This window comes from Onychostruthus taczanowskii, unplaced genomic scaffold (genome assembly GCF_017590055.1).
Source record: "Onychostruthus taczanowskii isolate IOZ18803 unplaced genomic scaffold, ASM1759005v1 scaffold9, whole genome shotgun sequence".
NCBI classification, from domain to species: Eukaryota; Metazoa; Chordata; class Aves; order Passeriformes; family Passeridae; genus Onychostruthus; species Onychostruthus taczanowskii.
Window position 1 is genome coordinate 5,674,184 of NW_024506993.1, and position 288,358 is coordinate 5,962,541.

General features: G+C 45.2%; 2 protein-coding genes across 2 annotated transcripts; one reads left to right on the plus strand and one right to left on the minus strand.

Annotated features, from left to right (window-relative positions):
* The first annotated feature begins 43,316 nt into the window (after positions 1-43,316).
* LRIG1 (leucine rich repeats and immunoglobulin like domains 1) lies at positions 43,317-133,328 on the plus strand. The gene is made up of 19 exons (XM_041425896.1): positions 43,317-43,936; positions 78,907-78,978; positions 83,755-83,829; positions 101,512-101,649; positions 102,586-102,729; positions 104,929-105,072; positions 105,788-105,931; positions 110,376-110,519; positions 114,558-114,638; positions 119,609-119,680; positions 120,961-121,032; positions 123,113-123,276; positions 125,188-125,508; positions 126,549-126,830; positions 127,777-128,196; positions 129,471-129,593; positions 130,168-130,314; positions 131,396-131,692; positions 131,932-133,328. Exons 1-19 carry the CDS (start codon positions 43,317-43,319, stop codon positions 132,162-132,164), a joined length of 3,693 nt encoding a protein of 1,230 aa, XP_041281830.1. The 3' UTR covers positions 132,165-133,328.
* A 4,913-nt stretch (positions 133,329-138,241) lies between these two features.
* Positions 138,242-221,051, minus strand: SLC25A26 (solute carrier family 25 member 26). The gene is made up of 10 exons (XM_041425584.1): positions 221,000-221,051; positions 217,505-217,661; positions 215,852-215,961; positions 202,383-202,487; positions 201,084-201,131; positions 163,432-163,476; positions 152,438-152,507; positions 144,534-144,598; positions 143,098-143,171; positions 138,242-138,688 (listed from the first exon to the last, which is right to left on the minus strand). The coding sequence occupies exons 1-10, from the start codon at positions 221,030-221,032 to the stop codon at positions 138,592-138,594; spliced, it is 804 nt and encodes a 267-aa protein (XP_041281518.1). The 5' UTR covers positions 221,033-221,051; the 3' UTR covers positions 138,242-138,591.
* Between the last annotated feature and the right edge of the window lie 67,307 nt (positions 221,052-288,358).

Below are 288,358 nucleotides of genomic sequence, written 5' to 3' on the forward strand. Positions count from 1 at the left end.
AGCCTGAGCTCAGCTAGGTCCTCTGGGTGCTGCTAGAGGGCATGCTAGGAGTAATATTTTCCCTTATCAACAAAAATTTTAACAAAATCTTTGTATATTTACTACTTGTTCGTGGGAACCTTGTTGGCTGAAAAAGGCTGTGGGTGAAGAACAGACACAGCTCCCTCTGGCAGCCTCAGCCACCTGGAATATCATCTCCAGAGAGACATCTTCATGAAGACAGATAATGTTTGCTTGTTGCAGTGAACATGACAATAAAATATATTTAAGCACACCATAAAAATTAAATAGTACATCCATTACATCACAGCCACCGCATTGCCAGAGTGTTTGGTTTGTTGGATCCACAAACCTTTAGCAGGAAAGGCTCTGTAAATTCAGTCAACTTGTGATATTGCAAGATGCCAGGTCATGTCCTTAAAATGTGTTGTTTCATTGTGAAAATTTGGTTTACCACAGGTTAATAAACCAGCCACTGCTGCAAGAAAGTGATGGTGTCTCTCAGTGCTCATCTGCACCAGATATTTATGCAATCCTGACCTGGCACCAGGGCAATGGTGCCCAGTGGAGGATGTCAGTAGGAGCAGGAACCTCAGCCCAAACCTCTGAACACAGCTGGGAAGCACTGACACATTTTTTGGGTTATAATATGAGGTTTCTTCCTGCCACCCCTCCCACTTCACCAAGCACACTAGGAGACCTTAAATCCAGTTCAAAATCCACCAGAGTCCTTTCCAGTCTCTTTTGAGGGACGTGATAAAACTGAAGGCAAATGGCTTCAGTCTGACCTGATGCAGCTCTGCTGGGATCGGTCTGACTTGGCCAAAGAAAAGACAAATATTCTCTCCACACACAAAACAAGACAAAGCTGCAGAACGTTGCTTGACAGCTTTTTGTCATACAGAGGCACTTTCAGAGTTGTCAGGACATGAAAGCAAGCGCTACTAAATAATATTTGACTTGAGTATTATGTCACATGAAGTAAACATCATCTGTTGCCCTGATGGCTTACTTAGGGCTGGAAAACAACAACCACTGCCAAGGCACCCAGGCAAATTCCTAAAAGAGGCTCTTGCCCAAGTGCTCAGAGCAGAGTTTTTTGGCTCCACACTGCATTCAGGCTGGGGATGGACAGACAGATACCGAGGACATTCAAATCCTATGGGGCCCAGAGAGATGAGTAGGACTGCATCCTGCTCCTTGCCTGATTCCCAGATATTCATGAGCAGCCTTTGAGGCTGGGGCTGAGTTTCCTGCTGTGGGACAATTCCAAGGAGTCACTCATTTGGAGACCAACAGTCATGAGAAAAGCTGAGCCAAGCTGCAGAACCACAGGGCAAGGTAGAAGAGGTGTTCAGAGATTTTGGCTGTGGTAAAGGTCAGGCTTATCTGGTGTTATCAGTCAAGAAATTAAAACAGCAGAGAAGACACTCCAAAAAGTTACCCTGGAAAATAAACTGCTTGAAGGGTGAAAAAAGATGCAGGGGGAAGAGTCAAAACCAGAAGGAAGTGTTAGACTGATGGTTGGACTTGATCCTAGAGGCCTTTTCCAACCTAAACAATCCTATGATTTTGCTTGGGAGAGAAATACCACCTGATGCATCAAGGAGAAATTAATCCCAGTCTGGAAAACAATGCTATAAAGAGCAACCTGGGGCAAACTCAGAAAAGGGTTTTGTTTTCCTCTAAGAATGTCCCTGGAGACACCAGGAGGGGCAGAGGGCCCAACACTGTCCCCTCTCTCCAGCACAAGAAGTTGGGATCATCGGGATGCAGCGAGGGTCTGTGCAGTGCCACAGGCAAGCCCCTGAGGAGATCAGATCCTGGGCAGGGTCATGAGCTGCACAGTCTCCCAAGGAACACACACAACATTGCAAAAAAACCAGCACCTTCAAGTCATGGCAATACAAAGAGCACCTGGAAAAATCAGTTTTCTTGGAAAAATTCCAGCGAAGAGCTGTGGACGTGACTCCACCCCGTGGAGGTTTTGCACATGTAGAATGACTCCTGCATGGAGAAGTCACATTTTGGGGCATGCATGGTTCCCCCAGAGACCCCTGCAGGAAAACTCCTGCAGGAAAACTGTCAGAGAGTCTGAGCTGAGCCCAAGACAATGGGGCTGGCTTGGGAATGGCTGTGATTTTTACAGCCCTAAATTTGATAGATTACCAAGATTTGTTCTGTTTGTTTTTTTAAGGGAAACGTTTTATGGAACCCAAAAGTATTTTGCTAACGAAAATAAAAAAGCCACTTACAGAAGGCTTTGTGAGCCACCACACAGACAAATGTTACTAAACACAGTGTTTAACTGGGATTAGAGACATGGACATTAAATACCAGCAGGCAACCTCTGGTGTGTGAAGTCCCCAAGCCATCGATTGCTGTGGATCAAAACAATGCTCAGGGTGGTGTCAGAACCCTTTTGCTTTGTCCTTAGGGTTTTTCTCTCAGCATCTGCTCCATAGTCCCAAACACGAGGCAGGGCTAATCTCTGGTCTGAGCCACAGAAGGGTCCTAACACCCACCACATACAGGATCCCATTTTGTGGTCAGATTGCAAACATCTCCTGGAGATTCTGGGGATTTTTCCTTTGGATTAAGTACAAAGGCCTGTTAGAGGTTTACAAACAAATGCCTTAAAGATAAATGCATGATTTTTTTTTTGTAGGAAAAGATGTTCTTTCAGGAAGAGAAGGAAAAGAAAATGTGAGCTAATCAGGGCAAAGACAGAACAAATGAGTTCATGGCCAAAAACCCCTAAATTCATTGCCATAAAAGATAAAAACTGAATTAGTAATGAGAGCGCAGCTCCATCACAGCGGGAGAAGAACTGGATAAAAATGCAGAGGTCCTTTCACCAAACAAATCTTTTCTACAGGAGGAAAAATGGGAAAATATAAGAAACACAATTATCCATCAACTGCTTTGGCAATTTTCTCTTAGTGTCTGGTATAGTAAGTGCAATTTAACACTTTGGGTATACAAAGCAAGAATTGTGTACTGGACCTGACAAACACATGATGGACGTTAGAAATGGAAATTCAAGTCTTCCCAGCCAGGCAGCCATGCTCTGGGAAGGGGCCACTTTCCTCAGTGAGGAAAGGGGAAAAAAAGAAAACAAAGATAGGCAAAGGAAGCCATCAGTGAAGTTGGGGGAATAGAAAAAAAAAAAAAACAAACTTAAATTAGGTCCAGTCAGTCTCCCTTGATGTCTTGGTGCTGGTCCAGAGTGTTCTGGGAACTCTGAGCATCTCTCTAGATGTGTTTCAGTAGGGCAGGTCAGGGTCAAACCATACCCTAGATCTCTCCTGGCTGGGGTCAGCCTCTGCCAGTGCCCAGCCTGCCCTTGCTGCAGCCCCTGCTCTGGGACAAGTCCACACCTGCAGCCTGGCTGGTTCTGTGGGAAATGCTGTTTGAAGGGAGAGGAGGAGGCAGCTGCCCCGGCAGAGATGGAGCACAGGGATGCTGGCCAAGCCGAGGTCGGGGCTGTGCGTCACTGGGAGCTCTGCTGACACTTCCCTGAACAGCAAGAGCGTGGCTTGGTTGCAGCTGGGCTGTCCCAGTGGTGCCCAGCCCCACTGGCCAGTGGGAGACTGTAGACAGTCCAAAATCAAGGAGAAAACCACATGCCTGAAGATATCCTTCCCCATTCATTCGTCTGCATAGCCTCCCCTCCACACTAAATGATTTCCCTGCGTTTATTTTATGTTGCGCTTCTCAATGGTTACGGTTGTCAGATGCTTTCAGTGACAAGACACTGGTTTTTCAGTTGCTGTTGCCAAAATTCCACTATAGAGGCTTAAATTTTCCAAGCAAGCATCTGCTACAGTCTAAGTCTTGGGGGGAAAACACTTGAAATAAGTCTCGTGTTTGGTAGAATGAGCTCATGGAAAACAGGGTTGTTTTGTCTACGTTTAAAAAAAAATAATAAAATAAGAGAATCATCAATGTTTCACAGAGCAACACAAACATTTCCATACAATAGAGTGAAAGATTGAAGCCTGGTGGAGGAGAGAGGAGTTTGCAAGCTCAAAGCCATGAGAAGGAAAGCATCGCTGCTGGGGAGGCTGAGCCATGGCCAGGACATTTTCTCCATCTCTCCAGATGGGAATCTGCCATCAGACAAGGCCACTCCTGGGACAAACCCAGCACCCCACCAGGAGCAGCTGGAGCAGTCAGTAGACCCTGACTGGATGGAGCAATTGTTCTGAAGATATTCCAGCACTGTCTGGGTGCAATCCTGTGCTCTGGGGCAACTCTGCTTGAGCAGAGAGGTTGGACCTGATGATCCACTGTGGTCCCTTCCAACCTGGCCCATTCTGGGATTCTGTGTCCACGTCTGAGAGGGTCTCCCATGGATGCTTGGCCTGAGCACGTGGTTTTCTGCAGGGTAATTGCAGCGTGGTCCTGTCTGGAGAGCACTGCTGAGGCATTTTCCAGCTCCTTCAAGATGCAGCTGTGATTACATCATTCATTAATTTGTGGTAGAGACAAGTATCCCATAACTCAAGTCCAAGAGAGATTTCTAGGGCTTTGACACTAGAGATTAAACAGAAATAAACATCAGTATCAGTAAAAGTGACTGCAAAATAGCAGAAAGGGTAAGTGGTTAAGAACAGATAAAGATCAGTTGTGTTAGCCTATAACAAGGATTTAACTGCAGGGAGGAGAAGGGCACATAGAGACCGTGACAAATTGACAAGTTCCTCACTGTTTATGAATAAAGGAAGTATTTCAAAGAATAAATAGAGAGTTTCTAGAGAGTTTCTAGTGTGTGCAGGCATGGAGTTGTGCATAGTCCACTAAGCTGAGTGTGCTGCATTTCAGACTTGTCTGGCTTGAAAAATGGCTCCAAGGTACCAGATACAGCATGGGCTGCTGAACTTAACAGACTAATTAATACCTGTGTGTCCAAAGGGACAAATATACCTACAATATACCTAAAACAGTGGTGTTTCCACTGAACACAGCAGCTGCCTCTGAGCACACACATCTCAGTCATGAAATCCTACTGCTTTCTAAATGTTTTGGAAAGAAGTACACAAAAAAGGCCCATAAACAAGGACAGCAGCAGTAGATACATTCTTCTGGGTCTTTATAGCCTGTTTGGGATCAGTAATGTGGGCTCTGCCATGCACTCCACAAGGGGTCAGATCCTGTGTTAAGCAATGCCAAAACCTTCCTAAAACCTCCCTTTGTTCAAGGTGTATTCCAGGGATTCACCACCCTCCATCCCTTTGGCAGGTCCCTGGGACCATCACAGCTCTGCCCTGGCAATTGTGGCCAGCAGGATTTGGTCACTATGAGCCCTCACTCTGCTCTGCCCTTCACACATTTTTTTGCCTTTTTAAGATCCAATTTCAGATGTACTTGACAACAACCCAATTGTTTTCTGTTTGTGCCAGCACTGGGGGGCTTCAAACACTTGGAAATAGCATCTTCATAATTTAAGCGTCAAACAGAGGATGCCATGACACTGTTTAACAACACAACTGTTTTCTCTTTGTGCCAGCACTGGGGGGCTTCACACACTTGGAAATCTTCATAATTTAAGCGTCAAACAGAGGATGCCATGACACTGTTTCAGCAAGAGAGTCAAGAAAATCAAAATTTTTTAAAGTAACTGAGTGATTAAACAAAGTAAGTTAAATATACCTATTAATCTAAAACCAAAAGGAATGTTTCAGGAAAGCACTCTCCTCCCTACCCTTTGAAAAACTTCAGATAAAGTCTTCAACACATAACATGGTTTTTCTTCAATCAAAATAAAATAGTGTGTATCACTTTTGAGTTACTTCAGCTTATTTTTAAAATATACCTTTGAAAAATTTCAGATAAAGTCTTTAACCAAAACATGGTTTTTCTTCAATGAAAATAAAATAGTGTGTATCACTTTTGAGTTACTTCAGCTTATTTTTAAAATATTTTCCTGTTTTCAAAATTCTGAAATACACTCAAATCTGAAGGATGACAGAATGAAGTGTGAGGGTTTTTAAAAAGTTTTAGTAAAAAAATTAAAGGCTCGGCAACTTCAGCTTTAGTTCACAAGATCTCCACACATCCAAAACCTAATTTTAAACCTGTCCTTCTCTTCAAGGATTTGCCAGCTCCTTTGCAGCATCCTGTATGCAACCTGATGGAAACAGGACTCAGAGAAGCTCAGGGACATCAGTTTGGGCACTGTCCATGTCTTTCTTGCACCTGCAGGATATCCTCTTGCTGAGGGACACTGGTGACACAGCAGTGCCACAAGTGACTGCCAGCCTTGACATCCTGCAACATCTTGCCCCAGCCAAGGCAGAGCTTACCCAGAAGCACATGCTTGGGAAACCTCCAGGAGTCTGAAAAAAATCCATAAAGGCGCATAAACCTGAGGAGTTCCCCTGAACAAACTGGGCACGTGAATGAACTTGTGCAGGTTTTCCTCTGAGTGTAAAGAAATGCCAAGAACTATCTGTTGTATAGGAAAGGCTCCATTTCTTGCAGTACCACAGGCTCCACATCCTGAAAAGCTCAGAAGGGACCAGGCTGCAAGGAGGACAGGGACAATTCCCCAGACTGTCCTTAAAGAGTATTCTAAAAATTTGGCCAGTACGTGGAAAATATTTGGAACAGCCTTCATAAAAAAGGTTTTGTTCTATCTGTTCGAGATATTTATGGTGTCTGCTGTGTCATTCCAGATTTGTCATGGGCCATTAAATATCCACCTGGATATTGCATCATTTAACTACTGGAATGCGTAAGCATTTCTGCTGCCTGTGAAAGAACAGCTCTGAGCTGTGCAGAGCATTAAGTGCACTGCTCTACTTTAACAAATAAATCAGAAAGTGGAGCAGATAATACAACTGTGTTCAGTTGTGGTGGACTCACTGTTGTGTATATTTATTTCTTTTAACTGCTCATGACAAGAATGTCAGTAGGGACTGCATATATTATTTCTGGCCTTTCCTTGAGTTTGTTAATCTTCTCTGGGTGTCAGCAGCATTTTGGTGATCCATCTGAGCAGGTCTCTTCTCAAACCAGACCCTGCACAAAGTCAGAAGCTTCACACACAGGCAGATGCCTGGCATGGACAAAAAACAAAAGCTCATCTTGATTCAAGACCATGATCCAAACTTTGTGCACCTGCAGGTGGAAAACCATCACTCAGCCCAGGTGGCTCCAGCCTGTCAAGATCTGGAACAGGATTCTGAAACAGCATCTCAAATTCTGCTGTAGTGCATGAAATGTCCACACAAATGCTGAAGATTTTTGGCATGCAATGCCTCCAAGATGTGTCCAGCCTCAGGCAATGCTTTTCAGGCTTGTCCCCATGCGGCTGGTCCAGCTGCCTCACATTTGTGCTCCAGCACCATCCACCTCTTTTGTGTGGCTGGAGACACTCAGGGGGGAGCTCGGGGTCATCCAGCTTTATTACAAACACCAGCACAGTGTCTAAGGTGGAAGAAAGGGCCCGTGGTTACACGAGGCACTGAAATGGATATTCCTCAAGAGAAAGTGTCTAATGACATATGACTACAGGCCTCCTTGGTGGTCCTGGTTTATCCCAGATTTTTTTTACAAATGTCTCATGCTGAACTGATGGAAACAAGGTGACATTGTGGTTTGACTGCTGTTGGATGTTGGCACCTGGCATACAACCAGGGACAGCCCTGGAAAGAGCTGATTCTGCCAAAGCTAGGGGTTTTAAAATACATCTATTCCTTTCCAGTCCTCAGTGGGGGTGGTGGAAAGGAACCTAAACCCTCTCCAAAATCAAAATGTACTTACAGAGAGTTATTAGGGAAATAAAGTGGTTTCAGTGGGAGTGATTTAGCCAGGCTGGGGTGGGAAACTGTATATTTGGGCTGGCTCTCCTGGGGCAGCCTGTGAGGCAAGTGCCTGCTTGAGGGCCAGCAGCCCCACGGCCTTTGGCCTTGGCACACATCCTCTCACTGAGTCCCTGGGGATGTGGATACTGGGAGCATGTCAAAGAGGTCAGAAAATCTGGCAGGTCTCTGCCTGGATGACATCAGCTTTGGAAGGACTTCGTAGGAATCAGAGTCCTGCTGGGGAGAAAGCAAATGTCTGCAGGTCCTCAGCTGCAGGGGAAGGAGCAGCTCTTTCTGCAGGAGTTTTCTGGTTGTCTGCAGGCTGCCCAGCATGCCCAGGCTCCATCACATTTCTAGTTAATGTCTCCTGGTTGTGTCTGGAGTGGCAGCAGCAGCTGCAGAGGCACAGGCTGGTCTCAAGTAGGAGGCTGCTCCCTTCCAGAGCAGCAGAATGTTTTCTTTTGCAATTCCAAGGGATTGGACTCTAAATCTGATGTGTTTCCTCTGATAAGCTGCTCACAAGAGAGGCCCTCACCCTCCTTCTCTGATACCAGCAGCATGGAGCACTGGGCAGGCAGAGGAAGGAAACTCAGTAAGATCAAATCCTCTCACAGAACAATTTTATCAACAATTTCTGAGCTGCTCAGCTCTTCCCAAGCCCAGCAGAGGCAGGTGTTCCCAGTTTACTGTAACCACCAGAGAAGTGTGAAACAGCTCTTGCTGTACTGGGCCATATGGATGGGAAATCTGCCTCCAGGACAAATTTATTTCAATAAACCCCTTCTCGAGACACACTCTAGGTTTAGCCTATAAAGTAAACTCTGTAGCACTCATTTTGGAGGGGAGAGGGGAACTGTTTTCTTTGGCATTTCCCATCCCTTTTTGCCTCAGCTGCAGACAGAAGGAAAGCAAAACACACATGTGGTCCCTAGGACGGGAGAGGAGAGGGAGATTTTGCAGGGATTGGTGTTAGGATGCTGTGGTACTCTGGAGAGCCCCTCCAGTGCCACCCAGCATGAAACCTGCAGCTCACTGGGATCAACCAGAACAAGGAGACCTGGAGCAGATACTGCAGTGAACAGGAAAGGAAAGCCTGGCTAAAATGTCCAAGCACAGCCTGTCAATGCAAGGCAGAGAACAGGCAGACAAATAATGACAGCAGGTAGAAAAGTGATTAATACAAAATTTCCATCCTAAAAAAATTGGTTTACTACTGCTTTGCCCACTTAGATTCTATTACTTTAGTTGCATCAACAACCCTAAAATCCACAGGGTGCTTCAAATTGGTAATTCCTGTAGTTTAAATACAAGAAAACTGCACATGACCAGCCATTACAGAGGAAAGAGGAACCTTGGCAGTGGAACCCATTGTAGGGCAACCTGTCCTGATAGCTGTGAGCAAACAGCACAGGTAAGATGCAGGTTGATATTTGATTTGCTTCTTTCCCAGACTAAGATCTTGCTAGTAACAGCTGCCTGCTTTATGGCTGTCTTTTTTTATTACTTTATTCACCCCTATGCCCCCCAAAAAGGGGAGGAAAAAAAAGAATGGCTAAAATTTACAGCTAGAAGAAACCGATTACTGTTGGCAAGTGAACTGAAGGGATCAATTGTTCCATACGGCGAAAGCCAAAGAACTCAGGGCTCTATTCACAAGAAAAGACTGATGTGCTAAAGGGCATGGAAATGCCACTTTTATTGTGTGGCAGAGAGTTTTCACATTTGAATCCAAATTCCATAGGAAAGCGTGGAATGTGAGAGAGGCAGCTCGGAGGGCTGGCCAGACGGCGTGTGCGAGCGGAGAGCCCGTGCGCGGGAAAAGCACAATAGTCCAGCACAAAGGTTCTGTGTTCACGGCCTCCAGCACAGCGTTGGGCTCTCACACAGGCAGGGAATTGTGTGCAAAATGCCTGGAAGTCAGCACCAAATGTGCTCAGAGACAGGCAACGCCAGAGCAATGTGCTCCCCTTCCCCAGCCAGCATGGACTGTTAGGTCTGTTGCTGGTGGTGGTGGGAGAAATCTTGGTCAAACTCATGGGAATCCTGTTTTAGTGGTGGGAGAACAAACCCCTCACGTTTCTATGCTTCAGGAGGAGGAGCAGCAATTCCCAAGCTGAGCAGGCTGGGGCCAGTACCTGCAGGTGGGAGCAGGGATGCTGGACAGTGAGCACAGCATCATTTACAGCACGTCAGGAAAAATCTTCAGAGTTAGGATGGGGAGAAATCCTTGGCTCCAGGACAGACATGCAAACTGCTCATGTGTCTGTAGAGAGGGGCATGTTGACAGAGCAGTTAAGCACGATGGTCTGAAGAAGCCAATCCAAGCTGTATTTTTTGGACTTGCATCAAAGGCAGCCCCCGTGAGGAAGAGGAGGGTTTGAGGCACAGCCCTGCCATCTCGACCCCACATGCTGAGCTCACTGAGGTGAAGTTTCCAAAGGCTCTTGGTGCTGGGTGCTGCATGGAAAGTGGGGACAGATCATTCCTGCCCAACACCAGGGACAGCTATTAATTACCAGTCGATTTGGTGTTTTCCCATAGACAGCTGTACGACAGCAGGGAGAAATTTTGATTTTCAGTTTTACAAGCAGAAAAAAGGAGGTAGGCACACATTTAATAAATCCTCCTAGTGACAGCTAGGTACCTCACACCCCAAAGAACCCTGGAAATCACAATCCTTGTTCAATTAAGTGAAAAACAAAAAAGTTCTCAGAGCAGCCAAGTACAAATTCTTCTAAAGCAAATGCCAGCATCAAGATTTCCCAGGTTTTGTTTTGGGATGCTCTGTCTGCCGGTATCTGAAACTCAGGACACACAAGTGTTTACGCATTTCAAAGGAGGCTCGTGGCTAAATTTGGGCAAAGGTTTGTGGACTGGAGGAGGGGGGGAAGGCTTTGGGAAGGACTGCAGCAGTCATTCCACTGGTGCAGCCCCGCAGATGGGCGTTGGAGCACAGCTCCCGCCGGGCGGGATCGGGATCGATGGCTCTCTGGAAGGCTGACAGCACAGATGTACTGCAGCTTAGCCTGGGACTAATTTTAACAAGCTGCTTGCACGGTTACAAAAGGCAGATCTGTTGGCATTTTTACTTTCAACCACCTGGTCTTGACAAACATTTTCTGCAAATAGCACATATGTCATGAGGCTGAACTTGGGGAGGCGTGCAAGGCAGGGAGGAGTTTAAATCCTGAGGATGGAGGCAGGGGCTGGAAGTGGGGATGGCCAGGATGTCCCACCAAAGAGTCCAGGTCAACATAACCAACTGAGGCCAACAGGCTGAAGGAAAGCAACACTCAAAGGAAGAGATTAAATATTTATAATATAAATTATGCAGTGGGACAGATCTGCCACTCATGCTGGACAAGGAGCCCTGTCCAGGCACGGGCTGGAGCAGATTCCCTGCTCAGTATCACCTACAGTGCACTGACATAAGCCTTGCACCAGTTCCTGTCCTTCCTGGGTCCATCGCTCTGGAATGCCAGAGAGAGAGAGACACAGCTCCAGGGAAAATGCCCAGAAGATGACAGAGGTTTGACCCTTTGAAGGAGAACATGTTGAACAGTTTTTACAGAAGGTTTCAACTTAAAAAAGGTCCATCTGTGTTCGAGCCAGCAGGGGAGGACACAACTACAGAGATGTGGTGCATTCAGGGATAATCCTGGATCAGTTTGCACCCTCAGGCAAGGCTGTTCTTTTTGCATGAGATCCAGAGCACAGGCTGATCTGGTGCACCTGAACATGCAGCAGTGACCTCCACAATTCTCATTTTCTTACCCCACAGTAACATCCACTTCCAAAATTCAGGAAGGACTGGTGTGGATTTGTGTTAGAGATGAACATCCTCCAATTCAAGTGTCATGACTAAGCACAGAGATAACAAAGCAGTTACTAACATCCTCCATCCCTTGGTGTCTCCACTGGCAGGCCATTTTGGAATAAGAGTTATTGGGCTCATTGCCAATGTGACTGGTAAATCCCATGATTCATGAAATGTAAACTTCCAGTTGTTGATCTTGCGATACTCTCTGCCCTTAAAACTAATCCAGCTGTTCACAGAAGTTTTCTCTGTTTTCCTGGAGCTTGGCACAATGAGACAGATTAAATGCAGGAGAACAAAAGAGTGAAATGACAAACTAGTGGGGCCATGACTCAACTGTTTCATGGGCTTCTTTTTGAGATGGGGATGGGGAGGGACTGCTGACAAGCTGGGCTTTGATCAGAGCAGGGAAGGGAGGAGGACACCAAGTGATGCAGAAATTATCTCAGTGAAATTGTTTTTTTCTTTTACAAGGATGAAGCTGGTCCTGCTCTCTGCATCTAGAATTAATTTACTTTGGGTTGGGCAAGGAGCAGAGAAGTAGGAGAGCCCTGGAAATCTTCAGTGCCTTTCCTGATTACAACGTGTCCTGGCTCACAAACATGAGCCAGGCTCCCAAACATCAGCTGTTGTTCCAGCTCGTTTTCAAGCAACACTGGAGCCATTTTCAGACTTCAGACTAAATCAAAAAATAAATCAAGCAAACAACAATCCAAGAGTTTATGTGTCAGATCAGCTGAAAAACTGGGTCTCTCCTCTCCAGAAAGTGTTTCATATTTTCACTGCAGCACTACCAAAATGGGTCTCTGCTGACCTATTATATAAAGCTCATAGTCAAAACCAGACAACCAAAACCCTTCTGCACACAGCCTTACCCCCAAAAAGGGTCAGTCAGGGGCCTCCACAGTTGGTAAAACACACATTTTCAGTTGCCTACCCAACACACAAACTCTCATTGCTCTGAAATAGTTGTGGGACAGCGGAGAGGAATGAGGAGGAATTTGAAAAGATGGAGATTTAGGAACAAATGATAATTTATGTCTTTCAGAAAATGCAAGTCAAACCTTGCCTGCTCTGGCCCTTCAGCACTCCTGATTGGAACAGGATATGTGTTTAGCATATCTCCAAGGTATTCTCATATGAACATGACAACCAGGTGCCTACTGCGAGGACAGCTATAACAAATCACCCGCATTCTTGTCAAGCCAACGCTGCAATTGTTCTCCTCAGATCATCTGGCTGCAGTGTGGGCTCCCTTCAGTTTCTAACACGGAAAGTATTTCCAATAGTTGACAGATGTCTTTCCTCGCTTTACACTCCTTTCTTACCCTCTTCAGTGTCAGCCTTGCAGGAAATACCGAGTTAATTGGAAAGATTAGGGAAAGTCTCCTACAGCTATTGCAGGAGAAAGTGGGAGCAGACAGAATGCAGTTAAGAGAGAATAATTAAAGTTTTTATTTTAGTATTAAACTTTAAATGTTAACAGCCAGAGGAAGGAAAGGCTCTAAAATTCTGTTGGATGTTTGTTATCACTCAGCAGAAAGCAAAGCGATCCCTCTCACAATAATTTTAGACTGGTAGGTTAATTCCTATTTCACATACAGTTTCCAAGAAGCAAGCATTTGTAAACAGTTACTAGAAGTACAATTTGATTTTGCTCTGCAGTACTAGAGTGTATGGTCCAGCTCACTGGTTTATCCCACACACAGACCTCAGGGTTTTTGCCCATAAATTTCTCTCCTGTGGAAGATGAAATACTCATTCTCAGCAGAAAAAGAAAAATTTTAAAAAAGGAAAAGTAAACACAGAGAGGAATTTTTTGAGCATGTAGATAATGAGAATTTCTATAGAAATTGTCTCTCATGAGTTCATTGGATTGGAGTCAGGGTTTGATGCCAAGATTTCTAAAGGACAAGAAGTCCTCCTCAAGGATCCAGGAGTGGAATCCAGGTTTTCACCTCCACCCACTCTCCACCATTTCATAGGCAAAAAGAATATTTTCACGTTACTATCAGTTTGATATGGTGTTTGAGCTGCTCTGGTTTACAGGCTGTATTCAAGTGTGAGAAGTTACAAAGAATTTTCTTCCTGAAAGAAAGAAAACACAAAACACAACCTGTCCAAATTATGTCCCTCAATGTACTGGAGCCATCTCAGCTGTTTGGAGCCTACAAACAGGAATTGTAGGGAAGACATGTAAGCATCTTGATTTATTACTGCTTTGCAATGTTCTTGCAGCAAAACAAGCACCATCCTCCTCCAAAAAAAGAGGTTTGTAATGAAAGGGAGAGGAGGGGAAAGAACACCTCTGTTCTGCAGGGACCAGCTGCAAAATCCCTGCATGAGGAAAGTCAACCAAAGGAAAAAGCTCTGCAGGAGCAGTGCTCAACATGCAGCTCTCAGCTCCTCAGGACCAGTTCAGGAGGGCAGAGATTGGGGGTGGCTGAGCAGGGATATATGGACAGAGAATAAATTAAAAATTAGCTTTGTATTTAGACCTCCTGAGGAAAGAGGGACAATTAGCAGAGACATGGTAATTCAAGGTACAAGTCAGTGACAGTCACTGCAGGGCTCTACAGGACCCTGGCAGGAAATCACCCTCTGAGGGGCAGTCCCTGAGCTGTTACCCCCATTACAACCAGTGGGGATAATTTGAGATAATTTTCAAGATTGGTATTATTTGCGTCATGCCAGCCAGCATTTATCCTGCAGGCCAAAACTCAGTACTCATTTAAAACACATTTCAAAGCATTACCTGCTCGGGCATCTGGAAGTGCTTAGGCACATGAACCTGTTTGCTATTTACACTGCTGAACTGTTCCCCTGTTAGACTGCCCTGGAAAGCTGGGTGACAGCAAAAAACAGCAAAGAGAAACACCCAGTGCCTTTTCTAAGGAAAAAGAACAATAAAAGTCCACTGGTAGCTTTGCTTGCTCTTTGGCTTATCCTTATCACATGCCTTGAGAGCCTTGGGGAGCAAGTAAAAGGACAAGGGAAAGAAAATGAAGAGTAGCCATGACTTCAGATGAGGAGCCACCCCAATGACATCAGGATGAAGGCTGCCAAAGTCTGATGGAGAACAAGAGCATCCAGAAGGGAATCTGCAGGGAAGCAGACCTGAACAAATGTTGCCTCAGCTGGGATGCTGAACAGATGGGATCCAGTGAAGAAGGATCATCTGCCAGGAGCCAACAGAGCTGAAGGGAAGCCCATGAGAACGGCAATGAAGGGCTGCAAGAACACTCCACGAGCACTGCTGTACTGCCAGAAAGGAGTCCCAGGCCTGCAAGTCACAGAAAATCTGCCCACAGCACACCCTGGGTGATGCTGACAAAGTTCAGTGCAGGTGTGTGCTAATGGATCACACCTCCACGTGTGGTGGCTGGCAGAAGAAAAGAGCAAGATTACAGCAGAAGGCAGGCCAGGATGTGTAAAACCTCCCAAACAGCCACGGTTCAGAGGCAGGACTATCTCCTTAGGCACACAGAGCAACAGCAATGGAAGTTCAGTGCTGAGAGAGGCAGTGCTGGAAGGTGCTCACAGCCCTGCTCGGGGCACAGAGTGACCTGCAGAGGCAGAAGGGGCAGGGAAGAGCTCAGCTGTGAAACTCCATCCAGGAGAACAAGGCAGAGACAAGCAGGGATGTGCCACTCTGCCACAGGACACTCCATCCCTGGAGGGCACAGGGCAAAGAAGGACTCAGAGAAGTGAACAAGCACTGAGGTAAAAAGTAAGTTCCCCTCTGAAGAGCCAGAACAAGTTACCTTAAAAGGAATCAAAAAAGGAGGAGACAAAGGAATCCACTTTCTATTATTTGAAGAAAGCTGATGAGGAATTCCTCTCTTCCTCCTCCCAGAACTACCAGAGCAAGACCAGTCCAGAGAGCAGCAAAAGGCACAGATTAGTTCAATCTCATCACTGGGACGTGGAAGCCACTGCTGTAAGGTGTCACTGAAAGTCCTCACTAGCTTCGGGAGACAACTGCAGCTGAGATGGGTGTGAATATCCTGAATTACCCCTCAGAGCCAGGCTGGGCACGTTACATCTTGGAATTATTCTGTGGGGCACTTTTCGAGCTGCTGTGCATGGCTCTGCCTGCTGCAGAGTTGGAATGCCTTCCACAGCAGCAGGATGAGCCCCCACAGCAGGGCAAGGGCAGGCAGCAGACGTGGCAGTGCTCAGTGCCAGGTGACACACGTGCAGCAACGTGAGGACAGGCACCTGCCAGCTCCCAGAGCCAACAAATTCCTGAGCCAGCAGCAGGAAAACAAACACAACAATGACTTGCCCCAACAGCAACTTGAGGCTGCAGTTCCAGCTTGTCTGCAGTATCAATAAATTGTTCTTTGTAAAAGTGTGAGGTTTATTTGCTCTGAGAACACCCGTGCAAATATTTAGGAGTATTTCTCTGAATAATTCTCCTGAGTTTGGGGGTTATTTTAAGTCTTCACCCTGTGACCACCCCTAGACACACAGCCTGTGGCAGTGCTGCCCTGCCAGTCTGCACAGCTCTGCATGCCAGGGTGTGCCCATGGGATCTTCCAGCCAAAGTGCTCATCATCCAGATCATTTTCCAGCCTGGGAAGGGATGAAAGGTGCAGCCACAGCCCAGGATATCTTGCACCAAGCTGAAAAAATCTTCTATTTCACCCCTTAATGCACATTAAGATAATTCAAAAATTTAATGGCAAAGTCTCAGATTTTTTTTTTCTTTTTTTCTCCTCAATCACTCCACAGGTGAGTGGTTGGCAACAAGTTTTCTTCATCAGGTCAGTTCTTTCCCTCTTGGTCTGCCAAGGCTCAGACTCAAATTCCAACTTCCCTTTGAATCCCAGCTTCTAATTGTCATTGTTATCTAATTCTTTTCCAAGAGAAAGGAATGCCCCTTGGTCTTTCAATCAGCTCAGATTTGTGACCTGACTTTAAATACATTCAGCTGAAAGCCATTAGCAATTATTCAATTGCCTTTGCTGTAAAATGGCTTAAATTACTTGACATTAGTCCATTATTTGAAGAAAAAATATCAATTAAACCTTCAGGTTTAAAGAACTTACTACATTGGAGGCATTTAACAGTATTTTGATTCTAAATTCTTTCCACCAGTTTCATACAGAGCACAATTTTGCCTCCCACGAGTCCTGTTGCCATCTGAGGTGATGCTGGATCTGAGTGTGGCTTGGACCAGCATTGTCTCAGGGCTGGCTCCAAGTGTGGATGGGATCTGCGATGATGCTGGTCCAAGAGCTCACCTGGGACCATGGCTGGGCTGCCCAGAACCCTGCCCTGCTCCATGCCAGTGACCTACCAGCACTGAATACTTTGTCCCAACAGTGTTGGCAGCAGGATTTGCTCTGATGACAAGAAGAAGGAATAAAGTAAAAGAAGAGCAAAAGAAGGAAAGAATCAAGTGAATAGTTTGGTGGCAGTGCTAACCAGAGCATCATTTCTGTGTCCACCCATCCTCCCTGCTGCCTCTTGGCAGTAAACAGGGCTCCATTTTCTCCCCTTGTGCTCTGAGTTTGACTCTTCTTCAGGGCCTGGGATGTTGAAATATTCAGGTCTTGGCCATTAGAATCATCAGTCATACTCAGCACACACCTCTGGCACTGTTCTCAAGGAAGAGTGGCTACCATTTTAACTAGAATTTTAATGCAATTTATTTGATTTCAGGAATTCAGTTTTTCCCTAAGAAACCCTGAAATGCATTTAAGCTCTCCAACCCATGGGAAAATACATCAAAATTTTCCAAAAGAGGGAGCATTCCCCAAAAGCTCAGAGACAGACCCTCAGTGGAGGGTGCACCATTCCCAGGGCTTCCATCCAGCCCAAACCTGTGAGGCTTTGCAACAGAGGGAGCTGACAAAGCCCTACAGCCAGAATACATACTCCAGCCTGTTTCTTCTGCAAGGCACCAGGTCATCACCCCACTCATGAGTGAAAAACCAAGCTCTGACAGCTGGATTAGGTTTGAGGGGACACAGACTGACCTGGGGATGACAGCATCCTTGATGGAGACACCCAGGTGAGAGTTCACCTTCAGGAGCAGCTGGAGTGGGTATAACTGCTGGGGGCAGTTGTCAGGTGGCAACATGGGGTGGATATTGGGCAGGGGATGACTCTTTACGTGAGTTTTTGGGCCAATAACACCTTCTTTCAGTTACTCTGGAACACTGTTCAGACAGTCAATTTCCCCTGGATCCATCTTCAACGCACTCTGAAGGCAGAAAGGGCAGTATTGGGATACAGACAGGTGTTAAACCTCCTCCAATGGGAGAAATTCAGGTATTACTGCTGCTGTGAGTGATGCTGCTGCAGAGAAGCACTGGGTTCTGCAGTGCTCAGTTCAAACACCAGGCCAAATTCAGATGTGGCTTCTAAGCGGCACAGATCAAAAGACATTAATTGTTCAGAAAGAGGGAACAAAAGTTTGCAGGGCACAATCCTCCCCTCCCCACACCATTCTGCCAATTCCCTCTGGATTGTTTTCTTAGCAGTGCTCTCTGAGGCTGACAGTCCCTGCTGCAGAGGAGGCCAGCACGGATCCCTGCACCGCAGTGGTGGTTTGGCAGCTTTACGATGTTTTACATCACTTTTGCAGAGAACACCAGAGCTATAAAATTGGTAGTTTTCCTAAACCCCCAGAATCCATTTAATCAAAACAGTCCTGTGGCCACACCAGGGCATTATGCAAGTGCATGGTTGCTGCTCCTTCAGCTGCTGGAGGAGGAATTTGCTGACAAGTCAAGATTAAACTTTCGGTTCCTTCTGCTCTCTGCACTCATTACAAGCAGTTAAGAAATTTCAAGTTAATTAATTCAACCTCAGGAGAGGAAAATACTTGCAGGATTTAACATGGTACAGCTATGGAAGGGAAAGGCTGAGTGTGTTTGCAGCTGAGCAGAAAACAGCCCTTGCTCTTTAGAACTCCATTCTCATCCTCCACTGCGCTGGGTGTTGTCATGGGGTAGCCTCCTTGGAAATCATTTCACATTAAATTAATTCCGTAGCACCTAAACAGATTTGCACCGCAAAACCAAGTGGTTTCTGAGCCACTTCTTGTCATGCATTTTGTTTTCTTCCCAGAAACTGCCTGTATTCACAGCCCATAACTTGGCACGAGCACCAGCAGCCGCACCTCGCCTCCTTCCAAGCCAGAGACTGGTAGGCAGGCGATAGAGCCCCATAAAACACAATTAACCTTTTCATTAAACAACAGCTCCCCAAGCGAGAACCAGGCTGCACTGACAGGAATGAGACTGCTTTGTGTTAACGGTGTGTCTCAAACCTTAAAATAAAATATTTGCGCTTGCATAAATAGTTGGAAAGGTAAAAGTGTCATAACACTGGGTGTTTGTTATTGGAGCTGGAGCTTGCCTCCTGCCTGCAACAAAATGTCATAACAAAGCCCGCGTGGGGCTCGCTGCGTTTACTCCTCGCTGCAGTGTTTAAATTCTGATACAAAGCCCAGCCATAAACAGATTGCGAGACAACTCACGCACGGGCTCCCGGCAGAGCGGGCTCATTTTAGCATGCCATGGACCCAGCATCGTCCCGGGGGTGCAAAGTTTGTTCTGCAAGCTCTGCACCCCCTGAGATGACAGCGGGTCCAAAGGAGCCGTGGATGGAGATGTTGGTGTGCCCAAGCACGGACCCAGCACCTCTGCAAAGCTTTGCTCACCACCTGAGTTGGTGTTAAGTCTGCAGAATGGTTGGGGCACTGCCAACTTGCAGCCTGGAACCACCATGGTTCACGGCAGGCTTGGACCCAGGGTCACCTCAGGTGACGAAACCACAGCATGGTTGGACCCGCCACCACCTGGGGTCCACAGCACCCTTGTGCCCAGGGTCACCTCACCTGCACGAAGGTTTGTGCCCCCTGAGACCACGCTGGGACCATGGCAATCTTGAGCCCTTGCCAGCTGCAGAGCACCCTGCAGCTCCCCATAGCCTGCCCCAAAATCCTCAACAGAGTCTTGACTTCAGCCCATCATGTTCTAAAATCTGCTTTTTGCAGAGTGCCTTCATCCCCAGTGCAAACTAAGCCAGGCTTTCCAACACACCCCAGCCCAAGGGAGGCTGGAGGGAGACTTTTATCACACTTGGCCAACAGCAGCATCTTCCCAGCTGCTCCCAGCACCAGAGCAGCCAGCACTGGGAGCTGTGAGCACTCGCTGCATCTCCTCCTCACCAGCAGGGCCCACCTGCTGCAGCAGGATGCCTTGGCAGCCCTTCAGCCTTGGAGTCCATGGATCCCATGGCTGGGAGAGGGTTCAGCTGCAGAGGAGCCAGTGTGGCTCTGGTGTGCTGCAGAGTGGAGCAGGGGTTCTGTGGGCTCTCTGGGGATGCTTGCTGTGTCCCCACAGCTCTAAGGAAGAGGAATTGGCTCAGGGCTGCACAGGGCTCCCATGGCCAGCTTTGGAGCAGCTCTGCTCTGATGGTTGCTCCAAAGCAAGGACCACCCCCAGCAGCTCCCTGACACCCGACTGCCTCCACCAACTGCTTGTAACCCCTGGGGTCCCTCAGGTGCCTGTGCCACATGCTCAGTGTCTGTCCCCTTGACCTCTGCACCTTGACCCACCCTGGTCATTCAAAACCTGGATGAGGAGCAAGGGAAGATTCAGTCCTGTGCAACTGAGGCAGGCAAACCCAGCATGCATTCTTGGCTCAGTGTGATGGGGCAGAGGGCAGGAAAAAAGACAGCTGCGTCTGGGAAATGTACCACATCCTTTTTCTTTTAAAATGCCCTAGGTATCCTAGAATTTACAGCCTGCTTTGCTAGCACAAATCAGTACTGGTCTCTCTCTGGTATAAGCTGTGTACAGTGGTCTTAGGGAGAAATTGGCACTTCCCATGGAGCCCAAAGCAGGGACAGCCCTCATGGCTGTGTCCTACCAGGCAGCAGAACCTGTCCCTAGGACCATGCCTGGCCAAAACACTCTGCAGCTGTGAGCAGCCACGAATGAACACTGAGCATAAAGCAGCATGATTCCCCCAGGACAGCTGTAGAAATGCTTAGCCTAAATTAAATAAGCATTTCCATAGCAGCTAGGTGCTTATTTACAAATGAAGGCCTGGAAGCTGCAGCCAGATCTGCTTGCCCTGGTCCCCACAGGTCCCCAGAGTCAGCACAGGCACAGGACTGGATGGTTGATTGGAGGAGCAGAGCTGTGGGCTGTACTGCTCTGTCTGCAGGTCTCAGAGGTCATTCTAGAGTTGGAGATCTCCAGAGATTGGGGGATCTTTCCCTGAAGGGCTGAGCCTGTGACAGAAGCCACCAAGAGGTCGATGCTCTGAGCAGGGCTGATGGCTGTACCTGGGCAGCCCCATGGCAAGGGATGTCCTCCTTGTGCTGAGGCATGTCTCCATCACCCACCAGAGACCCTCTCTGCCAGGCAAGGAGGTCACCTTGTACCTGCAGCCAGAACTGTGCCCCTGCCAGCTCCCTCTGGCTCACGGACCCCACTCTGATGCAGCAGCCTCAGCCCAACTCAACCTCACAGATCCTTTCCCACATCCTGCATCCAACTGGTGCCCTTGGCATATATTTTCAGAAGCAGGTGTCTGTCTGGGGGCTCTTCAATCCACACAAAAGCCCCTTAAATTGCCTGATTTCCTGAGCTCCTGCCCACTCAGCAATCTTCTCCGGTCCCCAGAGAGACATCAGTCATGGTAGTGAGGATCCACAGCGGAGCTGAGGCTGCATTCCCTGCCTCAGGAAAGCCCCAGTTTGTTTCTGTGCTGCAGCTGCCCCACACAGACCCATCTCCTGCCCCCCTGCTCCTGTGGGTCTGGGGAGCAGCTGCAGCCTTGTCCCTGCACAGGGTGAAGGCCAGCAGGAGGGGACAGGCAGCGAGCAGAGCATGGTTGCCAGACCTCAGGAGAACAAGTGGAGGTTTCTCTTGCCCTATCCCACCCCGCAGGAATCCAGGGTCACATCATTCCCACCAGGAGAGGAGTGCACAGCTCCTCCCGTGGGGCTGCCCTGGTCCCAAAAACCTGCCTTGCTGCAGCAGCACTTCAAAGGGCTTCACTCCCCACCAGGAGCAGAGGATCTGGGAGCCAGCAGTCCCAGGCTCTGGGTCTTCATTAGAAGTCCCCGAGGGATAGAGGGAAATCCAGATGCATGGGAACACGGGTGGGTGAAGGCCTTTGGTGTTTACTGAGCTCCCTCCTCCCCATTACATCACCTGGTGCCGTGAGGCTCCGTCGGTGCAAAGCTCCTGGCACAGCACCCGGGGGCTGGGGAGAGCCCCGGGCCAGGCACAGGTGGGCAGCACAGATGGGGCTGGGGGTGCCAGCAGGGCAGGGAGCCATTGCCACTATCACACTGCAACCAACCCCTCTCCTGTGAAATGCCTGGGCTCCAGCAAGCTGGCACCCTCCTACGGAAAAATGTGCCTGGAAGCTCTCCAGCCATGCCTGCTCAAGGAGTCACTGATAACCCTGCTGCCAGCCAGATACCCTGGGATGGTCCTTCTTCCTCCCCACTGCAGAGGGATGTTCCAGATCCCATCCCCTCCCTGCCTTTCAGAGCCTTCCATTTCTCAAAAGAAATTCCTGCGCAGCCAGAAGATTTTACCACTTTGTTCTCAGAATATCATAATATTTTCTTTTTTAATTAAATCGCATTCCCCATCTGCCTTGCATACATGTTTTGGGTAGCCTACTTCTGCCAAACATAAGGTCAACATCCCTGCTACTAACTTTCAATAAAAGCTCACTGGTGCTAGAACTCTGTTTTATCTAAACCCGATGTCTGCTCACGATTTTGACCGCACCCAGACTAGGGCTGTGTGACTTCACTGCCCCGGATTCCCATCAAGAGCCTTTTAACATGAGTACACTCATTTAGCAGCAGGCATTGTCTTGCTTTCTTCATTAGCAAACTGAATACTCACAAGGATGATTTACAATATTTCTGTAACAATGATGAACTTGTGGAGAAGAGTGGCTGTGTTTGATTTGAGCTGCAAGCAAATTAGCAGAGATGTCCTGGTTCTTAGTTTTAAAGCTCAAAAATGGACTAACTCAAGGGAATTCAAGAGAAAAAAAAGCTAGAGCAAGGGCATTAATAAGGGAGGCTGAAGGTGAGAGAGCCAGGAAAAGCAAATCCCAACCTGCTGCATACAGACTCAAAAAAAGGAAGTCTGTGCAGTTGTACTAGAAAATGCATCATAAAAATACAGATATAGCAGGGTTTCTCTGATAGATGCACTAAAAAGAAAAAAAAGAAGAAAAAAAAAAGCTTCACAGAACTCCTACAGGTTTTTTGTCCAGAGTTTCCAAACTTTTTTAACAGAGGTTCCAACCTCAAACTCTCTCAATTTACAGAACAGAAGCACAAAGATTAATAATTCATAGCAGCTTCCATCTATATCCTGTGGTATGAAGAGAGAAAGGAGCACAGACTGAACTATGCATTAGTGAAGTCCAGAAGCTCTATTGAACTCCTAGGAGAAGGATTTTGGACAAGAGCTCACCCATGCTCATGTTGTTGGGAAGCACAGTGCTTTCCCTCCCCATGCTGAAGGTGAAGACTGCACTCAGCTATAAATCTGGACTAAGATCTGCAAGGCCAAATCAAGATAAGCACAAAGCAGAATGCCTGCAAGTATAAACTCATCTTCTTCAAAGTGTTTCAGGCCCCAGCTGCAAATTGGTTTATTCCGAGAACAAATTGTTGCTCAACTACTTGGAAGAATCTTCACAAAACTTCAGGCAAAGTATCTTTGATTGAAAAGAACTTAATATCAGTGATAAATAATATCAGGTGAGAACACAGGAGGCTTTAACCTCCCCCAAAAGTGAGATAAGTAACATCAGACATGTTCTATCACTTGCTGCTCCATAGCAGCCAATAAATTGCCTAAGAGCCTTCCCAGGAGTTTTGTACAGGATGTCCTTTTTTTTTTCCTGTGCAAATCGTAACAACCTTCCTCCACCAAGTCAAACTCACAGTAAAAAAGGACAAATAATCCCTCTGTGTTAGCAAAAGCTTGGCTGGCCCAGGAATTTGGGATGAGCTTCGAGGATGCCCAGGGGAAAAAAATCTGATACCCTGTTAATATTAATTACTGTCCTTGCTAAGGAGAGCTCAGTCACATCTCAAGTACCTAACATGCTTTGAGAAAGATGTTACACAAGAACAGCTCAGGTCATCTGTGAATTCACCCTCCTTGAGCAGCTGGTGGCACTCTGGATTCAGCATCAGAAACACCAAGGGCCTCTCATGCACCTCCCACCTGCACAGTCGTGGCTCTGCTTGGGCAGCAGGAAAGGTGGAGACCAAGTCTCTTCTCTGTTGTCCACTGGCATAATTTGAACACGTGTATGGAGAGTCATGGGGCTGTACAGGCAGATGGCACGATACTCTCACAGGTTATAGTCTTATTTTTCCTTTTGTTTTTTTCCTACAGAACTGAGGGTTCCAAGAAAAGTATTTTACCTCCAACATGTCCTGGTTTTTAAGGTGAACAAACAAACATCAAACCTGTTCCTAAAAACCAGCCGTCTCTTTCTTTCTCCTCTACTCCACATGAGGAAGGGTGCATGAGAAGGAGGGACAGAGAATGTGGGAGCACAATGGGGCAGTGAAGGAGGGCCAGGAAAAACAATGTGAGAAGGCAAGAAAATAAATAGAAACACGTGAGGTAAACCAACCCTAATTTAATCACTAGACAAGTCAGAGTCACAGATGACGTGAGCAACAAAGCCAGCAACCTCAAGGAAATATTGTCCAGGTTGTGCTAAGACAAGGTACATTCCCCTGGAGCCCATCATAATTTGGGTTTGCCACCACGTTGGGTTGGTCAGAGGAGATGCTGCTGCTGCTCAGTGCTACCTGTCCCCCAGAGAACAGAGCAGAAGCAGGGAGTCAGGGAGCTCAGGTATCCCTCAGGTGCCCTCAGATCCAGCACCAGCACTACGTGCACACACCTGGGCATGGTCCAGGGACCAGGGCTGTGCTGCAGGGACCCACCTTGCAGCAAACATGCAAGATAAGCCACTTGCAGGCAGAGCTGCAGCAGAATGAGGAGCCTCAGATCTTGAGGGATCAGGCTATGGCAGCTCTCTGGAGCAGCAGAGCATCATCTGAAAATACTTTGTTGTTTCTGCATGGTCCCCAGCCACTCTCCACTTGGTGGCCACATGAGACTGGTGGCCACATCTGGGGAAGAACATCCACCTGCACTGGATTATTCTTCTGTATGTCGACCTCATTTTGGCTCTCTTGCTTAGTGTTTGAAGTTCCTCTGCAGAATCAAATTTAGCAAGGTCCATACCTAGGCTGAAAAAATATATGTCCTGGGGGCACTTCCTCGGTCATCCTGGCTTTCATTAACCCAGCTTCTCCACTGTCCTTCTTTCACACCCATTAAACAGCACCAAAGGGAGCTGGCAATACATTTTCCTTTGCCCTTCTCCTTTGTGCTCCTCCTTGATGAATGGCTAAAGCAGATGCACAGTTGCCTTTGAAGGCTCTGGCCCATGAGCATGTTGAATCAATGATGGATTGGACCAAATGAATCACAGTGTGGGAGAAAGCACAAGGCAATGATTTCTAAGTGGCCTTCACATCTTTACACTTCAGAACTTGCTTTAAAAGCCTGTTTTCTTCTTTTTATCTGGTTCCAGTTTCTGCAGTGCCTTTGCATATGTTGAGGGAGGTAGGGGGGAAGGAGGGGAACCTTTACATATAAACAGAAGAATCCACTTCTCCATTAGACAATAATGAAGCATTGTCATTTAGAGAGTTCAAATAGCTGGGAAACCACTTCAAGGCCATGCAAAACAACTGGGTAGCATCAGTAAGAACAGCAGTTGGCAAACTGAGCAAGAGAGTTCAAAACTCCAGTAAGCAAGCTCGCAAAAAACCCACAGCTGGTTCGGTAGCCTACCTCCCTTTACTGGGACACAAGAGCTGCTTCAGCAAGAAGCTTTAATGAAACTATATTTTTAGGATATGGTGAATTGCCAGGAATAACTTGATATATAACTGCTGCTGCTGGATCCCAACTGAAGCCCTGTGTGCTCAGCCGAATCCCGCGTGTCCCTCCTCACAAGTGAGTGGGAGGTCTCCAAAACCCATTCAGAGCATCAGCTGCTTCCAGCTTGGCTGCTCTTGGGCCCTCCCTGTGACTGATGACACAATTGTGCTCATCACATGGATATTCTTCCCCCACAGGTACAGCAGGGTGGACGTAGGAAACCAAAGCCACCCATTTTGCAGTGCTGCTTGGAATAGCGGTGCCTTCCTGGGCACAGGAGAGAGGCAGAGTTTGTGAGAAAAGGAAATTGTCTTTTTTGGGCTGACAGTGGACTAGAGGGAGAAGAACATGTGTGCAGACACACAAATTTTCAGGCTCAAACATCTGAAAAAAATCCCAGCAAAAGCCATCCCCCAGGCTGGGAATTGGTTTTTACGGTTAAGCAACATGCCACACACGTTCGCCCCCAGGTCTCTCCACTCCAGGCTGCACAGGCACTTTGTGCCCAGACAGCACTGCCAGGAGGAGGACACGGGTGGCTGATCCCTGCCTGGGCAGAGGTCTTCCCACACACAAGCCTCGATGGGATCTGCTTTTTGTTACTGCTCGGGACGATGCTGCATGTGGAAATACAAGTGGAAGCTTGTTCAGACCACAGAATTTGCAAAGCCTGTTTGCTTAACCAGAGCTAAACACGAGCCAAGGACAGCTTGGTTTGAGCTCCTTTATTCTGGGTACCCCACATGAAGCACTGTGGCTCCTGCAGTAGCTGTGCCAGTGCTGGTCTGTGCCTCCAGGCTGAGCCCATCAGGGAGATCCAGGGCTGGCACACACAGGAGGACAAACTCAAAGCTGCCCCCAAGGTCCTTCTTGGAGACCCAGTCTCAGTAGAAAGCAGGGAAAAACTCCCTGAAGCACTTGAAGGGTTTCTTCCACCAGCATCCTCATCCCAGAGCCATCCTTACTCACTGAGGTGCATCCACACAGGAATTGTTCATCCACTCACAGCACGAGCACCTCTGTGCACCTCACTGCCTCCTTGCCAGCCCAGTGAGGGACAAATCCCCCTGCTCCAGAGATAATGGACTTGGATGTACAAACTCTTCTGGAAGTCTCAGGCTTGCGCCAGGCTTGCCCCGACTCCTGCTCCACAGCAAACAGCCACTGCAGCACCTGGGCAGGGACAGATCCAGCCCAGCTTCCCAACAAACATTCAAAATCTCCATGGCCTGGCAAACAGGCCTCTGGAAAGTGCCTGCTGCTCTCCACACAGGCAGGGATATTTATGAAGTGCTGTGAGGTTTGGAAGTATTATTTTATCCACGAACAATGGAAGTAGGGATGAGCTGAAACACGATTAGCTCGAGACTTTTCCAGCCTGACACCAAGTGTACAATTAAAACAGTGGAAAGGGCTGAGCAAGCCTGTCTATGGCCAGAGGATGGTACTGCAGGAGGCTAGTGTGTGAAATAGAGGTGTTTGGGACAAAGGGAAGTCTGTTAAAGTAAGAAAAGCCTGAATAAACAGGTTTGTTTTTTTTCCCCCCCAATACCACTTTCAGCTTCATCCAGCCAGAGCTTAAAGATAAAAGGAAAAAGGAGCTGCTGATTTTCCAGTGGGGAAAACTCAGCTGGGGGTTCAGAGCTGTGTTTATTAAGCACCATGTTCACAACTGATCTGATGAGGACTCAGAACTTGGGGGCCAGCACAACCAAGTGCTCATGGGAGCTGAATCTTCCTTGCTTTACAGACCCCTCACATTTTAAGAGAAGTGAAAGTTCTCCAGCTGAGCACCCCAGGAGCTGAGGGCACCAGTGCTGGGACAAGCAGGGGGTGCTGTGAGCTGCACACCTCTGGTGAAGCCCTGTAATACACAACATCCCTGCCCAAAGGCAGCATTTCTAGCCACCCCCATCACATTTGTCACTGATTTTCAGTGCTCTCAGATGCACACTCTGTACCCCAGTGGGACACAGCCCCAGCTCAGCACTGCCCTGTGCATCTGCAGGGCACCACAGGCTTTGAAGTTTCACCCCTCCAACGAGAGCACTGGTTGGTATTGGAGCTCACATGCTTATTAGGAGGTGAGGATGATTAATGGCCTCTCCCCCCCTGCCCCTCTGAGGGGGGCTGCTCGAGGCTGTCTCACTGACAGTGATGTTTCAGGGCCATATGGCACTTCCACATCCCATTAGTAACGCGCCCTCCGCTCCGCACCGAGTCTCAGCTTTCACTGGGTGGGGACACGAAATACCAAAACTCCGGCTGAAAACTTCAAGGTCAGAAGGAAGTTTAGGGAAATGCATTCTGTGAAGAGCTAAACCTATCTGCTGCCATCAGTGGTGCTGGTGTCACACAGCCTCACCCGGGGAAGGGTCCTCCAAAGGGAGCTCAGTGGCTGCAGTGCTGAGTGTCTCTGTTGTTACAATGCACTTTCATAAATGCTACTGAAACCCTCTCTCCCCTTTGCCCCCACACTGTGGGCTTCCCCTGGGGCACATGGGGCTGTGTTTGCTCTTTCTGGGACTGGCAGCAATGGCAGGGAATGTGCCCAATGCCAGAGTCCCACAGGAACCTGCGGATTTTGTGACTAGACGTAGCATGGTAAGGCAGTGCCATGGTGCACGATGCTGCAAACCTATAGCTGCATAACAGGTAAATCTGGATTAAAATGGCCTCAAGGTGTTCAGGGTGCTGCTTTTTAGTTGGTTGGTTTCATACTCCACACACTCCATTGTTTTTTGTCTCTGTGCCCCTCCAACAGTGCAGCACGGCTCACACCTGAATGGAATGGGTGCATCCCTCTGATCATGGATCTTACAGAGGGCAGCTCTGAGAGCAAATTCACAGCAGAAGCAATTCCCACTCCCTGCTGCTCCTCATCAGCACCCAAGCACACCATGGGTACCTCTCCCAGCTCACTTGTGTCCCAGCAAAGTATGCTCTGCAGCTAGGCACCTGCAGAGAATGATGTGGGTGCTCTTGTCCCAGCAGCCTGACAAAAGCCAAATTCCCCAGGAGGGCAGGCTGTGCTCACATTCAGTCACTAATCCCCACTGCACAGCCCCCTTGGCAGGCAGCATGGAAAATGCCAGGGCTCACAGATATGGTCTCCAGGGAGGACAGTTTCCATAACCCACAGCAAAGCAGGAGAGCCTGACCCAGAGGCCAGGGTGGCCAGGGGCCAGCACCCACCTCCCGAGGTGGCAGAGAGCTGTGACACCTGGCAGGCACTTGACGGCTCACCCTATCTCTGGTTGCTGTTTTCACTGCAGAAAGAGTCCAGCCAACGAAAAAATAAATAAATAAATACAAAAGCCAAGAAGAGAGCAGCTTCCAAATTACATTATTTTACTTGGTCATTCAGTTCCCATCACAGAAAGCGGCTGTTTTTTCCAAAAAAAAAAAAAAAAAAAAAAAGATGGTTGTTCACCTCAGTCCCCACTGTGGGAGCTGAGCACAAAGGGGAGCACCATTGGCTGCCACCACCTTTGGGACTCAAAGCAGCTCAGAGACCATCTCTGCAACCCCAGCAAGGCCTGCAGGGGCTAGGGACTGCTGGGCCAACACTGGCTCAGGGGCCTGGGCTGGGATCAGCATTGGGATTCCTGCCCCACAGTCACTGGGAGAGCTGCTGGGTTCCTCTTTCAGTGGACAGGGACCTGGGGTCCTTCTCCTGCTGCCCCCAGCAATGGGCTCTGATGCTTCAGCTCCCTCCCTGGGAAGGGTGGGAAACCCTCCCTCAAAGACCTTCAGAGCCATGTAAGGGGGAAAAGAGAGAAAGGGGGTGAGGGAAAAGCAGATCCCCACAGATGAGTCCCTGTGCCCACAGCACATGTACCTTCCCAGCCCCACGAGCATGCCAGCAAACCTTCCTGCTGCCTAATGTATTCCATGTGGAGCCTGCACCTCCAAAACATTACTTAAAATGGGAATAAATCCTTCATGAGACCTCAGCATGACAGATACCACTTGATTGAATTGCCAAGCAAGGAACTTTTATTTTAAGGAAAAGCCTCCATTTAACCTATTGTCACTCTGCAGCAGGGGGAAGCAATAAACTGTGTATGTCTGCTTTCCAGCCAAGTCCAAAAGGTTTATCCACAAACCCTTCGTAGCAAATCTCCTCCACAAGTTCTTTTGATACCTTGTGGATTTGCTAAACATTTATAACATGAAAGTGAGAATATTATACACACTGCCCTGGCATAAATCACAGGTCTGATCCTCTGTATACACTAGCAGTGGAAAGGGGACCTGGAAGGAGTAAGAGGGTTCTAGGCTGCAAGGTGAGTAATTGGAAAGGTTTCTCTCATCCCTCCACCAGCACTAAATGCACACCAAGGTATTAAGAAAAGCTGCTTCTCCCCCAGCCCCTCCAGTTTTTCAAGTTTTACACCTGGGGAAAGAAGAATGAACAGCCCCTGTTAGACATCAGCGAGGTGAGCGTACAGGACATTTAAGAAGTGGAAAAACATCTGTTTAGTCCAGATAGAAACCAGATGGAGGCAGGGGGAGGTGGAGGATGGAGAAAGAGACGAGAGGAAAAGCAGAAACCTGGTCAGGAAGAAGGCTGCAGGAGGAGAGATGCTTCCAGGAGGATCAAGTCTCACCCAGGGAGACCGGCACATCCTTCTGGGCTGGTGGGCACACAGCAGGGCACAGCTCCTGCTCACAGGGTGAGGCACAGGGGGACACTCAAAGCAACTGATTTTGGAAACTCAGATGCTGCCTGGCCCCCTGGGATACTTCATGGCCACCAACACTGGGAATGGCTAAGGAAAAATCTTGCTGGTGGGAAGAACTGTGGATGTGGGTTTGTTTCCAGCCATCAGAGCCCCACGCCTCCCAGTTCTGACCTCTGAAATTCCCCAGTGGTGCCTGGACCAGAAACACTTCCTACAAGGAACATACAAAATCCTGCATTTGCAGTAGAAAGTATCTTTTAAAGGGTCATTTGACACTATTCCCCAATCCTCTTCATCCTCACGTTCACCATGGCAATCAAGCACTTCTCTTCTGCCACAGCCCAGCTCACTCTGAGGCTTTCAGAGGCACAGCTTGGCATTTTTCAGGTCTGGCAGGGGCAGTAAATGAGAGTTGTGCCTGGCAGACAGGGTGTAGCAAGCACAATCCCACAGGGAATGGCACAAGGCAAGGCACACACACATTTGGAGAGCTGGTTGTGGTGCCTGCAGGCAGAGAACAGCAAGAAACTGCAGCAAGAGGGCTGGAAATCCTCCAGAGCTGCACCAGGATCCTGGGGAGGAACACTGCAACACCAGGGACATGTTTTCTGTGGGTGCTTCTGCAGCGCTGCCAGCCAGGTTGGAAAAATCACTAAAGCCAGGACAGTGAGATGCAAACCTCACCCCTAGTCTAACAGACTGCTTCCTCCTGGTTTTGTGTCTGACTTCAGTCTCAGGTTCCACTTTGGCTGGCAGAGTGAATGAAAAAAAAAAGAAAGTAATTTTTTTTTTTTAACAACTATAAAAGACTTCTCCAATAGTATCAAATGCTAGAACTAACAAGCAGTTTCCTCACTATATAATATTTTCCCACGGAAAAAAAACAAAAAATCACAAAGAACATTTTTGCAGGAAATGTTTAATTTTGAGGCCATTTTGATCCGTTTCTTAAATCCAGGTGAAGTGTCTCATTTCAAGTGAGTGCCAAAATTGAAGGTCTTTTTTATGTTGCTGTTTAAAATGTGTCTGTTCCCTACATTGCAAGTAGGAAAAGGATCAGAATAACTTCTCCCTTGTCCCCAAACAAAACACAAGTGTTTGAACATGGTCACTATGCAATCTGAAAAACACTGTTCAAAGGCTGTCTGAAATACTCCCAGTTTGGGAAAATTCTTTCCCACTCCATTTTAAAGAAATGCTTTACAAATGGACCCAAGCTACCGCTTAACTTGATTAACATTGCATAAAAGGAGACCTCAGATGTCCAGAAATCATTTGCAAAGAGGTGAGAGTAAGTCAGCCCTTTTCTGAGCAGGTCTTGCAGGGAATAAGTGGGGAATGTGGGACTGAATAAGGGAGAAGGGAGGACTGGAGGTTGTAGCAGCTAAAATAGAAAGGGAAGGATGGAAAATGTAGAGGTTACCACCCCCTCACACACCAAAAAAAAAAAAAAAAAAAAAAAAAAAAAAATCATAACACAGTTTGGGTTAGAAGGGATCATCTAGTCCAACCCTCCTGCAACAAGCAAGGATATCTCCAACCAGATCTGGTTGCTCAGAGCCCTGTCCAACCTGACCTTGGATGTTTCCAAGGATGGTGTATCCACCACCTTGCTGCGCAATCTGTGCCAGTGTTTTACCCCCCTCATTGTAAAAAACCATCCCATGCCCATGCAGAATCTTCTTCCAGCCCCTGGTGCCCCAGCAGGGCAGCCAGAGAGGTGGCACTGAGCCTGGGTTTTGGGACCACAAGCTGGATGAATGAAATCGGAATTCTCCAATTTTGAACCTCTAGCAGGAGCTCCCCCTACCCAACCACAGCAGGTCCCCACCCTTGAGTCCTTCACTGCAGACTATGCAGCTCTGCATTTGTACCTTTCTCACCAGAGGCAGATCACTATGGTCTCATCTCTGCCCTGATGACTATTTCTACAAAATTTTCGGAAACTCAGCTGTCCTGGAACCCCGTACAAAGCTATTCTCCTGCCAGCTTCCTCTCCGGCCAGCTCCCAATTTGTCTGCAAACCACAAGTTTAATTGGAGTTGGCAAGTGTTTTGACTTCAAAAACGTCTGTAACACCTGGAAGACAAGACTCAGGTTTAAGGGGGAGGAAATGGGATGATATCCAAGTGCTATTGTCACGCTCTCAGCTGCCTGCATGTGAAGGAATGAGTAGCTGCAGGGTCTGGTGCATGCAGGCCATACCAGGCACGCACACAGCGCTGCCTTCCTCCAGCCTCACACTGCAGCAGGCTTTTGAGGTCATGGTAAAGCTAGGTAAAAACCCCTTCTGAACAAATAAATAAATAAAATAGACACACCCTGTAACGTTTGTGGAAAATTAATTGCAAGGACTAGGGAGAGATGGTGATGCGCCATTGCTGGAGCCCATAAAGCACAGAAATGATCTAGCAGAGAAGGCAGAGGATGGGAAAGATGAGGGACATTGTGGAGGGGACTCTCAGCATGGGCTCTGCCAGCACCCTTATGAGCTGACACTCAGTGTGGATCAAATACACCACAAGGCAAATCTGCACACTCCATTATCCCAAAGACGTGACTTCCAGCTCTCCCAATCCCCCTTTTATCATCCTCCCCATCAGGGTGTGCAGGGTTTTAGCAGAGGCATTTAGAAGATGCTCCTGGCTGGAGCTGTGCCCTGGGTTGCCCTCCTGGTTTTTGGAAACCCTGCAAGCCTTCAGTGCCCACTGATGGCTTGGGCTGTTGCAGAAAGATAAGGAAGGAAGCCCATTCCTGTTGGAGCTGCCCTGGCAGGGCTGGAGTAGTGAGTGGTGCTGTGAATGCAGAGCTGGATCAGAACTGCCTTTTATGCAAGAAACAGTTATGGACAAACCTTGCTGAGACTTTCGAAGGACTAGGTTGGGAGGAAAGATTTATTTCCTGCGACTTTACCTCAATGAAGGGTGGAGGACATTTCTCCTCATTGTGGGTTCTTGCAATTTCAACCAGCAATGCCTTGTTATTTACAGTGGCCTTTCTCTAAAATGAGGAGAATTTTGAGAATTTCTCTAAAATAAGGAGCTGAAAACCCTTTCCTCTCCCACAGCTTTGAGGGTGAGAAACATTAACCCTTAAAAGAGATTTAAAACAGGATAAAACGCCTATGACAGAAAAATCCTGCAGTAACACCATGTTTCAGCATATGATATAAACCTGAAAAAAGCAAAACATCCATTTGTCAGCTTCTCCCACCAAGTTTCACCTTTTATTTTTGTATATTACATTGTTAAAAGCTCCACTAGTGTTTTTGGGGATTTTTTTTAAAAAGTCAGTTTATTTTACTTAATTAATATCTAGATAAAGAGTAAACAAAATTTCAAAGGGGTCATTTGGCCATTTCTGCAAGTCTTTCATTCAAACCATTTATCAAACCTTTAATAACAGCCACTAACATATGAGAAATGTTAACAGAGAAAGAATGTTGAAAAAGAAAAGTAAGTATTTTGCAAGGTGTTCCAGCCCCAGAGATCAGTGTGATTCCTGTAACAGATTTCCTTCTCTCTCAGGGAACCAGCATGCTGCAAAAAGGACACGGGGGGCTACTGACACATTCCTGCTGTAAAAGCAAAGCATGCAACTAGAAATCAAGTAACTGTTTTATTTTCACCCCATGCCTGCACATGCTGCATCCTGTCTTTTATTTTCTTGTAACAAACAGATGCTTTTCTAGGTTTTCAGCATCATGTTCAGTGACTTCCTTAAACCTGGGCAAATTCTTCTGAGCCAGATTTTGGAAAAAAATCCCATCTGGAAAATCTGAGTGATAATTAAGGTTGTGACACTGGCATGATTGCCATGTGAAGGGACAGATAGTTTTGTTCATTAAAAAAAAAAAATCTCAAGAACTTCTGGAAGCAAGAGCAAGCATAACAAAAGCATGCACTGAGTTGTCTCCCATTAACAGCACAGATCAAATGAGCCAATACAACTGCTTCAGCTTTGCCTAAATAAAAGCCTGGATCAGTCATCAAAGTAGAATTGTTTTCCACAACACACTTCCTTGAGCAACCCAGATAGCCTTTGTGCTGGCCCCAGTGGTGATGTAATGGGAAAAGCTGCCAGGCCTCAGTCAGAGCCCTGCAGATTGCCCAAACGCTGCTTCCCGAGGCTGCAGCCTCGCAGGTGCGGCTCAGCGCCGCCGACCCTTGCTGTGATCCATGGCTTTTCCACCCTGCTCCCTCGTGTTAGTACAGAGCCAACTTTTATCAATTTGTGGGTGATCTGTGGGAGGACCCAGTCACCTGGGGGCTGCCGTGTGTAAGGAAGCTGTCCCAGCCTACACAATGTGGGTATCTCAGAGATGAGCCAGGTGACGCTTGGCACTGCCTACGAGCACCGTGGTACACACACACACACACTCACACCTCCTCTGTGCCTTCACTCTGCCAGAGGAAGACATTTGGGACAACTACTGCCCAAGCCTCAAAGCTCTCAGGCAAAGAAAACCATCAGTCCTGATGGAAGCAATCTGCAAATGGTCCCGCTGTAGAACCAGCAACCCCTCCTGACCACATCCAAGTGGGGGCTCTGCATGGGAACACAGAAGGCACCTGAAGCCCCAAGGAAACACTTCACACAGAGGCACCAGCTCAAACAATGCCATTCAGCAATAATTAGTCAAACTGGAGGTAAGCAGCCCAAAACAAGATAGCACTTGATAAAATAGCATTTAACAAGAGAAGCAAATCCCTTTTACTTACCCCTTGTATTGCAGCTTGGGACCATGGCAGATATTCCAAGTATCATAAGGCTTCACCATGCACTCAAAAATATCCAGCACATCCCAGATGCATTCCCTTCTCCCAAAAAAAAAGGACAAGTCCTAGGGCTAAAAACAAGAAGTCACCAGAAGCAAAGCTCTGGTATTTCTAGCAAAATAGCCAGCAAGATCTTAATGGAAAATAAAAGGCACTTGCCACTTCACCCTCAGGGCATCCTGAAAGGATAAAGGCTTGGGACAGTGCAGGTGGTGCCTGGGAGGTTAATAACTCACAGCTGGTTTTCTCCCCACAGGTGTAGCCCATCCAGGCGCCCAAGCAAAGACACCCTGCACCCCATAAATGTTGGAGAGAGTACAGATCACCTCTGCTGCAGACAGCCCTGGTTCAGAGGGATGCTTTGTGTAGCTAAGGGCCTGTGCAACATCAGGTGGTGGTGATGTAGCAGGAGGGAAGGAGTTCAGCTCCCCTTCTCCCACAGATCACCTCTGCTGCAGACACCCTGGTTCAGAGGAATGGTTTGTGTACTAAGGGCCTGTGCAGCATCAGGTGGTGGTGATGTAGCAGGAGGGAAGGAGTTCAGCTCCCCTTCTCCCTCTCAGCAAACCTGTGCACAGGCACATGGCTATTTACTGCTTTGTTGCCAGCTGGAGTCAGTGACTGCAAAAACTTCATCACAAGGGGGTAAGTGGAAGGTTAGACTGGCATTTTTTGTTTTCTTCTTCCACCTTCTTGCTTGGGGGTTCTGTTGGACGTTTCTTGTCCCCTAAGCTGTGCTCAGGGAGCTCCCTCGGTGCCCCAGGAGTAGATGGTGCTGCCATGGCTCTGTGAGGAGCAGAGGGAGTTGGTTGGTCTGCCCTTACCTTAAAGGGGTCTGATTTTGGATCATCCAAAAGAAAATATTGTCCAGGGCAACCAGAATGGAGAGGCTTTGGCCAGGTGGGATGGAAGGGAGCCATGTAGACCTCTTGGAGAAAAAAAATAAAAGAACAAAAGAAATCCTAGCTGAATTTAGCTCCTCTCTGGAACAGCAGAGGTGTGAGGCTAAAAGTTCTATGTAGTTTCTTCTGACCCAAAAGACAAATCACATCATGCTGGAGTGTTTCAGTTTTGAGGGTTTTTTTTTTCTGTACATTTGGGTGGCAGGGAGCATAAGGCAACTTTTGCCTCTTCACACAGTGCTTCCTCAGATCACAGGCTGGTAGGGGAATCAGTCTCTTATTTCTGTGGGAGCTCTTCATCACAGTGTGCCTCTCTGCAGAGCTGATGGAAGCAGCATCCTTAAGGCCAAAGGAATGCAACCCTCCTGGGATACAATGGAAACAGTTGTTCTGCATCCCTGGAACTTCCTGTGGTCACTCACATCTTGTGGGAGAAGAAGGCGTGTGCTGAGAAATGGGTGTCACACATGGAGCTTATGCACACATTCCAGACATCCGTCACTGGAGCTGTGGACAAAGCTGTCCAGCTACTGCAGTGATGCTGTGGCATTGCCAGAGACTCATTCATGTGCCATGGCAGACTCCGAGAGAAGTCTGAAGCATTTTCCATCTACTTGCTTCCCCTGTTTCTAATTAGTTATGGTATTGGCATAAACTGGGATCTGTGTCTACTAAGCCTTCATCTGCTCTTCCTTATTCCCACATGAAGTCATAATCCTTCATGGCATCCCAACTGCTGCACTATGGGAGTGATTTAGGGTGTCCCAAATCAGAGGATAATACGTCAGGTACTGAACAAACAGAATAACTGTGGAGGAAAACAAGCCTTGTGTCACACGCTGCTGGTAAGAACACATGTGTTGGCACAGGGAGACCAAGAGAGGAGTGGAGGAGAGGCTGATGTATCCACAGAAGAATTTGAAGAACAATCATGAGATTTTACACATGGCAGATGTCTAAGATATTTTGAAAGATTCTTCTCAGAGCCTCTAAGCCACAGCAGGGCCCTGCCACATATTTTGTTCTTCACATAATGATGCTGTGCCATTTCTATTGCAGTATTGATGCACTCCTGGGTGGTACCAGCAGGATGAGAAGTGTGGTTAATAGTTGGCTTCAAGGGCCAAACAGAAATATCAGCCTGCAGTTCAATCCCCAGCCAAGAATGAGGCACTCAAGCAAGGAAACAGATTTCTTTCCTAAACAAGGGATCAAAGTATGATGAAGCAGTGGACAAATCTTAATATCTTCCAGCCAGATGAAGCAACAAGAGGCAGTCTGGTAGTAACAGCCCATAGTAATCACAGAGGCAGTAATTGAGTCCCAATAAAAGTTGTCACAAGGTATCTTGCCCCACTTCCAGTATGGATAAAGATCAAGGACACAAGTTGGGAAAAACTAGCTCTGACCTGTAAAGGCAGTGCTTGCTTGCCAGACGCTTCCAGAGCCTGGCTGCTGTGGACATTCTGCAATCATCTTCCTTTGATTGTTGTATGGGATCTGGACCTCTGAGAACAGCCCCAGCTTGTGCAACCCTCAGCCAAGCTTGCCTTGAAAACCCTGCCAGGCAGAGACCACCCCTGCTGATGGTGCCCTTCATCTGCAGAATAAAGACTGGACACTGAGCTAGTAAATAAATATGTTTATTAATTATATATTTAAATGTTTTTTAGTTATTAATATAAATACTCAGCTTGGCAGTTTATTTCAGCAGGCACCCTGCATTTACTCCATGTGGGTTTTTCCTTATCTGAGCCCACAAGAGAGGTCAGGGTTGTTTTGGGGCAGGGTGAGTTACCTTTTTTTTGCCCTGGAAGTCAAGACAACAGCCATCAGTAAGGAAATACAAACTTTGCTCTGGAAACACTCTGGAGCCCACTACTTACATTAAGCAAGCTCGTGGCTCATTTTCCCACTTACACAGAGGCAAGAGCTTACAGTAAAATAAAGCACCTACTGTTTTGCAGCTGCACATGGAGTCCCTAGTCTTTCTAAAGACTTATCCAGAGTGAATAAAATAGTCTTGACTTAAAGCATCCCTATATGAAAGGGATTAAACTCCTCCTCCAATATTTATAATTTTTTTTTCTGTTATTCTCTGAGCAGAGGCAGGTGACTCCAATTTTATCTGCAGCAGGATTCCAGTCTTCCTTGCTCCACTTGCATCTTTTCATCTAACACATTCCTCTGGGGCTGCAAGAACTTCATGCTTCCCTCTCAGCCTACAGGTGAGAGCAAGGAGCAGAATTGCACAATGTAATTATGGTTATTATGCCAGCTCATAGAGCTCCTCACAGCATAAACACTGCTAGCACTTCTCACAGCTGGGAACAGCTCTGCTCTTGCTGTTGGAGGCTTGGCACAGATCTGAGTCCAAGTCCAGATCTGAAGAGCAAAGCCCAAAACCTGCCAGCTCACACGTGGGGCCAAACCTTTCCTTGGGCTTGGGGAAATCTCTGGGTTTTGGAGTTCAAGCATGATTAGTGTAATGTGCTGAAATGTGTGATCCAAGCAGAGTTCAGACTTCAGGCCTACCAGCTTTCTTCCTGCACTTGGACTCAGTCCATTGCCTTGTCTACCAAAAAAAAAAAAAAAAATCTTTAAAACAATTGAGTGTAATCTCCAGGTTTGAGTACTACAGGTTTACATTCAAACCCTCACTCCTGTCATGCATTTTGCCCATCCAAACAGCAGGCAATATTCTAGTGCTGTCTCTTTCTTTCTCCCTTCTTTCTTGACAAGAAGCTGCTGTCATGCTATTTTGATAGCCTGCTTTTAGAAAGATGAGATAAATACACACACATTTATACAACAGGTTTATGAGAAGCCCTTCAGTATGGGATAAAAAAGAATCTGAGGTGGCAAAGTTGTGACAGAACTTGGATGTAGTTAATTGGATCTACTTATTTGCACCATTTTTTACTAACTGCCTGTGTCAGTCCTGGGCTGAGAAAGCAATTTAACTCATTGCCTGTGAAAAATGAAATGACAGCAGCTACTCGAGTGAACTTTCACATTAAGGAAGCATGATCTGGTCTTGATCAAAGACCTTATGTTCCTGGAGGACCAGAGTTCAAGCACCAGCCTCTAATTTCAAGGGAAGAAAAGGTTTCTGTGTCATTGCAAGGTAAATTTCAGAGTTTGAGGCCAAGGTAAACTTTCATGTCAGCACTGTTAGTGACCCTGTACTGAAGCTTGACTTGATCATCTCTTCCTTTAATTCTCACTGTCATTTTCTGCCTCCTGCTAGGCTGAATTGGCTCCCCCCACTTCAGCAGAGAGAAGTGATGTTATCAGCAGTCATTGCTCCCAGGCACTTGTGGATCACGTCATGCATCTTGCAGGTTGTACCAACAAAACAAGCTCTGAGGAGCGGGGTTGGCATCCAAGAGAGACAAGACACCAGACACCAGCTCTGGGTGGCAACAAGCCATAAAATTGTCCTTGCAGGTCTGGTGTAACCAGAACAACTAATAAACCTCTGGAATGCTGATGCTGTGGTTGATCTGGTTACACCAGAGAAGACATCTCTTGCAACTGGGATGGCAGGAGCCAAATCATGAGCAGCTAATGCCAAAGGCCACTGCTAGAGATGAATTAATGTGACTGTTGCTGTGCTGAATAATGACTGTGACTCTGTCACACCTGCTGAAAACTTTTTTAAGCATTTGGCATCATGATAACATTGACTGGCACCTCAGGGCACCCATGTTGACAATACAAGGGATTGTAGCCATGGCAGCAGTGATTTTGCAAACCTCAAACACCACTGGTGTTGGGTGTAAAGCCATCAGGAAAGTTATTAGAAGAAGACAAATGTTGTTACAGAAGGATCTGTAGCCCTGCAAATCGAAGTGAATGAAAAATGTCAGATGCAAAGGTGGCCAAAAAGAGCAAAGGTCCGTCCTTTTCTATTTTGCTGCCTCCAAACCTTCAGCCTGTCCCAGGACAAGTCAAATGCATCCTTCCCAAAGCCTGCCAGCATTGCCATTGCTGTCCATGCAGTGTGACACCTCTGGGGTGCTCTGCAGATCACCAGGGCTCCTCCTCACTGCTGGGTCTTGCTCTGAAAGCCAAGACATCTGTGAAAGGCAGATCCTGGGTGGTTGGAAGTTAATTGGAAGGTCTAGCTTGCAAATCAAACCAGAGGGAGATGGTTTTGCAGGAACCAGGAGCCAGAAACTCGGCTCGTGTTGAAGATGAAGGGTGCCCGGGGCTCGTGTGAGTTCCTGGCTGTGCCCCAGGAGCGAGGGGTCACCCAAGGTGAATCATCTGGGGCTGCTTCCCCAGCTGTAAAGCAGGATAATTCTGTTTTCACCTCAGTTTGTCTTCTCTGTTTAGATTTCAAGCTCCTCAGGGCTGTGTCTGATACATGTATGTACAGTTCCTAGCTTAATAGAGTCATGATCCAAACTGAAGCCTCCAGGCACTCCTGGATATTATATCATTGCTAATTTCACAAGCGGTTGCAATCAAATTCCTGTATAGGGTAAAAAAAAAAAACAAAAAAAAAAAAAAAAAAAAAACCTGAAAAATCCCAGAAAGGAATAAAGCAAGCTATTAAAAACTAAGGAACGTTTTTGCTGAAGTGGAAATAATGGTACTTTGTCCCAAAATGTATAAAATATGTATTGCAATTAAATTCTCTATTGGCAAATTGCTCTACAATTAAAAAACACAGAAGCTTGAGTGAGGCAATTAGAATAATAGTAGAGTGTTAATTATAGCTTGATGGATTCTGCATGCTGTCAGCAATTACCTTCCAAGTGTGCACTTCTGAACCAACTCCAAATCCACAAAAAGACACCGGCAGAATTAGAAGTATCTTCCGTGTTGGCATGCCTCTGCCCTTTTAAAATTTGTTTTCATAAATACTTTTATAAGCTATTTAATTAGATTTAATGAGGTTTGAAGAAGAAACATCCTCCGTGCTGCACACAGACTCCAGCACAGGCATTGACTTGGGGATGAGGGAGAGCACAACTGAGAAGAGCCTTATTTCCTTCCAGCTGCCCTTACTGTCTGTAAGGGATATCTTGTGCACATCTGAGGTGGTTGGACCCAGGTTCCAGCAGAGTTGCTTCTAGCTTTCTGTTTTATTAAGGTTATCTGAAGCTTTTGGATCTCTCCCTCTCCATGAGAAACCCCATACTTACCCCTTTGCCCTAATATTGAAAAATACTGACATGAATGAAATTAATTGAAAAGCCTAGTTGTCAAATCTGAAAACACTTTAAAAGAAGCAAAAGGTCTCTTTATTCCTATGATACCATCCCTAGTGAGCAGGAGAAATCCTCTCCATAAAAGTGCTTTTGGGTCCAGCAGAAGACTTGACTGCTGTCTGTGTCAGGCAGCTGGCTGAGACGCTAAAAAGTCCCTGTGCATTGTGTCAAATAAAATTCATGGCTCCACTGACCAATTTGTAAGAAATCTGAAAGAAAAGGAGAATAGGCAGGGGGTGAGAATGTCCTCACCCAGAGTGACAGCTTCCCAAAAATGTGTCCCCTCTCACACCTTCCCTCAAGGCAGCATTTCATCACCGTGATCACTGATGCTGATGGTCCAGAAAGACCTTGCAAGATTTTTGCTCAGGGACTACGGGCAGGAATGCTGAAGCCCAGGCACTCAAAAGCCAAATTGGTCATCTCTCTAAAGGCTGGCTTGTCACCTGCCTTCCTCTTCTGTCAGTTGCTGATAATGCTCCAGTGTGCTGCCTTTTCTTGCTGCTGGTTCTTACTGATGGGTATGGAGAGCAGATGTGCCCTCATCCTACTCACGGAGCTGCCAAAACTCCACGTCCTGCATGGAGAGGAGGCTTTGATAGGGGACTTTGACAACCTGTGGGCCAAATGGAGTTTATTTGGTTGGGCTTAGCAGCAAATTCACCATCATACCTGTTTATTTTGCTCAGCTGAACCTACCCTCTGGGCAACACCAAACCAGCTTTTATGCCTTCCATGAGTTTGTACAGCCTTGATCCCACTCTGAACTGCCATTGCCCTTGTGCAGCCTGGTTTTTTTGGAAAGAGATGTATATGATGAGCAGCATGACTGGAGCAGCCTGCAGTGCAATGCCCCGTTCTGTTACGGGCAGGAAATCCTGCTCTGTCCCTGCACACAGGAGGAATCTGCAACAGAAGGTTGCAAATTTAATTAAAGGTAGTAAAAGCAGGATTCACCTGTGATGTGTGTTTTTCTCTCTAAAATATCCCTTTTCTCCCCACGTGTCACAGACATATTTTATGAAAAATCCTTTTGCTAGGATTTTTTCTTGTGAGAAGCTTCAGCTTCTCCATGTTTTGCTGTTTTGAAATGTGATTTGGAGAATTATTTATTCAGCATGTGAAATTATTTTTACTTGATGACCAATGACCGCCACTGTGTTGAGGCTGCGAGCAGCCACAAGATTTTATCATCATTCCATCCCTTTTCTTTCTAGCTTTCTGATGAGTCCTTTTGCTCTATTCTTTTTAGGATAGTTTTAGTATAGCTATAATATATATATAATATAGTATAGTATATATTCTATACTATAGAATGTACTATATATTATATAGTATATATAATACATTATATAGTATATATAAACTATATAATATATTATGTAGTGCATATAATAGAATATAATGTATATAATAAATATAAATATATTATACATATATACTATATTATATATAGTATATAATATATTATATAATTATATATTATATATACTGTATATAATATAATGTAATTAATATAATAATCAGCCTTCTGAAACATGGAGTCAAGATTCTCATCTCTTCCCTCATCCTGGGACCCTCGAACACCCACACCCACGTAACTCCTGCCGTAAGGGGTTAAATCACTCTCCCGCCCTCCGTGGGTGCGCTGAGCACTCCAAGAGCTTCCTTCCCTAACTGCTGTGCTCGGCCGCATCCAAACTCGACCCGAGCGGCTCGGGTGCCGTCGGGTGAGCTCGGAGCAGCCTCTCGGAGCGGTCCCCGGGCGCACGGATGCTCCAGAAGGAGCCGCGCCCGCGGCGCTCCCGTGAGCCCGGCTGGGACCTGCTCCGGGCTGGCTGCCCCCTCCACCGGCCCCGTGCAGCCAGCCCCACGGCCGCTCCGTGCCGTCCGGAGAAGGACAGCCCGGGGTGCAGGGACGCCCCCAGGCCCCGGTGTTCCCGCAGCTGTCGGGATTTAGGGGAGGCAGGGTTTGGGAGCGCGGGGACGAGCGCCGGGCGCGGCCCCTTTAAGAGGGGCAGCGCGGGGGGGCGGCGGCGCCCGCGTTCACACCTGGAGTGGGAAACGGGGGCGGGCCCCTGCGCTCGTGATTGACGGGCCGCAGCCACCAATGGAGCGGCGCGGCGCCGCGGCGGGGGGGGCTCCCGGCCAATGGCGGCGCGGAGGGGGCCGCCCGGCAGCCAATGGGCGGGCGCGCGGGGGGCGGCGCGGCTACATGTTGCGGTGTCGCCAACGTGGGTCCGCGGCGAGCGGCGCTCGGGCCGGGCGGCAGCGGCGGCGGCTCCGAGCCCGCGGGAGCGCACCGGGACCGGCCGGCGCCCGCCGAGCCCGAACCGTGCGGCGCAGAGCGGCAGGAGGAGCAGCAGCGGCAGGAGGCGCTTCCCGCGGCGGGGACGCGGACTCGACTCGCCCGGCTTTGCCCGGTGGATGCCGGTGCCGTAGCGCCCCGCGGGGCCGGCGGCCGAGGCGATGCTGCGGGCGGCGGAGCGGCGCTGAGCGCCCGCGGCGTGAGCGCTCCTGCCGCCTCCTCCCGCCGCGGACGTTCCCCGGTGCCGGATACAAAATGGCGCTGCCGTCACGGGCGGCGGCGGCGCTGCTGCTGCTGGGGCTGCTGCGCTCGGCCGCCGGCGGCTGCCCCGCGGGCTGCGCCTGCGGCGGGGACACGCTGAGCTGCGGCGGGCTGGCACTGCCCGCCCTGCCCCGGGACCTGCCCCGCTGGCCGCGGCACGTGTGAGTACCGGGGGGACCCGCGGGAACCGGCCGGGGGGCGAGGCGCGGGGCTTCGGGCAGCCAAAGCGCCGCGGTTTGGCTTGTTGTCAAGGAGAGCTTTAAACAAAAATCCCCGCGAAACTCCGGGTTGTTTATTGAAGCGAAGCAGGCGCTGCGCGGTGCGGAACTCGTGCCGTGAGGCGCTGTCCCCTGTGGCACGCACCGATGGGGGGATGGAGGCGGCGGGAGCGATGCTGCTCCCCGGTGACAAGCTGCGGCTCGGGGCTCCTCGGACCCTTGCGGGGCTGGCCTCCGGGTGTCCCGGGAGCGGGTTTGGTCTCTTAGCCGTGGCATCTGCTGGAGATAACGGCCAGCTTGGGCTTCCGAATCCTTATTAGGGCATCGTCCGTCCATCCATCTGTCCGTCCGTCCGCGCCGGGGCTGCGGAGCGGGGCGCGCCCGAATCCGGACCCCAGCGCCGCGCCCGCTCTGCTGGCTTTTAATGCTGCCGGCCTTTTTAGGCTGTGAAATTGGGGAGAGAAAGGCAGTCGAGGGCTTCTGGGGAGTTTCGGTAAAATCCAGGTGTTTTCCAGCCGAGGCTGGCTGCGCTCCCGCGGCGCTCGCTGTGTAGCGCAGGCATTAAGCTGCGGTGTATCGCATGTCCTGGGTGGCAGCTGAGCTCAAAACCCCGCACCTGGTGGTTCCTGCAGCCCCGTGGGATGTTTTTTTTTAATCCCTGGAAGGGTGTTTTAAAGTGCTCAGGTTCGTGGTCAAGCGCAGGACGGTGTCTCTGCCATTTCCCGGGTCCGCTCCCGGTGTGTGACCGTGGAAGCCGAAATAAAACATCAGACACTTGATGCTCAGGAGATTCGGGGGGGAATGTGTGCTCAGCATTGACATTTCGAGTGATTTAACAGTCCAGGAGGACAGAGAGTATCTGTGTGTGCTCACAAACTTGTAAAAATAAGTGCCCAGAACTGTTAGTTAACTTCGGAAAATCAGTATCCAGAAAAGGAGAGGGAAACAGCGCTTCTCTTGCGGGGCCTTTCTGCCGTTTGAACAGATTCATAAATTATCGAATCTCTGAAACCCCTGGTTGTAATAGATACTCCTCGGCCCGGCCAGGAGAGAGGACGGTCACTGAAGTGTTGCTGGAGATCATCCAGCTCCTTATTGAAAAGAATTATTAGAGGTTTGTCGGGTTCTCCTGGTGGTATTCACTTTTAGCTGCAGAAATGCCTTGTTTTACATTAAATTATCGTGTCTCATTGAGAGGAACGTGTGGCCTGTGCATTAAAGCCCTGACTCATCCCGTTCACCTGTTGCTCTGAAGGATCTTTCCCTCACCTTTCAGAGCAAGCTTTTAATAATTCCAGCATTCCCGTGCGCCTCTTAAAATAGGACAGTGTATCTTTGTTTGGGCAGGGAAGCGCGTTAATAACCCAGACAGAACAAATTTATTGTAATGTGTTTTTTTCCGGAGTGCTAATACCCAGGAGTGTCTTTTTCAAATGGAGCAGGTTTTGGAGTGTCTTGTGTTTAGTTCAAATTTTATTGGTGAAGTAAGCACGTATAAATCTTCTGCTGTGGACCCGTGGGTTGTTGATCTTTTAGTCATGTAGAATACAGTTTGTAACTTTGTATATTACAAACTAACCAAGAGTTGGTTAAATGATGCCTACTGTATTTGAAAATGCAACATTAAGGCTTTTTTCCTCTCCATAGCTAGTGTAACAAGAAGACATTGAAACTATTGCAAGTACTTTTGTTTTTAGAGTAATACTGTTTCTAATCATTAAAAATTAGTTAAAATAACCTTTTTCAGTTTAGAAGCACAAGGATGAAGCATGTTTTTCAGGCTTAGTGGGATCGTAAATGTTCATTTTTTGTGCAGAGAGTTGAGCATTAAACCAGTTCTTCACTGGTTTAATGCTCTCCATAAAAGCACCATGCACTAGCGAAAAGTTACCTCCGTGCAAGTATCTGTGCGGAGAGTTGATAACTCACTTCTTCACTGGTTTAATGCTCTCTATAAAAGCACCATGCACTAGCGAAAAGTTACCTCCGTGCAAGTATCTCTGTTTCTTTTTCTATTTTGTATTTTTTTTAACGTGCCCTTTTAAAGAAAAAGAAGGCAAATGTGAATGTCTGCAGTGGTCCATGGCTGGTGCGGGAGCGCAGCCCAGGGGGTGCGGGTTCTCCAGCCATAAATTGGGGAGAGCCAGGCGATGCTGGAGCTGCGCATCCCTCACCTCGGTCCTGCTGGGCAGGCTGGCTCCCGCCGGAGGTGTTTGCTCCCCGCGGTGATAAGCTCGGGCATGTTCGATCGCTAATAGGAGACGAGATAAAATCCAGTTTCCAGTGACTCTGGTGGCAGTGCTTTAACTTCATTAAGGCTCTATTGAACAGCCCCTCCTTAGCAGTTTATCTTTATTCCTAACGAGTGCCACAATGCTGAGGCAGTGCTTGGAGTCGGTTTTCAGTGTGTTGGAGATAAAGCTTTTGTTTGTCGGCTTGGAAATGCGGCTCGGCAGCCGGGGAGGGTTCTGGAACAGACTTAATCACGCCGCGTATTTTGTCAACAGGACTATCAGTACCGAGGAAAAGCACTGTGGCTTTTCGAAACTATTGTTATTTCTCTGCTGGCAGCAGAGCTCGGAGTTGTAATTTTTCTCCCAGGCTTTCAGAAGGAATAGCTGATACGCAGAGGGGCTGCAGTCGCTCACATTTTGTGTAGTGTGGCATGGATGTTTTTCAGGGTTGTTTTTGTTGTTTTTTTTTTGTTAAAAGCAACAGGCAGCTCAGCACTGTGTACCAGTTATATAAGTGTTCTTGACTTGCTGCACAGGGCACGTTGCAACACTGCCATGACACATCCCGTCCTTGCACCAGCACCCAGCTGCAGCTGGGGAGGGTTCCTGATCCTGGGAAGGATTCCTCATCCTGGGAAGGGTGCACAGAGCTCCTGTGCATTGCCTCCCTTTGGAGGTGCTTCGTGTCTTGTGGTGTTTAAGTCTGAAGTTTGTTTTTACACTAGTGTTATGCGTGGCGTAAAGTTTAGGGCTAAGCTTAAGTACAGAACACTTCGTGCCCCAAAAAAGCCAGGGCTCCAGCAGTGTTGGTGATGTGGCACATCCCCTGCATCCTCTGCTTCTGTCTCTCCATGCATCTTGATTTTTGAGGAACGCAGAAGAGATATTTTCTTTAGGCGTCATGTATGATGGAGGTTTTTTTCCTTTTCTATTTAGGGATGAAGCAACAGTATTTTAGGTACAGCTTTTGGTGAGAAGATTTAGGGACAGTGAGGCTATGGTTGCATAGTTAATTCATTGCTAGCATGGTCTGCAACAAAAAAAAAAAAGTTATTTTAAATGGAAGTATGTGCATTTTTGACCCAAATGAGTAGGAGATATTTTGGGGGATATTGACCATCTGTGCATGGACCCTTCTGCCTCTGGGTCAGTGTGCATGTGCCTGGCATGTCTGGGAAAAGGCAGCATCCCCAAGTACCCAGGAGAGCTGGGCTAAGGGCTGCTCTCTGTTTCCCAGGAAGGCTCCAGGCTTTGGCTGTATGGATAAGTTGCCCCGAGGCAGCAGCTGCATGCGTGTTGGCTCTTTGCACGGTGCTGCTGCTCTCTGGAGAGACCAGGGCAAAGTGTCTGAATGCTTTTTAAAGCCCTGTGGGTGCCTGTCAGTGGTTTTAGCGTCTGGAAGTGCATTTGAACGAGGAGTCAGGAGCAGGCTCTTTTTGGGCTCAAGTGCATACACACAAAGATTTTGGTCAATGAAATTTAATGTTTGTGCTCAAAATTACCTGTAAATTTCTTGCTGAACTGGGGTTTTCACGTGTCAGGTCCTGTATCTGTGCTTTCACATGTTAGGGTAGTCTTTGCTTGCTTGGTAAGGGGCTCTGCTGATGCTGGTTTATGGGATTTTTTGGGAGAAGGGCATTACTTGCTCTGGGGCTCTGGAGGGAGAGGAGGAGGTGGTGTGGGGGACTCTCCTGCTGGGAGTGGGGAGTGCTGCTGGCAGTGCCTCTCCTGCATGTCCCGCTTCCAGGCCCGCTGAAATAATGGAACAAAGATTAAGTAATGGTCACGGCGGGCTCCTGGCCCCGCGCAGCTGTGGAGCTCAGCCGTGCCCGGGGGCTGCAAGGATGGCTTGGCAGAGGGATGTCCTTGCTGCAGGTGGCCGGTCCCTCTCCCTCCTCCTGGGGCAACACTGGAAACCCAAACACTGGCCAGCGGCTCCGTGCTGGGTGGTGCTCCAAGGAGGTTTTCCTGCTCAGGTGGGACAGTGCTGGGAGCTTGCAGTGACACAGGGATCTGGTGTTTCCCGGAGCGCTGTCCTTGGCAGTGGCCCTGCTCCGGGCAGTCCCCAGGGCTGCAGGAGGGCTCTGCGCCCTGCGGGATGGCAGTGCCTGCCCTGCTGGGGAACAGCAGAGCCCCTCCTCGCAAAGCTGTGCCTCTCCGGGCCGGCTGCTTGAGCACAAATAAATACATGTGCTTGCGAGTAAATCCACCCTTCCTGTGCGAACATGTGTCGGTGGATTCGCTGACCACCCTCAGCACGCCGCAGTATTTATTTATCAGTTCCTACAGCAGGGCAGCAGTTAACAGCAAGCCCTCTGCATCTGCTGTCTGAGCTCCTCATCTTCATCCCACACTGAGCCACAGCCGGGGCAAAATTTGCCTCATCGGACTAGGATTAAAAGTAAATATGAGACTGATAATAAAGAAAAAAAAATACCCCCACTTTAGAAGCCATTCTGGCTTTCTCAGAAGTCCCTGGCTTCTAGTGAAAAGCTCCAGGACCTCCTCTGCATATTTCTCTCTCTTTTGAGAAACTTCACGGCATTTAATCACTTTGAGACTTTTCCTCTCTGCAGCGACTGCAATTTGAAACGCAGGAGTCCCATACAAAAGAAGCAAGTGCTCAATGGGCTGTGTTAATATTCAGTGCCATTTACAATGGGTGCAGTTTGAAAAGGGGAGAATGGATGGTCTGGGAGCTGGGGGAGGAGGAGCTGCAGAGGGAAAATTCCCAGGACAGGGGAAGCAGCGTCTCAGTAGGCAGTAGGGGAAAAAAAAAACCACCAAAAAAACAAAACCAAAAAACGAACACACCATCAAGTGTTCTCTAGAAAAATCAACTATTATGTGTTAGGTACAGCTTAATATTTTTTTTCTCTTTGCTTGTGCAAAGTGCTCTACAGTCTTTTGGATGTAAAGTTTGGGGGTGGCTGAGCTTTGCAGGATTTCCTGCCTGGTATTTAAGAAGCAAATGTGAGGTTGATTGTCTTATCCCTTTGCTTGTTGGTATCAAGAACCTAAAAGTGGTAAACTAATACATTTGGGACCCTAGACACTTCAACAAAGCACTTCAGGTACTTAAACACTTCCTCGAGCATGGGTGAGCTTTCACTTCCCTGCTTAAGCTGCTGCTGGGGTCCTGTCTCTGATGGGGATTTAGGCAGATGTAGAAGCGCTTGGAAGTGGGATTTATTTGGTGTGTGAGCCTCACCTGGTGCAGGGAAGTCGGAGAGCACTGGAAGGATGGTCCCAGACTGCAGCTTCAGGAGAGCCTGCTGGAAGGGCTCAAGGTGGTTTCATGTTGAGGCAAATCCCCCAAGAACTGTCCCTGAAATCCCCTTCTGGCTGTGCTTGCACCTGGGCTCATGAATATACCAGCATCTCCCACCGGTCTGCAGGGCAGCTGGGAATTGCCGAGTGCCACCCTGGGCATGCCCAAGCAGTGCCTGCCTTTGGCTTTCAGCGCTTTGATCCATCCAAGAAGGGCTCAGGTTTTGTCTTGACGTTTGAGTGGCTTCAAATTGGGATGATGGCTCTCATTCCTCAGTAGCCAGCTCTGCTCGGGATTTGTGTATTGGCCCTGACTGGTATGCTAGCCGCACCCAGAAACTCTCAATTAGGGCTGCAGGGCTTTTAATTGATCTCGTTGGCTGCCCTGCCAGACACCTTGGATTGAGTTAGCTCAGCTCATCAGCTTTTAACACAATCATTTTGTGCTGCTAACCTAATCACCCAGTGTGACTCCCTTGTCTTGCAGTGTGGAGCTGGATGGGGTCATGTGGATGAATGCAGCAGAGATAATTTGGACTAATGTTGCTTGGGAGAGCCATCTGTGGAAAATCCAGGCTTCAGGTTGATCAGCTCTGCAGGACCTGGGCTGAGCAGGAATTAGCACCTCATGCAGGGTGAGGGGAATGATGAATGAAACAAAGGGTTTCTTCCTGCACACCCTGAAAAAATAGCTGTTTCCTGGTACGTCCAGCTATTAAACGATGTACTACGATATTTTTTTTTGTTTCCTAGCATGGATAGAGGCCTAAGTCAAGGACCAGGGTGCCGTTGTGCTAATGCACCACATGAAATACCTATTATTGTTATAGCTGAGTCATCCATTAATAGTTAACCAAGTCCTGTGTGCAGCCCAAGTCCTACAGCCCCAGCCTCCTCTGGCTTCAGAGCAGGACCACAACACATGTCATATGTTACACTCCCTCATTATGCTTTCAGCACGCTGTCTCTCAGGCCACAACCATATAATTTTGGAGATGTCTAGAAGCAGGCCCTGCTATTTTGGGGACACCTCTCAAGCCCTGATGACGTGTCACATCCAATTCCAGGAGCAGGGTTCACTTCCACGTGGTTCCATTTTCAGTTTGAGTAAGAACTGAAGGACAGGCTTCAAACTGCAGCCATCTGTGTAGCTTTTATTAACCATGCTGGATGTGCAGACAGAATGGTTGGTTATTTGCACCTGCCATGGCAGTTTTGTAACTTCCCACAGTGGCTCTGTGTGGATTTCAGGAGGAAAAGTACAGGAGACTTAACGATTGAACAATTTGATATAGAGCTACAGATTCTTAAAATGTTATACAGAAGTCACATTTGAAAATGCATTATCTGCTTAAAGCTTTGTTCTGGAGGTAAAAGTTTTATATGCAAGAGAATTTGTCTTTTTTTTTTTTTTCCTTCCAGGGTGGGAGGCAGGATTTGGGTAGTGTTGATATTACTGCTCATAGTGGGGCAGTAACTTGTGTGAATTTTCCTTTGGGGTCTTCTCTTGGACCTGTTGGGGCAGTCTCATTATTTTTTGAACTTAGCAGAGGTTCAGTCTTAAATGTAATTCTTATAAATCCTACTCAACTTTACTTGATTGCATACTGCAAAAGTTTCCCCTTTGAAGGTGCCTGTTTTTAGAGGAATCCTTTTGGATTAGAGAACACACCCTCCTGAGTTCTGTGGCAATTTGGCTGTGAAATCTTGAACTGAAATGCTTTTCCTAGACCTCCTCCTCCAATTTTTAAGTTTTTTTTTTTTTTTTTTTTTTTTTTCCTAGACCACCTCCTCCAATTTTTAGGTGGTTTTGTGTGGTGTTTTTTTTTTTTTTTTTTTTTTTTTTTTTTCCCCTATAGGAAGGCAGGCAAACCAGGTGCAAGGAGGAAATGAGAAATTCAGAATGCCAAGTCTGGGCAATGCTGCTTTCCCACTTGCCCACACACAGGGACAGGGATTCATCCTCACCACTGAGATGTTTCTCTGGTTGACCAAAGCCTGTGATTTTGGGATGGGCACTTTCCAGCACAGAACCCTGTTGTCTTTCATGCTGTGAATGCTCCTCTGCTCTGGAGAGTTTACCATCAACACCAGCTACTCACAAGCCTCTCTCCAAAACACTGACCTGCAGATTCCAAATACACTTTGCCTAGCTGGTGTTCAGGCTGCTTTATAACTTCACTTATAGTGTGTTTTAGCCTGCTGCATGCCAATATAAACACACATTTTCTGTGTGATCTGTCATCTAAAAAATACTCCTAAGAAGTGCTGGCTGTCCAGCAGGGCAGGACGTGCAGCCTGTGTGGCAGTGCTGGGCTGCTCCCCAGTGCAGATGGGGACTGAGGCTGCACTGGTGGAGGATATTCAGTCGGAGGTGACAGGTTTGGTGATGTTGATTTGTAGCTGTGTTTATGGATGCAGTGCTGGAGGTGTCCTGTGTGTGTAGGTGCTCTGCTGGGCTGTGGTGATGTGGGTCTGTGTCTGTGTAGGAGTGGGATGGGGGCAGATTTGGGGAGGGAGCTGCTGGTCTATGGATTGTGTCCTGGGTAATAAAACAGCAATTGTAGGAAATGGCCTGGCTGGAGGCCCTGTGAAAAATTGCCCCCTAAATGTGTTCCAGTTGTCCAAACACTGGTGCCTCTCCTCCTGTGCTGTGTGCAGGGGGAGCCTGGGGCTCTGCTGCTGCCTGGGGAGCAGCCCCAGGCACCCTTTGCTGCCTTTTTGCTGTGGCTCTGCCATCCACCCAGGTTTCAGAGCTGTGGAAAAGTACCAGAAACAGTCCTTTAGCATGGATTTTAAAAATGTCCTCTAGCAGTCTGGACAGGATGAGCTCTTCTGCAGCAGTCCATGGGCAGGCAGCCTGAATTTGGCTGTTTCCAGCACAAGATGCTTGCTTTGAGATGGAGGTGCATGGAGCCATGGGATTTTTTTCTTCCTCTCTCAGGAGACTCTGCAGCCTCAGGGGAATGAGAGGATGGAGGGATATGGCAGGGATGTGTCCATGGCCTATGTTGGCAGTGACCCCTCTGTCCCTTGCAAAGGGTGAGGAGGTCTGTACTGATCCTGGATGTTCCACTTCTCTCATGCCCAGTTATTTCACTGCTCACCCACCTGCCTGGAGGTGGCAGAGGCCTGGGCAGAAATGCCAGGTGCTGTGACACAGGGCAGCTGGCTGCCTGTGGTCTGGCCTTGCTGGGAGCCAGGAGAGCATCCCAGGCTCTGTTTGTCCATGTAACTCACTGTAAACCTTTGTCCCCTCCTGAACTGCAGCAGAGTCACATCCACGCTTGTATTTCATTTGTTTTGGCAATATGGGGAGACTTCTCCTGTTTTAAGAGATATAAACAAACCATGTGATGTTTTATTTTGAAAGGTGTCATAATAGTTTGTGCTTTTTCTTTGCTAAGTGTATTTTTGTGCTGTTCCTGTCTGTTGGTCTATAAACAACTCTGTTCATTCTTCTTCCTCCTTAAACAAGTAATCTAAGTCAGAATTCCTGGCTTTCAAGCAAGCACCTTTGGATTCTTTTGGAGTGCATGCATTTAGCGTACAAATCAGTAAATAAAAGATAGTTTGGTTTTTTTAGACTTCTCTGAATTGGAAGGATTTGTGAGAGTTGTTCCATCTTTGTTTCACATGGTTGTAAACCTCTTGTGTATCTCCTCTCCCACTTTCCAACCTTTGTTACTGAGGTGGCGACCACCCAAAAGCTGTTGAGGTTGATTGAATTAAGGGGTTTGAATGACTGTTCATAAGTAAACTTTTTCTGTTACAGTAGGTTAGAAAATAATGTTGGAATGGGTACCTAGGCAAACTCCACCTTTGCTGTGTGAATGGACAAGGAGAAGTTCTCTGGTTTGGGGGAGGTCTGCAGAGCTGAGGCTTCACCCTGATTTCTGAGCACTTTTATCCAGAGTTGTCACCTCTTTTGCCTGCTGGACAAGGAGCTGGCAGCCCATCCCTCCATCCCACAGGGATGCAGTGGGACTCCTTCAGCTCCTGCAGTTTTCAGTTTTCCTGCTGTTGATCTCTGTGAGGCTGAGTCCAGCTCCCCAGTGAAGGTGCTTGGCTTCTGGCTCCTTGGTGAGCTGGAGCTCATCCAGGAGCTCTGGTTTAATCCTTGCTGACCCTACCAGCAGAGACATGTACTGGTCTTTGACTCAATCTCCTTGGACAGAAACTTGTACAGCTCTAACAGGATGTGTTAGGCTTACACGGTCTACTCCAATCAACATTTGCTCCTCCCTGGTGCAATAATTTCTCTGAGGCAGGTTCTGCTTTGTCTACTCCAATCAACATTTGGATTTGCTCCTCCCTGGTGCAATAATTTCTCTGAGGCAGGTTCTGCTTACCCAGGTTTCCTGAGAAAGGAGGTTGTGCAGTGGTCCATGTGGCTGTACTCTTCCCCCAGAGCTTTTGATGCTGTTGGCCAACTTTTAAGGGGTTAACTCAAATTTGGAATGCCTGCCTCTCCCATGGGCAGCAGGCTGAGGAGGGTGGCTGTATCCCCACTGAAGGAAGGGAAGCAGTGTGAGATTATCCTGTATGAGAAATCACAGAATCTCTGTGGGAGAGAGCAGTGCTGTTTAACCATCCCTGCAGGAGAAGTGGGTGACAGAGTCCCAGCTGGGAGACAGAGCTGTGCTTGCCTCTGTTACCAGTTTGGTGAGGAGGTGTTCAGAGTCTGGCTGGAATGGTGCTGTGTTACCCGATATCCATAGCCAGGAGCAGAGGATTTGGTGCTGGGTTACCCCAGCATTGTTCCTGTGAACAGGGGATCGATGCCATGGAGAAAGCGCCCAAATCCTGGCCTCTTTGGGGACCAGCATGGTTTCCTCTGTGTCTGAAGTGATGCCACCAGTGCAGTGGAGGAGCATCTCAGCCAAAGCTGCAAGCGCTTGTGACTGCCATAGCCACAGCTAGAGATTGGTTTTGGTGACTGCTGCTCCTCTTGAAGCAGAATTTCCAGGGAGAAAGTGCCTTCACAGCCTGCTGGGCATGGGGCTGTCAGCTGTGGATGAGAAGGAATGGCCCTGGGTGTCTGCATCCCTCAGGCTGCTGCCTGGGACCCCTTCCCTGGCTGGCCACTCCAGGGGTCTGGGATTTACAGCCCCTGTGGGGAGAAGGCAGAGCCATGCAGCTGGGCAGCATCCTTGGGAGATGCCAAATCACAGCCCAGGCTGTTTACTACAGTTTTTCTCTCGTGGTTCCTAGCACTTGTCTCAAGTGTTACCACTTTGTGGTCTGCTTCACAAGAGCCTGAGCTGTCCTTTCAGCTGGCAGGGACACTGGGACTGTGCTGCATCCCTCTGGGTGTGATAAGCATGGTGTGCTCAGGCTGCCCGGGCTCCGTGTCCTGCTGTTTACTTTGTTTGCTTCTCTCCCCAGCTGGGAATAGCTGAAAGGCAGTGCTTGAAGCACTGCAAGTCATAATGCCAGCATGAGGCTTGCCGGGGAAAGGGCTGTGCACCGTTAAGCCATTAAGGTTTGTCACAGATCGTTCTTTTTCAAGTCAAAAACACAAATCCACTCTTTTGGGGGAGGATGAGGTGGCAGCTGAACACTTGGGGCTGTGTTAATTAATGTTGCTTTGTTTGTGAGATGCTTGGTTAAAAGAAGAGGAATTCAGCACAGACTTATGTGTCTGTGCATTTGGAAACAAAACAGGGAAGTTTCCCTACCCAACAAGTTCCAATTGCTTCCTCTATGGTTTCCTGAGTAATTCTGACTGCTGGTTATAAACAGTCTCCCTTGCCATGGCAGGGTGCATCATTCCCCAGATCTCCCTTTGGACCACCACCTTCCTACCATCCCATCCCTGCAGGCTCCCTGGGCTGATGGCAGCTGGTGGCAGGGACATTGCCAGTCCTCTGGGAAGTCAGTTTCCTGAACACAGCAGTGTGATAGACAACAACAGCCACAGCTCTCATGTGCCTGGGAATGGGAGTGAATTGAAAATGTGCATTTGAAATATTTTGGGGGGGATTATGGTCTGTCATAACTGAAAAGCCTTTTGATGGTTTTCCTGCTTTTTAGGTTTGAAATGTAGAATTCCTCTTGACTTGAGCGGCTTTGGAGCCACCTGACTGTGCCAAATGTGGAAGAGCAGAGCTGGTCCTTCTCTTGGCATTCCTGTGGTGTTGGGAAGGAGTTGCAGGATGCCCATTTAGGTCTGGTCTATGGGGACAAGGCAGGAGGGACAAGCCAGGCCCTCCAGCACCACTCACTCTGCCAGGCCTTCACCATCCCCACTGGCCACTTCACTGAGGGCTGTCAGGCCCAGGTGAACCAGCTCTGTGTGTGATATTTGATGGTGTTTTGGGGCAGTATGTGGCTCTTTGACCCATGCCCAGCATGCCACTGTGGTTGTTTTCCACCCTTGCTCTGTGTTTAGCTCACTGCCACAGCACTGGTCTCCCTCAGTTGAGATCATCCCTCCAGCCCTCACCTTATGGTGTCTGTGCGGACTTGTTGGGAAGCAGGGCAGGAATAAATGCCAAGCTGATGCAGGCAGGACATGGCCTTGCTTTGGCCAGACTCCTCAGCCTGAAAATGGCCCTGTAATTAAAACAGTGAATATCCATCTCACCTAATGTAGCCTATAAACATTAGGCTTTATGGATAAGCTAGAGATCTCGTTTTCTCAGTTTTGTGGAGTGCAGTGGGTATTTCCAGAGGACAAGTCAAGTACTGTCCAGGAGCCATGCAAGCAGAAGTCCAAGTGTGGCTTGTCCTTTGTGGATGGGGGCCATTGGGATGTGGCTGGATTCTGTCTGGGAGAAGAGATTCTGTGCAGAGCTTTTCCCAGTAGGATCATCTCTGTAAAGGCCAAGAAAACTTGATCTGGAAGCCTGTTTTATTTGTTCATTCCTAACTCCAGCCCTGCTTTGATGGGAGCACGTGGAGGCCATCAGCCTTGCTGTCCTGGCACAGCCACGTTCCCCTCCTGGAAGAACAGGTTCAGGATGAGATCTGAAATGGAACAGAAAACCCACACTTCCTTCAGAGTTTTGACTCTTGCATTTTTCATCTTGGGCAAGGTTTAAAGTTTTCTGCAGCATTCAAGGAAAGTTTTGGTTTCCCTTTGCCCACATGTCAGCATTCCTGAGCAAAGCAGCCTCAAGATTTGTGCAGCAAATTCTTGAAATTTTGCAAATGTTTTGAGCCAGAAAATGTTTCCAGAAACTGCCTGTCCTAAGAACAAATTGGTAGGACTTAGGCATGGCTTAGGAAAAATGAATAAGGCATTTTTATCCCTCTTTAAATTAGCATCATTCTGACCAAAACCACCATTCCCAGTCTTGAGAGCTGCTGTGTTCTGCCACCTTGTTGTTCTTAAACCACCGCTGTGCTTATTTGAATAAACCAGATTAAAAAGATACAGATTTTAAAACTGAGCTTTTCCCTTTTTCTTGCACCGACTTCCCCAGTGATCTTAGTGGCATTTAAATCTGAAGAGCATTTTGGATGCTTCAAAGTGGACTTGAAAGAAAGGGAAGTAAGGGTGTGTGTGGTAACTCCTGCACCTGCAGGCACTGCAAACCTGCTTAAGGCTCCTGGGAATGTTCTTCTCTTAATGTTCACCTCTGAATGTTCTCCTAGAGGTGATTTGGGTGTGTTGCCACCAGCACCCCACAGTTTGTGCTCTGCAGCACCTATGTTGCTGTCATGGTCTGTTATGGATGCTCCAAACATTGGGTTTATGCACTGGATGTCCCTTGCCATGAGCTCTTTATAGAGGCATGACCATGAGTGACCAGGAAGGGGATTGGGAGGCAGGGAGACTCCTGAGGGACCAGTGATTTGTGTATCAACATAATCTTGTTCCTAAAGATGAAACCCCAAAGCAGACCCATGGCTATTTTGGCCCAACTGTAGGTTTTGCTTTAGTTTTCGTGCTGTTGTTTGTTGTTTTTGTGAGCACATTCGTGGTGCTGGGGGATTTTGGTATTAACATCTCCTCTTCAGAGGAGGGGTTTGACTCAGACTGGAATTGCTGATTGATTCCCTTTTTTGCCCTCCCCCTTTTTCCGGCTGAAGTCAAGAACCACTTCAAAGGCTCAGATGTGTTGGTGCCAGACGCCACACAGTTATTGTTAGAAGAATTTGAAATATAATTGAAAACAAACCTTTGTTCAGCCAGGCATATCTGGCTGTTGACTTTCACTCACGACAGAGGTGGGTGCTCAGCCTCTTCTGCTAGATTTGATGTCTGCACACTTGTCATGGCAGATGAATTACCCCAATGAATTTACATCTGGTAAATGTTTGCAAAATCTGGAAAATGCGTATTTTTAAGGAGGTTTTTTCCTACCTAGGAACCCACACTGACGCTCTAAAGTTGCCAGCATATTTGTGGAATTCCTTGCAGTAATAAAACACATCAAATTGGTCTTGGCAGGCTGATTTCAATAGAGATGCTCCAAGTCCAGGTTTCTCAGCTTGGCAAGCAGAGTTGTCCCACTTCCTTTTAAGACTCGTCTCTTCTGTGGGATATAAAGATATTATTCAACGTAATATCGAAAACATTCATAAAAGCATGGATAATACAGATGCCGGCACTCATTTCAGCTTTGTTTGCTGAGACAGCAGAGGCTGGTGTGGGAGGTTTGCAGCCCAGCTCAGTCAGTTCTCGTGGTGAAGTCCAGGAAGCTGGAATTCCAAAAGAGCCTGGCAAACCTTTGCCCATAGCAGCCCTTGCTTGCCCGGTGCTGAGCACAAGCTGTTGTTTTCATACCCCAGAAGATTACGTTTGCAAACACTGTACCCGTTTGCAAGGTGCACAGTGTGATCAGGTCTCTGTTTGTTGTATAAATTTCCTGTATAAGTTTAGAGGAGCGGACCAGGTCTGTCTTGGATCAGAATTTGAACTGTGCTGGTGCACGCTAACCCAGAGTATTGCCCCAGGACTCGTGTGCCACTCCTTGTTGTGTTATAGTGTGACCACCTGGGCATCATTTTGTCCCTCCTTGCTGCAGGTACCTGGGTTTGACTTTCCCTTGTGCCAGGATGATGGTCTGAGACCTAAAAGCATTAGTGCAGTGGAGTGCAGGGAGCTGGATCCCTGCTGGAGGTTACTCCTGCAGCCAGATTTGGACAATAGGGTCCCTCTGGAATTTAATAGGTCCTCTCACTGTGATGGGGTTGCTGGATTTGGTGTTTCTTCTCCTTTTAATTTGCCTCCCCTACCAAAGACACCAGTCTCGTTGCATATGGCTGCCTGTCTGTTGTTTATTATCTTTGCTACACTGTGGTTAGTGCTCACACATGATATTTCTTTGGTTTCAGTACAGACTGAGAGGGTTGTCCGCCCCTGGATCCAAAAAATGTAAACTATTTATAAATGAAAAATACTCTCCAGTTTGAAAGTGCTGTGTTGTCCCCTTTCCATCCAGCATGTGCACATTTGTCTGTTCTCCTGTAATCCCACTGATGTAAGTCCAGATTTCTAATAATTTATGGGACTGGGGGCTGTCTGGAGAAATTTTGATGGGACCTTGTGCTCATGGGGGAGAATACGAAGCAATAGTGATAAAAAGTAATGGAAAAATGTTATTTGGCTGTGCTGCATTCAGTGCAGATATGACCCCAAACTCAGATAATCCTTCCTGCAGAGTTCAGGGATTCTTGATTTTCATTTTCCAGTTGGGCTCATCTCCATAATAAGCAACTCTTGAAAAACTGGGACAAAAAACTTATTAGTGTGGCTTAAAATGGCCAGAGTGCTTTTTCTGGTACTCCTCGCAATTAAACTGTGTTTGATCTGTTTTGAGCATGTACTTAGTTTTATATTGAACTAAGAGCCTATGTTTAGTCTCCTAGGGAAGAAAAATAAGACAGGATTTAATAATATCTTATGGGAGGCTGGGGTAAGTTTTCTGTGCCTGTTTGGACAGTAGGGCAGGAGATGATGCTGGGTGGGCAGGAGGGGATGGGCTGGACCAGAGGCTGAAACAGTCAAGCCCAGGGGCAGGAGAAGAGGCTGTGAAGGAAATACAAGGTGTTTAATTGAGGAGCTTGTTAGCCAGCAGCTGATGGGTTGTTTTTGTAGAGAACTCCGGGGGAACTTGAGCTGAGTTGGTTTCCTGGTTGAAATGAGTGTTGCTCGGTGATGGGGCTGGTAGGAGTGAGGCATGTGGGGAGCAGAACCCTTCAGAAAATGCTCCCAAGAGAGCAGGAGTTATTTTGATCCATGGTGACATGGTTTTCCATGCAGCCACGGTGATGGTAAATGAGGTAGGGCTGTCCTGTTTCCTGCTCAAATCTGGAAGATTAGAGGATAGCTGAAAAAACAGGTGGTATTTTTTGGAAGACAGTTGACAGCATCCCAGCGATTCATCATTCAAATGCAAATAGTGGAAACTTTCTCACTGCCAGTGAGTTCAGGCAGCCTTTGCCATGAAGCTACGATCAGTCAGTCTGTAAATGGTGCAAAACATCAGTAGTGTAACCAGTGCAGAGAGGACTAAATCATAACAAGTGTAAATTCAGTGTCGTTTCCAGGTTTTCTCTGGACACTCTTGGCACTGATGGTGATAATTCCTTGTTCTGTAAAACAACAGTTGGTGGGTATATAGGGCTTGGGGTTTTGACTGTTTGGGAGTACCTAAATGCATTTGCACGTCTGTCCTGCACAAGACAGCACTTGCTGGAAAAGGCTATTGCAGCCTGGCTGGGCCTGTGGAACGAAGCCTTTAATGTACTGATTGCATATTAATGAACAGCCAAGAAGGAGGGACGGTGCCAAAAAGCAGGGAGCAAGAAAGCCAACAATATCAGCACGAACTCTGCACTCTAGAAAGTGTGAAGTGATGCTGGTGAAAGGAGTTTACTGCACAAGTGGAACACTGTGGTCCCCTTTGATGCCCAAATTTCTGTGCTAGTAAACTTGGGAAGGATAATTGGCCAGAGGAAGGATAATTGGCCAGTGGAGCTCGGTGGGTTCCTGTTAACCCATTCTGTACCCCTTGGAATGCTCTCCACTCCTGAGTGTGTTTTGGCGCTGTGGGTGCTTGCTCTGGAGTGTTTGACGTGCTGTGTTTGACGTATGGGGCTGCAACACCTCTGCAACACATGGGGTTACCATCCACATCTGGTTTGTATCACCCTCAGTGGTTTTATTGCAAGCTGTAGTGCTCCATCTGCACCCTTTCCCTTGCCCAGTTCTGTCCCACAGCATCAGGAAAGTGAAATCCCAGCCTGGAAAAAGCTACAAAATAGGCTGGTGTATGAATTAATTAATATAATGGCTACTGATAGCAGTGTGCTTTTCCTGGTATTTGGCAGACATTGGATATCTTGGCTCTTGCCTCTTCATTAGCCTGGTTTTCAAATCCCAAGCTCATTACCAAGTCCCAGGGATGTGGGTTTTGGGGTTTTTTTAGGGCTCCCCACCTGCTTGGAAGCCTCCCATAGAGGCTTCCCCACACAGCCTGAGCGCTGCCACGGGCGATGCTGGCGGTGGCACTGTCCCCATGGAGTGCTTGGGGACAGACTGGCAGCTCTGGGTGGGGAATAGCTCCCTCCAGGAATGTGCAGTATTCAGTGTGGGGGCTTGGGTCCCCTGTGCAGCCAGGGACTTTCCTGTCAGGAGCATTGGGAGTATTTAAGATGATCTCGCAAATATTTTTTGAAATTTTTTTGGGGTTTCTTTTGGCCCTGGGCCAATTTTTGCTTGTCACTGATGCATAAAGTGGGTTTGAAAAAATGTTGTTTCTCTCTCTTCCCCCGTTTAAACATTTCAAGAATGTCAAGTCTTGTCAGCCTTAGCTTTGCTGGGAAAAAAAAAAAGAAATCCCTTGAGGAGCTTGGGGATGTGTTTTGTATGTGATCTCAAAACCCTGAGGGGAAGGTACGTGAGGGAGGGAAAGAGGAGGTCATTAACAAAAGCTTCCTTTATCCCACATTTTAATGAGGCATTGCCATTAAATAGCAGCAACCACAGAAAAATTCAACCAACCTGACTTTGTTCCCCAGTGTTTAGCCCCTCAGTTTAAATCATGCTCTCGTTTTGCTGGTTCCCTGCTATGACCAGAGTTTTCCAAGGAAGGTAAACTCCAACTTTGTAACATAAACCCGTTTGGTAACACGGACAAATTAAGAGAAGACTTCTTATGGAATTTTTCTGCTGCAGTTACTTGTAATCCCAGTAATATACATGAAAATGGGCACAAGAAGTCTGATTTCCTGAGGGTTTGTGTCTCCAGGGCTGACTAAGGTTTTAATTGACTTCTGCAGTGTGTTCGTATTATCTCTGGATAATATTTTATTACTGCCCTCTTTTCCCACCTTGGCTGTGGTGTATTTTGGGAGTGTGGGGGGGCCCCTCTCTTCTGCAGTGATGGGCCCAGACCATCCAAGGGTGAAGGCTTTGAGCTGGCCCCTGGTTCTGCAGCCTGGCAGGAGCTCCCTTACCCTTCCCAGCCCTCTGGTCTTATTCCACTTTTAAACTTATTGGGGAAGAGGACAGACATCCACATACCTTCTCCTTTGTGAGCATGGCTACAAACAACTTCCCTTCACTGCCCATGCAGAAATGAGAAATAGGGAGATTGGATGCACCAAAGCCACCAATCTCCCTTAGTGGTGCGGTGGGATGGATGCTCGGGGTTTCACAGAGATCCTCTCCTGTTTTCTGGACTATTTTTGGTGGGAGGCTCCAATGGACACCTGCCCACCTCAGATTTCCTCCTGCTTTTCCCAGTGCAAGGGCATCTCTGTGCTCCATCCCCACCACCAGCCACCCCCTGGATGCTGTTGGTGCTGGTGGGCAGTGAGCTGAACCCTCAGAGCTGAGCATTCCACCTCAGTCCCGTGCCTGCTGCTCAGCTGGACTTTGGAGCCCAGCTCTAGATGGGGCAGGGGGAAATCCCGAAGAAGGAGGAAATGTTTGTTTAATTCCTGACGTGGTGTAAGGTTCAGAGCGAGCAGGTTGTGAAACAGCAGGGACAGAGCAGGGCACGGTTTCCCCTGTGGTTTGCAGATAACATGTGCAGAGCAGGCCGCCAGCGTGGGGCTGGGGGAGAAAGACACTGAGGTTTATTTGTTTGCGTGGCTTGTTTTTAATTTAAATAACCTTTATAATTTCCCCTCCCTCTGAATAGTAAGCGATTCCTTATTTATAAGGGCCTTGCCTTATTATTTGGCCTGAAATACAGGCTGCACTCCAGCTTTTACAATTGGGATTAATTTTTAAGATGGGTACAGGCAGGGGGGCAGGTAGTGTGAGCCCCCTGTGTTTGCATTTCCTCTGCTGTTGGAGGCCTTTGGCTTGTCTCTGTGCATAGCTGGGGCCAGCTGCCTGCTGCCCTCGCAGCCCTGGTGCTATAAAAGAGGCAGCAATGTGTTCCCAGCTGGAACGGGGCTGGATAATTGCTCTGGGCAGGTTTATGGTGGGGAGGTGCGAAGTGCCTGCTGTCTGTCTGCCCCCCTGGAAGTGGCTCTGCACATGGGCTGGGGGCTGGTGTGGGCAGGGGGACCTGCTTAGGGGAAAAGTGGTGTGTTAGCCATCTCCAGAGTGATGGAATTGTTGAAATCACAGAAAGGCTTGGGTTGGAAGGGGCCTTAAAACCCATTTAGATCCCATCCCTGTGGCCTGTGCACCCACTAGACCAGGCTGCTCAGGGTCCCATCCATAGTCCCTTCTCCATGGGGATCCAAGTCAGAGTGGGGCTCTGGTGCCCGTGCTGAGAGTGCTCAGAGAGTGTTTGGACAAGAAAGCCACACTGGGATTTCAGAGTGCATCTCTGGATTTCAAACTGAGTTTTTCTTATTAAGATGTCTAAGGAGCCATTTGCCAGCTTTTCATAAATATCCTCGAGATTTCACAGCAGAGTGCAGAGACTGTTGAAGCTGGCTGGGCATACCAGAAACTTTATGAAATAGTTGGATTTGATGAATACTTAATCACAGTCAGGCTGCTTGGCCCAGTGTTGCTCCTCTCCCAATCCCAGAGGAGGCAGGAGGTGCTGAGGTTGGCCTTGTGCCCCTGCTGTCAGCTGCACGTGTCTGTGGGGTGGGAGATGGCACACCGGGACATCTGTCCGTGCCCAAGGAGACATTATTGCCATGAGGAGAGCGGCTGGGCTGCACCAGGTGTCCCCTTGGGTACAGGGCAGTGAACTGCAATGCTGTCTGCCCTGCTCCACCTGGCGTGTGGGGCATTGCAGGAGAGCTTTTCCAGGCAGCCTTGCAGGGATTTTCTGCATTTTCTCAAGTGGCTGGTTCAGGGGCTGTTGTGGTAAGGCTGTGTCCATTTGTTCTGTTGCACCCAGTGGCAGGTGAGGGTAGAGGGGTGAATCCACTGAGTGCAATGCCCCTGATTTAATTGCCAATAAGTTTTTTGGGTGTTTGCCGTCCTAGAACCCCTTGCTAATGCTTCCTGTTTGTCCTGCTCATGTGAACAGCTTCCCTGTTGCTGGCTGTCCAGGCTTATTGCAGCTCCTAGAGACTTGTTCTTCTCAGGTTCAGAGGAGCTGTTTCTGCAGGCACACACACTCACGTATTTCTCTTGACCCAAGTCCTTCCCAGCCTGGATTTGTACTGCTCTTACACTGTCTTATGGGCCAGCATCCAAATTTAAGCACAAGAGAGATATTTGAGGTTGATTCTTTGCTGAAAACCAGCTTGCTTTTCCCCCTACAAGAACTAAGCAGAAAACTTCAGATACGGCTAGGAGTTTTCAATTAATTTTAGGAAGTTATTAGTAAACAGAAATGGAACATTTCCAGCAGCAGAAATGTTTTTCAAAAGTTTGCCTACGAGCAGTTTATTGATTTAGCGAATAGGTGGATAACAGAAGCCTGGAGGTGTATGATGGTTAATGTGTAACCATTAAATAGACTTATTTGGGCACTTTTTATGGGTTCTCATAGCAATTAAAGCTTATAAACCTGTGGAGGGTGTTTTTATGTGGAGCAAAATGAGAACCTTTATCGCAGTGAAGGTGTTCATGGAAAAGGTGCAGTTTCTGTAATTGTATTCATGTGACTTGACATAAGTGTGGGGCTGCAGGAAAAGAAACAACCTACTAGAGCTAATTCCCAAGGCTGATTGCAATATTCCTGTGTATTGGCTCCCCTCCCAGTGGCTGTTTCAGCATATTGAATTCAGTGTCATTCCATGGGGGGTATTTTATTGTGAGCCTCCCTTGCTCTAAACTGATTTTTTGGCTCTCTCCCCTATGGGTGTGGTTTTTTGGTGTGTTTATGTGTCTTGGAGCAGCTTTGGTGGTGGTGTCAAATTTGCTAAAAAAAAAAAAAAGAGCATGAAATGGTTTCCTGCTGGCTGATGTGATCAAGCAGTATTCTGCAGCTCTTGAAGCTGTGTCCTGGTTAAAGCAATTACCCAGGACCCAAGCTTTGTGGGGATATGGAAAAGCCTTGGTTTCTTCTTAGATTTTTTTCCCCTCCCCAGTACAGTGTTTTTAATGGAAAGTGAAGACTGAACAAAATGTTGGGGATTCAGTAGATGTGTATGTGTCTGTATATATGCATGTATAAAGCTGTAGTTCCTCCTTTTCAACTAAAAGAAATGAAGGCTGAAAACCAGACCTGTTTCCTGTGTTTGCAGCAGCACCTTCCCCACTCTGGAGCCATGTGGATGGTGGGGGAGAAAGGATGGGGAGGGCAGCTTGGCTCAGCTTGTGGAATTGTGTGATTGCACAGCTCCAGGCAAATATTGACACCAGGTTTCTTGGCAGATGTGCTGTTCCTGAGGTGCCTTGGGAGCAAAAGATCCTTCCCTGGCACTTTCTGCAGCCCTTCCTGGGGTTGTGGAGTTGGTGAGTAAAGGGAGAGGAGCTCAGTGAGTGTTAGTGGTGGGTGCTAAAGAAAGGTTTCACCCACAAATAATCTGGTATCACTTAATGAGATCCTTACCAAAGGGATGGATGTCTGGCAGATGTGCAGAGGGATGGGGGACACCTTTGGTGTGTCAGCACTGCCAACCTGGCACAGGTCTGAATGCAGGGCATGCAGGCATCTGCTCTGTTTTTCGCATCTTTAAAAAACAAAATAAAAACCAATTGCTGGCCGAGAAAGGGAGAATTGTAGAATGCTGTTTTCCATCAGCAGTTGGCTGCCTGGGCTTTGTGCCGTGGCAAGGGTGAGCATGTGTGAGATAACCTGCTCTCTCTGCTGCACTTCTAGAGAATGCTCCAGAGGATTGTTAACATCAGCCAGATACCTCTGCGTTGTGGCTCTGTAGTGCAGGCTGGACAAAAGGTTAAATTGGGCAGTCATTTTTGCAGGTACTTCCTATACAACACTCTGGAGAAAGTCCAGTATCACTTAGTTAACTTTTGCAGAGCCATTTCCTGTAGGTTTTGTTAGAGAAAAGCAAGGTTATGTGTTTCCAGTTGCAGTAGAGTTATTTTCCCCTATAAAATGCACTGCAATTTATTTTTACAGAATTTTGATTGGTTTGCAAAGACTTGGAGGGTTTGGAAGATCTGGAAAGTTGGTTTTTTTTATTTCATACCTCACTTGCTGTGACAAATTGAGGAAAATGTGGTTTGGTGTTTTTTTTTTTTTTTTTTAATGTGGCATTGCTGAAGTCTGGCCAGGCTGGGACAGGGTGTGTGCACAGCATGTGCTCCCACTCTGATGCTGACCCAGGGTCCTGCTTCTGGCAGTGCCCAGTTTTGGGAAGAACTGAGGAGGTTTTTCTTCTTCAGGCAGGTCACAGCCTGGCAGTTTGCTCCAGCTGCCTGTTCTTTGTGGCTGCACAGATGTGGTGATGAATTGCACAGGGGGTTCTCTCCTCTGGTTTTTCAGCTGTGGGGGTGCTGTCACCCTCTGGTCTCCTTGGGCTTGCCCACTTCCATCTCTCCATGTCCCCTCTTGTGGGGTGCTTTGGCTTCTCCATCATGGTTCATCTCAGGATTTCTTCATCTTTTCATGTGAATTGCTGCACTTTACTCCACTGCTGTCTGTGCTTAGAGCAGCAGTGCTTTCCACAAGCCCTAACTATTCTTTCTCTGATTTCCTTGAAATGGTGACATTTATTATTTTCATAGAGATTGATCTGTCTCCTCTCTAAAGCACATGGTTTGAATTGTCCAAGCAATGAGTTCACCTGTGTCCCTCGCTGTGCAATAACAAACCTTGGGAGCACTTTGTGCATCCATGTTCCCCAAATAATCCCATTTTGGTGTGAAGCCAAGGAGCCCTTGGCCCTGGGAGAGCTGCAGGTTGTGTAGTGAATGGTGAGCCCCTGGCACGGTGCCTGGGCTCACAAGGACCACTCGTAAGAGGGGAAGGGTATTTCTGTTCCTGGCCAAACTGCAGTGCTGGCTTTTCTATTTTCAGGGCAGCCAGGTGGCCACCCACATGGAGTTTCATTATGAGACTTTAAAAAAATATTTTGAGAGGCCATTAGGTACGTTTAAGATGGCATCTCCTTTGGGTTATGCCTGAGTGAGGTGGGCTCAAAGCAAGAGGCAAGGACCTGTCTCCCTTTTAACATCTTCCTGCAGAATTTGTTGCTTGACTGCAGCAACCCCTCAGATGAAGGGATTCCCTGTCCTTGGAGCTGGGACTGGAGCTCCTGTGACAAATGCACATCCTGTGGTGAGCAGAAACTAAGACAGTTATAACAAAAAATCTTACCTGAAATGCCAAGAGGAGCAGTATGATTCCAGTAATAATAGTTAAAACAAGAAGGAAATTAGTTTATTCAAGTATCTTCTGAATCCAGCAATTTTGCAGGGAGAGTGGGTTCTTTATTGTTTCCCATAGCAAAAGAATTGGGAAATATTCCCCTCCCCTCTGCAATGTGGAAAGGATAAAAATCTATAGAAGGGAAAGTTTGTTCTTTGACTGAACTTTAAACATCTACATTCCCTTTGAATTAGCTGTGATGCCTTTAGCTGAGAAACTCTGCAAATCCAAGGGAGTTCATTGAATAATAAATCAAGGCATCCATCCAGCAAAGTACATCAGAGCCCTTTGAAGTAGATGAAAAAATACCTTTCTGATCTGAAAGAGAGCTTTGGAGCCTGACTGATGCTAATGCAGGGTTCAAACTCAGCTGCAGTGGCCCCCAACAGAGGTGGGGAGCAGCAGCAAATGTGGGCTTGAGAGCAGCTGCTTCCCCTTGGCTCTGCCTGGAGCCCCATTTGCCCAGGACTCCTGAGAGTTTAAGAGCAAAAAACTGCAGCCAGTGGAAACAAGGACTGACTTTTAATGCTGCAAAGTTGTGAGATACCAGACTTGGGGAAGAGCAAGCTCATCTGAAGGACTTGCTAAAATTTAATTGCCTATAACCTTTTCTCCTTTCTGCATCTGAGTTGCACTAATACAGAAATCTGGTTTTGTAAGTGGAAGGAGCTGAAAAACAGCACCAATAAAAGCTGTAAAGCTCTCAAAGATTTTTTAAAATAGTGCTTCTGTAAAAGATGTGACATTATATGCTAGGGCAGAGTGCAATAAAGATATTTTACTAGCACTCTTCACAACTCAGTTGTAAGTTGTACAGCTGTCCCAAACTCCCCTGATAAAGCCTTTCTAGCTGTGTACATCACTGTAATTGTATTGCCTCATGCATACATGCATGTTTTGTGTTTACATGAAGGTCATGTACACGTGTAAGTCATTTAAGGATGAATGCATGCATGTGAGATTCTGGTGTAGTAAGGAATGTTAAGGCTGGCATGTGAAGCAGCAATAGATTCAATTGTTCCCTCAATGACTTTATGGCATTCCTTGGGCATAGATTTGAGCTTCAGCTTCATCTGCTTTGACATTGCTGCTGTCCCAGTGGCAAAAACCACTACAGGAGTTATGCCAGAAAAGTCTGAATGATTGTTCAGACAGCTGACCCCGATGTTAACATCGAGGTGGGAAAGTGCTTTTTATAGAGCACACTCACACACAGTTACACACTCACACTTGTATTACTCTTGATCTAAGTGGAAATGGCTAGTTTTAAGTGCAGTTTTTCCATCTTGAAGGTCAATTAAACGAAGTTGGAGGTCAGATAGAAGGGACAGAACATTTGCTTCTTGGTGTATCTATTTCTGTAATGTTATCAGTGCCTGTGGTTTTATTTCTAGCATTTTGTTCCCAGGGCTTCCTCTAAGGCTGAACAAATTGGATCAGTTGGATGTAGTACAGCTTCCAATTTGGGGTTAGAAATCCATTAAATTGCTTGGTGCTTTGTTGGCAGTACGAAAGTGCTTGGAGTGGAAGTGCATTATGATTGGACATCGATTACTCGAAAGGAAAGGGGATGGATGCTTGTGTAAACCATACACCTCCAGCCAGGATGGCCAGCTTAGGGTTTTTTCAGCTTAAAATCTTCAGGTTTTGCCCTTAAAATGCTGCTCTTTATTACAGAGAAGAGCTATTTTTAAACTGGAAATTGGGAGCTGTCTGCCATGTGTTCCTCACACCTCTGGGGGATTAGAGCTGGCCCAGCACCATGCAGTGCTGCCAGCCATAAGCCCGTGGGTAACTAGTCCTTGAGATGGTTTGAGGTTATATACATCATTCCTTTCCACACACAAAATGTTTGGATTTGGCCAACCTCTCAGTTTCAGCCCGTGGCATTGGAAGGTGCCAGGAATGTCCTTGCTCTGGTAGATTTCAAACTGAGCGAGTTTATGGTGGGCATAGGGTTGTAATTCCACTTGGACTGATCAGAGAGGCCTTTATTTGCAGTGTACAGAGCTGCAGAGTTTGCCTGGGTGTTCTGTGAGATCAGAGTCACTGCTGCAGGGGGAGGAGAGGGGCAGAGCTGGCCACTGCCTGTGTCCTGGCTGGTCCGGCTGGGTGGGCTCTGCTGGCTCTGCTCCCTGGGTCTGTTAAACTTTGCAGCCCATCTGAGAAGGCAGAGCTTCACACCAGTCCATCTGCTGAGAGTTTTCATGGTGACAGCACAGCACAAGCCCTGGGTGGCTGGGGAGGAGCAGCCGCCAGTGAAACAGCCGGGTATTGCGGCCAGCCAGGGGGAGAACAGGACAGCAGTGGTTCTTTCTGGGAAAAGCCTCTAAAAACACTTAGGTACAATCACTGTGTGAGAGCAGGAGGTGATGCAGCCCCTCAGTGTGGGTGGAAAACAGGAGTGAGAAGTGCAGGAGAAGCTGGAGCAAGCCTGGAGTGAGCCCCCATGCCTGGGCCACAGGAAAAATCTGCACAGTGGTTTTTTATGAAACTTTTCCCCCACTCTTTGCCTGACTAGTTTTAACCAGTGCACACATATTCCTTGGTGCCACTTAATGTTTTGGTGAGGGGGAGATCAGTCCTTCCTGATTAACTATTAATAATAGCCAGGAGAGAGTGGCTGAGCAAACAGAGAGTGGGAGAGGTTGTGTGCCCTGTCCCCAGCATTAATGATTGACTGGGCAGGGCCATGCCCAGTGCTGTCACCAGGCCAGCCATGGCCAGCTCTCACTCAGGGTGGGCTCTGCAAAGGGGCAATGCCAGCTCTGTGCTGAAATTCCTTCCTCAGGGCTTGGGGATCTGCCATCCTGTGTGCAGTAATGCAGATGTGGCGCTGCTGGGTAGCGGCACCCAGAGTGTTGTGCCAGGTTGTGCATTTCCTAAGTTAATATTTCTGATAAAAAGTGCTGTTGGAGCAGTGGAAAAATATAATTTTGGCTGGTTAAGGTTCTGAGCTTACCAGGAACGCTTGCAGATGGGATTGAAACCATTTGAATCCCCAAAGACAGCAGAGCACGTTACAGTTCTGTGTTCTTTGAGAAAACTTGAAGTACAGATTATTCAGTATTACTGAATGGTTGACCTTGGAAGTTTTCTAAAATCATGGAAATCTTGAATAGTGTTTGAGGAATTTCTGAATTATCTCTCTGTGTTCTCTCTGCACTCAACTTCTAACCCACAGCTGGATTTTGCAAAGTCATGTGGTGGGAGGGTTTGATTGCTAGCAGTCCAACATGCTGCTGTGGGTCTTCCCAAACATCTGAAAAAGCCAAAGGTTTAACATGGTTTATCTGCTGTGAGTACTTGTGAAGAATTGCACAACTTTCAGAAGAAAATATTTGCTTTGCAAAAGGAGCCATTTTTGAAACAGTAAATAGCACTTAATGCTTATTTATCAATGTAGCTTGTTACTGTTAATGGAGGCTGAGCAGTTCTAAGGTAGATATGTAGAGTAAATTACACAGTTATTAATCCTCAATAAATTGGTTTAATATGTTGAATACACAGTGGGGAACCGTAATTGAAAATGTTAGTAAAGAAGTCATGGCCTTTATTGATTTACCAAAGAAAAACTGCTGTGATGGAAGCAGGAGCAATTTGTTTGGTGAGTATTTTGTTTGAGCTGGGTTATCCAGCCCTTGCTCCAGTGGTTTAAAGGACAGTCTGCTTTGCTTTGTGGGTGCAAAATTACCAAGTATCAAATTAGAAAAAGGTGAGTTTGGTCACAGACAGTCAAGCAACCAACTTGCAGGCTCTTGGTTTTAGGGCTATGTCTTTCTCATGGCAGTAGTTAGCACTTTAATTAAAGCAATAAACCCAGAACAAACCCTCTGGGTGTCAGGGCAGATGATGGGTGGAGTTTTATTTGTGGGTTAAAAAACCCTCCACATCCTGCTTTTCCTTCCAGCTGCTTACCTGTCACAGGTGGCAAAGCAGGATTGCTTTACTTGAATTAAATGCAGTTATTCTTATTTAGATGCTCATGCCCCCTTTGAAAGGTGTTTTTGCTTTGATGCAATCCTTGGAGCTGATGCCTCAGTGTGTTTTGGAGAGGACTGTTCTCCTTCAGGCAGTGCAGCTTAATACAAGAGGCAAATACAGAGAAAGACTGCTGCAATTAAATCCTGCCTGCCCTGAGCCCTGCAGCATCCCCTGTTCCCTGCACACAATGCTGCCTTTGACTGGGCTCTGGCTGGGGGCACAGGAACCTGTGCCTCACAGGAGGGTGTGCAGCCTCAGGCTGCAGGCTGTGTGCCTGTGGCTGGTGCTCTGCTCAGAAGCAGAAAAAGCATTGTTGAATACCTTGTTATTCCTGCTTCCTCTGCCCTGCTGTCCTCTCCGTGGGTAGCTGCTGGGAAGGGCTGTCCATGTGCCCAGGAAACAGAGGGGCCTGGGGGATCTCACTGCAGGGACAGGGCTCACAACCCTGCCCTGCCACTGACAGCGCTGCATGGCTTCCAAATCACTTCACTTCTTGAAACCTCACTTCACTTTTTTTTGGAACAACTGGCACAATTTTTTCGGAGTAATTGAAACACTGAGAAAAACTTGCTGAGTGGGCCAGAATCAAGCTCTGGTGAATTGAGTATCCTTGTGTCTCTTCTGATGGTGCAGAGTCATAGCATGAGGTCCATGAGTACCTGTGTTACCCAGGTGATTTCTACAAGTGTTACAGAGTATTTTTATATATGTGTGGTTATGTAGATTAAGTTGCATCTAAGCCTTCTGTCTTAAGAAATGAAATAGGGTTTTTTGGAGGAAATGATCTTTCAGGAAAAGTAAAAGAAAGAAGCAGATAAGAACTCTACTTGAGTTTTGCTAAGGTTATTAAAACAGGAGGAAATGGGATCCTAGGTTTTGTCAAAACACATTTGTGTAAGCCTAACAGGGCCTAAAATAACCTGACACTGCCCTGTTGAAAGAGACAAATAAGCCTGTAAAAATTCTTGGTGTAGGAGATGGGGAAGCCCCAGCAGCCTTGCAGTGTTACCCAGTGCTCCTGCAAAGGGCCCCTCAGCCCTGAGAGTGTGCCTGCTCATCCTGTGCTGCCTCTTGGAGTCTGGCAGTTGGCAGAGATATTTACATTTACCGCCCTGGAAGGCTGAAAATGTGTCCCTGAAAGTCACTTGAAGGTAAGATCATTTCCAAATTTCTCGAACCATACCAACCACATGCTAAATTAAATTGTACTCTGGCACAATACTTCTCAGTGATGTGGTTTTAATTAGTGTTCTTTGCATTAATGGCTGCATGCATCTGCTGGGATCCGTGTGCTATCAGTTCTTTGGGGATCATGCTACAGGAATTTCCTTTAGACAGTATCATTGGTCATGACTGAGAGTGATTCATGGTGCAGTTTTCTTGGTGTCTGGGTGACCTCTCAAAGTTTGTCTTCACTGTCAAATTAGCTCATATTATGGTTTGAGGGCTGCCCTTAAGTTGACTCCCTCCTGCACATAAAGCCCCTTATATGAGCAGGCTGTTAACCCAAGCCAATATAATGCTGCTGCTGCTGCTAATTTGAACAAGGACATAAGTAAAGCCTGAGTGAGCACATCATCTGAGCCACTAACAGAACCTCTCAGTGGTGGGGCACAGCTTCACCCATGTGGGTGCTGTGTATCCTCTTGGGGTCCTGCAGAGTCCCCTTCTCTCAAAGCACTCAGAGCAGCAATCTGGGATATCCACCTCGCTGGTGCCCTGTGTCTTGGTGCCCTTAGCTCCTTCTAGGAGGTAGCTCTTTGCCATGCTGTGGGCCATTTCTGGGCTGCATTTCAGAGTCTGTGTGAGCTGGGTGCTTTGCACTTGTAGGCAGCACCCTGTACCTGGGGTACCTATAACAGAAATCACAAAGGGCTTAGCTTGGGGCACAGTGGCTGAAAAGCTGCCTGGTGAGAGAGGGCCAGGAGGTGCTGGTGGACAGCTGTCTGAACATGAGCTAGCAAGTGCCCAGGTGACCAAGGGCAGTGGTCTTGGCACCCTGGCTTGTACCTGCAGTGGTGTGGCCAGCAGGGACTTGGGCCATTGATCATCTTCAGCACTGGCCATGCATTGAATCCTGGGTTCAGTTCTGGGCCCCCCACTCAGGACACAGTGAGGTGCTGGAGCACGTGCAGAGGAAGGGACTGGAGCACAGCTCTAATGACAAGAGGCTGCAGTAGCTCTTTGGCTGCCCTTGCCTCATGGGAGTGGACTTTAGACCTGTCCTGTGCACAGCAGTCAAAAATGGACTAAAACTACTTCTTTCTGTCCTGGCTGTCCATACAACCAACTGAATCCACAGAATCTCTGATGGCTTTGTGCTTCAGCATTAATGCTCACCTGTCACTGCTTACAAGGACCCTGCAGTCTCTCTGGCACCTCACAATCTTGTTTAAAAGAGACATCTGAGCATGCTTTCTTCCTGCACAGCTGTACACTCTTAGCATGAGCAGTGTGCTCCCTCTCTTGCTCCCCTGGCCCCCATCCCCAAACTAATTCAGCTGCAGCCATGCTTTTCATACCCACTCAAGTGTGCATGGGGCCTCCATTCCAGGGCTGTAAAGCCATCTACAAACATGTGGGAAGAGGATGGTGCCTATTCAGTGAGCTGCAGACTAGGCAGCTATCTTTCGACAGATGAGCCAGAGGAATTTCTACTGCAGGGCTCAATTGTTCTGGGCCCTCGCTCCCTTTTGTGCAGGAGCAATGAAAAGTTGTGTTATGACAACAGTTGACAAAGTGTTTAATGAAAGCCACAGTTGGCAGTGACAGAATTTCGAGCCATCCTCCTTTTCTCCAATGCCTGTCATCAAAAGGTGCAGAAACACTTTTGACATAATCTTCTGCACTGACAGATTAATGGTTTTGATGTAAGGGTTGGAAACTTTCACCTTGCAGAACAGAATTGAGCCATCATCATGGTGGACAGAGACCAGGAGCCATGTATGTCTCTGTTCCTTTGTCTGGTTTTCAACAGAGTGGCTTTTCTCTGCACTGGTCAAGGTCCCAAAGCAGAGCCAAAACTTGGACATAAACTCCTGTTCTACCCTGCGCCTTGCCCAAGGGGGCAGGGTTGGCCTCTCACAGGTGAAAGAACTGACTGACCCCTCCTCACAGGCAAGCAGGACTTTCTGTGACAGCATTGCTTCTTTTGGGAGGTAGTTTGAGCATACCCAGTTATTTAACAAGACTTTCACTTCAGTCTCTGCAGAATTCAGTGATCCACAGTGCCACTTCCACAATGCCAACTGAAGGCAAACACTGCTTTCTTATTTGAAGACTGCAGTGGCTGAAAAGATAGAACAGGGCCCTTCCCATATTGATTTAACAGGCTCTCAGTTCCTCATCATGGGCATCTTAGTGACAGGAGGGGAAAACCCTACATTGTTGGATTAGCCAATACAAGGAAGAGTTGAAGTTTGTAATGGATAAATAATATGTAGAGAACTTTTCATGTCAGTAAATCAGAGTAAAGTTTAAAAACATTTACCAGCTTTTCTTTTTCAATAGAAGCTAATATGAAAAAAACCCGTCTGAGTGTTAGGGGCCACTCAGGTTGGTGCTTCTGCTCTTTCTCCTCTGCTAGCTGTAGAACTTCTAACCTTTGGTGGATGCTTCCCTGAACTCACAGCTCAGGTTCTTGAATTTACCTTAGTTGACTTCTGTTTTCTCTCCACGTTGCCTTGGAGGGATCAGAATATCCTTCCAAGAGTAATTTAACATACCCATGCAGAGAAGCAGGGCACTGGGCAGTTTGTGGGCAGCCCCACTTTTGGGCTCAGCTAACCTCAAATGTAGGTGCCAGGAAGTGGGCAGAATATGCACCAAAGCCATGGGCTCTTGGAACTGGCATAAAACACTGTAGGTGATGCTTTATAAACTGGCTTTGAAGAGGTGCTCAGGGTGAGAGATACCTCAGAGGGCTGGGCAGGTGCTGATTTGGGGAAGGACAAGGTTTTGGTGTTGGGAGTTGATGTCTCTCTTTCTTTGAGGAAGACATTTTGGAAAACTGGCAGAAACATTTGTTTGATGATTCATTGGGCAACTGTGGCATCATCCCAAGGGCTCCTCGAGAAGGAATGCATTCTCTGCTACAGAGGAACAGCAAAAGTGCCAGCTTTCAGTGATGGGACAGCTGTGTCCCTGGGCTTGGCATCTCCAGTCGGCCTCCACTGCTGCTGTGCTCAGCTCAGAGAGGCCAACCTGGTGGGGACATTAAAGCCCTGCAGTGCTTCAGTGATGAACGTCTGGGACCCACACTTAGGGGTGGGAGAGCCCCACGACCGCAAGTTTTGAGCTCCCTTCTTTATTTGCATTACTGGAGCCCAGCCACGATTGAGGCCTCATTTCATCAGCATCAGGCAAACCAAGACAATACCTACCTCAATTTTATTTACAGTCTAAATAGACAAGACAGACAAAGGGTGACTGTGGAAACAAAAGCTCTGGAGAGGTGATGTGACATGACCCGGTCACACAGCAGGAGATTAAGAGAGCCAGGAATAGACAGAGGTTTCCTGACTCCCAGTCCCAAAGATCTATCTATTGAAACATGTTAATTTTCTCTCACTTAAATGCTGTGACTGGCATGCCACATACAGCCTAGTGAAGGGATCAGAGCTCTGGGAAACACATCCTTTGATTGCTAATGCTTCAGGCTAGAAATTCTTGGGTATTTCAATATAAGTTAAAATACAGCTAGTGCCAGAAACTCAGTAAAATTTATTTTGGCATATCTATGTAATTTCAGGTCTCCTGTTTATTTGGTACTGACTGTATTTCTAGCTTTCATTTCCTTACTGATTTTTGAGCAGTGTAGTGTACATTTAGTGAGGATGCTTGGCGGTTGGGGTGAGTAGTGTGGGGGGAACCGAAGACTTTGGTGTTCAAGAGGATGGAGTTCAGCTGCATTTCTGCAGCAGCTTTTGGGAAGTCTTTCTGTTGCTGCTGCAGCAAAATCTGTCTGTGCTCTCTGAAGAGCCAGCTACTTGTGCAGTGACTTTGATGTTCAAATGTCCTGAATGGCAGCAGCAATAATCAGGAAGTTGCTTTGGGTGATGTTAAACTGTGGCCATGAAATCCTTTAATTTATGGAGATCTTGTTTTTTCACTTGTGAACTTTGGAGGTTCATGTCAGCATCACTCAGTGCTTGAGCACAGGCTAAGCCAGGGATCTGGTCCCTCTGGCAAGTGCAGGGAGGATCAGTTCTGGTGCATGTGTTCTTGTTTCTTGCTTCATAAAACAGCCTCTTAGCCTATTGCAGAGGAATGTGTTGAGGAGAAATACATTGCCTGAAAATGTGAAATCTGGCTGTAGTAAAAGGCATAGAAATACATGAAAACAGATGGATTCACGCACCATCATGTCTGATTGTATTTCCCCCTTTTAGTTTGTCACTTGTATTTCTGTGTCAGCTTTATTGTGCTGAGCCTGTAGGACGTTAGCTGTTGTATTTTCTCTTTTTGCCTGTAGATCAGGCAGGGACAAGCTCCAACCTGATCTTACTGTGTGGTTAAAAAAAAAAAAAGTAGTAATGTAATCTGTGGGCAAATTGCACTTTAATTCGTAATTGTGCTATGAATATGGACTTGGCTTTCAAACACACTCTGAGTTTAAACTGCAGTTTGACTTTTATTTAGATGAATGCCTTTGAGTTCATAGTGAAATGGATATCTGCTGTAGGCTGGTATTGATTTAAAGGTCTCTTGAGTGTTTTAAAAGACAGTAGGGGCTTACAGGACAGCATATTTTAAACTGAGATGCTTGGTTAGGTTTTACACTCCTGTATAGCTTCAGTTCTAGGCTCTGTTAAGAGCCAGCCTGTGTTGTTGATTTGTGGAGCATTCTTCCACAGCAGGTATTGGCAAAAAAATTTGAACATTTTGGGCAAGATGCAAGGAGCTGCTTTCAGAACTGAAATGATGGGGAATGGCGTGATGTGAGAGCCATCAAATGATTCCTTGTGCAGGGGAACGCTTTGAGGACTTCCCATAAATGCATTACAAGGGGCCAGGTGATCAATATCTGCTTTTTACCTTAAAAGAGGTGTTTATCACTTCCTGCAAAGTTGGTAAGCTTTGTAGTCTTTCAAGTCTTGGTATTTGTAAGGCTGCTGTGAGCCTGGGTTTCTCTCTGCAGTGCCACAGAGTGCAGTGTGTTAGTGTGAGCACTTCAGGAGATATTTTCCATCTGTGCTCTTCTGTCAGCTGCCTTTTCTCTGTGTGTGCCTCAGCTCCTGGGCCATGGAGCATTGGTAAAAGTTCAGTAGGTGCCTCGGTGACTTAGATCCTGTTTGGGTTCCAGACCTGCTTGCTTTCTGTGGGCACAAAGCAAAGAAAAACCCAAACCAGGGAAGATTGGCCAGTTTTCTAGTCAGACTGGCTTGGTGGCTTGAATAAGCAGCTCCATGTTTGAGGGCTTATCTAAAATCAGGCCATGAATCTTTTGGGTTGTGTTCAGAGGTGCAGTAAGAGGGTGTAACCTCCCTGCAGAGGAGGCAGGAGGGTTGAATTTTACCCAGGGTAATATCCCAGAGCAGGGTGTGGAGCAAAGTAAAATTAAAGAAGATCCCCTCACAATTTCCTTACAATTTACTGTGGTTGCTTTTCTGCTACCACCCATCAATTTGCCTCCTCCCTCTTTAGATTACACACTCACAGAAACATGCCAGCACTGCATACAGAATGGTAATTAAAGCACTTGTTACTTTCTGCATCATTAGTCACTTGGGCTTAATTGATCTGGTTAGTCCCTAGCTGCAGGTTTGACCTGTCCTGTGTGGTGTGCTGAGGGTGCATGTCTTGGAGGGAACTGTGTGATGCTACAGCAGAGCATGGCAAAGCTCTTGGAGTTGGCAAGATAATAATTTGCATTATTTTGCCTGTTTGCCGCCCCTAGCAATCCTTCCAGTGTGTTCCTTCCTGCAGCATGTTGAGCTCTGGATGTGTTTCCAATCAGGGATGTCCTGTGAGGCAGATCTGCTCTCCCACCAGCTGCTTTCAGATAATACAGCACAACCCATTTGTCATCCATCGGTGCTAGAATATGATTTAGGTTTAGGTTTGGGCTGTTGGATAGTTGGAAAGTGTTGGCTGGGATTGTTGAGGAGCAAAGTGTGTACTACTATGTGGCTTGAAAGCTGTATTCACTGATTAAAAAAAACCCATGTAGTGATAGACTAATTATATCATCTTGTTAGAAAATGTAGAAAAATATTTTAATAATATTAGACAAGTAGAAAAAATATTAGAAAAAATATGTTTACACATAGTAAGTGTAAACATGTGTAAAATGTTACGTGTAAAATACACAAAATATGTGTATTTTGTGTGTAACACACAGTGGTATAAAAAATACCCTGTGTGAATATAGCTATAAAATATTTAGTGGAAGGTTTGTTGATTGTTTCAGTTCAGACTTTAATTTGTCAGGAAACATGCTATTCATCTGTGATTAGTTTTGTGGTTGGAAATAATCAATAGTAGAATAATAAATGCAATTGTGTAATATGAAGACAAATTAAAACCACACTAATCTAATGCAAAAGAGGAAGAAGACTGGGGAGAGCTAGATAAGATTTTTGTCGTGTAACTAATGTATTAGTGAATACACTCATGTATTCAGCAGAAAAGTGCTGTTTTAAGTTCTCTTTTAAAAAAGAACAAACCCCAAGCCTTCCCAGTGCAATCCAGAATAATTAAGATGACTGTTTTGCTGAGCAGGGTGAGTGTATTTTGCTGATCCCACTGTCTTTTATTTTAACAGAAACCTGAGCTACAACAAGTTGGCAGAGATTGATCCTTCTGTCTTTGCAGAGCTGTCGAACCTGCAGGAAGTGTAAGTATTCCTTCAAAGGTTTTAATTGTATTTTGCCAGGGCTGCTTGTGGGCTCTGAGGAAATTATATCTCGTTTCCTAAGACAGTACCTCCTTTAGCTAAGTTGAATGAGCAGGTCTGACTTGGTGTGGAGTTTTTTCCCCTCTGTATTGTATCTGGGCTGTTTTTTTTAAACTAATCAATGAGCAGAACACAACAACCCAATTAAAACAGCAGAGCTGTTATTGGAAATCACTGGAGTTTTCCTCCCTCGGTGTTGTGCAATGCTTGGAGGCAGCAGTTTAGCACACCTGAACACACACACAAAGCTCCTTGCTGAAAGCATAACCCTGAAGCAAGGCACAGCAGCCTGGATTGTGATACCTGATGCCAACCTAGCCCAAATCTCCCAGGAAACAAAGGTGTAGTGTAGTGGATAACAAAGCACTTAACTGTGCCTCCTCCTCTCTCAGACATTTGTGCTGCTTTTGGAACCAGAACAAACTCTGTTGGAAGTCTTGCTAGAAGAGGCTAAACCAGCAGAGCTGTCTTCTGCTCTGGTGGGGAACAGAGGAGCTGGTGAAGGTCTGAGTGGCTGTGCCAGACCCTCCTTGCTGGTAAAACAAACCTATTTCACTGAACTGCAGATTTTCCAAGCTCCTGGTCTCTGTGAAGGCTCAGCAGTTTCACTCAGAGAGGGGCTGCACTGTCAGCCCTTCACAGCGATTCCTGGAGCTGTGATTTTGGGGTTTAAAAACCAAAAGTGACTAGATTGCAGGCGGTGGGCTGAGGTAATGAGCTCGTGTTTGCCTGGTGAATCGCTGGCATACTTGAGGTTTGGGCTCTGTTTGAAGAGCTACTGGTGCCTCATGGGAAACTGAAAAAACATTTCCTTTCAGAAACAATACTGTGCTCTATCAAGCATTTTCTCTTGTCCTCTGTCTGTTTTCATTAAGTGTTGGTTCTGGGACTCAAGGAGGGGCCAGATCCTGTGATTCTTAAATAGGCAAAAAGTGGAATTTTCTCTGACTGATGCCTGCTGGATTGGACTGTGGAGATTAATGTAGCATCCCTCTCGTGGCCTGATTGCCCCTGGCTCCTCTGTTTACATGAACAGTAGGGACTTGCTGGGAATCATGAGTAAGTGAGGAATGTCTGTCAGAAGTGACTGCAGTGCTCTGAAATCAGCTCTGTGTGATCTTTAGAGAGAAAGTGATGTGGGTCGGCAGAACACTGCCTGCAGGATCTGTTTCCTCAACTTCTCTTTTCACTGTGGAAAGCCTTAAATTGCTCTGTGCTTAAAGAAGAGAATTGAAGCCCTGATTCTGTGAGACTTTAGAATTATCCTAACATGACTGTGGCTTAGCAATGGCTTTTATTCATGGGAGTGCCTGAAGGTGTGTGACTTCAGGGAGCATGGGGTTAGAAATGTGTGTGGCTTCTGATTCCCCAGGTAGGGAATTCCCTTGAACAAAGTACTGTGCATGTGTGTAAGAGCAGGACAGGGCCTGCACTGAACAGTTACATGCTGTAAAAAGGTGTCAGGGTTTCTGGGGAGATAAGTGATGCAGCCACAATGTAATGGGTAGATAAGAGCTGCTTGCTGTGTCAGAAAGACAGGGTTAGGGAATAGGGAGAGAGCAGAAGAGTGGGTAGGAGGGAAAGGGAGCAGTCAGAAATGGGAGGCTGGAGGGGAGGCAGAGGTCTGGAGCAGAGCCTGGAAGGCAGGCTCTGGGAAGTCTGAGGGACAAGCTCTATTAAAAGCCCTATCTACTAATCTTGGTTGCTTTTGAATAACAGCTAAACCACAGACCACTGAAATAAACTTCATTTCACAAGGAGAACCACATCTATATTGCCAGAGCATCTTCTTTCTGCGGGTTTTTTTTTTAAGCACTTGACAAACATTCATGAAATAAGCATCATGCTGTGGCACGTCTCGAGAGCAAGTCAGTGTTTCTCTGTGCATGCTGTGCTGGGCAAACCAAGGCACCCTCAGGGAAAGAGATTGCCCCAAATAATAGATGCATTGATAAGACCTGAACCTCCCATGATGCTTCAAACATGCTGTCTGTGGTTCCTGAGCATTACACAAGGCTTAAAACTCTGTGTGTGTCTCTCCATGTGAGTAATTAGTGTGGTATATTTTGAAAACATTTTGTTTTCCCTTGATTTAAAGAAAATATCTGCAGACCAAAAGATTTAAACTTCATCCCTTATCTTCGATGCTCTGCTTTGCTTTATTGAGATTCTGATAAAGTCAGAGCAGAATTTACCCTACACTTCTCCCTGAGTTTAGGCAGTTGTTTGTGTGCTTTGTTTTGGTGGCATTTATGAGAGGCTTTTAGAAAAGTTTTAAGTCTGTGTAGGATGAGATTTAATGGCTCAAAGTGATTCAAAACCCTGTGATCCCACTTGCTCTGAAATAAGTGCTTGAGGCTCAGGCTAGGGGCTGGACTGGGACATTACTTTCCTTCAGGACACTTGATCTTTCCCTCATCCCTTTTGGTGCCTTCATCTGGTGACAATCCCCTGGTGTCAATCCATTCTCATTCCATGGATGGATGGATGGATGGATGGAGGGTGCTGCTGTGGGGTTTCTGGGGTTTCCTCAGGTCACATGGATCATGGAATCCACCAAACGGATGGTTTCATGGCTCTCAGGCTTTCCAGGGCCATTGGTAGCAAAGAAAGTAGTAACTACGCTAAAATTCCACTCCAAACAACTCACCTTTTCTTTTCTAAAGTGCCTTTCACTGAAAGCTCTGGAGAGCTGTGCTATTTTTGAGCAGGCTCCATTTCAGCTTGACACCAGCCTGGCAACTGGACTGTAAATATTTTATATGGGTGGCCCCCCCTCCTCCTCTGCCTCAGCATCCAGAGCGTTTGTGTCGTCAAAGGTGAGGGCTGGGGAAGGAGACTGAAAGTTTTTAAACTTGTTGAGCCCAGCTGGTCTGTTTTGAGGGTTTTTTTCCCCCTCCTTTTTTATTTTTTATTTTTCAATTCCTTTACATAGGGAAAAGGGGAAGATGAGTGGGAAATCCCAGGCAAATACAGGGCTTGGCTGTCTCCTCTGTGTCAGCAAATGGTGCCTGTGAGCCAAGAGAGAAAATGAGGTGGGAGAACCACTTCTGACTGATTCCTGACATGACAGGAGGCTGATATATGAATATCACACTTATGTCAGAGGAGGGTTTGACCAGTTGTTAGATGCTGGTTGGTGTCAGAGCTGCTTAACCAGAGCTGACCCAGGCTCCTTCTTCTCCACAAGATGCTTAGTTAAATGTTAATGAAAACATGCTCAAATAAGCATTTTAATGCTCTTTCCAGCTTGCTTTGTACCTTTGGAAGCTCTAGACCATGTTGTAATATGAGCAACAGTGAGCTTTTAGTTGCAGAGTGGAGCTCCTTGCTGAATTGCAATGCATCTGGCTTTTTTCCCTTACATTTTAAGGCATGGGTATAATGTCAGAGGCAGAGGAAAGCTTTTATCCCAGCAGTGCTTGGAACTCCTCGTGAAATCAAATATCTTGCCTCCTCTCAGAGGAGCCAAAAGGGAAGTTCTGGGATAAATGTGCCACTGCCCTCTCCCACCTGCCAAAAATAGTGTTAAAAGGAAAGAAGAGGGGGAAAAAAAAAAAGCCATCATAATTTAAGTTTGCCCCTACTCATGCCTGTGACTTAGCAACCCTCAGCTGTGTGGCTCTGGGATGCTGTGCTTTGCACCCAAATTGTGACCTTGCCAGGATCCTCTGCAGAAGGGGAGCACTTGGAAGGCCCACGGTGACCCAGAGGCTGTGCCTGGAGCAGCAGTGGTGGGAGCAGGGGGGCTTTGGGGGTCCTAGGGAGCCTGGCCAGGGCTTGGCTGTGATCACTGCGGCGACAGGGGGGAGTGGGCAAGGAGACTGAGAAATTAGGTAATTTTCAAGCAGCCAGACGAGCGACTGTTACAGTAATTAATTGACTAATTCACCGTACAAACAAGGGCTCTTTAAAGCAAGGAAGAGCCAGTCACATGGCAAGGATCTGTTTTCAGTCAGAAAAGCACTTGAAGCATTGGGCCCTGGCAGGGGACGTGTCTGTGCTGGTGGCTGCAGGAGCTGATGGCCTGTGGTGCCATTAACCAGGCACTCTGTGTGCTCCCCAGCTGCCTGGAGCAGGGCCCTGTGCCTGGTGACATTGCTGTGCCTGGTGACATTTCTGCTGCCTTTGTGAGGAAATCCCTCTGGGATTTCCAGAGCTGGGCCTGCTGTGGAGAGGATGCCATGAGGTTGTGCCCCCAGGCCCTGACCTGGTGTGAGCAGGGCCTGCTGCTTGGGGAAGGGTTAAATTCCTGTCCTGAGCCATGGCACACATGGCCTTGAGGTGCAAAATCCTCCTGCCTCAGGTTTGACTCTGGAAACACTGGCTAGTGGAGGGCTGTGAAGCAGAAACCTCTGAAGTAGGTTTTGTATGTTGCATGTGGTTAAGTACTTCCAAAGGACTGTTAATGTATTGTGAAAGCACAGCTTGTTTATTTCTCACTCAGGCAAATTTGTAACACAGGCCACGAGAGGGCTGTGGCACAATGCTTTCCTGCCTGGCACTTAGGCAGTGCCTAAAGTGGATGGCAGTGGGGGAAAAAGCTTGTAAAGGACATATGGTGGAACCAGTGGTGTATTAAAGAGTAAGGTGTGGCCATCAGAGAAAAACCCCTTTAGATGGAGGCTTCTGCCTCAGTGCCAGCCCTCCCCTTCTCCTCCTGTATTCCTGGGCACAGGCTGCTTGCCTTCAACCCTCAATTTCTGTTTCTTGCAGGAGGCTGGACCACAACGAGCTGAGTGCCATTCCCTCGCTGGGATCTGCTGCTTCCAGTGTCCGCTCCCTCCACCTGTAAGTCACTGTCCCCTCCTCTGGCTCTGGGCTCTCTCTGGGGAGGGTTTAGCTGCTTCTGGGGAGGGTTTCGTGGGTGTCACACTCATTCCTGCTGACTCTAGATTTTGGGTTTTGGCTTCTTAAGAAATTTAAGAATTAATTAACCTTAATGAAGAAACATCATCTGGAGTGTGATTTGTGTGAGGTTGTGCGTTATGCTTATGATCAGTGGTAACTTATGACAGTAAATTCCACAGGTTGAATAAAACTTTTTTTCTCCTCTGCCTTTGGGTTTCAACCTTTAGGTCATACTTGTGCTATTAAATTTTACATTTTCTTTATTGTTCTTTTTTTCCTTGGCACTGTTCTGATCATTTCTTTCCTCTTAAAGCCAGAGACTATTCATATCTTAATCTTTTAGGGAACTCATTCCAGACCTGTTTTTATTATTTTTTTCAACTTCTTTTTAACACTTTCTTTTGAGAGAGCAGTGATTGTAAAGCATGGTCTGCAGAACTTTGGTAGTTCAGATGACCACAGAAGCATCAGACACGTGAGAACTCTTTTGTATTGGCCCCCAAGGATCTTGGGTTGATGGTGCTGCTCAAGGGAATAAAATATTAATATATCAAACTATTTAGTATCTAAAGAGTGTGGACTTCTAAAATGATTTCTTGCATGTGTCTGCTTGTACTTGCACTGAGAAGGAATTTTGCTGAGGTATGCATGATACCTCCCAGATTCCTGGGAATTCTTTGTGGCTAATAGGGACTCCAGCAAAATGCTGGAGCAGTTCAGGTGGTGGCTTCCAGCCTGCATGGCCCTGCAGTACACCTGCAGGCAGGTATCTGGGCTCTCCATGGATTTGGTGCTTCTTGTGGTGGAAAATGCCTGTGACCACACCACCAGCTGATTGGCCTCTCTTGCTCAAAAGGCTCTGACTTAACTCTGAGGCAGTCTTTATCTGCTGACTTACTGTGCTGCCACACGTGTGCTGTGCACCAGAGTTTGAAAAAGACCTCCAGAAATCTGATTTATGGATGGAAAGCTTGCATAGAATTTGCCATCCAGGGATATAGTTTTAGGCCCCCCAGATCGGCTTCTCTTTCTCATGAAGTCTATAAATGCTCTGAGTTCCACAAGCCCCTGTTGTTATTTTTGCTATTAATTTAGCCATTGGCAAAGACCCAAATTGCTGGAGCTTTGGATTTTTCATTCCTGAAATGAAATGAGCAGTTTGGAAAGGGGGAATAATGGCTTCTGGAAGGCAGTAGATTTACGGCTCATCTGAAATTTCAGAGTGGTGCAGAAGGAAGGAGAAGCTACAAAGCCAAATGATAAAAGGATGGTATTCTGAACAAACCTGCTTAGTATCACTTTCCAGAAATCTGAATTGCTCTCCTCAGCTGCTGCACATAAATAACTCTGATAGCAGGATTCGTAATACTGCTGTCATACTTCTGCAAGAAGGGTCTCTTTGTTTAGCTTGTATTAGAGAGTGCCACTTTTCCCCCTTGCATTTCCTTTTAATTTTTATCAGAGACAAAAATAACCTGAAAGATGTTTTAAAGTACCTGCTCCAATCGATGTTGCTGACTCACATTGGAATCATTTGCTGAGGAAGTGAAGTTTTCTCCATCTTTGGGAGTCTGTAATCAATTGGTTGGCTTCCTAAAAGATGGGCCTTTAGTTCAACCCCAGGTTAATGGGCTTGATAGGCAAATCGGTGGGTAAAGTTGTTCAGCCTTGTGTGATGTAAGGAATCAGATTATATGGTCATACTGGTTTCTTCTGGCCTTCCAATCTGTGAAGTAATAATTGGGGTGCCTGCCAAACCAAACCCAGGGTGAAGACTCATAATGAAGACTTGTGTACTGAGAAACTGGTTTATGTTTAAGTGTATAGTGTTACAGTGTATTCTTAATGCTAAAGAAAAATAAATACATTTCCTTTTTTTTTTCCCCAGTGTTTAGAAATGTGTGAAGTGTGTTTACCTCACAAACCTCTGAAGTAGGTTTTGTATATTGCATGTGGTTAAGTATTTCCAAAGGACTGTTAATGTATTATAAAAGCAAGGCTTGTATATTTGTCACTCAAAACATCTCTTTTGAATGAGTTATTTCATCTCCTACTCTTCCTAAACAGGAGAAAACACTTTTTCTCCTTTAGGGCTGGGGGAAGCAATACTGCCCAACTCAGATTTCCCATAAAGTTTGGTGGTTGTGTGGAGGTTTTTTTGGGTTTTGCTTTTAAAATTTTTTTTTAAAAATGAACTTTGCTTTGCATTCCCTGCTTTTGGGTTTTCTGTACCTGTCTCCATCACCCAGAACTTCCCTGACCCCACACGTGTGAGGACCAAAGGCCAGTTAAGTATATATGTGAGAATCTGTTGAAGAGAGAATTCTCAAAGCTTTCTGCAAGCCTTTGGATGTCCCAGGCTGCAGATGGATGCAGACATAACATATGTATCAAAAATGCTTTGTCCTGATATACTGCCATGGAGTTTGGTGCAGTTATTCCTCGAAGAATCAGTTTGTTTGCCTTGCATGTTGAAAATATTGCCAAAGTCGTTCATTTCAGCAAGAGCAAACATAAGGGACTTGATAAGGCTTTTAATAGAACAGAAGGGAAAAATAATCTATGTACGGGTTACCAAATAAAGACAGACATTAAATGCAAACATCTGTTAGTGCAAACAAAAGCCAGGAAATTCAGCTGGGAGGGGGAGAGCCCGAATCTGGATTCATTCCGAAATTACATCGGAATAGCTGAGAGGAGAACCTTGCCTGAAATTCCCACAGCATTTGTAATTTAGTTACAGTTCCTAGACTTAGACATTTGGGAGTTGATGGCAGGATGTTTTCACTGACATGCTCTTGGCTGAGGATTTCCCATCCCAGTGCAGCTACAGTGTGTTAACTCTGAAGACTCTCGAGGAGACCGTGTTACCTGATCTGGTGGGGAAAGGGATAATGGAAGAAACCATTTATTTGCAGAACTTAGTCGGTTTATATCCAGCTTCCTCACTGATTTGCATGGAAGAACTCTTAGGCCTGCCAGGTTAAAGGAGCTGCAATCAGCCCTGCTCTGGTCTGTTATTATGGGTTTCCTACAAATCCCTGAGCAGCCACAAGCTCAGCCCTTACTCTGGGGTCTGTCTTCACTGCTGCTGCATCTACCTGCACATGAGTAACTGCACCCTGGAGGGGTTTTGGGGCATTTGGACAGATGATGGAGGTGAATCCTTGTCCTCTGCCCTGGCTCCAGGCCTGATTCAGTCAGCATCCTCTGCCATAGGCTGCTGGGCAGCTGTAGGGCTCAGTGGAGAGTGCTAACCAGACCTCTAGAGCAAGCCTGGTAAACAGACCACGCTCTGCCACATCCTTAGCTGGCCGGGAATTAAGGAAGTTAACAGATTAAACACTTAAAAATAACTTTCATTTCTTTCACTGTATGTCTTTTAAGCCTTCAGCCATTTAGGAACAAAGGGGACAGTGACCCACAGCAGTCAGCTGTGTGTTAGCAACAGGCAGAGCTGTTTGAGATGCTTTGGCCCCATCGTCTTGGTCTGAATAAGCACAGATAACAAGGAACTCAGAATAGGGATTTTTGGAGCAAAAGAGTGTGAAATAGGATTAGCTGATTCACAAGAAGATGCAGTGACACTGCAGTGTATTTACTGGAGAAGGCAAATCAATAGGACTACTCTGCTGCCAAACTGAGCAGAAAAGTCTCTTGAAGAAAATCAATCTTCTTTACAGACTCATTAATGTAAAAATCAATTCACATTAAACTGTAATTAAACAGAGAGCTAATAGGAGAAGGGTAAGTGATCTGCTGTGCCCCAGGCAAAATATATCATGTGAAATATGAAAACTAAATATGTGGGGAATTGGAAACTGGGAGTGGCAGGGAACATGCTAGGACTGCTTGGAAAAGGGCTGATGAGCTCAGATGCTGGTTGGGGCAGCATGATCCTCATGGAAAGGAGGATACTCAGTGCTATTCCAGCTGGATGTCAGGTAAGACAGGTCAAAGACTTCAGCCAGTCTCTTCCATTTGAGTTGCATGGTTTCTTGTAGAGCTTTTGCTCTTAAGTGCTGGGGATTTCTTTATACTTCTGGTTAAATTAGCCACATTGTTAAAATTGTGACCCTTGTTGCTTGTCTAACTTTGATTTTTCTTTGACTCTCATTAGACCTTTGTACTAGATTAAAGTTGGCTGGTCTTGGAAGACCATAATGTGGCATAATCAGGATCACGCTATTGAGCTGTTGTCTCATTCCTCCACAGTGAAGGCTTGCTTTAGTGCTGTTTGCCCTGCTTCACTTGTATTGTCAGATGGGGTTTGCAGAGAAAACCCATCTGAAAGCCCATGTGGTCCATTGGATTCTTTGAGCTACTGTTTTGCTTCCACCCAAGACAAAGGTTCTTGCTTTGCGAGCTGAAACAATGCAAGCAGCCTGTGCTCTGCTGCTCTGAGTGGGATCTCACAAATACACCTTCCTTTCTGCAAGACTTCCCGGGAGCTGTAGAGGTGGGATTGAGATCTGTGACTTCACTTCATCTTTGCTGTTCTAGTTAAGATGTTTGCAGAGTCTGTAGAGCATCAGGACTGCAGCTGCAGCTCTGTCCATGGCAGCCTCTCAGGGTGACCCTGTTAGAGGGAAGGGCTCAGAGCTGCTCCATCTGTGCCGCTCGTAGAGCACAGCTCAAGCCTGAGCTGGTCTCTACACGAGGTGTGAGCTCACTTTGTGTTCCTGGCTAGGCCAGAGTAAAAACCTCTGTGTGTAGGCGTGTTGAGAGCTGGGAAGTTTGGCTTGCAGGAGGATTGAGGTTTGAGCTAACAGACAGTACAGACGTAGTCTTGGAGGCCATTTGTGGCCTGGGATCCTGCTGTGCTAATTGCTGTACAAACAGAACAACTGCCTTGACCCCCAAGGGGTTTAATCTGCAAGTCATCTTTGCTGGAGTTAAAAAGGGATGATCTAACAATTAGAAATAAGGAGACTACTCTGTTAATTCCATCTGGGTCGCAGCAAGAGGTTTTGTGCTCATAAGCACAAAATCCAGATGACTCAGAGGCAGCCGTGCGCGGGGTCTGGTTGAAGTCAGCAGCCTCTGCTTGTGTGCAGGACGTGCCTTGGGCAGCTCAGAAAACCACTCTGCCTTCCACTCTTCCTCATTATTGGCCCAGAGGAAACTTTCTCTGGGAACTAAGGCACAGTGGTGTAGATAGATAAGTGGGAGCAGATTCGCCCCCAGCCCCTGCTTGCATCACCTATGAGGTGGAATGTCTGCAGGGGCCAGTTCTCCAGTGTCTGCTTAGGCAATTCCCCTTGCAGATGGAGAGAGTTGCTTTCTGAGAGTTACACTACTGAGCTTCTGGGTTTAGATGTGAAATACGTTAATATGGAAAGGGAAAATTAAAAGAATGCTGACAGGCTGTTCAGTGTGCAGCAATGTACAGGCATAAGATATTCTGAAACTCACCTCTGAAGTTTGTTATGCTCAGAGTTCATATTAAGGCTCTGGTGTGTAAAGTCTCCAAGTTTTTGAGGCCAAAGACTGCAGGAGCCTTTCCCAGTGGAGGAAACTCTCATTAATCATGTACTCCCAAGCACCAGAAGAGATGCTGTTTTGACTTTTCTTTTGGGCTGTTGGAACTGTTCTAATCATTTGCATGTCCTCTTTGAGCTTTTAGATATAGCATGAGTGCATGGAAATGGCAAAGGATCTGAGGCTATTCCAGGGAAATGAGTAATCGTTTCTTCTAGAAAAGCAACAGCAGTAAAGCACACAGTTATCAGACTCAACAAAAGAGCATCAGAAAGTAATCTGGGCACATACAGTGGAGTGTAAAAATTGGCCAGAGGATAAAGATAGTGAAAGTTGGTGGCAGCTCATGAAATACCAGTTACCCCTGGAGGCTGCTCTATTATGTATTTAATAACAAGCATTTTGTGCAGCCGTGGCAGCTTCTTCTGTGAGCAGAGAATTGCTTTGAGCTAGGCCAGACCTGCTCTGGCATTTGTGTGCTGCTTTGCAGGCCATGCTGGGTTAGTCTGTGTCTGGAGGGAGGAGAGGGCACCAATGGTCTTGTGGGACAGAACACAAGGTTAGGAGTTGGAATACTGGAAGAGGATCTTTTTGTGCATGACCCACATATTCATTATATCCCAAAGAAATTCCCTTTTGGGTGGATCTGCTTCCTCCATCTGCCTCAGGGCAGCTGGAACTCCTGGATGGAAAGCATCTCCAAGGGCAGGTGCATGTTTTATGTACAATGCACAAAGTGGCTTCCAAGTTCTGTCCCTCTGTAGATCAAGCCTAGATCAGTTGTTAGGGTCATCTGCAACCATGATCTTCTGTTAAGGTCAGTATGAAAAATAGCTTCATATTTGAGCCTTAGAATAGCCCAAAATTGCTCCTATTAATATCTGTGGTGGATTGACTGTCTCATTTAATGGCATATGGCAAATAAAGCACATGTCTACAAAAGCATTTCCTTTGTTAATCTTCACAGACCAAGCAGGTTTCAAATATAAATAACTTGCTGAGTTGAAAGTTTTTTTAGGATATTGGAGTTTCCTGCCTAAAAACTGCTGGCAGTGGCAATTAAGTTTGCTCAGAGGCGAGTAAAAGTCAAGTTGAAGCTACAGTAAAAGCAAGTTGAATTATTTTGGGGTAAAATTCTCTGTGTTCCTCTCTGAAAGCTTAGCCAATTCAGCTTTTTAACAAAATTGCACAATATAAAGAAGCTCTCAGTATGTGTTCCCACATCCCTACTGAGACTGAGCAGTTAGTTGCAGTTATCCTGGCTGTAGACAGTGGTGCTTGCTCAGAGCACGAAATAGATCCCAGAGAGGAGTAAGAACAGGGGTGGGGGTAGAATTGTGGGGTTTAAGTTGGGTGGTATAAAACACTGACACCATTAGGAATAGTGTAGGGTGAAGAAAATGTTCACTTGAATGTCATCCTTCCAGGTTAAGCTTAGAAGAGATTAGCAAAAAAGTCTGCTGAAAGTCCATTTCTAACTGAATACAAGCCAGCTATGTACTGGATTTTCTCTTTTTTTTTCACCCATGTCAAATTCCCCAATTAATTGCAGAAGTGAACAATAGAGATCATGTCAATAGTGATTATCTTGCAAAAGCAGCCCTGCTGGGGGTGTGCAGCATGGAAAATGTGATTGCTGGGTAAGATGGATGAGAAAGTGATCTGTCACACCTTCAGATGAAGTGATCACTTGAGAGGCCACGCTCCCTCACGTTTGTGTGCATAACTCCTGCTTGTTAACAGGAATTCCACGTGAATATTGATTGGGAATAAGTGGTTGGGTGAGTACATGTTCTGCCTGTCAAACCATTTAATGTTCAATTGCACATCAGGGAAAATAGCAAAGGTAGCTGGAAAATGAAATTGGAGTGCAAGGCTGTCTGAGTGAAAAGACAACTGTGTTAGTGGTCAGATCTGGGCAGATAAAATGAGTTGGGGAGAGGTAGAATTAAGAGTTGATGACAAAAGAATCTATAAATGGCTCATGGATTTTAGACTTAAATATTGTTTCCTGTCCAGTAGATCTGCAGATCTACTGCAGATCACACACTTTGTGCAAGCAGCTGCTGAACAGGGTGGTGATTAGCATGAGCAATCAGGCCAAGGGATTGGACTTTCTGTAATCCCTCAGATGCCCTGGAAAAGGAACATTTTTTGGTGATTTTACCCAGATATTTTTGCCATCAAGGTGGTTTCCTTGAGAAAGCAGTCATGTTTTTCAAAATAGGAGGAATTGAAGATGTAAATGGCCTTACTATAGAAGCTTGAAGAACTTACTGGCTAAGTGGTGGTGAATGCTTGCACTTGACTTTACAAGATCTTTACCAGGGAAGCTTGAACAGCCTGTTTTACACCAGCCTGGCTTAGCACAGAGGCAGTTCTACTCTAAAACCCAGATTTCCTCTCCTCCCTGGATGTTTTGACGCCTTGTTCTGGGATTTCCCAAAGCTACACTTCCTACTTGATGAGCTTTATTAGCAACAGGGTGCCTGTTCTTGTGAAGAGCAGCTCTTTTCTTTGCTAACTTGACCACTGCTTTTCCACATGGGAGCTATTCCTTCTTGCAGGCAGAGCAGTGTGAGCCGAGCAGAGCTCAGTGAAGTCTGCCCAGAGGCAATCTCTGTTCCTGTGACCTTGCTGACAAGACAGATAAGCCCTTTCAACAGAGCACAAGTGTGTGTCATGTTGGAGCAGACAGGACGCCAGCCTATCTACATCTCTCAAGTGTTAACAGGAGTTTGACTGGCCAGTCAAAAATGTATTTCTTCAAATGCTGCCTCTCTCAAGAGGCAGGTCTTTTAGCAGCTTCTGCTGCAAGTTCCATGACACTGAGAGTTTGATGGTGTGGAAGATGTATTTAAGTGTGTTGTCCTTTCTTAACCTCCCTTATCATCCATGTAGTTAAATCCTCCTGTTTTCATTGTGCTCCTGTCAAAGGTGGAAAAAGCCCCTGTGTCACATTATGGCTTAGAGACACAGACACTCCATGCTATCAAGAAGTCTGTTTGCAGTTAAAATTTGGATGAAAATTGCAGCATCATGGGCAGAGCCATTGCATTTGGTTTGCACTTGAATTGCTTCTCCCCTTGTGTTATTTTCCCCTCCTCACTCCCGTGGAGAGACAAAAGCAAAACAAAACCACCCACAAAACACATGCGCTCTCTAGGCTGCGGTGGATCTTACTTACTTTGATCATGTATTACACAAAGAGAAACTAAAATCAGTATCAGGATTTAAGGATGAAAGTGCCTCCATGCCCTGTGCTTTTGGATCTTCTTGGCTTTCAAATGGAAATGCCATCCTTGTTGATTAGAAGCACAAAACTTGCATTCAATGAAATGAAAGGAAGCTGCTGTCTGTGCTCCAGCCCCTGCTCTGTGCTGGTTCAGTTGACATCTGGGCTGGATCTGATTTTTGGGTTTCTGTTCTTCCTTATCACAGACCTGACTCATCTTTGAGGCAGTGATAAGGTGGGGGGCCTGGGCAGCAGCCCTGAAATGGGCCATGGACAGGTGTGGGGCTGTGGAGAGCAGGAACTCCTCAGAGCAGCAAACTGCTGGGGTGAAGCTAGCCTCTTTCTTGGCTTCAAAGAGTTGCTTATGCATTTAATTTGTGATAGAAAATTGAGTTTGGCTGGCATGTATCAGTGGCAGAAGAAAGCCCTTGACGGAGAAGCACAAGAGGAAAAGCCAGTGGCAGAGCAACAGAGTAGCAGACCAAAGATATGAGATGTAGAGCATGGAAACACTGACCTGACTGTCATCTGCCAGCAACTGAATGACCCCTTTCAAATACTGATGCAGCCCTTCCTTCAAAGAGGCTCTGCTGAGTGCCACGACCCCGTTCAGACAGCTGGTGCAGAGCCCTGTGGTTTCCTGCATTCTTGTGTGAAAACTGCCATTTACCTTATATGACTCTCTTCCTTCTATTCCCATGGGACAATTCTCCTCCTTAGCAGAGTTCAGTACTCAGAAGAGCCGCTCCTCTCCTTTGCAGCCTTTCTCAGTGCTTGCTCCAGATGGAGGTCAGGGAATGTGAGAAGTGACAGGAGCAGTGGCGTGGACAGAGAGCTGGAGGAGGGAGTGAAAGGCTCATAGAGCTCTGAGTGCTTGCAGACTGCCCCTTTCAATACCAGCAGTGAGGGTGTTCAGTGGCTTAGGGATCTGTCCCTCCCTTGTGCCTTTGGCCAAACTGCATCACAGGTAGGGCAGCCCCTGCTGAAGATACCTGGCCCCAGCCCTTGCAGGTGCATCCTCCACTGAGGGGTGTGCTCAGGGCCCTGCAGATCATCTCTGAGATGGTTTGGGGTCAAGTTCATAAAAGTTCAGGGAGGCTGGTTACAGAGAAGCTGTGCCAGACAATGAGAGATGCTTTGCACAGCCTGTTTAATGGATCTGTGCCCCCTGTGAATACATAATTTTAAAAGCTGCTGCAGAGCACAATCTTGATGAAGCATCCAGTGTAACCAGAAGGGAGCTGGTCCTCTTAGAACCACCCAGTTGCTGATGGGGGGACTGTGCCCATAACACAGACTATCTTGTCTTCAGGAATCTTTATTTGCTTTGATGTCACAGCAGGTTGTGTAATCTGCTGAAGAGATAAGACAGCCTCTGTTTTAAAGATGACTAAATTCTAATCCTGCCTGTCCCACACATTTTGTTCTCTTAATGGAATGGAATGCTGAAGGCTTAGGAAGTTGTATCTTGCAAAAAATATCCAAAATCATATGGTGGCAAGTCAAAGTCCAGTGAAAGGAAATGGAGATCAAAGTGTGTGAGGGAGAGAAAAATGACATGACTTACCTCAGTGGATCTAGCACACAGTGTAAGGTCATGTAAGAAGTCAGAAAGCTTACATAAACAGTGCTGGTTCAGAAATGTTCAAAGAGAATATGTATCTCAGTGGGTATGTGGTGGTTTTGGTTACAACAGGAGAAGAGCTTTCCTTGATGCAGTTCATACTTAACCCAACAAAACCCATTAAAGATTGTTTGTCAGATCCAGGCCTTTGCTTATGTCCAGCTGCTAGGAAAGATTCTAAAGAGAATGCTTGATCCCCTCCTCTTATCCATGTGGCTGCCTTATGAAGGAGCTGTGGGAGTGTGCCTGGCAGCAGGATAACATCTGCCCATGGTTGGGTACCCCGGGCACGAGGGTGCTCTGAGGCCACTGGGAGTGCAGCAGGTCAGTGCTTGCAGTCCATCAATGGGAGAGGCAGATGAGCTTGGTCCCGTGAGTGGCCACAGAGTAGCCTTTAATAACAGACAGTGAAAACATAGCCCCTGGGTCACACTGGGCTCACATGAACAGTCCTGTTGACTGCAGGGGAACTATTTGTGTGAGTAAGAGTTTGCTTGTGGGAGTAGAGTTCATAGCACAGCCCTCTGCAGGTGGCAGCTGCTCCCGGGTCTAAAGGGGGTGAATTAGCAAATCTTGTCTCCCAGACTGATTTCTGCCTCCAAACATCTGTGACCTGGAACAGAGGCACAGTCACTTACTTCTCTGTGAAAGGTTGCATTTTTCTCCACCCCTTCTATCTTCACAAAATCCCCCAAAATCCAGATTGTTTTTAAACCCCCCTGTCTTGTCCCAGCTGTGTGTAGCTGGGGGTAGTTTGCTTCATGCTACTCCATCCTAAACCATAAAACAGGGTGAGAACATGACCTGATAAATAAAAGCCCCCTGGAATATATCTGGTTTGAAGCTGATGTACAGCAGATGAATACATCAAATTTTCTGCTGTAGTTAGGTATAGTTGGAATAGCTCTGTCAGCTTGTTTAATGCATTATTCCTTTATATGATTTTAAGTGAAAAACAGTGTAAAATGGTCATAGATTTTGTTTGCTTCATCTTAGACCTTTTCCTGAAGGAGTGCTAGGGAGAGGGAAGATCCTGACTTACAGTCTTAAGTAGAGCATATAAACCTTTAAAGGAAAGTTTAGATACCTGTAAAAATTACACAAGTAGCTTTTTTTTTTCAGTGGTTTGGGGTTTGGTTTTTTTTGTTGTTGTTTTGGGCTTTTTGGGAGATGGTGTTTTTTTGGTTTGTTGGGTTGGTTTGTTTTGTGTCGCTGACCCTAAAATGCGGTGGCTGCCTGGCTTGCCACTGCTCTGCTCTTGTTGTGTGTGCAGCCAGCACCTGAACAAACAGAGCTGTATCTGTGACAGCCTGGGAATCTGCCAGGATTCCTCAGGGAAGGAGTGATTCAGAGCATCTGAGAAAAGTGGGGGCTGCTTCCATGTATCCTTGCTTCCTGTCCAAACAGCAACCCAGGCAGCCTTGCTCTGAAAGGACAGTGGGGCAGTTCCCATAAGCAAATACAGCTTTTGTGTTGGATAAAAATACACGTTCTTGTGACAGTGCAAAATCTTGTGCCTCATGGATTCTTCTGGAAAGGCTGATATGACAGGGCAAAGTGTCAGACAGCTAGTGGGGCTTTCCAGAGCACTTGGGAAGTGTGAGGGCTCATGAACATGAGGCAGTTCAATTTTTCTGGGAAGATCTCATGTGAAGAACTAGAGAATGGTGTGACACAGACTTCCAGCATGTCACCTGCATGTTTACCTCATGTTCAACTGCAGAGATGGCTTCACTGTACTCCAAGGCAGATATTTCATGAGTTACAGTAGAGAAGAAAAAGTTTTCTGAAAGGAAGTAAAATTTGTGAGTAAAATGTTAAAACCATGTAAGAAGTTCTACACTGATAAATTGTTTGAACTTTGAGTCAAAGCTGATGTGCAGGTCCCAATGACGTTTTTCCCCCCTCCTTCTTTCCATATGTTAATAAAAATCACTTAGGAGATCTTTGGTTATTGAATATAAGAAGGTGACCAGGAAAAGCAGGAATATTTATGTTGCTGCTGTTGTAAATACAAATTCGTCTTCCAGATTATCAGTTACCCTTCTTGCCTTGTTGGGAAAATTACTCAGGCATTGCACTCCACTCTGAAACCATAATTTTTTGTGTTTGTGTAGTGAGTGACAGGCTAAAATTAAATAGCAAATCATTTAAGGTGAAAGCTTAGGAACCTATGTCTTTGATCTTCATCAGTGTTTCTAGAAGGATCAGTGCTGGACCTCCATCTCCTCTGAGCTGAGGAAGAGGAGGGCAGGTAGTTCCAGGCATGTGTTAGTCACAGTGTGTGTGATCCATCTCTGGTTACGCTGCCTTTGATCTCCCTCTCTTTGCACAGCCAGTGTGTGACACCAAACCTTGCCTTGTCTTTCAGTACCAAACCCCATAACTCTTTCTGGCTCCAGCATTTTGTTTCTTCGATACTTTGTCAGGATGGAAATACTAACCAAACCCTGAACTTTTTAAATCTTTCTAGTCCTGTGATCTCCCTTGTACGCTAATTTTGAAAATGTGCTGGCATATTAATAGAGCCCTGGCCGAGGTGCAGAGCCCCTCTTTAGAAGCTCGATTTTATTTTTGATGCCTATAACAGGTGCTGGTTTAATAGGTTTGCTGTATTACAGCTTTCCTTTTTCTCTGGTGAGCCCAGCCAGATCTGTAAGCTGACACTACATGAAGGCCAGGCATGTGACTTCTGCCTGCCTTTAGCCTCGCTTCACACTGAACATTTACACTGCAGACTTGCAGCAGTATGGCAGCCTTAATTCAAGCTTTGTCTAAACCAGGAGGTTTTGTGCTGATTGTATTTAAATCAGCCCAAGCAAAGCTCCTCGTGCATTCCTGTCTGAGGGTCTTTCTTTGATTTTCTGCTGTCAGCTTTTGAGTGGGCAGCTGCTGGGGAGAGTGAATGTGGCTCAAACAACAAAGGAATGTTTTTGTGCTGCTCTTTGCATCCATTTCATGAGGAGTTTGAAGCTAAGGTATAAATTAAACTGAGTGGTGTTCTCCTTCCTTGCTGCAAAGAGGAAGGTGAATTCTTCCCCTATTAGGTCTGGTGGAAAATGTTTCACAGCCTGTTTATCAAATAAATATTCACAAAGACGCTTCGAACGAGGAAACGCACCAGGATTAAAGTGTAACTTTACCTCTAAAATACAAGCTGAGATTCCTGGAAATGCTGCAAGCCTTTGACTTTGAGCCACCTGTTATTTTCCTGCCACCCCCTTCAGCTCCCTCCCTACTCCCAGCAAACCCAAACACGCTTTGGCTTCGCTGGAACGTTCTGCTTGTTTTTCTCAGCGCCGAGGAGCGGAGAGCACGCGTTTGTTTCCTCACGGGCTCCTCCCGGCCGTGGTCCAGCAAGGAGCTGGCTGGGGTTGATCCACATCTCTGTAAGCCCAAGGGCTCTGTCCAAGGGTGGTGCCAAGTGCAAGGGCTGAGGGCTGTGCTACCTGGGGGTGTTGAACTGGGTTAAACTGAGGGGCTGGAGTGGGATCCGCCCAGCTCTCCTCTCCCTCTGCGGCTGGAGCTGGTGCTGACCCGAGGGTGAAGAAGTTCCTGAGCAAGTGCCATGGGTACAGAGAGTGTGGAAGTGAGCACTGCTGACTGCCAGTTACCTTAGCTTGGCTCAGAGGTGTTCCAGGTCTGCGCTCACTGCAGATGAGGTGTCTCTGGGAATGACGTTGGGTATGAACTTGGAAGTTGAGTTGTTTTAGCCAGATCCTCCCATATTCATAAACAAACCTAAATGGACTTGGATGGGCTCCTTAGTTCCTATGATTTCTTTTTTGCTTGAGCTGCTCTCGCTCCAGGTTTTTAGTCCTCAGCAAAGGCTGCATCACCCTAGCTGGATGGTCCTTTTCCATGCACGCTGGAAAGCCAGAGGTAGAGAGGGGTTAAGGAACTTGCCCAAGGCAGATGAGTCTGTGCCAGAGCTGGGAATAGAAACCAAGAGACTTGGCTCCCACTCCAGGCTCTAATTGCACAATCTCACATTGAAGCCCTGTCATTGTATACTCTTGAGGTAACACTGGCTGAAGTGAGGCAGGGAAAGCTGTTTCCAGGCTGTGATACCTAAGGAGTGGGGAGAGGAAAGGATACCTGGAGGTGTTGGTTGGGCAAGCACCAATTATTTGTGCTTTAACGCCTGGTTTCGGCAATTGTTTCTAAAATCTGATCTGTCACATTTGAAGCCAACCCAGTGTGAAGTGGTTGGGAGAAATCCAGCCCTTTTCCAGTCAGTGATAAAGGGGAGAGGCAAATTCATAACATCACTGGTCTTTTTTTTTTTTCTTCTGCAAAAGTCCCTTGCGATGAACGGGGGAAAAAGGCGGGAGAGCTGAGAGGATCCAAGTAGTAACAGTAAGGGTTAAATCACATTTGGGCCCTTACCAAAAGAATGAAAAATAAATTGTAATCAAGCTAGTAAAAGGTTTGGGCTATGTTGCCTTCATATCACATGCTGTGTATAGGAAAAGTCCCAGGCTTTGTTTGAAGTGCAGTGCTTTGAGAGGGTGCAGTGCTTTGCAGCAAACTGTCTGACATTCCCCAGCTGGGACTGGCCCGGGATGCTGTTTGGAGCTGAGAGTTACATTTGGAGTCAGCCCATGTTTGAAGGAAAGGGGGAGAGGGAGAGAAAGGAGCCAGTTTTTCTGCCTGTGTAAAATAATGTATCCATCTCATCTGCCAGCTGCAGCACATGAAAAGCGAGAGGCGAACAGACAGAAGTCACCTGGAAACTGCAACCATGGCTCAAACAAAATAGTTCTTTCCTGTCCTTTTCCTCCCTTCTTCAAGTCTGTCTTCTGGGATGGGTTGGGAGATCTGGCAGGCGGGCAGAGTGGATATATGTTGAGCAACCAAAGCACAAAAATATTAATACTGCAAAAAAAAAAAAAAAAAAAAAACACTGGCTTCTGAAGAGCATTTCATGTCCAAATTCACTCTGTGCTCTCAGTCCCTTGCAGACTTAGTTGCCCTGTGTAGGAATTGTCAGGTGATTTATAGATTCTCCACGTTCGTTTGTACAAGCCTTCATTTCCTGTTAATTTACAGCCAGATTCATCTCAGCCATCACAGCTTAGATGAGATCAGAGCTGAACTCGCAGCCTCTGCTTCAGGAGAGCTCCAGAAAATGTGCTTGTGGCTTGCTGTCTGTTATGTCTGTGTTGAGGTACTTTCCTGAATCACAGGATGCACATTTAATGGGTGCTCTTCGCTTGAGGAGGAAGAAAAGATTAAAAATTTCTGAACCTTGTGATTCTGCTAATCAAGTTAATGGCAAAAAAACCCCAAAAATCAAACCACCAAAACCTAGTCTTAGGGGGAAAGAAATTCCCCTTGCCCATGTGTTCAGTTAATGGAGGTCACAAAATTCTGGGTATGGAGATTTTTCCTGTATTTTAATCTCACTATGCTATAAATTCAGTGCACCACTGTATTACTAGGTGCATGGATGTGAAAATTCAGACTTTATACACAGCTATAAATGAATATTGGTCTTTTGGATAGCAGCCACGTCATTATCTTTGAAACAGTTGTGGTTGTGGAGACCTGTGTGCAGGTAACCATGGAATAACCAGTTTGGAGATGTAAATTATGACTTCCCTTTGATTTTTCTTGACACCTTGCAGCACTGTATTAGCAGCACACTGCTATAGTGCTGTAAAATTTGTCCTTAGTGTTTTCTGAGCCTGCACTGAATTAATTGTCATTTAAACTCTTCAGTCAAAGTAGTGTTTCTGTGCCTGTTTCCCCAGCGTTAAGCAAGGGCCATGTGCTGGCTGTTTAAAGGGCGAGTCTCCCAAAAGCAAATTGTTCTGGGGCTGCAGATTTTTCACTCTTCCTGTTGTGGACACCAGCAAAGGTTGTGGTGAAACAATCTGGTTTTAATAACAAGGAGGGTGAAGGAGCAGATCACAGTGTGGGGAGCAGGTCCCTTGCCATGTGCTGCTGGCATTTTCTGTCAAAGGGAGGAGGTTTTCTTCCAAAGGGGCTTGTCTGAGAGCCTGAAGTGGGGGTGAAGCTGGAGAAGATGGGCTCCTAAACAGCTGTAGGTGTCTGAAAAGCTGTGTCAGACATCCCTCAGTTTTTTTGTTTTAAAGGGCTGGTGCTTTGTCAGGGGAGCTGGGACTTGATTCAGGAGTGCTTTCACTGGCTGCTCTCCCCTCCTCTGCTCACCCAGTAGGTGTCTGGATGGATTGAGGCACAGGACTTGTCTGAACTCTCTTTACTATCTCTTATTATTCAGCAAGTTCCCAAGTGTCTGGTGAGTGTCTCTGTTTGGAGTGCCTCACTCAGAGCCTTGCCAGTAATATCAGTGACTGGTCTAAATTCACATCAGGCATGTGCTCTGCCTCTTGTGACTAATGCACAATGTATTTTTTTAATTGATTACTGTTCTCTACTGACTCAGGCCAGAAAGGAGTCAGAGGAAAGGGCTCAGTGAGGGGGTGATTTTTACTTAGACCTTGTTGAGTACAGATGAAGTCTAAAGGTATTTAACTGTTTGGTGGCTGTGGAAGCAAACTGAGGGCAGTTGGTAGGACTTTCTCTAAAGAAAAACCTTAGGCTGGATCCCTCAGGCTGTCCTGGTCAGGCAGCAAACACAGGTGATCAGTTCAGGGTCTGATCCTGCAGCTGGTGCTTGGGCAGGCACTGGCACTGCAGAGTTGTCCTAATCCTACAGTGGGACTAAAGTAGCAAAAGATAAGGAAATGCCAGCAAGAACATTTGCAAGGCTTCTTATTTCTGTGTGTTATAGATCATTGTAACACAGTGCAAAGCTGGGAATTTTCAGAAGAATCCTTAGGAGTTAAGAATGTTATGTAACTTCTCTTGGGTTTGTGTTTACTTATTTGTTTCCTTCTCTGAAAGTCACATTCTCTGGATAAAACCTTGGCATGTTGGCTGAGCCGCTGATCTGCACGCCTTGCCTTTGGGATTCAGAAACAGCCCTGTATGTGACAAATCCAGTTTGGAAGTTCAGGCTTGCAGGAGAGCCCAGATAAATGGAAGAAAAACGGATGAGTGGAGTCAATAGTTCTGTAGAAGGTAAAAAGTGTCAGAAAGCCTGCAGATAGCTGTGAGCTGGCTCTAGCCAGAGGAGCAGAGATTAGGGAATCTCTCTTGGAAGGGGTCTCTCCTCAGACAGCTGTTAAAAACTCACCAAAACTCCGAGTGTACAAACTCGGGGCCAGCCTGGGGGCCTGCTGCAGTCTTGGATATTCTTTCTGCTTTTCTAAGAGAGCTCAACAGTCCCTTTTTCTCCTCCTGACTGTTTCAGGCATCACAACAGGATCCGCAGCGTTGAGGGCAGTCAGCTGCAGCCCTACGTTGCCCTGGAAACGTTGGACCTGAGCTTCAATGACATCACGGAAATCCGAAACGGCTGCTTTCCACAGGGACTGCACATAAAGGAGCTGTGAGTTCTTCTTGTTGGGAACTGCTCTTGTTGAGTTACCACAGCAGAGAAAAGGGCCTCAAACCTTTAGAGAAAAAAAGTCATGAATGTAAGAAGTATGGGATTATTTGTCAGGATTTTAAGTGCAAAGGAGAGTTAGAAGGCAGCACGTTGTCATTATTGTCAAATTATTTTTTGAGTGGTTTCTGATGTAGCTATAAATAATGCAGATTATTATTAATTGTGTTTTAAAGAAGAGGTATCTTTCAGGTATCCTGCATCCTTCATATGTAGGTGTCTTTACATCTGCAAACCCATGTGCATCTAGAAGAGTGGAGAGAGAACAACTATTTAATCATTAAAGTGACTTTCTGAATATTGAGAACAGAAATGTCTCTGATTATTTGAACAAAATGGGATCAAACAGAGTAACACACTCCCACAGGATGTTTGCCTATTCAGAGAAACACGAAATAATCTGTATTTTAGGTACCTTTGAAGAGGTGCAGGCAAGTAGTCTGCCTGCATTAAAATTTACACCCAAGTTTGTGTTCCTGGATGCAAGAGGGTATAAGAGAGTGGTGTTGTGATTGATGTCCTGCAGAAACAGCCCCCTGTTCAGGCTAGGATTCAAATAAAAAAGACCCCTGGGACAGATCCTGAGGGGAAAATGGGGAATGAATAGCATCATCATGCTGCACTGGAACGGTCTCCACTTTCTGGCTTCCGCTCCTGATTGCCTTGTTCAAGTAGAAGGATGTCATGGAGCTCTTTGGAAGTGCCCAGCAATTCTCCACATTCATCACAGGCTCTGGGAAAGGCCCTTTGTGCAGCCAGAAATTCAGCTGGTTTGAAGCCATCTCTGTAGTTCAACCAGCTTGTCTGGAGACCAACTAAATGCTGATAAAAGGTAATTTCTGACAGAAGCATTCATTTTTCTGCTGTGATTCATTGCAGCTACCTGGGGAGCAACAGAATCAGCACCCTGGAGCCTGGTGCTTTTGACAGCCTGTCCCGGTCCCTGCTGACACTCCGTCTGAGCAAAAACAGGATCACTCAGCTTCCTGTCAAGGCCTTCAGGCTGCCCAGGCTGATACAGCTGTGAGTACAGATGTCCACTTTAATTGAGCTCAGCCACACTTGATGGAGATAAAACGATCCTGGGGGTATGCACAGCAAATGTCACACATCCTCACCCCCTGTGTATGAAATGTAGAGTCCACTATGCAGGAGTCCTCTGCCAGCTCCTACAACACACACTAGGAGAGGGTTTTGTCTTCTGACTCTTGGCTTTTCAGGTCATTATTTGGATCAGGTGGGGAGGGAGGAATGCTGCAGCAGACACCAGCATCTTTTGCACTTGACAAAGTGAGACAAATCCATTCCCTTGCAAGCTGCTGGTGTCTGTGATGCAAGAGAGGTTCACAAGATGTTTCTACTGAGGGTGGCAAAGCTCAGCTGTCATGTTAGTGTTTCTTTATGTGGCAATAAAAAAAGCAATGAGGGAAGGTTGTTAAACTGTGAGGTGATATTTGGACAGAGAAAATTGCAGCTCAGATGAGTTAACACACACACAGTTGTTGTTCTGCTTGCATGGGGACCCACAGGCATCTGCAGCTATAAACATGCTTTATGTGTAAAAAAGTGGCACTAAGGGTTGAGCTTTCCCCTTCTGCTGTTACAGAAATGGGCCCAGCCTAAGGCTCATTGCAATCTTTCCATCAAATTTGACAGACAAAAGGTCCACCTCTGTCTGTTAGCATCAAGTCCACAAATGCTGTTGGAACTTACACCTCCTAGTGTCAACCACTTGACAGAGAGAAGTCCTCAAGCCAGGGTGTGCCCAAGGAGTGTGTGTGCATTTATGTCTGCATACATGCAGGATTTACAGCCAGTTTGGGATGGGATAGGGGGACACAATAGGAAAAGTCTGTTGCCTCTCAGTTGGAAGTTGCTGTCCATTGAGTGAGGGCTTATAATTCACTGTGTTTGACTGCATCACGTGCAAAACTGTAATGAAAACAACTCAGTCTGTTTGGGAATATGGTTTGCACTGAGAGATGGAATAATTGGTGCTCTTAATGACTGCCTCAGAGCTGGTTGTTTAACTCTGCAGATAAACATGAATGAATTGCAAGTTACCCAGATTGGTGTGTTGTAGAATTTGTGTACAGTTCTTTTTCTGGCAAAGCCTGTTTCACTAATAGCCCAGGAAGTGCAGTACCACGAGGGACTTTAGGCCTGCAAAATCTTTACTGCTTACTTGTCTTCAAATATTCTCAACTTGAGTGCAAGTTCAACATTGTTTTTTTAGGCAGTTGAAAAGTAAGCTTAAAGTCTCTATGGCTTCTTCATCTTTTCCAAAACAAGTTTGGATGTTGTAACCTCTACCATTTTCCTCAACACAAACACTGACTAGGAAACTATCCTCAGCTTAATCTTGTATGTGTGGAAAAGTATCAGTTTTAAAACCTTTAGCTTCAGCTTTTAGTGCATTGTGTTGAAGTTCTCCACTGACTTAACAGAACTGGATTTTCAGCTGGTATGTCTGGGTCAAGTAGTCCATAAGACTGATATAGGTTGGTAAAGCGTGCTGTGATGATGTTCACAATGCTATTCAGAAAAAAAGATACTGCCAAATATTTAGGGGTCCTTCCTCACCCAGAGAAACTCAAAAGAAATTTAATGAACCAAGCTGGAAACTATTTTATACACAAATACTAAGACTGCATTGTTACTGGAAACACTTTCACTCTTTATTAGTTTCTGATATTAGGGGAAAAAAAAAATTACATTTTTCACAGGGGACTGAAAGCTTTCCTTTCAGACTTGGCCATAAAGTTTCCTCTTGGGCCCATGCTTTTGGGGCACCTGCATGTTTCAGAGCACATTTTTACTGGGCAATTACAAGTCCTATAAAAACAATGGATTGTAAAGGAAATAATGCCAATGCTTTGGTTCAAATGGTGTCTGCGCTTGAGGGAGGATGAAAAGTGGAAGTTGATGGGAAGGATCAATGGCTGAAAAGAAATGCAGAGAGGAGGGATGAAGAGGAATTGCTGCACTCTGTAATTTCTCTGTAGTGAAAGCCTGTCCTGGGGTGAGTTTGTTTAAGAGATCACACCCAGCTGCCTTCCCTGGGCAGCTCTGGGACTGAAAGTTTCCGGTGCTCTTCTGCTGTCTCCTGGGAACCACTGACACAGGAGCTGTTGGCATTGCTGTCCCCATTGTGTGCTGCACAGATGACTTGGTGAGAAAGGGCTGGGGTTTAATAAACTTGTATGGCCTTGGTGCTTTCAGGGAGCTGAACCGGAATCGCATCCGCCTGATTGAGGGCCTGACGTTCCAGGGGCTGGACAGCCTGGAAGTCCTGAAACTGCAGCGCAACAACATCAGCAAACTGACTGATGGGGCTTTCTGGGGTCTGGCCAAAATGCAAGTTCTGTAAGTTGGAGAAATGGGCTCTTTTTCCTTTTCACCTGCTGTCACATCCTTCTCTGTGCCCGTAGGCACCTGTGCTGCTTCTTGTGCTTCTTTCTTTGTCCTGCATGCCCAGAGGTGCTGCAGCAGCTTCACTTTAGCTGACCCACACTTTACAAAAGCTCACTGCTTCAGCAGGTGTTCAGTAAAAACAACACTGTTTTTTAAGCTGTGGCACTACTCCTTTGAAAGTTTGACAGTTTGAACATTCAGCATTTATCTCAATTGGTCTTTAAATATCTGACTTCTGCAAATTTGTTTTGGCTGATAGATGGAAACTCTGTGTTGCAGACGGTATCATTCCACCTCATGGGATGCCTAGAAACCAAGCTGGCCATTCTTGGTGATGTTTTCTTTCCATACCAGAGAATAAATTGATTAGTCATTGCAGAGAAATACCTGAAGCTTCCAACACCCTTGGCTTCCAGATGGAAGGGTGGGCTTTAAGCCTACTTTACTTGCAGTGGAGCTTCTCTCTGCAGTCACATCTCCTTCTGGGCATTTCCTTTGTGTTGTCCTTGAATTTCTTTCTTTGTTTGACAAGAAATTCTCACACATGCATTTGTCCACATGAGTATGTAGAAAGGTGTGTAGGAATGGCTAAAATCCCAGTTCTTTTTGGAAATTCTTTCAGCATTTGACCAAACATCTGTAAATTCCTTCTGATTTTTCTCTACAGCCACCTGGAGTACAACAGCCTGACAGAAGTGAACAGTGGCTCTCTCTATGGCCTTTCCTCTCTGCACCAGCTTCACCTCAGCAACAACTCCATATCCCGCATCAACCCCGATGGCTGGAGCTTCTGCCAGAAGCTGCATGAGCTGTGAGTTGGTTTCTGTGGTGTTGTGTAATGCTGGCAGGTGAGAGGGGAGTAAGGAATTTTCTCAGGGCTTATAACCCCCACTGTATCAACCTGCAGAAATGCAGGAACTACAGGCTCCCAAGTGATGCCCTGGTTATTTATGATGTTATGATGACCTTCAGAGCACCTGTGGTGCTCTGTTAAAACATATTCGTACCAGAAACAAAGGCTAGAACCCACTAAAAGTGCACAGTGCCAAAAGACCTGGAGATTTTGTGAGCTGTGGCTTGCCAACGTTTTTAGCTAGTGAGTTAAAGACTTGTAACTTGCTGTATAATAACTGTACAGCCTGAAGGAAGCTTTGCTTTATACTCTGTATTTACAAAGAACAACCATGTTTTCAACCAGCAGAGATTTGGCCCTTTCAAGGCAGTTCTTCGTGTTTCTCCTGTTTACACTTTACCCTTCCTGTGGGGTTCAGTTGTTGAAAAGTAAATACATGGGCTTTGCTCTCCTGAGGTGCTGGGAATGCAGCCTGACAAATGCAGGAAAGCCTTGCTGCTGAGGGCAGCCCCACAAGGCTTTCTTTGGGTCTGTGGCACTGCTTAATGCCTTTTTGAAGAGACAGGGATGCTTGCAGTATTTACAGAAGGTGCTGCCATCCCCTCTGTGGGGGATGCAAAGCTTTGCTTTTTGCTTTGGTGAACTGTACGCGTGGTCAGTGGAAGTGGAATTCATTCTGCTTGCTGCGGGAAATGTTGAACAGTGTTAGGGAGTCTCCTACCCACCAAAAAGCAGTATGGTAGAACAACTTTCTGCTGCCAGAGGCCTCACTGCTCCCACACTGGAGGTTGGTGTCTGCCCACCCAGCTGTGAGTCCTGAAACATTTGGGCTGTGGATTCAGAGATGGGTAGACATGACACATGTAATTTCTTTATGTTTAGAATTAACATGCTAACCCTGTGGTCTTCTGTTGAACCCAAATTATTTGTTCAGATGTTGGTTATTTTTTGGGGGCACAAGGAAGTACTTTATCTTTTGTTTTAATTAAATACACACGTGATTGTTGAATTACCTCATTTTTCAAATTGCTGCAGAACTGCCCGTGCCTTGCACAGTTCTGTGGACAGCTGCAGTTCCTTCATGTGGAGATGCTTACATGATATTTTGCTAGATTAAGGCAGTGTTAATGGAGACATCTTCAAGGCAGCAGATCAGAACTGGAACTGTGCTCTGCCTTTGGTCTGTTAAAATCTGAAGCATCAAGAAAAGGGAACCTGCCTTGCCAAGGCACTCACAGCTGAATCCTTGGAACAGCCAAATGCGGATCACTGCACTGCACAGCTCTGAGAGCTTTCTGCTCTCAGGACCAAACATCTGGTGCCTGTGCTGAGTTATTTCAGCCTGGCTTGGATGGGATGGGTCAGGCCCACCTGCACCTCGCAGGGCTAATGGCAGAACTCTTTTAGGGAGAGTTAAGCTTGTCTTTTCTACATGACTGTCTTGCAAATCCTCAAGGTTTAGACTGGAGGTTGCTTGTCCTGCTGAGTCCTTTTTCTGAGGTATGGATTAGAATCTCATCCAACAAGCAGCTCTAACAGTGAGCTGTCCTGTGTTAGAAGCAGTAATTGCAGAAACTGGGGTGCAGGATGGGGTAGGTTTGGAAAATGCCTGGTGGTGTGAGCCACTGGGGTGTGCCTGACCTGGCAGGCAGGATTGTGCTGCAGTTTGAGGCCAGTGCCTGAGATGGGAAAGGCGATTTGTGTGGGTGTTAGCACAGCCCTGCAAAGTGCTACAAGCTCTTCCAGGTGATGCCTTTAGGGTAAGGCTGCTGCAGGGAGCCATCAGGTCTCCAAACTGAAACTCCCACAGCTGGAGAGTACCTGTAGGAGAGGTGTGTGCTGAAATGCAGGGTGAGGAAAGGAAGCCATGGGTACATCTAGACTGTGCACTTTGTTAGTTGTGTATGTTTCATTCCTGATGGAAAGATCCTTGCTCTCCTCCACTGTTGCTAAATCTACTGGGTTTCAGTTACCAGAAAACACTCTGGTTGTACAGAGAATGAGTTTCAAAGTTTTCTAAGGAGGGAGTTGATAATCTGAAGGAGGAGTTAGCTCTCATTCAGTTGCTGGGACAAAACGTGAACCCAAGGCTCTGGGCTGATGTAAAAGCTGACAAGGAAAGAAAGCTCTTGCCTTGTTCTGAGCATGAGAAAGGGCTGATTGTATTCACCAGTCAGGTGCTAGAGCATCAGCATCATGGAAAAAACCACAGTGGGAGCAGAGGATTTCATCAGAGGTAAATGCTGACTTGGCTGCTGGGTCTTTCCTTTTTTACCTGTAGCTTGGTCAGTGGCAGTGAAGTGTGTTAGATGTACCTGGTCCAGAACAGGCTGGCAGCAGCAGCTCCAGCTGCACAACAGGGTTCTGGTTAACCCCTTTCTGCACCAATTTTGGCATGGTGCTCAAAATCTCCTACTTCTGGCCAGGCTGGAAGGGCTGTGTAGACAAACATTGCCATTTATTCATTCCAGGGTCAGGGAAGCAGCAGAGATCTGCTGGCTTCTCTCAACCAGATAACCCACACTGCTGAGCTGAGGGGGGAAACCTGATTTTGCAAATTGGCCTGTCCTGTGGCAGGAAGCAGAGCCCTGGCATGCTGAAGAGGCCCCTGCCAGGTGCAATAGCCCTGAAACCTTCCATGTGTGACACCATTGAGAGTCCCCATGTCCTGCTGCTGTCTGTCCATCTTGGGGTGACAAACAAACAGAGGGAACATGCCTTCACCAGTTGTGGCAGGAACTCTTATATGTGGAATCAAAAGGAACTATTTATTTTCTCAGCCAGGTTTAGGATTACTTTTGAACCATTTTTTTTTTTAAAAGCCAAATTCTTTAATAGCAGGTGAGGACATAATTTTGACCAGATGCCAGTTCTTCATAACTAACACTATAGCTTCTTTAGGAATGAAAGTATGTTGTCCCATACCTTCAAACTCATTAATCTTTGCTGAATTTTTTCCAGAGCTTGCCCTCTGCCCACTCACACAGCTAAAAGGTAGACAGCCCCTTTGCCAAGTAAATGACACTCTCAGTGCTTTGGAGAATGTGTCTGTTTGGACTTAGGTTTTGGCTTTGCAGTGAATTTCATGCAAGCCCTAGACACATTTTTAAGCAGACTCATTAACAGGCAGTACTAGAAGAGGAATTTGGAGGTTTGGAACTCAGTGTTGGTTTTTTTTTTTTTTTTCCTTGTCTGTACAGTGAAGAATTTCAGTGCTTGTTCAAAGCTGTTTCACTTTTTCAAAAGCTGAGCAGCCCAAACCCTCACATCTTTTGAAGTGAGTTGCACTCCCAGGTCACTAAAAAGGAGGTTTTGAAAATCTGGTGCCTGCTGCTACTCTTGAGAGGTCCCTCATTTGAGAATCCAGGCTGGCCTTCCACAGCAGGCCTTTATTCTGGATAGAAGGTGGTTGCACAGTGTGTGAGGTGGCTGCAGTAGCTTTCTAAGGCTTGCCCTCAGTGTCACATCTCCAAAGCCTCATCTGCACCTTGCTGGGAGAGAAAAGCAGTTGCCTTCCTGCCAGCTTCCAAACTGCAACAGGAGCAGTGCTTAAAAAAAAATCTCCAAGACCAGAGATAATGCAGGCAAGGGGAAGAGACAGATGGAAAACTAGGAGAAAAAAACAACCCTCCAATAGTCTCTTGTAAGTGGAGAGGATTTAAGGCAAACTGTGCTCCTTGACAAAGGGGAGTGGGAGGAAGGAAAGGTGGCTGGTTTACAACAGGCACCTCCTTTCTGTGGGTGAAAGGAAGCATTCAATTGCCTTGTGGTGAAATGCTTTTGGCTCTGGACTGGGGTGGAGCTGAGGCACCCACACCCAGAGCCTGGGGCTGGCTGTGCACAAGTGCAGAATGATAAGGCACCTCCTGAGCACAGCAGTCTGGACCCTGCCAAGAGCCTGTGTGAGCTCCAGAATCCATCAGTGTGACATCACTCTGCACCTCGCAGGGCGTGGGGAGCAGGGCCTGCTGTTCCCTGTGAGCTCAGAGGGAGTGGGGATTGAGCACAGCCACCTGAGCCCTGCCTGTGCCTGTGGGGACACAGGGCTGGTGCTGCCAGACCCTCAGCTAGCTGCTTGGGAGCAGGAGGAGCTCTCCCTGCTGGAGCTGACAGAGTGTGTGTGCTGGGCTGTTGCTCTCAGCCACTCCTGGGGCAGCCTTTCTCTGCAGCCTGCACGGAACATTGCCCCATAGCTGGGAACCAGCTGCCTGCTGCTCCCTAGTGTCACCCAGGCTTCCCCATGGGTGTCTTGGGGCAATACTTCAGTCAATCTTATTTCCTCATCCACCAGCACATCACCTCGTGTCAGGTGCCTGTGGGAGGCAGGCACTGCTTGGCACAGAGGAGTTTGGAAAATACCAGACGGATTGACCAGAGCTGTTTGTTGCATTTTTTCCCTCAGGATACTCTCCTACAACAACCTGACAAGGCTGGACGAGGGAAGCCTGGCAGACCTTGGGGGACTGCACGTGCTGCGGCTGAGCCACAATTCCATCAATCACATTGCAGAAGGGGCTTTCAGGGGACTCAAAAACCTCCGTGTCCTGTAAGTGGCTCTCAGCTTTTGTCAGACCACACCCATGTTCCCTCCACAGTTTGTGTTCTGACAGATGGTTCTGCTTTGAAGGTGCTTTGGGTGCCCATGTCTGGCAGTTTCATGTTCCTGAAACTGCCAGACCTCAGCTGACCAAAAATCCCTGAGGTCTCATTCCTGCAGCTAATAGCAGTATTTCTCTTGCTATCATATTGACTTTAATTGAAATTCTTAGAAAACCTTAGTTTCTTTTGGAAAGAAAGAAACTCAGAAGGAGCGGGGAATGATTCCTTCCACTGACAACACTGGAAATTTGAACATCCTCTTAAATGTGCTATTGAACATTTCTGTGTTGTTACTTATTTTTTGTACTGAACATGATATATAAAATTATGATTAAATATAAAATTATTATTATTATTATTATATGATGTTAATAAAAAGACAATTGGAAAACAAAGAAATGTAGAGGTTGGGCTTGGTATCTGTATCAGAAGTGTAGCAACACATGAAGCTTCACCCAGCCTTCAGTCCAGTCATAGAAATAAGAAGCTTTTGCAGGCACCATGCAAATAAGCAGAAGTCTTTAATGCAGTTGGGCCCAGGAAACATTTTGTGCTCTGATTTTCATGGGAAACCCTGAAAAACCAAAAAGTTGCCAAGGGCAAAGTTTTGTGAGCTTTAGTACTGAATTGCAGAAATTATCCATCCAGTGCTGGCTGTGGCCATTTACCACAGACTTTTATTTTAAAGCCACTGACACAATGTAATACCTGGAAATGTGATACTGCAAATGAGCTTGCCTAGTCCAAATACCAGCCTGTAAGGTTTTAGGGGCAGTAGAGCCCATTAGACAGATCAGTGTGACCTCCTGTGGGATGCCATTGTGTTGTATTTGTGGGACCCCTGACGAGGGAAGGAAGGAATGATTAATTTGTTCTTAAAAGGCTAATTGATTATTTTATGTCCTATATTATGTTAAATAATACTCTACTAAACTATACTAAAGAATAGAGAAAGTATACAGGCAGAAGGTTAAAAAGGTACTAATGAAAATTTGTGACTCAGAGTCTGATGCAGCTTGGCCGTAATTGGCCATTAAGTCAAAACAATTCACAGCAGAAACCAATGATACAACCACCTGTTGGTAAACAATGGGTAAACACATTCTAAAGCAGCAAAACACAGGAGAAGCGAATCAGATAATTATTGTTTTCCTTTTTCTCTGAGGCTTCTCAGCTTCCCAGGAGAAGAATGCTGGGCAAAGAGATTTTTCAGAAAATATGATGGTGACACAGTTGTAGCATTGTACCATTACCCACTGAGAGCTGTGTGAGACTGAAGTGCATCTGGGCTTGTCTTATGAACATCAGAAGATGGGGATCCAGTTCCATTCCTGCAGTTGTGTTGCCTCTGTCTCCCTGCTGGAACCTGCAGGGCTGCTGGCTGCTCTCCTCCTCTGGGAGCTGCAGGCTCAGCACCTTCATCTGGCACACCACAGAGTTCTCACAGCCCTTGTGACAGCACCAGACACGTTCCCAGGCTGGTTGGGTTCAGCAAACTGATTTAATTCTTCCTTCAAAAGAAAAAAACACACTTTGATACTTTTATTCCTCTTCAGAAGCCCTTTGTGGCCCAAGTCATTAAAAGGAAATGGGAACAGAAAAATCTCCCCTCTTTACAGTACTTTTTGCATCTTACTCTTTTCTTTACTGAAGTTCATAGTGAAGGAAGTGACTGGAAAGTGAGTTTGGGTTTTGTTTGCTTTTTTTAAACTTAAGCCAAAGCCTTTCAGCCACTGGGCATTGAGAAAGGGACCTCTCTGAGGCAGCTGTCAAGACCGGAACTAAAGGTTTCCAAAGAAAAATGGAGGGGAAGGGAAGCTGGTCCTTCTCTTTGCTCTGCAGTGAATGTGGAGCCTCTTTTATGTCCAGGGCAGAGGGGGGGAGGTGGAGAGGGGAGTGTGTGAGCGAGCTCTAATTTAATAAAGAGAAAGGCCTATTGGGTCCTGCACCTGGTGAAAAAGAGCTGAGCATGCTTTAATTATGGGCTATTGTTGGGGAGCCTTTGGTGGGTGTGAAACTGCTGAAATGTGGAGCTATTCAAATAGAGGTCAGGCCGGAGACCTCTGAGCACAATGATTAACAAGGCTGCGAGCATTCAAGCTCAGCCAGCCAGAAAGAATAGGAAATTGGCAACAGGGGCTGGGAGAGGAGTTGGGATACAAAGAGAGCTGGGCCAAAATACCCCACTCTTTTTTTCTCTCTCTCTATTTTCACTCATTTGTTAAAAAGGTTTTTTATTCCTCCTTTCTAACACTAAACCTTTGAGTTGCCACTGGATGAACAAGCCAATACCATTTTCTTTCCCTTTTTCAAGAAAACACAATGTGTGGCAGTCAATTAATAAAAGTGTGTGTCAGAGCTCCTACAGGCTGTTCCCACTTGTCTGTCTCTGCCATGGGAAAGGTTTTGCTGCTCCAAAGACCAGTAGCCCGTGGTGAAACTGAAGAGGAGAAATGTCTGAGAAGGGATTTTCCCTTAAAAAACAAACAGAACAAGGGACATTGGCTTGGCAAGCTTAGGGAAAATGTAGAAACTGAGCTCCAGGAGGATGGATTTGCTCCTGTCCCACCAGGATGGTGCTGGAAATGCCAGCACATCAAAGCATTCTCTTGGACTCATCTCTTGGCCCACAGCATTATGTGGGCCCACACCCCACGGGGATGTTGAGGTTTTGTCCGTGCCTTTGGCACAGAGCAGCCCCCAGGTCACCCTGACATCCACAGTGATGCTGGCTAAGGCCAGGGACATAAGATTCTCCAGGGACATAAGATTCAGGTCTCAGGCTTAAGCCAGCTGAGAAACAGGAATTGTGGCTTTTGGCCATCTCCCTTCACATCTTTAGTTCACCCTAAAGCAGAGAAAGGAGCAAAGACTGAGCCAGCTGAGGGAGAGCATTCCCATATTGAAACTGGGGCTTTCTTTTAAATTTGTTTTCCCTTCCTGTGAGTTACTGTGTATTTGTGCTGCCCAGAAGCCACACTGTATTGCCTGTGTCTGGAATGTTGCAAAATGCAGGGGGACTTGGTTTTTCTTTATTTGGTCTTAATATTTTTTTTATCTGGAAACATTCTGATACTCATCTTCAAAAGGTGTGAAAGGAGTACCTGAGGGCTCAGGGGTTATCTGGATGCTGAAGTTTGCTTTGGTGCTGTGTTTTGCCAGGTTTTAAATCAGAGTGATGTAACAAAACCAACAAAGCCTATTTAGTTTTTCTTTCTTTTTACTTAACATTGGAAATGATGAATTTCTGTCTGTGTTGCTGGGTATTCATTGCTAGCTGGATTTAAAAGCTGGGAGGGAAGGATTTTTAAACAGTCTGTTTAAACAGCTTTTGTGGATCTCTGTGTTTGTTCTGTGTGCTTGTTTTTCTTCAGACCTCTTTGACTCTTATAATTGATGGTCAATTTGAAAGCCAAAAGAAGCTAACTTTGAAAAAGGAATTCTCTTGTTTTTTTTTTCAAATGGTTATACAGAGTTAGGCTGGTGTAGTGATGCTGGCACTTTCCTTTGTTGAGTTTTCAAGTTCATTGCCAGAAAAAATGCAGCTTTGTAGAAAATACGCCAAATCATCTTCCTAAGATTCAGCTATAGACAAATACACAAACACACTGGAATACCCAAAGTGATCTTATTTCATGGTAGCAGCATTTAAGGACAGCTGTTTCTTTCAGTTTAATTTTGGCACTTTATTTTCATTTTACTCCTGTTTGGATATGCAGAACTAGAAAAGGATAGAAACCTACTTGGTAAAAAGTAGCTGTCTCTGAGGGTTTCAGCTAGGAACAAGCCAGAGCTCTGGAATGCACCATGTGTGGGCAGGAGAAGTGATTGGTGCTGCTTTGCTGCAGGACTCTGCATTTTCTGGTGACTGTCAGGGGAAAATGGGCAGCTCTCCTGTGGCACTCTCCAGCTTCCTCCACTTGTTTGTAACAGTGACATTGGGACTAAGTTGCTGATTCTGAGCTCTCTCTTGTCCTCTCCCCAGGGAACTGGACCACAACGACATCTCGGGCACAATAGAAGATACCAATGGAGCCTTTACAGGCCTGGAAAACCTGAGCAAGCTGTGAGTATCCCTGGGCTTGAATTCTGCAAGCCAGTTTTGTTGTATGCCTGTGTGGGGTTGAGTCTGTCCCTTTTCATGCAGCCTCTCTCACCTTGGAACAAGAGAAAGAACAACAAAAAATCTGAGCTGTGGTAGTTTTGCAGGCTCACTGCAGGAGTGCAAATGTGGTTTTCAAGCACTGATGTTTTTAAGTAGGTATGGGGCAATTATTTCCTTTCTAAATGGTGAACAGACGGTGCCACATACTGCAGTTCAGACACAGAGAGAAACTTAAGCTGTTTTCATGTATAAAATTCAACCATTCCTCACTTCTAAAAGCAAACAAGCCACCAAAAACGACCCCTTGCAATCTCCAGTGAGGCACTGATTGATGCAGCAAATAACAATAAACAGAAGAGAAAAATCACCCCACTTCCTGTTACAGCAGAGGATTGAAACAGGACTCGTTTCTGTGGGATACTCTTTCTGAGAGTGATCTTTTGGGCTCAGTTCCATGTGCAGTGACAATAAAAGGCACCATGGGGCACAGGCTCTTGAAGAGATAAAAAGAATCCCAAGGCAAGCATGCGCCTTGCAAATGTTTATGGCTTGCTTGGCTTTCGCCAGGGTTTCACATTGCTCTGTGCAATCCCCGTTCCATTTGAAATGGGTGCTATAAATCAGCCCTGTCAGAGGAGTCTCTGATGGCTTGTGACAAATCAAGAGTCTCTAATCATTACCTCTTGCCTTTGTTGAAGTTCTCAGTGCCCCCCGTGCCGCTGTCTGTGCTGCTGGGATGGCACAGCCAGAGGTGCAGTAAAAGCACCTCGATGGAGAGCAGATGGCTGCAATGAATCCTGGCAGGAGGAGGGATATTGTCACACTCTCATCAGAGACTCCTCAGGGAGCAGGATGAGCCATGGCAGGGATTGTGGGGATGCAGTGCTTAGAGGAGACAAACCTGAAATCACAGACAGAGATGGCATTTGGTTGTTGCTGAGGAGAGTCGCTGGGTCCATGCAGAGGGGACCAAGTTGCAGCTGCCAGTAAAGTGGGGCAGAAGGCAGAGGAGGATTTAAGGACAGGGGGAGCCAGGCAGGGAAGCAGAAGCAGTGTGGGGGTGAGAGGAAAGTCAGTAAGAATTGCTGTGCATGCAGAGTCAGGGAATCTTCCCGTGACTGCCAGAAAAAAAGCAGAGGAGCAGATGTGGTGGGTAGAAGAGTCCTTGGCTGCCTGACTGAAGTGTTTGGTTTGTCTGAAGAAACCAGTGAGACCATGTGAGCAGCTGGAAGGATGAGGGGAGCAGAGACTCTGTCCAGTGGGATTTGCAGCCTGTGAGGATTCTGGGTCTGTAGTGCTGCTTTGACAGGGCACAGAAGGTGGTGGAAAGGAGCAGACAGAGCTGTCCTGGTGGTGCATCCCTCCAACAGGGCCACAGGCATGGGAGCAAAACCAGTGGTCCCAAGTGATCAGGATATGTTAGAAATGCTGGGTGCAGATAACAGAGAGTGGTGAAAAATCCAGTGGAGACAGCATGGAAGGAAAGAGCTCAGCAGAAGGATTGACTTGGAAAGCAGGAGCAGTGAGCCCTGATGAGCTGTGGGGGTCAGGCAGAGGCCAGGAGGAACAGCAAGGAGCAGGAGGGGGAAGGAAGGGAGCAGGGGCAGCCTGTGGGGTTATGTGCTGGGAGCTCTGGGCAGAGCAGCTATTGCTCTCCCCTGTGAAATGCCGTGGCCTGATGTGATGTTTGTCACCCAGCACAGGGAGCACCTCCAAAAGGTGCCTGGCTTGGGCTGCCAGTAGCCAAGGATGCACGAAGGGCTTGTGCAAGTCTAAGGGAGTTGGGTTTATGTCTTTCTTTCCTTTGTTGACTGATGCCTGTCATTGCACGTGGACTCAGGCCAGCTCTGAGGGTGGCGGACGGATGTGTGCAGGGAAGGTTTGTGCAGGGATTGCAGCACATTTCTTAGCCTGGAAGAGCATGTGGATCAGGTTGGTTTGGGGCAGAGAGGAGTGGTTTGATTACTTAACAGAATGAACTGCTGTGGGACAGACAACTTGCTGGGATTGTTCACTGTCAGCCAGAATGTAAGGCTAAAAAACACTTAAACATAAAATTATTTTATTTTTATTTCTGGAGGCGTTTTGAGAATACTTTTGAGTGGTCACTTTTAAAGGGATCTCCTCAGAACTGTTTTAGCTTATCAGCACATAAATCCCAGACTGGTGATTTCTAAGGCTGAACTGAGTATCAGGATTTTTTTGTAAATAAAAGATCAGCCCTTTCAGCAAACATTTCACTGTGTGATTTAGGGCCTGTGTTTAAACCGTCAGCCTCTTTAAATGCATTAGCATACAAAAAATAAATGGGCACTTCAGAGGAGACCTTCCAATGAATTAATAATCACCTCAGCTCTGTGGAGATTGCCTTAAAAGCCATTCCCCTTTGATCTGGCACAGATTAGCCTCTGAAAGGATTTAGCACAGAGAGGGTTGTTCGCTGACATGAAGGTGTTAAACAGAGATGGAGAGGCCAGTCACTTTAGCCTTCTCTGAATTATATATGAAGCACTCCAGGATGGAGAGCACAGGCCTAAATTAAAATGTTGCTTGAAGAAAGAGGGAGTTGAGAAGCACTGAAGCATAAAAAGCACCGGTGGAATCACTGTGGAACAAGGAGGTTCCTAATTATTCAAGCTGCTAAATGTAACCAGCTTTTTGATGGCTCACTCAGCGAGATCTTCCTGCAGGTGCAAAACTGGCTGGAGGAGAAAACACTGCAATGAATTGTGTGCTTGGCATGTAATTACCCTGGTGCAGTCTCCAGGAGAGCTTGTGCTTGGCTCTGCCCCGTGGAGGAGGTTCAGGCCAGCAGTGGGATGGCTAATTGTGGCTGTGTTCTGCTGCCTTCACATTCCGGTCTTCACAGCCCTTTGATGGGGGCCTCTAGGTTCAAACTCTCAGATTTCTAGAGGCACTTAATTGAAATTAGTTGCAAGGAGTAATGAGTTTGCTGAGGCCTGACTTGTTGTGTGTGTTAGGTATTTCTCATGTCCAGGCATCGAGCTGTGTGCACAAGTGGTGTAGCTGTGTATTCCCTTCCCCAGGTGCACTCCTTATCTCTGCACAGATAATTGAACAGATATCAGCAGTATCTCCAATTTTCAAAGACCAAAATCTGTTGAACAGTAATAGAAATCTGCAGCTATCAAACCCAAGCTCAGCATAATTTTTTTCCAGCAGCAGTTGCCCATCTAACTTCCATTAGAATCATAAAGGTTGGAAAAGGTATTTAGGATCATCAAGCCCAACCATTAACCTAGCACCATCACCATGTTCATCATTAAACCATGTCCTGAAGTGCCACATCCACATGTTTTTGAACAATTCCAGGGATGGCAACTCTGCCACTTCCCTGGGCAGTCTGTTCAATGCTTACAATCCTTTCTCTGAAGAAATTTTTCCTAAAATCTAATCTAAACCTCCCCTGGCACAGCTTGAGGCCATTTCCTTTAGTCCTTATTTTATCCTTACCTTGTCCTTATAACACAGGAATATGGCTGCAGAAATCAGTATGTATGGATGCAGCCATTTGATCAGAGTTTACATATAATAAATTATTTACTGTATTAATCATTCTAATGGATTTTTCAAAACCTTCATTAATGCAACATCCCTTTTACCAAATGCTGGCACACATGACTGCACACATATTTTGGTGCTGAGGGTATTTGAGACTGGGCTTTCCTGCATCCAGTATATAACCAAATTATCCTGACATTTGAAAAGTGCTTTGTGGAAAGCATTGACAAGTTCTTGGAAATGTATTTGCTCGTGGAATGGCTGCACATGCTCCATCCTGTACTCCTTTCCCTGGCCAGTAAGCAAGCAGTGGGGCCATCATAGTTTTAAGTCGTCTTGGGGTGCTGATAGTGCCTTCACACCCTATACTGAAGGACAGCTCTTGAAAGAAAACTCAAAATCAAATGCAGCACCAGATGTGCCCTTTTTTCATCTGAAGTGCCCTGAACACCATGTGGTGATAACAGATGCACCTGGAGGATAAACCTTAGAGAGAGCCTGGGGAAGAAAGCAGTTCCTAATTAATGACACTGGTTGATGTTTTATTAAAACAGGTGAGAGAACTATCCATTTGGCACAAGCCCTGCCCCTGGCCATCAGCACTGGTCAATATTTATGGAGAACTGTTGCTCTGGAGATGACAGCTGGGCTGGGATCTCTCCAGCTGGCTGTTTTCTGCTGATAGCCCCTCGTGCCACTGCTGATTCAGAGGAATGCTCTCTGGTCACAGATGCAAGCAAGCCCACTCCTCAGCTCTGCACATTACCTGCCCTGCCTTTTTCTCCTTGCAGTTGTCCCTTGGCTATGATCTGTTGCACGATGTTGCTTTGCTGTTGCATTTACCAGGAAGGAACGAGCAGTGCCTCCAGTCAGCTGCTGTGTGAATGTGCAGCCCTGGGGCAGCCCTCAGCTCTGTGTGCTGATAGCTGCTCGGGCCAAGCATCAGGGAATAAATCACCACTCTCCTTCCTGTCTGGGTAGAAGTCAGAAATGAAAAGTTTGTGGGGAGAAACCAATGTCTTGTTAAACTGTCACTGCACTTAATCCTGTCCACAACCAGCCTGTGAAGAACAGAGGGGACCTTCTGTTACTCAGCAAGCTGGTTCCCAAGCACAGGAGCAAACCTGCCTTTTTACATGATATGGCACATTCCCTTTTGCGCTGTCATCACTATTAAATTCAAATACAGATAAAAGGATTTAATTTCAGGAGCAGGAAAGCGAGTGTGCTTCAGCCCTCTTAATCTCTGTGCAGTTCAGATTTCCTGGGACTTACACTGAGTGTGTATATCAGATAAAGCCACACTAATTGTGTTTTTTATTTTTTTTTTTTTTTTTTTTTTTTTTTTTTTTGCCACTCTCTCCCCATTTTCTTTCATTTATCTGGCACTGGATGTTTGGAAACTGCAGAACTCTGTTTGGAAACAAGATCAAGTCGGTGGCCAAGAAAGCGTTCTCAGGGTTGGAGGCTCTGGAGCACCTGTGAGTAACCCACCATGCCTCAGAGTTTGGGAAGGGGGGTCTGCCAAAAGTAGCTGCTTGAGAAATCTGCTAGCAATTTAATAGTGTCTTTGTAAACTGAGAAGCCAGTCCATTTGTAGGGGCCACCTGCTTCCTTCTCATTATAAGTCCACCTCAACTTTGGCCTTTTTTTGTGCCAGGAACAAAGTTATAGAACATATGGGAAATTTGCATGCTCTTAATTTTTGAGAGTATCACCTTGACTTGCACATTACTGCTTTGCAGGCTGTTAGCCATGAAGAGGCTGGTGCAGGCATAGCACTCTCTCCTCCTTTGCCCCAGCTCCCTCCTAAACCCAGGCTCTAGCAGTGACACGTGTTACAGATGACTGGGTTTGATGCATCCCCACTGAACATGCCCATTCAGCACAACCCCCTTAGAGCCATTTGCAAGAAGTAAATTTTGGCTGCCTCTGTGTAATTTTTTTCTGTGTCCCAAAGCTGATGACTCCAGCAGTGATTCATGAATAACCTCCTTTCTTGGATTAAGACAAGTTAAAGTATATGTGACTGTGCTCTACATGTTTTATTGGCTGTTGATTGTATGAAATGTTATGGCCATCAAGAGCACACTGAAAGATTTGGGCTGCCTGACTGGGAGTACATTCCCAAATAAAGGTGCCCTTAATTCTGTACTGAAATTGTCCTCTTTAGGCAGTGCTCATCCGCCCTACAGGTCACTCAGTAAACTTCAGCCCTAAATCTGACACTGTGCTTTTTCAGAGAACAATTTTTTTAATTAGCAATAGTTGTAAGGGAAGCCTTTAACCCCTTCCTTTGGAGATACTGGGATTTCTTTAAAACAGTATCCTCTCCAAGTCACTTTCAAATAATTCCTCAGATGCTGCTTAGTGCAAGTATTTGCTTTCTTTTATGTTTGCTGAAGGTCTAGCCTGGGGTACCACATTCCTGACTATCTTTGGTTATTGAGGGGGCTGAGGAATTTCTGAGCTATGGATGATGGAGGTAGCTCAGACTGAGAAAATGCAGTGAGAAGATGGGGTAGGGAATGGCTTAGTGATTCAGTTAAGTGTAATTTTTGTTGGCTGGCTATTGTTCAGCTATGCTTTATTAATACAAAGGTGTTTCGAGGAACATTTCTATGCGCTGTAAGTGCTGAAGGCCTTAACAAGGAGCTACCAAATCACCTTTTACTTGAGTTATTGCTTAAATCAGTGTGGAGAGGCTCTGTCCCAGCCATGGCATCTCTTTTGCTGACACTGCCTGTGGTTGTGCCTGCAGGAACCTCGGGGCCAACGCCATCCGCTCCATCCAAGCCGATGCCTTTGCCAGGATGAGGAGCCTGCGGCAGCTGTGAGTGATTGCCCTGCTCACACCCCCCTTGGGCAGGAGGGATCCTCCTGGCCCTGCACCTGAGCAGCAGCACATTCTCCACATTGCCACTCATTCATTTCCCCCACGCCTGCATCCTCCTCTGTGGGGTGTTTTTACACACGAGGAGCTGTCATTGCATGTAATAGTGAGTGAAATTAGATCATGGGGACAGGTTCTTCCAGCAGGTTTGTGCCTGTGCAATTATTCATCTCCGTTCAGGAAGTCCAGCCCTGCTCCTGTTAGCCAGCTCTCCTGCTCAGAGCACCAGGGATTTAATTCCCATCTGCTCCCTTGGTGCTCCTGTGTTTAGGGTTCACACACAGGACTGATACTGCAGTGATAAGCACCATTTGAACTGCATCCACTTGTCATTCAGCCTTCTGGTGTAAAAATACAGATGTGTTATCAGAGCTGCTGCTTGTGCTCCAGGCTGGGGCTCTGCATTGTTATCAGACACTGTTTCCAGTCTTGCCTGGTTTCCTTTTCTCTTCTTCCCCATGAATATTTAATCCACTGTCAGTGTGTTGCTATGCCCCAGAGTAGTGCAGTGTCTGTGGAACACAAAATAATTTATTTGGTATTTGGGCAGGTACAGGTTCTTGCTCCTGACATTGGAAATGGGAATCAGATGGTCACTGCTGGTAGTGACACTTGATACCAGTGACAGGCAGTGAAGAAGATAAACACTGTGTGTCTGTTGTGTGATTAAAAACTTTATCTTCTGCGCTGGCACTTGCAACAAAATTGAGATGAAAGACTGATCCTATTAGGAAGAGATAGTGAGATCCTAGATAATGTGTGAAGGAATGTTTATAAACTGGAGAAGTTCAGCTAGAGGACATTTACATGCAGAATGCACTGTGCTGAAGGATCTCCTGACCTGTCCCAAGTAGCCAGGAGGGTTTTATGCCATCATATGTGTTAGAGGCTACACATCTTTCTAGAATAGGAAAGTGGACAGCTTTGAAAAGTCAAATCCCTATATTCCCTCCCTTTCCAGTCAATTTCTTTCTTTTTCCCTTCCCTGCTCATTGTGAATTCAGGATTTCCTGAGGTATTGGGTAGAAAATTAGCAAGATATTCACATCTTATAGTGCAGTGCTGGAGTTGGGATTCTGCTGTGCTCTTGATACCCTGCTCTTGCATAGCTTGTAGGATTGCAGGACAGGAGCTCTCTCTGGGGCACTTTCCCAGTCTCTGAGGCATCCTCACATTCAATTCCAAGGATCAGACTTGAGCTTTTCAAACCAGACCAAAGTATGAATGCCCTGTTTGTGTAAATGTGCAGGTCTTCACTGGCCTTAGAGCTATGCTGACCTATAATTTGGCCCAGAATATTAAAAAAGATCCCACATTAATCCCAAAGCTCCCCTTTTCTTTGCTCCTTTTCCACACCTCTTTTCCTAACAGAAGGTGCTAAGCTAGTGTTGGATCAGAGAATTACAGAATCCTACAATGGTGGGGTTGGAACTCAGGATACTGAGAAATGTTTATGTGTTTTGTTTTCCAGACTAGTTACTGTTTCTGTGGGGTTTACACAAATACATTTGGTCATTTCTCCTCTACTGCTGCTTCTAATCAGTAAACACAACTCCAGGGTCACCTTATGGAAGGCAGGGTCTCTCTGCTTAGTGCTCTGCCATGGAGGGAACTCGAGGCCTTTCAGTGGGAGCTGAGTGTCCTCTCTCTCTGGTCAGCAGTTAAATGCTGAATTTGGTCCCCACCAAAGGCTCAAACCACAGGGGCAGAGCAGGAGCCCATTGATGTGTCTTGTCTGTTCCTGGGGATCACTCTGGGAGCTGTTAATAATTACCAGGAGCTGCAGAGTGTCACTGCAGTACAGGAGGGGGTTTCTCTAGTGGAGATGAAATGCTGCCTAAATGTGTCATGCCTGTAACATCTTTAGTGCCTCCAGGACATGCCTGCAGTCCTTTTTCTTCCTTCCACCCATGCTGGGGAGGCAGGAGGAATGTGTTCAACATGAAAGGGCTGTGAGTTTCCCAGCCTTCCCTCCGTGCAGGACTCACAGCAGGCTGGTGTTGGTTTTGTTTCCCTGCAGCCACATTAACAGTGACAGCTTCCTCTGTGACTGCCAGCTGAAGTGGCTGCCCCAGTGGTTGGTGGAGAAGGAGCTGCAGTCCTTTGTGGTGGCCACCTGTGCCCATCCTGAGTCACTGAAAAGCAAGAGCATTTTTGCCATCCAGCCAGAGAGTTTTGTGTGTGGTAAGTCTTGCCTGCGTGTTTTGAGGTTGTCTGAAGGGTAGGAGTCACTTGGGAAACATTTTCTTTGAGTACCAGCATGTTATTATGAGAGGGTTTCTGTTTTGTTTTGTTATTCAGTGGGATCAAAGGAAGCCCAAGCCTGCATTTAAAAAATTTGTCATTGGCTACAATTTATTTCCCACTAAAACCACACAGTGCATTGCTTGCATCCAGAGTATTCCTTACAGGGCTCCCTGAGTATTAAATCAAAAGGGACTAAGGCCTGTTCCACTTCCAGATGGGGCTGCACAAACACTTCCCCAGTCCTCTCTGTTTGGTAGTATCAAGACTGCAGCTGTAATTTTTTTCCTTTTGCAGTGTTCTAAGCTTTTTTGTGGATTTGTGTTCTTCACCCATCCTTTCTCCATCTTGGAGACAACAAAGAGTTAAAAACAAAACCCAGAGGAGAATCCCTCCATCAAAGCTGCCTCTTTGGGGCCAGTAAGGCCCACCCAAATACTGCAGTTGACTCTGCACCTGAGCTATGGTTTCAAAGCACACATAAACATCTACTGCCTTTCTCATAATGAAAAAGAAATTTAAATCATCAGAAGAGGCCAGATCAGTGCTGCTCAGGCATCCAGGTTTTGGGGAAAAGAAAGGCCTGGTTTGGGAGCCAAACCCTGTGCAGTGGAGCCAACCAGTGAGGATCCTGGGTGGAGCTGCACATGGCTGTTTGAAGGAAAAATGAGCTTTTGCAAACACTATTTAACTGAGCTGAATGCATGACTTGCAGTGCACACGGAGCAGAAGCTTTGTTCCAGTGTCCCTCCTGATCCCCCAGTGACAGGCTCTGCCTAGGTGGCCTCTGTCTGAGCAGGCTGGGAGGGAGCCTTGCTGTGCTCATCTGGAAGAAGAGATCCTGAAAGCTCCATCCCCACAGCAACATCACAAAGCAAAAGCAGCTTTGCTTCCCAGTGCCTGCCAAGTCCTCCAGGCACTAGTAGTCCTGGTTCCAGAGGCCTGGCTGTTTAATTAAACCTTAGTCAAATATTAAATTACACCATTTGTAGAAACCTAATAAATGAATCTGCTTGGAACCTTGCTAAAACCAACAGTCTTCAGGGCAGAGAGAGAGTGTGCAAAGCTTTCCACCCTGGTCGGGTGACAGGCAAATACAGCTGCTTCTGCTTTGACAGTCCTGGCAGTCCTGCATCATGGACTCCTTTAGGCTGGAAAAGACCTCTAAGATCTTTTAACTTTAACTTACCATTAACTTCCTATATCCAAACACACCACTAAACCTCATTGATACATCTTTTAAATACCTCCAGGGATGGTGACTCTACCACCTCCCTGTTCCCTGGGCAGCCTGTTCAGGTGCCTGACAGCCCTTTTGGGGAAGAAATATTTCCTATTTGCTAATCTAAACCGCTCCTGGCACAACTTGAGGCCATTGCCTCTTGTCCTGTTGTCTGGGAGAAGAGACCAATCCCCACCTCACTAAAACCTCCTGTGGGCAATTTTCCCTGGAGGTGACACTTGCAGCCTTTTAAGTGCCCTCTCCCCTCCTACTTCATGCCAGTACAGGTCTGGAGGTGAGGTTTTAAGTTCAGTCATGCTCTTCATGCTTGGGTTGTACAAGGAAGGACAACCTGAATACGGTCTGAATATCTTCTTCAGACCGTAGTATCTTTCTCAGATTCAGTTGGTGAAGGAGCTGGGTGTCTTGTAGGTGTCTGAGGTCACTCAGTGACCATCTCAGCCCCCTGAAGGGACCAGAGGAACCACAATCCCACACAGACCGACTCAGTGGGGCTGTGCGTGGCACACCTGCTCTACAGAGCATTGCTTATTTCTCATTTCACCTCTTGGCTTGCTCCAGTCTCCCCTCAGAGTCCAGCACTGACTGTTGCTGCTGTTTCCTCCCAGATGATTTCCCCAAGCCACAGATCATCATCCAGCCCGAGACGACGGTGGCTGTCCTCGGCAAGGACATCCGCTTCACCTGCCTGGCGGCCAGCAGCAGCAGCTCCCCCATGGTGTTTGCCTGGAAGAAGGACAACGAGATGCTGCACAACGCCGAGATCGAGAACTTCGCGCACGTGCGGGCCAAGGACGGGGAGGTGATGGAGTGCACCACCATCCTGCACCTGCGGCACGTCACCTTCGCGCACGAGGGCCGCTACCAGTGCGTCATCACCAACCACTTCGGCTCCACCTACTCCAACAAGGCCCGGCTCACCGTCAATGGTGAGTGGGAACTGCTTGCTCTTCTTCTCCCCAGCCTGAGCTCAGATGTGGTACAATTCTGTTGTGTTAGCGGGGTGCCCTGATAAAGGAAGAGATGATGAATCTGACTCCGCGTTCTCAGAAGGCTAATTTATTATTTTATGGTACTGTAATATATTAAAGAATGCTATACTAAACTATACTAAAGAATATAGAAAGGATACTTACACAATGCTAAAAAGATAATAATGAAAACTTGTGACTCTCTCCAGAGTTCTGACACAGCTTGGCACTGATTGGCCAGAGTCAAAACAACTCACAGTAGAATCCAATGGAACAATTACCTGTTGGGAAACAATCTCCAAACACATTCCAGACCAGCAAAACACAGGAGAAGCAAATGAGATAAGAATTGTATCCCTTTTCTCTGAGGCTTCTCAGCTTCCCAGGAAGAAAAATCTGGGTGAAGGAATTTTCCAGAGAATGTGAATGCCACACAATTTCTTGCTCCCGAGGGTCCATTCCTGATGGTGAGCTCTCAACCTCTGCACAGCAGCTGTTTGTATCCCAGTGGATGCTGGGAAATGCCCTGCGAGGAGCACACACCATTTTGGGTTGGCTGCCATCCAGCCAAGCACTTCAGCATGCATGTTCTTAGCAGCTTGAACTGCTGCTCTTTGGCTGCTCAGGTAGATTCTTTGCCCAGTGAAAACAAAAATACAAAAGGGATGCAAAGAAGGGGGATGTAGCAGTTGGAAGTTCTCTGTAGGAGAGATAACAGATATTTTTTTCCCAAGCTTTCACGGAAGAAAATTAGCTTTGATCCCAGCTCTAATGATCTGAGTTGGGGGTGTCATGGGCTCTGCAGACAGGTGTGTTCTGTAGAAACATGGGGTCACTCCCCAGCAGTTCAGAGCTATCCCGCAGAAGCACATGGCCATCCTCCTGCCCGTGGCTAACTGTCACCTTAATCCCTCTGTGGGAAGGAAAACAGAACTGCCCAGAAGACGGCGTTTCCCCATGGAATCACTAATGCCCTTTGTTTTTTTTTCCTTCCTCAGTGCTGCCATCATTTATCAAAACCCCCCACGACATCACGAGCCGGACGGGGACGACGGCGCGGCTGGAGTGCGCGGCCGAGGGCCACCCGCCGCCGCAGATCGCCTGGCAGAAGGACGGCGGCACCGACTTCCCCGCGGCCCGCGAGCGCCGCATGCACGTCATGCCCGACGACGACGTCTTCTTCATCACCGACGTCAAGGTCGAGGACATGGGGGTCTACAGCTGCACGGCTCAGAACTCTGCGGGCTCCGTGCTCGCCAACGCCACCCTCACCGTGCTGGGTGAGATGCCTTCTAGCTTTTATGGTTTTCATGTGTTCGTAATCCTGCTGTTCTTTAGTGTACGACTCTAAACTCCATATAGAGTGTTAGCTGCTGTTCTCCCATTTTGGTCAGAAAAAGCAATTCCTCTCTAGGCTTGGGAATCAAGGACACCTCAGGCCCTGAGAGATGGAAACAAAAGTCACTTGTGGGGGAAGCAAACTTGGGGTAAATTACTTCATTACCTGAAGCTGAAATTGGAAGATTAACCCCCAATATGTAAATGGACCAAACTGATAAAAGTGTGAAAACCCATGACCCATCATCCATTTTTGGGTGCAGTCCCTGGGGGTGCTTCATCTGCCCAAAATGAACCTGAAGGCCCTTCAATAAATGTAACTGCTTTTATTCCCTTAATTTTGTCTGGCCTCTGTTGTTAGGTAGTCCCAAAAAGGCATCACCAGGGCCCCAGGAGGCCAAGTGCAAGTAGGAACTGGGAGGGATGGCTGTTAAGCTCTTTACCAGCTGCAGATAAAAGAGAGACAGAGTCACATGGTCTGCTCAGTCTTGTTTCATTCTTTTACACTGTAGTTCACTAATGAAAAATAGCTGTTAAGTAAGAGAAGGAGCTGTAAGTCGCATCTCCTCTTGTGCTGAGGAAGCCCCTCCAAACAGTCTATTTGCTGTCTTGGACAATGACTTCAAAAGGAAATTGCACTTCATCCCTCTTGCTCTGTGAAATAATTCACGTTTCAGCTGTTGGCCCACAACCTCAGAAGTTTCTTGTTGGGAAAACTTAACACCAGTTGGTTGCTAGATCTGTTGTGGTGTGCAGCTGCCATATTCCTCAGCACGTTCCTGCTTCGCGCATTGCTGTGTCTGCAGGAACACGAGGAACATCCAGTGCTGATAAATCTGTTGTTACACTGTCCCTTAAAACTCAATTTCTGTGTTTGTTCTCCTGCAGAGACGCCATCTTTGGTCCATCCGTTGGAAGATCACGTGGTGTCCGTCGGTGAGACCGTGGCTCTCCAGTGCAAAGCCACGGGGAGCCCCCCGCCCCGCATCACCTGGCTGAAAGGCGACCAGCCCCTGGTGGTGACAGAGAGGCACCACTTCACCTCGGGCAACCAGCTGCTGATCGTCAGGAACGTGGTGCTGGAGGACGCGGGGAAGTACACGTGTGAGATGTCCAACACGCTGGGCACGGAGCGCGCGCACAGCCACGTCAGCATCCTGCAGTCGCTGGGCTGCCGCAAGGACCGCACCACCGTGGGCATCATCACCATCGCCGTGGTCTGCAGCATCGTGCTCACCTCCCTCGTCTGGGTCTGCATCATCTACCAGACCAGGAAGAAGAGTGAAGAGTACAGTGTCACCAACACAGGTAGCTGCAGCGTCCTGAAGCCCCCTCTAGGCTTTTGTGCTGCCAGACATCCCACCCAGGCTGAGCCGGCTCGTCAGGGAGCCTCACAATGCCCTGGAACTGCAGCTGGCTTATCTCCCTGGTTCTCCTGGGCTGGAACCACCTTTCACTTGCTGCTGAAGCATGTTCAGAGCTGTATTTCTCCCCTTAGCTTGCTCTTCAGGAAGGTCTTTTCCACTTGGCTGTAGTTCCAGCCATTGCTTTGCTACCTTGGTTTTCCATGACCATAAATGATAACTCTTGAGACAGTCCGGGTGATGTCCGTGATGCTGGGAACCTGTCTTGGTTTTTGGAAATCTGTATTTTCAAAAACTTTGAAGTCAAAATTTGAAAAATTAGACTTAGAAGCTGGAATCCCTTTTTCCATGTTGGGTATAACATCCCCTGGTGATGGGGGAGGTATCTGTGGCTTTTTAGAGGAAGAATTAGCACTTATTGCTTTATCCTGATACTCAGAGGGGGTAATTTGGTCTGAAATAAGTGTTGCAGTGAGAATAAAGTCTCCTGCCCTCCTTATGCAGCCTCTGAACAAAACAGAAGTATGGAAGAACCAGACTAAGACTTTCCCAGCCTGCTTGGAATTTCCAGCCTTCCTACATTATGCTTAGCTTTAGATAGAGTACAAAAGGATTTTTAAAAACATGGGCTAGGTAGGAAGTCTTGGATAGCCTATTAGCAGTGTGATGTATTAGTGGGATTCTTTTATAATTCCCTTTTTTAGTCCTCAAAATCCAGGGCTTCATGCCTCATATAATTGAGTTTCACTTGCTTTTGTGTGGCAAGGGAAACTGAAATTGCCTGATAGAAAATGGAGAAAGCCAAGAGGCTTAAGACTTATTTCCTGCTTAAGAGAATCAAACACCCTGTTCTGCAGAATACTTTTACTCCTGACTTCAGGAGGCAGAAGACTTAAGTCAAAGGAGGGACTGAACTTCAGGGGAAAGAGAAGGATTTACTTATTCTGAATAAATAGTTCTACTCCAGCTATTATGTACTGACCATGCCACATGCAAACACTCAAAGTGCCTTTATCAGCACTCTCTCCCACAGCTTTAAGCTTTGAAAAATCAGGAATGGGGCTTCTGAGGGGAAAGGAATATTTATGCAGTTCAGTTTCCAGTGCACCTACAGAAAATGACCAGTTCTAGATCTGGTCCCAAATCCCCCTTGAAACTATGAATTTCCTTTGAAAAATCCTGCTGGGAGCTGACTTTTCCCTTCTCCCATTGCTCTAGATGAGACTATTGTGCCTCCTGATGTGCCAAGCTACTTGTCCTCCCAAGGAACTCTCTCGGAGCGCCAGGAAGTGGCCATTGGAGTGGACACCCAGCAGCCCAATGGGCACATTGACAGCAATGGTGAGCAGTGGTTTCATTATTCTGTAATGCTGGATCTCAACTTCATATGGGAGGTAGAAATCTCAGCCCAGAGTACTTCTGTGTTTGTGTTTGTTCTGAGTTATCTGGGAGATCTTTATAATGTAACTCCTGCATTTATACAGAGCAGGGATCTGTGTTTGACTTCACAGAGCTCTCCTCTCCCAGGAGTAAGTGTTCCTACAAGCTGACTGCCTCAGAAACTGCTCAGTCAGGCCCTAAGGACTGGTTTTTTGCTAATTTTGGATTCTTTTTTTGGCAGCAGAGTTACCCACAGTCATACTAGAAAATGCATTAACATCGCCTGTCCCTGCCTTCGGGCTTTGAAATTAAATGTTGGGGTTTTACACTATTTAAACACAGCACATTAGGAAGGAGTTCTGAACTAAGATCCTTCTGAGATTGTGCAGCACTTATTCTGTTAAACGTTTGCTGAAAATTATCTTTTATCTCCATTGCTATTTTTTCTCCCATTTCCAGTGTAAATAAGACCAACTAGTCATTTAAGTGTGAGCAGATGGCTGTGATCTTTACCCAGATGGTTTGTTTGTTACAGGGATGTGTCAGGCTGATGCTGGAAGGTGTCCAGATGTTGAAGCTCCTGCTGTAGGTTGTAGACAGCCCAAGCTGTGTATCAGCTATAATAAAGACACTTGGAAAACTGAGGACGTGGCCGATGGAATGCTCGTTCCAGATAAGACAGGTACAAAACCCATTAATCTGAGAAGGCATTTCGTGTTTGTACAGATCACAAAACCCTCCAAGTCAGACAGCATTAACACAAGGAATTGTTACCTTCAGAGGAAAATAAAAGCTCAGAATGATTCTCAGGTGCAAGCACAGAAAATTTACTTTCTCCTGCTTGCTTTGATCCTCTCTCAAGCTTGGATAATTGGAATTTGAGGAACTGTCAGAAAGAGGCAGAGTAAAGCTCCCAGTTGCCATTCTGTGCAGCTGGCTGATGGGAATTTTGATTCTAAGTATTCTTAAATTATGAGAGCACTTTCAAAACTGAAAGTGTTAAATTTTTTCATGCTCTTTTAAAAGGGCTGTTGACTTCAAAGCTCAGCTTTTTCATTTATTTTCAAAATTTAAAGGTTGTTTTGGGCACTACACCTGCCTCTGCTCTTTGCCAATTTCTGTGGTGTTCCACTCATGCTTTTCTATTTTTAGGATGTGCTTTCTGTTCTCCCACTGCATTGTAAAAGCCACTGAAAATCAGCCAATGAAACAAATTTTCTCTCTAGGAGAAACTAATGTAAAGTTTAATAATGCAAAGTTGTTGAGTGCACTAAGGAAATTCACTTTCAGCATTCAGAAACTCCTTGCTGCTTTGAATTCTGCTTATCTGTTGTTCCCACTACCAGTAATAACATATCTTGAGATAAAAATGCAAGCTGATGCTGCTCCCTGTAAAGCAGCAGCACAACAATAAGAAAGGTAACTTGGTATTTTAAAGTAGCTACAGTAAAGTTCCACTTGGCACTTCTACCCTGATTAGCAAGTCTGAAAAAAGAAATAAATACACAGTTTATTTAAAAAAGAAAAAAGGAAGTTACAAGTACTTTGGAGTGAAAATGAATCCCTAACTAACTACAGCTGTTAGTTGGACCTACCTTGAGCGATGGTGGGTGTGTGATAGCCCTGTGTCCACGTTATTTAGTGAGAGATTCCCCCAGTGAGCTGCACAGAGCTGCCCTTCCCTCCCATGATTTGTGTGCTCCAGTGCTGACCACTTCCATCTGCTCCTGTTACCTTGTTGATTTTCCCTTCCTGCCCCACAGGCTACGGGCTGCCCGTGGTGTGCACGGAGTGCAGCGGCAGCACGGACAGCGGCACCGTCCGCTCCTACCCCAAGGACTGCCCGAGCCTAAAGACTGTGGAGAGCACCCACCCCAATGCACTGAGCAGCAGGGAGCACCAGAGGAAGAGGAGTGCGGGCACCGGCCTTCTTCATGCTCAGCCCTGCAACGGGATTGCCAGTGGCAAGAGGATGGAAACAGACGGGACCCTGTACCCCAGCAACCACGACAGGATAAGGCCGGAGGGCACGGCCGGCGCGCTGCTCGCCGACGCGCACGGTGCGTACTTCCTCGGGGTCACCTCTGATCCCCAGGGCCACCAGCAGGGTTGTAGCACCACCCCATGTGCTCCCCTCAGCCTTTTCAGCCAGCTCACAGGCGTGGATGGCAGCGGTGGGGTTGGTTTGGGCATAGAATAGAATTATTGAGGTTGGGCAAGACGTCCAGGGCCGTGGAGGATGGGAGTGCTTGGCAGGCTGGGCATCACCTAACCGTGCTGCTCCTTTGGGCTTTTGCAGGCTCTTCACAAGCAGCAGCAAAGCCTTCAGAGCTTAACAACCTTAATTTGGTGAGAGCTTCTCCCGCAGGAGGGTCATTAAAGCAACTGAACGTGCTTCCTGAAATATCCCCAGCACTACTGGATCTGCAGAGGGAAGCAGATGTGGAGCAGGCTCTCCTGGCCAGCAGCACCACAGCCCAGCCCCACGACTCCACTCACGAGCCCAAGCTGCCCAACAGGTCTCTGGACTGAGAGCACAGACTGACTGCCATGTGCAAATTAACAAACACACTATTACTTTTTTTAAAGTTTTTTTGTTTTTTTTTTTTTTTTTTTTTTTTTTTTTTTTTGGTTTTTTTTTTTTTTGCACAGAGTATATAGGCTACTTACTTCTACCTCGAATCTTGAACTGATGGCCTGACAAAGGCAACCAACTGAGGTATGAGAAACAAGCTTGTATGGGGAACAAACTCCTGTTCGAGCGTCACCTGATTGTACATAATTTAAAACTTCCCTGAGAAGTATGAAGTGTTCAAAAGTCAACTTGCATATGAAGCACATAAATGCAAGGGATTATTGTGTAAAGAGAAAAGTATTTGATACAACTGTACATAAGAGTTTTCATATATAAATATATATATAAAAATATATATATATCTTTTACAGAGGCTATTTTAATCTTTAGTGCATGGAAAACTGAGTGAAATTTTACAATTTTGGCAATATTGTTTTCAGTATCAGGTTGCTGTTAAACTTTGTGAGAGAAATAATTCTGGTGCCTTAAATGCATAAACAGAACTTTTAAAAGCCAGACTGTTCCAAAGGGATCGTCCTCTTTTCAGTGGAAGTTCCTTTACACCATGTACTGTGGGGTTGGGGCAATCCCAGGTACTGGTTGAGTGGGAAAGTGACCAGGAACAGCCCTGTGGAGAGGGATTTGGGGGTGTTGGTGGATCAGAGGCTGGACGTGCCCTGGCCATGTGTGCTCACAGCCCAGACATCCAACCATGTCCTGGCCTGCATCTAGAACATTGTGGGCAGCAGATTCTGCTCCTCTGCTCCACTCAGGTGAGGCCCCACCTGGGGTTCTGCACACAGTTCTGGTGCTCTCAATGTAAGGAGTAATGAGTTCAAACTGAAAAAGGGGAAATTTAGGTTAGATGCAGAAGAAATTGAAATTCTTCCCTGTGAGGGTGGTGAGGCACTGGTACAGGTTGCCAGAGAAACTGTGGATGTCCCATCCCTGTAGGTGTTCAGGCTGGATGGACCTCTGAGCAATGTGAACTAATGAAAGCTCTCCCTGCCCATGGCAGGGGGTTGGAACAGGATCATCTTTAAGGTCATTCTTCCCCTGTACTCAGCACTGGTGAGGCCACACCTGGAGAGCTGTGTCGAGTTCTGGCCCCTCAGCTTGGGAAGGATGTTGAGATGCTGGAGCATGTCCAGAGGAGGCAACGGGGCTGGGACACAAACCCTGTGAGGAACGACTGAGGGAGCTGGGGGTGTTCAGCTTGGAGAAAAGGAGGCTCAGAGGTGACCTTATCACTCTGCACAGCTCCCTGAAACGTGAGGGTCAGGCTCTCCTCCCAGGCAACCACTGAGAGAATTAGAGGATACAGCCTTAAGCTGAGCCAGGGGACATTCAGGCTGGACATTAGGAAAAAATTCCTCACAGAAAGTGGCTGGACATTGGAATGGGCTGCCCAGGGAGATGGTGGAGTCACTGTGCCTGGACGTGTTTAATAAAAGACTGGGTCTGGCACTTAGCCATGGTTTAGATGATAAGGGGGTGTTGGATCAAAGGTTGGACTTGATCATCTCAAAGGTCTCTTCCAACCTAGTTAATCCTGTGGTTCTGTCCCTTCCAACCCAAGATTTTCTGTGATTCAATTGGATTACTTAGCACAAATTTCGTTCCCCTTGGAAATTTATTGTACTTAACACATTTAGTAACAGAGATCTTCAACTGTGTCAAATGAAATTTATAAGAAAAAAGCAATGGGCAATTACAGAGCAACCTGATATTTTCCTGTTGGTGGAAGAACTTGAATTCCATTATTTTTCAAAACTTCATAAAAATTAGTATTTAAACTGTGATTGTGTGAGTCTTTAGAGTGGACCACACAGGAGGCACTAAATAACTCTTCAACAGTGCAGAGCCCCAAAACAACCAGAGGAAAAGGCTGTTTTGACTGGGAAGAAGTTGTTACCAAAATAAATAACTTGTGCAGTAAACCAGGGGTGGTCTCATAACAGTGCACCTCTCAAACACGTCATCACAGAGGTTTTACCTGCCATGTGTGCACAGCTCTGAGCACCACAGCCCTCACCACAGGCCCTTCCCCTCCCAAAGGGACCCAGCTCTACCTGTCTGAGGTGTGTGCAGCAATCCAGCCTTGCCCTGCTTAGAAAAAATAACCTGTGCCAGTGTAATGCATTTTCACACCCCAAAACCACATCTGGGTTTTGGGGGTTTGAAACCATAGAGCTGTTTTGACAACAAAACCAAACTGTACTCCTAAGGGGACAGCTGTATCACTAATTCATCCAATACTTTTTTTTTCCCTGCAACACAATATTACACTTTGTAGCTGAACAGCCACACTCTCTATATGAAAACATCACCTTCAAGTGAGTTATGCTGCCTTGTGTAGCAATTCTGGGCTAGTCAGAAATACACTTTTTTTATAAGGAAAACTGTGGATTCATGGTTGAATAGACATTTAAATGGAAATGTCCCAAATGTTTTTATGTGGTCTTTTTAAGTTCATCCATTAATGGAGTGGGGATAAAGAAATGCCCACCTCAGTCAAAGAGATCTTTGTCACTTCTGATTCACAATGATGCTTTTTATTTATAGAAAGGTTGCTTTCTGTTGGTGTTTGTTGGTACCTGTGGACGGAGGACTCCCAGTTCTTTGTGATTTGAGTTCTGCTAACATGAGGTTGCTAACTCTGGTGATGACTACTTTGGGGCAGGTTTATCATGGGTGGCAGGGGGGTGTTGTTACTTTTTTCCTTAGGAGCAACTCAAATACCAGTTCCACTGAGGCCGAGTCTGGGAATCCACCTTTGCCAGGACTGTGGTTCAGAACAAGCAGCAGAGATAAGGGCAGAAACACTTCATGGTCACTTTAGACCCATCCCTGAGGGACCTGCCCCGGTGCTGCTGCACCTGTGGGGTTTCAGGGAGTGGCTGCAGGCTGCCCCTTGGTTTTATCACAAGCTGGTCCTACCCAGCCTTAGCTCCTGTAGGGGAAGGACCTGCTCTGAGGGTCAGGGAGAGAAGCAGCTGCCCCTGGATGAAGCCAGGCATAATTCAGCCAGTACCTGTCTGTCCCAGTCCCTGACTATTGACACGTTTGCACTTTGAGACAGGTGGCGAATTATGTTGAGTGCCAAGTTTATTCAAAGCAGAGGAAATGGATGTTAGAAAATTATAAACCGAGCACAGTTTTTCCCTTTGCTGAAGGGAAAAGTGCTCCAGAACTAACTCATGGAACCAGGGACATGGGGAAGATGGGAATGATTCAATGGGCTCGTTTTGCTGGCAGAAATGTCATCACCAGTGCAGATACAAAAGCATATTTTTCATGTTAACATTGAAAATAATGGTTCTGAATAAAGTTAACTGCCTAACGTTATGACTTCCACTAAATATGTGAATTTGCTGCTTCTAAGAGGCAATGTGAAAGAGGAAGTATTACTTTTGTGTACAAATTTATTTATTTATTAGAGAATTTGGTACAATGTTGTACATTGAAAAACATGTAAGATATTGAAGTGTCTAACAAACGGCATTGAAGTGTCTTTAATAAAGGTTCATTTATAATATTACGGCTGATCTGTTGAGAGTGAGCTTTTGGGAGTTTCAGTTGAAAATTAAATAAAATTCTAATCCATTGCTATATCTCTTTTCTGTCTTTCTGTCATGAAAATGGAGGTTAACTGCCAAAGTACCTGCTCTTGAAATTGGGCCATGAGATCCTGGGGAACAGCGTGAGGCTCTGACAGCCTGGCCTGTGGATGGGGTGGAATTTGGGGCTGGATGGAAAAATACAACACAGGACTTGTAAGAAATACATTTCCAATATATCAGCTTGCCTTAGTGTCTGGCAAGTCCCCCTATCTTGGCAGTGAGAACAGAACAAGATGGGGTGTGTGTGTGTGTGTGTGTGTGTGTGTAAGTAAAAACAGGGCCAGGACAGCACCAGACCCAGCTGCAGTGGTGAAAACCTCTGGTGTTCCCAAACTCCAACCCCACCCTGGGTGGAAATTCCAGAGGTAACTTTGGAGATAAGCCTGAATTCCTGCTTTAACTAAAAATCTCAATTCAGTTTCTGTATTTTTCTAAAAAATTAAAACTAATTCCCCCTTGAAATTATCACTTTGGGTATAAAGCAGTTGTCTGAGAATATTCAAAGTTCCTTAACGCATCTAGGAGTTAAAATTTTTTAAAATTGAGTTTGTAAGAGGCTGGTGCCTGGTGTAAAATTTGTTATCCCACTTTATCCATGCAATGGGCTACATTAAATCTGGTAAACTTGAAATAAAACATTGCTAAAACTTAAGGCAAACAGTCATAGGAGAATCCATGCATTTTTTTGGTCTATTTTTTCTCCCCACAGTCCCAAAACTAAAAATGTCCTTTTCATCCATACTAAGCAAACTGGTGCATGCAGAGCAGCCCTGGAATCCTGCTGGGGCTGTCAGTTGCCTGCTGCCATTCCCAGGTACCTTTGGCCTTTGGTGCAGAGCTGCTCCACTGGCACAGGGGAAAGGGAATCGCTTGAGGTCTGTCCCCTCCCACCATCAGGCTGGCTAAAACAATTTGGCTGCTTGGCTGGGTTTTGTTGGGTTTTAGTTAGGGTTTTTAATTTTAATTAAAAAAAAAAGGTGATGACAAAAACTGATTCTGCAATATTAAATAAAAACAACAAAAAATGCACCATTTGGACCCAGTGATTTAAAGATGATTATTTACAGCTCAAGTAATTAAATGCATCAACTGCAGTGCTAACCCCCTCACCATGTTTAAAGAGCTTCAAGAGAAAATGTGATAGATTTTTGAGACAGAGTAATAAATCTCCCTCCCTTCCCAGCCCCTAAAATTGAATGTGATAAATGTATATATATAGCATGTCATAAAAAGAGACAGCCTCAAAGTGGCAGGAAGCACAGCTACACCAAGCCATGGCAGTGAGTAGTGTTACCAACCAGCCAATGTGGGACTTGGCCGAATTCCCCATTTTAATTGAAGATTATTTTTAAGAATTATGTCCTTTGTTCTGTATGTTTTACTTGTCTGCCAATTATTTTCTAAGTTTTGGCCTCTGAAAAGTCTTACAACTCTGTCATGGATAGCAGTGTAATAAACCATCCAGCCCGTGCTGTAGGCACTCTGGGCAGGGGCTCTGGTGTCACTGGTGTCCCCTGCTCAGGCCACTGCCCTGGCCTGGCATTTGTCCTCCCTCTCCCAGGACTCCACAAACACGTTGTCCTCATGAGGAGAACATCCTCACAGGTAAATTACAGCAGCCAGGGCAGCACAGCCCCCCTGGCACATCCGTGGGATGGTGCCAGCAGGACGAGTGCCCTGGCACGGCCCCAGGGCCCTGTGGCACCCACTCCTGTGCCCCGTGTGAGGAGCTGCCCACGGCCATGCAGGGAACCATCAATCACCCCCGAGCCCCCTGGCTCTGCTGCCCACACAAACCCTCCCCAGCTGAACCTCCCAGCCACCACACGGCCAAGCCGGCGCTGTAAACCCCCAGCACTGACTGGTGATAATTTTGAATAATTCCAATAAGGGCTTTTCATCTCACTCATCCCCACACCGTTTTGGCTGCTGCAGTTTGTTTCCTATATGAGAACAGCAGCAGGATTTTGCCTGCCAGCAGCCCACAAGAGCCCTCAGCCTACATCAGCAGAACTCTGCTGCTCTCCCTGCCTTGCCCTCCCAGCTTCCCTCCCAAGCTTCAGCACTGCCATTCTCCTGCTGCTGAGGGATGAAGACCAAAAGAAGGCAGAGCTCTGTGTCTTTGCACAAGCACAGCTGTAAAATAATACAAGCCTGTGCTTTTACTGGAGAAATATGAGTGTGATTAATAAAGCTGCACTGGCTCCCACACAGGAATGCTTGCTGAGCACCTGTAGGTATAAACAGGAATATAAACTTCCATAAATACAGCTCGAATCAGAAACAAATGGATGATTGTCTTTGACAAAGAGTTCTCCCAAGCCAGGATCTTTTCGGTGCTGTTGGAAGGCAGCAGGCTGTAACTCTATCAGCCCCTTCCCCTCCCCTGTTACGAGGCAGGTGCCACTGAATGATGAAAACTTGCTTTATTTCAGCCTCCCCACTCAGCCCCCAAGCCAGAGCTTTCCAAAACACTTTCCCTGCAGGAGTTCTAATAATGCCTTTTGCAGCCACCGTAATTAGCTGTTTACCCCCCAAACATTACTTTTTTGGCACAACTCTTCAAAATTACCTCACCCACTTTCCATGCAGGAAAATTTCATGTTTGGGAAACCGGATTATTGGAGGATTTACTTTTCTCTAGCAGGGAGAGTGGCTCTCAGCCTGCGGGACAGCTGCTATGAGGGGTGCGGGAGGAAGGCTCTGCTCCCAGCCCGGCTCCTCCTCCGGCTTCTCCCTCTGCAGGACGGGCCGGGCTGCCTCAGAGCAGCAGCTGCCGAGTCTTCTCGTATGTCCCCAGGAAGATGAAGCCTCCCAGGCTGATGGCTGCCATCCGTGGGACAACACCTGCGAACAAGCTGGAGGCAAAGGAAAGGCGCTCTGAGAGGATGAGCGGATGCAGGGGCTTCGGGAAACAAAGCCAAGAAAAACTCTCTCTTGCTGGTTTCTTAAATCCCACCCCACCACTCACTGCAGGAATCTGTCTGGACTTCCCTAACACAGCACTCCCAAGGTTTGTGGTTTTTAACCCCTCTCCACACTGCTCGGGTGCAGAAGGAGAAGGCAGAGGCCATTACGGGCCGCTGGAATGGGGAGCTCAAGCACAAGGCCACACAGAGCTGCAGACATGGGGGGAAATCCTGTCCCCCACAGCCCCTCAGGCCAGGGCTGCCCCTTGCAGAGCCAGCCCTGCTCACTGCAGTGGCTCCTTCCCAGGAACAGCCGTGAGGGAGCAGAAATATTCCATTCCATTCCATTCCATTCCATTCCATTCCATTCCATTCCATTCCATTCCACCTTCAGCTGCCACCCTTTTTCGGTGCCTGATCTTCATAAAAATTAACAGGAAACTCGTGCAAAGCCAATTGCTTGACACCTCTAAACTCACAGTTGATTTAACAGCTTCAGGACAGGCCAGGGTATCCTCCCAGAGGATTACAGCCTTCCTTTGTGGCAAGCAAGGATTAAACTCAAATCTGTTTGGCATCCCACCCCCCTTCCAGATCCATGGCACTCAGCCTGGCTGGGCTCCACAGGGATCCTGTCCCTGGCTTTGCCAAGCACTGCATGGTCCCTGCTGACAGGGTGTCCACAGTGGGACAGGCTGGAATTCCTGGTGAGACCTGGCTGCTCAGGAGCTCCCTGCTGCACTGGGAAACCTCTGGCAGTAATGAGCTCTGCTAAGGAGCCGGGAGCACACAGGCAGATGGAAACATTTTATGGCTTTACTAGACAGCAATTGGGCCTATTACCATAATGACAGCTTTAAAACAGAGTAATTTGTACAAGGCATGTATGGACAGAGCACTGATAGGGCAAATCCTAGGGAGCAGCACACAGCATCCCTCTCCTGCTGCATTAGGGAGCCTCATTACGGGAGCAGGGGCAGACATCCATTTCCAGAACAGCCCACTCGAGACACAGCTATTACACAAACAGGGGCCCATAACTGAGTTACCCAGAAGCTGCATCCCTGGCAGCCCCCATTACTAACCACCACTTCCAAGAATCCTGGCCCTGCTTCTCCTAGATTCCTGTTCCCACCTGCCACCCATGGCCTCTCCAATCCACGCTTCCCCCATGGGCTCCCTCTCTGCGTGAGGGCAGAGCTGAACAGCTGCAGGGAGGTCCCAAATCCAAAGAGCAGAGCTCTGTGGCAGGTCTGATCCAAACTGGTCTCTGCTGGACTCTGCCTGCCTCCATCAGCAGATGAGATAAATTGGGTTTATTTCTGCTGGCCCCATCAGAAGCCGCTCTGGTGGGCAGAGGTCTGCTGTCTAGCTGGATTTGGTCTGTGTCTGCAGATTTCACCTGGCACTCTGCCACTCCTCAGTTCCTAACAGGAGACTAACAGGACCCCTGCAGTTACCCTTTGGATCATTGAATCATGTAGGCTGAAAAAGGACAAGCCCAAAATAACCCATCATTACCAAGCACCCCTCTAACCCACGTCCCCAAGCACCACAGTTACACACGTTTTGAACACTTCCAGGGATGCTGATTCTACCACTTCCCTGGGAAACAGGGCAAAGCAATGCAGGGCCTGGACACAGCACAGAGGGGCCAGTGCTGAAAAAAGCACTGTGTGTAACTTGCAGCCCAGTGGTGGAGGCTTTCTCCACCCTGCCTGGCTGCCAGGTAAAATTCTGCCTTCTCTACTCCCCAAAGAGAATTCTCTGCTCTCCTCCCCTCGAGGGGCTGCCCAGCAACAGAGGCTTTCTCTGTGCATGTGCTCTTACTGCTGAGGCATGTGCCCTTCTGGTATTTTTCCACTAAATTGAGATTCATAACCTACACTTCAACAAATAAAACTAAACAATGTCGAGGGATTGCTATTGCAAAATTAAATCAGTACCTCACACGTGCCAATCCCACTCTGACCAGGATGTTCTTGGGAGGAACAGGACACCTGGTGCAACACCACCAGCTCCATCCCCAGCTCTACACAGCCACCTCACCAGCACCACCCCTCCAATAACCCTCGTGTTTCTCACCAATAAGTTCTGAAGCTTCATCCATGGCTTTCAAACACCACTATCTCCTTGTGAAAAGCTGTTAGACAAGATGCAAAGCGCCCCTCTCCTGTGAATGATTCCTCTACTCCCCTGGCAAGAGCAAAGAGGTTCACAGATCCACTGACCCCATCCCTATCCTAACCCCTGCCAGTCCTGGCTCTCCCTTGACAGAAAGGGATGTGGAATTTCTTGGCGTGAAGCAGAGGGATTTACTAGGTGCAGACCAGGAAGCTGAGCCCTGTGCTCTGGTTTTAATAAGGTGGCAATAAGCAATGCGTCTTTCTGCCCTCAGAATTCCTCCTCTTCAAGTACGAGATTTATTAGAGGAGCCATAAATCATGTCATGTTGTAACTGGCCAAAAAAGCCCGACATTTTTATTGGTTTTGATTAATAGATTTATAATTGGCAGCAGGCATGGCAGCCTCTGCGTTTATTTTTCCCAAGACTTTCTTCCTTTTCCTCGCAGCTGACGCAGCTTGGCCTCCTTTACATGTTGCTTTTTCTCCAGATCTCTTATTGTTTTGATTTCAACTGAATTGTGTTCCCTTTGGTCCTGGTCCACTGGTGCTATCTTTGGGCAGAGTTTAATTCTGGGTTGTTTAGAAAAGGGCACTGCTGAAACACCCTGGAAAGAACACAAACATACATTTTTACTTTCTGCTGTTGGCCGGGGGCTGGGGGAGGTTTCCTCAGTCAAATCCATGCTTCTTCACACCCTTCAGAGCTCAACTAGCAGCAGACATGGCCTCACTTCTCCCACTCCCTTTCAAAACCTGCCTTAAGTGTCCACCAAGCCATGCAGGGCCCAAAACTCATCCCCTGCCACATCACCTTGTCCCCTCCGAGAGGCAAACCTGAGACAGCCCATCCCTGAGTGCTGCCGGGGGGCACAGCTGGATGCCTTCCTGGAATCAGTGTTCAGGAACTTCCTGCAATTTGTTTTGAATTATTTCCCACATGTGTAGAAGAGGGTTGAACTTTCATTAGCTGGGCAAGCAGAGATCAGATGTTCAGAGAAAGCTGTCCCCTGCAAAGCTGCGTTGTGCAACAAAGGTCAGGACAGTGCTCTGAAAGAGTGAGAGGACTAAAAATCTAGGGAAAACTACCGGGAAAAGCCCAAACCTTCCAAAAATCCCTAATTTTCTCTTCCAGGCCAAAGACAGGTGAGACACAAGCCCTACTGAAGGCAGCACAGGCTCAGCTTCATGGACTGGAGAAGTTAAGACATACATTGACTTTCAGAGGCCAGCTACTGGTATAAGACACGCACTCAAAGAGGACAAGGTGGTGTAAGTGAAGCAGTGTCAGTAAAAGTCAATAATTTTGACACCTCCAAATGTTCTAGAAACACCAGCAGAAGGCTCTGTGTTCCCACACTGCTCCAAGGTCAGGGGAGCAATTCTCTGTCTCAGGACTGGACAAAGTGAGGCACTTAAGAGACTGGATGGACATCACCTCAGCCTTCCACAGCTGGTCAGAGGAAAGCCCAGAACATTTCTACACTCTGGCTAGAGCAGGAAAGCCCTGCAGAGCTGCTCTGGCTCAGGAAATTTGTACTTTTGCAATGGGTTCCACACTGCAAAAATCTGGGGCACGTGCTCAAGGTCTCCAGGAGGAGATTCAAAGCTCACAGCTCCTCTCTGTGCTTCAGTTTGTCCCACTGCTGGCACCACGCTGGCACTGCCTGCTCACATGGTGCTCCACAACAAGAATGGGGATTTGAACAGAGGAGACCTTGCTGGTGCTTTCAAATCTGCAAGAAATTGCCAGGAGGAGGAAAAACTGTCCATAAGGGGCTTGTGGGTCCTATGCTGACCTTCCCTGGCACCTCAGGAGAGGGGATTCACGTCCCTCAACTGAAACTGCTGAAACTGCCATGAGATGTGCCTGGATTTAAATATATATAAATCACAAATGCTCACAGGGAAGAGTCCATCATGGGTTATTAACACAAAGCCAGCCTTGCCTCTGACACCTGCAGCTGGGCTCAGAGGTTGGATATACTCCCAACAATGCCTCTTTTCTGTACTCTTCCCTGGACACTGCCCCCAGCCAGGGCTAAGGTGAGGACACTCAACCTCCCTGAGGGATTTGTTCTTGGCTCCCTGACTGTTGCTCCCTGCCCAGGTGTGCAGCAATCAAAAGGCTTTTCTGTATGCCAGTATTTAAACAGAAACAGATCCCATCCCATCCTCTCACAGCCCCTAAACCACACAGACAACACAACCCCTGAGGTGCAGCACGTCCTTACCCTGACAGGCCTTGTGTCCTCCAGATGCCACCAAGGGCAGCCAGAACATTCCCACTGGCATTGCTGGAACCAGCCTGCACCACAGAGAGAGAGAGAGATTGGAAATGCTGGCAGAGGTTTAGTTCTTTACTGAGCTCCTGTGCCTGGTTAGTGCTACATGACAGGAATTACAGACATCCTCATAACCTCCTTACCCCAGGCACAGGCAAAAGCTCCTCATCTCCAGGAATGGAAAAAAGGGTGGAAAGTGAACCAAAATCAAGGTCCCAGAGCTGGTCAGTTCAGAACTGGGCAGCCAGTCCCTTCTGCACTACACTCAGCTCTACATCCAGCAGCTGCCACTGCGTTAGACCTTAATAAAAACACTCTCAAAGCACCAAGTGACTTTGCTGCTCCTTCAGATTTAAAAGAACAAAAAAAAAAAACCCTGAGTAGCGTATTGCATGTGAAAATTGTCTTGAGTGCAAAACAGAGGACAAACAGCAGGACTAGAGACACTTAAATTCCATGTGTGAATTCTTAATGTGAAATGACTAATAGAAACAGAATGGTCTCAAAGCACCCTCATTTCTTTACCTGGTCGCTCAGGAGAGAGGCAGAGATGAAACCCAGTTTTTACAGGTTTATCACCAACACTATCCAAAGACAAAGAAGCTGCAGCAGACACAGCCCAGCAATGTCAGATAACACAGCAGATGAGACTCAGCTGGGGAGGTGCATGTTAGCAACAAGAAACACTCCAAATTGAGAGATGTGAGCAACAGGATAAAAAACACCCACAGAAAGTCCAGAATGCCCATCCTTCACCAACACAACAGCTCTTTTCAGGGCTGGGAAAGGCTTTATCCACCTGCTGAGGGCTCAGCTCCGTGGCCGTCAGCTCTGCCCTGGGTCAGTGAGATAATGATGGGAACACCAGACTCACTAGCAATTTCTAAACCTATTAAACTTACTGATCTTATAAGCAATCTCCCTTTTGCCCTGGTTGGCTGAAGTTGGCCATCACAATCTCTATAGTTTAACATTTTACAGCAGAAAATCCAGTACCAAGCCCTCCTCAGAAAAGACATACACACGCTCTGAATTATCAAAACAGCAGAATAAATCCCTGATGGGCAGTTTAACATTGAATTAACTCTGACTCTGCAAGGCTTTTCTTCTAAAGACACTGCATGAGAGTCTAGAAGCTGAGCACAGGCCCAAGTCTGTTTCAACCAGCTCCCTTGGGAAGGGGCCAGAGAAGAATTCACAGGAAAGGAACACAACAATTTCATTAGTTCTGCATGCAGCGCCTGTTCACATCTACTCCTGCCTTCTAGGACAAAAGCAGAAATGATTATTAATAGGTGCTGGATTTCATTCTGTAAGGACCCTACAGAAACCCTGGAATGCCCAGACCATTGCCTGGCCTGTCTGGTGGCCCCCTTCCCTCTTACCTTTGCCAACATAATTCTTGTCTTTGCTACGTCGAGCGGTGTGGTGACTGCAGCTGCAAATCCACCTGAGAAAATTAAAACACCAAGCACAAGTGAGACATTGTTGTGTGAATATGAATGCCACACTGCCTATAATTCCCAGGGCTGTGGTCAACACTGCTCAGTTATTAATGCCTACAGCAGGTTCCCTCACGTCAGAGCCCAGGTACGCCTGTCCAAGGTCTGTACACACACCTTTTGTTACTGTGTATTGACTTTAGAAAACAGCTCTCTGCTGCTAAACTGTAAATCCAAACATCCCCAGGGACATTACTGTCATTTTGTTCTCTACTCTGTACATATATGAACATAGGAAGGTTGTAAGGATAGCAGATTCCACTTCCAACATCCACAGCAAGTTTGGAAGGAAAAAACTGCTTACTCATTTGCAGAGATGGGAAAATAAACCAGTCACACTGTGTTCTGCCTAGAGAATTAAAGTCTGACCATTTAAATGCTGGAAAGACAGAACCACGCTCTGTATCTGAAACACATATGCTTGGGCTCCTCACTAGATACACACAGACTGGATCTGGGACTGTTCCAAGGAAAAAAGACAAGTCATTGTTTGGGATGGAGCTCATCTCCGACAGATTAAATCAGCTCCACTTTGGATAACAACAATGTGAAGCTGCCCAAGGGTCTTAGGAAATTGTCTGAAGTCTGCTGTCAGAAGTGCCATCCTACCCTCAGGGGCATTTTTATTCTCTACTCTCTCCCAAACTTCACCCTTGGAGCTCATTACTGCCACTTGCCACAGCCAGCTCAGCTGTGGCTTTCCTCCTGAAAGCCAGAAATCTTCAGCTTATCCATCTGCATGTCTCGCCCCCAAACCTGTGTGTCTGGCTCTGTATTTTAACCCTGTGACTACAGCCTGGCCTCTTGTGCAATCCAGGGACCAGCTCTGCTGCTTTTCCTCCCAGGATTTTATTCCTTTCCCTTATTTCCCCATCCTAAAATCAATTCTAATCTTTCCCTCATCTGTTCAAAATATTTCAAGAGAGTAATTCATGCTGAGGAAGAGCCAAGTGAAGGAAACTTCTAAAATGCAAGAATGAAAGGGGAAGAAAGGGGGGGGAGAAAAGAGAGCAAGAGACTTCTTCTGAAGTCTTTCTTCTTCTCCCTAATTTTTTATTTCTCTGGAGTTTGTATAAATCCTGTATCTGCTACAGCCAGGAACAAAGTGACTCCAAAGACTGAAGCCTACACAGTGCCCAGGGAATAAGCTAAAAATAATCTATTTTCTGTTCCAAGTTTTATGGAATGTAGAAAAATTGATCTCTCTTTTTGTGGGATGGGAGAAGGGAAAAAAGCATTTCTTCTAAAATCTGTAAAGTAATGAAAAAAAAAATAAAAATCCCTGCTGGCTTGTGTTTTTACCTGCATCTCTCTTTCTCAAGCACCTTAAGTTGAACATATTAAACCTCTGTTTTACGACAGAGGAGGCTGGGCCAGCTGGCACCCTACTTGACTTCTTACAGTTAATTAAGGAACGTCCCATGACAGTTCAGGAGATGCAGTAAGGCACATGTGCAGTCCCCTGGATCTCAAACAAGAATAGCAGGGAAGTTGAGTTAGTGAGCAGCCCAAAATGCCTGGTTTTAGGAGCAGCTTCCACTCCCTTAGGGTTGGCCCATGTGGTTCACTCTGCCGGAAGCTTTCTAGCAGTGATACCTCACTAAAGAGCAGAAAAATGGGCTGTATTCAAGAAGTCAAAGCAGAAACTATGAGCAAGTTGAACTAAATTCCAGTCCATTCTTGGACCTTCTTTAAGGTCAGAAAATCTTTTTATTGTGAGCCAGTTTTTGCGTAAGTGACCAAAAGGCTTTGAGAATGGTCCGGATAGAAACTTTGGTACTCATGTCAGCAATGTATTTTTAGAATGGTAAAAATAATCTCCATGGAAAATAGTGGCTTTACAAGTCTGGATGTAGAAGCCCTTCCTTTGCCCACAGACCAAGCTAAAATTAAACAGTGAACCACATGGCTGTCAGGCCTGTATCAAGCAAAAAAATCTCAAAGCATCACCCAGCTCTGATGGCAACACTTTAGTCAGATTAACTTATGTCCCCTTATCAGATCTCTGTACCTTTTTTTATTCATTTATTCCTGAGAGTTTCTTACTGGCAGCAGCTTCAGTCTTGGCTGATAGAGTGGTTAGAACAAACACAATTTATCCTGACATGATGTTCCCAAATTCTTATCTGAAAAGTTTAATCAAGGCTGATTGGTTTTCATTTTTTTCCCAGCTGACATCTGGATCTTCCCTACTCTTTCATTATTAACATTTCAATGTTTCTTTTTCCATCACTGGGAAATATTTGGTACAGATTTACCAATCCGTTCAGAATGGCAACAGCAACAATAAAATGCTTCATAAGCACAACAAGCAGCAGGATAGCGGCTAAATTAAAAGCAAGTTTGTGTATGCTTGACAAAAACATGAGATTAAAGCTAGCATTTGTTGGGGACTGCTTTTTATTGAAGGCAGAGAGTCTGACAAAATGAATGTTCTCCAGCCTTAACTCTAAACGTCCAAGATAATTTTAGAGTGACCTCTTAAACTCAGTACACAGGTATCCCGGAAGAGAATAAAGGAACTTAAAACTTGACTGTTCCAATCACCAGATTGACACAACAGACACAAACTGTTAAAGCCAGTCTATTCATTGAAAATAGGAGGGCTGTGCACTGCACTAATCCACAATAGGGACCAACAGATCTTTAAATGACTTACTTATTTAATAATTATTCAGTTCCTGCTGCCACGGAACTCACCAAGAGCTGCCACACGATGCTGGAGTCTGCTCCACTAATCAGCAACCAGGAAAAGCATCAGAGTACCACATGGACAAGAAAGGCCCAGACACTTGGAGCCTCCCACTCCTAAATCATTCTGGTTTCTCTGCAGAGCTGATGGAGAAAAAGGCACCTCTGCAGTGAGTCCGTGTCCAGGCTTACTCACCAACCCTCTCTTGGAGAAGGCTCCTCTCTCCCTTGCCCTAGACAGAGCTGGGGATGACTTGGGCTCAGCAAGTAGGCTTAAAGATGGATTTTCACATGAGAGAGGGCTCTTGGCTCATTAATACTTCTAGCAGAGTGACAAATTCCTCTACTGGGAAAATAAACCTCCATGCAGCAGTGGAAACTTCATCACCCATCTCCCAAGAAGTTACAATGGTCACTGTATATTCACACTTTACCAAGTCAGGGTGTTAAACAGAAAATCCCCCTGCTACTCACACTTTCCCAGTGACCAGTCCTTGATGGAAGTGCTGGTGACAGACATCTGCAGAGCATGATTTATCTTTCTTTGGCAATAAGAATAAAAAGACTTGAAGACTTAAAATATTCCCCTAGGTTGCTGCTGGCATTTTCTACCATTTTAGCTGTCATACCCAAATAAAAGCATCAGAACTGAGTGAAATACTTCACCTGGGAACAATACATAACCCTAGATTCTCACAGCCTCTAGAATTGGCTGCTACAGGAAAATGTTTCTCAGGTACTTAGACACAATCCTCAAATAAGATCCTGTGAAGGGAGGAAGACAAGTTCTCCTTCAGTTTTGGCATCTTGCTTTTCTGTACCATTTTAACTTCTCCTCACCTTTTCTGCAGGGTTCAGAGAATCCTTCTGGCCATTACAGGAGTTCTCCCTGAGTCTGAGTTCCTGTCATGTGGCCAGACCTCTGCTCTCTCTTCTGCAATACCAGCCCTGTTCTGTAGGTCAAGCTCATTTCAAGAAGCAGGAATTTGTTCCTTGTTGGAATTAGCCCATCTTAGGAAAAGAAAAATTATTCAGGTCAAACTGTACTATTGGCTTTCTTCATTATTATTTTCTATACTGACACCTGGAGGTTACCCAGGACCTTGTTTTTTGTTAATAAACAGGGGTTTTTTTCACTTCCACCCTGGTATTCCTTTCTCTCATTGGCAAAAAGGGATTATTGGAGCCTTTCTCTTTAGAGGAAATATTCATTCCAGGGCGTTTTCTCCTGAAATTTGTCTCAAAACCAAGACATGGGTTGAAAAACTGAGTGGCTCAGGCCCAACACTAAACCTCATAGCATCCTTTTACTCTGACTGATTTCCAAGTTCACAAATGGTCTTTTTCAGAACTCTTCAATCAATAAGTTCTTATCTGAACTTTTATTTTATTGGTATCATGTTGACTTTTTTTAAGAGGAAGTTTATTCTGATCCTTTATCAGTGTGGGAAGGACACCTGCCTATAGCAAAGTGATCCAAGAACCTCTTTGGATTTCAGCAGAAATACCAAGACAAAGCACTGCTCCCTCCAGAGATTTAACCAATTCAGGGCTAGGAGCATGTTCCAGGCAGACTCTGCAGGGAAATCTTGAGAACTACTCAAAAATTTATTCAGAGCTATAGAGTTAAAGAGGCTTTTAGACACAGTGTGTAATCTTGTCAGAGCCGATTAGATCAAAACAAAAGTGATGGGAAATCCTCCCTGTTCATGTGCAAAAAGCTCTCCTTGGTGCATTATGACTCACTGGATTTGCACCTCCATTCTTGGTGACTCTGTCACCACAGAGCATTAATTATTAATGTTAAGCCACACTTTTTCTTATGGCAGTGAGAAAGAAGGCATTTTAACGGGGGCAATTTGCAGTCGCATTAAACGGATATTCAGGTTCTTTGACAAGCTGGGGATCACCTCGCTGCTCCAGGGCAGTGCTTTTCTTTTCCAACAGCTAATACCCAATGGCAGGATTTCCTTGTCACTGTCCCACTTGCATGGAGAACACAGGAAACCCAGAAGCTGTCCTGGGACAGCCTGCCTTGGTACTCTGCAGGCCTGGGGTGGTCCAGCCAGGCAGTCTAAGCCCTGAGGTTTGGTTCAAACACAACCTCAGGCTTAAAGTCTCATTTAGATCTACCCTTGGGTTCTTCCCCACCAGCTGCTCAGGTATCACCTTCTCCCACTCCCCAAATACTCCAAACACCTCTGTTAAAACACCAAAGATGATGATAAAGCTGGACAAGGCCTTGAGGGATTAAATTATTATGAGTCAGAGAGGATTCCAAATCTCTAATATTTATGCATGCCTATTACATTTCCATAAAAAGCCCATGGATCACATACATCCATTTTACACGTGAGGGCTGAAACTGCTGCCATTTCACAGGCACTGGGAATGGAATTCAACAGATTGTTGCTCTTGGTTCTGTCTTCACCAAATAGTTATAACCAACTCATACACACACACATGTGTGTGTGCCATAAAGGGAAGCTAAACAGGACTTTTCTTTCAGTTTCTTTCAGCTTATTACCCTGCCCCTCAGGACCTCTAACATATTTTTAGAAAGTATTGAATTCAAGCAAAGAACACAGGAGAAAAGCCTGTCTGTGTGATTTCACCACCATGGTGGCATTTGAGGGCATATCTGTGTGCAAAGGTTGTTTTTTGGATAACATTCTCCTTTTAAGGATAATAACATAATGATTTAAAATCAATTCTATGCACACATCCATCTCATTTCATTCACAGGGTACTGGTGAGGTTTTAATTTTTTTGTTTTGGGACGGAAAGAAAGGGATAAAGAGTTTGGTTGGCCTTTTCTTCCCTCATCTGAAGCTACATGTAGGTAGTTAATAATTTTTAACTCTGGAATCTATTGTTCAGAATGCAGGAAATTATTTTTCCACTACCTCCCCTCAGCAAGAAGGCTAAATATTTTCAGTGAAACAGAATGGATGCAGTACCAGACAGATCAATATCAGAGGCAGCTTGTTAACATATCTCAGAGGGAGATAATGGAGACAGAGGGGAAGGTTCTGATCCAAAAAGAGCTCAGCCTCCTGAGCTTTGAAGCAGGTCCTCAAAGGACACATGAGAAAGGAAGATTACAATACTGCTGGTGAAAAGGAAATAATAGGGAGACAAAGAACACAGAAGGAAAATTGGGTTGGAGGAAGGGTAACCCAGAGAATACTTATCCTCACCAATTACAAAATGAGCTACAAAATAAGACTCCTGCTCTGCAAAGATTTGTGCTTGGGGAGAATAGAGCCTAGGTGGTCTCATCTACCACCACTTGGATCTGGAAGTCTTTGTTCTGGAGTCTCCAGGACCTGGTGTCTCCTCCAACACGAAGTGTTGGTGTCCCCAGCGCGTGCAAAGGACAGTGAGCACACGTTCATGCACAGCTGGGCCTCTGGAGGCTCCTTCTGCAAGATTTCTGCTAGACAAGGAGCAGACACTGCTGATCATCTATTAAACAGTAGCAAGTCCAAGCACAACTGGTCAGAATCAGCACACAGAGAAGGAATTGGAGGCACTGGGCTAAATTCCCTACTAAATTTGACCTCAGGAAATTACTCTGCAAGGCTTTGGGTAAATCAGATAACCTTTCCAGCTCTCTGAACAAGCCTGAACACAGTTTTTGTATCAATCTAACTGTAAAGAAATCAACAGTGTTAAATTAATGAGCCCCATCACACCTGCAGACATACAGATTGCATTTTAAAGCATTTTAATCTGTTAGTTTGATTTGTTTCAAAAGGAAAATGAACGACCTGCTTCATTCACTCTTACTTTGTTTGCACTGATTGATGAAGTCAGTGTAAAATCCAACAGCAGGATCTTAAGCAGAATAAAACTCCCTTCCCATCAGCATAAACAGAAAAAATACAGCTGGACAAGACTACAAGAGGTCACCTAAAATATTCCCTCGGCCCCAAAATGGAATCAGCTCTACCTCAACCCTTCCCTCATTGCTCACACACCCGATCTGCTTAACTCTGTGGAGCCACAGCCACGCTGCGTCCCCTCAGCTGTGCAGTTTCAGTGCCCTCCAAACGAAGCCTCAGTCTCTGCTGGAATTCTGCTGCTATTAATACTTCATTTCCCCCAACAGAACTTATTTTTAAAAAATACATACAATGTAATGGCTCCGAGTTTGTAAGTTATCAAAGAACAAGCTTTGCTTTTGAAAATCTCTATTTCAAGAAATGCTATAATTTCTCTTTAAACAGGATTTATTTTTTCCACATATTCTGTTACTAGTTTGGAATCTCAAAATGTATTTTAGCTCCTTGGGGAAAAAAACTCTGGCTATCCATTCCTTTACTATTAATCTGTTTTTTCTATTAAGGCAGTTGAATCTCTCCTCCTTCAAACTGTCAGCTATACTGATGAGTCATTAATTGATTTTTTTTCCCCTCTTTTTGTTTTTTTGGAAACAAGTACAGTAGGCTAAAATCAAGCAAGAAGCCTACTGAAGAATTCAATTAACTTCTGGCTTGTTTGGTAATAAATAGTGCAGTATTGTATTCTGCCACCCTTTATTCTTGTTGTAGTGTCTGGAGATTGCCCAGATGTTTCATCCTCTGGGTTTTTTTGCTGCAGAAGGCTTTTGCCTCCAGGCTGAGCAGTGCTGGCCCTCTGCTCTCCTGCCTCCAGTTAATCTAGGTGGCTGTCAGAGCTGTCACAGGAATGGTGAATCACGGCCTCTGCAATCTCTTCAGCCCCTGGGGAAGTGCTCGGAGCGAACAGCTGCACAAACCCCCACCCAAACGAAGTTTCTCCTGGATGAGGATTTTACAAATCAACTTTGAAATAATCACAAAGCCTGACTGACAGGCCCACAGTTTTTAAATAACAGAAATTTGTCAAAAACAAATTGGTTGTCTTTCAAACAGACACCCTGGTTGAGTCTTTTTTTTTTCCCTTCTTCTCTTTCCTTTGCTGACTTTCCCATTTCCAAACAACAACTGGATCCGTTTTCTTCTAAACAAACTTGAATTACAAAGGAATGTTGTTCTGCTATACTTAATAGATTTGCACATTTTTCCCTTTCTTCTTTAGTCTTTCCCAGTATAACATATAATCCTTTGCACCTGCAAAAGCTCCACAGACTGCTGACTGCCAAGAATCCACCACGTGACCCTGCTTCCATGACCAGAGATCCTGTGTTTAAAGAGAAAGGAAAATAAAAAGTTATTAAATGTTTGAATCTATCTGATCCCCATGTGAGTTAACTCTGAGGATGGGAACTTAAGTGAAAAGCTATTTTTGTGGCATTTTTGAGTGATGTAATAAGTGATTTTTCCCAAGGAACTTGTGTACTTGAACAAGCAGATGGAGTGAGAAAGACGTCTGGAACTGAGGAGGACTTGAAGCAAATTGCTTTCAGGGAATTCATATGTATGTATTTAAGCCTGTGGCCATGCAACTTTGCAAATATTTTGTGAATTTATTTTCTTTTTGGCAGATAAAACAGCACAAAGCAAAACACTGAGCGTGAGGGCGGCATGCAAGAACCAATATCAGCTCAGCCCAGATGCACAAAAGGCTCCCATTTAAAATGAACAGCTCCCACTTCCACGAGACACAAATCCTGTTTGCTCCCCTACATTTCTTCAACCAACCCTTCCCCTCACACCAAAAAACCCCATCATTAAGAAATGACTCTTATCACTCCCATTCTATCCCAAAGCAGGTGTGTCTCTGTTTTTCACTTGGCGTTGTTAGGGACCACACACCCTCCTCTCCATGGCTCCCACACACCCTGCTCCCGTCCATTTCCTCACAGCAGCACTTAAACACACACATTTAAAGCCCCAACAAGAACAGTGCCTTCCAAAACCACCTCTCAAGTCACATCACACAACTGGATGAGCCCCACGAGTATCAGCAGCAAAGGCCAGTGTTTGTGGGGAGGGGTTTTCCCTGGAGCTACAGTCACTGTGTTCTTCCCTCCTGCACCCTGCTCCATCACCCCTTTCTCATCTCCTGAGACACTTCCCATTACAAGCTCTGGAGGAGGTTTCTGCTTTATGATGTGAGGATCAGTACTGAGCAAAAAGGGATGGGATCCACGGCCCTTCTGATGCCCACCACCAAGAAATCAGCAATTTTATTTTATAGCTGTGGCATTCTCCTTCTTTTTAAAGTCATATTACTTCTGTACTATAAAATTTTCTTAGAAGCAACTGGATAGCAGTGCTAGGCTGAGATTATTGCTCTTGGGCTCCTGGTCTGCAGTACAGGCACTTTCCACTGGAGCAGGAGAGCTCTGCTCTCGTTTGCTGACTCTTCATTTAACATGCTGTCCTCGTGACTCGCTTCTTCCAACTTGGCTGGCGGTTATATTTCAGTTGAATGTTTTAAAAATCAAACTGTTCAAGCAACAATGGCCAGCCACAATGTTGTTTGGTACCCTGCCACAACTAAATAGCTGCAGCTCTGCTGTACGAGAGCACTAAAGGGGTTCCAGGCTCTCTAATGCTAGCCATTCTTTTCCTGGTGTTTTTGGTATGGGATGCTATTCTGCCATCACCCACAGCAGAAACTGATTTTCATTTCATAAATAAATAAATAGAGAATCATAATTCTTCAAAACCATAATATGCTTTTCTGGAATAACTTGCAGTCTTTGGACATACAGTTCTCATCCTGATGGAAGAAGGACACACTCCCATAGACAAACTACCTTCCAGAGCATCTGGGTACTCTCAAAGCATAAATCCCACCTTCAGTACCCATCTGCAAGACACTTCAGGTGCTTAAGAAACCTTGAATTGAAAGCCAGGGTTTAAAAATTGAGCTTCTAGAGCCACAGCTTTCTTTTGATAAAAACAGAAATATTGTAATTTTTTTTATTACATGTTCTCCAAACATCTGTACATCTACAGCTAAGGCCAAGAACTCAGAACAGTTACTGCTGCCATGTAAAAATGCACTGTGGAAGAGCTGCTGGAGGACTAAGAGGAAAACCAGCCCATTAATACAGACATTCATGGCTTTGCCAGAAGCCCAGCCTATTCTCAGTCATGATGGGGTTTTATGTTAATGTCATTGTCCAAAGAAGGAAAAGGCCATTCTGATTTCTTGGCATGTAGCTCTAAAATCTAGTTTCTGATAAAGCCTGGCTGCCCAGGGCAGCTCTGCACAAAGAGCCTCTGCCAAGCAAGGCAAACGGTGATGAATTCCCATCCATTACGCCTGCAAATTGACAACAGGTATTTGCAACAGTCATGCAATATGGAAAATGCTTTAAAAGGGTGGAGCCAGGAACAGTTCAATTAAATTAGGGAAAAGGAGAATTGAGGCTGGAGAACAGGAAGCAAATTCCCCAACAGTGAGGTCTACTGAACCACAGAGCCAGCCTCCCCAGGGAGGAGAGGAAAGCCCTCTCCTTTGAGTCATTTAAAAATAGATTGGAGAAGGCACTCAAGACTGTGCTGTGGGGAATAATCCTGCACTGGCAAGGGCAGGATGAGATGACTTCATGTGTTTCTTTCCATCTCCAATTTCGGTGATTCACCCAGAGCTCCAAACCTGAACATGCAGAAGAGCAAGAGGGAAGCAGGGCACGAGGACATGATCCTGGAGGAAGCCAAGAGGAACAAGTGTCACAGGGCCAAGAGGACCGGCAGGACTCCTGTCCAAATTCTTTCTAACCACACGATGCTGTGGGCCAGGATGACGTGCTGGAGGTCACACATGTTTTCTCTCATAGCCCATGGACCAACTAATTGGCAGGGCTGGTAAGTCAGGCCTGTAAGTTCTTCAAAAACACTCGCCCTTTGAGCAGGTTTTAATACCATTAAGACAGGGCAAAGCACAGAAGAGGGTTAGATTACTATAAAACCAGGGCCTTGTTCCTGGAAAAAAACCAGAGGATCCATATACATATCTCCCTAAAACACTGACTTTGAACAAAATTGCTGGTTATTGCAGTGGTGCAGTGCTTAGGGCACACTCTGCCATCCTAGATGCTGCACAGAAGCAGAAGAGCCTTCCACTCGGGGGGATACTGGGGAGAGCTCAGAGCCCAAGGGGCACAGCTCAGAAGCTCCAAAACAGGGCAGAATTGCCCATGTAATGCCTGCAGAAATCCCAACACTGCTCTCTCCCCACGTGCTCCTGCAGGATGAAACACAACCCGGGAATTACGAGCGGCACGACTGCAGCAGTTGGCTCAGCCCGGGTCCCCCACTGCCATCACCAAAAAGGCTTCTACCTGCTCACACTGTGCTCCTGCAGCAGAAGGCTGCAGGGAACAACCTGACTTTTCCAGGGCAATACCCATTCCCACTAGCATTCGCAGCCTAGGAAAGCAAAATGACAAGGAGCACATTACATGAAAGCGGCCGCCATGCCAAGCCTGTGTCATGTGTATTCTATTAAGCTGAAGGCTGAATAGAAGACTTTGTTTTCCACTTCAAAGGACCCCATCCCAATCTCTCTCTCTCTTCCCTTATGAATAACAAATTGGAAATAAATCTTCTGGCTGAAGTGCATGGAAACTCATACAGTTGGGGCCCTCTGCAGCTTCCCAGCTCAATCACATGGTAATTTTTTTTGTAAACACTTTTCTGTGATATATATGTAAATCTCGCAGTGCATTGCTGCACCATGTAAAGCAATACAGCGGGTGTGGCCTCAGGGGATGGCACACAGCGGGAAGCCTGGCTGCATATTTCCAATTATTCACAGGGATAATGTTCACAGAGAAGGGTCAAGTTTTATACGTGGGCAGAGCCCTACTTTTCTTCCTAGAGATCCCATTTCATCCTGCTCCATAGGCCAGTGTCCCCAGATTCTCACCACAAATGTTATTTAGTCTTTTGATACTGAGAAAACAAGGACATCCCATTTTTGCTGGGCAGAGTGAGCACTGGAAAAGTTACTCTCAAGATATACCAAAGACCTTTCAATCTAAAAAAAAAAACCCAAAACCACAAAACAAATAAGGAAATATATTAGCTTTGCTTTTAAATACTGGGGGGAAGCATTCGCTGCCCACAAATATGGACTCCTCACTGCTGAGGGCACTTGGCCTCCAGATGGCCAATAACCTTTGACCAGTGCACACAACTCTTACCTGTGCATGCCTGTCACCTTTGCCACACATTTACAGGAAAACTTTGTGGCAAAAATCAACTGTCAGCTTTGTGTTCTCAACACAGCCAGGTCATGGTCTATATTCAGGACATCCAAGCTTTGGTAATCCAGGAAAATGCAATACCCACGCCTCTCAAACCTGATGACCAGCCCAACGCTGCCAATGCTGCAGGAAGCATTGCAGGGAATAAGACATCTCTGCCTTGGCCTTGCTATTCTTCAAGCAGAACTCATGGCATACACTACACTTGAGGCCTGCAGCTGAATAAATATTACAATTCATTCCAGTGATAAGTATCTATAGTATCTCTGTGTACCCCTCTGTTCACAACAGTGTTCAACTTCATGGTAACAGGAGAGAAAAAATCAGTACAAATGAATCACATGGATCTTTGTGCATGTGAGGTCCTGCAGACTGAGGAAAGAAAAGCAATTTTCATGTTTGCCTTTCCTGCTAGGGATTTTACTCACAATATGGCATTCTGCATGGCTGACCCTTACAGATGCATGGCACATTAGCTACAGGAGAAGCAAAAACTTCACAAGTTGATTGCTGTTTCTGTGCATAAAGTCAACATGGAGCAAAGAGCCAAATGTCCTCCTCAGTGGATTTTTATGTGCATATGTGCAGCATATGGGCAAGTACATGTGTATATTATCTTGCAGGAAACATGCAAGCCCAAACATGGGAAAAATTCAATGATCTAAGTTCACTGTTGACATAAATGCTGAGACTCCATTTGCACTAATGGAGTTGTGCTCACTTATGCCAGTACTGAATTCAGTCCTAGAATTAAACCCACCCAAATCCTAGATAAATTGAAAGAGAACAAAAGTTGGCCTATATGCAAGAGCATATTTTTCATGTTAAAAGCATTTCATTCCCCTTTTTCTGCCCATATAATACTGCATTGATGTCTGTGACCCATTTGGATGTAAATCAAAATGGATGTGCTAAAAGCCTGGTTAAAGGAAATATTCTTCGAAGCAGTGTTCCCATGGCAAGGCAGAACAGCTACACTCAGTTTCCATGGCACAAAGGGACACATAGGGAGGGAAAATGCACTTCTGAAAAATCACTTTAAAGCCAGCAGGGCTTTTCTTGAGCACCTGCACTGCTCTTAGCTAATAGATCTGTGCTTCATAGGTGTGTGTGAACAAATGAAATGGAAGAATTACATAAATCTGCTGAGATTCTTCAGCAAATAACCAGTGTCCAAATCAAATCTTTGATACTCAAACATCCCCAGATGTCACTGGCAAGCTTAGCAACTTCTAGAGAACCTCTTGTGGCCTGGGCATGACCAAGAGGGCATCACAATCTGGCTCTGTATCCACAGACTGTGCGAGCCTGTTTTCCTCTGCCCTGTTGAAATGCTGTATTGATGATCCAAGGCCATCTGACTTTTCCCAAACGTGCCTGCAGTGCTGTGAGCAAGGCTTGCATTTGTTTCTGTGCCTTTGGTGCAGATGGTGTGCAGCATTCCTCGGGCTGTGCCCCAGGACGGCGTGAATGACACTTATTGTGGCAGCCATAAAGCCAGGGCTGTTTGCTCAACAGCTGTTGGGTGCATTGTTCCTTTGTGAGAAAAATGCAGCCGCTCTGCTCATGGCATGGACGCGTTACAGCCCGCCCCCAACACCCCGTGCAAAGCTGTTCTCCTGATTCAGCACCTAAGCAAATGGCAGACAGTGTTATTTAACCACCAGGACTTAATCCCAAAATCAGCCCAACCCTTACTCCAAGAGGGAGCAAGGAATGGTAGAACACTTACTGCACTGCCTGGAGGAAATGGCTCTAAAGCTGGGCCTGGCTTTCATTTACTCTTGACTTATATGCAGCTGAGCACAGAGGAAAGAAATACTAGACTGTTTCTCCAGGAAAAAAGGAAAATGGTCACCTACCTGTAGAGTGGGGAAAGAGCCATTTAAGGCCCAGTTTGGCTACATGCCTCGATTTTCTGCTTGCCCTGTTAAGCAGCAACAGATCTGACTGTAAATTTTAGGAGGGAAATAGCATGTAGTTTATGGATTCAATGGTGGAGTTATAAACACATATTACTGCTGAGAGCCCCAGCTGCCTGGGCAGAAGTATTCTGTTAACTTTTCATTCTTATTAACTTTAAAAATCAGGTGCGATGAGCTTCAACCAAGGTTAGAGTGTTCACTCTCGCCAGAAAGCCATCAAGCAGTCTTTGCTCAGCAAGCTTCAAGATGTATCTCAAAATCTATCTGCACTGATGGCCAAGAGCAAGGCTGAGCTGACCCTAAAATCAGTTCACACCCTCTGCCTATCCCAGCCCCCAGCAGCTGACCTCTCTGGAAAGGGAACCAAGAGAGCCAAGGAAAGGAGCACATGGAAAGGAGCCTTTTCCCTCCAGATCCATGGCTCAGTTCACCAGCACACTCGCCTCCACACAAGTGCCTTGTGCCTACAGTGACAGCTGCACCTGAACAGAAAACAAAGGACCTAATCCCAAACTTGCTCTCCATTGTGTGGGCAGAAACCAGCTCAGAACCAGCCCATGGAACTCCTGTTCTGACCCAACCAATTTTCTGATCCTGCTCAGCCTCACAGGGGAACAGCTGGATTCTCCTCATTCACTTTTTGTATAACACGTCTTAATTTGTGAGACCTACAGATCTGAGAAAATTATTTTATTGCTAAAACCAGTGACAAAAAAAAAAACCCAAAAAAACTTGTAGGCTCACTAGAACTGCAGAAAGTCTAAGAGCTCTAAATTTTGCTCAGCACTGAGAGAGGGAAATCCTGGCCCTACTGAGTGCCAGAAGAGTCAGACATCATCTCGAGCATGGTCAACTGAAGATTTTTATCCTTCTTTGAAGCTCCTGGGCCAACAAAGCAGCACAGTGTGTGCCTGCCCTCCCAGAGAGGTTGGGTTTGTAGGGGCAGTGAGTGACCCTGAATGTTCCACAGTCTTAGCAATGTCCAAATGTCTCCTCTTAAGAGTCAGACCTGTCTAATGAGAAAGACAAAAGGTTTCCAGGACAGTAGGTTTGTTTTCCTTAAAAAAATCCACCAACTAAACAAACAAAAACCCCCTTGTTTTTCAAGTCAACTCATTTGAGACCTATGTCCTGTGTCCTGCCTGCTTCTTCCCTCCTCTCTGGCTGCCAAAGCCTTTTCTGCAGACACACAATACATTGGGCCTATAAAGAGGCCATTCTCCCTGTACAGCTGCATTTGAGTAACTCTCAGAGGCTCTGAAGCACAGCCAACATGCAGAAATATAAAACCCAAGAGGACTGAGTCTTGTTTCACCTGAGAAGGGTTTATCTTACAGCACTGCTCTCAGAGGGATCTGACCATTGCCACTGAGCCTTAAGAAAGAGGCATTTTTGACAAGATGTTTCTGGACTCAAACCTAACCAGAGGCTCTTGATTTTCTGCTAGGGTTTTAAAATGGTTTTTATTGAAAAAAAACCCCAAAACAAAACACCTAATGCCCTGTATGTCTGTAATAGCCCCCCAGCAGAACTGAAAGTTTTCTTTTTTCTCAATTAGTTCTAAAAGAGAAGGATCAAAACACGAAACAAATGATAAATCACTTATGTGCTGCTGGTAGGAACTCGGATATGATGATTATAAGCACTGAATAAAACGTCTGAACAGAAGAGAATAAAAGATAAGACAGAAGGGATGGGCTCCACATGGCCAGAGTCATCTGAGCAGAGACTGCACAGCCCTGGCAGCAGGGTGAACACAGGAGCTGCACCAGCCTCCTGTAACCCACAACAATTTCATGCCAAACACACAGCCCACAATGTGAAATTCCCACAGTAAGGAACACACATATAGTATTTCCAAAGCAATTTACTGAGGCACCCTGGAAATTCCAGGGCAGCAAACAAGGGGACTGTATCTTACAACATTAATTCCAAAACCTGAACTAATATGGAAGGCTCTGTGTTTGGCTGGTATTTGGGAAGCACACCACATCTACACTCTGTTGCCTTTCTTCAGGGCCACCTGGCTTTGAGATGGGATCAAAAGCATTAACCCCACATAAAAGAACCTAAACCTGATCAAACTGTCACAGTAATATTCAACCATGGTGCTCTTCTGATGATTGGTGTAGCAGAAAGTGAATAAAATTTGTAACATCCTTTCTTTCCCTGAACTCTGAGAAGAATTCAAGACTGTTTTACCTGTAAGGCTTGGACTAAAGAGACAGAAAAGAGCTACACTAACTCAACTTAGCTGGAGAGTACAAGGCCCTGAAATCTGATACACCATAGCAGTTTCCTTCTCTCTTTTGGTTGATAGCAATCATCTGTACCTCAAATAAAATATGGAAAAATAGAGAATTGGGAAGGGGAAGGACATTAAGCACACCTTATATAGCAGTGGATGCTATGTGAATAAAAAAAAATTAAAAAAAGAAAAAAAGAACTTTTTTATATTGGAAACACCGTAATTTCTTTATTGTTGCTTTTTGAGGCATTGTGAACTAAGGAAGGAGTCTATTGCCTGTTCCTAAATTGTGTGTTCACCTGAGTCACTATCAGTAATGCCTGCATTTGAAGCAGTATCTGTTTCTTATTAATTACTGCAATCCTCCCTTTGCCAGCACCCACAGCCAGTGTAACCCTATAGTTCAGTAATCTGCACAATGCCCTCTCTTCTTTTACCATAGTTCAGTGCATGGCATGCAAGTTTGCTCTCACAGGGGACAGCTGGTGCACATTCACAGACAGGAGAAAACTGTGCATGTAAACTCTGTGACTAAAGCATAAGGAATATCCAGAGCAGCTTGGAGTAAAGCAGATAGAGAAAGTGGGACATAGAAACACACCATTTGCTACCTATGACAAGCCTTTATTAGGCTTCTTTAAGCTTAACATGCTGCTGCTGGCTGCAGTCAGCATATACCTGAAGGAAAAGGAACCTCTCTTCTTCTTCTATCTGCCTCTCTAACTGTCCTTTCACAGTAGAAAGATTTTCCTCATTTTTATGGTGATTAGCTTGTTCAGGCAATCAGGACTGAGTCTCTTCCATCAGCTTATGTCACTTCACAGTAATGATTTTAAAAATGACACAGCCACAGCTCTTGTTCTACTCTTCTCAGTGAGATGGCCCACACACATCATACACAACTGCTCCCACAGCTACTTTCTCAAGTAATCCTATTAATCCAGTGCAGAACAGTCCCTCAGGCATCATCTCAATAACTCTTTTCTGTTCAGGCTTTGTGCCATTTTTCTCTTGTCCTTTGCATTTCTGATTCTTTGTAATTGCTGTCTGTTCATGCTCCCTTCGTGCACCCCTGAGAAGGTGAAGAGCCCTACACCCTCAACCATACTCCAGTGATGTTACTGGCCACATCCATCCTCTTGATGGGACCATAATGATTTTTCTCCTTTGTTATACTGTCAGGACAATTTTTAAGAGCTTCCCTTAGATAAACAAAATGTATTGTGCTTTCACTGCCTGGCTTTGATATGACAAACCCTGAGCTCTCTCCCTGTGCTGAGCCAAAGTGACTAGTATGCCAGACTAATTTTTGCAGTTTTCCACTCCTGACTTCACATCAGAAGAATATAACGCAACAGGTTTGTGGAACAAACTGACACAAGTTTTGTTTCTCTTCAGATCTGCACTGACCTCCTTAGATTAAACATGATGCCTCATCTTGAGTGACTCACTCCTGTAGTTAGCTAAATTCAAACTGTCTTCTTTAAAGCCTGTAATGTAAACAATACATTTTACTGTCACAGCTACGTGGACATTAGTAAAAACAACTTTACATTCTGCAAGATGTTGCTGGTTTATGTGGTTTTGGCATGAACACCACACTTTTCCCCTTTAAGCATTGCCACCTCTTGCTCCCACCCACGGCTGCTGCACTAACCACGAGCAGGTTGGGCCAGAGAGTTTACAGAAAGCCATTCCTGGACACTGCCACAAAAGCAGATTCCTAACAAGGCAGCCCCAGCTCCCCTGAGCAGTGGGATGATACCCAGACCCCACAGCAGGCTGAGCTCATGGAGCACCCACAGAACCCTCCACGCACACAGCTCACTTCTAACAAAGCTCTTGATGATTTTCATGCTCCTCCTGCCTGAGGATTCACCTTTAAATTGAACTCCCTGAAGCCTCTTCATGCAAATATTCACACTGTGGGCTTGTCCCCCCCAAACAGCTCCAGCTACAGACACACAGCAAGAGGACAAGCTGCTGTCCCCATCCAACTCAAGGTCCCACTCTGGGTCTCTGTGCTGAGCCTGCTCAGGAGTCCAGCACTCCTACCAAGAAGAAAGTTTCTCTCTCCAGCTCCTCTTTTATAAATACATTTTGCTACAATATTTTTAATGATCTGCAATAATTCCCTGTGCTTCCACCCCAGGACCTCCAAGGACTTGAAAAACCCTTCCTTTCATCTTTTGCACTGAGTTCAAGGAAATACAGAGGGATGGAAAAATTACATCTTCAAATCCAATCCTCCACTCACAAATCTAGATCCTGTCTCTGACCATGGTAACAACTGCACTCTTAAAACATCATCATTGACACCTTCTTTAAATGACCTTAAAATAAAGTACACGCAGCCAACTAAAATATCTTTTCAGTGATGTTTACAAAACCCAGGCTGAAACAGTTTTCTCATTCGCAATTTCCTTTTACCATGAAGAGCAAAATGCTAAAAAAATTAAAAAAAAAATCATACAACACAAGGTGGTTCCCCCTCTTTTTAAGCAGTTAAAAATGTTAGAGCTGAAGATAAAATTTCTGGCATGCTGGGAGTAAAATCTAGCCTGCATGCCATAGATCAGTGGTTAAGATATTCCCTGTTATTTTTCAGATATTCAGGCATATGATCTTCACATGCACAGGTAAGTTGGCACGTAATTATTGATTCTTAAACATACCCACAATCACAATAATGGAGTTAGATAAGTTACCATGGAAAGCATTTGCAAAATGTATAACTTCTATTTCCATCACTGAAAGAGAACTTACCTTTAAGGACTCCCAGAGGGGAAACTGTACCAGAGAGAAAGGAATCTGGAGAGGTAGGAAAAGAAAAAAAAAAAAAAAAGAACAACAACATAATGTTACAAAAGTAAATTGGGTTAGCATGTTCCTCAACTGGCTAAATTAGGAACAGTTATTGTTCTCCCAGTGAACTGCAGCTTATTACACTTACAAATCTTTACGGACACTTTATGTATGCTGCCATTAAATGACTGGTTTCACTAAGGCAGTTTTACTTTGTTTATCACATTCCCTGCTGAGAGGTTAATGTATTGTTACCAGGGTGGCCTAGAAGTGCAATAAGCAGTGTGATCTAGTGCAGGGACATTCTTGGTTTGTCAGCCAGCCAGGAAAGCCATAAAGATGGCTCAAGAAACACGTTCCCAAGGCCAGGAACACAGCTTGGCAAAAAACATCCTCAGCAGTGCAGACTCTCACAGATGCTGAGCTCTTGTGCTGCAACCAGGGCTCTGCACTTGGGCATCAGCTGCAAAAACGTTCCTGAACATGTCCCATGATCTCCCATGAACCAGGTCCCTTGAGAATTAAAAGCAGGTTGTGAGGAGCTACCACAGCCCAGCTAAAAGGGAGAAGCTTGGTGTTTCTCACTGCCTGTGACACGGGGTTCTCCTGCCCAGCAGCAGCCTGGATCTCTGTCTAGGCTCATTCCTGCTGCCTCCTGTCCCAGGAGTGCCTGTGCATCTCCACGTCCTTCACAGATCCTGCCCTGATAAAAACCTCAGCTCATCAGTCAGTTTTCACTGTGAACACACTGAAACACTGTGCAACAAGAGACATCACTTTCCAAGGTCATGCCTTCTATTGTATTTCTTCCTTTGCAAAGCCCTCCACTAAATTCTTCCTTGTCCTTCACCGCTCAGAGAAGTCCTGTCTAATACCTACCTCTGGTACCAACTCTGCCTTTGCTATCTCCAGGCTGAGTATTTTCCCAAGATATTTCAGAGAATAGGGTCTCCAGGAAAGCACTGGCCTGTCCTAGGACTGCCCTACAGCTGCATCTGCAGGTCTGCTCTGCCCCTTCCTAAAGCTGCATTATCCCCTCCACTTTGTTAGCCAGTCAACCCCAGGCTCAAATCTTCCTCCAACTACCTGTTTTCTTCTTTAAGATAACTACCTTATCTTTCTTCATTTTCCCCTTTGTTTAGGCTGATTTGGCAGTTCATATATCAAATTATTTAGTCTCAGAAAGCACTTACACATCTTTTACTATGAAAAGGAGTAGATACTCAAAATGGATCATGCTTTAATGCAGATATCTTTGCTCTGAGTGATGTCAGATTAAAAACGTTCACTAGAGATATGAATGGCTTATTAAACCCAAATTCAGGCTACACAAAGGAATCTGAAATGGAACATCCATTCAACATCACAGGAGACAAGAGTATTGTCTGCTTCTCTGTGCTGCAAGTAATGATTAATAAATGAGTCTATTAAGTTAATCTGCCAGGCAAAACTAAACTTGACAGACACCTGTCACAGAAAATTTGTTATCTATTCAGGCAGGAAATGGCAGTGAGAAGAAATCAATGTCACTGCTGTACATTGAGCTGACAAACTGAAATCTCAGAGGAAGTTTGTCATCTTGGACAATGAGCAATATCCCTGGTGGCATCTCAGAGCCCTGCAATAAAGGTCAGACGTGGCTCTTATTTATCAGGGTCTTGAAACTTTAGTGTAGCAATTAAATTTCATTTTTAATACTGGGTGAAAAAGCCCAGCTCTTTGACAGTAATGTGTGGTAATATATTTATGAGAAGATATATACACACCCACATGCTACTGCAGCATTGCTGAACTGAAATTATATGGAATGATTTCTTTGCAATGTTAAATGAAAAGCAACACAATCTTTGATCTAGACCAAAAAAATAGGGAAAAATAAGTAACAATAACCAATACATTTGCTTCAAATTTGTTAAAAAAGAGAAAAGGAAACGCTCTGTATCCAGCTGTACACCAAACAAAACAAGCTTTCAAACACAGCCTCCAAGTTTTGCTTTTTTTATGCTTGTGAATGAGTGGTAAAATTAAGCAGCTGTTAATAAGACAACAAGGGAAGCTTGTGACATAATCCCCTTTATATCGCTTAGCTAGAAGCATTTCAATCAAAGGGGAAACTTGTTCACAAGTGCTGTTTGATTTTCAGGGTTAGTGGTGTTTGCTTTCTGTGTCCTGCTCAGGGCTGGATGGGGATAATGGGTTTCCCTTTTCCCCATGTGCCCCATGGGATGCAGATTTCAGATGTGTGTCAGGGTGATCTGCACAGACACTGGGCTCCCTCCTCCCTAAAAGGGCTGCAGAATAAGGCTCTAAACATTCATAAGTCACACTTTACTAGAGTTTAAAGATTCCAAACAAAATAGGAAGCACCACCACCACCAAGCAGAGCAGCAGCATCTTTGCTGCACGAAGAAATCCTAAGGAGATGTCCTACATTTACTGCTTGCAGTCACCCATTGGATCCTGACATCCTGACTTAAAAACAAAGCCCACACAAGCAATTTCATGGGTATTGGAATGAAAGGGAGTCTGTCTTCATGTGGATTTGGGTTTTGTCATCAGATTCTCTGAAGCCAAATCATTTCCAAGCCGCCTTCGGCAATCTTCCCATGACAGGGACCTCCACCACATTTCTTTTCCAGGTCTATTCCACAGCCCTTGTTGAAAGTTCAGCTCCTATTGAAAGCCTTCCCTCCAACCCTTTAATCACCTTTATTTTCCCCTCAAGAAAGTTATCAGAACTCCTGTTTATCCTCACAGCCTCTGCCCTTCCGCACATTTCCGTGGTCAAGATGTGGAAGGGCTGTGCAGGCTGCTGTGTGTCCCTGTGTGCAAACACCCTGCTTGCATAAGCCTTGTCTCCCTAAGAGACCAGACTAAACAGCCCACACCCAAAAGTAGCATTAATATATGCAAAAAGAAATAGCTCTGTGAGGGTAGCTCATCCGACCATGAAAAAGCCTTTAGATGGCTTATTGCCCTTTATTCTTCCACCTCGGCAGACGTGACAAAATCTTGCAGTCTGGGTACACTTCTTAATTTGAACACTTAGAGCATTTCATTCCTTTTTGTATTTTGCTTCTTAAAAGAAAAGCTCTTCAGCAATGAACAGAATCACACCCTGTTAGGCAGAGATATTTCTGCCTGAAATAGGCTAAGGCAACAATAAAAATGTGGTCCACACATGTGGGTAACTTGCTGCCAGCAAATATGAAACCCTGGCAAGCTCCACCAACCTCTCATTCGACATTAATATAAAATAGACAGAGAGTACCAGTTCTCATGTCTGGCCTAATGTTATATAACTATGCTGTTTGTTCATCAGAGTCAGCCCTTAAACACACACAAAAGGCAAATTTAAAGCCCCCAGACAGCTGCAAATAATTATTTTAAAATGTTTTATAGGTTGGAGAAATTATCATTTACTCTGGTCCCTGTAGTCCTTAGCACCTGATGCCTAACTTAAGGTAATGAACTTTGCAGATGCTTATTCCTACACATCTACTTAATTCCCCTGATACAAAGTATTTTAAATGATTATGTTTAACAAGTTACTTTTAGAAATAGCTGCACTTCCCCACCAGAGCAGCAGACACATCTCACTTCTAAAGAAAAATACCAACCTGTAAGTACTGAAGATTGATGACAGAGCAAAAGTCCTCCCACCAAATACTGTTTAATTAAATAGAAGAAATTTAAGGAGGAACTTAATAATGCTCTTTGTAACTACAACAACAACAACACTTTAAAGTATTGTGTATACAACACACTGAAAATTTACCCATTCAATATCTGATGGTAAATTGCGAGCTGACATTGTCCTGAGGAAAACAGCAGCCAGAGCAAGGGCAGCAAGCTGAAGGAGTGGCAAAGAATGGGGGAAAGAACCAAAAGAAAAAAACAAAACCTCATCAGCCCCTTCAGAACTGGGATTCCCTTCCAAATATGAGAATTCTTTCACACAAAGAGGAAACAGATGTCCATGGCTGGAATTTGCATGTGGCTTTATTCTCTTCTAGGATACAATAAAACTACTCTTCTTCTCATCCTCCGAGCTAGAAATTAAACAGTGGCATGTCATGCAGAGTCCAGCTGTGCTTCCTACCTCCAACCTTTATTAGCAATATATTTAAAAAGAAGAAGAAAAGAGAGAGACAGAAAGAAAGGGAGAAACTAGAAAAGCACAAGAATTGAAAAACTGTGGTATGTGTTCTCAAAACAATATAAAACCTACAGATGTTCTTACTAATCTGTGGCACATGTTTGTTTATTCAGGTTTTCCCTGTCCCCAGTTCAGCAGGCTTTGCTCTCCAGAAGACTTATCTATTTTCATAAACGTTAGAATAAATACTGGAGGAGAGATTGGCATAAACAGCCCGAGGAGGAACAGGCTCACCTTGTAAGAGCTTTCCAAGTGTCCCTGAAAATGCATCTCCACCCCAGAAACTGCTCTCACCCACACCCCCACTGTTCCCTACATTAACAGCAATGGGAGAAAAGCAAACACTTCTGAAGAGGATTTCTAGAGTATGAATGTCTCAAAGGCCAGCAGCATGAAATTCTGCTCATTCAGGGAGAACCCATTTCATCCTCCAGGGGCAGCTCTCAAACTTGCACCCAGCAGGTCACCTGCATTTATCATGACAAGGACAGAGGGGCCATCACTGTCCAAGGCTGTATTTATGAGGAATACTGAGCTGCTGTGCCAAACTGTGCCTTCTCCATTGTAATTGCAAAGAAAAGTCTAATAACCCACTTCTGAATAGCAAAAATACTGTTTTCTAAGGATACATAGGCAGCAAATTTCAGAACAATCTTCCCTTTACTTAAGTCCCTTTTACAATTCCTTTTTTCTAGCTTCTCTATAAAGGATAGAGGGGTTTTTTTAACAGGTTCAAGTCAAAGCAGAATAAAACAACCCTGTCAGCCCACTGGAGTTAAAAATCTCTGCCAATAAACCCAGCAAATTTAGTTCAGTGTCTTGCCCTCCTAAAATTCTTCACACACTTGCCCAATACATCTGGATCAGGATAAACTGATGTTCCAGCTATAAATATACTTTCCCCAGGATGGGCTTTGAAAAGACAGCATGATGAGGCAAGCCTGGCCCCTGGTCACATCAGAGGTCATAGCAATAGCCACCAATAAGCAGATTTGGAGGTTTCACAGCTTTTCTACTGACTGAGGGTGAAGGTGTTTAAGACCCATCACTGATGGGATACCCTAGAACTGACAAAGTAGATTTTTTTTCTTGCAAAGCTTCAATTAATATTGTCCCTCAGGCCCTCCTTGAAAACCTGCAGACTCCACAAGGAACTGAATTATAAGAAGGTAATTTGTAATCTTAACATGAATGAAAGACTGTCAAAGCCATCAGCTGTGTTCCTGCATCTCTGTGAGAGAGATGGAAGGTTGGGAGCGTGGTGAAAGAATGGACAAGTTTATATGTTAAACAAATGATGGAGAGCTTTGTTAATAAACACTGATGCAAAAACAAACAAAGCTTTTCAGGCGAGTTTAACAACGCTGGCATAGCAATGACCAGGGAAGAGGTTTTGGCTTCACTCCTCAAGGAAAACAGCGAAGGACCAAGTTCACACACAGCACCTTCCTGTAAGAACTGCACCAAGCCAGAGAGGTGCAACCCCATGGGAAGCTCAGCCATCACAGGGAAAACTATCAAGTTGCATTTGCAACAAACATCTTTTCACAGCCCTTCAGCGCTGAGCACCAGCTCTGCAGCATCGCCAGGGGCAAAGGAATGGCGTTTAGGGTGGTAGAAACATCAATCTCAACAATGCCAAGAGTGTAATTAAAACAAAGGTTTCAGATCATGCACCAGCAGCCACCTGAAGTAATCAGCAAGTCCCTCATTTTCAAGCAAATAACATTAACCCTGTGTGAGCTGGGAGAAAACTGCAAGCTATAACAGGAAGAAATACAAAATTCCTGAATTATAGTAATTTTTCTGGTTCAGGAATCTGCTAACTCTCAAATAAATATTTGCACCTTGCTTCCTACGTTTCCCAGCTCTAACCCCAAAGTATTTCCACTTGTCACCTGGCATATGTGAATGGCTGGAACTAAATTCTTTTCCTAGACAAAACATTATGTGCCCCACAGGGTTGCTTAATTTGGTTACAAGCCATTCTCACAGATGTCCTTTGGACCTGCGTGGCAGAATTTCACATCCACATTTCCTCTTAAATAGCATCACACACTCCTTGTAAAAGCAACTTATAGGGCATATAAGTTATAGTAAAGATAAGTAAAAGGAAAATTCAGTTTTTCTTCCATGAGAAAAAGGTTCTGTGATTAAAAAAGCAAAGAAAAATAAAGCAAAAACTGTTTTTCTGCAGGGGCAATATTGACCAGCGAAGGAGAAAGACAGAGCCAGAGATCCAGCACCACTGCATGTTTCCAAAACATGGAAAAAGAGAGGCACTGAGGCAGATGCACAAACTCAATGCAGGCTGGATTAATTTAAGAGATGCTGATGATCACAGAGCCCTAACTTTGCACACGCGTGAGACAGACCATCATTGAGCTATTGAAGGCTCTTTCCTCAAAGAAACAACATTAACAGCCTCACATTCCACCCCACAACCCTTCTTGAACCAGCCCCTTCTTACTCTGCTGGGAGAACAGAATAACTATTAGATTGTATACTGTCAGCCACAAAGTCAATTTTATTGGATTTCAAATGTGAGCTGGACTGACCAGCCCCTAATTACACAAATAATATCCATGTTCTCCCATTTTCCAACAAATAAGCATTAAAGGAGATGCCTGTTTTGCTATTAATTTTCAACAACATATTAAGAAAACCTCTCAGCAAGTAAATGAATATGCTGACACCGATTTGTACATGCTGTTTTCAAGGCACAGATAAAAATCTTGTAGGATAAAAGATGAGTTTAGCAGCTCCAGAAGAATGAAGGTATTGTTTAACAGGAAGCAGATGTATGTCAGATGGCAAACTCATTAAAGTGTCCCATCGTTAAAGGAAACGGGATAACAACGAGCCATCTGAAAAAACCTGAACTGATCAGGAAATGCACAAGCCGCAGCTAATCTCCTATTTATTGGTAGGTAATGCCTTTAAGTCATGCACATGCATTGAGTTTAGGAGCATGAAGGACTAATCTTTGTTCTCATGAAAGAAACAGGAGCAGAACCCAAGAGCATGGAGAGCAGCATTTCTGGAAGAAGTCTTCTGAGGAAAAGCTCCCAACATTTGGAGGAGCTATTACAACAACCCGTGGGTGCACACACACAGTCTGGGCAGCATGTCAGTTCCCTGACTCTGAGAGCATTTTAATGGACATTTTTCATACATGGGGCATTTTAGATGTAAATACAATTTTTTAAATGCCTTATGGAAGGTATCTATCAAGGAACAGCCTCTAAATACAAACCTGGAAACTCTAATCAAACAAAAAAACATTCGCTAGTGGGCACTGGAGTGATGGATTTGCAGTATCAGAGTTGAACAATTCCTCAAGTGAGAATTTTACAGGTTATATAAGGACCTAAGCCCAAGGAATTAAACAAGCAGCAAAGACTCACAAAATCATAGAATCATTTAGATTAGAAAAGACCTCTATGATCACTGAGTCCAACTGTTAACCCAGCACTGCCAAGCACAAACTAAACCACATCCCAAGTGCCACATATTAGAACCCTCCAGGGATGGGAACTCAATCACTTCCCTGGGTAGCCCCTTCCAATGCTTGACAACTCCTCCAGGGAATAAATTTTTCCTGCTGTTCAATCTGAACCTCCCTATGCCAGCTTGAGGCCTTTTATTCTCCCCCTGGCACTTGTCACCTGTGAGAAGAGTCTGATCCCAACCTGGCTACTCCTTTCAGGGAGTTGTAGAGAGTGAGAAGGTCCCACCTGAGCTCCTTTTCTCCAGGTTGAACACCCCCAGCTCCTTCAGCCACTCCTTGTGCTCCAGATCCCTTCCCAGCTCCTTTCCCTTCTCTGGACAAGCTCCAGCCCCTCAATGTCTTTCCTGTAGTGAGGAGCCCAAAACTGAACCCAGAACTTTGATTGGACTCAAAGACAGCATGTTTGATTCGCAAGGCAGGTGGATCTGTGGAGAGGAGTGAGAGTATTGCTTCATCCAGCAAATATTCAGTCTAAGAAACTGGAAAACAGTGCAGCTGTAATTGCACTGACATCAGCAAAGGAACTCTTGTCCTCAGAGTAACAGCCACAAGGAAAAAAAAAAAAAAAAGCCAAAAAAAAACCAGACTGGGAAGAAACATGTGTTTCTCCCATCTTGGATATATCTCAACCTATACCAGTTTTGTTACAAATGTCTACATTATGATTACAAATATCACACAGCAGCTCTCACCATAAAAATTAAATCTTTTGCCAGGAGTTTTCTAAGTATCACTAAAAAATTTCCAAGAGGAAATCCATCTCTGCCTTTGCATATTGGCCTGATCCAAAGGCCCTTGAAATCGCTGGAAATTTTGCACATGTGGCTTTGACAGCTTCTGCATCAGGACTGATGCTAAAGATGGAGAAAAGAGGAGAAGGATGCAAAGGTTCTACAGCACAACACAAAAATCAACTAATCTGGATTCTACCATGTCCTTCCCAGGATGCACAGGCCCCACTCGTGGCGAGAGCAGGCTCTAGGATGTCCCTTTTTAAAACTTCTTTAACAGGAACTGCTGCAAATTCCTTGTTTTCACAGAACATGCACAACAGCCTTAATCATATCTGAGCTCAAACCATTAACTTTTAAGGACAATTTTAAATCCCAATACAGTTAATGTAAGCTAACCAAGGTTTTTTGAATGTTTTACCAAATACAGACTTTGGCATTTTGCTGCATCACCATCCTTGGTTATTTGGTAAGGGTATTCCTGCTTCTTTGCCCTTGCAGAAGAAAAAAAAGAAAAACCCAAACTGTACCAAAAAGAAAAATATGCAAACATTTTTTTTAAACAAAACACTTCATGGATACTATTGAGAAAACTACTCCATCAGTGGTAGTGCAAAACCAACATTAATGGAACTACTATAAACCAAGCTGAAACTTTCCCTGGAGTGTAAGGCCTGTGCAGTACTGTTTGTGTATCTTACACCATTATCTCCATCATGTGGCAGAGAGAAAGAATGCAGACTAATGTCAAATTCAGGATATACTGTTCATGTAAAGGTATTTTACTTCAGATTCAGAATTTTGTACCTCTCAAAATGGGGCTTTGCTAAGTTTCCTTCTGTGGGTGCCATTTTCAGCTGTTTTAATAAACAGTTGCATTGCTTTTACCCAACTACAGGACATGATCTTGCAGAAGTGAAATGACCTACTACCTTATGACAAAGGTAGTCATATTAAAACTTTCCTTCACTGCAGCTACCATTCCACAAACTTTAATCTGATTCTACACTACAAAAGACCTAATCTAAAACTCATTACAGTGAACTGAAAAATCCCAGCAAGCGTTTGGCTGATCCCAAAGGAGCAGTTAGACAATGCATGTACAGATACAGGAAGGATGGTTCCTTTATTATTTTTTTTTTACCCTCTATAATTCTTTTCTGACAGTTTAACCAATTCTGCAGACTCTGTAACTATTTAAACAGGAAGCCCCCTGGACCCAGCAGACCTCCCTGCTGATGCAGCTGGAGAGTTACTCTGCTCCTAATGGAGCATTTCTTCCACCCCCACCCCAAGGTAGCAGCTGTAGGATGTTGGGTTGGACACTGCTGGGCCACCTGGGACCTGCTGCCCTCCCAGGTGTGGACGTGCAGCCTCGTCCATGGCAATCCAGCCCCTGGGAAAGCCGGCATCCCCCAACTTCCTGCTGTCAGCAAGCTGGGAAAAAACTTCAGCCAGGCTGGCTGCAAGCACAGAGCAGGGAGGATTTGCTCTCAGGAACCTCTTGCAGGCTGCCTCAAAGGTGCCTAAACCCTCCTTGTAGAACGGCACCACCTGTGTAAGAACTGTGGAAATGAGAGCCGTGACTCTCAATGATTTGTTTCAATCCAGTTATGGAGGAGATGCTTTCATCATAAGCCTTTGAGCTCCTTTGCATGACTTTATACAGGCACCTCATTTCTGTCTGCCTTGAGAATCTCTCAGAGCCACAATGTTTAACCATAAAGCTAAACCAGAACAAATTCTCACACTTGGTTACCCAGCTCGGATGGGAGCAAAGTGTGCCAGGCTACAAAAGCCTGGGAATAAGATCAAGGGGAAAAAGGGTGCTTTGGTGGGCAAGACAATTAAACAACTGGAACATCCCAGCATACACAAACGCTTATTTTCTTCATTTGCTCACCCAGCAGTCCTGTTCACACAGCCCAGGAGTAGCTTTGGGCAATCAGCAGGGCCTGAGGGAACTCAACTGCAGAGCACGACAGCAGCTCATGCTTCTTCTGTGAAATCCTGCTTGGAGCTGTGATCACCAAAGTAGATGCTACCAAGTTTCCACTTTACCATATAAATCATCCCCTCCACATTTGGCAAAGCACTTAAGCACATGCTTAGCTGTGCTAGAACTAATTTTCTTCACAGCAGCCAGTATGGGGCTGTGTTTTGGATTTGTGCTGGAAATGGTGTTGATAACTCAGGGATGTTTTAGTTATTGCTGGGCAGGGCTCACACACAGACAAGGCCCTTCCTGCTCCTAACCCCACCAGAGAGTGGGCTGGGGGTGCACAAGGAGTTAGGGGACAAACAACAGGGGCAGCTGACCCCAACCATCCCACCAGACCACGTGGCGTCATGCTGGGGAAGAAGCAGCAAGGGGGGATATTCAGCATTTCTTCCAAGTCCCCATTAGGTGTGATGTCCCTGCTGTCCTGGGGATGGCTGATCACCTGCCTGTCCTCACAGGGAATGAATCCCTTCTGTAGCTTTTGCTTTACCTGTTCAACTGTCTGTATCCACTCACAAGTTTTCTCAATTTCTCTCTTCCAGTCCTTCCCCCATCCCACTGGTGGCCATGTGGGGATGAGCTGCCAGCTGGGGTTAAACCATGACAACAGCCTTCACTATTGCTGAATGGGGACAAGATCAACCTTTAAAGATGTTAAATACCAAACACAAGTTCTCAAAACGTCATGCTCTTCTTCACACTCCCAACTTCCCTTTAATCCAAAAGCTCTTCCAGAGCTGGAGCTGAGCCAAAGTGTTTTGTAGAGCTGAAGCCTGAACAAAGTGTTCTGCTAATTTGGGGCTGCAACCAACACGGTGACTGATGAGAAAAGCCAGCTAACAGTCTAATCTTTTCTGTGTGTTCCTTTAGATACACAGCGAGGAGCTCAAAGTGATCTCAAACACCCAAGAGAGGACAAGCCAAGGGAACAACACGACTGGAGCTCCACCAAGAAGCTTCAGCATCACAGCCAAACAGTGCCTTGCCAGGGCCCCAGGATGGGATCAGATCCCACCACTGCCTCTCTCACGCAGCAGGTCTGAGCACAGCATCTGCTGCACTGATGGTCCCTTTAAGGAACCTCCTTCTGTGGAAAACATTGACACCAGAAGGAGAAAGCCGAGCCGCACGCCCACTGCAGCATGGCCTCCAGAGGGAACGGGATGGGAAATGCCACGGGATGGGAAATGCTGCTCTCACAGCTTCAATTCGTTTAAATTCTGCACCCAGAAGGTTTGACAGGCATGATTTCTTTTCCTCACTGGTTTTGCAGCCATGTCAAATGCCCATCGCAGCAGATTTGCCAGTTCCCTGCTGTCACAGGTACCTTCACAAAACTCACAGTGCAGTGGCTCAGGTTGTGTGGGTAGGTGCAGGATTTTGATACACAGACAAAATCAATGGGATTTACATATATATGATTTGAACCACAGTCTTCCCAATTGTTTTCCAGCTGGGAAGCAGTCAGCAATTAAATAATTTTCATGCTAACAGGCATTACTTGAGAGGAAAGAAAAATGAATGCAAAAATGTTGCTTGGAGAAATAGTCAGACATTCCCTAGCCACGAGGAATCTCCTGGAATTTTACCTTTTCACTGGACAGTAGGGTTGGGAAACCAACCCCTAGGTCTCCAGAACTGTTTCTATTCCTGCAGCCTCATGAATGGATTGGATACCTTATTCTGGGTGCTACTCAATCCCCATACTGCACTGAAAATGCTCCTTCCACCCTCAGCCTGGTTGGGATATATCTGCCTAAATTAGTTCAACAAAACTGTGAAGTGGCATCTGTAATAAAAAATATTCATCCTGATCAAAGACATGTTGTCCCAGAAGTTGCAGTGCAGCTTGGACTCAGGGAACTGGGCACCGGGCAGTGCAGTAAAGAAAAATTACCAAGCAAATTAAGAACCAAAGAGAAAAGGAAGGAAAGAAATGCTACTGCCTAATATACTTGCTTTGCTGATGTCAAAGCAAATGCCTTTTACAGCATAATTTTGTAACTTTTTGGGTTGAGAAGGAGCAGGCTGGTGCTAGCAGCATATAATATAACCAGGTGACTTAAACCGGGATTTTTTCTAATGAGATTAACAAACTATACATTACAATTCCCGTAATGCTTCAACCTTAAGGCATTTTAATTACACTTTTCATTTATCTTCCCTGGGATTTTCTGACTCATGCCAAAATCCTTTCTTCACTTAAAAAGCAATTTTTATCTCAGGGCAAGTGCTAATAGACCACTTCAGACAAAACAACCAAAATCTGCAGAACTCATACAAGAGCAAAAATCAACTGTGGCTTTCAATCAAAGGATATAATTCCATTAACACCTTTCTTTAAATAGCATCACCATGTGCTGGTAGTGGGCTCTGGGATCATGAAAAGAATTAAGAAATCTGCAGAACTGAGCAGATTCTGTGTTCTCACATGCAATTTTAAAAACTCAGCTGACCTGATGCCAGTGAATGACCTGAGCTTGTCTGGAAGTCATAGACCCACAGAACAGTTTAGGTTGGAAGTGATCTTAAAGATCATCTCATTCCAATCCCCCTTCCATGGGCATGGAATTTCCATTATTGTCACAGGCCCAGAACTAACCTGAGGTGGAAAGGAGGTTCCCAAATTCATTCTGAAATGCTGATGGACATGGTGAAAACAGCCTGCTATGTTGGAAATTTCCCGTAGACAAAAGACCCTGACATGATGGTTTGTGCCCACAGACCAGCTGAAGAGTGCCCAGCTGAACACTGGGGAGATCCCACCCTGACAAAGGGCCTTTACAAGATGTGATTAAAAATAACAACAAAAAATTAAAAAACTCGTGCTTTTGCTTTGCAGCATAGAGCAACTCAGTAAGATAGATTCCAAAAGCCTTTACTGTGGTAGAATAGTTAAATAGGATCACAATAAAATTCCACCTGTCAGCTCCAAAAGCACCCCACATGTAGAATTTACACAAGCTGAACCAGAGCTGGTTCAGGGCATGTCATAACAGCCATTTCTGCACTGAGCACTGTTAAAATTGGCCTCAAGATGAATTGAGTGCCTGGAAAGGGCAACCATATTTCAAGCAAACCAGGACATGCTCAGGGTGCTTGGACTGCCCCTTCAGCTGCATTCCTGAACGTTTAATTTTTGCCACTTGGCTTGCATGAAAAATATTTCCAGTACACTTCCAAAAACCTCTGCAATACAGCACAACACCTTGTGGTAAAACTTAAAAGAAGAAATATGTTAGTTTACACTGAAAGGATTTTGCAGAGCATTATTCCAACTCACACCCCTAAGTGAGGAGTCAGCATCACAAGTATTTTCTGCTCACACGAGTTGTTTGCAATCTGTCACTTCTCACAGCTACAATATGGCATTGCCAATCCAATCACAGGGGCTTTTTTTAAATGGCACCCTGTTTTGTTTGTGTTTGTGATGCTTTGCAGCAGAAGTCACTTGTGGTGCAGGAAATGGCACAGCTAAAATGTAAATCAAAAGGGCACAGTAACTGATTGCACCCTTGCTCCATTTTTTCTCAAGGGGTTTTAACTCAAGAAATCTCACTGTGTGCAGAACTTTTGAACCAAGCCAGTGATGCTGAGCACCTTCACCCCTTTTTCAAGTCAACTCAACTTCAAGCAAACAAGTATGGGGGAAATAATGAGGCAGGACCCTTCCCTGGAGCTGTGCATTAGAGAAACCAGTCTGACACAAATGAATAGAAATCCTCTTGGGCTTTTTTAGAAATAAATGCATCAATAATGTAAGATTAATATGTAATAATGAGACAATTTTCTTCCATGTCCCACAGACGACCTGCACCGTATGCCCTTTGAAGCCAGCCAGTTCCACTGTCAGCAACAAATACATTTCAGCTGGAGCAACTAGCACAGTTGTTAGTGGCAATTTTGCAGGGAAGGCTGCAGTGAAGCTCATGCCCCCTTTGCACAAGCAGCTAAAATAAGTCTTCAGATGCTCTGGTGCACAGTCAGACATTTTGGTAACACATTTTTGAAAGGGTATTTTTGAAGGTAAATGCTTTTGTAAACTATTTGCTTTTAAAAATCTTACTGTTCTCACATTTATCTGGATTTTTTTTTAATTGTTCTCTCACAACCTGCATCTTTAAACCTGTATCCTAAAAAAACCATGGAGAGAGAGAATCAGATATCTTGGATTTCCTCTTATTCCAGGTAAAAAATTGTTCTCTCACAACCTACATCTTTAAACCTGTATCATAAAAAAAAACATGGAGAGAGAGAATCAGATATCTTGGATTTCCTCTTATTCCAGGTAACTTATTCCATATGCAGTCCAGCCAACGAGTTAAAACTTCCTCCCTTTTCTATTTCCTGTTGCTACCAACATCCAACTCACAAAATCCACCATTTGGAGAGATAATGAGAAATCCAAATGGCCAGCTGGGCTGAACAAGTTCTGGTGAGGCCAGGGGCTCTTCAGTGGATAAGGCATCCAGCAGGGATTGATGGGGCAGCAAGAAGTGATCACATATTAAAGAAAGAGAACTTTGGAAAGGCAGATATAATATTGTTACAGGTCATTTTTGTACCAAACACTGCACAAACAACTGAAGATTTGCCCCAAGACCTGCAAATACGGGAAGGAAGGCAAATGTCACTGCTTCATTCACCTTAAAGAAATGCAGCACAGACACTGCAAGCTAAGTGCCACTTTGGTGACAGTTTATTATTGATAAATAAATCATTTATACACCTGACACAGCTCGTTTCTCGCTTTCGTGATAATTATAGTTTTAGAAGCCTCATTTAAGGGGTGCAAATTAATTTCCAAATTCCACCTACTGTCAAAGAGTGTGTTTTATTAGGTGATTAATTACCTGCAGGAGCACTTCAGGAGACACCTTGGGGGCAAACAAGGATTGCTGTGACAGCTCCTTTAAGATATGGCTCCGCTCCTAAGGCCCGATGAGCCCAGAGATAAAATAACTGCATACAGGTGTTATCATCTGCAGCACCTTGGGATGTTTGTGCCTCAGAGAAGTGCATTTCCCTTCTGGAACATGCAAGTATTTGCCTGGATGCTACAGCCCTTGCTTCGTGAGAAGTCCCACAGAATGCCTGGGGTTGGATCCACGTCCACAGAAAGCAGGAGCAGCTGTGGGAACTGCTCTTCCTCAGCTCAGTGTGCTCCTGAAACCTTCTGTACCCCCAAAAACACACACCATGGGGCCTTCCCCAGCTCAGCTGCCCAGATGTTTCAAAATTCTGGGCCAAGAACATTTTTTGTAAGTTTTACTTAAGTCAGCTACATAAAGGTTGAAGGATTTACAGCAAATTTTACCACAGTTTTTGTGCTGTCATTTCTAACCTCTACACTGAGCAGAGCTTCCAGCAGACCTACACTCACGTAGCTCCTCTCTGCAAGCAGGTTTGGTGCTCCAAGATGACTGGGAAGAAGCCAAGGCAGCACAGCTTATCTACACACCTATGCACCAAGTTCAGGGACCTTTACACTCACAGGGACTTGGACACTGAAGACAGTGGAAAAACTCCCAGAGAAAAACAACTCTTCCAACAACACAAGTGGAGAAACATGGAATTTAACAAACTCTAAAGGCTTTATCCACCTGTTTTACCTAAGTCTCTTATTCTACATGACACCTGAAGTACAGATGTCAGAGGAATTGCTCTGCTCCTGGCATTTCTTTTTCTCTCACAACTGCACCTGCCTTTCAGAGGAATTACATTGATAGAGAAAATAAGATCTGAAGGCCACAGACCAAGGGCAGGGCCTGTTCCCAGCCAGGCTGTCGAACCTGCATTAGCAGCCTCTGCTGATGGATGGGCTGCACAGATGATCAGCTCAGGTGCTGCTTTGTTGGATAGTTCCCCAGAGCAATTTAAGTCATTACTTCTTCACCTCCTCATCACGGGCATAGGAACAGATTTTTCTTCTCCTGCTTGCAGAAAATTTTCAAGTACTTGTCTTTATTTATCATTTTACCTTCCTGTGGCTTTTCCATTGCTCTTGCCCTCCTTTCCTGCACAAGGACATCAAAGACTGCCAAAGGCAATTCTCACTGTGCTTTTCATCAGCAAGCTTAAGTCAGATTGTTAGAAAAAGCTGTTTAAGTCTAAACCAACATTAACCCTTCAAGTCTGGGAGCAAAAGAAAACAGAAATTCGGAACAGTCTGAGAGATTCTCTCGTCTGATGACAACAAATTTCTTCTGATCTCAGGGCAGTGGGATGTAAATGTCCCTTCAGTAAAGTGTGGAAGAAGGAACATCACAGATGAACGTGTCTGAGGTGGAAAAGAGAACAGAAAAACAGAGTTCAAAAATCTCAGAACTTATTTCAATCTAACAAAATAATAATGAGGGACAGAAGTGTGGATGAAGGAACATCACAGATGAACGTTCTGAGGTGGGAAAAGAGAACAGAAAAACAGTTCAAAAATCCCAGAACTTATTTCAATCTAACAAAATAATAATGAGGGACACAAAGTCTTTTCAGAAGCATTTTGCAAAGCTGAGGATACATGGCAAAGGGAGGATTGCTCTGGACTCTGAAAAGACCACCTGTAGCCATGATGGATCTACAACAGTTGTAGTTTTCAAGAAGTGGGAGCATAAGCCCTTGACATAACTGGCAGCTAAACACAATCAGAAAGCTACATGCTGCACTTTCTTTCTTTCTTTCTCTCTCAAAAAGCCAAAACCCCCAACAACCATCAACAACAGCAGCCAAACAAAAAAGCCGAAAAACCAACAACATGACACAAACTTCCCAGCAAAACAATCAGATCCCAGTAAAGATCAAGCTGGAGATTATTGCTCCAAAGCTGCCCTTAATTAAGCATAGTCTTCCACCACTCAACAGTTGTTACAAGGTTAGAGAGAAACATATAATCTAAAATATCATTTAACCCAAAGTAATTAACCAGCTCTGACAACACTGTAGTACAAACCTACTTCAGTTTTAACCCATTGTGTGTGCTGGAAACTTCCACAGTCAAACATTCTGTATTTTCTCATTTGCCCACATACGCTTGTTATTAAAACCACATGCGGGCACTGAATCATTTCATGGCTCGTTTAGAGACAAACACGCAGAAAATTGTGGGAAACAAGTACAGTCCTAAGAGTCTGTGCAAGCCTGTGTAGTCTGAGGCACTCTGTGTGTGGAGCAGGAGCCTGAGCAACAGGGCTTTGTTATTCTGGGGCTCAAAAGTGAACAGGAGAGAAGTCCCCACACCTGTATGCTGAATTTCAGAGAAGATCATCAGCAGAGTCAGCCAGCGTGACAGCTGCACCCTCAGTGCCCTGCAAAATGCCACGTGTGTGCTCAACTGTTAGACCACAACAAAAACCCTCAAGTGAGGCAGCAGGACGGTCTTTCATTTCTGAAACTGCTCTGGCAATGAGGAGAATTCCCCAACTGCATAGGAAGTTCACAGCATATCCTCAAGCAAAGCACACAATCTCTCTGGATCTGACATCTGGGAAAAACGGTCCCTTCATCTTGTCCACTGGACTAGAAGGTCACCAGCTCAAAGATGACCTTTTGCTGAGAGGACAGTCAGTTAACAGTAAGGCTTTGCTTTTGATCAGGTTTCTGTGGATTATTCATATTCCAGCAGTGGCTGAAGGACCCAAACATAATGTGCCAGCTCAGATGTGCAATGAGAACACACGTGAAGTCCACCTGAGAACACAACCCCTTTCCGTTCACAATTACTGCTGCACTCAGATGCATTAATTCCCTGAAGGAAAAAACCTTCTGGATAAGCATTTTCTTTAAGAATACATCTCACCTGTGGATCTTATTTGCCAGCAGCACAGGAAACATTCCTATTATGCCTGCAAATTTCCAGTTTGGTTTTGAAGCCTAAAACAGCAAGAACGTGATCCAGGTTTCTTTTGAGCCCTCTATCAGGATGGCAAAAGGTCAGATCCTGACATTGTAGCACAAACATCTTTAATAGCTGCAAGATCTCAGCTTTCCTCTTACAGGGGTGTATGTACACACATAGCAGAGATTCTCCATGGAACCCAAATGCTCCAGGATAAAATTAAACCATTAAATTATGACGTCTGCCAGGAAGTTCTAGGGGAGACCTCACAAAGTCAACTCGGATCAAACAGCTCTGTACTGGAGAGCCTCACAAAGAGGTCATTTGTGAAGAAAGACAAGATGATAACTGATGAATCTAAAGTTCTATAAACCTCCTAGCCAGATATGGGGCACACAGCTCTCCCAAGAACCCTGCAGCTTTACAAAGGCAGGAACAACACTCAAAAGCACCAATGAAACTTCAGCCCAGTGCTGTTACTCCTGTTTCCACCGTGCTCCTGTTGAGGAATGCTGCAAAGCTGGACTTCTAGCTGGTATTAATGAGGCAGTAAAACCTCCCCTTTCAGGAAAGGGTGCTGTAGTTTCACACAGCTGCATATGTAAAACTCTATCTCCTTCGAAAGAGCTGATTCCTGGAGAGGGAAAACAAAGAAAGCCCAGCCAGTTTCCTATAACTGGGACTTCTGATGGATGGTTGGAAAGGTGGAGGAGAGCAGAGAGGAAGGTCACAGCATTAACAAGTATGTCACAAACACAGAGCAATGCTGCAGTCATGTCAGAGCTATGGAAAGAGATGGCTTTTGGACCAAAAATCTAAAGCATAGACTAAATTTGGGGGATTTTGACCAGTCTTTTGGGTAATAGGAGCCTTTATTGGCTGCTCTTTACAGCTCTAGGAATAACTATTCATTCCCACCCCACCTGCAATGCCAGAGAGCTGCAGACATAAGACAGTCCTTTTCTCCTTGTGTTTCTGAACAGAAACAAAGCTTCTTCCATGAGGAAAATCCATATCTTTGAAGGCAAGAACTTTATAGTGCAATCGAAATATTCATCAAAGCTCTACTTGTAACAGCAGGAACTTTGCACATGGAAGCAGGTGGGGTGAGTAAGAATTTATGGGATGTCTGTAGCCATATTAAATATCTGAAGTTCTTCAAAGCACAGGTAACACTGAATGGAGTTTACAGACACAGTTGATTTAAAATATGCACAGTCTCAATCCATACTCAGATTAAAACACAGTCAGAAGATACCATCTGCTCTTTATAGGCACTGGTAATCAAAGGTTTTCTGTTAGTCTGAGCACAGGCATTAAAGGATATATTGGGGTAAAGCTCAGGCTAAAAAGGAAGCAATGCTCAATGCTGCATTCTTTCATCCAAAAATACACCTGCATCCTTGATCAAAAAGTTTATTCAAGCTGTGGCATCTGGACATTTGCACTATGTCCATATTCATGATACTTTAGCTCCTAAAACCTGAAAAATACTTTTGGTCAACAGGATTTTCTATTGCTGTAATTTCTTTTAAATAGCCAAAGGACTATTTAATAATTTCTTTGCTAAGCAACAAACTTCTTTTATCTTTTGATTATTCTCATGGAAAAATACAAGAAGGAGAGAGACAAGGTACTGGTAACTTCCTGATAATTCAACAAGCTGCATTGAGTAAGGAAACCAGGATATCTTCCATCTCCATGCCTGGAAGCAGCCTGACCCTGCAAACATCTCAGTCAAGCAGCTCACACTGAAGTTAACAGGAGCTGGGAGAGCAGAACAGCTCTTGATACACAGAAATGCCAACAGTTCTGTTTCACTGTATTTTTTTTCTCTCAATCTATTAAAACTCTTCAAAACCTGCTTGTATGAAAATCTTTTCCAACTCAGTGACATGAAATGTCAAGGTGTGATTGAACAGAAAACTTTAGGGTCTCAAAACACTATACAATTTCACTGTTTCTGATCCAAGCTCTAGCCTGGGTATCCATTTCCAAATAGAATTAAAACACATTGGCAGCTTTATGTTCTCTGAACTGTTATTAAGCTTCAATATAAATTTAATTACAGAAACACCTTTGACAGAATTAAATAGCAGTGCTTGCAGTCAGAAATAAGATCAGCAGTGGTGGAAATGACATTGACAGATTTACATAAAACCCTACTGACTGTGCTAAAGCTTTAAAGCAGCAAAGTACCAGCTATCTCTTAAAAAAAAAAAGATTTCTAATGCCATTCAAGTACCTGTGACTGTTATCTGGCATGGATACAATTAATTGTATATAAACCAACAATGGAAAAACTCCACCTCTGCAAGCACACAGCATTTGCAAGTCTGATTCTCACTGGTTAAAGGCAACAACCCAATGCTCACACAACACCATGCAACTCTAATATCTTGGTTTTAGACTTCCTGATCCTCCTTTATAGGCTCTTTTTTTTTCTTTCTTTTTTTTTTTTTTTTTTTTTTTTTTTTTTTGCTATTTCAGGCATTTCACTATAATAAACTATGGAATTCTGCTCATACAGACAAAATTCCATAACTAAACCTTCAATTAAAGTCTCATATTTAGCAGGAAAAGGAAAGTGGTGCCTCAGATGTGCATCATGGTTAGGTCACAGACTATCTGTAACAACTCCTGAAAGGACATCTGCACTGGTGAAGTCTGAAGACATTTTGCACCAACAAGTATTCCTCATTTTTCATACCTCAGTGGTTCCAGGAGTCCCCTGAACTAAACTTCAACTTGTTAATCTCCACAGGTATTTGGACTGCAGCCCATGTATTTTTAATGGATCCCTGACACACAATACATGGCAATATTTGGTTCATACAGTAAAACCCAATGCTTTTGCCAACTAGCAATACTATTATTACATGGTCCTCATGCAAATTTCACTGGCCTTGTTGGGTTTTGCTTTCCATCAGCTGCAACTACACAATGTCTGGATGGTAAACCTTTAGTTAACCACTGGGATAATAATACTTAATCAGTACTAAGGTTTCCATCTCTACTATATGCTTATAATCTCGCTCTAAAACTAATTATTTCACTGCTGTATCAGTAAGTAATGGAACATGAGCCATTCAATGGGATATTTACTGAAATCTTGTCTCTGAGTGTACAGAGCTCCATTTTTAGACTGCTGTGCTATTGAAGTTGTGCATGAATTCCCCCCTTTTTCCCTCCTCCTCAGCTTTTGAACTCATCATCTGATTTTAGGCAAACAGGACAGCAGCGAACACAGAGCTCCTAAAACTTATGTGAACATCAAAGAAACGCCTCAAACCCATCTGCAGGCATCTTGGTTGAGCCAAGAGACTCAATTTGGCAACCTCATTTTGCAGGAAAGACTGCAGAAGGAGTCAACAGCTGTTGGTGTTGCTGGGCTGGCAAGCAGCAACTGGGGAAGTGCCCAGCATCTGGCACCATCTGCTCCACCAACAGCTCAGGGCTACAGGAGGGAATTTTGGGGCCACAAAAGCAGAGCTTGAGTCAGCACAACAGGGAGGCAGAGGTGCTGTGGGTACAGATGCACGGGAAGCTGTGGCTGTGCTGTTTGCAGAGCTACAGCAGTAAGGGAAAGGGAGGGTGGCTTTGGGAGCAGGATGCTGGTCCTGCACTGCACCATGTGCAGAAGTGATGAGCTGGATGCACAGAGAGGCTGCACACAGGCAGCTGAACAAAATTCCAGAACTTCCTACAAATTTCCTAAACAAAATTCCAGAATACAGAACCATCCAAAACACAGCAGAGGGGAAAACCATAGATGAAACAGCGAAGAAAACAAAAAGCTGCTGCAGACCTGTGTAAATAAATGGTGAAGCTGCTTAAACCTCGAGGATTCCTGGTTTGTGGTGCTGGATTAAAGAGCACAGCAAGAGCCAAAGAGATTCTGCCTGCACTCTGCTCTCAGAGGAAACATAATGCACAAAAGCAAGACTGGCAGCAGAAAGAAGATCCAGTGTTTGGGGATCAGTGTACAACTATTGAGGCTGAAGTGCTCTTTAGCAGGGTTCTCTAAAACACAGCCTCTGTGGGGAAGCTCTGGAGACCATTTACAGAGTGCTTTCCTGAGCTCAGGGCACCACTGAGTCGTTCTTGGCCACAAATTGTTATCTCTGGCAGTTTAGGATGTTCAGAGTCCTCAGTTCTCCCAAGGAGATGGGGAAATCTGTGAGGCCATGAGACATCTGAGGAACAGCTGCTGAGAACTTCAGAGGTTCCAGGGACCTTAAAGTTGATTAAAAATAGAAATAATTTAATCAAGGTCATATTTCTCCTCAAAAGAAAGGAATTGTCTTTAAATACACAGTATTTTGTTAGAGTAAAAGTACTCCCTATGTTCATGGGAGTATTTTGGAAATTCATGGGCCTTTGGAAAATAAATACATGAAGTTATTCTAGACCATCTTCTTTTAAGACCATCACTTCCAAGGGGATTGAGAGGTCAAACATGAACCTCAGCAAGAAGTCCCATGGTTCAGCGTCTACCCCATAACCCATGAAGGAACTTCCAGATAGATTCCAAAGTTCCTACTGGATCCTTGATTGGCTTCTTCCTGCCACTGCTACTCAGCTCTGCTCCCCTTCTAAATTCAGAAGAGGGGGGAAATCCAGAGAAAGGAAATTCTTTTGTTAGGAAAAGAAATAAGAGTAGTTCCTTTAAACACACGAGATCCATTTCCAACTCATATACTTGAGCTGTATTTGTTTCTGGAAGTTCTAAGCTCCTCCCTCACTGTTAGTGGGAGCTCTGTGTGTCTGATGGAGTTTGGGAAAGCATGAAGGTAAAATAAAATCACAGATGAGAGGACACATTCATTTCAGGTCACTTAGTAATGCACAAGATTCCTGTGGCCTGAATTAGTTAATTCCTAAACAGCTGGGACTGTCAAGAAAACCATGATTTTGCACTCCCTTCCTTATGCTCCCTTCTGCTGAAGTATATTAACAAAAGAGCTTAATTTGTCAAACCACTGATATTCATATGCTAGGCTGAGATTCATCACACTTGGTGGTCTGGAAATCTTTTCTAGGACACAGAACTAAACGTGAGCTGGGCAAAACCAGGAGAGGTACCTTGAGTCGCTCTGAGCACAAATGGACAGATTGAATTTTCCTGGCATTGGCCACAATAAATACATCCCAGGGCATGAGGGGTGAGGGAACAGTGGAGATGTTCTTGGCTGATTTTGAAGGTTTTGTTTGTGCCCAGTGGCTTAGGAAATTTGTTCATCCTTCCTTGAAGGCTACATTTGTAATGCTGCACCACTGCTGGGGTGAGTCAGAGGTTAACTTAATGCCCGGATAAATTACAACTGCACAATTTATGTTCACCTGACCCGTGGATCTGTGCCACACATTGACTCAAATATTAGAGTAAAACAAAGAACTAAAGATCTTTTGCATCTTGCCTTTCACCTCTCTGAACAAGGCACAGCCCAGTGGGAACCTGGGCAGAATTCTCTCCCTATGGTTTGCCAACCTGAAGAATTTAGATTTAACTGTCTTTAAAATTCTTCTCAAATTGTTGTTTTTCCTCATTTATTTTCTCTCACAGGTGTCTGGACTACTAAGGCAAGGTGAGTTTGCCCTCAGTCACAGAGGCCGTGGTGGTTCATCAGCCTCTTAAGCCACACAACTACACTGCCTTCTTCAAACACCCTCCTAAAATTCTGAATCAAGCATCAACAATCATGAAACAGGCTCTGAAAAGTACAGGAATGAAAACAAACACATCAGGGCTCTTTTGTTGGCTGGTGTTTGAAGCTTCACCACAGAATCCAGTTCATGCCTCAGACATTTTTTCCATGGCTGTCAGATGTATACACACTTCTGTTTTTTCAAAGCAGCTCATACTTCACATACTCACATCAGTCCGAGAGATGTGGATCATAAAAGGTGAGAAGAAACACTAACATCCAAGTTTACCCAGAGAACATTCATCCACCAGGCACATTCATATTGTCTCTCAACAGAGTGTATGACCTGTATCATTACATCAGGGAAGGGGATGCTTCAGTGATCTGCAGAGGCACTGTGAGCTTTATTCTTCTTCCAGTCAATGACAGCTGAGGCCAGAAGTGCCTGACCTGCCACAGAAATTCCTGGGCTTAGTTTCTAATTGCATTCCTTCAGACACTACATGCCCTCAAAACAACAGTTAGTACCATTAAATATTCAGAATAAGCATCTCTCAACCATCTAAAATTCAAAATGAACAAGCTAAACACACATCTAGACTTACAAGCAAAGTGAAAAAACAATAAAAGAGCATTGGTGACAGAGCTGTGAATCCAAAACGGAATTTCTAGTTATCACTTTAGGATGGATTGGAAGCACACAGAAAATGTGCAGTTTTCAGAGCACCAAAAAGGTAAATACTCTGGGGAATATCACACTATACCTCCATAACTCAGGGGGTTTTGGATGTGTACAGCTTTTTTACCTGCCCTGATACAAAAGTGAAAACCTCTGCTGCAAGCAGGACAGCTGTGGGATGAAGCTGTGCCAAAGCTGCCAAGAATTTTCATGGTGAGAATTTCTTTCTGAAACATCTTTGCCCACAGCTTTGTTAGAAGTTCTTCTGATCATTATTTCAGGACAATGAGCTGCGATTTTCAAAAGATTTTGCAACAAAGGTAAGAGACCATCCTGCAGCCACACTGCAGAAGCCTCTGCCATGCAGGGTTTGCATTTTGACCCAACTTGTCACCCACAGCTCTGCTGAGAAGGAAATCAGCAGGAGAACAGTGATGGGAACATGATTTGGGCTCTCAAGAGATTCAAAGTTTATCCATGTTTTGCAAGGCAGGATACAGAAATAAATAAGCATGTTTTGGAGCAGAGTGTTGAAGGGAAAGGGAGATGAGGAATAACTAGGAAGGATAATTTGTTTTCTCATATAATAAATATAAGCTGCCTCCCCCTCAAAGTATCATTCATTGGTGTAAGGAGACTCTCAGCCAGCTGCATCCATTTAAAAGGGTTAATGTGGAAGTTTAGGATTTGCAGTACCTGTTTCTGCAGTCATTTTGTCAGGGGTGCTGGGAAGAACAAGGACTCACTGAAGGGGGCTGAATGCTTGTCTTGTAACAGCTGCCAGCTGTGAGCCTTAAACACAGCAGGGCACCTTTCCCACCTCCTGCCTCCCCTGAGGACTCCACAGCTGCTCCCAGGGAGGGACAAGATGCTGCACAGGCTAATCCCATCAGGCAAAATCTAAGCTGCCTGCTTGTGTTTTGTCTCCTGCCACGCACAGAAATAAAAGCTCCACGTGTGAGATATCAAGGGATTAAAATCAGAAAAGGGACAAGGGTGCTCAGACAAGAAGCTTATCTTTCAGCTAAGTTTCAGGCTTATGATTTTTGAGGGGGGCTGGAGGGTTGCACTGAATTTTCACTGAGCTGTGTATTAAGGGTTGTATTGGAGGAGAACTTTCTACCTCAGTAGACCGCAAACCCCACACTACTCTGTTTCTGTGGAAAACTTGAGCAATTACAGAACTCTGGAGCAGAAAAACCTCACTGCAGCACCCCTGAATGCTGAACTTTTCTAAGCCAAACACTGGGAGTCAAATTAGAGGAATGGAGCTCCTCAGCAGGAAAGCTGATGGTAAAACAGTGAGAAGCCACAATTCCCCACATCCCTTTGCTACTAAGAAATCACACAGCTCTTTTATAACCAGCTGAAAAGCCCAGGGCAGTGCAGATACCCAGCTATTGCAAGGCAGGGACTCTTGACTGGACTAGGCAGCACCTGTGGGTATCTTTAAGGATCAGCAAATAGAGCCTGCCTGGTCATCTCCAGCCACTTGTCTGCTGGCTGCCACAGCACAGTTCAAACCTCAAAAAAGGTCAGAACTAGCAAAAACACTGGTCTGTGCAAGATACAGCAGGGAAATGAGATTACCATATGGCACAGAGAAAATAAAGCCTTGGTTCACTTGTTTTAGCTGAAAGAGGAGAGAAGACACACATTGCCAGCAGGCTGTAGAGGATCTGCAGCACAGGAAATGGTCACTTCTGACTTCACAAAGCATCTCTTGATCTAGTCTGGGGTGCACATCACACCAGAGAAGTCTTTGCTGCTTTTCTTAAAATATAAAGAATGAGAAGAGCTCTCTTCAGTAGCTTTCTCTAGGAAATCTCAAAACATGAACAGTTTTATTAATCTGATCCAAAACTGGAACTAGAAGTCAGATCTACATGTAAAAGCAAAAGTCATGAATGCGTTTGATGTATTTTAAGCAAGACACTGAACCACAGTTGTTATTTACAGATCAAAGAAGCTCCAGCAGTGTCCTGAAACAATCTCAGTGAGAAATGCCAAAATCTGATTTCATCCATGTCCATGTGTTGCTTTGAACTCGTAATTCACAGAATTGGTCACTATATTGAACTAATTATCAAGCTTAATGCGTGCCAATTTTGATGGCTGTGCTCCCTTATAAAAAAGTCAGGTTTGAAGGGAAGTGGAATGATATACTGGAAGATGCGCAGCCTTCACTGCAATCTGGGGAGGAAAAATAATCAATATACCAAAAACATCCCTTCTTGCCAAAGTTCAAACATAATTTACTTTTTTAATTAGTTGCTGCGACACAGATTGGCAAAATAAATAGTTTGCATTAACCAATACATTAAAAAAATAAAGTGGTTAATTCCTCCTCCCTCACAGGAAAAGTTTCTTGGAATGGTTAAGTGAAAAAATATCTACACTATCTAAAAATCTAATGAAGCCACATATTGTACATGGAAGTAAAACAGTAATTTCACAGCACAGCCTAATACATTTAAATTAAAATACTAGCAGCAGTGAAAAGAAACACTGATAAAGTATTTCTGCAGGCAGGAATATAGAAGCAAAGTCTGTTCAGATATCAGTGAAGACTTAAAAACTACTTTTTTTGGCAATTACTTACTGTGGCTGGAAATTATCACAAACACTGGTTTGCCAAAGAAGTGATTTCAGGAATCACACAGCTTAGGCTATAATTAAAAAGCAATCTTTGGGAAATAGGTTATTACCAGTATTTAGTAGCTAATTTGTTCGTTAATGCCTTAACAAAGCTCTCCTCTGATTGCAATGGAGGGAGAACAACTTCAAGAGGATTATTTGCTATTAAGACTTGTACTCAATTATTGAGAGTGCTGCTGTGCTGCAATTACAATGGCAGAGCAGTCATCAGGAAAGCTGGATGGATCCAGCCTGAGCTGCAGCCAGCAATTCCCACATGCAGGGGCTCTGAATTTTAAGGATAACTTGCAGAATACCCTCACAAATTTGAGAGCTTGCTGATTAACAGAGAGGTGCAAGCTCAGTGTTCCTTAATACCAATCACACATTTTATTTTATGGGGATTTCCCCCCCCATATTAATTTCATTTGTGAAGGAGAAGTTGCATAACTGCTGGAGTCTCTAGGTAACATTTTTCACCAAGATAATATGATACTAATTTGGTTTTCCTTCTGACAATACTTTGGAAAGCATCTTCTGTCAAATTCCATGAATACCATATTTAAGTCACGTTATGGGAAATAAACATGAGAGTAACTTAGAAATATATGCCAAGTATTGACAGGTTATAATTGACTCGAAGCTGCCACCACTTGTCACTGTCTCCTGTCATAGTTCCTGTCCTGCTGATCAGGACAAGGAATTCAACACCTCACTAACCCCAGATTTCAATTCTGTCTTGGGAACCATAACAAACAAACCTCTAGGTAACAGGACTGAGTTAAGAAATCCAAACTCACCCATATTTATGAACTGCTTTTCCTGCCAATAATACATCTTCAGTCTCTTATTACTGTATTTCAATAGCAAAGACAAAATCAGGGAAATCAGGGAATACTTTTAACAGCATAATTGAACCTGAGACACAGAGAGACAATTGAACCTTTCTACGTAAAGGTTGGTTTGGGGAGCTGTTGCCCAGCTGACACAGGAGCTCAGGAAGCCTTCAGCTGCACAGCAAAGCAGAGAGGCCATTAATCATATTTATCAAGACTGTCTACCCTGGATTTCATGCAGTTAGGGGAAATGTGCTATTCTACTTCAGCAACGAGGAGTGAGGCTAAAACAAACTGACCTAACTGCATGGGTCATTTCCAGAAATAGAAAGGATATCAGCAGCACAGCTGCACAGGCCAGGAGGCAAAATGCTGGGGCAAGAAACATCCACCCAAAACTTTTGAGGTATGTAGCCAGCGGCAAAATTAATAATGGGCTAAATTTTGCTTTAATTGGCATTCAGTACATTAAAGTCAGCAAGACAAGATTCAATTGAGTGCCTTATGGTTTTGTATTTCATGAGCCTCCTGAAATGTTTTATTGCACTTGGTATCAGCAAGAGCAAGAAGGGAGCAGATAGCCTCCCACTGAGGTATGAGCATGTTATTTATTCTGATGCTCACGGAACCTTCTTTATTTGCCCCTCTCTTTTACATTAAGAGGCTGTCCAATGCCAAATGCAACCACAGAATACAATGTACTGGCTGTTCTCCCATGGGAAAGCAGGGGTAGTATCCTGGTTTATGATTCTCTCTCTTTTTGAAGCTTTGCTCTGTCTGAAAGAGCATTGAGATGCCTCAGTCTCCTCAGGACAGAAATCTAGCCATGTCACATATTGTGCATCAGTAGCAGCCTTTAACTGGGAAAGATTGAAGCCTGGGATAGCCAGATCTGGCAGAGGAACCCCAGCACTGCAGAGTCATGCCAAAACACTCAGGGCAAACTCTAGACCTGCTGACTTTGGAAAGCAAGAACACAATTTTCACATATTCAACCAACATAATAAGAAAATGTGCAGAGTTTATGCTTTATTGCCTTCCATAAAATTAACAGAAAAATAAAAGTGAGATAAGAGCCTGGTTTAACAGCACTATTCCCATCTGCAGTGCACACACCAGGTCTGCTTGCCTAAGTTTCTATAAAAATTATGAAAATCACATTACCACCCTGCTCCACCTCCCACAATATGCAATGCAATAGAGTTGCATTTCCAACTATATTATCACTAAGAAATGACGTGAGATTTTCAAATTAAGGCACACACCACATTATCCCAAAGATTATAAATTTAGTTGTATTTTTCTTAGAAACAGATAAACTAAAGAAATGCAGAATACTAACAGATGTTGAAGTAAAATTTGAAATAGATTACACAGCCCATGAAGTCTCAGCACACATACTGCCAGGTGTTGGGATCAAACATTCTCCTTTCTCTTTTTCATGACAGATGGGCATTATTCCAAGGGCAGGAATACACGGAGAGGGCTACAAATCTTACATGACCTATTTATATCAAATGAAAACCTCATCAGCGCTAAAAAATAGGAGCGCATAAAATCATTCCCAAGCTAAGCCTCAGAGAAGTTAGTCCCCAGGAGTTCCACAGGGCTGGTTCCCAGCACCAAACGGACAATTCCAGCTGCTGAGCTGGCCCTGCGGGCGGGATGAACGCGGGATGAACGCGGCACCCCCGGACCCGCGGATTTCACCCCAAACTCCGCCGGCGCCGCTGCTCCCTCTGCTGGCCGAGCCGGGCAGTGCCGCGGGCAGGCAGCCACGCCAATTCCCCGTGTCCCTTTTCCTGCCCTAAATCTTTACTGCAAGGGTGAATTCCGACCGCACTCCCGAGGTTCCCCTTTGACCAAGCTAAGAAAGCTGTTTCATTTATTCCATCCGCTAAAACCAGCCAGTTCTGGCCCTTAAAATATCCTGAAGCGAGGTATGGCTTTCAGTATTTTCTCTTTTGAGGGGCACTCCTCCAGCACTCAAAACAGTGGGATCAATTCCTATTTTCTGCTACATAATAAGCAGGTAGTCTTTCAAAATAATTGAAGTATGATGTGTCTTAAACACTTGGAAGAATTGCTCTTGTGGCACTCTCTCACAAGTGCTTCTCTTGCCATTCTTCCAATCATTAGCATAATTGATAAATTACATAAGCTCTCTGCCATAGATCTCATTTCTTTTTCACACCTTCAGCATAATCTTTGGGTACAGGTTCAAGTATCGGATTTCTGATTCTTTTAACTCTGCTTCTGCTTTTAGCAGGTGAAGAGAAACCAGAAAATAGTACCCTAAGTATGAAAAAAACAGGTTAAGTGCTATTAAAATTGACAGCAGCGTGATCCTGCAAGTGGAAGCCTTCCACTGTAAAATCATGTTTTGGTCTACTTCAGGCAAGAATTTCATCCTTGAAAAACAGTCCTGTACTTTCAGGAAATTGCTAAATTGCTTGCTGTTCCAGACCAATCACACACATTTACAGGACTAGTTGCTTCAGAGAGTCCAAGACCCTTGGACAAGAAATTATTAAAAGCTATACCATATTTTACATATAGAAGTGTCTACATGTATATTTGTACATATTTGATATAAACATATGCCATACACATATATATCTTTCTGGGGGTTAGAGAATTACCCACTTCAGCACACACATGCAGAAGTTTCTTCTCCCACCAACGAAATGTGGCCTTCACCAAAAACTGCCCAGCAAACCTCCAGCCATCAGCAGGATGGATCCACAACTTAGCAAAATAGGAACTGAGACCTACAGAAAGTATTTACACAGACAAAATACAGTTGTCCGTGTTGGAATGCAGCTGAGGAATTAAAACTAAAAGCCACCACTCAGCCAAAAATTCAAACCATTCTGAAACATGTAGAAATCAAAGCAATCAGTGTAGCAAATAGAGTTCCTAGGTTATTTAAAAGACAAAAACAAATAAACAAAAAAAAAACAACAAAAGAAACAAAAATATTACAGCACAAAGAAAATCAGAAATTTTTCTTCATACTATTATTTTCTTCCCAACTTATTATTGCCCACAGTGCTGCTACCCACCCACAAAACACATTCCTACACCATGAATGCTGCATTTGCAGAAACACTTTAGCAAGCTGCTTTGAGAATGTATGGAAATGTTATCTTTGTTGGAAGCCTGGAGCAGGACACGCTTCCTGCAAGACTCTGCTTGCACCCACATTGAGCTGGAAAGAATCTGCATTACCAAATCACAGCCTGTGCTTTGAGTGCACATGGCTTTCCAAGTGGTTTTCTCTTCAAAGATCCCAGTTGCAAGGCTGTAGCTTTCAAAATACAGGAATACTCCGCATATATGGAATTCTTTTCATCTGAATGTACCCCCTGATGTCAGAGAGGTGCAGTGACCGTGTGCTCCACTGGTTAACAGCACATCCCTGGCACCAAGGATGGCTGAATCCTGCTTCTGGCCAGTCTCTATGGACATTGCACCTGGCCTGAGCAAGAGAGTGTTCAACCAGAACATCTCAGCTGTAAACATGCTTAACCAAAAAAAGGCAAAAAAAACCTCATTCCTTCCCCCCAAAAGTCAAGGAATTTGCTTTAGGATTCTGTCCACCATTCAGGCATGACACAAAACCTATTTCCCACAACTGGTAAATTAGGAAAACCAGGGTTATTTTGTAGCCTGTAAAAGTAATTTACAACTGCTTTGTGAGATCTCCATTTTCATCTCCAAGTACTATTCCAGCATTTGCAGAGAAAAGGTATGAGCATAACCTACAGCAGCAGAGTTATTCATTTTACCCATTTATTGCTGCTCCAGGTCACAAACTAGGGTGTGCCTGAGGACTTATCCCAGAGCATGGACTTGTCTCTGCTCCCACCCCTCAGGAATCCCCTTTAACCTCACAGCCCCCTCAAAATGAAAATCCCTTGAATGTTGACACCTAGGATGATAAAAGTGGTACAGGAGCTGATAGAACTCCAGTGATGGACTTTCCAAGACAAAATGATGTTAGAGAGGGAAGCAGGGACTTATTTTTCAACTTCCTCCCATTAATCCTGAAGTCATATAAGCTCTGCACAATTTTCCACAAAGCTCTTTAATCCATTTTACAGCCCCTATCCCTTTCATGAGACTGCTGATGCTCTATATGGAAACACCCAAGCCAAAGAAAGGCTGGCTGCTCAGTAAAAGTCAAAAACCAGTGTTACAGCTCCTGCCTGGCAAATTCCTGGTTAAACCTAACCTATCTAGAGTCACAAAGTAACATAAAGCCAGCTTGGTTTTCCAGAAGGTAACAAAAGACAGATACTGCACATATTTCACTAAGGAGGATGTTTATTTTTCCAAATATTGTATTAAGATAGTGTCCTGTTTGCCTGTTTCTATCGACATCTGCTCTGTAATACACAGAGAATGACAAAAGATCAAAGTTCTAATTGTGCAAGTGGAAGAATGTATTAATAACATTCTTTCTGTCCTACAGCAACAGAGATAAACTAAAAAAAAAAAAACCTCTCTAACAGCTCAGAGAACAGGATATTTATATAAAGATGTCCTAACAAAAGAAAAGCATGCACAACTACCTTAAATGGATAAACAAACTCCCTGTTTGCAGTGTGCCCTATTGAGCTCAGCCCTCAGAAATCCCCTCCAACCCTCAGTCAACAGGGTCAACACATCTCAGCTGGGTTTTACATTTTTATACAAACCCCCTCAGCATCCTTTGTTCACCAAGCCTTTAAAATTAGGAAAACTCAAGCAGGTGTGCCTTTAAGGCCCATTTTGCTGCTAGTTGCTTTAGTTTTCCTATTCTAAACAGTAAGTTGTTGAAGAGAGGGTTTTTTTTGTTGTTGTTTTTGGCTATTCTAAACAGTAAGTATTGTTGAAGAGAGGTTTTTTTGTTGTTGTTTTTGGTTTATTTTTGGTGGGGTTTTTTCTTTGGTTTGGGTTGGGTTTTTTTTTTTTTTTTTTTACTTCCAGCTCCTTCCTCATCTGCAAAGGCTGCACTGCAGGTCCCCCTCAGCCCTTTTGAGACACACCTTGTAAAAGGACAGCAGTTCTGTGGAACACATACAACAAGCAGTGCCTCCTCCTCAGGAGATGTTATTTCTGCTTGGCTCTCTGGAATCTGCTTTTGTTTGTCACACTGCTGCCACGGCACACCTTGAACTGGCTGTCCCTCTCCTCCCAAAGTTATTCTACCATTCCCTCCTTCCCAAGACAGCAGCAGTGCCTTTACCCACTCAGGGCTCTGCCTTGCATTTACTGAAGGGAAAATCACAAACCCCAAACCAAGCCACAGCTGCTCTGCCTTAAAGAGCTGGGACTGCCCAAGGTGACAACTGGGCTACCTCACTTCAACCAAAGCCAGGAGCGTGTGGTTCCCAAGTAGGGTCAGCTTTGTCAGGGGTTTCCTTTCAAACTCAGAGCTCTGAGATCTGAAACAACATTGACAAGTAAAGCATCACTGCCACCTCCACCTGAATGGAGGCCAACACAAGCAGAGTTTGAATTGTCTCAGAAAAGTCCAAGAGGACAAGCTCAGCCAGGGCTACCTGCACAGCCAAGACTGACATTTGAAAGTGACTCTCAGTCTCTTTCCAAGACATCCATGAGTTACAGAGAGCCAGTCATTCTCCATCCCCTTTGTCTTAAAGAAAGTTCAATATTAATTTAGCTCCTTTTGAATCTACTTCCAAGCTGGAAGCCAGGCCATCTGCAGTATTTTCACAAGTGACAAACTGGATTAAAAGCACACGGAACACCCACTCTGGACTCCCTCACTTCTTCCAAACCATGGTAATTCAGGACAGAAGGGACACCAGATTTACTGAGAAGCTGCAACCTGCACACAGACATGCCACTGAAGTAACTCACTGTACTCAGGGAAATTGGACAAAGCACTTCCTTTTCTTTTGGGCTGTCCCCTCATTTACAAGAACGTCCTCTAAGACATCTGCTGGAGTCCTGTAACAGGAAGGGAAATGGAAGAGCTCCAGTGGGAACTCAGGGGTTTCTTTCTTTTTCCCATGAACTGAACATTATGGAATTTTAACAGATGTTCTACTTGGTCATAGTTAATAAAATGAATTATGCAGGAATTAAAAATCTGGCTCCATTTGCCTATATAAGATCTCAGCAGCAGAACTCCATTCCCATTTAGGAATTCTAAAGGATTTGCAGTGGATTTATAGTCTGCTCCTGCCTTATTATGAGATGGCTGGAAATTTTACCAGTTAACTTTTCTCTGTTGTGGAAAATGTGAATAAATTTACCTGTTCATTGATTGATCTTAGTAGCATGATCCAGTTTCCACAGTGCTGCACACTGGTACACTACAGCCATAGGAAGGGGCAATTCTCACTTGGATTTGCTTTGGAAATGACATCATGGGAATTCCACACCATTTCACAGCCTCTGATTTCTGCCATTTATTCAAAGTCTCATTGAGCAACCTAATAACCACACTCCCACTTTGTGCTTTATTACAAAAGCCTTCCTCTTGGAGCACAGATGTCCTTCTGGCTTCTGCTGCCAACAGAATGATGCACTGTACCTCACCTCCCTTTCCATTTCAGGATTAGTTCAGTGTAACTCCATCAAAGGAAGAGGTAAAGACCAAAATGTAATGGAGATGTGAGAGAAGAGGCACCAAAAAGGTGAAAAGAGTCACAGCCAAAACTTTCAAGCCTGGAGGTTCACTCAAAGTTATTTCCAAAAGCATTATGTATTTAGCCATCATCTTTCTCTTCTAATATCCATCTGCTCAAAAAGCATTCTGAGAAGATAAAGGGGATAAGTCAGAGTGAGAATCAAAACTGAAGGATGAAACCTTGCACCAGCACAGCAGCTAAAGCCAATTACATGGAGCAGAGTAAGGCTGTCCTGAAAAGATGATCTATACTGAAGCAAGAAGATGAGAGATGAGGCTTCCACACCACACTCTATTTATAAACAGACTTCTTTTCACTGAAATTCAATCAATTGGCAAGCAGATCCCTGTCCAGAAATCTTGATATAATACGCAAAATTTTATCCCAATACAACAGCTAAAATTAACCTTTCTTAAACTCCAGCTCAAGAACTTTGCCAACACAAGAATATAATCATCTGAAAAGCATCAATATTCCCAGCCTCTTCCAATATTTTTAAAATGAAAAATCATGTATTGAAGACCCTCTATCCAAAAATTCCCACTCCATTATAACTAAACAAAGGGGTTTGTGTAGGTAGAGACCCAAAGCATGTAAACAAACCTTGTAAGTATAAAAGTCTGCTGGAATTAAGTACCACCTGATATATGCTATGCAGCTTCCAGGATGTGTCTAATAATGAATTAATACAGATTTTTATCTGAAAATAAAGGTCTTAAAGGAAGAAGTGTACTCAAAGAGAAGGAAAAATACCAAGATTAAATGTCAGGCTTACAACAGCTCCAGCTGAAGGTGCAAAAAGCTGTTACTCCAGCGGACATTGCTTTGCAAAATTTAGTGTCAGAAAAATGCAACAGTCTTAACAGTGTTAAATTCAAAGATTTTTTTTTTCTTTTTAAACATCACCTATGATTTGCTTCATTTTTAAGAGAAAGCACATTTCGTTTAGTAATCATTTATTTCTCGTTCTATTGGACAGATTCTTCCAAAAAGCAATACTTCAACTGAAATCAGTTCTGAAGGATCTTTTATGAATATACAAAATGAAGAGGACTCCCATTAAATTTCCAACAAAGTGTTGCCATTTTGAGTAAACAAAGTTATCTCAGCAGGGTCACACACTGTGCCATGAATATGGTCTGCAAATTAATTACCACCCTGACATATGTCAAAACAAATTTTAAGGAGAATAGCACACAGTAGCAACCATGTGCTTTATCTACCTGTTAGTATGCAAAATCTGTACTCAATGGGATCTAAATTTATTCATTTATTCAGGACCCCTCTGAGAAATCAAAATGATTCTTATTCATCCGCCTTTTTTGCCCGTCAGCAAATGAAATCTGAGTGAATAACACGTTTAGTGAGCCAGAAAATAAGGACAGGACAAAGCTATGGTGGGGGTTACATTTCAGAAAAGCAGGTGTCATCTTTGCACAAATAACTACTTTTTTTAAACTCTCAGAACTGCTAAAATAAACTGCAGTGCATTGGCATTTGTCAGCACTTTAAGGAACACTAAATTTGGTGTTTCTTGTTTTAGGTAATACCCATCTTTATTCCGTTCTTGTAACAAGAGCTGGCCAACATAACTGTCCTGAAAACATTTTGCAGCATGAAGAAAGGTTTTAAAAAGCAGAGCTATTGAATGAAGATTAAAAAGCCTCTGCAACTGGCTTTATCATCAATGGCAACACAGACAACAGATCTGAGCCCGTGTCTGAAACAGAAGAGGGAGGATCCAAACCTATCTTTAGGTATCCAAACCTAACCTTTATCCACTTGAGTTACATGAGGAGAAGACAAATCCACAGCACATCCAAAATGTCCCATGGAGAGCCCTTCCTGGACACCAGTGGCTGTGTCCAGCCACATGCCAGGAAAGAATTCCTCCCTGTGAGGGGGGAAGCCCCTGGCACAGGGTGCCCAGGGAAGCTGTGGCTGCTCCGTCCCTGGAAGTGTCCAAGGCCAGGTTGGACAGGGCTTGGAGCAGCCCGGGGTAGTGGAAGGTGGGGGGTAGAACAAGATGGGCTTTTTGGTCCCTTCCAACCCAAACCTTTCTGTGATTTTATGTTTTCCTATGAACCAACTGATCTTTCCATTTCAGGTACAGAAAGCAACTTCTGTTTTGTCAAAAGATGATCTCCTGGGATCTGATATTGAAACAATTCTAGACAGGGAGTTTATCGGTATATTTTTCTACTTCTTTTATAATCTGCCCTCAGTTCACACAGCATATCAAGCACTTCCATGACACTAATCCTGGAATTCACAGTACATTTATGAAAATATTTTAGTTTAGGAACTATTTTCTTCTGAGTGGGCCAAAATATTTTTAGCCCTTTTTTTTTTTTTTCTGATACTTCTGATTTAAAGTTAAGTAATGCCATATCAAATCTGCAGACTGGGTGACTAAATGCATTTCTTTCACACAAAAAAAAAAAATTAGTGAGAGCACAATCCTCTCTATATACAGATGACAAATAATCCCTTGGCATCTGCTGACGAATATATTTAAAGAAAGCCTAAATCTGTCTGTGCTAAACTTGGCCTGATGCCACCAGTTCACTATTGTTGGCATATATAGTTCACATGAAGCAATCACAAGACTTGAGAAAGTTTCCAGTACTTTAATTTATGGTTTTCTCGTGTTAACATATACCTTTCTGTCCTTTTTCAATTCAGCAGCAACAGAACTGGGAGACAGGATGGCAAATGAATTTTTGTACGAATCAAAGGTTTTCTTAGTGCTCATTATCAGTGTTTTATTTCAATTTCAGACTGGTAACTTACCTAGAATGAAATATGCTGGGATTTAGAGCTTAAGGTTAGAGCAACTGATCTCAATTGTACTATTATCTCTTGTGAGAAAACTGAGGCAAAGGAAGCAATTGAAAAAAAAAAATAAAAGAAGAAAAGACAAGTGTTTTACCTCTCTTAATACGGTGCTTTTATAACCCCGATAAAGGCCTTGAATACCCTGCAAAGCAACAAAAAAAAGCATCATCCAGGGGGAATGAGTTTGTCAGAGACCACAATTTATTGGTGATTATGAGGCAAGCATTACAGCCCTAAAGTGTCACACCTCAGCTTCAAATTGACTGTATTGATTATAACACTGTATACTGTATTTCATTATTTACAGTGCCACAGGGTTTTATTTTCACCTCCTTAGCTTTGATTCAGAGCCTTTATCAAGACAAATGTTTTATATTTTTAACCAGCTGAAAATACTCAAAACAATTAAAACTTATTTTATAAATGCATATAAAATTATGTTGTTTATTATTACAGGGCACTTAATTCAAGTGTTTGGCAAGGCTTATGGTTCTCTAGCCAGCTATATGGAGAGGGAAAAACATATGGTTTTGACAGAATCAGCTTTAAAAGCAGAATCAAGTCACAGAAAGAAGGGTGCAGGGTTATCACAACAGTTTCCATTTGAAAGCAAATAAAAATCAAGTGGATCATTTGAAGGTCATATTTATGTCTTCCTTTCCCTGGGTGTTACACTTAGAAAATGTATTATACTATTTTTCTCCACACTGTTTTTAGGAGCTGCTTTCTCTTATGGAACACAGCTTGAAAATCCCCCCTTGTGAAACTCTGCTAAAACAGACGTGAACAGGTTTTCACAGGAGGGATCGGCACAACTCCTGAAAAGAAGACAAAGGCCTTTATTTTTCAAAAGTAACTAATACTGGATGAGCACTCATTTCCAGAACTCCTCCTGGCTCCTCCAGAGCCTCTCTGAAATGCTGCCTTTTGGACATCTCCTCCAAAGCCAGCTTCAAGAACTGGGAACCATTCAGCAAACTGCACACAGAGACTCAATGTCCTGCTGCCCCAGACAAGGACTGTGTGCATAAATACAAGCACAGCTTTGCAATCTGGAAGCTAAATCCTCTTTTTTTTTTTTTTTTTTTTCCCCATCATCTTCAAAGAATCTGGAAGCCAAATCCTCTTTTTTTTTTTTTTTCCCATCATCTTCAAATGTAGGTATCTGATATAAAAAGAGAAGAAAAAAAGAGTTGCTTGAAACTTGCCCCAGGGGGAGGTGTGGGTTTGGTTTCCTCAATCATAACATGCCAATCACTTTTAAGAACAGAAGAATAGATGGAAAAGTGCTGGGAAAGCACAGAACTGGGATAAAGTTGTAGGAATGCTTCTGGACGTGTATGGCACTGAGTGGGAAGGATGAAAATGTTGAGGGATTTTGCTCTGAACTCACCTCATGGTACAAGGTGTGGGAGAGAATCCGGAGAGTGCTCGAGGAAGGAGAAACCTGGGCCCTCTGCTTGACAACCTCGGATGGAACCCGGATGAGACAGGCAACCTGCAAAAGAACTGGGGGTCAGGCAGCAACTGCTGGCTTCTCTTCATACAGCAAACACTGCTTCCAAGAACAGAAACCTGACAAATGAGGAATTCAGGTCTGTAATTACAGGACTTAAAAGGTGCTCATGAGCAGCTTATGTATTTGTTCTGAGAGCCATGTACTTTCTGATCATAAAATTATACTAACAAGAGCATGGAAGCACCCTTGGAATTTTTTACTTTGAAAGCAGCAGTAGATTTGAGTTGAGAAAATCACTGATAAAACCAAAATTTTAATCCATCTTGTCTTTTGGCAGTCACAGGAATGGACTGTTCCCGTTCCACAGGACTGTTCCCCCCACTTTCACAGATTTAAAGTGGAGATTCAGGACTATAAGACCAACAAAATTCTTTCTTTGGTAATTCCTTTGTGCCCTCTAGTGACTGATAGCAGGAGCTATTCTGGCCAGCTTTAGACATGACATATTCCAAGCTTTACCTTAAAATACACACCATGCTTCATTCAAGGTAAAGCACTGGATTGATCCCTTCCTGCAGAATGAATTTCTGCAGCTGGACGTAATAATGTGGCTGCTGCCACAAAGCTCCAGCTTTGCTGAAAAAGCCAGGGTGAAAAAGCCAGGCATGGATTTTAAATGTTCACCTTGAGGTAGGGGTTAAATTAAGCTTGTGTGCACATCATTTCACAGAATGAGGATCCTGAAGTGTGGGAGTTACAAGCCTCTCATCTCTCTAGAAAATGCCTAGTCATCAGCACTTAAAATTTTAAGCGAAGTTTATCTACAGTTGGCTCCAGGGATACTTAAAGCAGTGATGGGACTGGTGGCAAAACACTGCAGACCCCACAGGCCTTTGCCAGATTTTTACCTGCCTTGAGACCATCCTGTGCTGGGCTCAGGAACACACCTGAGACACAAAGGTGATCAAGAGTGCTTCAGTGCAGAGCAGCCCAGGTGAAAGCTGTCCATCTGAAGTGGCAAACCAAGCAGCTAACTGGGAAATCCATGTGTGCCAAAGAAAGTACAGGAATTCACTGGAGATTGCACAGGCACAGTAACTTGAGTGGTCATTTTTGAGTAACATAGTACAAGGTTTAGGTTATCATTTTCACAAAGATACCAAGAAAAAAAATCTTTTATCCTGTTATATTCCTACAAGTTTACTGGACAACAATATCCAAAAGTCATTACAAACAGATCTAACTCCATGTGCTCTTCAATTCTCAGGGTCAAAAATAACAAGTGACCCCAATCTGTCAAGAAAATAAGAACTGTCAAGTTTTTTTGATAGTTCAGCATAAATATTTATAGAACTTCATGCTTCGTAACACTCCATGTCCTTATATTAGCTTTTTATTCCTTAAAAATATGGAGGCATGAGGAAAGCTTTAAAAAGGCTGGGATGAAAACAATCTAGTCAATCAAGACCAGACAAAGAGCTCAGCGTGGCTTCCTGACATCTGGGGTGCTGCAGTTTTGGCAGGAGAAGGGTGGCTACAAAGTAATGTCTCCATTTCCCCCTGACTACTTGGGGTGCATTTCATTTCAAATTAACTTTGATGTTTCTTCCATTTGAATCTGTGCTTAGAAGGGAGTCTGTGGCTGCACAAGAACAAAAACAATGATTACACTGTGCTGTTCTGAAAGGAAATAAAGGCTCATGTCACCTGGGCAGTGCTGTCAGATTGGTTCCATAGGGCACTGCTGCTGTTCAAAAAGCCACAAGTTGCAGCTGCCAACATCAGACTGCACGGTGACATTTTCACTGAGCTCCTGAACTTACAGCGTGGCACCTTGTTTGTTCCTACACATGCACCTTCCTGTCAACAACAACCTCTGCAGGCTTTTGATGTGGAGAACAGGGCTCTGAAGGGGAGTATGCAAGATTAAGTTCACATGTGTCTTATTAAAAAGTAACAGCCTGGCTAGTGGGTGCAGAAGAATCTCAAATCTATCACGCTCTGATCCCAATCACTGCAGCACCTCCCAGGTACCTGCCAAAGAGAACACAATGCACCTCTCCAGGCTTTGCCTTCTTGGACAAGGGTGTTCAGGCAGCACCAGTATGGTAACCCTGCACCAAGAGAGCCCACACTTCAATTTTCAGGTGTGAAAGCTACGAGCAAATGGCACAGGGAGGGTGAGGGATGCAGTGTGCAGCTGCCCCACACTTTTACCTGCATCCACCACGGGGTTAACAGAGACAGAACTCAGATATGGCCTCACACAGGGGGCCCTATCAGCTCCCCAGGCACCAAGGTCCCGGGGGGAAATTGCTTTTTAATCTCTTGGCTGTTCACACAGCCTGTTGCTTGACACAGAACAGCACAATAGAGCCCACCAAGCTCAGGCCATTCCTGGTGCATCCTGCTGGATTTGGGGATGACCTTGTGACAAATCAGCTCTGTGCTGAACATCTGCAGAGCCAGCCATGGAGAGGGTCCAGCAGTGGGGACCCTCAGCCATCCCAGCTGACATTAGGGCATCAGACAACAGCACCCCATTGACAGGGGTGCATACACTTTTTCCCAAGCAAGCTCTGGAGCTTGCTATTCCCATCTTTTGATGGGAGCAAAAAGACAGAATCAAGACGCTGGGAAAGTTCAGGTGCTGCCCTATAAGCTCCTTTCTTATTTACCAGGTCAGGTAAAACAGTGTCAATGCACATGTATACATACCACAGGGGCAGGAAAACAATAATATTGAAACAAAAGCTCAAGAATTTTCCAATTTAAGCTATAGGGAAACCTGATTTTACAGCTACAAGCAAAGCTATGAATAGTTTACAGAACAGGTGTGCAGAAATGACAATATTAGCACTTACTACCTTTCCAGCTTTTTAATGCTATGACCATTTCTGAGCAAGAGGGTACTGAATTTCAAAATCCTTGTCTCAAATCATTTACTGGGTCAGAGGGTACTCCAGTATTTAGAAAAAAAATCTATGTACATTTTAAATTTTATTTTAATTTACCGACTTGCATTAGCCAGTCAGGAACAAAAGCTAAAACCAGGTGTATTTCATTAACATTTATCTATGTATTGCTAAGACCGTGTATGTTCTAACTAAATTAAGGTACCTTTCCTCTGTCAGTTGAGGGAAAAGCGTTCTAACTTTCGGGTACGCCTTGCACGAGCCAACGCTGCCATCTCCTGGTGGATTTTTGTTGGAACCAGACTGTCCTGGCTGTTGTGAAGAATGACCGGAGCAAATAGTCTCCAAAGTGCCATGAAACGTCATATATACACCAATTTAAACAGTTTGTTTCAGTATGAATGTGGCTGTAGCAAACAGAAAATCAGATCTGCTGTAAACAGCACCAGGAACCCGCCCAAAGCCTCTCCTATGGGCTCACCTACATTTACTGGAAACACCTGATCTTAAAACTGGAACTTCTGCATAGGGGCCAATCCCACCTAAAGCTGGAGCAGCTGTTCAGCATCAGGCAGATTCATCTAACTCAGCACAGGGGCACCCCTTTTCTGTGTATAATAAAGAAGAACAGAGGGGGCATAGTCCTGTTACACAGAGGCTCAGTGCAAAAGGACGATGCCAACATCTTCCGAAAAGAACACAACAATTCCTGGTCTCCAGTGCTGTAGTATGATCCAAATATTAACATATCTTATTCAGATTAGCAGCCTTTTCCTTCCACCCTTTGTGTTCCAGGCAAAGTGTTTTCCCCCTGGCTGGATTTATAGGGTTTGGTAGAGAATCAAAGATAACACAGAGATTTGTTTTTAGGCACCTCCACTGCAGTTTGACCACTAACCTTGTGAGCTGTGCACGAGTTGTATCCAGGAACATCTGGAAGAGGACAGAGCAGGTGCCATCACGGCTGTTAAGGGTTTAGGCTGGGCATTGAAGCTGGGCAGGGGCACAGGTTTAAGCACAGGTTTCCTCAGAAGCAGGGACACAGCTGGTACAACACTTTCAGCTTTGCAGCTCTGGGGAGAGCAGCTTGAGGAAGCATTTATCTCCTCCTGCAGCACCCTGCACAGCTGATGATCTGACTCACACACTCCAAAAGCTCCCAGAGCCATTGAGTCTGAGCACTTGCTGTCTTTAATAAGAGACAGACATTAGCCCTGCTGTAAGCCCACTGAAGCAAGAGCCTCATTTCTGGCACCTGATGAGCTCCTGGCTAATGAGCTGGACTATTCTCCGCACTGGGCTTAGGTGAGCATCAAGCCCAAATATTTTTCCACTTATTAATTAGCCAGCCATTCTGTTCCACAGCAGGAGAAGGGTAGTCTGAGGATAAAGACCTGCTATGGAATTTGTGAGTGGCTGGTGATTTAGGAACCTGCACTCAGTGACTCTGAGCCAATCTCTGGCTTGCATAGCTCAGCCTACTTGAAAATTTAGTACAGAAACATGGAGTAAGCTCCAGAAAACTTTTCTTTTGTTGCAGCTTAAACCCTTTAGAACCCTTTCTAAAGGATTTTAATATTTCAATTTCTCAAACAGGAAGTTAGTTTTAAGGACTTTATCTGTCTAGGAAGCTTTAATTGATGTTCACCATATTAATTCAAACTTAACACAAAACTAAAGGAATATGCCTGGGGACAGTTTCTCTTAAATTTCATTTGCATAAGTTTATTCTTAATCAAGTAAGAATATAATTTATGACACTATAAAATTTTGCATCCAGAGAGCAGAAACTTTAGGCTAAACCTCACAATACTTGTGCAAGATAATCACTAACCCATTAGGGAGGAAAAGCTGCTGCACAAAAATGACAACAACAAAGATGCTATGATTTATCAAAGGACATATGTTTAGGCTGCAGTCAATCTGCTAACAAAATCCTAATCTCTCACCCAATTTCTGAAGGTCAGAACGATTGCCTGCTGAACAGAATGTAAAATAAGCAAGAAAAATAGAACAACTCCAAGACCCTGTTCAAAGAGAAGTGGCAATAAATTGGTATTTTTGGGGTTTTTAAGTGCAACCTGCATTAGGTCTGACTATACTGCTGCAGACAAAAGCTACCTTGGAGCTCAAGTTTGCTTTGTTGTTGATTTTCTGTGTGTTTTGTTTCTGGGGTTTTTTAAATATATTAAATATATTAAAATATATTTTTTAATATATTAAATATATTAAAAAAATGCTGCTTCCCAATTAGGTTAATATGTCATAATCTGAATGTCTGTTTCTATATCAGATGCCCCCTTCCAAGTAGGAAGTTACTATTTTTAATCTGAAACATAAAAGATGTCCTTTTTCCTTTCTCAGATAACTGAATTATTAAAGTAATAGGTGAGTTTAAAATCGAAATATCTTAAATTGCACTGATTTCCTTTGGATCTGGAGAATAGAGCATAAATTTCGCTCTGGGTTCATGTCAAAGGCTCTTAACAAAACTTGAATTTAGCACTGCAGCTTTCCATGCCTCTCCAAACCCTGTAAATTTATGCTTGGTTCTTCAGCTCTCCCTGGGATGCCCCTCTTCAAGAGAAGGGGGAAATGACTGCAATATTATGAGATTAGCAAAGTATTTCATCCTCCAAATAACTGCTTCTAACTGTGGTCACAGCTCTTGGATTGGAAACATTAGCTAGCAGGGAGCATGAGCTGTGAGCTGAAGATGGAAGATGAACTGCCTTACCCTTCCCACCACCAGGAAAATGAGCAGAAAAGAGGAGGAGCATGAAATATCCTCATATTCATATATATGGTTGTTACATTCCTTGGATACCTGAACTGCTGCAATCACAGACCCAAAACATTTCAACCACTAATAAACCTTCATCTAAAGAACTCTGCTGCCCTTTTGACCAAGACAGAACAAAACCACAAGTTTCTGTGGTCAGTAACTCACTGTGGGTCACAACTGCAGCTGTGAACAAGTCCTTCCACATGTGCTTGTCAGCAGGCTGTGCTAGCTGCTGGAGCACAGAGAATACAGAATGGAAGTGTTAACTAACTCCTGTTTTAATGAGGGAGTTGTCTCCAGGGGTGGCAGAAACTGCCCTCTACATGTACTGTCCACTGCCTTTAAATGCCAGCCCCAGGGAAAGTGTTCACCTTGAGCACAAAGCCTCAGAATATGCCAAATCTTGTTTTCCCCACACACAGCACAGAGTGCCCTTCCTGCACAGTGAAATTCAGTCCTGTGTAAAGCTGCTGGGGTCATCAACAGGTGACTCCACTCCTAATTTAAACCCTGTGGAGAGAACAAGTTTTGACTAATGGGCTCTGGATGGGAAAGTTTATACAATGCCAAGCTCTTTGTCCCATCTTTTCCTGACTGACACAACAAGGTCTTCATTAATTTAACTGCAGTTCCCCTGTATGCTGGTAGGAAACATTTCTTCAAAGAACAATCTCACTCAGCAAGATCCCTCAGATCTCAGCACCTCCCAGAGCTTAAAAACATATTATTTCAGAGATGAGACCATTCACAAGGACCAAATGTCACAAGCATTTGGAAAACTGGAGTTTCTGCACAAACACTTTCAACTTCTTCCACGTTCCCACCTTAGATGACTTTACCTGGAATCTGCAGAGCTGTTTTGCAGATTTATTTCATCCTGTCATTTTCAAATCTATGACAGCTCTGTTTTATTCCTTCCCAGAGATGCCTCCTTCCTGCTTCAGAGCATCATCTGCACCACCACACACTTGTTCCTTCACAATGGCCATCTTGGCTGAGCCTTTTCACCTCAGCTGCTGAAATCCCCAGCTGGCTCCTCATCCATCATTTCAGGAGCCCTCTCAGGGCTACTGGGCTTCTGCCCCTCTCAGATTTCCTTCCCCACACATGGCTCTTCAATTGCCCAGATCTATTCCCAGCAAATCCTGCTGTGGGTTCCCTGCCTACCTTTCCTTTAGCCATGTCAGATACACCTCAGAAAACTTCTGTCCTCCAGCAGTGGGAATTTGTGCCAAGTTCTGTTCACAGCAAGGAGAAACTCTTACTCCAGTTACATCAGCTGGCAGGCAGAGAACAGGGAAAGTTTATGAAGTTGACAAGTCTGACACTAAAAATTTCTTTGCAGAAGTACTTCTCAGTGCAGATGTTTTTAAAGTTTCTGTGCTTTGCATAAACCAATTGGTCTTTTAACATTTAAGCAATGTAGAGTTTTGTTTCCTTTTTAAAACTAGACCTAAAACTTACCAAAAGTAGCCTGATGTTAAACACTTCTTGTACTCCAGCACAAACTGTGTCACAGAGATTTTGAAGTTCCTCAGTACAATCACAAGCAGTTGGCTGAAACTCAAGCAGCAAAATCAGGCAGCTGAATAACTTGAAAAAAATCTTTCTTAACCTGGTGGATGCTTGAGTCATAAATTACTACCACATTTAAAGACAGAAATCCTTAAAACCTAAGAAAAATAGACCCTTAAGTCAATGTACAGAACCATCTGCATGATCCAATCTATTCCAGCAACACTTTCACCATGAAAGTCTGTTAAATTTATTTTAAAAGGCTTAAGAAACTCATTAAATCCAGCAGCCAAACCATTCTTTCAGCAGAAGTGGTGTGGTGCATCCTATCCAGCATAAAACTGCTTCCAAGCAGCCAAGTGGGGTCAGGCTGAGTTACAGGAGGACAGACAGTAATGAGATTCCAGGCAAGAGAACACAGGCAGTATTTTCTGAAAACACATTAAGTCTCCTGTTGAAAGAAGACTAGTATTTTGCAATTTGCTCACTCTCTTGGGGTTACATTGGCCCAGAATATGGAAATTTAAACTACATTGTATTTTATTAAGTATTTTTCCTTTAATTGATACCTTACTCTTTCCTTCAGCCTTTTCACTTAAAGAATTATGGGCTTGTCCACATATGGAGCTATTCAGAGTTATTCCTGACAAACTCAGTATATAACATTGGTTAAGGTAAGTTTATTCCAAAGTGTCTCAAACATTTCCAAAGCTGACTGGTACAGCAAGTCAGGAAATCCATCAGGAAGTACTTCAAAATTATTTACTTCTCGCTTATAATTTTAATCCAAATTTGCTTTCCTCTGAAGCCAGTCTGAGCTACAAATACTCCTAAATGCACTGATTATCAGCCCTGTGATCAAAAGACACGACAACCATCAAGCTGTACTGCAAAGCAGCATATTCTCTAAGGCCTGAACTGAGCAGGTTACACAAAGCAGTGTGGGGAGAGCAGCTGATGAAGATGATGCACTACATGCAGTTAGCATGGAGCATATAAGAGAAGATCAGCATGGGTGGCTGGCTAGGTATTTGACAGTTCTTAATTTGCTGTTTCAGCCTCTAATTTTATGATGAATTTGTTGGCAGCATTTGTGGATTCATGCCCCCATTCATCTTTATTTACAACCAATTCCCAACTGCTGCTCTGAGTTTCCATCCGTCCTCTGTTCTTTCTCCACTACCTCTCAAAGGCAGCAGTCTCACCTTCCCAATCATCTCCTAACCACTGCTTCTGCATAAGGATTTGGCAAAAATCCCACAGCATCTGTATTGCAGACCTGACCTCACATAGATTCATGTATGAATATTTCAAACCCCACCACGATTAATTCAGAAGACCACCTAGGTTGCTGCACTCCCTGCCACTGCTCATCTTGCCAGGGTTGGAGTATTCCCTTTCTCAAAGCCTGTGTGCAGCCAGATTTGCACAGCACAAAAGGCAGTCAGAGCTAAAATGACAGACACAATGAAAATAGAAAAAAAAAGTTTCAGTATTGTGGAAAAGGTCCCATCACACTTTGCTGTCATTTGCACGCTACTTATGCATACTATGATCTGCCAGCACATGCCACACTGGCTGAGAGGAGATAGGATGCAAAGCACAAAACACAGGACAGTTTTGTCCATTTATTAGTTCAGCTTTTAGAAAAGGGATAGCTAAAATATTCAAAGCCATTAGCCCAAAGTCTACACATAAGTACTTTATTGCTTCTTTGCTGAACTAAAATCAGCTCTCCCTAGAGCGTCCAATTTTCCTGTCGAACTGAAAAGTCACATCTTCCAACACTGCAAGCTTTAGAGTTTGAAAAACCTGAAATCTTAAGTACATGTCTGATGTGAGTGGCTGTCTTGTCTCTGTTAGATTGGGCTCCTGCAAGCTGATCTTCCAGAGCTTACCATCTGCAAAGCCCTGGCCAATTATCCTGCTGGAGATTTTCATTCCATTACTCTGCGGATTTGTCTGACTCATGCTCCTGCCTTCTCCTCAGAACAGGCATTAATAACAACTTTCTTCTCTGACCTAGCCAGTAACTCTCCTGGAATTTACACCAATATCCTTTTGGAGATTCCCACTCTTCTCTTAAACTGAAACTAGTTAAAGGTTTCAAGCCATGCTGCCAGGGCAGAGGGATGAAGTAGCTGATTTGTGGACAGAGGGACAACAGCGTTGTCCATCATGTCTAGAATGCCTCTTTTTATGCAGAAAAACACCCCCCACAAACATACAATTAAACATGTAAAATAAAACATACAATTTCCTTTTTTATTTGAATTAAAAGCACACTTAAAATGTCATTCTACAGAATCATGATTTGTAAATCTGTAAACTTGCTTGCATTTGACCTTGCTTCTTCTAAGAAACAAGTTTGTACTAGAAGAGAAGGGTAAATGAATTCCCCAGAAGATAATTCCTGCATTAAGAAGTTTTCTTATTTGATACATCCCAACAGCAGATAAAAAAATTCCAAAGTTATTAATATGAAGGGTCAGATGCTAATCATAGATGAACCACACACTTTGCTCTTATCACAGAAGTACCTCAAGTGGTAACACACTGGAATTCCATGTGAGCTTGGAATTTCACCTTGAAATACCTGTCCTCACCTTGCCCTGTGGAGTCACATGATCCCTCTCTTCACTGAAATGACAAATTTTTGAGCTTTGCAAATCTCCAGACTTTTAATCCTAAAGTACTCTAGAAACTTGCACAAGGACAAAAGCAGCTCGATGAGCTCAGCTGGTGGAGATCCAGAGCACAGTCATTCCCATCAGCTGCCAAAAGAACAGGACATCTCCCTCCCACGCTGGTCCTCAGTCCTCCCCCTCACTTCCTCTCTGAAAGTCAAGGTAGTTTGCTGCCTTGCAAAGTAGGGAAAAAAAAGAACGACAGTGTCATCAAAAATAGCCAATCAAGAACAAAAGGTCAGAAAGATAAGAGTGAACTCACAATTTACAGGCAACAACCCAAAACTTTCACTAATATCTTGCAAAGCTCCTATTGTAACCATAACAATATCTAAATATTAGATGGGAAAGGGCTGTTGTCAGCTCCCTTCTCTGGAACATGAGCCAAAAAACTTTATTCTCACCTCCATGGAACAGGGATGTAAAATTATCTGTGCTGAATCCAAATTAGCTCTGCTGAATCCAACCAGTTTGGCAATGAGAGAAACCTCATTGGTCAAACAAGGACAATCTTAAACTTGTCCCATAAAACCACATTTGCAGGAGCTTGGTGGGAGAGGTTCAGACAGGGAACTTCTCTTCAGCAGAATTTCTTGTAATTAATACACACACTCATATTAAACTGACATTAAAAAATCTGTACAGTTAACTCTGGGCCTGCAAGACACACCTGGTCACTACTGAACATGGGCACTAGGAGCTTAAAAATGCTTCTCCTTCTCAGAGTTACTTATACCACCTTAGAATATTAAAAGTAACATTTCAGAAACATCTGGTTTTCCTTTCCACTCCCTATGATATCACGTTTTCCAAGCACATTTGGCAGCTCACTGTGAAGATACAGGCAGACTAAACATACAGGGCAAAGCAGAGTCAAGATGAAAAATTCCAAAGTCCTGGATGCACTGTGTTTTCCATCTCCAGATTTCAGTTACACAAGTGGTGTAATAAGGGCTTTTCCCCCATTGGCAACTCATGTATCCTTCAACCTTCTCCTTCCTTGATGAGATGATACACACCACATATCTGCCCTCTAGAGTTTTGGATGTGCCTTTGTAAGCAGTTTTTAATATATTATGGGATATTCAGAGTCCCTGTACAGCGAGATTCAGTTGTAGGAAAAAATAATTATGCATAACAGGGTGAGATTTTGTATTTACTTTTCTTTATCTCACTCTGGGAGATGAGATTATCTTTCTATATTCCTCCTGCCTAAAAGGAAAAAACAAAACAAAACACTGCTACAACTCCTGTCTTTTTATTGCTTGGCTTTGTCTCTCCCAGCCTGGAACTGGAAAAATGGACCAAACCAGTTCCAGGGGACTGTTTCTCCTGTAAATTTCCACAGCCTGTAAACAGTACAGGAGAGTGGCTGTTATAAAAATGAAAAGTTCCTATTTTGATTTCTCACATCCATTTTATCATATCTTGAAACAACCTTTGAATCTCTTCCTCTTTACCTATTTTATTATTTTTAACAGGTCACATTCAAAACAGATTAGTCAGCACAAACACACCTTTAAATTTTGCACATACTCACGTTTTATTGATGCACAAGAAGGTATCTGACTCATTTATACTCACCAGTGAAGGAACAGCAAACCTAGAAATCCATCAACACTTTCTGGCTCTAAATTTTTATTTCCCCGTTTTGTAAAATACCAGTGTGGAAATGCAAATACATGCCTTAAGAATCCTAACAGGACAGTCTTTGGCTTAATGCTTCACATTAAAAACAATTTAAATCATGAAGTATAAAATGGAAAAAAAGTACATATCAAAAAAACTACTGACAAAATAATAGCCCTAGTGGTTATGCCCTGATTGAAACTTAATGACTAATCAATAAAACTGTAATTATAACTTTCAGCCAGATGCAATTTGGACTAGTTTATATATTTCTATTGCTCAACTAAGACTTTACACAAAACATACATGAGAAGGTCTTGCTTTGTGCTATTTTGTTGCAGATTTGTTGTAGTAAATCTCTATCTATCTCAGTTTTTTTAGAGTTTATTTCTCTCCTCACACTCATCACTCCAAGAGGAGAAGAAAAGCTATCAAAATGTGGAAAATGAGGTGGAAAATGGCTGTTACAACATTGTAATTCCCACATGATAAAGCCGCTCTGCCATTTCAGTGGCTACCATTATACATTTCTCTGGCCTTAGAGCAGCCAGAGCAGGTGAGACAGCCCTGAGCAGCTCATTTACCTGTGCTGCACCACCTCTGCCAGCCCCAGCATGAAAGCAGCAAGTGCCTGAGCTGTAAAGGTCACAGACTAGCACAGGGAACAAATGGCAACAGGTTCTCTTGGAAGGAGTAATCTGTAGCCAGCTGGGCTTTGGATAATGCTGATTCAGTTACTGGGTTGTAATTTTCCCACAGGATCCTCACAGGCACAGGGAATGTACCATGAATAACCTATTCCACAAAGAAGAGACATTTTCTTCTGGTGGATTTCACTGCAAAGCACTGGCACCTCTTCATGAGCCCCACTGTCATTTTGCTTGATTCTGCTATAGCACTTGAGAAGCTCAAAACACCTCCTGGCTCTGCTGTTCCATGACACGTCAGGCAAACAAGGAGTTTTAGAGTTGTGCATTGGTGGTAAATAACCTCCTGCTGATTTCTAACAGCCTTTAGAGAATCTTCATGGAAATAAATTCTGTGCATTGCCTTAAGTTAGAAGTTACAACCTGACGGCACAGGCTCTAACCAAGCTCAGAAAGAATCCACCTGAGGCAGCAACACAAACAAATCCCACCCAGCCCTACCTCTATCACCTTCTATCTACCCCTACCAGAGTGGTTATAGGTGCTGCACTCACCTATCTTCGTGTACTTGGTATGTTAAACTAAGTTTCCTGGCTAAATCTCACTCAGTCTAATCAGTAACATTTCTACAGAAGAATAAAATTACTTGGGTGTGAAAGCTGATCCCACAGAGAGCAGGGAGAGCTGAGCTGCTTCCCATAGGAAACAGCCAAGCTGTGCTGCTGTAGTAGTGAGGCACCTGCTGTTCAGCTGAAATAAATGGCATCTCCACACTCCTGGTAACCAACATACACTTAAGCCAAGCCCCCATGGGAAAGAAAAGAAAAAAGTCAGTTAATAAAAGCAGATTATGGAACCACAGACACAACAGATTTTTCTGCACCATGCCATAGGCTAAGTTTGAGTTGCAAAAGAGCCAGAGAAGCTTTTTGGTTCCATACAGCCCATTTCCTTACCTCAAACCTGCAGAGACCATCTGCACCCCCTTTTATCAGTGCAGTGCCAGGACACACTGTGCCAGAAACAGGAGAGCAGAGGTGGCCAGGGCTGGCAGGAACAGCATGGGGTGTTCAGAGCTCAACACCCAGCCCCAGGCACTGGGCCAACAGTGAGAAACGAAGCTGCTGTAAGAACTGTCACAAGATATGACAAAAAAACAGAGTTTCTACAACTGAATGGTTTCCTCCCCTCCCCTGGACACACAACAGATGAATTTCCTTCTTACCACTTCCCCAAGGGAGGCAGCCACCATGTGTGTTGCAGGGGACAAGTAAGATGAAGATCCATGGGGCAGCACGGATTTCACATTCTCGTAGGTGATAAAAAAAGCAGCAGCTGAAATTCAAGAATACATGCAATCATTGCACTGTTCCTCCATCACATGGCTGTAGTTAAAACCAGGATATTTCTACACCAAAACAGTACAATAGTATCAACAGAATCTGTGAGAGAATTCCTTCAAAAGTTTATGCTTCTGGCTATCCCTGGTAACCCTCCCATTAATATCAAAGGTGTCCAGGCCACATTTAGTAGTGAGCTACAGAAAGATGTGTTAATTAGCCATGGATGTCCAGCACATTTTGAAAACTGGTATCTTCCATATCCATAGATAGAGTAGAGGGATCGTCTCTTGGTTGAATTGAATGAATGGTCCTTTTTTTGAGGGGGGAGGAAGGGAAAAAAAAACAAATCAGTTGATTAATTGAAAAGAAAAACAAACGCAAAAAGCAAAAATTGATACAGTTCTGCTATCCTGCAATGTGCAAAACTGTTTCAGTAGCAGTTTTTTAATAACTTCTTCCTAGTTATTTTCAGTTAAATATTTTGAATTTTGTTCCATAAATTTTTTTCCGAACTTCTGAAGGATTTGTAGAAGTTCTGTGCAGTGAACAAGAAATGCACAAAACTAAACTGAGCACAGCAACTTGAGCTGTTTATTCACTGCAACAGTCAACTACAAAGGCACTTACACCTTAAGGGTTATTCCTTTTCCTAAAGATAATTTCAGTTCTCAGTCATACGTTGGAAAGATAAAACTACAGTGCAGATTTTGGAGATGTAAATACTGAAAAAATGACATGTCTTGGGGGGAACAGATTTTAATTGTGGAGAAGGGCCATGTGAATTGCCTTCTACTAATCAAAAGATGCTTATCACCTTTAAAGGAGATAACAGAGCAGCCAAGATAAAGAACTGAATTTTTTTATATCACCTTATGAAGGACATCAAACATCTGAAGGTGTCAGTGGATTTGTCAGCAAAGTTCTCCTAACATTTACATCCGACAGCACACACTGCTGTTTTTTCATCCCTCCCTACAAAGACAAAATGGACAAAAGCATCAGGAATTTCAGATGGCTTTTCTCTGCAGGGACTAAAAGTACCTACTTTTGTAAAGCCTTAGTTTCAAAAGCCTTCCTGATGTCTTTACAATTTAAGCTTTGCTGTTTCAGGGAGCTGGGCAGAGCATCCCCAGGGCAATTAACTCAAACACCTGCAGTGCTCAAGCACTTTGAAATTCCATTCATTTCCAGTGCCAGGAAAGAGTGGCTCATGACAAAAGCGTCCAGGACAAGCAAGACTCAAGCCCTCCTCAGCACCTAGAAATGCTTTATGTGCTCCTGTAAGTCAGGACAGGCTTATATCCAGGAATGCTTCCAAGGAATCAGGGCTGATTTCCACAGCAAACCTGCAGCAGCCTTCACCCCAGTCTTGCTCAAGTTTGCTCAATCCTGGAACTCTAGAAACTGCTCTTCACAGCTGGACATGGACTTACAGAATCCAGGCACCCACAGGAGAGGAAGCCACAGACACAAATGTCCCATGTAACATAAATTACTACTTAAAGAAGACAAAGCACAATCCAAAGAAAATTTACCATTTGGAAAGGATCCTATTGCAGTGGAAGGGACACCAGCATAGATGCCACGAAAACCACCAGCTTTCCTAAATCCTTGAGGACTCTGAAGTCTTGTTTTTACAGTATCCAGGGGAAAAAGGATCAAGTCAACACACACACCAGCAACTCCACCAGCCTACAAGACAAAATCATGGAGAAAAGTGCGTGAATATTGTCACATCAGTGGTGCTTATGTGAGTAACTGAGGCATGTGTAACCCAAAGCACTGCTGACTCAATCCTCCCTCAGATCAGTTTATAAACTGGTGGTCCTGCACACAACCCAACAGCTTTCACAAGGAGGGCTCAACAAAAGAAAGTAACATATATTACAATTTTAAACCATTTTTAAGGTATTTTCAAAACAATCTTGGTGTTGATATTACAACTTCTAAATCATTTTTTAAGGTATTTTCAAAACAATCTTGGTGTTGTGAACAGTGCAATCAAAGCAATGGAACACTCCCTATGCACAGAAAAGCCAGAGAGTAGATGTCACTTATGAAGAGAGCACAGAATGACCAACACCTCCAGCAGTTGTGTGATAAAATCAGGGAAAGACTGAAGCAATTCTGCTCCCCCCCTTAGGCATCTCTAGAAAGTACATTCACATTTTTCCAGCAGATGTTTTCATATAAAGTGTTCACACTCCCTCACTGCCTTGTCGAACAAAGCCTGAAGTAAGCTTTCTTTTTTTCATTTATTTTTTAATAAAAGCCTATAGAAAGAAAAAATGGTCAAATCATTGAAAGGTTTAGATTGGAAGGGACCTTAAAGATCTAGTTCCAGCCTACAAAGAAAAAATGGTCAAATCATTGAATGTTTAGATTGGAAGGTACCTTAAAGATCTAATTCCAGCCCCCTACCATGGGCAGGGACACCTTCCACTATCCCAGGTTGTCCCAAGCCCCATCCAACCTGGCCTTGGACAATTCCAGGGATGGGGCAGCCCCAGCTTCTCTGGGCAGCTGTGCCAGGGCCTCATCACCCTCAGAGTCAATAATTTTTCTCTAATATCTAATCTAAACCTACCCTCTGTAAGTGTGAGGACATTTCCCCTTGTCCTGTCACCACGTGCTCTCTCCACCTTTCTTGTAGACTCCCTTAAGGTACTGGAAATCATATTAAATAAAGGAGTTTTCAAAGTCATAAAGAAGTTTTTATCCAAAGAATTCATAAAACAAAAGCCTGAATCATCTGTGTTTCTAGATGGGTTTTTTGGTATTTTTAATTACTCCATGACATGGCTGATTGTAGAAAATAACTATTTCACAAAAACATGAGGAAAAGACTGAAATAGACAGAAAAACTGATTCAAAATACAACACCATCAATAGTTAACATGAATCCATTATGAGACATTCAGAAAACACAGTTTGAAGGCTACCTCATATATATCAGCACCCAAGAAACAGCTGCACAGATTTTTACCTCTGCCTGAAAACAAATCACATGTGTGTTGCTCCAGTAATTTTTTTCAGGGTAACAGAGGATTCAGAGAGGTGTTCACTATCTACCACTAAAGGTTTAATCAATAAGTTAATTACTCTTTTAATCTAGTTGGCTATTTTGAATGCATTGATTCTTCTTCAGTCTTTTTCATCAAAATCCTTATCTGCTCAACATAGCATTGATCAGATTTAATCAGATTTAATCTGGCCATCTGTTAAAACACGAATCAAAAGTTACTAATTGCTTCTTTAAGTTCTCAAAGTTCTGTATCTTAAATGTCATTTAAATTCATGAGGTAGCCAAGACAGCACCTGCCAGGGGGTGACAATAGCTGTGTGTTTGCAGCAACTGCAGAAAAGAGAAATAAATGGCTTTTGGTTCACAAGGGACCTGGAGCAAAACTCCTCCCCCAACTGTCAGTAACAGCAGGGTTATCAAAGGAACCTTCACCAGGAGCTGGAGCAGGATCAGAGATCCCAAGGGAAGTGGAGGGGCAGCTCCAAGCTCTGCTCTCTGATCAGGGACAGGAGCCAGGGAACAGCTGGAGCTGTGCCAGGGGAGTTGGGGCTGGGATCAGGGAAAGGCTCTCCCCAGAGGGAGCTGGCACTGCCCAGGCTCCCCAGGGAACGGGCACAGCCCCGAGGCTGCCAGAGCTCCAGGAGGGTTTGGACAATGCTCCTGGGCACAGGGTGGCATTGTTGGGGTGCTCTGGGCAGGGCCAGGAGCTGGGATGGATGATCCTTGTGGGTCCCTTCCAACTCAGGAAATTCAACGAGCCCATAAACTCCATCACAATGGTCAAGCAAAACCAGGACCTAATTCCAACACCTGGAGCCACGACCTCCCTGCTCACATCCATCTGCCTCAGAGCCTTTGGGGCAGGCAGCTGAACCCTCCTCTGCTGCAGCTTTCCCCAAGGCACCACAGCCCTGATTTTCCACACAGAACACACTGGCTGTTTCCAAGGGAGGCCCAGCTGTGGTGACTGGGCTTCACCCCATTGCTGAGCCCATGGAAAAGCAGCTTTTAGGGTGGGAAACGCCTCACAGACAGGGTCAGGGGCTCCCTGTGGCTCTGGAGTGGCTGCTGAATCCACAAACTGTGGCCACCCCTCAGCTCAGCTCACCACCTTGGCAATGCTCAGGCAGGACATCTGCAAAACATGGAATATGTAAACTTCTTCCTAAAAAAGGATTTCCTTCATGTTAGAGCTTTGTAACTTTCAAGCCTGATCAACAACAAAGGAGATTTAATTGTTGAAACAGAGGAACCAACAGGCTCTGTGTGATGTCCACTGTTAGAAAGCCAAAACAGAATTGTCAGTAGAATTGCTGAAGTTCAGAGCTGCATATTTCAATAATGTCAGACCCAGAGGGAGGTTAACAAATGCTGGGAAGAAGGATGTACTACTGATGGTGGAGACAAAGGACGCAGAATTTATGGGCCACAAGGACATTTGGCAAAACCCCAAAGAAAAGGAAGAAACTAATAAAGGCAGCTCCTCAACTGAGCAGAATCAGCTCCCATGGGGTAAAAGGGGCACATCAGGGACACATCAGAGAAAACCCACTCAGCCAAAGGCAGAGAAAGACTGAGCCTGTGGATTAATTACCATGGCAGAGAATCGTCAACCATCAGAAGATACAATACTAATTAAGAAGAGAACCTGTGCAACTTGTACCCAATGAACATTAATGCTTTTATTCAGTAAAGGGCTGAAATACTGAAAAGTTTTGGTGGTGGCAGTGCTGGATTTTTGTGGATTTGCCAGCCAGCGACCCTTTTTGCACAAGGACAATATATATATATACACATCTATATATACGTGTGTGTGTATGTATATATTAAAAAAATGTGTGTATATACATAAATATATGTATATAGAAATAAAAATATATATTGCATATCAATGTATGTGTATATACATATATAATATATACACACATAATTTATATTCCCTAAAAATACCCCTACTCTGTTTGTGGACCGAGGTAAAACAACACATTTCGGGCCGCTCACTCACCGCCAAGGCCGCCCAGGACTCCCGGGGCTCCATGCAGGGCTGGCGGCCGAGCCGGGCTCAGCGGGGCTGCTCCGGGCAGGCCCCGTGCGCGCACATGGGCGCAGCCATATTGCCGCCCCGGCCCGCGGTCACGTGGGCGCGGCTCTCTCTGCGCCTGCGCGGGAAGCGGCGCATGCGCACGGCGGGCAGCTGCCGGCAATTAGCGCTGAGTTTATTAATTAGTTCGTGCTTAGTGGCGCTTTGTTGTGCAATACCGGCACAGCCGCTTTCCGCTCTTCCTAAAGCCCCTGAGGTGCTGGTGCGTGCGCCACAGGTGCATGGGATCTGTTTGGAAAGCAGATTTTCCGTGTGCCCTGGAAAAAAAAAAAATCCTGAGGGGAAAAGAGTCCTGAAATCCTGAAATCGACTTTTTCCTCAATTGCTGTTGATGTCTGAAAAGCGGATTTTTGTGTCTCCAGGATGAATTTTCTGCCCTTTTGTGAATGTAACTGGTGACTTCAGATAACTTTACAATAAAACTTTGTGTTTCCAGCATGGCGTAAGGTCATATTACCCAAATAAAAACGCATCAGGCAGGTGGAGAATATATATTAGATAGGCGGGTTCATGAAAATTTTGTTATATACTAGATGTAACATTTTACCCCTTGGAGTGCTTGGTTTGCAGAAACTTCCACTTTGCTCTCTGTGTGGAATAAACAACGTTTCCTTTAGAAACGAAAGTGTTTTTGTGTTTAGAGAGCTCCTAAAATCGGCAGCAGGGTCTGTAGCACGGAGCCTGGTGCCCTGCTTCTCACACCGCCCATGGGATGTTCCAACCTGGAATGCTAAGGAATTCCAACCAGGAATGAACCCTCCTGGCCAGGGGCATCGCTCCTGCCTCTTCCCAAAGCTCTGCCTGCTCTCCTGGAATGGAAAATGCCGTTTTTCACCCCTGTCCCAAAGGCTTTTACATTTTGTGTTTGTGTCCCGCTAGCTCTCCCCCTTTCTACAAAAGGCATTCAATTAATCAGCGGTTCCAAAAGCTGCAGAGAGGATTTTGGCACAGAGTCCTCACACAATCCTCACCCAGCAGGAAACCACACTCGGAATTACTGGAAATGTGATTCTAGAGGAGGAAGAAAGGGTGAATGTTGGACAGCACTGCAGCGTGTGCAGAACCAGAAAATTCAGGCAGGCTCCAATTCCAAGATTTCCTTGGCTGCAAGCACGTCTCTTGGGATGAGGTGGAGTTTTGGAGTTTTGGATGCGGGGAGTCTGATGATGCCTCAGATCCAGCTCAGCTGCTCTCCATCAGGCTGCTTAGGGTGTTTGCAGGTGGGAAGCACTGCGCAGACCTGGGCTGTAACATCTGCCCACAGCAGGGACTGCCATGAAGGTGCCATTGCCAACTCCACCAAATTCATTACAGCTCTCCTACAACACTGATTTTTCTCCTGAGCTGCCTCAGTCCCCGGAGACAGGTGTTGTTAGAGCAGTCTTCATTCCATTTAGTCTTCATTTTCATTTTGAGTGAAAAGCTCAAAGCTCTACAGGCAAAAATAAAAAGAACCCAAGCGTGTTGCATTTCTCAGCCTCCTTAGATTTTTAAGGCAGCTCCTTGGTTTTTTGTCTCTAACTTACAATTTTTATGGTGGACTGGTGGGTTATCGCTACTTTGCTTTAGTTTGGGCTGTATTGTGCTTATTAAGAAATATTTGTTTGTTCCATATCAGGAATGATCAAACAAGTGGGCTCCTTTGGCATTCCTAGCACACTTGTACCTGGTATGGATGTCTGACCACCTGAAGTCTAAGGCTGGTTTGCTGTCGTAGGAATTAATTCCTGCAAATTCCCATGGCACAGGGGTTAGAACTAGATATTTAAGGTCTGTTCCAACCCAAACCATTCTGTGATTCTACAAAAACTTTGATCCTGGTTTCTGGAAGAAGTAGGAGGCGCAGTTCCATGTTCCAGCTGTAATAACTGCTCACAGTCCAGTAACACCCATCAGAGCACCTGGCTCTCTGAAAAAGCCCTGCTATTTACACAGAAATAAAAAGAATCTGAAATCTACCATTTCCAGATGGTTTTCTGTTGAGTGGCTAAATAAACTCAAACGCTGCAAGTTCCTCACTTTCCAGGTCCATGTCTGTCATTAAATAAAGCACATTGGAGCCATATTGACGGAAAAAATCAGACATCTGCAGTAAATGAAGCAGGCTTTTGGACTCGCTGCTATCCCCCAGAACCCAGCCATGGCAGCACTTAAAACAAGACCTATTTACCCCCACGTGCCCAGGAGATTTCTTGATGTAAAGGTTCTTGGGGTCACAGCAAGCATTCTTCACATTGCTCAGTGCAAAGCTTTCAGATACTCTCCGTGGCACTGACTCCTTTATTTATCACCTTCTGTCAGGAGAACTGCTGCTGCATCAGAGAGGTCACAACCTTCTATTCTTCCAAGCCACTGTCCTGTCTTAAATGAACAAGTTCTGCTTAATGCCATAGCCCAGACGTCAATCTTTGTGCCAAGCCCTTCAGTGGAGTCCCCCCAGGCTTGAAAAGTAAATTGAGTGAAGAAGGAGATCTGGTTTCTCGCATTCTTTTTTCCCTGCAAGAAAATGCTGTGGGTGCTCTCCAGTGTCGCTCCACTGTGAGGGAAGGAGATGGGCCCAGCAGAACCTTGCACAGCTCTGACTGCACCTGAACTGCAGATGTTCATGGTGAACCCTATTTTCAGCTTCTCCCAGGCCTGAGTCCAGCTGTGGCTGGAGGGCAAGCTGGGGAGGCTGAGGAGCAGCCAGGTGGGGCTTGTCCCAGTGGCCTGAGTCCAGCTGTGGCTGGAGCTCAGGGGCTGGAGGGCAAGCTGGGGAGGCTGAGGAGCAGCCAGGTGGGGCTTGTCCCAGACACTGCAGGGGAATACCCTGAAGGAGAGGAGAGAACAAACACTTGTGTTCATCCTGCTGCAAGTGTAGACTCTGCCAGCACCACAGCAGCTTGCTGGCCAAAATTTTGTTGCTCAGTCCCTCTTTTTGTTTTCTGGTCTTGTTTCTCAGCCCTTCTTTGCTGCAGGTTGGTAAGAATGCTTTTAAAAAATGGCCATTATGCCTACACTGCCTCACCTGCTTCCCTCAGCATTTGCAGCACATAAAAACCTTGGTAAGAGATAAAAAGCCTTTTAATTGTGGTAGGGCAAGGAACATACTGAATCTCTGGATTCACTGAGTGGGACATGAGCTGCCAGCAACACAGCAACCCTCTAGCTTATGTTCTGCAGAAAAAGAGATTGCAGGCAGTGAGTACCAGCCACTCGTGGCTTCTCTTTGTCAGGGCTACTAAAGCACCATTTTGCACTGATTTCACATTAATCCTTCCACTAGTACAACAGTGCACCTGCACAGAAATGCCTGTATGTGTGGATCAGTGAATATGTAAGCATGTTATATTCTTTGTGTGGATTTCCTCCCCACTCTCTGGCTGCTGTTGGATATCTGACACCAGCAGCAGAAGATTTATTGATCTGGTCATAACATATTAAGGCTGCTGAAGAGCAGATGTTAAAAACAGACTTCTTGGCATATATCAGTCCCCAGTGGTATTGGTCTCGCACATGTTCCAGTTTATTTATTGAAGCAATTGCTCTTCTCATTCTCTTCATTATCTTCCTTCTGGGCAATTCAGGCACACCAGAGTCAACCTCTTCCAGTCAGTCAATCCTTCTTGGATCATTGTTTTTTCTTTAGCTTGGGCAACACCCGACGACTTTTCCTTCCTGAGAAGGAAAAGCCCATCCCACTGTTCATAAAAGCAGATGGAAATTTATCAGCTGCAAAAATTTGTCCTGGCATAAATACAGTGAAAATAAAGACTCAGGGATCCTCCTAATTTGATAATAAGCAGGTGCACAATGGGGCCAGGGAAGCCATCTGAAGGGGGGACTTCAGTGATATGACCACATACTGCACCCAAGAGGCTGTGATGCACCACAGGAGCATATCATGGCAGATGAGGAACAAAACACAGCCCTTTCACCATAAAAATGCTGTTTGTCCCATTTTATTACAAACAGCCACAGATCTGTGGAATTCATGCAGAGAAAAGGGTTCTTCCTGGGCAGGGGAGCAGCGTGGCTCTGTGCACCAGAAAGGTCCTTTGTCCTTCTCCAGGTGACAGCCTTGTCAGCAGCCTCCTTAAACACCTGGTGCGCACACTCTAAGGTGAGGGCTCCCTCCAGACTCTTGCAGCAGCACAGGTTTATATTCTGCAGCTTATTTCTGCCAGGGATAGGGCAGCAATGCTCCTGGCCACAGCTTTGGTGTAGTAAAATCCACAGCCCCCCTGCCACCAGGGCTCTGGCACAAGGAAGCAGAGTCCTGTTCCCAGAAATTCCTCCCAGGACTGGTTCTATCCTCCAGCTGCCACCCCAGTGCCCCACGGCCTCTCTGTGTGCTCAGCAGCTTTGCTGCAAACCTCTGCCCACATTGCAGAAAGGGGCTGCCTTCTTCAGAAAAATGAAAATTAACTAAATATTTTCCTAATACCTAGCCAGCAGTGGACAGCTGGACCTGGATGGGCAGGAATTTTTCCAGCTCTCCTAATTTTGTCAGCCTTCCTTTTCTTGCCTTAACCCTCATGAAAACTACAGGCAAGGCTGGTTTAATCTGGATTTTAGGTGATTTTTTGCCACTCATATGCCATTAGCTCCCCCTCATGCTTACAGTAGCATTCCCTGTTCTTAAGTCTGGCAAGGTTTAGAAATTCTGCTGAAATAATAATTGCAGTGAATTTTTAAGGAAACAGATGGGGGAACCAGACAGCCATAAATTTAATAACTCCTTTGAGTACTTAGCAGCAGAAACACGAGTCCCCAAATTCATTAAGAAAAAAAGTGATTAATGATGATATAGATTTTGCATAATGATAGAAAGCTTTAAAATGTACAACTTTTGAATGCTGCTCATTTATTCTGCTTTATTGGCTGCCTGGACAATTGAAGATGAAAGGCATGGGAAAGACAGAAAACACACATTTTAACTACTGGGTAAAGTGAGTAAAATAATGATCCAGTGGCAATGCAGTGACCTTTACACATGAACATCTTTCAGACTCTCTGCTGTTAGTCGTACAGCACAGCTGAGTTAATCTAATATTTCCATTTTAGCTCATAAGAGAAATGAAGGAAAATCTTAATTATGCCTGTAGTTGTGGTTATAATCCAACCCCCTGACACAGGAATTACTCACATCTGTTCTCAACTCATTTTATGGCCCAATGCAATGACTTAGTTGACTCAGGAAGCAGAGCTAAGAAAAAGTTTACAACAGAATGGCCCTAAGCTCCTCAAATAATTGTGCATTTCCAAATTGTCCCAGAGAAGCCTCCCTGATATTCCCTGGCTGGAACCAGGAAACATGGTTTCTTCAGCCACTGCTTCGTTCAGTCATCCTGGTGATTTGGGTCCTTCTTTTTAAAAAGAGACCTGGTCTCTTCCAAAGGTCTGGAGTTAGTGAAACGTGAGGAAGGTTGTCCCTCCTAGGAGTAGTGTGGATGCAACATTAGTGCTGGACCTGCTTTCCCTCCCCTCCCAGCCAGTATGGACCAGCACAAGATCAAGGCCGTCCTGGTGCAAGCTCAGCATGACCCCTTGGGCTATTTGGATGGACCTTTGTAAGAACAGACTCAAGTAGAAGAGGATTTTCTTGGCTTTAGTGCGTTTGGAGAGCTGGACTCCTCCCTGTTCCATGGGGTTGGATGAGTCCCCCATGGCAATGATGTGGCCCAGCAGTGCAGAGATGGTGGCCCTGACTCCTGGGAGAGGTTTGTGGCCTCAGCTCAAGGCTGACCCTCACCTCCACTGCTCAGCTCCATCAGCCTCCTGGCAGAAACAAACTGCAATTGTTTCTGGACAGACAAGGAACAGTATTTTTAAAGATTAGTTCATTGACAGCTGTTTGCTCAGCTCTGAGTTTTTATCAGCTAAAATCCCATCTCCAGCTCCCAGGGAGTGGATGGAAAGTGCTTGGAATGACCTATAGAACAGCCAGCATGGCTGAAGCAATCCCCCTATTGGGAGATGTCACTGAAGAAAGGAGCTAAGGGGTTTATTTGAACAGCTGGACTTTGGCATGCAAACTACAGCTGTCTTTTTAACATTAGAAAAATACAGTTTGCTTTAAGAGAAATGAGCTGTATGATTGGCACTCTGTACTTGATATAATTCATTTTTAGTATCATCTAATTCAAAGAAAAGAGTTTCTCAATCTGCTTAGGCTATTCAGAGAAGGACAAAGAAACCAAAGGACCTGGGTGACAGGGTAGGGACAGGGAGCAGAGGGCTGGAGGGAGCACAGACTCTCATAGCTATTGGGGCACATGTTGACTGTCCCAGAACTTCTGCACATCCCTTTTTGCCATCACCCCACACTATTGCTATGTCCTGTAAGACCACCTGAAATCCTACTCCATATTTCCCTCTAAAGAGCTGGGGACAGGAGTGGGCTGGATGGGGATGGCACAGGAGGTCAGCAGTGGGGAGGAATGTTGTCTAACTTCAGTCTTCCTTCTCCCTTTCCTGTTAACTGCAAGTCAAACCCAAAGCAAAGCCCCTGGAGAGATGTGAAACAGCAGCTTCAGGTCAGGGAATGGGTCTTTGTCCACACCCAGCTGCATCTGTCAGGCTGTCCATACACCACCCTCAAACGCAAACTAAACAGGTTTATTGGTACAGGTGAGTGGCTTTTACAGCTCCTCTAACTCTTTCCAGAAGACTCACTTTCCAGTTTTTCCAGCAGGCTGAGATCTCAAAGGCAGAACCCTGACCCCCTTGCTTGTTTTCTTTGACATTGTGGAGCACAGCCCTTTGGTGAGAGGCAGCCGAGAGGTCCTTCCCAGGACCAGCGGAAGGAGCCTGGTGACAAGAAGTTTTTATTTACCTTCCTGTGACTTTCCAGGGCCCTTTTCCTTTTCCTTCTGTTTTGTAGAAAGAAACTTGCCAGTTCTTCTCCTCTCAGCAGGATTATCAGAGCTGGCTTCCGATGTGAAGTTTCCCATTGCTGAAAGTTTCTGACGGTCCCTGCCTACGGTGCCACTGTGAGAGGCGTTGCCATTCCCAGCTGATAACCTCTCAGCCATTGTTATCTAAGGGAAACAAAAAGCTCTGGGAACAGGGGCTCTGGACATGGGCAAGGAGCAGCACATGACATGTGAATTTGCCAGATGTTACCACTCTGAATCTTACTAAACTATGCCCTGACCACAGCTGCTTTATCTGTGTGGAAGGAGTTGGGAGATAAGAGGTGATTTTACTGACAGTGCTGGAATGGCCTGACCAGGCAGCCTGGGAGCAGCTCCCTGACACACATCACAATTCCTTGCAAATGTGCCAAATGTTGGGTTTTGTGTGGTCCTGGCCACTGTTTCATTTGACAGTATCCTTCCTTCATGCTTATTCAGACAGATTGTTTTCTAGAAAATTACATCATCTTCCAAGGCGTACATTTGGTTTATAAAGGGCCTTGTCTTTTTCTGCAGCTCAGTTGATGCCTCTAGGCCTGTTTTAATGCTTTTCTGACAGTGTCTTGTGTTTGTCTGATTGGAAATATTCCAGGTAATTAAAAAATTACACACCAGCTGCTGCTTAAAAATCTATTGCGTGTATATTTATTTTGCATATTTTGGCTTTGGAGGAGGCTGTTTCAATTCTCCATCCCCTGTTTCTGAATCTCCCATGTCAAGACTGGAGCCCAAGCTCTTCTGAAGCCTGCAAGTCCAGAGAGTGCCCTCAAGTGATGCTTGTTTATTCCTTATTCCCTTTTATTCTTTACGGGAAACAATATGGAGAGGCTGTGCCAGAAATACAGATACTGTAATTATTATTTTTATTATTCCAGTGTATGCACAGGAACTTATTATTTTTAAGTCTGGTCATCCCTGTACCCTGCAGTGCCTTAATTTGGAAGTTCACACTTGAAAGGAGAGAGAATTGCGTCCATACTCATTGTCTGTCCTTGTCACAGGCGTGGGGCTGCACTGATGAGCTCTAATCACACACGTGAGTCCAGAACAGGGAGAGGAGGCATTTCTCTGTGCATGGAATAATCAACTCTGAGTTAAATGCAGTGCTTGAAAGTGATTTGTATCCATCCTCACCCCCACCTCCTCAGTCTAATTAACTCCTCTAATAGAATTAATCAGCACACTAAATATGAGACTCACTAACAACTGAAAAAACCACACCACTATCTATTCCAAAATACAATTACACTGACAAACTCAATTACATGCCTCAGTCACTTCTGAAATTACTCACCACTATTGCACTGCGCACAGTTTAAGTTTCATTGTTGAAAGAAATCATAAACACTTTCTAAATTGTACAATGTTTACAGAAATACACAGAAGCACAGCTTTTATTACCCATGTGGCAAAATTAATTTGACACATTGAAAGCAAATGAATAGAGCTGGAGGACTTTATTCAGGCAGTATTCTTCCCACTGATAGAATTTACACTGGGGGAACATCTAACACATTAACCTTATTAAACTCTGATGTAGGTAAACAGCATTTCAAAGGGGATGAGAAAGGATCCAAATCAAAATCCTTATTGCATTCGAATGAGAAACATCTAATTCTGCATTTCTAACTGATCTTTTAGTTTACGACCCCCTTTCACTAAAGTAGGCTTTTGCTCTGGAAGCTTTTGCAGCAGAAGCAGTCCACAATATGCAGTTATGGTTCTGGGTTTAGTCTTTTAAATCTGTGGTGAGCTCTACAGCTGAAAATAAACTCCCATCAGATTTGGTTATATGAGTTTAGGTTAATTTGCAAGTCAAAGGAAGAAGATAAATGTTGCTTGTGTTTTTAATAACCCCAGTTTATCTAAGTCCATCTTGATCTGAAGATACAGAAAGTCTTCCTGAACTTTTTATTTGTCTGGTCATATGCAGCACCTGCTTGTCAGTTTAGTTTATTTTCAAACTGTGATACCAGTCAAACAGTAATACTTCTCACAGAAGGGATAGAGGTGCTCTTGCTTACAACTGGGCACAAGCAGATAAAACTTTGAGCTCCAGGCTGACAAAGTCTGTGTTGAACTTGAAATACAGTGAATGAAAGAAACATCCTCCTATCCTTAGCAAGAGCCCACATCCATGCAGAACCAGTACAACAAACTTGTTTTGAGCCCAAAAATTACAGTGGCACTTGCCTAGAAGGAATTTTTCAGGTCAGTAGAGTAGGTTTAAAATTCCTTTGAAAAAAGAGAGTCCAGCACTTTGAAGAGTTCTTGAAGAAGGCAAGGAACATCCTGCTGGGTCTCACTTCCTGCTGAACCTGAGAGACACAGGTCCTGTCAAGGCAAGAGGGGTCAGAACTCCCAGTTTCATTTAAAACACTGGAAGAGTTGAGCAGATGCATTTGGAGACCCAACACTGCTCCACAGGGATGGAGTGGCACTGGGACGGCGTTGGGAAGTTGTGGTTTTGTGGATGGATCACACATGGAGTGCTCTGCCAATGTCCATTCCTGTGGGCTCCCCATCCACCCATTCCATCCCCTGCTCTAAACCAGGGGAGGAACCAAAACAAAGGAAAGGAAGATTGTTCAGTGCCAATTGGCCTGTGTTAGTGAGAAACCCTTTCTTCTTCCATTTTCCTTAAAAATTATTAATTCTTATCATATGCTGGGACAGAAACATTCGAGGAGCAGGACAACAGAACAGAAAGGATCTCCAGAAAAACTAATCCCATATCTTCTGGATGTTTATAACAAAATAAATCCCATATCTTCTGGGTGTATATAACAAATATTCTGGGGAATATTTGTTATATTTTGGCTTTTTGCCATGCCCATTTATTTCACAGCACACCAGTCATCCCTATCCATGGTCCCCTTCCCACTGGGGTTCTTTTTATGTGCAGCCAGGCAATTCACACCCACTACTCCCTTCCTCTCCTTCAGGTGTTTAAAGGTTGTTTAAAGCAAAGTTAACAGATTTTATTCTAATCCACATGTTTGCAGCTCCACAGCCATTCCTGTTAGAAGTGACACAAGCACACAGTTTCACAGCTGAAGATGCATGTTGGGATAAATTCATGGTATGAAACTGGGGCCTCAAACAAAGGGCTTCTTTTGCTGGAACTCAAGAATAAGACTCGCTTTGTGAATTAATAGATTTTATACTTTCATCAGTGGAATATCATCCATCAAACCGAAACCTTTCAGAAAGGCTGGAGCTATTCCACATCCAGGCACCTTCTTTATTAATTCTGCACATTTCTGCAGTCAGCAGTGCTGCATTGGATGACACCTGCAAAGGATTACAGACCTGATACGATATTAGATAAAAATTACAAGTGAGAAGCTATTTTAGTGCTATTTATTTTCATCAGCAGAGCATCCCTTTCCCAAATGCCATTCTAGTTTGGTTGGTATTGACTTTTCAGGCTGCTGAGAAGTTTTGTAATTCTTTTTTGTTCATAGTTTATGTATAGAAATCAATACTAGTTTGCAATTTGTTGAAAATGAAATGGTCACAGTAGGAGTAACATGTACCTGATTTATCCTTGTATTCTATTCCCAGTCAGAACTGGATTAATTTTTCAGTCAATCTATGATATCTAATAATGAAAAATGGTGATTTCCACATCTCACATGCACTTTTTATTAACCTCACACTAAAACATAACTGAAGAAAGCAAGCAGGAGCATGGCTGTGAATCTTCCTTAAAATCACTGATGTCAGTGATTGAGATATCAAGGGTCTGGGTTTCTTTTTTCATCAGAATTTGTGCTCATAGCACCAGAAATAGAGATTTCACTGGTTTTCAGGTAGACCAGTAATGATTAACTGCAAAATTATCAGACTCAAGATCTCCTTTTCTGGAAAACAGCTGGAAATTGTTTACAGCTTTCAAATCTAACTGCAAATGTTTGGGTCTGAATAACGTTACCACATCACATCTTATTCACCTCAAATTTCGTGCTGCAGGGAGCAAACCGCGCTGGAACAGCCGTGATTTGGTGTCCCGGCGTTGTCAGACATCCCTGGGATGTTTCTGGGCTGACACCACCATCTAGCGTCCCGATCCCAGACTGCAGCTTCTCTGCGGGGAAAAAACGCACAACGCGCTTGTTTGTTCACTTCTATAATTACATTATAAAAATAATTCATCTCCCGAGACACATGTACAAATAGAAGACTGAAGGCCACACAATGCCAGCTTCCTTTTCCTCTTGAATCGTAATAGAAAAGCCAGCTAGGCACACAATCCTGGAGAAAAATAATCGTGAGCTGATTTAGTAATAGCTCTCACAAGAAGACCAAGTGATGTGTTTGGTTTCCATACTTTTCTCCCAAAGGTCCAGTAAAATTGAAAACCACATTAATTCTCTTGTAGCACACCTGGGATATTCAGCAAAACTGGCAGAGATGAAGTGTGGAGCCTCAGTTCCACATGGCATCTCTTCCTGCCTTAGGAGCATCTTTAGCTCTCCTGGGAGAGGCTCATGAGAGCTCTGCTGGACCAGCCACACTTGAGGACACTTCACATTTCCTGGTGGGGGGTACTGAGCATATTTAGAACCTCTCCAAGATGCCAGAATAGGTAGCTTTCCTCTAAAAGAAGTTTCCTGCATCAAAAGCTTCTTTGGAGCCCCAGCTCCACAGTTTTCTGCCCTGTCTCCTTTAGCAATATCAGCCTAATTAAGTCACAGTCTTTGCCTGCTGTGCCCACCCTGGAAAAGCAAATCCAAAGAGCTATCAAGTGAAATGCAAACCCTACAAAACTGCCTGAAGGGGAAGAGGACTCTGTTCTGGCCAGGTTTGCTGCAGGGAGACTGGAAAACAAGCTGGAAGCCATGAAACCCTGAATGCTTTTTGTTTTTAAAGAAAAGCCTTTTCCAGCTTTTGACTTTTATGACACTTTCCAAAACAATTTCAAGAAGTTCCCCCTTTGACCTATGAAAACTCCTGTGCCTAAATATGCTTTACAATCCTCTCATTCCCCCACTTACAGTTTCAATGTGCTGTAACAGTATTTTCAACCAGAAAAACACTGCACTGAGGACTGCTGAGGCAGCTCTGCTTTACTGCAGACGCTGAATGAGCTGTGACAGACTGCACCACACCAGGCTCATTACACACATCTTCCACTGAAACTCTGCAGTTCAGAGCAAGCCTTTAACCTGCTGATTGCAAAGGAGAGCCATTACATTGCTTTTGATACCGCAGCCATAATGGCACCTTATTTCTTCAAATTATTGACACAATGTCACAAGGGTGTCTTGACATCCTCAGGCTGAAGGTATCAATGCTCTTGAACCCTTTTTAGCCTTTCATTTTCAGTACACTTAAAACATGCTCTCCAGTGGATTGTGAAGAAATCTCAAAGTTCTCCTGCAGCTCAGACATCCCAGCTGTAATCTCCAGCACATCTAATCATCTTTCTCTGATAAAGCCATTTGAAAATTAAAACTATTCAGTTATTTGGGCCAAAGTGCATTTTGTTACTCCAGGATTAAAGCTAAACAGTTCCTGCTATGGAGATGAAGGGGTAGAGCAAAGGTTGCTGGATTGCAGAGCCCTCTGCAGTGAGGGACAGGATGGAAACTGTTCCCAGTAGAAATCCCCTGTACTGGAGCCAGGAACAGACATCTGGGCAGGAAATTGGGGCAGATCTCTGCCTGTCCCCAAGGCCTGAGGGTGCCAATTGCCAGCCCAAGACTGCAGCAGTGTCAGAGAGCAGCAAAACTCTCACATCAGCCAGCACTGAAGAGACTTTCCCCAGCAAAGAGGGACACAACCAATGGCACACTTCACTCTGGTCTTGCCAGAAATGTGATCAGGACTGACATGGAGGCAAGTCCTTCCCCTAACATTAAAATGACATTGTTGACATCTGAACCTGATGGCTCTTTTCTCTCTCAGTGTGAGCTGTGTGGCAGCAGCCAAGGAATCCCTTTCAAAGGAAAGTAGTTTTATTGATTTAAGAGAAAACCTTATTTGAGAGATTTGCCACCAACATTCTCCCTTGCCACAGATACCCACCAACCAGAAGATGAGAGACCATTCACAGACTGTTTCCATCAGCATGGGAGTGATATCAGTAGACTTCATCATGTCCTTTCTCTCTCCTGCCACCTGTTAGTGCCCTTATTAATTACACAGACACAAACAAACCCCTCCTTCTGTGGTTCCCAAAGTCCCCTGAAGACACACAGCTACTCAGATTAGGCATGCCTGGAGATTATTTCAGAGTTTAAAACCAACAGATCTCAGACTGATTGATGAATAAAATTGATACAAGGGGGAGATGGAGCACTAATGCACCTGTGACAGCAGAACCCCTCTGTGAAACAAACGGGGCAAGAATATATTCACTATAGCAAGGGGAAACTACTTCCCAGGGCATAGAAAAATGTGCTAGATGGGTTTTTTCAGAGTCTTGAACACCTTGCAGAAAGTCTGGGATATCCAATGTTCAGGGTGACTCCAAAGCCACTAGGATGAATATTTGTGTTTGTCTTTGTGTTGAAGCATCGGTGAAAATTAGGAAACAAAATTATCTTATATGAACAACAAAACACAAGCCAGAACTTAAATTGGGGGCTTGGTTGGTAGCACCAGATTAGAACATTAAAACCCTTTCAACTAAGGAAAATACTCAGGAAAGGCTTAAGATCAACTTACTGTGCAAGAAGAAAAATCAGTGCAGCAGCTCCTTCATCCTGAAGGCTAATCACTGCAAGATTAGCAGTGATTTGACAGAGCTTTGCTGTACCTTGATCTTTGAGAGCAAAAATAAAGTGAAAATTCAGCTATTTCTTTCCAGCCCATCCTACTGCTTGCTCCAAGAGCAGCATACAGCAGCACTCCTCAACTGAGAAACCTTTTGGTCTGGAGCAGAATTACTGAGCCCAGCCTGGTAAACCCTCTTTGGGTAGCTGTGCTCAGCTTTACATTTGATGGAGCAGTGATCCCTCCCTTCCTCAGCTGATGCCTGAACCATCTGGGAATCAGTCAATCACTGGGAGTGACAATCCCTTGAAAAGGCAGATGGGGGAGTTTTGCAGAGGAAGGGTTGTGTCTTTTTTTCTTTTTCAGAGGGGACTGGGATAGGAGAGAAGAAAGCATCTCCAAAGTCAGCTGGTTATTAGGCAGTGAGTTAAAAGAACAGTCTGACCCAGGTGGAAGGGAAGGGAAAGGAAAGTTGGGGAGGGCCCTGTGTGAAAACAGGCTGAATAGCAAGAGCAGGATAGTGGGAGGTTTTTTTGCTTTATGGTCAAATTTGTCTTATTTGAGAAATGCTATGGGACATTAACCAATCTCTGCTTGGTTAGCAACCTGCTCAGGTAGGAGTATTGTGTTTAAGACCATAAATATTGTTCTTGCACTCTGTCATGTGCTGTGCCCCATCCCTTCAGGCTGTGCCCCCCAAAATTGACCCTGCTGTCAGTCAAGGAAATTTACTGAAGGTTTTGCAGCAGGTGGTGTCCAGGTCTTGGTCTTTGAACTCACTGAGTGCTCTGAGAAAGCCCTTCAGTGATATTATTCAGAGTTTCAAATTACTTCCCATGCTCTAAAAGCTTAAATAGATGCTGGATCCAGTCTTCAATGTGTTTAAAATTGTATCTGAGCTGGAGAGATTGCTTTAACTTGCATAGCTAAGACTTTGGATAGATAAAAAGAGCAATAATATGTTCAAGAGTCAGAACTAGGTGTTTTGACAGTGTTTCTCTTGTCATTTTATTTAATAATCCATTGCCCCTCGGTTAATAGCTTTCTGCTTGATTAGCCTGTATAAATCAAAACTTCACAGCTTTATCCCTGACATGTTATACATTCTGAGCTGAGGGTAATGAATCGTGCCATGGCTTGATGTACTCTGCCTTCCGTTTAGAGGAAGCCCTGTGTCAAGGAAACACCTTGGCTTTCAAATTGAGTTATCAGTACTCTGTCAAAATCCAGAGGAGGAAATGCAGAGGATCCTAACACCGTGCATCAGGGACTGCTCAGCCCTGAGCAGAATGTGAAGCTGCAGGGACTGGCTTAGCCTATGCTGGCAGCTCTTGGGTGTGTTCACTAACACGTGAAACTGCCTGCTCTGCACTTGCTGCCTTTCTGCTCCAATCCCCTGCCCACACTGCCCTGTTTGCAGTGGTGCAGCAGCACCAGCCCGGTTTCATTGCAGCTGATCCCACAGGGAGCCCTCCAGGCTCTGAGGGCTGCTGCAAACCTGGGTCAGGAGGAACCTGTGGCACCTCCAGAACGGGTGTACTCAAAACGCTGAGCTGTGTCTCAGTGTGAGCTGCTGCTTTTCCTCAGCAGGAGGATTGCTGTTGGGTCCCACTGGGAGCAGCAAGGACAGAAGTGTTAGCTCCACTCCTGGAGCTTTTCCTGCCAGGCTGGCCTGCTCCTCCAAAGCCAAGCACTGCTCTCCTCGGCCACTAGATGCAGCTCACGCTGCACTGCAGTTTGCTTTACATCATTCCACTTTTCTGATGTTAAAAATTATTTCCCTTGTGTTTCTGGGTGTGTGTGGTTAGAGGAGGTTGAAGCTTTATCCCAGAATCATCCTGGTTTGCTTCTAAGTCTCTTTCACCCAAACTTCTTGCTTTCTGATTCAACTGTACCCATTTTGAAAGCCCAATCCTCCCTCCTCACGTCTCCATACAGAAACCTACTCAGCTGCACTGCTTTGAAGGACCTGCCAGGGTAATGGGGAGGGAAGAAATCAGGTGAGCTAATTTAGAGCACACTGCATTTCAGCCTCAAGCTGAGCACAGAATTTTACACTGAACTTCCCAACTCCTGCCATTTCATTTTCTCAAATAGTTTTTTAGGCTGCAGATGCTGCACATCAGTGCTGCCTCTCATCAGACAACTAGGGTAAGGAGTCTCCAGCTCCCACCTCCAATGTGAGGGGTTCAGGTGGAAAAACAACACCTGAGGAACCCTGAGCTCTCTCCCCTTGCATGTTTGATCCCTGCTGGCTGTGTTGCTGGGCTTTCAGCAGAAAGGTGCCCACAAAAAAGGAGCTTACCACCTCCAGGTGGGTGCCAGCCCTGGCTGCCACTGAGGTTGGATCAGCTCTGGCTCTCCTGGAACACAGAACCTGCAACTCTTCGCTGTGGAATCAACCCCAGCTTAGTACAGACTGTTTTCTTACACAATGAGGCTGCTTGTGGAGATGATTTTCTTGTACTGTGGCTTATAAAGAGCCAGGGTGCTAAAAATTACTGGCAGCAGCTGTGGGTACTTGTAGGTAACAGCTGGGGAGAAGACCTGAAGGGCCTGGTTATTCTATTTTTCTTTGACACAGTGAGATATTCCTATTAAGCAATTACCCCCTGGGAGAAGCAGCAAGGTGGCTGCACCATCATTCCTGGTTTGTTTGGGTTTTTTGTTTTTTTTTTATTTTAGAAAATCTAAAATAATTTTTTCATAATGCACCAGATGAGATGGCTCAGACCTGCTGTGAAGGAAGCAGAAAGTAATGCTCACAGTTTGAAATATTTCCTTGAGCTTCTGCTTTTGCACTGAAAAATGAGCTTCCTCCCATTAAAATGCTTTTAAATTACAAATCCACAGCTGTTCTCTCCAGCTTGCTTGAACACAGTAAACTCAGAGTGATCTGTGTGATGGCTGTGGGCTAGCCAGCATGTTCTTCCCTTGCTAGGGGCACGGGGATGGTGTGGGCAGCTCCTTGGGCTCTCCAAGGCCACACTGCCATCCTTCAAGCTCTCCTTTCCATCACAGATGGAGCTGAACCAAAGGAAAAGCTACCTGAGACTGAGCTTTGGGAAGCAGCAGGCAAATGTGTCCTCCAGCATCAGCCATGCAGAAAGAAGAGAGGCAGGGGAGCTGAGCTCCATGGCTGGAAACAGCAAGGAACTGCAGAAGCAGCTGCAGCCACGCTGGTCTGCCTGAGCCTGCTGGTTCAAATCCCACAGATCACAGCAGGGAAGCAGAGCCTGGCTTTAGGAAACCCAGCACTGTTGCTTTGTGCAGGTGCCACCAAGCCCTCCCAGGAGAGGCAGTCCCAGCCCACAACCCTGGCTGTCAGCACAGGACCATCCTGCCTCCCCCTCCATGACAAGAATTTGATTGGTTTCATTTTGCATTGAGGAAAAATACAGCAGAAAAGGGGAAGCAGATGTTTTTAGAAAATGTCTACAATTCCTGGAGCTTCAAAGAGATTTTTGATTGCACAGACTTTAAAAGACATATAAAAGAGAGCTTTTCACTGTATTTTCACTAGGGTAAAACCCTCACTGAAATTTGTACAAGCAGAAGTTTTTGGACTGAGCCTGTATGGGAAAGTGGTATTGCTCACAAACCATATTTAAAATCCTTTTCACTGTTGGCTGGTTGTTTTTCTCTCATGTGCTGTCTTGGAGACATCTCCAGCTCCAGCCTGTGCTGGTCATTATGGACAAAGCAAGGCAGGCTTGCAGGTGACAGAGGGTTTGTTCCCCTCCAAGGGCCACTTCCTGGTGCCACCAGGAGTTGCATCACTCCCCCTTGGGAGAATGAGGCAGAGAAGTTGCAGCTCTACCAAGGACAGCATTGGTGCTTCCACCTGCACTTCTTTACCCACCTCGTTCAGCTCACAGGAAATAACAGTGACCAGGGGAAGGCCAAGTCCTTCCAGATGGGAGTGCACTTTTCATCCTAAACACAACTTCTGGAGCAGCAGCATTTTGGGAGGCTGGTTGTGTCTCTCTAAGAGCTGGAAGACTGTTGTTACTGCAGGGAGGAAATGGAGTTAAGCATTTCTTCATGCTAAAGGAGTCTGGGAGATCTTTCAGGGTTTTAATTGAAAAATCCCCTTCTCTGGCCATTTTGAGAACTTTTCTCCTACCCAAATGAGGACCTGAAAGAGCTCTGAATGTCACAAAGCAGGCACAGGGCTGCCAAGTAAAAGCAGCGCTGCATGACTGTCAGAAAATCCTATCATCAACTTCAGGTCCCTTCTGCATGAATCCCACCTGCAGCTCCACACATCCTGCATGCTGCAGAAGTTGCTTTAATGCCTGGATTTCTGATCCCTTGCCTGATGAAGGAGGAAGAATTTCTACTTTGATTGCCTTAAACTTCTATTTCTCGCAACAAATCCTCCAGGAAATTATAATTTTTTTTTGCGAAGTTACCTTCTGAGTCAATTTTATTCTTTAATAACAGAAAATCAATTTAAACTGGACATCCTTAATTCTTATCTAGAGGCTTTAGACCATGTTCTCTGCCTTCTCAAAGGCTCCTGAGATGCTGCTGTAAAAGGTAACACACAGGGGCTGTGGAGTGGTGGTAGGTGCCAGCACTGGGCCTCCTTTTGCCATCTTTAAACAGGGAATGGTGTTCACCTTCCCATTTCCTTTTTTGTGGCCTTGTAATGATCCCTATGCCATCTGACATTTCAGCAGAGGGAAACAAGTGACTCTGCTGTCTCCTGGTCACCCTCCTTTCTCACCATTTCTCACTAGACTTCATCTTCCAGCCCCTGGCACGAGGAGGAACTTTTCCTGGGGGCCAGGTCACATCCCTGGGCAGTCCCCAAGGGACAGTTCTGTATTTGGGACACTTCACTGCCATGGGCCCCTCTCCTCTGCAGAGGCTTATGAGCAGCATGATGCAGGGCTTTTGTTCAAGGTCTTTGTCAATGAGTTAATGAGTAAACGAGCTAATGAATAAAGCACTGTAAGCCCTGCTGAGAGCCCTGTGTCCTTAGTAAGCTGGCCAGGGTATCAGGGTTAGAAAGTTCAGGTCAGGTCCAGCATGGCCTTTCTCTCCAAAACTACCCCAAGAACATCCAACACCAGCAACTTCGGTCCCAAAAGCTGCTTTTCCACCCACTCTTGTTCTTCCAGGGGCTTCTCCTGCTTGGGGTAAGGGCTGCATTTCATCCAGGGGCCTCCCAGATGGGGCTGACACACGGCAGGGGTATGCTTGGCCATGCACTCTTCTCTCAGCATCATTGTTTTTGTGCTCTGTATGTGCATCCCATGTAGAGGAAATGGGAGCTGGCTGCTCAGGCAAGCTGGATTTTACACTGGGATAAGGTTTTGAGATTGCCTCATTCCATTGGGAACCTGTCCCTTAGGCCCAGGGGAGCTTCACACACATGTTGGCTTCAGTCAGCTGTTCTTGTCTCCCTGAGCCAAGAAAATGGACAAATATCTGCCCTGCAGCAAGGCTGATGTTCCCCAAAGCCCCCCAGTTTATAAAAATCACACGTTTCTGCAGCCAGCTAAAGGCAGATAATGTATAAATGCTCCCATATGTCTCACAGGGCTTTCCCTACCCCTTTGCAGAGCCACCTGACCCTGCTCTCCCACAGCTCCAGGGGTCCTGTGAGACCACAAGCCTTCAACAGCAGATTGCAGCAAAAATGATAGTTTGGAGCTTTTTCACTCTCAGCATAATTTCTCCCAAGCACAGTTTTTAATTTGATTTCTTCTTGGCTTGTTTCCTCCTGTGGTGTACACACATCTTGCAAGCAATGAGGAATTTGGATGTCACTTCTCATTTCCCCTCAGCCTTCCGGATCCAAGTCCTGGTTATCCTTTTTCCCCTCAATGTGGAGAAACAGAGCAGCATGTTGGGAACCAGCTGTGAAGCTCTCAGCCAAAAGCTGAGTAGGAAGTATCTTAGGATGAGCACTGGGTACTATGTGTCAGCTCTTCCCCCACCACCAATCAATGCACCACAACAGGATTTTGGGTGCCTAGGGAAAAGAAGTTGGCTCTGTTGGCCGCCCTTTCCCTTTTGTGCACTCCTGGGAAGAGCCAGAAAAGTTGTCTGTTCCTTCTTGCAAGGACAGCAGCATGCATGACTTCCTGAAGAGGAAGACTTGCTGATCCCCATGTTGAGAGAATGTCCCTGTCTTCACTCTGTGTTCTCCTTTGCCCTGCCTGGGCAGTCACCATTTTGCAGCTGGAAGAAGCTGGTAGGAAGCCACTTGTACCTGTGCAAAGCCAGCCCTGGCTGCAGGGAATGTTTTGCCAAGGGCAGAGGAGCAGCTGATGCAAACCATTGCTCAAGACTGCAGATAAGATCCATGCTGCCAGGCTTCACTGGGCTTACACTGCTGAGCATGAGGATTATTCCTGTTCCTGCATGAAACACTGCAAAGAAAGAGGAATCTGTGTCAGACATGAAGTCAAAACTCCCAGAAACTTGTCTGAGCTCCTAGGAATGACCACTGTCTCCTGGTATTCCTCTGGCAGATCTCCCCTGCTGGATCTGCTCCCTGGGCCATTCTCATCCCGTGGCTCCCTTTGGGAAGCCTGAGGAAGGTGTGCTGGTATTTGTAAGTCCCATGAGTTCATATTTTGGGGTTACAGCCAGTTACACAGTCCTGGCTCCCAGGAATGTCAGGCCCTGGCACAGTTGCCCAGAGAAGCTGTGGCTGTGCCATCCCTGGAGGTGTCCAAGGCCAGGCTGGATGGGGCTTGGAGCACCCTGGGACAGTGGAAGATGTCCCTGCCCATGGCAGGAGGTGCAATGAGATGGGCATTAAGGTCCTTTCCAGCCCAGACCATTCTATGATTGTCCTTCCAGTCCCATGTTGGTCCTGTCTGTGTTTTTGGCAGGTCCAGGGGTACTCAGCAGGTGGAATGAGAAGCACTGGGAGCTGAGATGAGCACTGTGCCTGTGCCATGCACATGCCTGGCTTTCCCTGCTGCCAACACCAAGTTGTGCACACAGACATTCACCAGAAGAACTCTCCAGCACAAACTTAAAGAGGAGGGATGTACAAGGAGTTATATTTACACTAACTAAGTGCTGGTACAGGGTGTGCATAAGGTGATTAAAAAATTCTCCTCTCTGCCTTGCTTAATAATCTGGAAAAACCTGGCATACTCTCAGGGACTGCAGAGTTTAATATCTGGCTGATGGTGCTAATTTAATTACATGCCAGCAGGTGGTGCCCAAGTAGAAAAAGGAGACAATTTAATACAGAATTCTCACAATTTAATATCATATTCTCACTCCACGTGAGGTTGCGAGTGGCGTTTCATTTTGGAGCCGTGATCCAGCTGTTCAGACAACATTTAACAACTCAATATTGGTGTTTTCTTCTTTTCTGCTTCATCCCATCTCCCCAGACAGCTCCCAGATCTTCAAGGCTCGTGAGAGGGCTGGGAAGTACGAGCTGATAGCAAGGAAAGCAGTTCTAAATGCACACCCAGTCTGAAGGGGTTGCTTGGTCCCACTGCAGTTGAGGCTGTGGCACGGGACAGGTCAGTCCAAACAAATGTCTCAGGGCTGGTAGGCTGCAGGTTTTCCCAGGTGCACTCATTGCTTCTAGAGATTTATACAAAAAACGTGCCAGATAATGAGTTGGGCACTGTTGAATGTTTTACGCAGGAGAGAGAAATGGCTTGTCTTGGCATCCTTTTAAAAATACAAGGAGAGGGATCTTGTGTCATCTGCTTTCTCCTGCATAAACGACATGAACCTACTCAGCTGGTTCCCACTAACAGCCCATACTAAACAGATGTGAAAATACCAGGTTTATGTATTCTGTAGCTCTGGCAAGTTGCTGATCTGAGTGGTTTTTGCAGGTGCTAAAACACAGAACACAGGCACTGCCTCTGCAGGGCTTGCAAGCTCTTTAAAGGAAAGCACAAACCCCTGCAATTCCATAACTTCAGTGAACAACAAGAGCGATTTCTCACTGGATGAAGACAGGAAACCTGTAAAGAGCACTTTCATCATCCTCCTTCCCTGCACTGAGAACTGAGGAGCTCTGCCACTTTGCTGTGGTAACACTGGCTGTTGTTACATGAAGATCACAGCCCAGCCTGGGCCATGGGAGAAGCAGGACAACATCCAGGCAGCACCAGGCATCTCCCAGCTGAAAATCAGCCTTGCTGAAACATAAACTGGAGGGAGCTGGGGTCTTGTTGCAGCTGAAAGCAAAGGCCAAAGTGAGTGGGTAATGCCTGGGAGTGACTTTTCCCTCTGATTAATGAAGAGAAAGGGCCTGAGCTTCCTGGGAGCAATCTCTGCTGCAGGAGGCTTTCTGCTGGTTGGGAGGCAGAAATCTCCTCTCCTTCTTGTTGAAATTCCCGACACGAGCAGACAAGCCTGATTAGAGTCAGTATATACTAGTCCTTTAGGAGCTGAGCAGACAAGGAAGAATGTCAGGGAAGAGATTGCTTCCAGTGGTAATTTATGCATTTGTTTTTCCCTTTTTTTTTCCCCTGTGGAGAACATAAAACACTTCTGCTGGGGAGGAGATGAGCCACTTCAGCCATCCGCAGACATCACCAAACACGGATTGCTCGGAGGCCTCAGAGTGGGCTGGGCCCTTTGCAGTGGCACTACCTGTGAACAGCCTCATGTATCCCATTGCAGTGGGGATCTCAGACATTTCATCCTCCAGACAGCTGAATAAAATAAAGGCTAGAACCTTACAGGGTCCAGATACATATCCTGGGAAGGAGTGGAAGGATAAGGGTACTAAATGATGAGCTCTTTTGTTTTACTCCTTGGTAAGCTGTTTTTCTGTTCCTTGTTGAAAACATGCAGTGCTCTCATGGATCAAGCCTGGCTTCTGTCAGTGCTGCAGATGGTTGTGCAGTTTCTTCTGCTGTATTAATGCTGACAACCATGCATCACAGAGAGGCTTGCAGAAAAAGTCCCACATGTTTCGTGTTTGCCCTGGGAAACCAGTTCAGGAACAGCAGAGAAAGCACATGGAAGGCTCATGGGCAATGATTTGTGCTGCTTTACTGGCACACATATACCAAGAATGTAGTTTCAAACCTTGGTGAGCCTCAACTTCCCTCATGATGTGCTCTGGACTGCACCAAAACCCTGGGTGCTCCCACTCCTGGGACACTGGCTGAGCCCAAATGTAGTGACAAAGTGCTGCAGAAAGGCAGAGCGGTTGGGTGGCCCAGAAAGCACCAAATTCCCCCAAGTCACAAGAATACCAGGTATGGAGGGGTCCTTGGTTTGGTGCCCACTGCAGCACGACCCTCCCCAGCTGTGTTTGCTCTCCCAGCCCAGAACAGCTCTCTGTTAAGCCGGGCCTGCTGCTGTCCCTTGCTCAGCTGCCAGCACAGGACACTGCACATTTGCTCCCCAGAAGGGAAGGGGACACCTGGACACCTCTCAGGGGCTCATCTTCAAATCCCCTCTCAGACACAAGTGCTTGTGGTGCTGGTACAGGGGCAATAGCTCCAGGGAGGCAATTTAATCCTGTACCCTCTCCACTGTTTCCCACAGAGGCAGAGGCCGAGTGCTACTGCACAAGCCCAGACAACCACGCAGTGTGTTCAGCTTATCTGAGAGATAATGTTTTATCAACATGCCAAGAGCTACAACTAATGAGGCACAGAACAGAGGAAGCAGTGCAGTAACTGGTGTGCACCCTCTCTCTAAACACTGATAGCAGTGCCTTGCAGGGAAGAGCACACAAAGAGCTAATGAGTAAACACCCAGGATCCAGGCACAGCCAGCAGCATCCCTAGTCATTTGGTTTATTCTTAACAGAACCTAAAAATTGCTGCTGTACACCCAGCGAGAGCTTACAGGGTATCTCACTCACCTCTTTTAAATTTGTACATAAAATTGAAGGTTTTCTGAAAAAAGGCTGGACCTTGAGGGTCCCCAGTCACAAAGAAAGCTGCTGGTGGGGCCATGAGTAAGTTTCTGCAGTCAGTCTGTATCGTTTTCTTGATACCCTTTCCTTGGCCCTGCCAGGGGGTGCCAGCAGGTCCCTTTGTTTGTGGAAATTCTCATGACAGTGCAAACAGCCAAAGCATTCACAGGGAGCCAAGTCAGCCCCTGATACAGGGGGATTAACACATCCCAGGACACCCCTGCTGTACTTGAGAGCAGACAGCCAGCAAAAGCTCCAGGAAACCTCTGTTCACTGCAGTCTCTTCTCCTAGGGCTGCTCAGGGGTGCAGGGGTTTCCTGGGGGAGAAAGGGAGCTCCAGAGGTGAGCATGGCTTCCCCATTGGGCTGGAAGCACCAGCAAGCAGAAAGCCTCAGCCCAAGAGCAGCGTGTCCTTGACAGGCAAGAGGGAAACATCTGTTTCTGTGGGAGACTCTGCCCGTGCCAAGAGCAGGAGGCTCAAGCAAGAGGGAAGAAAGTGTGATGTGGGCAGAGAGCTAAAATCTCTTCTGTAATGCATGCCTGAGAGAGAATAGGCTTGAGGTTTAAACATGAGATGGCAGAGCCAAGTCTAGAAAAACCTGCTCTGGTGCACCAATAAACCCCTGGGTGGACATTGACTTCTTAAAGCTCCTGTTTTCTTGTTGATGATGTTATCTGAGACAAAAGAAGAAGAGCCTGATTGCTCAGCTATAGCTCTTTTTTTCCCCACTGGTTTTCTGGTTAAGAAAGAAATTATTTATCACCATTGACTAAATGCTCCACTTCATTACTGGCTGCTGTTTCTCACAAAGAAATAAAGCTGAACATTAGCCATAATTTAGCAAAGTGCTGCACATTGCAGTGCTGAGAGCAATTAAACAATGCAAAGCAGTCAATCCCTGTGCCATCCCCTCCTGCAGCAGGGCTGGGCCTGGTGTTAGACACCAAATCTCTTCCCAACCTCCCAGGGCCAGGACTGAAATCAATCCACACTCCCTGTACCTGCTCTGAGGAGAGGCTTAGCTCCAACTTTAAAGCAACTGAAAGGAGAGCTGTCTGTATTTTCGAGCACATTTTACCTTGTCAGTGACTAAAGCTTTAACACTGGCAGCTTCCCAAGCCCTTTCCCCTTTCCAATTTAAATAAAACCAGAAAAACAGCGACGCTGGAATGAGAGGCTGCTGCTGTCAGTCTCACTGGATCACACTCCTCTGCCAGGGGTCAGGTAAGCATCAAATCACAACCCTCCTCCAGCCCTAGGCCTCAGGTCACATTTTTGGAAAAATCCAAGCAAGGCTTTGCACAATCAATCACACCTGGACTCAGACTTTTTTGTAAGTAATATATTTTATATTAATATAACACATTTTTAGGGATTTCTTGCCCCCAGGAATTCTGACGGAGGCCAAGAATGTATTAAAGAGTTTAAAAAAAGATATATTTATACCCATAGGAAGGATATCCAGGAGAATAGTTAGCATACACAAGGCTGCAGACTTTCAGAAAGGATATAAACTCAGTCAAACATTAATAAACAATACACTATTTTCAGTCTTTGCTGTTTCTTTCCCACCATACCTACTGATAAGAGGTAAAAGCTTTCAATCAGGGACTTGGGACAGATGGTTGTTGCTCCTGAAAGAAAAGAGTGAACACTAGTTTCTGGTAGAAGTTCAGAAAATGTCAGAAACATTTGCAGACAAAATTTACCCTGCTGAAAGTAATAGAAGTCATTTGCCTTAGAGACAGCACAAATCACAGGATCAGTGAGTGGCTGAGGCTGGAGCAGCTCTGGAGATTGCCTGGTCCCTGCTCAATGCAGGGTCACCTACAGCAGGTTCCCAGTGGGCTTTGAACACCTGCAAGGAAGGAGAAGCCACAGCCCCTCTGGACAGCCAATCTGAGTGCTCAGCCTTGCTTACAGTAAGAAAGATGTTTGTTATGTTTAAGTAGAATTTCCTGTATTTCAGTGTATTTCATTGTTCCTCCACTGGGCATCACAAAGAAGAGTCTGGTTGTGTCTCTTTTACTTCCTCCATCAGGTATTTGCATACACTGACAGGATTCCAAGGCTCCTCTTCCCCAGGCTGAGTAGCCCCAGCCCTCTCAGCCTCTCCCCATCAATGAGATGCTCCAGCCCCTTCATTGTCTCCATGGCCTTTTACATGACTCACTCACATCTGTCCTGCACTGGGGAACCCAGTCTGGACCCAGCCTTCCAGATGTGTCTCACCAGTGTGAACTGGGAGGCAGGAGCACCCCCTTTGACCTGCTGACAGTCCAGGACACCCGTGGCCTTCTTTGTCTTTGGTCCCTCTGCTGCCTCAGGGACAGCTCGGTGTCCATCAGGATCTTCCCTGCAGAGCTGCAGTGTCCATCAGGATCTTCCCTGCGGAGCTGCAGTGTCCATCAGGACGCCCAGGATCTTCCCTGCAGAGCTGCTTTCCAGCCCAGCAGCACCAGCCTGTCCTGGTTCAGGGGTTATTCCTCCCCAGGCACAGGACTTTGCATTTGTTAGCCCATTTCTCCAGCCTGCCAAGGTGCCTCTGAAGGACAGCACAACCATCTGGCACACCACCAGTCCTCCCAGTTTTGTGTGGACCATGAAATGTCTGTCCCCTCTCATCCCTGAAGCTCCCAGCTTCCTGAACACCCCCATTTTTCATCAAGAGGGGACATTTTAATGTGGCTGCAATTGAAAGAAGCTTTTGACAAACCATTTCTCAGGTGCTGCAGCCCTTGATCCTCCTATGGACTCATCAGTGCTGCCACGTTTCATCACCCCAGGTCCTCTGAGCTCTGATGTACCGGTCTGGCAGAAAGAGAACAGGGAAAACAGAAAGGGTGAGGGCTGCATAAGCAGAGAGGGAATCTGGAGAGTACCTCTAATTAAGTTATTAGTGAACAAAGCCAAACACCTTTACAAAATGAAAAGATCATCTGTGAAGCTGGCACTGAATCCAGCTTCTAAAATTAGTCCAGAGAGGAAAGACTGATAGATGAAACACCAGCCAAGGAAAAGCCATTAATTGCCAGGACAGGCTGCTGCTCTCTCTGTACTGCAGGCATTAACTGCGGTTAGAGGCAGGAAGAGTTGGATTAAGGGAACCAGAGATGATAGGAACCACCCTCCTTGAACTGAGATCCCAGGAGAACCAAAAGACCTGGAGGTGAATTAAGAGTTACAAAAGGTCCTTCAGCCTGCTTGGCCACCCAGTGCTTTGATGAGGCTTAGGGAAACCAAGGACACTGACAATTAAGGGAATAGAAGCCATGGAAGATGAGCTCTTGCACACAGCATTTGGCCAAGCACCTCTTGGACCCCGATTCCCAACCCAGGGCTGTGAGATAAATTCACCTTTCCCTTCTAGGATTTGGCAGTGCAGCTGCTCCCAGCACAGGCAACAGCAGTAAGGAGCAGCAGATTAAGTGGCTTTATGTCAAACCTAACCCTCACAGAGCCACTGGCTGGCCAACACCTTTGTTGTGCTGCAGGAGGGCTCAGCAGGAACTGTGCTTCAGGAGGAGGAGTGAGACTGCAAACCAGCTCAGTGAATTCTCCCATTTACAGCAGCCAAAGGATGAAACCTATTTAATAACCTTCCTACAGGTCATTAACTGAAGAGAAATAACATACAATTATGAATATATCTGATATTTATTATAATGGTAGCAATCATAATGAATTAAGCCAGTGTTTAGGTGAGTTATTTCTATAGGTAATTAAAAGTAACTTAAATTTTCCTTTGCCAGATCTGTTTTAAAGCTTATAACTTTATCTTTAATGCATGATCAATCACTTAATGACAGCTTTTGGCTGTGCATTAGTGAACCCCAGTTGATGCAATATTTCTTCCAGATAATTTTTCTAGTAAAGGAAGTACAGCATTTTATGCATTTTCAGTCAGGTCTTGAAAGAGGGGCTGAGAGTAAAAATATAGGTACATATTTCTCTATAGTGGAAGTGAAGATTAATATTTTTAGAACCTTTAGAGGAATTCTACAACCTCTGTTTGCATGTGGTAAAGGATCAGTGGATTAAGGACCATGGCTGCAAAACTGCACTGAAGATAATTCTCCATCAATGTCAGGGATAGTGGTGCTCATGGGTTCTTCTCTGAAATTTAACCAACACAGACTGAAACCATGAGGAGGATCTTATTTCTAACAGAGTTTAGGAGAGGATGAGAGAAGGACAGGATTATGTGACCTTCAGAAAACTGAATTAATTTAAGATGAGGAACCTTATTCACAGCTAAATTTCAGTGTAATTAAACCGTGATCAAAAGGGACATCAGGAAGTGATAAAATACCTAAAGTATATCATTGAAAAAATGACCTTCCCTGGTGGCTGCTGAACTTTGGCAAGACAGGCCACAAACACCATCTATGAGTTAGATATGGTATGGAATTGAAAATTAAACCATAAAACTGAGAGCCTTCAAATAATAATGATGAGGGCATTTGTGATACAGAACCACACAATAGGTGCAGAGCAAGGTCCTCAGAAGTGCTTGGAGGCCTTTTCTTGGACCTCATAGAAAAGAAAAGACACTTTTTCTGTATTCTGCACACCAATATTTAAGAACACTGATGTGGTTGAACATTTTCTAATGTACTTCAATTTCTTTCTTATCAAGAAAGAAATGTAGTTTAAAAGGACTGCTGAGCTGCAAATGTCTTCTTACAAAGAGATTTAAAATTTAATATTTTCAGAGGAAGAAAAAATTAAGTTTTTTAGCCTCTGAAGCTACTTTCTAAATTAGTGTGCTGTACTTCCAAATGAAGTTTGTGGAGCTCAGATTTGTACTTGATGCTGAGCAGCAAATGCCAGCAAGGTAATGCATTTCATTAGGCCCTGATGGCAGGAACAATCTATGAGGAAAGCTGGGAAGGTCAGATGTGACACCATGAGACCTCCCAATGTGTCACCTTTCAGCAGCCAAATGCTGCTCCCTGCCCGTTCCAGGGATCACCGTGGTGTGCCCAGGGGGATGGGGGTCATGGCGTGGGGCTCAGGGACTCTGTCCAGAGATGGTGTTTGCCAATTCCACTCCCCATGGAGCTGCAAGCTCCCACCTGTTATGTCTAATGAATAATATCGTGAAAAACTTTCAAAGCTTGATCATAACCATGCTCTGCACTCAGAGGGGCCAGCCCAGGGTCGGGCTCAGCTGTTTCACCTGCTGGGCTGACTGCCAGCACCCTGTCCCCTGATGCTCCCTGCCTCAGACAGGTGGAGTGCTGCTCTGAATTTTGTGCCTCTAAGCTGCTTCTTGTCCCCTCTACTTGGACTTTTAGAAATGTCTTGAACCTTTTTCTAAAGGAAGCTACAGATTCTTGCCATTAGCTTGTGTAAGTTTGTACAAAGCTCCTGAGACCATAAAGCCTTTTTGGAATGATGGAATTATAGAATGTTTGAGTTGCAATGGGTGTTAAAGACCACCTAATTCCAACCCCTCTGCCATAGGCAGGGACCTCCCACAGATTGCTCAGAGCCCTGTCTAGCCTGTCCTTGAACACTTCCAGGGATGGAGCATCCACAGCTTCTCTGGGCAACCTGTGCCAGGGCCCCACCACCCTCACAGGGAAGAGTCACACTGGCCTTACACAGAAAGCTTCTTTCACTAAAAACACCAGGTAAGCAAAGACTCAAAGGCCTTCTACATGGCTTTGTTCTGCTTTGGTTCTTCAGCAGACCCACAGCCTCAGTACAACCCTGATTAGGGCTGGATTATAGGCTCAGCAACACAGGAGCACATCATGATGTAGCCACACTTCCAATATGAGGTCAGACCCAGATTATTACTGAACTCCATTAGCTGGGCTGTTTATTGGAGGTGTATACTCAAACCAGATTCTATTTCAGCACAAAGATCCCCAGTCATGGTGGGTCTGTGAGTCTGTGGTTCTTCTCAGAAAAGTGACAAGTGACATTGTTGCAGAAATCTCCCTGCCTCCTTACCTGCAGCCTTCTCACTCAAACAAGCAAGGAGGTTTCTACATTGTGGCTCACCATCCTGGTCAGGCTCTTTCTTGGAGTCCTGATTGGCTTTGGGTGTAAAAAAATAGGATGTCTGGACACTAAAACAAATGAACAGCTTTTAATGGTGTAAAGCATTTTGTGCTTGCTGCCAGCCAGAGCTCAGCATGTTTAATTAAGGTGTGTGAGCTTGAAAGAGGCTAATCTTTGCTGCTGAGGCTAATTTTTGCTGGTTTATTAGATAATACAGAAAAAGACAGATTGAAGCTCTTTTTTTTTCCATTTTCTTTTCCTTGTCACCACCGGTGAGCAGGGGGGAGATAAAATCCCTTCACATGAAATCATTGTAGTGAAGGACCAGAACCAGGACAATTAAGCAGAGGCACAGCTGTGTACCTCGCTGTGCACGCCAGGTCCCATTCCCCATTTCCCCCGTGAGGATATTTCCAGAATGACTGCTTGGGCTAAAGTTCATAATTAAAGCTGTAAATCTTGGCTCACTGCTAAATTTGCCTGCACACAGAGAGTGGGAGGGAAAAGGAGGAGAGTCTATCTCCCTCCTGGGAAGCCTTGTTTACTAGTATTTTGTAGGTTTTCTTATGTTGGTGGTGCTTATCAGGTATGATAAGAGATGGGCACTGAGACCACCCCAATATGGAAATTTTGGGGCCCTGGCAACCATCAGCAATGCTGGCTGGTTTCCCTTTTGCAGCAGTGACATATCAGTGGAGGAGATATCTTCAGAAAGGGTTCCCATGCTGGCAGCGAGATTTGGGGGTGATCAGGGACATCCTCATGCCATGATGAGCAGCTGAAAGCCTCCAAGTAAAGATTTGGGGGTGACAGGGATGTCCTGGTGCCACGTGGTACAGCTGAAAGCCTCAAAGTGAAACCCTTCACTGTGCACTGAATCATTCCCCTTGCCACCCATCCAGCAGCACCCTGGGAAGAGCAGGGCAGAGCTGGGACCCCAAGGAAGACCTTAGGAGGTCATTGGATGCCCATGAATGATTTTAGCTTAATTCCAATGAGTAATCTGCTGCCTGTAATTAATAGCTGCAGTTGCATGTGTTTGCAGCAGAAAGCTGGTGAGCACATCCCTGCTCTCTTTGAGCACAGCTCCTGCCAGGGACAGAGAGATGGCCCAGCTGTGAGCCACCCCATCCCCAGCACGGGCAGAGCACCCTCAGCTCTGCAAATCCTCCTCTGGAACTATCTTGACACATCTCACTCATGAACAAGATGAAGTACCATGGCAGAGTGTTTACCACGTTTGACCATATTTAACATATTTACCACATTTAACACACTTTCTGATGGACCACCTGAATTTTAGAATTTTTTCCCCCATAGGAAATGGCATTATCTAATTTACCAGAGACTGTGATCCTCTCTCATATACTTCTGATGGGGCTGCTTATATGCAAATCCCTCCTTATCTTTTGTCCATAATCTGTCTAAATGTGGCGGAATAAGGTTTTATTAACAATATTTGCATGCCCATGGCACAGGGCTGAGTCATTGCTTGCAGTACACAAAGCAAGACAAAGCAGTGGAGCATGTCTATTAATAAACATGATAAGTTCATACCTTTGTGAGTAAAAGTTGCACATCTCTGCTGAAGAGACAGCCCTTTGTTGAAATAGTGATTTATTGCTATTAAAATTGTGTGATTAGCCAAGCTTGGAAAGCAGACCCAGAAAACCTCACTGCTGCCTACTCACATGATGAGTTTCACCAAGCATGGAAATGCAGGAACGTTTTATCAAGTCAGAACTTCTGAGGAAAACATTTAATTCCAAGGTCAGTTCCTGATGATATGGTTGTAGCTCTTCAGTCACAAAATTACGACATGATTTATAATGAAGTTTATATTTGAAATGCTAAAAGATTCACACACAGACCCCCCCCCCAAAAAAAAAAAACAAAACAAAAACCAGGAGAAAGGCTGTGATAAAGCTAAATTACATGGCGTCAATCAGCCATCTGTTGTGCACTGTGGTTTCTAATGATCAAGGTGAAAACTTCAGTAGGCTGCAAAAATAGAGAATTAGAACATCCACCCTCCCTGCAGTTAGTGCTTCCAGCATAGTCAACAGGATATAATGTGCTCTGGAATTGCCACCAGCTTCAGTCCTGCCATGCACAAACCTGAGCCCCTGATGGCCAAGGTGGAACACCCAGCCAGGACACAAAGCTCTGGTACACAAAGGAGGGCTCTGTTGTGAAGGTCTGAGCTTTGGAAAGGAAGGGAGAATCCCTGAGGTCAGTGTGAAAATCATCCTTCTCCAAGTGACCCCCCAGAGCCTTGGATTGTGCCATGTGCTCTCTGCTAATCTTTATGTAATCAGTAAATGAACTTTCATTTGGAGACTGTCCTTTATGTGCCCCCCTTTGCTGGATCATTTTATTTATCTCAAATATCTCAATAACAGAATAATATGAGCACATCAAAATCCTCACCTAATTAAAATTCAATGAAACCTTTTTGATGGCTACCTTCATGCACTCATTTTAGAAGTCTCCAAAGGCAATGTTTTCTTTACTTTCCCTCCTATAGGGTATCTTCTCAGTCACGTTTATGCCAAATTAAAAAAAAATTTTTTTTTTTTTTTTTTTTTTTTTTTTTTTTTTTTTTTTTTTTTTTTTTCAGAAATGGTTGCTCTTACTGTGTTTTCTCACTGGGGTTGAGCTCATCATGATGGTTTCTCCTTTTGAAGTGATCATGGAGTCAATTTGGGCATGGAAGACTGAGGCTCCTCTGAGTTCAGAGAAAGGAGCCAGGGTTTATTGGCTCATAATGAACAACTCAGATGTGGGAGCAGGGAGAAAAACTCTGCAGTAATTACCACATACATGCCCAGGAGGAGATCTTTTGTGGGAAGATGCAGCTATTTTTCATTTGTCTCATACATGGATGATCTTTTCTCTTAATTTTACACTTTCTCTGCAGATATCTGATATATACAAGTAGAAATTCATGTGCTGATTCCATGAAAACCATCAAGATACAATGGAGGGATGGATTACCAGCTCTTAGAAAAAGATAGTGATGGATCCGTGAGCCTGAGTTCATTTGACTTGTTGCAAGTCTTGGGGCCAAGGTCAGCAGGTGCAGGCTGGGTCAGATTTCATGAACATAACTGATTAAATGCTGCCAGGCAGCTGCCAGCCAGAGCCCAGCAAGAGCATGCTCCTGGTGCCAACTTCTCTGCTTGAAAGCACGTTGCAAAGCATAAATCTGAGTCTGTGCTGGAGTCAGCCCCTTCCGTGGGGTTTGGCTGCAGCTGCTGGAAGAGGCTGCAGTCGTGGGGTGCTGAACTTGGGGTGCTGGGCTCAGCATCTGCTCCATCACCTGGGGAATAAGAGACTGCTGCTAGAGGAGCCTGTGGTATTGCAAAGGCTCCACAGCATCCATAGCTTAACGTGGGAGCCTCATCTGCAGCTGGTGAAGGCAGAAATCAAGATAGAGGGGGCTAGTTGCTGTCTGTTCCTCCCCAGGCCCTGCTGGACCTCTGGACAGCATCAGCCACGCTGGGGAGCAGTGAGGAGACCTCAGTGGTGACACAGAATGTAGGTCTCAGGCTGAGCAGAGTGACCCAGATTGCTCCAACAGGAGCCACAACAGCAGGAATTCAGCAATTGTCTGCTTCACTGGGCTTGGGCACAAGTGAAGAAGTGTGGGCTGCTGGCCAGGCAGGGAGTCACAGCTGCTGTGGCTGCTCCAGCCTGGCCCAGTGGAAGAAGATGAGGAAGATGAGGGAACTGAAGGTTTCCAGGCTGCTGGGCAGAGGCTGTGGTGGTCCCATTGCTCATGGGCTGATGTACTCTGAGGTGAGGCTTGTGCCAACATGCCCAGTGTACTACAGGGTGATCCCAAAACTGTGCACAAAGAAGCAGCTGAGGAAGGATGCTGTGCTGGAAGAAAGAGAGAGGCACTTGCTGTTTGATCAGTGTGATGCCCCAGGCTCTGATCCCTGCAGAGTGCTTTGATCTCACCCTTGTTTCTCCCAATACCCTCCTACACAGGCAAAACTGGATTGAGGCCATCAAGCAGGGCAGCATCACTGCTTGGCTCTCTGCTCTGATCACTTCTGTCCTGCTCCTCAGCCTGCCCTGTGTCCTTCACAGCATTCCAGACAAATGGCACCAAGAAGTGAAGTCTGACCCCAAAATGTGGTGAGATATGGACAGGGACAGTTTCTGTTGGTGTGGCAGAGCATTCTCTGGGTGCAGCATCCTGGCAGCTCAGCAGCACAGAGCCAGGCATGGAAAGCTGCAAGATGTTAGATTAAAGGCAGATGCTCCAGGAACAAAGAGAGGGGAAAACTATTATATTACTACTTCAAAAGGAGCTGATTCTGCAAGTAATTAAATATTTTTCAGGTGAAAGCTGATTTTTAATATTTTTTTTTTCATGTACTCATTCAAGTGTTGCATTCAAAAGGCCCTGAAAATATATGGAAGCTGGCAGAAGGAAAGGCTGCACGAGAAGGTGGGGTTTGATGGTGAATGGTGCAGCACAATCACTGCACAGAAATGCAGCAAGGCACTGCTCTGTCCTGTGCTGGATCACAGGAAGGGCTTTGGGCCTGGAGCAGTGCTCAGACCTCTCTGTGTGCCCTGACCTGTTCCTGGCTGTGATGGGGTCACACTTAGTGGCAGCCCACCAGCTGTCTGGCCAGCAAGCACCTTCTGACCAGAGGCCATGGTAGGTGCATGCAGGAAGGCAGAGCTGATTATGCTGTTTTCTAGTGAATTGTTGATTTGGAGAGAGAAGATTCCCCCTGAAATCCAGCCATTCTTGCTGGAATCCATCCAGTTTGCTGCTGAGCAGTGGAGCCCAGAGCAGCTCCACGCAGCCTTGCAGAGCAGTCCTCCCTGAAGAATAACACCACAAAGAGTGTCCCAAGCAACAGCCTTAATGATGGAGCTGTTTTCTTAATGGTCCCCTGCACAGCCATTAGTTCTTAAAGAAGATTTACATTACAGCCAGCTGCTATGAAGATATTTTATTGGTATAGTAAATACAGAGAGAGAAATTGTGGCTTTAAGTCTCTGATTGCTTGTGCTTTCCTGCCCTGTAATTCACAACCCTTTGTGTCAGAGGCTAAAATCTATCTGGTGTATGCTCTGAGGTGTCCCCCTTGATCCCCCAAATTGGCCAGTCCAAAACCACCTTTAGATGCCTCCCAGCCCCTTGATCCCAGAGCCTCCTGCTTTGGGATGGGTGCCAGAAGGATGTGTGAGGATGGACCCAGGCAGAAATTTCCACAGCAGGTGTGCCAGGAGTGCTGCCTGTGTTAAATGGCCATGAGGGCACTGACAGCCATGCAGCAGCATGTGGGCTCTTCTCCCTGCCCAGCCTCTGTGGCACCGTTTGGCACCTCGGGCAGGAAGCTTGCAGGGTGTTTATCAGCCTGGGGTGGGAAGCTGAGGCAGAGTTTGAAGCTGTTCCCATTCCCTCAGGGCGTGTGCACAAAGACCTGGGATAACTGCAGAGGGTCAGTGCCACGTCTGCAGCTCAGAGCTTCATCAGAAGACTTCACAAATGAGCCCCAGACATTCCACAGATGAGGGAAGGCTGAGAGCAGAAGCAGAGCTGCAGAAAAATGTCTTCTGTGTCTGCCCACTGAGGTGTGAGCCATTAGAATCACACAGGATGTTGTTTTCCCTCTTGCAAGTCATGCCTGAAATCTGGTCTCATAAATGAGCTTGTTTTTTATTAGAGGGAACTCGCCTTTACTGGGTTATAAATCTGAATGTAAATGCTAATTTTATAACCCTGCACCTAGAGAATAGCAGAAACACAAACATTGCAATCCAGATAGCATGGCCAAAAGCACAGACACCACATCCGAGTGTGTTCCTGAGGAATTTCAAGCAGGACATGAGCTCTGCCTCCTCCCTCCCTCTCTGGTTGGCTGCTCTAGATCTGCTGGAGGTGAGCAGGACTTGCCTGGCAGAGCTCAAAGCACACATCAAGCAGTTGTGCAGAATCAGCAGGATGAGGTGCTGTTATCCCAGAGTTTAGGTGTTTTTTGGAAATCCCTATGGCACTAGCTGCGGGTGCAGGTTCTGGCAGTAGGGGAGGTTGTCTCTCATTCCTCTCTGTAGCAGAACCAGCTGCAGCTGCTGGGTTTGGGCACGGGTGCTGTGGCTGGACCTGCACCGAGCACCATCCACTGTGGGGAACCTGCTCAGTGAGGCTGATGCCATTTCCTGCCTCACAGCTCTCCAACAAGTTTTCTCCTCGTGCACAAACAAAGTGGCTCCTCTCCTAAATCATTTGCTTGGAACATTTTCTTTGATGCAGAGATGCTCTGGCTATATAAACCAAGAAGAAAATGACATGATGTTAGGGCACTGCAAATATCAGATTCTTGCACAGAATAAAACCTCTGGGAGGTACCTTGCCTACCTTGCTAAGAGAAGGGATTTCAAATGTAGTGGATTACCCTGTCCCCAGTGCCCAAATTACAGCTGAGTCTACGCTAGAAACTTCTCCTGGGAAAGCAATAAGAGTTAAGAATTTAAATTTTTTGGCCAACACTTCTTTGCTGGCAAAAGAAGTTTTATGCTGGCATAGCTGCCTTCACATGACTTGTGCTGGCTTGATGTCATGAAAAAATGGTATCCCTAAGGAGCATTGCTGTGCTGGTGGAACTTTTATCTATAACTCAGTCCGGGAGATAATTTGTGACTGTAACTGGAGTCAGTGTATTTCTTGCTGTAGTTTATGTCATTTCTTTGAGTAAACTAAGCCATCATTTCAGTGTTACCTTGGCAAAGCTTTCCAGTGCAGACAGAACCTATGTGTTGATTGAGAGCAGATCCAGGGGCACACAGCACTCACTAGAAAGGTATTTGTGTGATGAATGCTAGGGACGCTGACTAACTCCTCTGGCAAGTGTTAAAGCTGTGAAGTGCACTGACCCTGAGGCAGGCAGGGACCTCGGCAGATGCTGCAGATCAAAGGCAGGAGCAGAGCTGTTCAGTGGTTTCATTACTGACCGTGGCAGGCAGCAAAGTGCTGCCTTGTCCCATATGGAAAGTGGCTCAGCCATTAAGCAGGGTACAGATTTGTAGTTGTGCTGTCTCTTGGTAATTATTTCCAAGGCTGATTTAAAGTAATAAATAGCTTCTTGAAGTGGCGTTGGTTCTTTTGAGATTAGCTTGGGGAAAGTAAAATTTGATGCAATCACTGCAGCCACGAGCTAAGACAGAAATGACTTTAACCAAGGGCCAAAACTGTGATTGACCCTAGGGGTGCTGATCAGTCCAGCTGCAAGACCTTGGCTGGTCTGGCAGGGCACTTTGTTTTTTCCTCTGAAAACCTGTGCGAAGGTGCTGAACTCAGCTGGGAGAGAAGGATCTGAATGTCCTGGAGACCCGTCTACCACTCTGCTTATGTAACTCACCTCAGAAACCCAGGATAAATGATTTACACTTCCATTTAGAGCCTATTTGTAGCTTCTCATCCAGAGGCCGCCTCAGCCGCCTCCTTCCCCATCTGCACTTCAAATGTCTCAGAATGGAAGAGTGTGTGGAGCAGGATCTTCCTCCCAAGACAGTCCTGAAAGCCATCTTCAATTATGGTTCTTGTGTGAAAAATGAGTCATTAGGAACCACAACATAATCTGCTTTCTTTGAGCAATTTTAAGCCAAATTTTCGTAGTACTCTCTTTTTATTTTATCTGGATGGTTAACAAGCACTTATTAAAACGTTTCCCTTTAAAACACTGTTTGTGCTCATCACCAGAGCACAAAACTTAAATAAACTTAAACTTAAATATGTTTAAGGGGAGAGGGTTGGAACAGATAACTATGATCTGAACCCCTCACAGTGCAGAGTACTTGGTGTCTTGATGGCATTTGCTTCCAAACCCTGCAGTAGAACCAGGCTTCCACTGTCCAAGGCAAACATCACAGTGGTCCTGGAGAGCCACAGGGCTGAATGACCACCACCATCCCCCCGTGCCTCCCCCTGGCTGGGCAGGGGAGCAGCCATTCCAGAGCTCCAGACTTGGCTGTTGAACTGACCTGTGGCATGTTCTTATCCTGCTCACCCTTCCCAAGGAGACACCAGGTCTGTGTAGAATGGGAAGGATCTGCCTTGGCCTCTGCAGGTGCCCAGTTCAGCCCAGTGCTGCCAGCTTCTGCCTGAGGGGAAGATCTACAGACATCTAAAGATCTGGAGTCCACCAGAGTCAGGGCAGGGCACAGGCCAAGTAATTCCTCCAGCCTCATTGGAAGGGAGAGTTTTGTTCCAGAAACTTCTCCTGCTGGCCTGCTCCATGTGCAGCCATAGGGCCACACAGTGCAGGCATCCAACACACTTACTTGGGGGAGGATGCTGCTCCAGGTTCAGCAGTCTGTTCTCAGCCCCTGTTGGCATAGAAACACTCAGCAATTAACCTTCTGCAAAACACACACGTACAGAAACATTCTGCAAACAAGTGATCTTCTCTTTCCTTTCTGTCTCTCTCTTTCCCTTTCTTTTTTGCCTTTTGGTCTGTGAGAATGAGGAGTCAGGAGGTGTGAATCTGGGTCTTTTTAATTTTAGAGCATTTCAGACTCTCTGCAGGCTGTTGCCAGGCTGTGTAGCTGCTCCCTACCGATAGTAACAGGCAGACAAAATACTAAGCAATCAAATTTTCCCTGTCATTCATCCCTGTCCTCCTCATGTTTTAGAGGAGAGAATGAGAGCTGGGCCTAATAACTATGCAAATTGCTCAAAGCAGGAAACAACTGAGGATTAGCAAAGCCAGGGCTTTGGAAAGGGACAGATCCAATACAAAGGGAGCTGAATTGCTGCCAAATGCCCCGTCCTACTGGGAAGAGTGTGTCCTGCACACCTGTCATGGCCCATCAGCACCAGACTCTTGATGGCTCATGCTGCCTTTGCCAAAGCTGGAGGAGATGGTGTCCAGGGCCTGCCTCATCTCTTGCTGAAATTGTTGAATTCAGAAGTCAGGAGAGCAACCCCCTGGATTACCCATCTCCTCTGCTCCTGTTGCCTCCATCCAATTCCTTTTCATGGCCCATGTCCAAGAAGCTACCTTGATATTCCTCTGGAAAGAAAGGGAATATGGTTTGCCTCCACATAGTGGTGGAAAGGAAAAGTTCTCATCTCCAGAGGATTGTCCTGAAATCCAACAAGGGAAGGGCTCCCACTGATGAGCAAAGTTGGTTTGCTGGAGGGAAGGAAGAAGATGAACACTTTATCCTCCACCCCAGCATCACACTGCCTCGTTTGTTCCTGTATAGCATTAATCACACAGCTCTTCTTTCAGGTCAAGGCTGTTCCCCCTCCCAGGATGGATCTGGGCACAAGCAATGTCTTCAAAATCTAGAAAAAGTTGTACCAGCAGAGCTGAAGTCTAAACCAACTTTTCCTAGGTTGCTCCTAGGACAACATCATCTTAACTGTGTAGTATCCTGTAGCTGTGCCTTTGTCTTGGAAAAAGGAAACAGCAAGATTTGCCAGGGGATACAGAAAGCAACACTCTTATTTTTTGCTCCTTTGAAAGTTCAGGGAGGATTGTGGTGTCCTAAAAGCTGGAACAGAGGAAAAGGTCAGTGAAGAACATGCCTGCAGCGTGACAGCTGAAGATGTGTGCAATGAATTTCATTTCAATACATTTTTTTTTAATCTGGTCTTGCACAGAAAAAATTCATGCTTCAAACGTGGCTGGTTACTGACTCTGAGGAAAAAAAACACACTTGATGTCTCTGCCCAATTAACTCTTAGAAAAGAGGATGTGTGATAAAATTTTTGTGGTGTGAGGGGCCTGAAATACCATCTAGGTGATGGCAAGATGCAGCACATGGAGTGAGTGACAGGAATTTTTAACTCAAATACCTGCACACAGGCTGCTGACTGCTTCCAGTGCCCATGGAAGGGGCTGAAATTACAGCCCATGATGGGGGTACAGTGACATTCCAGCATGCTGCCATTTTCATTACAGCCTTTGTCAAAAAGATGGATTCAGGTTCTGTGTACTGTTCTTGGTATTAAAATAAAAAAGAGATCTTTTTTTCCATATTCTGTTCTCATCTTAGATCAGCTCTCAGAGTGAGCCAACAGTCAGATGGCAGTGCTGATAGATCTTCATTTTCACTGCATGCTTTTTCTCACTTTTGTGACAAAGATTGCTAGACTAGAAAAGAGTGTGCCATTAATTCATTGCACTGTCAGTATTGGGACTAAAATGGAAGGGGGAACATGCCACAAGATGTGCCTTTCCAATGAGCAAAGATAGCAGCATGAAAGAATGAAATGACTGGAAAGGAAGCAAAGTTTGGCTGGAAGGTAAAATCCCAGCCAGCCTGCCATGCTGTGTTACCTGTAGCTCTGCCATTTGGGTCCATCTCTTCCAGCCTTGGCTCTCTGGTCCTTGTGCCACATCCAGCACAGCGGGACACCAACCCAGGCTGTGCCCAAATATGAAAATGTGCTGAAAATACATCCTGGGTAATACATATGAGCAGATATGCCTGTGTCTCCATGGGTCTGAGGACCTAGTGTGGCTGCAAAATGCCTCATGGCAGGGTTTGAAGAATGTATGAGCTCAGTTTGTGTCCTTCCCTCCCTCATTACACCAGGGACCTTCTCTGCCGATTTTAGCAAGGTTATCTGGCTTTCCTCACTTCCCTGTTTTCCAGGACATCATTAGACAGGAAAGCACAGCCTGAAAGTGCAGCAGAGCACAAGAAGCATTTCAGCCAGCAGCCCTAGTGGGGTGCTACACCAACCTGGTGTGTTAAAGGCATGAGCATGAAAGAGACAAAAGCCACGTTACAGTGTCCTCAGCAAATGTGACATTCCTCTGCCTCCTGCTCCTGCAGAAAGGTCAGGTGCATGTTCAGCAGGACTGGCTGTTGCCATGGGCTGGGATGGGGCTCAGGCAGAGCAGGACACATCAGCACTCCCTCTCCCTGGGAAATCTGCAGCAAAGGGTCTCTGAATTATAAAATGTCATTCTGCTGTTATCAGGCTGTCAGTTTACCTTCCTGATGGCACCCTGCTCTTCTCTCACAGGTCACTTCGCCCCAGTCATTCTCTAACTGCATTAAATATTAATTCTGATACATAAGGGGGCTGTAAGCTTTCAAAAAGGAGTTTTACAAGTCTTAAGGCTCATATAAAAAAACATGTGATCCAGATCTTAGGTCTCTTGCTGAGGTCCAGGAAGAGTTAAGGCGTGGACTCTGACACCCTAAACAGTGAAAGATTCACTTCCCTCTGAAGGCCTTACAACCCATTCTGTCAGCCACACTGCAGTATCCATGCCTCTCTCCTGCTGCTTTTATAAACAGTAACGAGGGAATTATGCTGCTGTCTAATAATCAAATAATCATTCCTCTGTACTTGGAGGGGGGAAACAGCCTTTGTAACAATGAGTAATGCCATTGCGATATACAATATCTGAACTAGAGATAAACGTGGCTGAGAAAGAAGCTGCAGCATCAGACCCAAATTCAGCCTACATGTTCTTCAGGGCCTTTAGATCTGGAGATGAAAAGACCTCCAGCTCTGGGGACTGTGGCTGTTGATCTTCCTTCCCTCCTGCTTTCTGGTTTTTGCTGCTTCCTTTCACCAAGTCCCCTGAATTCAGTGAGAAAACACTCAGAAAACTGAGTAAGACTTCCTTTTGATTTGCCCATCTGGCCATCTCCCTCGCTATCTGTTGAAATGTAAATAATGGTGGTTTATAGCCATAAAACTATAAACCATTGCCATCTGCAGCTGCAGGAAGGGCACTCCCCACCCACCTTGCACTGCAGCACTGCCCACCCTGTCTCTGCCCACAGCTAGCCTTGCCCCACTGGCATTTGCAGTGCTGCTGGGTGGGGCCATTCCCACCATGCCTGTCCCCAGGGAAGGAGATGCACCAGTGTCCTTCACACATTTCCTTTTCTGGATCACTGGAAACTGCCTCGGGAGCTGGAGAGACATCCAGAGCTGCAAATGGGCAAGGTGCTCTCTAACCCAGATACTCTGTGCAAGAGCTGAGATGACTGGCTCAAGTTTGGACATCTGTCATGTCCATCTTCCCCTTGCCGCTCCATTTCCCTGCACTGCAGGAGGACCAGGGGTACACAAAAGGGAAGGGACTTTTTGGCAAAGGCTGCAGAGCCAAAGTTTTGATCTTGTTTCTTCAAAAGACAGACAGGCCAGCCCAGAAACAGGTGGAAAATATATGTATTTTCCTATTTCTAGCTGCCTTAATATCAAAACCCAGCTCACAAAACCAGCCAGCAGACACCCTTCTCATTTGCAGATCCTTCCTCCAATCTCTAAGTCTCTATATGCTCATGGCATGGCTGTGTCCTTCCCTCCAAGCCTCTGCCTTTTTGCATTTTGACTCTTTACCCACTGGACTTCAATTCTGAAGCCAATAAATTTCTTTCTATCAATGGCCTTCAAATCAACCTCCAGGATGGTACATTCTCAGGGGAACAAGCTGGGGATTCATTCTTTATTTTAATGAATGTAAACCCTAGCAAATTTCTAAACTTTGCTTTTTTAAAACACACAGGCTGATAAGAAAGGTTCTTAATGGAGACTTACCCGTGTGCCTTGCTTACACAAAATCACCCATTATGATCCATTAGTATGTTACCAGAGTGAGGACTGAAGATCTTGATCTTCTGTCACTTCTCATTCCCAGGCTGACCTACAGGCTTCTCTGGAGATAATTTTGTAAACATACATGACAGATTGCTGAGAATGTGTATTCCTTGCTTAAATCAGTCCATCCAGGAAGCAATTCCAAGCACAGAGCAGGAAAGGCTGGTAGGTTATGCTGCTGAAAGCCTTGTGGGATTTCTCCAAGCTCAATACACTTTATGTCATGAAATTGGTATGTTGGTAGTGGATGCATTTGTTATAAAGAAATGGGCTTAAACATTTTCAGGCACAATTTCTGTATGTAAATCTTTGCCAGCAATTATCACACGTAACCAAAGAGTTTTGCTAATGATCGATTAAAATAAACAATCTTGTTTATTCTTTTCACTCTGTTCATTATAATGTTTTGGCCTCAAAATCTAATTACAGATAGTTTGACTGTGTGGTAAGTTTTGCTTCCAGCCTCTTTTGTAGGTCCATTCTCCAACCATATTTCAGCACTCTGCTGTCAATGCTGCAGTTTCTTCTGGACCATGAATTTATAGGCAAGGAAACAAATGGCTCTTGCAGACAGTGCGAGCAGAAGAGTAAGCAAATCAAAAAAGCAGATGGTAAGTGGAACACTTAGTGTAATTCAGGTTCTTAAAGAGAGTAAGTTCACTGCATTGAGCAATTCCAGTATCTTATGAGAGGCATCTATCCTGAGCAGAACGTTGGCAGCACACAGTAATGATACCTGATTGAAATTCAGAGGGAAACAGCAATGCAGGCTGTTACAGCAAAGGCTGGGAATCACTGGAGACTGAACACAGGTTAGTTTGATGACTAACAACCCAGCTGAAACAAGCAGAGTGTGTTTGGGTTCCTTCTGTCATAAATCAAAAGTCTCTATCCAAGGCTACTTTTTCCCCGTTAAGTGAGGAGGAGGGCAAGAAGTGAGATCCCCCAGGAAATCTTGCATCTACATTCCCCTGTGCAGGGACTCTCAGCTTCCTCAGCCTCAGGCTTAGTTAGGGCAGGTGCAGGGATGAGATAGCAAAGCACTGGGCTGGTACAACTGAAGAGCAGAGGTCATACTTGCTGTTTCTCCAGAGTATCCAAGGCATCTGTTTATCCCAACCTCTTTGCTGGTCCAAGCACTCCTGCAATTACCCCTGCTCCTCCTGAACAGCTCTGTGGTTAGGTAGCCAGGGAGTGAGATGGCAAAGGTGAGCTACCAAATATCCCTTACAAACAACCCTATCCTCTCTGCCCCCCTTCTCTGCTGAAGAAAGACAGGAGAGAGGCAGCAGTGAAATACAGGTGTTGGTATAAAAACAAAAGTGTTGATTGCAGAGAAAGAAGTGAAGTAAGTGATGGAGAAATGCACACAGTGGAAAATGCTAGAGGGTAGAAAAAGTGGAGGAGGATGTGAACAGTTTCCAGCCTTAGTGTGTCCCAGGCATCAACACTTGCAGTCAGCACATTTCTGTGCATTACAGAATCTTCTTCAAGTCACTGGAGGTATTCCAGCATTCTGCTCATTATCATCTTCCTTCCTGAAGTGGATGTGGCTGGACTCTGAAATGAGGGAGCCTGGCTTCTCATCACAGGGTGCCAACAGGTAGAGGTGGGCAGGAATCTCTCACTGGCTCTCATTTAAGATATGCAGAGACAAGGATGGGGAATTTCTGCTGGAGCCTACTCACCTTTCCAGCTCCATGCCAGCTTGTGGCTCTCCCTGCAGCACCCTCCCCAGGCCAGGCACAGCCCCAGGGCCTTTAGGAGGTCCTGTGAAGGTGACCTGCCCTTGCAATGCCTGCTAAAGAAGAATTTTTATCCAGCCAGAAGAGCAAGAGGTGGGACAGCTACAGGTCTTTAACTCTTCTAAAGGGAAAGGATCCACATCCTGCTGCCACTGAGGTCACCCTCAAAATAAGGCTTGTCAGTAAGGAAGGCATATTTGACCCAGAGTCACTTCACTTTAAACAAGGTTGATGTCAGTGTTTTTCTGCCTTTCTTTAAGGCAATGAGAGGGAAATTGAAGTTTTCCTATCCAGAGAGACTTGATGAAGAAAAAGACCTGTAAATTAGAGGGATGGAAGAGTTTCTCCTTCTTTCTAGCACCATTTTAGCTCTGGCAATACTGCACAAAAGCTCGGCAGCAGTTCTGGCAGTCAGAATCACTGCCCTTGGTGCTGGGCTGCTCAGGACATCCCTTTTTCCTGCTTAACTTGTCTGCAGCTCAGGCCTCTCAGAGGTTATTGATTTTTTTTCTCCCCATTCTCTTCTTTCTCAAGCTCTCCCAAGGCAGATGATTTAAACATTGTTTTTAAAAGTTTATGGTGAGACAATTTAAAAATGTCGTTGAAGGCTCTGATCTCTTGGCAGCGATGGGAGAACTTGCTTATGGCTTCTGCAGAGGAAAAGTATTGGTGTGCTAATCCCCTGACCGACTCCTTTCACCACAGCAGTTGTTACTCCACAAGGACCACCCTGAGTGCAGAGCACTGCTCTTCACTGCTGTGGGCAGAAGCGGGAGTCCTCAGGGCTCTGAGGTAAAGCTGGAGGATATGGAGCAATATTAAAGCTGTTCTGTTGTTATTACTTAGCCAGTTCCTGTGCAGCCACATTTCCTTGAGCATTTTAGCAGCAAATTCATCAAGTTTAGAGGATCTCCAGGGGTCCCAATGGTTTGGCTGTGGAAGCAGTGTTGCAGAAAATGCTCAAGAGCCTGGATAGGTCCCACTGAAGCAAACCCTATTGAGACACATCCAGAGGCTTCTCCATCCATCCTGAAATTCTTTCTAGAAGATGAGTCTGTCCACTGTGCTGGCCTTGTGCACATATGTCTATTAACAAAAAATTAGGCATTCAGCATATCCCTATCATACATATCCACCCTGGGTACTCCAACCACATTAGGAATTTCAGAGGTGGCCACCAAGGTATTTTACAGCCCTGACAGTAATTTATTCCAGCTAAAACTGAGCCATACCTGGTCATGGCTCCATGCTACCCTCAGTGCTGGCCACATGCTGTTGCAGAAGAGGAAGAGAATGCTGCTTTCAGATATCTTCAAAGTATTGAATTATTGCAGGATTTAATGTTCAGTAGATGAAATTACCCTTTCAAGTGACCTCAAATGTAATAAAGAACCAAGACTAGTCAGTGCAATGGTTTTATTGCAGAAAATTACAAAATGATGTACTGTAGCAGCATAAACTTGTAATAAATTACCTTGAGTAATGAACCATGAAAAATACCAAAGGCATGTAAACTGTGTATTTCTGAAGGAGGATGCCTGTGCTGGGTAAAATACATACACAGATCCCATAAGAAAATTGTAGGTGTGATTTAGTTGGATTTGTTACTTCCTGCATAGGCTTGATCATGCTGAGTTGACTGCAGTGATGTCTGTGGCAAAATTCCTCTGAGTGTAGAGTGTTGTTATAAATTAATGGAAATGAGCTGACAGTGTCAAAAGGTATGAGAACCATAAAGGGAGATGGTTTTTGGTTCATGCTTTCAGTATCCTCTGCATTTTGAGGTTTTGTTCTAGTTCAGTCATTTAGAGCATGTTTCCTTTTCTGAAATCCTGCTGTTTCTCTAGAAAATATATTAGGGCTAGCTCCACAACTGATGTAAATATGGAGAGTTCCATCACTTCAGTGGAGCTACGCTGATTTCCATCACAGCCAGGAGATTCTTGGTGAGACTCACCAGTGTAACTGCTTCATATTAACTGGTACAAGGCAGGATGAAATGCACAGGGACTTTAACTTCACCGTGAATCACTGTTTTCAGGCAGTGGAGCTTCTCACTGAGAGACACATTCTGCATTAGGAATATATTTAGTCATTTTTTCAGGGCTCTGCTTGGCCAGGTCAGACTATCCCTTGTGTGGGGGGATTTAATCCCTCCTCAAAGGACAGGCAATGGCACAGGGGCTCTCTTGGGTTGATGTGCACAAGTTGGAATGCCAACACTGCAAAGCCAAATAGGCTGTGATAGAAGGAAGGGGGGAAGGATGACATCCTATTTGCACCTTAAATACAGCCCCATGCGTGGAGGAAGTTCCTTGCTGAGCAGGAGGGGTGGAGAGCTGGAAAAGGAGATGTTCTCACCAGCCAGGCTGCTCTGGCTGTGCAGGAGGGCAGAGTGAGGACATCTGTGCAGCCTGGACCCTCGGGTCTGGGCTCTGGCTCCTCATCTCCAGCTGTGTCCTACAGGCACTGAACTGAGTGAGCCCCCTGTAATGAAGGGAAATTCTCTGCACCCACAGGAGCAGCTGAGCAATGTGTGTCTGGTGCCTGGTTTGGAAAGGTCTGCAGGTCCCCTCCTCTCCGTGCCACCACTCACCACAGGGCACAGTGCCCTGAACCTGGGGCTGTGTGAGAGCCCAGCTGCACTGTGAGCCCTGGGCAGAGCCCTGGGTGCAGGCAGGAATACACAGAAAATGCCCTGAGAGGCTGCAGAGGAGTTATTTACTTTCCCATGCCATGGTTGTGTATTTTGATGTCAACACGGGAGTTCAGACATACTGGGTGTGCATGTAAAGTGCCCATTTGACTCCTGCTCTTACCATTACCCACTGGGAAAGTGCCAGTGAGTGTTTTTGGAGAGCTAATGGAGCCCACAGCCACCTCCCAGCCCTTTCAGAGGATGTGCAATAATACTCAGAGGGCTGGCTCTTGAATTAAAATGAATTCATTCAATTCTCTTAATTGAAATGAGAATCATTTTGAATGCAAACATATTGTAATTGATATATTATTTCTATTTGTAAAAGATGAAGAAACAGTTCTGAACTAACACATCAAATCTGAGTTATCTCACAGCTGGGTGGATTTATCCAGCTTGTTGGGGAGATTAAGTCCAGAGTCAAGTCCAGCATTTAAATTGCTATTAAATATTTGTACAGCAACTAGAAGTCATGGTTGATAGCAAATTGCTAGCATGTGAATGCCATGTATCTGCAAGAAAACCCTCAGCTGGAAGAGAGATATGATGGAAGCAGACAAGGCAGACAAAGGATGTGCTGTTGGGGCAGATGGCAACAGAGGGAGGGAATTATTTGCCCAAGGTGACAGAGAATGGCTGGGGCAGAGCTGGGGATTGAAATCAGACCTTAAGGACAGCAAGGGTGTTCAAGTGAGCAAAGCTTGGCCTAAAATAAGTCTGATTTTTTAGTCACTCACTCAAACCCTTTTCAATGGATGTGGTAAATGAACAGGTAAATAAGGTTGGGACAGCTTATGAAGGGATGTGGAAAATTCTGTGCTCATTTTAGTCTCTGAGCTGATGTGGGTTTCTTTCTCTTAGATATCTTCTCCATGAATCACACATTCCTGGATTAAGTCTGTGAAATGCTGGGTACATTTCAGAGGTTTTGGCTTGAAAAAACCTTCAGAGCCTGAGCTGGGTGACAGTGATGGTCCTCAGGGCATCCAGATGTAAGAACTGGAGAATCTTCTCAGTCCTGAGCAAGACCCCAAGCATGGGCTGTCTGAACTTCCATTTTCAAGGTCTTTGATTTCAGTTTAGGGCTGGTTGCTAACAGTAAATCAAACATAAATGGATATAAATTCCCATTTTTCCAATTAGAAATCACCAAAATAATAAAGAATGCTGAAACTGTCCAAGATTTCATCTCTTTTGAGAACCAGCCAAAAGAATGTAGAATTTATTTCCAGTTTAACTTACTGTGAAACAATTACTGTGAGTGCCCAAGAACAGACAGCAAAGTTTCAGGCTTGCTGTATCTTTGAGCTTCCCCTCACATCTCTGAGGGTGAAGCATGGGAGCAGAGACTGGGATATGGACCAGGCACAACACTGCTGCCTGCATGCCACAGAACTAGGGAAAGTATTCTTGCTGAATTCTCTAATCTTCACAGCACATGATGAATTACTGGCATTTATCTGTCTGGCCATAACAGCCTCAGAGATCACAAATCATATGTTCATGCCACTGCCTTTTGTAAACATATATTTTAAATATGCATTGATTGGGTATGCACTGTTATTATTCATCAAAATATTCTCATCTCTTAACACTTAATAACAATAATAAAGATTCATGCCAAGCTCCAACATGGATAAAGGCTGCATGACTATATATTTATTTTACGAGTTTAATTAAAGCTGTTTGTTACAATAAAAATTAATGTTATTGTCTTTCAAGTGCAGCACAGCCAATATGAAATAACTGGAGTTCACACTGCAGCTATTTGAAATGGCACTGGGCTGGAATCAGTCAAAGGAGATGGTACTGTGGATGTGTTTATATATTTTTTAACTGATGAATGATAAGAAAACAGAAGTCCTGCAGTTTTCTTTTGGTGGGGGTACGTGGGTGGTCTGAACCACTTTGTTTCATTTGTCACTGTGTGAGTGCCACTATGGGTGACCTCTGATAATCCATTTGCCCTCCTCAGACCTTGTTTACCCTTCAGGAACTTGTTGGATTGGAAACAAAATTAAGGGAGGGCTTTTAAACAGTGAATGAAAGGGATGAAATTGTTGATGGCTATATTGTGAATAGTCCTTGATATTATTAGTAGCAGGAACCTGGCCTTAAGGTGGGCTGCAAACTGCCAGGTGCTGTCAGTGCATTTTTCTTTCCTCTGGGGCTATCCTGGCAGGGAGGGATCAGTCAGATCCCTGTGAGGGATGGACACAGAGTTTGCTACAACCAGGGCAGGCAGCCCTGCCCTGCAAAGCCAGCCAAAAAAACACCTGGGAGGCTTGACCAGCATGTTCATGGAGAAGGAGAATGCTCCTGCCTCTGGGAGTTATCTCCCATCCAAAACTCCTTCTGAAACTCCCAGTGCTGCTCCCAGCCACTGGGGTCATCTAATGGTTCCCAAAAACACTGGCACGACCTGGAATGGCCATTGTCCTTGTCGGTGGTCTCCTGCCAGCTCAGGAGATTCCATGGATTCTATGCCAGCTCCAGCTGTGACCAAGAGCATTAGAGGGTGCTTGAGCAAACTGTGCTAGGAGGGGGCTGAGTAATTAGCTGGCAAAATTCCTTGTTCCAATCCTAAATTGTCAGGGATCGCCTCACTCTGCTCAGCTTGGATTTTGATCCTTTCTAAAGCTCCTTGCAGAAAGCGTTGCTAAAAGTTATTCCTTCCTCAGGTCTGTTGGTTTCTTGGCTCAGAAAATGAGATCATTTTTATCTGGTGGCCAAGCCCCCTGTCCCCCATGCCCACCCTGAGCCAGCGAGGGCTGTCACACAGCAGCTCCCAGCCCCTCATCCCCCCAGGGATTTTGATGGCCTCTGCTCCTGAAGCTTCATTTCTAAAAATGAATAAACCCCTTCACATTTCCCATATGTCTCTGGAACTGAAGTCTCTGGCCTGCTCCATTGCAAGAAGCAGATGGCACATCCTGTTACTGCAAATAGGCTTCAAAGTAAGATGTATTTGAGTTGCTTTATTTGAATCAATAACTCAAATATACTTTGGATTTGCTATCTTGATAGGCTCACTTGAAATTGGTGTGAGTGTATTAGGTTGCAAAGAAATAAGGACGGTCACAATAAAGAGTAGCAGACACAGACTGACAGATTTTGTTGCTGTTTTTGGGGTTTTTATAGGTATTGTGCAATGCTGTGTGTGTGTCCCCTGCTCACAGACCCACTCCTTCCCAGCCTATTCAGACCGCGAATGCAAATCTGCAGCTGCCTCAGCAGAATAAGGTAGTAGGATTGAAAATTCTCATTAGGGCTGGACTGTTTTCTAAATGCGATGTTCCCCCTGGCAAAAAGATCTGCTATCAGGAGAAAAATCAGCAGGTCTGGCTTTATCCAGCAGAGGGCAAAGCCACCCGCAGGCTGCCCGGGCTGGCAGGAGACCCTCCCGAGCAAAATCCCAGAATGACCCAGGTTAGAAAAGACCTGAGATCATCGAGCCCCGCCGTCAATGAAACATGCCCAGAGTCCCAGGATGGCACATGGAAAATGCAGTTTGGACAACGGGTCCCTCTCGCAAGTGTGTCCCTGCACATGGGGTGTGAAGCATCCTCGGTAACCAGGCGGTGTTTTCATCACCAATCCTTCATCGGCCTTTCCTCTGTGTGCTGCTTTCCATAAAGGGTGAGATTAGGGACGCCTTCTGCTGCAAACTGAGACAGCTTCTGCTGGAAGGAGCTGGGAGCAGAGCAGGGAAAGAAAGGGGGGAGCACTGGGAAGAGCCAAGGGTGCACCCAAGGAGGGGCTGAGTGTTTCAGCCCTTCTGCCTTAACCTGCCACCCTAAAATACCCTTCTTTGTTGTTTATTGCCCTACCTCAGTCACCATTATATGGTTGAATATATAGATGCGTGTGCATATATATAATACATAACATATAACATATAACATATAACATATAATATATAATATATAATATATAATATATAATATATAATATATAATATATAATATATAATATATAATATATAATATATAATATATAAGTATTATGTGTTATGTGTTATATGTTATGTATTGTGTTCACTGTATCTGCCCACTGCAAGGTGGGTTTCAGGGTGGAACTTTCTAGTGCCAGGCTGACCCACTGCTGCCACTGAGACCCACAGGAACAAAGGCTGTCCTGCTCACCATAAAAGTGTAGATTTGTGTAGCATCCCTCTGCACTATTAGCATTTGGACAGGCACACGGTGTGATTCTGGAGGTTGCTCTGTGCAGGGCCAGGAGCTTGACTTTGTGATCCTTGTGGGTCCCTTCCAGCTCAGGAGATTCCATGGATTCTATGCCAGCTCCAGCTGTGTCCAAAAGCCTTAGAGGGTGTTTGAGCAAATTGTGCTAGGAGGGGGCTGAGTAATTAGCTGGCAAAATTCCTTGTTCCAATCCTAAATTGTCAGGGATCGCCTCACTCTACTCAGCATGGATTTTGATCTTTTGTAGAGCTCCTTGCAGAAAATGTTGCTAAAAGTTATTCCTTCCTCAAGTCTGTTGAGTTCTTGGCTCAGAAAATGAGATCATTTTTATCTGTGTTTTATAAAGTTATGATCATATTCTAATCAAAACACTAATCCCAAGGCATTTCCAGACGCCTTGCCAATAACTAACAGAGACAGTAAATATGATTTGATACCTTAGAGCTCCTCTGAGTCTGATTCTCATTGAGATGAAAGCCTTCAGGCAACTGAGAATCTGGCTCCTACTCTGCTGATGAAAACCTAATCAGAAATAGGGGTGGGATTCCCAGCAGTTCCCAAGAGATCCTTGCCTGGCTCTGAAACGAGCATTTAGGATTTCGTTTCTGGCAGTTGTCTTTTGGAAAAATAAAGCCTGACATTTTAATGCAGGCCCTTCATACAAAAGGAGTTTTTAAAAAGCAGAGAGATCTGCAAAGCCACACACAAAAAGAGGAGAAAGGGGAAAATTGGATGGAGGAAACATCTGCTAAAGTTTTCCTGCTATTTCAGGAATGTTTGTATAACTCAAGCATTCCCTACCTCCTTCTGTATCACAGACAACATCTTTGCTAAAAGATTATCTCGAGTCCCACTCCCCAGCACACAACCTCTCTCCTTGCTTGCATTTGCTTACACAGAAAAGCAATATTGGGAATGTACTTAATGCATCTGAGTTTTGTTTTAGTGGAGCAGCTGGGGACAAGAAGGACACTGCAGCTTGCTCATCTCCAGCCCCAACTGGAGACCCTGTATCTCCTCCTGCAGCTGTTAAAGCACATGGAATTATGTGGTATTCCATAACCTGAGTCCAGTGTAGAGCAATCACCCCAAACCTGAGGAAACCTTGTGTTTCTTGTTATGCAGTTAATGCAAAAGGCTGGTCTCGTTAAAATTTTAGTAGCAATTGGGTTTAGATCTGTGCATAAAAAGTGCTGAATACTGGTGTGATTATTGGATTTGCTCAGACCTTGCTGAAACTGGAATGCACAGAGCGCATTACATTGAGGATAAAAGGTAAAAACTCACTTGGATTGTCCTGGTGCCATCATAAATGAATCATCACTTAGCTATTAAGAGCCATGCTTGATCATGCAGTGTAGAGCACACCGAAAAGGAGCACTGGCTGATTCATGTAGCAGTATCAGAGCACAGCACATTTCCCTGTGAAATGTCTGTGAGGCTGGGCAGAGTCAGATGCACTTCAGCTGCAAAGCTGGAAGAGTGTTCCTGATGGATATATCTACTTACCTCCAGGCAGACTGGAAAATCTGTCTTCCGTCCAACCAGGAGGGAAAAAAAAAAAGAAAAAAAGGAAAGCTTTAGTTGTACACTTTGGGGTAGGCTGTCCCTCTGGGTGATGTGGTGCCTGTCATCATCTCCAGCTCTGCCTTCTTCACTGCTGCTGTCACCTGCAATGTGGCCACCTGCCCACAGGAATATGGACAGAAACACCAAATTGTCTCAGTTTTAAGAGCAGCTTTCTGAAACAGCTCCCCTAGCTGGGTTTTACACAGTAACATGGGGTCTTGGTCCTGATCCTAATCCTCTAAGGGTTTTCCCCTCCTGCGAGCCTGTACAAGAGACATAACAAAATCCACCCTGTAAGGAAATAATTTTTTTCCTTGCTCAATCAGAAACATATGATATTAACCTGTGGAGAAAAATACATCAAGTTTTATGTTTGCTCCTACAGTAACATTAGGAATTGATTTCAGGACAGACTATAGCAGTACTAGTTAGTGCTTCAGCAGGGCTGTAAAAATAGGTATCAGGTTACCAGTATGAGAATCATTGCCTAGATACCAGAACAGCAGGCAATATGGGAAAACCCTAAATAGACAGTGATTATGTATGTAAGGGAGAGCATGTAATTTAGTGTGGGGATGGCTGGGCTTAACACCTGTATTTAGTCCTTAAGTTCAGCAAACTAATTTCCAGAAGACTAAATTAATAAACTGTGTGGTGTTTTCTTCTCATTAGAGAGACTTTAGTCCTTGTTTCCATTACCTTTACATGCAAGGCACTTCTCTCCCTGGGGACCAAGGGCTGAGTAAGAATTTCATGTATAAAGCCCTGCCCAAAGCTGTCTTTCCTCTCCCTGTCCTCCCCCCATTTCCAGGGGGGAGCAATGGGATAAAAGTCTCATCCAAAGCTGCTGGCTGGACAAGGAAGCATGCAAATATCCTGCTGATGTATATATATTTTTTTTTTTAATTTTTTTTTTTTAAATTAATGCAGACTTATGCCTGCCTTAACTCCCACATGTTTCAAACATCAGAAAACACTATGTGCTAGTAGTTGTAAGCCTCTTTCTAGTACAGACACTGCTCAAACCTTCCATCTTTACATATTTTCCCAGCTGTGATATTACCTGTGTGCTGTCTCACGTGCAGATGAGAGATACCTGGCAGAACTCTGCTCCCACAGTTGCCTTCCTGCCTCATGTGTAACCTTTGGGCACTGGTTCCTGTCCCAGCTCCATAAGGAGCTGAATGCTCTTATATCTATCCTGAAGTAGTTTGCTATGCCACCAGCTTCAAGAAAACTTTCCACAAACCTCAGTGGAAGCACAATGTGAATGACAAAAACCCCTGCAATGTGGGATCAGCCACTTCTGCTGTACAGCAGAGCATAATGTAAAACAGAGTTACAACTCTTAGTTTCTTCTACATGCATGTGTGTGGATGTACCAGCGCACAGGACTTTGTATTTCTCTTTATAAAGCAAGTTCTGAGAACATGAATGGAATAAAAGTAGTAATTCACTGGCTGAATTCTAACTTTTGAGTAAAACAATAGGGATCTGCTGAAGGCAAAAAGAACTTGCAAAGTTTTCTCCCCTTTATATGTCTCTGACTGAACTCCTCTGGAAATGACAGTGTGTGCTAGATATGAAAAGCAATTAACGAGCATAAAATAATTCAAATCTTTCATCTAAGAAAAACTGTGCTGTATTTATTTTTTCCCATAATCTTTAAGAAGCTGAGTTCTGCTTTCTGTCAGGAGCAAATTAGTGACCTCCATTTCTTCTTCCCTGCCTGAAGAAGAAGGTTTGTGTCAGTAACAGATCAGAGAACGAGCAGAGGTTTCGGATCAATTTGCAGCTGATGTTTGTTTGCATTGTTTCAGAGCTCGGTCATTTTATTAGATATCCTTCAGCTATCACATGAAATATCCTCTGGAGCTCAGGGGAGAGCTTGCAGCTTGCCTCTGCAGGGGCTCTGTTCTTGAGAAAGAAAAACCCTTCAGCAAAGAGCTGAGTGCCTGCGCAGTGCCTGCCCACATGTCCTCCTCCAGCTCTTGGCCGCTGATCCCAGCAAGCCGTGTGCTCACTGCTGCTTTGACAGATGCAAAGCAGAAAGCAGGTTGGATCTTTAGTTTTGTGCACTTAGGGTTGTTTACTGCATTTCCCTGAAAGTGGGATGAATGTTTTCAAAAGAGATTGGGGTCTGGAAAGTAATGACCCCATGAATTGTGCCTCAGGAACTGATTTGCTGCGCACCAGTTTGGGGAGGTGCAGCAGCCTCTCTGAGGCTGGACAATTCCACAGCCCTGGAGCTGTTCAAGGTCAGGCTGGATGAGTCCCTGAGCAAGCTGGCCTAGTCCGTGCCCTCTCTGCCCATGGCAGGGGGGGTAAAACGAGGTGATTTTTAAGGTGCCTTCCAACCCAGGCTTTTCTATGGTTCTGTAATTCTGAGGCTGGAGTCTGGACAAGCCAGAAATTTGGGAGCAGGAGGAGCTCAGGGCTGGCAAAGACCGAGTGTGGCACTGCCCTTCAGAATGGGGGGACAGTGAGCTCCCCGAGCCCTTTGTTGGGACCACTTGAATCCAGGGTTGGGGCACTCATTTGGTGACGAGGTTTGGTGTTAGCAAAGCTGCTGAACAGCTCCTGTCACACTCTGTCAGCAGGCAGAGAAAGAGAAAGGTGTTTGGACACGCAGGGAGTTAACAGATCAAGGCACGATGGTGTTACATCAGTTCTGAGAGCTGCAAATTCTGCTAATTGCTGTCGATTGTCAGGAAATTTTATTAGACCAGGATGTCAGCTCAAGTTTAGCCATAAAAATGTGTATTTCAGCTAAGATAATAATCAATGGTAGCCTTTAAATGCTACAAACACTTTTCTGATCGAGCAGATTGAATGCTGTGATACTGAAATTGCTAATCTAAAACATTGCTTGGCGGCATAAATCATTGCCTGCATGAGCACAAACTTCTCAATCTTTCAGCTAAAGCCAGGATTTTTTTGGAGGCATATTTGGACACTTTATACTGATCATTAATAATGTAGAAAACTAAACAGCAATTAAAGACAGAAAAATATATGTTCTGGTTTGTAGGACTGCTGAGTAACTGCAGTCCTAGTTAGAGATAACAGATGTTGTGGGTGTTCTGCCCTTAGAAAATATCCTTCCCATGGTCCTCAGGAAAATGAATGGGCCTAATTTAAATGAAGAGATTCTTCTGGTTTTGGAAATGTCATGTGGATTCATTTTATTGACTCATTAGTAAATTACGTCCTTGAACCTTAAGGTTTTGGATCAATGAAACACATGCCCAGGAGTGTTTGGGGGCTTCTATGACTATTAAATTTTTTATTAGATTTTGTTTTATTAAATGTTTGGACTGCTTTTGTTTGTTAATTAATATCTTTGCTTTGGCTGTAAACAAGGAGCACTTTCCAGTGGGCATGGAACAGTTTTGGGGTTATGGGGGAGACAAACAAACACCCTTGGCCACTTGCACCACAAGTCCAGCCACCTTGCAGCTCAGCATATGCCATCTGCTGCTCCATCTGACCTTTGGGATTTTCTGATTTCCCTCTCCTGTAGCGTGTCCTTGCCACGTGCTTGCCTTCCTTTGCCATTTCAAGCAGCTCTGTGTTTGCCAGGCTGGCTTTTCACAGCAGTTGTGTGGTAAAGAGTTCTGTTTTGCAAAGGTTAGGATGTGCCTTTTCTCTCTCTGTCAGGCAGCAGAGGCAGCTGCTTTCTCACCCCATGTGTGATAAGACATGACAGGTCAAGTTCCCAGGTCTAACCCAGCTGCTCTCAGCCCAGCTCTGGGAGCAGAGTGGTTAGACTGGTTTTAGGCCACCCTCTCTCAGCATTTCTCCTGGCTCAGCCTTAGTCTGAGCTCTGGCAGAGGCGAGGGGGGCTTGGGGGCTGCAGCAGCCTCAGCAAGGGTGTGGGGTGGTGTTCACAGCGCCCAGGGGAGCCTGGAGGAGCCGTGGGCATTCCAAGCAGCTACAGGACCCCAAGGTGGCTGTTTCTCCCATCCAGGCCAGAGACACTTTACTCCTTTTGTGAACCTTCAGTCCAGCCCAGGAGAGCTGCAGAGCTTGTACCCATTTCGGATGAAATGCAGCTCCTTGGTTTGACACATCGTGGTCTCAGTTATGTTTTGGACTGGTCTGGAATGAAGTCCTAGGCACTGGAAAGGCATTCTGCTCCCTCCAAAAACCTTCCTTGAGATTTCCCTTCATTCCCTGGGTCACAGCCAACCTTAGGACACTGCAGGTGTTTTGTCTCCTGTAAGGATTTTTGTTTCTAAAGGCTGGGCAATGAACAGGTTTATGCCAGCTTGGGCATCAGCTTTACTTCAAAAATGCCCATTTTATTTTTCCTCATAAGACAACAGAAGACATGATATTCTGCTTTAGCACCTGCAGTAAAGAAACCACCAGGTTCATTTTTTTCCAAACCCAGTGCCCTAAAAAAGGGCTGGCTACACCGAGGCCTTCTGCAGACCAATGTCCTGCAGAGCTGTAGCTAACCCAGACTTCTAAATTTCAGGGAGTTTCATGTACTCTCATTTTTTTTCTTTTTATCACAAGCACTAAGGAAATTGGGTGGCCTTAGATAAAACTATGTCGATTGCATTATTTTTTCAGTAACAAATGTTTATTGTCTCTTGGCTAGGATATAAAGTTGTATTTTTTGCTCAATGTTTCAAAGATAATGATCAAGAGTATTTACTGCAGGAGGATGGCTCTCCTGTCTTCCAACAGGACCAACAGTTTCAGGCTTTAATCTGCTTTATTTGGAGATCAGGGCTGAAAACTGGATTGTGCATGTCTGTTGAATGCCAAAGTAAAAGCTGTAAATCTTTGTAGTAAATGAAAAGAACTGATCTAAAATTAGGCAGTTCCACAGGAAAGGAGTCCTGTGGTCTTGCTTGCCATCCCAGCAGGGTCTGGGAAAGTTTGGTGCTCTTATTCCTGTGTTGTACTGGATAGAATAAAAGCAGCCTCATTAGCTCCATATGATAAATTATAGATCTAAAAATACCCATCACATTTAGATGCTGCAATGAAACCAATTTTCACTCAGGAGCAGAAAAAAGAGGCATTTGCTAAGAATCAATTGGATAAGACATCTGCTGAGACTGCTGTGCTGTTTCTGCTAAACATTAAGCACAATTAGTTGCTGGTGAAAAATGCCATTTTAACCAGCCCACAGCCAGGTGTGCACCAGGGCCTGTGCATGATCACAGAGCTGCTCAGACCTGGGTATCACAGGGAATTCTTGCTTTCTGCTCTGTTTCACAATCTTGTCTGTTCAGACCAAGGACCACAAAATCCAAGCTGACTATGGACATATTCTGTGCCTTATTGCAGATATTTCTGGTCACAGATTATACCTGATGGAGCTAAAACACTTCTAGAGACTTTTGACTGAGGTGCTTTCACTGCCAGTGACCTTTAGAGATTTACAATTGCTGTCATGCTTTCCATGTGAGTTACATTCCTGAGAGAGGGGTAAGGAGCAGGGAGCTGTGTTCTGTCGGATACCCAGTGCCAAGGATGCCATGAGATACTCATGAAGGAAGGCTGGGTGGCCACAGCAGGACGTGGAGCCACAGTGTGAGATAAGGACTGAACAACTCCTGCATTTTGAAAAACCTGCTGAGTCAAACTTCCACCCAGCAGCTTGGTAGACATTCCCAAAGCAATCCCTCGGACTGAAAAGGGCTGGGGAGCTGGAGGCACTTGAAGAGTGGAAATCAACATTAGCTGGGACAGGTACAGCAACAACAAGCTGAAGAAGCTCCAAGGTCAAACAATGCCAGTGAGATCCTACATCTTGTTCAGGAGCCACATGTCACAGCTGTGCTGTTACTTAGAGCCCTGGTGGGTGCTTCAGCCAGTTCCTGCCATTAACAGAGATTTGTTTCTGCAGACACAGATACTGGCATGGGATTGGCTTTGGGTGGAACTGTCCATGCTGCTTTTCTTGCATTAATTCATATTAAGAAATGCATCAGATATCACACCAGGATCTCAGTCTAACCCTTCAGGCCCAACAGCCATAGTTCCTTAGCTCTATTGACTGTACATGTTATTTTTTGTCCATGTGCCTCTTACAAGTAAATGGTTTTGATCTCTCTGTCAGTGTGTACCCTTTGCTTCCTCCCATGCCTTAGAAAGGCATAAATCAGCAAAATTAATTAAGGATTCTTTGAGAGCTCTAACATTTCCAAGTCTTTCAATGACTATATTTAAACAGTCAAGGATGTGAAATGCTTTTCAAACCCTCTGGAGCGATGGTGGTGTGTGCATTGTGTATGTACAATGATGGCAGGTTGCTGCCCTTACTGTTTTACTGTCTTCAGACATTTACTGCAGGCCAGAAGCTGTAATGACAAGAAAAGAAATTTACTCTGTTGCAGACAGAGCTATTAAAAGAAAATTCTTGTCAAAGTAATTCTTATCTCATGACAGGATTGCTGAATTACTGCGTATTACGGGAAAGGGAATTGAAAATGTGTTGGCTCTTCTTCCCATTAGGACTTTTGTTTTATTACAATTGTCATAAGCGCACACACACTTTTTTATAAAATCTTTTAAAATATGAAATCATCCTGCATTAGGTACTGAACATAAGATAATGTTATCAAAATTAAAGAGCAGATTGCTCAGATAGGTTGGCAGAGTGAGAAATTCCTTTTTTTGGCAGTGTAAGTGCATGTTCCAGGCAAAAGCAAGAGTGGGGCACTGAGGAATAACACCTGCATTCCTCTGGGACACCAGAGAGGTAATTCTTCCTAGCAGAGACAGCTCAAACAGTCCCTTGCACTGACCCCTCTCCTCATTCCATCCCCATGCCACCAGGATGCAAATCCATGAGCACAGATCTGTCTGCAGTGGGACTCTGCAGGCCAGCTCTGCAGGCTCATCACAGTGAGAGCTCTGTCTGCAGTTAAGGCTCCTGGATGAAAAGGGATGGCAGTGCTCAAGGTTTTAGGTAACCCCACAAAAAAGGACCTTTTTGGTGCTTTCTGATCTCTGGGTTGTTTTGCATTTGTGTTCCAGCCCAGTTCCTGCCTCTCATCACTCAATTGCTCCCTTGCCTTGCCTTACCCATGTGGCCTTGGTGGATGTGGCAGCCCCATTTGCAGATCTGTAATGCAACAGAGCAACATAAGAAATCATTTTCTCTTATCTCTGGTTTTAGACCAAAATACTAAATCTAATTGTGCTTCAATTTCTATCACAAATGTCCAAGGCAATGGTGTGGAAATAATCTGTAGCTTAAAAAAGAAATCAGAAGAAATACTGTTCTCAGCCCCCTGAGAACATTACAGAACATTAGTCCACTGACACCTTCCTGCAAAGTTGTGCATGCTGAGTTTTTGGTATCACTCCCAAAGTGTGCCCCAAAGGTGCACATGCATCCAAAGGTGCTTGGGGTGTATCAGAGGAGCAGTGGGTCCTTGTCACCCCTCCAGGTGTGGCAGCAGCACGGCCTGTGCTCCCCAGGGCTTGCTGACCCCGGAGTCTGCAGCAGCCACGACACTGAAACCTTTTCCTGTTCACCAAGGACATCATCTTCTCTTCTCCCACCTTTTGAGTCCGACTCCTAAAGCTTCTGCAGGATAACAGGGCACAAATGTGAAATCAGGAAGCTGCCTGATACACCCTGGCTGGCCAATTAATCACTAGTCTGTGTGCCCGTGGTGACAGGTCCTGATAAAGAGCAGTGCCACTAACCCTCCACTTCCGACTGCTTATGTCTCCCAAAATCCTCTCTCCATGAGCTCACCCTCTCCTTCCCAGCACAGCACCATGCTCCAGCAGCAGCCAGCCCAAGGACACAGCCTGCAGAGTCTCTACAGAGTTTCCTCTGCTAAGGCAATGGGCCATTTTCTTACTAGAATGTGCATTTTTGTCCCTAAACAGACAAGATGGGCCATTCTCTTACTAGAATGTGCATTTTTGTCCCTAAACAAACAATCCCCTGCTAGATCTGTATGTGCAGCTGCCTGTTACCAGCTGGGGCAGGGTCCCCTCCAGCCCTGGGAGGCAGAAACCCAATGAAGTCAAGTGTGCACCAACCCCTGGTCGTGTCTTGATCTCCTCCTGGGATGAGGACAAGGACCCAGCTCGGTACAAAGCCTTTTTGCCGGCCCCTCCTGTAAATGGTGTAGGAACAGGAAACCATTTTCCTCCTCTTTAAAGTTTTGGTGTAACTTGAGAGTCAAGCTTTATGCAGATCGGAACATGTTAGTAATGTCTGGAAAGTAATTACAGCATGTATTATTATTTTAATATTTACCAAGTGCTGACAGAGTAATGCTTTTATTAAATCTTTAGGGAGGGTGAAATACATACCACAAGGCATGGTGAGATGAAGATAGTCTTCTGAAATAATTCATTTAAAATTCAATTTTACAGTCACTTCCCTGTGATCTACTTTTAATCATATATTGGTTTCTTTGCATCTTAAATTATATAAGGTGGCTAATGATTCTAACTTAAAGTTCTTTATGGAAGAATGCAAATAATATTTCTGCCTAGTCAAGGCACGCCATGAACTTCTTACTGAAAAACAATTTATCATTATACTGAAGTGCAATGGAACTTTGCTGCAAGCTTAAAGTCTTTCTTTTCACTTTTTGCAGTTGTGCAAGAGCAATATGCCAAGGGTTATCAGCAGATATCGATGTATAAAGTGGAGACTATGAGATTAAATAACTTTTGGCCTCTGAATTATTTTTCTCTACAATTAGGAGAATCTACTAAAGTAATCTTGCAAAATCAAAGAGCAGAATTTCAATATTGCTCACGTCTAAGTCTTTGGATAATCCAATTCAATTCAGATTTTCAACTGTTTTGTTTTTTTTTTTTTTTTTTTATTTGTCTAAGTCTTTGGATAATCCAATCCAATTCAATTCAGATTTTCAACTGTTTTGTTTTTTTTTTTTTTTTTTTTCAAAGACTATTTATCATAACCAAGCATTAGGGTTAGACTTTTTTTTCCAAATTGCATATTCCTCAGAGAATGTACAGTCTTCTGTGACTTGTCACCTAAGGGAATGCATTTCTTTATGAAAAAGCATTGAGTTAACACATTAATTGGCTATCAAAGTGATTGTAAGAATTAGCGAACTGGATTTAGATGCTCCATGAAGATTTGAATCACAATGTTGGTGAACCACTGAGGTTGGGTCCTGCAATAAACGTTTGTGATGTGTCCAGTGTAGTCTTCACTGCAACATTTGGTAACTCAAGCAATTGGCCCTTGACTATTTTAATTTAAAACATGTCCACAGACTTGAGAAAAAAATCTATAGCAATATAATTATATGAATACATGAACTTCAAGACAGCTGAGGGACATAAAATCACTGAGAAGCTCACAGTCTAAAAGAAATGAGTAGCTGATAGGTGGAGTTCCCTGACATCTGGATTTCACTACAGCAAACCATTGTGAAAACCTGACTGGGTTTCATTTGCTCATGTCCCATGACTTTAGCTAAAACTCTTAGGTTTTATACTTTGTTTTAATTCCCAGGTTATTAATTGCCATTACAGATAAGATGTCTTAATGTGCACGAGCTCTCCTTCCATTGCATTTCATTAGGAAGATATCCTTCCATTTCAGCCACACCTCATTAAACATTTCAAAGCACATCCAGAAAGGCAGTTGTATATATGAGACACATTATTACAGGTAATATATTTTGCTGAGCTGCACAGCCCTGCAGATAAAGAGGCAGCGCTGCCCTGGCCGCTGGCATCGGTGTGTTCAGGGCACACGCAGCATCCATGGCTGTTCAACACAAACTCTATTCCTTTTTCAACTTCTTTTTCTCTGCCTCTCCCCTCCCACCCTTCAGACACCAAGGCTGTGTGCCTGCCTTTGCAGGGGAAGAGAGCAGACTGCAGCCTGAAAGCCCAGATCCACAGTCAATACAAGGATGAATGCTTCACACCAGACCCCTCGTGTAGTTATTTGTGTGAGAGTGAAGTTCAAAGGCAGCGAGCTACAAAACACTGCCAACCCCCTCGGTGTGAGAGGACAGGGAACTGAGCCCTTAATCCAGGCTGGGCTGTCTGGGAGCACTCGCATCGATGGATTTCAGCTTTCCCCGGAATTGATTAGCGCTGCAGCGCTGCTTCGCTGCCTGTCTGGGCTTGGGCGAGCCCTGTATCTATTACCAGCCACTCTTATCCTCAGAGGACCCCTCTCCAAGTTCAGCACAGTGAAGCTGCTCACAAGGCAGCATTATTCTAGTCAATACAAATATAATAAAAGCCAGTGGGAGACCGGGCAGGCTCCTTACACTGAACGAAAGCTCAGGAGAGATTTGATTTCTTAGCATAAGCAGCAAATACACAACTGCCCTCAGATATAAAAATCACCAGGCAGTCAGTACCACATTGAAGGTATTTTGTTTATTTTTTTTCCCAGATGCACTTGTGCATCTGGGCTTCCTCAGAGACCTTTTCTGTCAGATTATACTTAACACCATTATCATGGTGAAGGCAAGAAGTCTCTATTAAGAGACTCCTAGCTGGGCACACAAGCTGGCATATTAATTTTCCAGACACTGTAGTACAACTGCACTAATCCACTGAGCTAACTCAGATATATGAGGTCCTCCACGAGTCAGAAGATGCTCTCAAGTGCTTCCCCCTTGTGTGGTGCAACCCCACAGGGGTCAAGGCTCAGTGGTGCAGAATTGGGTAATCACAGCAGCAGCTGTGGTGAATCTGTGCTGGCCTGGAGTGCACGTTCATGCAATCACAGGATATAGAAGGGGCAGAGCACAGGATTATTGGGAATGACTGAGCAACCTGGCTTTTTAAAAAATATTGTTCTTTGAGGGAAGGTAAAGAGAAATTTCGACTTGACTCATTTTTCCCAGTCTCCTTTGCTGTGGTGGTGAAGTAAGCGCTGTGTGCTATTGTGAGCTTTATAGATGGCTTCTCACACACTTAAACATAATCCTTCAGCCAGGAGATGTCTACAAATCCTATTCTTTAAACATGCTTTGGCTCCTCGTGGTTTGCTCTTTGTTGGCCATCCATGCACCTATTTTTCATATTTATCCACTTTAAATTGCATTAGCATCAACACTGCACCAGTGTGCAGCTCCTGCTCTGGCTGTGCCCCACTCATCCTGGCTGCCTGCAGCAAGGCACTGGGATTTAAAGAGGTTTTTCTTGAGCCAGTTACTGTATCTGGATTAAAGAACTGACATAACTATCACTGCTTATTCTGGCCTGATAGATTTACTGTGATTCTTTCTCTAAAAGTCACATTTAGAAGGAGCCTGGTGGGGTGTCTTTGCACGTGTCTAGAACTGCAGCTGGTACAGAAACACAGGGTGCTTAAACATGGTGCTCTGGGTGTAACCAGTGTTGGCACACATCTGGGAGGAATTTTCTCCCCTTTCCAATACACAGTCTTTTACAGAACTGTCCTTCACCCTACGGGCTATTCACTTGCATCTGATGGACTGATCAACTATCTCTGAGTCAGAAAACAGGATTTTGATGAGAGTATTGTTTGAATGGGGCTATCAAATCCTGCTCCCTCTGTCTTTAAAAGCTCTCTCCGTGTCTGCATTACTTCCTTTCCATTTGCAAGTAAAAACGAGCAGCAACAAGAAGCTCTCAAACCAAATGGAAAAGGAATAGCATTGACACAAGACAAAGTTCACACCCAGCCTTGCTCCATGCAAAGCAAGGTCTCCCCTCAGCACACAGCCTGGCCAGGATTAGAGAAAACCCCAGGATTTTCTTTTATAATCCTAAAAGCTGTTACTTGTATTTGATAAATAAACAGTTGCTTTTATCTACCAGTGAATGGTGCAAATGATAGCAATAACACCCCAAGGTGCTGCCAAACAAACTGTATATTTCAAACGGTGGGTAATGGGGAACTGGGGAGAAGCTTAATTAACTCTGCCACTATGGAGGAGCTGAGTTTTGTTAGTCCAAGACAGAGCAGAGAAAGAATTGCATGTTCCCAAGGGGGCCACAGGATAGTAACAGTGATGGGACAATTTGTGTGGCTTCACACCCTGGGCACCATCACCCAGCAGGGAACACAGTGGGATGGGGGAAAGGGAAGGAACAAGCAGGAGTGGGAGGAAAACTGTGATCCTCAGAGAGATCTTGGAGGCAGCAGAGGGAAGAGGAGTATCCTGGAGAAGTCTGAATGTGGCAGGAGTAGGAGTGGGTTAATTTCACTCCTGGTTTGATCATAGGAAGGATTGCTTTGGCACCAGCATCTGTATGGGCCAATCCATAGTAACAACCCCTGGCCACAGGCAGCAAGGAGCAAAATGGGAGACACCAGTTTGGCAGGAATTTGGGGTACATACCTGAGTGTAGCTTGCTGCTGGCAGCACCCCATAAAGGCAGCACAAATATGCAGTTTTCAATGGAGCTTCATAATTAAGACTGAATATAGAAAAAAATCACTCAACTCCTGCATGAAGTCGGATAACTCCAAACATGAATTTTTCTCTCCCTCTCTCCAGGAGCAGCTGCTTCATTTAGGTAATTCAGACACCTCTATTTCTGCTCTGTAAGATGCTAATGGATGGAGATGCTCTGCAGAGGGGCTGAGTCCCAGCACATGCTGAGTCCCACCTGTGCCAGCTCCCCTGTGGGCACCGACTGTGGGCGACTGCCTGGGGAGGGACGTTTGGGGAGCCCAGAAACCTCCCTGCTCTTCATTTGCCCTTCATTTCTGTGCATGCTGCTGCAGAGGGAAAAGTCATCAAGCCTTTCAGAGGAAGCAGGGATCAATGCCACACAGATCAAACCAGCAGTTGGGAAACTTTGGGTGAAAGTGTAATCTGTGAGTGCTTCCAGCTAGGTTTCATTCAAGTCCTGATACTGAGGTTTTAATACAATGCCAATTTTAGCTTGAATTGTCTGACATCTCCTCTTTGTGAACAGAAGCAATATTGACAGAATGGTACTTTCTGAAAGGTGAGTGATTTCTTTTTTTTTCCCCAGAGGAAACACACTCCATGTGTAATGGGATGACGCTCTTTCTTTTCCTTCTGAACTAAGGCTGCTTAAAATGAAAGTCAGAGAGCTGGCTTTTATTACAGCCACAGCTTTGAGTTTTCTGGGAAAATAGGTATTAGCTATAGGATCTGAGGCCTTGCTATTTTAGGGAGGATCCCCTTGGAGTTGCTGTTCGGGTGCCTTCTCTGGGAAGCTTGATGGAACACGTGCCCTGGGCAACTCCTGACTAAATCCCAAGGGTCCTGGGTGAGGAAGGATAAAAATCATTGCATTTTAATGGAGATCTCCTTAATTATTCTCTTGGGCTGGATGGGACCATGGTGTATTAAGTGGCATCAGTACCATAAAGCAAAATGTGACCTTGAGGGAGATGAAAAAAACCCTTCACATGTGCAAAGGCATTCGCATTCCCTGGGTTCTCAAACCCTGCCTCCTAAATCCCAACCTGCTGTCCCCCGGACAGAAAAAACTGTTTATGCTGGGAAAAAACAATCTGACAACTGTAAATTTCTCTGCTAGGCACCATTTTCCTTCATCATATTATTTTTTTCACATCTTGTCATTCATGTCATGCCACGAAGAGACGCAGCAAGGAATGAGCAGCTATCAATGATTCCTGAAATCACAGAACAATGGTAAATCACAAAGGCACAGTGGCTTTGTCACCTCTGCAGCTTGGAAAGGGTGGGGGGTTCAGTGGACATTCGATTTCCACCCACCCCTTGTGCCTGTGACCTGCTTGCTGCAAGGAGTTGCTTCCCTGGTGAAGGGTAGATAATGGGAATACTCAATGCTCTGTTACACAATGCTCTGACATATTCTGCCTAAGCTCAACGAGATCCAGAGATAGAAAAGCCGGTGTCATAACAAAAATTGTAATTAAAGTTTTGGTCAGATTGAATCCATTACATCTCTCCCAAGTACCCAGTATTGATTTCAGCCCCAGCCCCAGGGATATGTAGTCTGATACCTCTGTAATCCTGCTAGCAGAGTCCTAAGCCCATTGCACATGCCATTTGTGTGGCTTAAGCCCAAGAAAATGCTTCCAACCAACTTCAGCTCTGTAGGATTCCTGTTTTATTGACTCTGAGCAAACGCAGGCGGGTGGAAGCTGTGTCTGCCACAAGGAAGATGGCTTTTGAGACACCAGCTGTAAATAGAAGGGAAGGGGCTATTTTGGCTATATTTTTGTTTTGGCATCAAACTGCAGCAGATTGCATTATTCAGTGGGTAATGTAATGTTAATGCAGCCCTGTAGCTGGGGGCGAGAGAACTTAAGGTTTAATCATTTTGTAATGCACTTACATTGCCCGTTTTAGATTTGTCAGCTGTCATAAATGAACTGCAGTTTTATCCCAGGACTATATATAGAATTACTATTTATATATTTTTTCATCTGCAGCTTATGCAGTTTAAATGGAAAAAAAAAAATAAAAAGAAAGGAAAGAGCCAGAATGGAGCAAGGGGGATGCACCCTTTGTTGTGGTCTGTTCAGAGAATTCCTCAGTGCCTCAGAGAATTCCTCAGTGCTGCCTTCACCTAAGCCTCAGCTTAGGTGGTTGACATTTTCAATAAAACAACACCCATTTTCAGCAGACTTTTAGTGTTGTGGGGAGTGAGGCACAGAAACGTTGCATGTGAAAATGCAGCCACATAGAAATGGCAGTGGGTGAACTTCTGCTCTGTGTCTCACGTATCTATCATTCACAAGAACCTAACTCCAGGAAATCCCCTCCCATGGCATCACTCCTCACCAGTTTTTATTGAAAAACCATAATATCCTTTTGCATTCTAAATTCTGACTAAAAGCCACCCACGTTACAGCTTTTTGTATACGTATTTTTAGCAGTTCTCAAACAAAGACAATTCCTCCTTGGACTGCCACGTCCTGCTGCTTTCCCTGCTGTGGTTCCTCACAGCATCACTGGAGATCTCATGGCGTGTTGCAGACTGCCTGAGTGCTG

What these genes read in the sequence shown, in the direction of transcription:
- LRIG1 (XM_041425896.1), top strand. Translation starts at nt 43,317, where the DNA reads ATGGAGCGGCGCGGCGCCGCGGCGGGGGGGGCTCCCGGCCAATGGCGG. An exon ending in CTGCCCAGGCTGATACAGCT is followed by an intron (nt 102,730 to 104,928) that starts GTGAGTACAGAT and finishes TGGTGCTTTCAG; the next exon opens with GGAGCTGAACCGGAATCGCA. An exon ending in GTACAGTGTCACCAACACAG is followed by an intron (nt 128,197 to 129,470) that starts GTAGCTGCAGCG and finishes CCATTGCTCTAG; the next exon opens with ATGAGACTATTGTGCCTCCT.
- SLC25A26 (XM_041425584.1), bottom strand. Translation starts at nt 221,032, where the DNA reads ATGGAGCCCCGGGAGTCCTGGGCGGCCTTGGCG. An exon ending in AAAGCACCGTATTAAGAGAG is followed by an intron (nt 163,477 to 201,083) that starts GTAAAACACTTG and finishes CTACCTCTCCAG; the next exon opens with ATTCCTTTCTCTCTGGTACA. An exon ending in AGTCTGTGGAGCTTTTGCAG is followed by an intron (nt 144,599 to 152,437) that starts GTGCAAAGGATT and finishes TAATTTTCTCAG; the next exon opens with GTGGATTTGCAGCTGCAGTC.